This window comes from Helicoverpa zea, chromosome 31 (genome assembly GCF_022581195.2).
Source record: "Helicoverpa zea isolate HzStark_Cry1AcR chromosome 31, ilHelZeax1.1, whole genome shotgun sequence".
In the NCBI taxonomy this organism is placed as follows: domain Eukaryota; kingdom Metazoa; phylum Arthropoda; class Insecta; order Lepidoptera; family Noctuidae; genus Helicoverpa; species Helicoverpa zea.
The window spans coordinates 585,539-852,374 of NC_061482.1; the positions used below are offsets into that span (position 1 = coordinate 585,539).

Sequence of the window (266,836 nt, forward strand, 5' to 3'; positions counted from 1 at the left end):
TCAAAAACAAAAGACAGCCCCCAAAAACGCCCGCCCTTCACCACTTCCTATGTGTTTTTGCTGGGAAGAAGAAGTGGCGCAACAAACTCCCCAGCAACACATGTCTGTCTGTAAGGTTTGAAGAACCAGAATGTATACAAAACAAGTCAAAAAGTCATAAAAATATCATTATCACATGATAACTATTATATAAAATTAAAAAAGGAAAAAAAAAAAAAAAAAACAAACTGAACACAAGTAGGCTAGCACACAGATTTACACCTATAAAGACTAAGTACTCAAGCATTTCTTATAGTCCATTAAGGGCTGATTTTTCAATCATCAGTTTACTTCTATCTGAGGAATAAATATGGCGGTTTGACATATTTTCTATACAAAAGCTGTCAAAACGTCAAACTTATTCCTCAGATAACAGTTATCTGGCGATTGAAAAATCAGCCCTAAGTGTATCTAAAGCCTCCTGTTAATAAAATAAAAATGTATTTTAATATAAGCATAGAATCAGCGTGCCCACCTACATGCGCATAGATGTTTACGTTGTAGCTGTACAACACAAACAAGGTGTACCTGCTAGGACTACAGTATTATTATTTTCTTCAAAAAAAAAAAGCTAATAGAAAATCATACTAAAATTGATAAAGTGTCAATAGCCATCAACACGACCTGGTACCGCCAGCAGCACCCGTTCACGAGTATAACGCGAGGATCAGCCATCGCCCCCTTCGCACATTTTTGAGGGAAGGGGACAACCCGACCCCCAACGCTACCGCTGGCCATACCGTCTAAGGGAGCATGACGTGCTTGCTGCTATTCAACAAAAGTAGAACATGTAAGAAATGCTGCAGTCACTAGCAAGCCATAAAGAAACAATGGTAAGCAAAGTTTAACAAAACTTCCCTAAGTAAATAAAAATAAACTCAATTATAATTCAGAATTAATGTCCGAAGTAATGTCAATTAATGTAAACAATAATAATAAGTTAATAATTTAGTTAAAGTGATAACAAGAATGAGCTGCCTCGCGTTCAACTTAGCGACCAACTATTCTTATCATTTAAATAGTCATTAATGCTATAGTAAGCCTTCTTTGAAAGAATTGACTTTACTTGTAATTTAAATGCGTTAAACGGTAATTGTAGTAAAGTTAGAGGTAGTTTATTATAAAAGCGAATACCGAGCCCCAAAAATGATCCATGAACCTTATGAAGTCTGTGAGTGGGTACACACAGTTTGTGCTTGTTTCTAGTGTTAATACTGTGAACATCGCTTTTTTTGGTGTACAAATGAATATTTTGCCTAATGTAAAGTATATTGGCAAAGATAAATTGTGATGCCACAGTAAGAATGCCTATTTCTTTAAAGAGCTCTCTTAGCGAGTGTCTACTACCTAACCGGTATATCGCACGAACAGCTCGTTTTTGTAATACAAATATGTTTTGAATATCAGCAGCTTTGCCCCACAGAAGAATACCGTAGGACATAACGCTGTGAAAGTAGCTAAAATAGACTACTCGAGCTGTTTCTACGTCAGTGAATTGTCTTACTTTTCTGACGGCGTACGCAGCTGAGCTAAGCCTTCCCGCGAGGCCAGCTATATGCGAGCCCCACTGAAGTCTGCTATCGACTGATATACCAAGAAATACTGTGGATTTGACAGTTTCTAGAACCTCGTTACTTAATATAATATTCGGGCCTAGGTTTTTCACGTTCGGTAGAGTAAATTTAAGGCATTTTGTTTTCTTCGCATTTAAGACCAAGTTATTAGTACTAAACCAGTGTGTAACCAACGAAAGTGCACTGTTTACGTCGTTAAAGTGATCCCTATTTCTGTCGACTTTAAAAATAAGTGAAGTGTCATCTGCAAACAGTACAACGTCACAGATATTCTTCAGATGGTATGGTAGATCATTAATATATACCAGGAATAAGAACGGACCTAATATTGAGCCCTGTGGCACACCTAATTGGACTGATAAACCTGATGATTTGACGCCATTGACATCTACGCATTGCACTCTGTTATTTAAATAGGATTCTATTACGCTAAGAGCTTCATTTTGGACTCCGTAGTAACGTAATTTACGTAGAAGCGTATCGTGGTGCACACAATCGAATGCTTTGGAGAGATCACAGAATACTCCAATGGCATTCTGAGAGTTTTCCCACGCATTAAAAATGTGTTTTAAAAGAGCTACACCAGCATCTGTTGTCGAACGACCTTTTGTAAAGCCATATTGTTCACTATGAAGGAGGCTATTAACATTGAAATATCTTTGTAACTGCTTGAGTACTAATTTTTCGAATATTTTACTAAAAGCGGGTAAGATGGATATGGGTCTAAAATTATTTACATCCTTCTTATCGCCTGATTTAAATAAAGGAATGACTTTACTTAGTTTCATTAGGTCGGGAAAAACTCCGGTTTCAATACATTTATTAAATGTGATAGCAAGATAGGGGGCAACAATGTCGATAATATTCTTTAATAGTTTAATGGAAATACCCCAATAGTCACCACTGTTTTTTAAGCTCAGCGAATTAAAAACATTAATAACATCAATTGGCGTTATTTGCTCAAAACTAAAAATAGCGTCACACTTAGGGACACTATTATGCAGGAGATTCTCAGCGTCCGTAGCAGAAGAACTCAAGGAGCGAGTCGTAGTTAAAGGTATGCTAGCAAAGAACTCATTAAATGCCATGGCTACGTCAGCCGCATTACTAATACGTTTATTATCAGCCGTATGTCACAGTTGGGCAATTTGATAAAAAAGCTATATTTTACGCGGTGATATTTTCATTTGACTTTTATTAAGAGAAGATGTTAATTATGCCAAATAATAAGTCTAACCTCCCCACTCAGAGACATTTAATGATTACTTTACAAATCCTTCACTAAAGAATGGCTTAAGTAACCATTAAATGTCTCTGAGTGGGGAGGTAATTGCTTAAACTTTAGTTTATTTTGTTTTGTAATAATAAGTAATTTATATATATTTTATTTCTATAACAAATAAAATGTCTTGACTTAGCGCACGAGGTTGTCGCCATGTGGGATGTCGACACGGCTGTTATTGTGCCGATTGTCATTACGACCAATGGTCTAAAAGCCAAGAGCCTCGACCAACACCTCAGGAGGCTTTCGTTGGGCGGCTGGATCAAGGGATTGATTCAGAAGGCAGTACTCCTTGATACGGCGCGTATTGTGAGGAGGTTTCTGTCTCTGGGACCCTAACCACCGGTACCTTGGACCCTGTGCCCGATATCGGTGGGCATCATATAAGATTTGTTGTAAAATTTTAGTTTTTTAATAATATTTTTTGTTATATTTTTAATGACTTTCCTTAACTTTAAAATGCAAAAACTAGTAAATTAAGGCCGAAGTCCTTTATAATTAATCCAAATCATGAGGCTGATTATTTAAGTGGTTTGATATTTCATCATCTCGGGCATAGGACGTCCACTGTTGAACATAGGCCTCCCCCTTAGATCTCCACAGATACCTGTTGGGGGTGACCTGCATCCAGCGTCTTCCGGCGACCTTTATAAGGTCGTCTGTCCACCTTGTTAGTGGACGTCCTATGCTGCGCTTGCTAGTCCGTGGTCTCCACTCCAGCACTTTACGACCCCAACGGCAATCCGCTCTGCGAGCAATATGGCCAGCCCATTGCCACTTCAACTTGCTAATCCGGTGGGCTATATCGGTGACTTTAGTTCGTCTACGGATCTCCTCATTTCGGATTCGATCACGTAGAGAAACACCGAGCATAGCCCTCTCCATAGCTCGTTGAGCGACTTTGAGCTTTGAGATGAGACCGATAGTGAGAGACCACGTTTCGGTGCCGTAAGTCATCACTAGCACACATTGGTTGAAGACTTTCGTCTTGAGGCACATACCTCATGTCGGACGAAAAGACATTGCGTAGTTTCCCGAACTCTGTCCATCCGAGTTGGATTCGGCGGTTGACCTCTTTCTCGAAGTTGGACCTGCCTAATTGGGCTCTTGTCCTAGCATAGCGTTTGATACTTAGTTTATTTTAAATTAAATGGCAATAACCATAAAAAAAATTGAAATTAGATATGTTTGTATTACTTTGCCCAAAAGGTCACGGGCAATATGTATAGTGCCCGGTCAATTTGATTATTTAAATAATTATTATCAAATAGCACTCTCATATTGGGCATTTTTCATAATGACTGGGCATTATGTATACTGCCCAATTTATCACTTGGTCCATAACAAATACACTGGAACAATTAGTCATGTTCCTCCATTAAAAAACGTGACATCTTCAGCAGCCCTTAGAGAACGTTTTATTGCAAACAAGAGCCGGCATTGTTATTCGTGCCATGTCACCTATATATCATCCACGGGGATACATAGTAAATAATATGGTATGCTTATAAATATTTAACATTTTAGCTGTAAAAACGTATCGGTACCAGCACCTGTGTTACAGGCTGTTACAGCTTATTGAAATACGATGCGGGCCGAAGAGTGCTGGGCCCGGCGGGGGGCGGGGGGCGGCAAGGTGGAGCTGGCTGGATGTTCTCCCTTCGCGAGCTTCCTTCTCATTCTGTCGGCGACCACGGCCCGAGCCAGTCGCTTGCTCCCTCGCCTACCCGCCGCGGAAAACTTCTTGTTGGATGGTTACTTTCCCAACCGCCGCCGGGTCATTCAAAATGAATGGCCCAGGGAAGTAATTTTGTGGCAGGGTCCGTATGAGTCGTGCAGTGATTTATTAAATACGCAACCATGGCGCTCGTCGTTAAGCTTAACCGGTTTAAAGTGCTAAAGTGTAAGAACGAGAAGTTCGCACGCCTCGACTTTCGAGGTAAGTTATGTCTTCACGATGAGTTCTGTTATTTTTTTTTACTTTGACTGTTTTTTATTTTGTGATGTTTTAATTGTTTCTTGTATTTTGTCTTTGTACTTTTTTTAGTCAATAAATATTATTTTGTAATCTTGGTTTATTATTTTTGCCTTCGCTCTATTTCATTAACCTATTTTTGATATAAGCATCGTTTATAATTCATCGTTTTTAATTATGGTAATGCAATCAGTAACAAAAGCTAAATACTTTAGAAGTAGGTACAGCAACATGAAACGGCTGAAGGTCGCCGCTGTTTTGTTGAAAGGCCACAGGAATTGCGCCAATTCTTTGTTTTCATAATCGGGTCGCGTTTCAATAGACGTAATTAGTGAAGCCGCTGATTCCGCTACCATTTAGTTACTAAGATAATATTAATTTTGGTATTTAGCAGATAAGAAAAAAAAATATGAGAAAATATCTAAAAACTCTAGTCTTTTTTCTCAGATCTGAGAAGTACGTAGTCATTATATGAATATACGGACTGGTTATGTACTAGAACTTTAACACAAAAGTATTCAGATCTACCTTCGACTACCCCTTTTATATTTACGGAGATCTCTCGGCAGTTCTTTGCGTAGGCTCAAGGATTGTAAAGGTATAGTCAAACAAATAACGATTACCTACAGGAGTTTACAACAATAATTAAATAATCAACACGTAAATGTGTTTAATGCAAATGAATTTACCTCTGGGGATTTCTGAGTAATTACTCATTGTCTAGAATGGTGATTTGAACCTGTACAACGGCCATATATTGATGTAGTATTTGCAGACAGATAAATAATTAAATAAAGGTATATTATGTACCATATTAAATGATAAAAGATATAAAACAAAAGAGTAACGGCCGTTCGTCTATTATTTCTCTTTATTTGCTTACTTATATTATAGAACTTTGTCTTTAGCTCCAAAAAAGTTATAACAAACTATCTCTAGTAGTCAAAACAATAGATAGATTATAGGGAACGGTCCTAAGCTGCGACCATATAAGACATTCCCGTCACGCCGCTTTGTTTTCGGCAAAAACTAATGATCGAACTTACGCTACTGAATAAATATACACCTGGATAAGCCTCGCCCTTATGAAAATGTTTCGGGTGCCAACATATGACAAAACTAAATACATAGGTCTGTACTTTTTATGTCAAAACATTCGTCATATTTCTGTCTACTTTTTGCTGACTTTCCCCGCGTTTTTGTAAGAATATATTAGGCGGGTGAAGGAAATAACGACGTGGTCTAACTGTCTCTCAAATTGGGGCGCTAATAAAGCTCTAAAATACACACTGAAAATACGCAATTTTCGAAAATATTGAGCAAAAGTAACAAAAGCAGTTCTCTTGAAGTCCCATGGGCTTAAATAGTTGAAAAATAGATAGAAAGAGATGATGGTGTAACTATTTAATATAGATGCTGTCATTAGCCAGCAATTATATTTATCCAATTTGTATAGACAGGGAGCTGAAGGAAGAAATCAGGGTTCGAAACCAGTTTTTGCTAGTTAGTAATAGTTTATACGATGAAGAATACTAAGTAGTATTCTCAGCCTACCCCTGAGGGAAAAATAAGCATCATATTACTGATCTTAATAATAGATATAAGTATAACGCCCAAATATAGGTACAGGCGAATGTAAATTACTCACAATTTCTTTTCTTCTTCCATCTCGCACAACGCGTAAAGGACTTGTATCTTTTTCGAAACATATTTCATAGAAAAATAGACAACAAAAGATGAAGGATATTCTAATAAGAAGGTTCTACTATTAACTATTCAGGCATTAAATATGCAAATTGAAGAAAATAAATATTTTAAAATAATATTGAAATGTAAATGAGATCCTACAGTTACAATGTTTATATTCGACTGTACGGTAACAAAGACTCAGTGTTTTAACTTGTTGACTGAAAAACGTTTTCTTCACCTTTGTTTTACAACAAAATAGTCACCTGTAGATATCTTGTCACTAACGCAAAGCTGAATCAATCGATCATAAGGTTAAGCAACGCTTGGAGCGGTCGGTCCGTGGATGGGTGACCATCTTGTCATAACGAGTTCTTCCATGATTCTGAAGGCACGATAAACTAGTAGGTCCCGGCTGTCATTTGAACACCTTTAGCAGTCGTAACGGGTTGTCAGAAGTCAGAAAGTTTGACAATTAGTCTTACGAAGAGGTTGCCCGAGTAACTGGGTTGAGGAAGTCAGATAGGCATTCGCTACATGTACAGTCAGCTGTATGTGGTCAGAATGGAATCCGACCCCAACATTTTTGAGAACATTTTTTAATCTACCCTACCACTATGAAATCTCTCTATGGCTTTAAGATTGGCTGTAAGAGAACCCAATTCTGGGTTAAGCTCGCCATTGTACATAAACTGTCTTTATTCTTTTTATATTTATTGTTAAGTGTGCAATAAAGAATAAATAGAATAGAAATAGAAAAGGCTAGGCAGTAACACGAAGGAGAAACCAGATTAATATGTCCTATTTTGCAACATCACGATTCAAAGCATATAGCTGTATTCCACCTTATTTTACATTGTACTTAATACTTAAAAACTAATTAACATTATACTTAACTACTAATTACAGACACAAAAAGCTTTTAAAAGTTTTTTCACGACGAGTTCAAATTGAAAACTTTTGAACGACGAGTAGTTTTAGTAAAAATAGAGCAAGAAATATTGAAATTGCATTCGTGATTTGGAAATCCGTAATGTACGGAATCCTTCTCCGTGTGAGAGGAGGCCTGTGCCCAGCAGTGGGACGAAAAAAAGGCTGTAACAGTAACAGATAAACAGTAACAGAGAAATATCAACAGACTATATTTTATTCGCTAATAGGACGCAGTTTTCCCGCGGCTGAAACCACTGAGTTGTTATTTTGATCAAATTATTTCTTTTAAAAATACTTGTTCGTATAAATAATTTACTATTGTTCCTAATATTACAAAAAAGTATGGTAATAAGCAGAAGAGTTTTTGTTTATTCGCTTGAACGCGCTAATCCAGGAAAATACTAAACCCAGTTGCAAATATATAGAAGGGATAGAAAGGTTGGGTAATGTTTGTTGGGAAATATAAAAAATGTTACAGAGCATTTCAGTCAATTCTACACTGTTTCAATTTAGTTTCTTTAAAATTTAAAGTTATAATCTCTATTTCAGGACATAATCTTTTTAATAAATGAAAAATTAAAATTGCTGATAAAAACAAAAGTTCTAATTTATCTTTTTAAATTATAATAAGTTCAACAGTAGCGTCAAGGCTACTCACGCCCATTCCCAATACCCGAACTATGTATTGCTTTGGTTACTAGAGATACATGTAATTTCAAAATACCTAGTAAGCAAACAAAACATAGAATATTGAGAACATCTGTTAATAGAAAGCTAGATTATCCCTGAGCAATATACCACTAAGCCAGGCAACGCCCGCCGTAGGCTAAAAGCTGTCTTACAAGATATTGTATACAATTTTGTAAACACAAATGCAAGTTACACTTGGTCTGCAGGTTATCTATGCAAAATACATAGCAGGTTGCCCGTTGCTGCTAGAACGAGTTTCTATCGAAAAACTAATTCTATTTTCCATTCTTATAACATTTTCTGAAAGTTCAACAATTTCTCTGTAATGTACCTGTCTGTTACAGCCTTTTTATCGTCCCACTGCTGGGCACAGGCCTCCTCTCACACGGAGAAGGATTGAGCATTAATCACCACGCTTGCTCAATGCGGGTTGGTGATTTTAGACTATATAGTCCAGGTTTCCTCAAGATGTTTTCCTTCACTTTTTTTATCAGCCATTGGTGTCTAAGATATACTTAGAAAGTACATACAAACTTAGAAAAGTTTCATTGGTACTTGCCTGACCTGGAATCGAACCCACACCCTCATACTCGAGAGGCTGGTTCTGTACCTAATATCCTATATTACATCTAAGTATTTTCTACATTGGGTAAATACAAGGTGTTGATTTGCATTTGTGCCATAGTTCAGGAGGAGGACATACAATACGTAAATAATCGATTGGAATTACAGTAGATGGGAAATAACTAATATGCACTGCTTTTTTTGTCATTGTAATGTTGTGGTATTTCCGAAGTAATCCAATTTTATGAATGAAATTTATGAGTGATCGTTGCGTATGCTTTGTGTTTGCGTTTCTGTGAGGGTGCAGCACGGTTTTAACGCCAGTAACATACGCGCAGAGTTTAAATAAGGCTAGATGACATTTACGGAAATCCGAAAAAAAATTAAAGAAAAAAAATTACGTACCAATTTTTTTATTGATTTGGGTCGAGAATCATTAGCATAATTACCTCCTTGAATATGGCACGGATGCAAATCAACAGCTTGTATTTTAATTTATGAAGAAAATAGTACAATGAAGCATATTTATTCATTAAGTGTAGCAGCCACAGCTAGCGACTTTGTCAGAACAAAGAAATCTTCATCACAATAAAATAACAGTAACACACTGCCAACTTTTAGTCGGCCGATAGTTCGTTTAGACTTAATCTGTGTAATAGTGTTCCTAGGTATTGACGTTTCTTAAGAACCTGTAGTAGGTCTATATAAAATAAAAATTATAATAGGTACCTATGTTTTCCCCATTTCTGCATCAATAAATTCATCATTATCTATTTCTGTACATAAATAATATCCATTGTTATCCTCGATAATTTAAATTACTACAACTGGAATGAGGCTCCGGATCCGAGCTTAGTTTTGAAACTATACGTACGAACACTATTTAAATATCAAAAACCCTCAGCTAATAAAAATACTTGTGGGATGGTCGCTCATGTGCAATTAAATTCTTCTTGTGCTGAGCAAGACCGACCACATACAAAAATGCTTATTATTTAGATGTGAAGCATTCTGACGGTGAGGTTTTAAAAAACGATGGCTTTTTATTCTAATATAAATAAAGAGGAAACAGTTCTTTGATTGTTTTGCTTGTCATTAAAGGCTAAAGGCTGAAACTAAGGTACCGATTTGAAAAATTCTTTCACTATTGAAGAGCTTTCCCAGTAACATAGGCTATATTTTATTCCGTAACGGGCAGTAGTTCCCACGGGATACGGATGAAACCATGGAAAAACAACTTGTATTAGATAAATGTACAGTTGGAGTTAATCAATGTGATTATATTATAAGGATTACTAGCTTCCGCCCGCGGCTTCGCCCGCGTCGATTTCGGTTACATCGCGTTTCCAAGAGATCTCTTCAGAAGTCCGGGACAAAAACTATCCTATGTTCTTTCTCAAGGTCAACTCTATCTCTGTACCAAATTTTATTAAAATAAGTTCAGTGGTTTAGACGCGAAATGGTAACAGACAGACAGAGTTACTTTCGCATTTATAATAATAGTAGAGGTAGTAGGGATAAGGTAGCTAGCTCGTTAAAAAGCAAGTAAGAATTATTAACGAACCCATTAAACCAACCGCATGCATTTTTTGCTTTCCTATCCCCCACAAATAGCTTAATCCTTTAAAACCATCCATCGTCTGTATCTACTATTGGGCAGAAATTCTGTATGCTTTCACGAAATCCCTGCATTTACGTATTACGGTACCATTTAGTACTCTGGCTTTGCATTAGTGCATTTCGAGTAATCCCATCAATATGGTCCAAAGATTATTGAGCCTTTTACAAAAATAAGTACTGGGAAATGGCATTTCTATTGGGATTCTGAATATTTATTTGTTTTTCTTACCTTTCTGAACATGTAAAAGTTAAGCTTACTTTTAGGTAAAGTAAAATATTGAAATTGAAATAGGTAGTAAGACACTTTCAGTTTCAGACTAACCATTTTCTTAGTTTTTCTTCGTGAAAAATATTTCTCAGTTTTTTTTTGATTAGTTGGTAGCCACATTGGATCACAATCGACTTCAATTTATTGGTAGGACATAAAGGATTGTTTGACATTGAGGATGAAAATATTACCACATTTTTACCGATTTCGAAAATAGGCGGTTTTCAGTTTAACCCGTACCTATGTGTATGTTTTTGCGTGATTATCAAGTTTGGTTGAACCTGATTTTTAAACTTAGCAAAGGTTTTATTTATTTATTTATTTATTTAGGCACACCAACAACTTATTTACAAATACTTTCACATATATAAGTTTATAATTGTAATAAGTCCTGCGTAAATATGTTAATTACAGGTGCGCACAACATTCAAATTAAAAATAACTTAAATTAAACTAAACCAAACTATGCATAACAAAAATAATAATAAAAAAAAAGAAGAAGAATCGATAGAGGCAAATGACAAGGTACTATTCAAATTGGTCAATTTTGTGCAAAATTTAATTTATAAGAGGCATTTACATTGCGCTTAAATTTATTATAGGGATCATGGAAAATGTCAATATTGTCCGAGCTCCCGCACAAAGAGTTATATTCACTGCAAATTCGTGCCATAGGCGAGCGTTTACCAACATTGGTTCTGTAAAATGGAATGTGGAATGGTTTGGTGATTGGGTATCGCGGTATTCTGGTGGGAACAGCAAGTTTAATGTGATGAACTAATTCGCTACAATCTGTCTTTCCATTAATGAGTTTGTGTAAGAATTGAATGTCATGAATTTTGCGACGATTATGGAGAGTATTCATTTTAAAGAAATTTAGTCTTTGATAGTATGGGACCCTATGTGAAATTCCGGACGAGATATACGCCAGATGTCTGGTAAACGCTCGTTGGATACTCTCAATCCTCTGAGATTGCACAGCATATATGGGACTCCACACTTCAGAAGCAAATTCCAGATGACTTTGTACAAGACTATAATATAATATTTTTTTTGTCCGTATAAGACGAAACTCTTTGGTATTTCTTTTTATGAATCCTAACATCCGAGCTCCTTTTTTTGCTGCCGCGTTAATATGTGAGGAAAAGGTTAATTTACTGTCTATAATAACACCCAGATCTCTAATTTCATTGACTTCTTGCAATATTGTTCCGTCAATATTGTAATTCGAGTGTATAGGAGCTCTTCTTTTTGTGTACTTGATGTGGTAACATTTAGATGCGTTGAGAGTCATTGAATTTTTTTGACACCAGTCTCGAATTCGGTCAAGGTCTTTTTGAATAAGATCAACATCGGATGTAGAATTTACTTCTCGATATATCTTTAGATCATCTGCGTATAGGGACAATTTTGAGTGTTTAATTTGATTTGTGATATCATTGATAAAAACAGTGAATAAAGTGGGTCCGAGATGAGAGCCCTGCGGCACGCCAGACCTGGCAAAGTATATTTCTGAGTCATACCCCTTTACTGATACTGTTTGTGGTCTTTGGAATAGGTAGGATTGAAACCAATTTAAAAGACTTCCGTGTATGCCAAGGGATTCAAGTTTGCTCAGCAAAAGGGGATGACTGACTTTGTCAAAAGCACTAGAAAAGTCTGTGTATATAGCATCAATTTGTTTCCCGTTGTCAACAGCCACAGACAGATCCGACACAAAAGACACAAGGTTGGTTTGAACGGAGCGGCCGGTTATAAAGCCATGTTGTGCAGTTGTGATGATACTATTCATGTATTTTGTAATGATAGGACATAGTAGGGACTCACACAATTTTGAAAAACAAGACAGAATGGAAATAGGACGGTAATTCTTTACATTATTCTGATCTCCTTTTTTAAAGACAGGTACGATTCGAGCTTTTTTCCATTCATCCGGAAAGACGCCATCCTCAAAAGAACGATTGAGGATTAGGCAGAGCGGTAAAGCAAGATATTGTCCACAACGTTTGACAAATAAAGGAGGTATCATATCCGGACCCGCGCCCTTCAGAGTATCCAATCTTTTGATTTTATTTAGAACTTCTCTTTCTGTGAATCTAATACGGCCAAAAGAACTACTTGATGATGAATTTATGACACAATGTAATGTTGGATTAGAACAGGAACAGCTGTAAACGGATGAGAAATGACTTGCAAAGAGATTTGCTATACCAAGACCATTATCCTCAGTTAGCTCGTCAGAATGCATAATTCCAGGTAGTGATAGATCTCCCTTGCGCTTACTGTTTACATAATTCCATAAAAGTTTGGGGTTTTTAACAATGTTATCTTCTACTCGGGTGATATACTTATTATAACATGCCTTCAATTGTTTCTGGCAACGGTTTCGCAGAATTTCGTACTCAAGCTTATCACGAGGGTTTTTGGATTTCATGTACTTAAGTCTCTTAGAATTCTTTTCTGAGAGAAGCTTTCTAAGTGCAGTGTCAAACCAGGGTGGAAACTCAGACAACCTTGCCCTTCGTTTAGGTACATACTGTGCAATAATATCTCTTAACAGTTGGTAAAAGGTAGATAGCATATCATTCACAGTTACAGATTCTAAGAACGCAATGTTCCAGTTAATACTTTTTAGTTTTGTTATTATTTTTTTATAGTCGGCTTTAAAAAAGTTAAAGTCGCATCTAGGATTTGATTCCAAGTAACTTTGCGAAACATGTGAAGTGAGATTAAGAAGAAGGGGAGGATGTTTTAGATCCACTTTAGTGACTAGACTAGAAGGCATCACTACAGTACTGTCCGGTATATTTGTCAGAATTATATCTAAAAAATTACCGTCTACATTACTTATGGCATTTACTTGTTTTAAATCGTTTTCTGTGATGAAATCTATAAAAGAATAACCTATTGTAGAATTATAATTTGACGGGATTAGATAATTAAAGGACTCTTTGGTCCACTTGATAAAACTTAAGTTTAAATCGCCCATGATAATTATGTCACTAACATGGTTCATAACATTAGACGTATTATCGAGGAATTTGCTAAGTGATTCCAATCGGACAGGTGGAGGTAAGTAGACGACGCATAAAGCAATTCGTTTGACTAGATTACCACATTTAATTTGTAGTGTGACCCATATGTCTTCACAATCGCTTTCCCAAGATTCGACTCGAGCAGATGGAATATTACGCGATACTGCCACCAACACTCCTCCACCGTCCTTTTTTGATCCCCTCGACAAACAGCGATCCCTTCTATAGACTATGTATCTAGAATCAAAAATTTCTCGATTACATATATTATCGTTTAGCCAAGTTTCGGTAAAGGCAATGATAGGGTAGTTAAACAGAGATATATTGTTGTAAATATCATTAGTCTTAGTCCGAATACCACGGATATTCTGATAGTATATGTCAAGCATTATTAACAGTTGTTATTTCCACCGCACTCATTAATACAATCTTATTTAATTAAACAATTAAATTCAAGCTGTCTGTACTACGAATTAAAATCGCCTGACTTACTTCATCCTTACGTACAAATATTCTACCATTGCGTACCCAGATAAACTTGTAACCTTGTTCTTTGGTTTTTTTACGAGTAGCTGCATGTAACGATTTGTTAGCCGGTGTCAGGTGTTCTGCGACAAAAACTGGGACTTTAGGGCCACCAAGTCCCAAGTGCTGCGAGCTTAGTTTTTCATTGGCATTTTTCCGGTTAAAGTTGGAGACAGCAGCGAGTAAGACGTCACGCTTTCGGGGACTGCGAAGTTTTACAACAATTGAGCGTGGTTTATCACTCTGCTTGTTTATTTTTGCAACTCTAGTCACATGCAGGACATCTTCGTCGTTAATGGGACTGTCCACGGTTTTGGCTAATTGCACGACTGTATTGATTAAGTTTTCATTTCTGAATTCAGGAACGCCAACAATTTCGACGTTACTTTCACGCATATTTTGTTCTACTGAACACAACCTGTTATTGAGATCCCTCACAAATGACTTCAATTCAGCGTTCTCCTTCTGTAGCTCAACAACAGTGGTTGTTTTTTCTTCTATTTTTGTTTTCAGGTCCTCATATAAATGGTTGAAGAAAGACATTGCCTCCTGGAAGCCCACCATTTGTTCATTGATAGCCCTTAAATGTTCAGACATAACACTTTCCACAGTAGACTTAATGGTCATCGTAATTTCTTGTTTCAAAATATACCGCAGTTTATTTTCAGTAATGTAGTCACCCGCAGTCTCTGCGCTTTCAGGGGTTGTGTAACTTGGTTTCCCGCGGAATGTAACATTGCAATTTTCAGATGAACTGCCTACAGTATTAAGAGTAGGTCGAATTGGTGTATTAGTATTGTTAGTTTTAGGTTTTAGCTCGGTTCGGCTCGAAATCGGTTATTTTTTTTAAGTTTTTACAAACTTAATATAAATGCAGTAAATAGCCGCCATTTTGTTTATTCAAAAGTACATTGTACTGTACACATGTACACCCTTTGTCGTCATTTGCGTGTTCAGTTTAAATATGTCATACTTAGTAAATGCAAGCCTTGAATGCATTAGTTAACTAGCTAATTATGACGGTTATATTATACTTGTTTTTATAGCAGACTAGTGGCATTCTCTGGTTTTAGTCGTAAGGGAACAATAATAGGTAGGTGACCAACGACTGCCAAGGATGTTCAATGACAGCCGGGACCTTTCAGCTTAAGGTGCCTTACGAAACGCCGTGTCCAAATACATACAAACTTATAAAAATTGCATTGGTACTTGGACCTGGAATCGAACCCACTCATAGGTTCTTGAGATGGTTCTTGACCCACTATGTGAATAGGACTTTAGGAATATATGTATATAATATTTATTGTAGGTATACTACATATGTTCTCTCGCTGTGGCGGCATATTGGGCTGACATAGTGTAGTCTCAATATATGACATGTTATCGACACGAAAGAAGAAAAAGAATATATTTTAAGGGTTTGAAAATCGTACAATTACATCTTCAGGTACCTAGAGGTCTCTTTCTTTCCTAGCTTTTATAGAATAGAATAGAACAAATTTATTATATCCCTACTAATATTATAAATGCGAAAGTAAGTAAGTAACTCTGTCTGCCTGTCTGTCTGTTACGCTTTCACGTATAAACCACTGAACTGATTTTAATAAAATTTGTTACAGAGATAGAGTTGACCTTGAGAAAGAACATAGGTTAGTTTTTCTCCTGGACTTTTGATGAATTCTCTTGGAAACGCGATATAACCGAACTCTACGCGGGCGAAGCCGCGGGCGGAAGCTAGTTATAAAATAAAAGCAAAATATCTTAGGTTTTTCACTTAAAACTTAAAACGAAGATAGAACGAGCTAGTTAGCCCGCAGATAGATGCGACGATAGATTTCACTTTGACAGTCCGGTTCTTAACTTTCCATTTGAATTATAAACTGCGTCTCCGAAGTTGGATAGTTGCTGAATAATAGGATAGACTTAGGTATTTTTAGCAAGTGATAGGTAACACTGGTAGGTATTTTAAATTGAAAATAAAATAAAATGTACTGTAGTGTAACACAAACGGCCTAATACCTATTAGAGAAGAAATATTTTTTTGTTTGTTTGTGCGCCGAAATTATTGAATCGATTTGAAAAAATATTTCTCTCTTGGAAAGCTACATTCTTCCCTAGAACACAGGCTATAAGTATTTTATCCCGCTACGGGCGGCAGTTCCCAGGGGAGTCAGTACGCGAGTGAAACCTCGGAAAAATGTCTAGTAATTTTTAAATAGGCTTGACTTATAAATTATTTTAACTGCCCATTTAAGAGAAAAACTCAAAATAATTTTTAAAATAATTAATAGAAAAACTGTCAGATTGACATTCAAACACTCAACCACATGCTACTAGGTATATAATCTACCTTCTCAATTTCTTCTCCAACGCCGCCGTAAATATATGCTCGGTTTAATATAATATATAATGTAATGTTCGTGTGTCTATACATAATACCCCAGGCCGTAATACTCTCGCCGTCTCGTTACGGTAATATAATTTATTCATAACAAATTACCTCTGACCTCCTCTGCAAAAATGGCTTAAATAAAATAAAAGCCTGCAAGTTAACGTGTTATTTAACTTTCATTTTTGACCAACACTAGGGGTGTTGCACTATCCATACTAATACAGACAGACAGTTACTTTCGAACTCGAGTTCACTAGTAAAATAATCGTCCATTGACTACTTTAATTGTAATACTTTATCACAAGTTAGTGTTTCACGCGATAAATACGTTTCGTAGTGTTTGCTACATAAAATCATGTTTAACCCCTCTTCGCCGCGCGTGCTAAATGGGTATTACGAGTACCGACGTAGTTACCAAGCACCGTTAAGCTTCGGACATATTTGATATAACCTGCCTCACTTTCATAAATAACAGTAATTTATATCGTGTTTTATGTGCACCATCTTTTCAAGTATATAATAATGTAGCTGAGTTTTATTTTTGTGTAAAATATCATTCTTGGAAGCGCGAGCAGACAGTCATCGCTGTGTTGTTTTTTGAATGAGATTTCACAAATAAAATACTGAAATTCATATAAGAAGCTTATTTAAAATCTTCTGTAGGTGCTTAGTTACTAAAAATATCGTTTATAACGTGTCTATTGTAGGTGGCTGAATGGCTGGACAGACTCTATTGTCGAAAATTGTTCAGGTACGTAGGTGCCCAACATTCAAGATTTTTGGTTACGCATTATGTGACCTTTCACCGGACTTTGATATATTATTTGAATAATATACTGACAAGCTTCCACCTGGATCCTGAGGGAACTACTTCACGGACCCGGGTAAAAGTGGCATAAAGCGTTACTTGATAAATGGATCATCTAACACTCAAAGACTTATTCAGAACGGGGAAGTTTCTAAGATTAGTGCGTTCAAGCAAACATACTAATAAAATCTTCAGTTTTAAAAATGAGTATATACCTACATAGTTTTCGGTAACACTGAAAGTACGTTTTGAATTTTTGCTGGCGTCTGCAACTGCCAACCGCACATGCCCCAGCATGCATCGATATCAGATGTCATATACCTGACAGCGACTGAACATGCTACTGCTGCTTCGATCCAAATCGGTTTTTCAGAGTACTCAACAGATAAGATATTCGTAAAAATTATGTCCTGTCAGGTAGATCAAGCTCATTGACACTCAAAAAACTTCTCATGTGACGTAAGTCGGTAGGTTATTTACTATTTACTAGTAGTGTTTCATAATCGCCGTGAAGCACGTGGCGGTATCATGTTCCCAACGGGCTACACTCCTCTGAACGAACAATTAATTTTATTGCAAAGCACTCATTTCCCCTCTAAGTGCACACAATTGGTCTCGTAGCTGCAATCGACAAAGTTAAACATTTCTAGAACAGATAATGTAATCAAAGTTCGAAGACTGGAAAAATAGCCTTATTAAACAAAAAATATATGTGTACCTACTTATAGCAACAGTAGATATTGTTCGGCATCCATACATATAGAACTCACTAAAGTCTATCTATAAGTAGGTACACTGGAACGGAACTACTTCTTAAACATTTATTTAAAAAATACTTTTCGTACTAAATCTGTTATACCTCTAAATCTTTGTACGATCAAAGTGCCCTGAAGTACATGAAACGTTTGAATTGCACTTGAAACAATACAATATCTTGGACCAAAGACCGTCTGTCACGCGAGGGTTTGCCAGTTCTCACGTGAGGGGTTAACCAGTTCTCATGCCTCCTTCAACGAGTACTCAGGCTTATCCTTTTGAAACAAAGGTGGTTTGTATGTGAAGCTTAAGCTGTGACAGTGTAAAATGGCCCATAAAGGTATGGCTGATGAACTACCAAGAACTTTAAGCTGAGGCTTATGGTGCTCTTAGACGAAACGTACATACAACTAGAGCTAGACGCGTGCTTTCACAATATTGTTTTCTTGTCAAATTATTTAAATGTAAACAGACGCCAGTTTTGTTGTGATCTTAAAATAATTTATGTAGGTGAGGACAGAATGAGCATTTACTGGTATAGCTTAAACGCCCCAAGAATGTACCTACTCACTAAAATCTTACAGTTCTGACAAAGCACTATTCTTTCATGAAAGATTTGATAGTGATGCTGTTTTGTTTCTTTATTTGGCTTTATTCGTGTAAGTAAGTACCAACACTATATGAGCGTGTTTATTACTATATATTACAAGCTGTTTTATTTGTTATATTTTATATCAGTCACTTACCTATATACCTATACCTTCGTTTGAAGTCTTAGAAGATGGTGTTATACCTAAGTTAGTGTAGTATAGCTTTAAGCAATCTACGACTTAATAATGTGTGCGCAGCCTTAACCACAATATTGATTAAGCGGCGTGTTGATTTGATGGTTACTTTAACTTGAACTATTCACGCGACACTTACTTGTTTGATAGTTTCATACCGCTTCAATATTGCACGTTACTTACACAAAGATTAAACTTATCGAAGTAGTTTTACGTTTTGTAACTTTAGAATCAAATTATGTGATGTTATATCGAGGTGTATCTTTGGTAGATTTAGTAGTATTTTTTTCTATTATTTATTCTTATCCGTATTTATGTGTACATAAACTGTTAAATAAATAAATAAATAGATTAGGATGGAACTTAGTTATTTAAGATAATCTATATTCTTGTTGGGAGAATCAGATGCAGAGCTGTGTAGAACTGACTGATTAAATATAGGTAATGTGTAAACCTGTAGCTCAGAAATTGGTTATACTCTCAAAAGAGTCTACATATAACATGTAGCCAAAAGTCAGTATTAGGTAATTTTTCATTGATTGAGAATTTTACTACAAAACAACAGCAAAAACAGACTAAAAATTACACAAGAAACATAAAATCTCAGGCACTATCGTACAACAAAACGTTGTTACGTTTATAATGCAAAACATTGTCGTGAAGAAGCCGTAACGTCTCGAGCACGGCAGCCTTGAAGCAACAGGCGTAAGAACCTCAACGAAATATTACGAAAATACCACCATTTAATAAAATAATATTCAGCAGTAACTTACTAATACAGTCGACTCTTGTTAATTCAAACCTGCGATATTTCGAACCTCTCGTTAATTCAAAGTTATCACGAGTTCCCTACAAAATCTCTTTATATTTCGAACTAAATCAATACATTTTTATGCACTTGGTAATTCGAACGAAAAAAGCATTGCTATATAACAAAACGACGCGTTAATTCGAATTCTTAGTCGTCCAACACTCGAGAATTCAAAGTTGCAGAGAGAAAGAGGCGGAAAGATTGTAAGTCAGAATCAGAGAGCAGTCTGAGTAGCAGCAATCTGTTTTGAAGCAGTATGACGGAGCTGTTTCGAAAGATTAATTAATTCACATTATGAATACATGTATGCACACAAATGTGTCTTTAAACTTTTGACATTGTTATAAAATAGCAGTTAACAAATAATAATTGATCAACACTTAACAATTCGAAGTTTTATTTATTTTCTCTCACAAATTTCGAACCATTTAATATTTCAAAAACTCGATAATTCGTAATATTTTAAGAGTCCCTCGAGTTTCGAATTAACGAGAGTCGACTGTATTAACTTTCTTTTGTAATAGTAAAAAGCTTCAGTTAAATATTTGTATTAGAGCTCTGCCTCACTAGGACGCCATGGCGACGTCGCCAGCGGCACAGGTCTGGCTACTTCTGGCATCCAAATGTCGCCAAGTCGAGTGGCCATGGCGTCTCGACAGTCAATTGTTTACATCGTCGCTGAAGAAATTGCACGCTGACTGGCGATCACATTGGCGACTGTGTGAGGGAGGTGCGCTTTACCGTGTACATTATACTGGCAACTGTGGCCACGTCGCCAAGCTGCCACGGTAGCCAGAAGCCACGTAGGGCACTGTAGCTCGTGGCCACGCCTCCAATTTGACGACGTTGCCAAACCGTCACCAAATGAGTTAGGTTCCATACATTTCAATACTAACTGCTTGGATACGTAGCCGGCGACGACGCCATTGGCGTCCTAATGAGGCAGGGCTCTTAAAGCTGCACCGAATTAGATTTTAAGCCCACTGTTTGGTCAGTCAACAGTTTTGCATAAATACTGTTTGTATGTATTTACTCGTAGGAAAGCGCAGAAATCACTTTAGCAAAACAAAATCTGTTGCGGCTTTCGCTTCACTTTTGTTTTTTTATTATTTTACTAGCTTCTGCCCGCGACTTCGTACGCGGATCCTGTCCCTTATGCCAGCGACTACGGGGTCAGCAAAATCAAAGATCTGAATAGTCGCAATAGACGTGAACATAGGGATAAAAGTAGTGATTCTAATTAGTCCGCATTTAAGTTGTGTGTGGCAAAAATATTAAAAATATTACGTAAATAAACATTAAATAGATGACAAAGTCGTGGTGACTTAGTGGAATTCGTGGTGGTTTAGTGGGTAGAGAACCAATCTCTTAAGTATGAGCGTGCGTCTTTGATTCCAGGTCTGGTAAGTGCCTGCCAATGCAACTTTTCTAAGTTCGTATGTACTTTCTACGTATATTTTGGATACCAATGACCGTTATTTGGAGGGGATGTTAAACTGTAGGTTCCGGCTGTCATTGAACATTCTTGGCAGTCGTTATGGGTAGTCAGAAGCCAGTAAGTCTTACCAAGGGGTGTTGGTTTGAGCGGGTAACCGGGTTGTGGAGGTCAGATAGGCAGTCGCTCCTTGTAAAATACTGGTACTCAGTTGCATCGTGACTGGAAGTCGACCCTAACATAATTGGGACAAAGGCTCTTGAGATAATAACGACAATAATAATGAGATATAGGCACCGCAGGACATCTGAGGCTGATGACGGGGAGTAGCGACCCCGCGGGGCTATATATACTGAGTTCTCCAGGGAGTGTATACTGTCCCCCATCTCCGGCCGGTCTGAGTGAACCATGACGGGGGTAGATCTCACGCCTCTGGCTTGGCTTGGCCGTCCAGAGTGGAGCCGTCGCTAGAGCAGGATTAGTAGCCTTGCTCGGAGGGTAGGTGCCTCATGGTAAGCACAGGGAGCGCGTAATCTACGTTTAAAGTCCGCCGAGGTATCCTCACCCTTCAGCCGCTCATATCCCTGTTGCCCTCTTGTTGCTATTCAGTGACTGGTTCCCGGGGGCCCAGTAAGTGAGGTGGCGAGTCTCCACCTGCCGTTTTTACATGTACCTAATACATTGTCATCCACTAACATCCCATCACAATAGCCCAAGTAGTTTTCCTCCATAGTTAGCACAGAACCGGGGATTGTCTTTTTTTTTAACGACGTCCACCGAGGATTGTCCTTGGATTCATTTCTATAGTGTATAAAGGGATAATCGTCGGTTTTGTGTCACCATTTCATTAAAGTTGTCTCAAAAGGACAATTATGTAAAATTGTAAAAATGTACTAAGCAGTGACTTAACACGAAATTCAAGCGTTGTTGTATCTTCGTTATTATTTGTTTGTGTGAGAGAGAAAAGAAAAATGCGTCAATAGAGAGTGCTTATCAGATTGAACAACTTTTGCTAAAACGTCATACCTCTATATGCTATAGTCTAGCTGGGCCCCTGGAGTTCCACATCAGATGTTTTAGATCTTCAATTTGTATAAGTCAATAGAAAGTACTTATCAAATTGAACAACTTTTGCTAAAACGTCATACCTGTATATGATACAGAGAAGCTGGGCTCTTGGGGTTCCACATCAGGTGTTCCAGATCTTAAAATTTATTATCTCAGCTGAAAATGCTCATCAAATGAAACAATTTTTGCCACGGCACCATATTTGTATCTCTTATAGTTTTATTGGTCTGTTGGAGTTCTGCATCAGGTCTTCAAGTTTCGAAGATAAATTATAGCCTATATGTTGACCAGGCTTAATACTGATACAACAAAGAAAAAATCATTGAAATCCGTTCAGTAGTTCGGAAGATTAGCGTGTACAAACAAACAGACATACAGACATACAGACATACAGACATACAGACAATTTTTTTTTTTGGATTTGTGCTCCATTACTGTTTCTAAACCCCACCCAATTATTATTTTTTTAATATATTCAATGTACAGACACAGTTTTTTTACAGATTTATTATATGTATAGATACTTAGCGACTAGTTTCTTGAAATTCTTATATGAACGTTGATAGATATAATATTCGCTGGCCAGGTAATGCGATACCTCGGCAAGACAAGTGGTCTAGCTTGCAGCTTGAAATGAGTGACACAAAATATAGAAAAATCGGCCAAGTGCGAGTCGGACTCGCGCGACACGCTCGACGAAGGGTTCCGTACCAGTACAAAAATGAGAAAAAAAATCACGTTTGTTGTATGGGAGCCCCCCAAAATATTTATTTTATTCTAGTGTTCATTGTATTTTAGTATATGTTGTTATAGCGGCAAAAGAAATACATCATCTGTGAAAATTTCAACTCTCTACTTATCACGGTTCATGAGATACAGCCTGGTGACAGACGGACGGACGGACGGACAGAGGAGCGAAAACAATAAGGTTCCGTTTTACCCTTTGGGTACGGAACCCTAACTCAAACTCAAACTCAAACTCAAAATCGTTTATTCAAATTAGGCTGATAAATCAGCACTTTTCGAACGTCAAAAACAAAAGACAGCCCCCAAAACGCCCGCCCTTCACCACTTCCTATGTGTTTTTGCTGGGAAGAAGAAGTGGCGCAACAAACTCCCCAGCAACACATGTCTGTCTGTAAGGTTTGAAGAACCAGAATGTATACAAAACAAGTCAAATAAAAATATCATTATCACATGATAACCATTATATAAAATTAGGAAAGAAAAAACAATACAAACTTAACACAAGTAGGCTAGCACACAGATTTATACCCATAAATACTAAGCACTCAAGCATTACTTATAGTCTATTAACTGTATCTAAAGCCTCCTGTTACTGAAATAAAAATGTATTTTTAACATAAGCATAAAATCGGCGTGCCCACCCACATGCGCAGATGGTTATGTTGTAGCTGTACAACACAAACAAGGTGTACCTGCTAGGACTACAGTATTATTATTTTCTCCAAAAAAAGGTAATAGAAAATCATACTATTATTAATAGTGTCAACAGCTACCAACACGACCTGGTACCGCCAGCAGCACCCGTTCACGAGTATAACGCGAGGATCAGCCATCGCCCCCTTCGCACATTTTTGAGGGAAGGGGACAACCCGACCCCCAACGCTACCGCTGGCCATACCGTCTAAGGGAGCATGACGTGCTTGCAGCTATTCAACAAAAGTAGAACATGTAAGAAGTACTGCAGTACTAGCAAGCCATAAAGCAACAACGCTAAGTAAAATTTAACAGAAGTTCCCAAAGTAATTAAAAAAAGAAAAAATCAGAATTAATGTCTGAAGTAATGTCAATCAATGTAAAAAATAATCATAATAAGTTTAAGATTTAGTTATAGCGATAACAAGAATGAGCTGCCTTGCGTTCAACTTAGCGACCAACTATTCCTATCATTTAAATAATCATTAATGCTATAATAAGCCTTCTTTGAAAGAATTGACTTTACTTGTAATTTAAATGCATGAAACGGTAATTGTAGTAAAGTTAGAGGTAGTTTATTGTAAAAGCGGATACCGAGCCCCAAAAATGATCCATGAACCTTATGAAGTCTGTGAGTGGGTACACACAGTTTGTGCTTGTTTCTAGTGTTAATACTGTGAACATCGCTTTTTTTGGTGTACAAATGAATATTTTGCCTAATGTAAAGTATATTGGCATAGATAAATTGTGATGCCACAGTAAGAATGCCTATTTCTTTAAAGAGCTCTCTTAGCGAATGTCTACTACCTAACCGGTATATCGCACGAACAGCTCGTTTTTGTAAAACAAATATGTTTTGAATATCAGCAGCTTTGCCCCACAGAAGAATACCGTAGGACATAACGCTGTGAAAGTAGCTAAAATAGACTACTCGAGCTGTTTCTACGTCAGTGAATTGTCTTACTTTTCTGACGGCGTACGCAGCTGAGCTAAGCCTTCCCGCGAGGCTAGCTATGTGCGAGCCCCACTGAAGTCTGCTATCGACTGATATACCAAGAAATACTGTGGATTCGACAGTTTCTAGAACCTCGTTACTTAAAATAATATTCGGGCCTAGGTTTTTCACGTTCGGTAGAGTAAATTTAAGGCATTTTGTTTTCTTCGCATTTAAGACCAAGTTATTAGTACTAAACCAGTGTGTAACCAACGAAAGTGCACTGTTTACGTCGTTAAATTGATCCCTATTTCTGTCGACTTTAAAAATAAGTGAAGTGTCATCTGCAAACAGTACAACGTCACAGATATTCTTCAGATGGAATGGTAGATCATTAATATATACCAGGAATAAGAACGGACCTAATATTGAGCCCTGTGGCACACCTAATTGGACAGATAAACCTGATGATTTGACGCCATTGACATCTACGCATTGCACTCTGTTATTTAAATATGATTCTATTACGCTAAGAGCTTCATTTTGGACTCCGTAATAACGTAATTTACGTAGAAGCGTATCGTGGTGCACGCAATCGAATGCTTTGGAGAGATCACAGAATACTCCAATGGCATTCTGAGAGTTTTCCCACGCATTAAAAATGTGTTTTAAAAGAGCTACACCAGCATCTGTTGTTGAACGACCTTTTGTAAAGCCATATTGTTCACTATGAAGGAGGCTATTAACATTGAAATATCTTTGTAACTGCTTGAGTACTAATTTTTCGAATATTTTACTAAAAGCGGGTAAGATGGATATGGGTCTAAAATTATTTACATCCTTCTTATCGCCTGATTTAAATAAGGGAATGACTTTACTTAGTTTCATGAGGTCAGGAAAAACTCCGGTTTCAATACATTTATTAAATGTGATAGCAAGATAGGGGGCAACAATGTCGATTATATTCTTTAATAGTTTAATGGAAATGCCCCAATAGTCACCACTGTTTTTTAAGTTCAGTGAATTAAAAACGTTAATAACATCAGTTGGCGTTATTTGCTCAAAACTAAAAATAGCGTCACACTTAGGGACACTATTATGCAGGAGACTCTCAGCGTCCGTAGCAGAAGAACTCAAGGAGCGAGTCGTAGTTAAAGGTATGCTGGCAAAGAACTCATTAAATGCCATGGCTACGTCAGCCGCATTACTAATACGTTTATTATCAGCGAATATTTCTAATTTATTCTCAATATTTGTCGATTTTCCAGTTTCCTGATTAATAATTTTCCAAGTAGTCTTTACTTTATTAGAAGAATTTTTTATTGTATTACTTAAATATTTTGATTTAGCAACATTACAAATTTGTTTAAATAATTTTGAATATTTTCTAACATAATCTAAGAACGGAGTATCAAACCTGTACATTTTCATACCGTATAACTCGTAAAGCCTCGCTCGACTTTTGTAAATACCTTCAGTAGCCCATTTATTAAAGTTGGCAGAGGTAGCATTGACAGTCATGGTTTTAGTCTTAAACGTGGAATTGAATTCCTTTTCTACAACATCAAAGAGTGATCCATACATGACATTAGGATCTTCATTTGCAAGAATGGAAGGTTTAAGATTTTTATTTATATTACTTTTAAATCTACTGCATCGACTAGTTGTAACAGGCCTGCATTCAATTTTAAATGGCTTCTTGCGGATTACCATGGGAAAACAAGCACTTTGTCCGCAATGGTCAGATGTCAGGTTATTAAGAACCATACAACTTGAGGCTTTACAATCACAAAAAATATTATCAAGGCAAGTTGAAGAAGTGGCCGTGATTCTTGTAGGTTCAAAAAACAAATTGACTAAGTTATAAGATTTAAATAGGTTTACGAGTCTAATACTTAATGGAGAAACCTCTAATATATTTATGTTAAAATCTCCGCATATTATTTTACTTTTATTATTAGATTTCAATTTATTAAACAAGTCTTCTATAACTGACTCGAATATGTTGAAATCACCTGTGGGGGGGCGGTATACGCAAATTATAACATATCGCTCAAGTTCTACACAAGACAACTCGATAGTGCGCTCGACAGAAAGTTTAACCAGATCCTGTCGTTGTTTACATTTTAACTCGTTAGAAACTAATATTAAAGATCCACCTCGTATGGCATTCTTTCTTACAAACGCACTTTGTACAGTATATTTGCTATCGTTTAAAAACAATATTTCGGGTTCTTTTAACCAATGTTCAGTCAAACATAAGACATGAACATTAAAACCTTCCAAAAACAAACTTAACTCTAACTCCTTGCCAGATAAGCCCTGCATGTTTTGATGTACAAGATTCAAAACATTTGACTCACCTGTTGTCGTGCCTAATAGTTTAAACTACTAGGCATATCAATAAGAATGTTAGTAGTATTACTAACAATATCCGGAGGTACATGACAAGTACCTGTGTCTATGTGTATATTATATGCTAAAAGATTAGCAATGTGTCGTCTACAGCTAGGTGGCAAATACATAGAATGTTCAGTTAGTTTAAATCTATTATCAAATTGATTAACATCAAAAACTGAAATAGATTCAAGACGGTTAATCCTATTGTACATTAACATATTTTGGTCAAAAATGTGCCTATTTTGTTCCTCAGTCAAACTGTAAGAGTAAGGTAAGGCACCTATTATGAATTTACATTTATTTATTTTACTTAAATGTATAACAAGACTAATGCATTCTATAATATCTTTTTTTGTAACGTTAAAGCTATCTCCATAAAGTAATATTATAGTAGAATAGGGGATTAGCTTTGTCAATTTAATAGTATTTATTAAGTGGCTAAAACTGGCACCAGGTAAACAATTGTTAATTACATATTGTTGCGAACACTGATTAAATATACTACCTAAACCTTGACCAAATTTGTCTGAAAAGATGTATGTAATACTTTTATTTAAAACTGTAACAGAATCAGAATTATGGGTAACAGCCACTTGAGTCACCTGTGGTGCCGGGGTAACAGACTGGGGCTCAGGTGTCGGGGAGCAAGTACAACTGCAGGAAAGGTTATTTGTCAATGACTCATACCTCTCTGCATTGCACCTCACTATGTCTGCCAACTCACAGGCCTCCTGCATGCGCACACTCAAGTCCTGTTGTGAAGCTTCATATTTCTGGAAAATATCCCTAAGACACAATTCTTTAACATGAAGCTCCTCCTCTAAGCGCTGTATTTCAGTGTCATGAAATGACCTACATACGTCCAATTCTGATTGACATAGTCCTAAATCACTAATTAAAGTAATGTTCTTTTTCCTAAGGAAATTATTTGATTTGTACACTTTTTGTTTCTTTAAAGATTTTCTAATTTTACCTATTATTCTATTTAATTTTAAATATTTTTTTATTTTATTATGAGATGTAAATGTTCTACTTTTAATTAAAGTGTCATTGGTCAAGTCAATTGTTACAACTGGCTCATTACAAGAGGGTCCGGACAAACTACCAACTAACTCATTGAAAAGACTGCAGGTGTTCGCAGACTGTTCACTGGATTTAACAGCTTCCAACTGTGTGATGGTGTTGTGGGCCTTGCTTAGCTCAATTTCCAGTTCTGAGATCCGCCTTAATGCCAGTTCATGTGTGTCATTACATTCTTGAAAATTTGACACTTAAGAATTTGACAATTAAGAAATACGTACCTACATACGACAGTTAGGACCCACAATAGGGGAACTTGGTATTAGGTTTATGGTCCCCCATTGACATAAGCATCCAAGGTAAAATAAATACCCATTCACTATAGTTTTCCAGTAAACAATGATTTTGCTCCAAACACTGGGTAGTTGTTGATATTTGTTTTGACACGTTCAATGGACCCGGTTCGAATTGCAGTATAATTACCCGGGTCAGGCCGGGACAAACCGCAGGAAATGCTTGTATCCTCTCTGTTTACTGTCGTGTTCCGGGACATTGTTAACAACTAGGGCCTTTGGTCTCTGGGCACGTAGATATTTGAGTAGGGGTAGTGGTATGATAAAGTAAACTTTTTTTGTAAATTAGATGATATTTATTTTTTGAAATTATATGTTGTTAATATATTTAATTGGATTTTATTTCCGAGGGAAACTTAGCAGGTAACTAGACTTGCCGGCAATTAAGTATGTGAATTAATATCGGTTATCAACCAGAAGTTCTATTTTTAAAGATAGTCGTTTTTATAGTATAGTTTTATGATATACAAATGATTCAGTAAATAAGTTTTACTAGATACACACATACTGCTGAACAGCTTACTAGATATCTACAGTAAATATTCGTTAGGCCTTAGCAGACCAATAATGAAAATAATGGATGCAATGCAAACATTTAAATTATTAATATTGAAATGAAATGTGAAGAAAAAATAGAAATGTCCTTTTTATAAAACTAGAGAAAATCCACCCCGGATGTACCTACCTCAAAGAACAAGTAAAGTCGTAATAAGAAAAAGGATTAAAAAAACATTTGAAAGCCCTCGACGAGGTAACTATCCAAGGAAATCCATTGGGGTCTGACCTTCATTGTTTCTATGGAAAGTAAATAAATTCTCTTTTCAGATCTTTTGAGTCCGTTTTATTATTTCTCTTAAAAGTTTCCCTAAAACATGAACAGAGTTGGAGTAATGAGGATTTTCAATTTAATATTTTACAATCCCATAAGATATTTACCTGTTTAAAATTAGATCATTTCAATATATTAACTACTAGCCGTTTTCCCATCGTTTCACCCTTGTCCCTTGGGAACTACGGTTCTTAATGGGATAAAATATAGCCTAGGTTACTCGCAGATAATATAGCTTTGTAATGGTGAAAGAATTTTTGAAATCGGTCCAGTTGTTTTTGAGTTTATCCATTACAAGCAAAGGAAAAATCTTTTTTTTTCTCTTATAATATTGGTATGATTTGTTTCGTCCTTATTTATTGATTCACAAGTGATAATTCGGTTATAGAGAAGGCAATTTAGTATTCAGAAACTTTCAGACTGTAATTACACCACTGAAGACTGATTAGATTTCAGGCTGTGTCAAATAAGTTTGCTTTTATTACCCTTTGGTCATTAGCTTTGTTACACGATGTGATTTTAAATTACATCCGTATTGTAAGGGGTATCCGAAAGGGGAATATTTAAGCTGGTGTTAGGCCCTAAAGGGATGAATCTAAAACCAATTTATTAATTTCAATCGATTCAGATGCTGTTCAATCACTTATGCCAAGCGCAACAGTTAAATAGACACTCATATGACGTATATTAGCCGCTTTCCCGCGGTTTCACCCGCGTCCCATGGGAACTACTGCTCTTATCGGGATAGAATATAGCCTATATTACTTGGGAATAGTGCAGCTTTACAATAGTGAAAGAATTTTTTAAATCGATTCTGTAGTTTCGGAGCTTTTAGGGTACAAACGAACAAACATGAAAGTTTGTGTAGGTTAGTAAACATACATAATATTTGACCTTCTATACATGTGTTTACATAAGTAATTGTGTTACACATTCAGTGCTTTATAAATAAATAGGCTTACCTGTAGCCACATCGACCCGCGCCCGAGATACTCGAGCGGGGATTTAAACTTTTAATTAAGTATCAAGTCGTAATTCTACCAAGTTCAAGTTATCAGGCCTATTGCTTTGTTTATCATGTCTTGTATTATTTCAAGCTTTACATGTACCGAAACGGTGTACCTATAATTTTTATTTCCCGGTTTAGATGAGAGTTTAAGAATTGTACATTAGACATTAAATAAAGCAATAACAACTGTGCTCAGTTCATCTATCTACGGTAGTATAATAAGAAGGATACATCTTTTGTTTGTTTGCACCCTTAAAACTATCAAACTACTGCACAGATCCGCAAAATTCTGACACTGTTGGAAAGCTACGCTATTTCCAAGTAAATAGGGTTTATTTTATATCAGTACAGATTAAGGTGGGTCGCAGATGAGACCGCGGGTAGACCGTCTGGTTCATCCCTACTAATGTTATAAATGCGAAAGTAACTCTGTCTATCTGTTACGCTTTCACGTCTAAACAACTGAACTGATTTTAATAAAATTTGGTACAGAGATAGAGTTGACCTTGAGAAAGAACATAGGATAGTTTTTATCCCGGACTTTTGAAGAATTCTCTTGGAAACGCGATATAACCGAACTATACGCGGGCAAAGCCGCGGGCGGAAGCTGGCAATACAATAAAAAAGGTAATTAAAAATACCTACTAGAATCATAAGATATCCAATAAAACAACTTCATCGCAGCGCCGATCGAATTTCCATTAAATTAAAATTTCGCCGCAGTTTCCGCAAAATAAGCTTAAAAACACTGAGCGTGATAAATGTAATTTATTAAAAACTGATGGAAAATATAGATTGGGGAGCAAGTAACATCAGTGTGAACATCAAGCCACGTTATAAACTATATTTTATTAATCTATATGTATAAAAGAAAGTCGTGTTAGTTAGACTGCTTATAACTGAAGAATGTCTGAACTTTGTAAGCTGAAAATTGTAGAGGAGGTAGCTTAGAACCGGGAGAAGGCCATAGGATAGATTTTGTCACCTTCCGGCTGCGGAAATCAGTTATCTCGGGAGGCTGGTGACATCGCGGGCGGAACCTTGTTGTATACAGAATCATGCGAGCTAAATCTCTTTATAAAATCTTTCATTTTAATTCCAACTCCTGAGCACAATTAATATTATTATAGCTCTGATAAACGCTTCCACATTTTATCTTTAGTAGGGTAACTAAATTATTTATTGCGCCACCATTCGCCGTTTAGGGAACACCTAATACGAATTTCGTTTTTACCATAGTTTAAGTGTCCCTTATAACCTTTATTATTGGGGGAGCCCTTATTCTAAGTGACACTTAGTTAGGGAAACGTTAAAAGATTGTTGGTGAAAATGGGCATTAGATTGTATGATTTTTGAAGGACAACAAAACGCTTATTCTCGAAATTACTAATGCTGGTCAAATTGTGCCAACCGATTTAGATTTTTCTTGGTAGGTAACTGTTCGTAATCTAATATACTTTTAAAGGTTTTTAGGTAAAAGGTAATAGGAAAACTTCGTTCAAAATTAAAACCTGAAAACTCTTTTTATGTGGGTTAATCGTCAAAAAGGGTTTTCGCTCATTTTGTCTTGTTTACATACCTATCTATTTTGTAAATGTAGGTACGAGTAGGAACATATAATATAAAAGAACTCACTAAGGGTAGGCTCGGTAGATCAATAACATAAAAAAAATTGGGCTGCCGAAACCCACACAATTTTCAATTCCATTCATTGAAAAACAACGTGTTTCTATCCTAAAATGTGCGACTAGATTCTTTTTTATCCGGTGGTGTCGGATTGCCCCCCCATCGGGCTATGAGAGTGGAGGAATAGTGCACCTGTGTCTGCGCAAATGCTTGTGCACTATAATATGCTATGCTCTCTTTATGTGAGAACAGCTGCCGTGACCGATAATAATCGGCTAGGAGAACATCAAGTAATAATATTTTGTTAAGCAAACGTCTTCATAACATTGTAACGCGGTGTCCTGCGTGAGCGACGAACGCGACGCGACGCGACGCAACACGACGCGACGTAATGCGACGCGATGCTATACGCGACAGATGTCCTACGTGATTTTGGTCATTACTTCTCAAATCATGGAGAAGTTGTGTTACAATTTTGCTTGAAAGTTCATATTTAAAGTACAGACAGCAACAATCTTCCAACTTGTTTGTACTAATAAACGATTTCTTTAATATTTATGTTTTTTTTGTCCCACAACAATCAACGCTTCTGAATAGTTCGCGGTGTCGCGTCTGGTCGCCCTCAAAACAAGTACGCGTTACGTCGCGTCTCGCCGCAGACTGTCACATAGGCCGCATGTAGGGAATTCCTTTGAGTTGATCGCGTTCGTCGCGTTCGCAGCGTCGCGTCGCGTCGCGTTCGTCGCTCACGCAGGACACCGCGTAAGTTCTATTTATTTGTGTCGGTCATATTACACACGGACAATTTTTCAATAAAAATACATTGAATAGAAATACCAATTCGAAAGAGGAAACTAGTAATATACGATTGGAAGTAGCATTCGATTCGAGCAATATTTTCTCGAGGAGAATACAAGAGTGTTTCTCAAGGCTGATATCAATAAATCTAGTTTTTGTAACATATGCACTTGCTTATTTGTTCTGCTGTTTATATATTTTAAAAGAGTTTCTTAGATGAGATCATCTGTTGCTATATCTAAGATATATTAGGTATGGAATTCTGGCGCGACGTGTTCTTATACAAGGTGTTGATTTGCATTTGTGCAATATTTCAGGAGGAGGACATAAAATACGTAAATAATCGATTGGAATTACAGTAGACGGGAAATAGCTAATATGCACTGCTTTTTTTGTCATTGTAATGTCGTAGTATTTCAGAAGTAATCCAATTTTATGAATGAAATTTATGAGTGATCGTTGTGTATGCTTTGTGTTTGCGTTTGTGTGAGAGCGCAGCACGGTTTTAAGGCCGCACACGCGCCATGTTTAAATAAGGGTAGGAGACATTGAATTTGTTTGAAAAAAAAAATATCGAATCAATTTTTTTGTTGATTTGGGTTGAGAATCATTAGCATAATTACGTCCTTGAATATTGCACAGATGCAGAAATATAAGTTACCTATACATTACCATTTTCTTTGGTAGAATAATATTCTAATAAGCCTTTAAAAACCAATGTAAAAATAAGCATGGTATCTTACCAAGACACAAGATATAAAGTAGGTACAATATAGAATTTGAAGTTACGCTCACTTATACCTATAAAATATTTTATGAAAATACGTAAAACTAAGTTAATAAGTACTTCAGTGATTGTTTTTGTTACAATGTTATCGTATTAATTCTCTAAACAACAAGTTTACGAAGTTTCAAGTACGTAATTAGGTAAACGACTTCGGTAATACAATGTAACGACAAACTAAATTGTATTGTACCTATATTAAAGCGGGTATAATTTATATGCCGGAAACCTCCTAACGACTGAATTTGTGTAAACTGCATGAAACATGTTCAGTCGTTTTTGAGTTAGGTAATCACGACCATGGAATTTTGTTTTTATAACTATACTAGCTTCCGCTCGCGGCTTTGATCGCATAGAGTTCGGTTATATCGCGTTTCCAAGAGAATTCTTCAAAAGTCCGGGATAAAAACTATCATATGTTCTTTCTCAAGGTCAACTCTATCTCTGAACCAAATTTTATTAAAATCAGTCCAGTGGTTTAGACGTGAAAGCGTAACAGACAGACAGACAGACAGACAGAGTTACTTTCGCATATATAATATTAGTAGGGATAGATACCTAATTATTGTGCTTCGAGTAACTCATAAACATAATTTATCCTCGTGCACCTGGGAATAATGAATCCGGGTCAGTTACAGAACTTAATTATGAATAACTCGGTGAAATGGAAAAACTGTTTAACGTCACTTTTTATAACAAGAATAACTAATTACCATCTCTGCGGTAGTTTCTATTTAATGGAGGGGAAAATATTTTCGCTGGCCACCTAGTAAAACTTTTATGTAACAGTATTTTTAAAACTGAGGCCTTTATGAATTGAAGTACTTAATATTTTTATTTTCGCTTTCTTAAAATTACTTCTGCAAGTGTTTCTTTTATTATACGTTGTCTATAAATCCAGAGTAATACAGAGGAAACATTATTTTGTTTGTTTGCACCCTAAAGGCCCCGAAACTGCTAAACTGATACGAAAAATTCTTTCTCCGTTGGACAGCTACACTCTTCCCGAGTAACAAAGGCTATACCTACCTATCTTATCCAGGTACGGTCAGTAGCTCTGTTGGTGCCTTTCTAATGTCTAAAGGATACCTGTCTCCTATCAGTTCGAGATCATCATCCTCTGAGCCTTTTTCCCAACTATGTTGCGGTCGGCTTCCAGTCTAACCGCATGTAGCTGAGTATCAGTGTACAAGGAGCGATTGCCCTATCTGACCCCCTCAACCCAGTTACCCGGGCAACCCAATCAGTTCGAGATAACTCTAAGAAATGTCACATAAGTAGTAATTTCCATAACATTATGTCATGATATATCGAAAATATATTATTTATTATTCGAATAAAACGCGTTGAGCAGACTTATCTCGTTGTATGGCTTGTTCTTGTGATTAGCGGAAAGGTCAAAGATGTTATCTGTAGGTACTAATATTAGATACGTGAAAGTACCTTTATGTCGCGCTTTCACGCCAAAACTTCTTAATTGACTTAAATAAACAGATAGAATAGCAAGAGAAGTTCCCCAGCTTCCCGTTATAGCAATTTTTTGACTAGGTATATTTGAATAACAAAAGGTAACCTTAACATATTTAACACATGATCTCATGAAATCCCGGGGAGATTAAATAAAAATAGTAAAATAAATGTTTTATTTCAATAACATATTACAGGAAACGGTGCTATCAATTTTATACCAATTTAAAAAGAGCTTTAAATATCGACTTTGAGAGAAATAAATATTTACCCTGCTCTTTTGAACGAAATTAATAGTATTTACGCTTCTCTTTTGACGAAATACTCATATTTATTTTCAGCATATTTAACCTGTAAAGAGAATAAACAAGTGAGCCTATAGCCAGCGTTTCATTTCTCTGAAAAGAATGAAGCGTAATTCGGTACGAAGAAATAAATATCTGCAGAAATCCTTCGAGCTAGTATGACCTATTTATAAGAAAGTATTACATGATTCATGAAGTTATATATGCAGAACCACAATAATGAATCGCAGCCGAGGAGTTTGATGTCATTAGCTCCCAGCGGCCGCAAGCAATTAATTTATTAACGCTTAATTTAAATTCAATCTGCGCCGCTGCCTATTATCCTACTAATGAAGGATGTGTGTAAATTACAGGAATATTATATTTTACGAGTATTTACTTTTTAAAGCCTTGTCTCTATGCAGCTACCTATGCATTTATCGACCATTGGGGGAAGCGGGATTGTTCGAAAGAGATATCGCGGCCTTGGTACATAAAGGGCTTAGGAAGGAACATGATAAGTTTTAGTCAGTAAAAGCCTGACACTCCCTCATGCTGCACCCACGGTCATTTGAACGTCTTTTGTAGTCGGTACAGGTGGTCGGAAGCCAAGAAGTTTGACTGATACCAAGTGGTATGTGCTTGCCCGTGAAACTGGGTTGAAGAGGTTAGATGAGCAGTAATACTCACCTGCAACCAGTAAGACTGGAAGCCGACCATCTATAACCTATGGATGATGCTGACGATTTCCAAAACAGAATGATACTTACACCTACTACCAAGTAGCCAGTCGGTTTTAGCCTAAATTAACACAATTACTAGGCTTCAGAATATTGTATTCGTGTGGTTAATAACATAATTAGCAGTAATTGTCTACAATAATGAGGGTGCATCACGTACGTAAGTCACGTGGCCGTATTGAATGGACGGAGTGCCACCGAGTCTAATGTCTGATACGCGTGAAATACCTACTTACAGCTGATCAATAAATTATCCTGTTTTTTGGACTTTACTATCGGGAAATAGAACACTGATGTTTCTAATTGAAGATACAACCACTGATTGAATTTCCCCATTTTCAAATGATGACAATGATAATGTGTGACAAAGGAATCGTTATTTAATAATTAAATATTTATTTTACTTCTGCATACTATCATAACATTGTGTCCGAAAGATTACACTTCGAGTACAAAAATGAAGAACCAATCTTATACTTACATTACCTATGTAAGTCAGTCAATTTATCCCCAAGAGGGGGGTGCTATTAACTTATTATAATCTTATGCAAAGAAACCTGTCTTTTGCAGTAGCGAGGAACGGTGAACAAAAGTTTATAGAACATAAATTAAATTGGCCAAATTAATTAGGTCCGGTGAAATTGTTGCGACGAGTGTTTGTGGCGTTGCTCAGCAGTAGCGACGAGCGAGTTAAATATTATGTTATAATCACTTCAATCATTTGAGTGAGTCGTGGTGGCCTAGTGGGTAAATAACCAACCTCTCAAGTATGAGGGCGCGGGTTCGATTCCAGGTCAGGCAAGTACCAATGCAACTTTTATAAGTTTGTATGTACTTTCTAAGTATATCTTAGACACCAATGACTGTGTTTCGGATGGTATGTTAAACTATAGGTCCCGGCTGTCATTGAACATCTTTGACAGTCGTTACGGGTAGTCAGAAGCCAGTAAGTCTGACACCAGTCTAACCAAGGGGTATTGGGTTGCCCGGGTAACTGGGTTGAGGAGGTCAAATAGGCAGCCGCTTCTTGTAAAGCACTGGTACTCAGCTGAACTAGACTGGAAGCCGACCCCAACATAGTTGGAAAAAGGCTCGGAGGATGACGAATCGCGTCAATCATTTATCCAATATTTTTTTATTTTATGGAAGAGGTACTAATGTAGGGCAATTAAAATAAAAAGGGGTGCGATTCAAAATATTTTTATTCATCTGAAGCCCATTATCACCGACAACATAAACGAATTTTTTTCTTAAAACAACTGTTTACTTTGATTGTGAAAATTCAAAGTAAACACTCGTTTTAAGAAAACTGATGTTTTTTGCCGTTGTTCTAAGACGCTTGGGAAACTTACTTTACGTCATTTTACTTTAGACTGCGTTCGCTTTGTAGACATTGCATTATTTCAAAACTGTATTTAAGCTCTCTCTGAAAATGACATTTGCAAAACAAAGATGGACTTTTCCCGCTAAAAAGAACAATCACGAAGTAATTTAACCTACTTCTATACTACACAATTTAATATCTATGATGTTCGTCTTAGAAAATGTTGTGAAAAACCGGCCAATTGCGAGTCGAACTCGCGCACGTAGGGTTCCGTACCATCTAAACTAATATTCTATATATATTTATGGATATCGAGCAAAAATTTGCAAAAAATCACGTTTGTTGTATGGGAGCCCGAAATATTTATTTTATTCTAGTTTTCAGTATTTGTTGTAATAGCGGCAACAGAAATACATCATCTGTGAAAATTTCAACTCTTTAACTATCACGGTTCGTGAGATACAGCCTGGTGACAGACGGACGGATGGACGGACGGACGGACGGAGGAGCGAAAACAATAAGGTCCCGTTTTACCCTTTGGGTACGGAACCCTAAAAATGACATTACTCATTTGCGCAAGTTTTTGAATTTTAATTTTGTGTTCCCTTAACGTTGGCCTGAAGTTTAGCTAGGGTCTTATGAGTGACCTCAATATTTAATGGAGATGAATAGTTGTTTGCTGGGCCCGTACCTTTTGACATTACTAAGGCAGCCATTATAAATCCTGGCTGGACTGTTTCGCCAACCATTAAGTTAATTTGTAGGAAAACCTTTAAAATATCTTTTAAGGTTTATCGTACCTGTTCACAAGTTATTTAGGGTCAAAACAATATGTTTTCTGCTTCCATTCGTCTCAAACAGATGTCATAAAAAACCATGTAAAATCTACAGAATATTAATCAAAACTTATACGGCAGAATATAAGTATTTACCTACCTTTTTCAAAATTCAAGTAGACGATACAGATCAAGCATAAACTCTGCCAACTATGCTACTAAATTACGGTTAATTTCTTTGAATAACTATCTCTTACTACCAATAAAATATAATAAAATAGTAGTACGCTGTACAATAACAAAGCCGCTATGTCCCTAGTTAAGGACATGTATTTTCATTAGGGCAAACACCACGGTGGAATCCATTTTAATTCGTAAATTATTCAATAGAAATCTGGCACTCGGGCTGCTACACAAATTAAAGCAATTTAAGACAATATTTAATGTTTGAACCACGAAAGCATTTACCAAGTATATAAGTCAGATCTAATGTATTGTCACATGTACATATACTATGCACCTATGTATTATTTTATAATATCTACTAGTCATAGAAAAAAATCTATTTAAAAAAAGGTCCCGACGAATTCAGAACCTGCTCCTTTTTTGAAGTCGGTTTAAAATGTCCGATGATCTATACTATGCTATTCGATATTGCGTTTTTTTTTTTAATATTCGTGTCGACAAAAAATTTGATGCGATTTTCACGTCTCGTCGTAACCCACACAAATCTGACCGCCCAGTCTACGTGCGGTGAATTTACAAAAAAAAAAAATACTGCTGTAATACGTTTGTGGACAAGAAAACAAGCAAGCAAATGAAACAAAATATTTGTTACTTGTCCTATCTATCTATATGTATCTATAGCTCAACTATTAGATTACTGTTAAAAGTTCACTAACTCTTGTTTTCGCGACTTTTGAAATTGCATTAAAGGATTTTCAACAAAACATTCTAAGAAATGAATAAATGTAGTTGTAACCTTTATTGAACGGAACAAAGAAAAATTCATTAAAAAAAAATCTAATAGGTCTATGAGAACTTCAAACTAGTTGCACGGTTCCAAAGAATGGGTCGCAGGGAAGAGAACCGGCCAGAAATTCCACTGATATTCTTTTCAAAAATGACAGTTATTTACAGAAGTTTTCAAACGGAATGTAGTTATAATAACACGTTAACCAGATTAACAAAGATTACTTCTCGTTTAGTTTACTCTATTCCCTTTAATTACGTACATATGTGCATTCAATTTCATTTAATGACCCTTGTGACCCGAGTTTACACTTTTATCCTGAAGCATAAGTGATTATTCTGCTTCCTTCAGAAACAAGCGATTAAGAAAATCCCCTATATTATTGTGAGTAGATTTCAAAGCACTGCGGAAACATAAGGCTCAGTGTTAGCTAAGATTGACTAATTTGTTAACTCTTTTCAATGAAGAGGTTGTAAAACTTTCGGTTTTTACACATGTTTATAAACAATCGGGAGTTAAAGACGTTGCTACATAAAAATGTACGATATTTTTTTGTTTAGCAAAAATAAACACGCAAAATATTTTAGTAAGCGTATTTCCTCTCGCCGCGCATTGAGCTTGATCTCAAGACCGTATTGTCTTACAGATTATTCACTAATGACAGTCTTTGTTCCAGGATCTAACAAGTACTCATCCGTGCTGCTACACGCGGATGAGATCATCTTCGTCAACCAGGTACGTCAATTTCATAATTATAGTATAAGTTCGTACAAAAATATTGTTCCAGGTTTGAGTTTATATAAAAGTTGAAGATCCTTGTCTAAGGGTTAGTCAGCAGCCACCAGTCTTGCCCACGGATTGCCCAGGTACTTGGTTGGAGGTGGTCAGATTGGCAGTCGCTCCATGTAAAACACGTAGGTACTCAGCTGCATCCAGGACCACAACATAAATTGGCAAAGGCTAAGCAGATGGTTACAATAATTGAAAACGTAATTTATATTAACTAAATCTAATGATAACCTGTCTAAAGTCTTATTTTTCACAGGAAAAAGGACAAAATAAAGTAAGTATAGACACCAATGACTGTGTTTCGGATGGCACGTTAAACTGTAGGTCCCGGCTGTCATTGAACATCCTTGGCAGTCGTTACGGGTAGTCAGAAGCCAGTAAATCTGACACCAGTCTAACCAAGGGGTATCGGGTTGCCCGGGTAACTGGGTTGAGGAGGTCAGATAGGCAGTCGCTTCTTGTAAAGCACTGGTACTCAGCTGAATCCGGTTAGACTGGAAGCCGACCCCAACATAGTTTGGGAAAAAGGCTCGGAGGATGAAACTCAATAGGATTAAAATTATTTGTACTCCAATTCCATTTGGTAGAACATAGAGCTCTGACATGTTTCTTTAATTCTAAGACCGTTCTGTACACCTATGCTCACAAATAAATACATCGAATTGAATTGAAAATACTTTTACTTTGTTTATGAAGCCAAACATCTTCAAGTACATAAATATTGTTTCCCCAGATACGTACCTAGTTTTGAAACTGTTTTTACAAGGGATTTAAGAGAGCACCTGTAGAGCTAGACTCAACAGCTTTCAACATTTCCGCAAAAGCTTGTAAGCCTGTAAAGTTTAAGAGAAAAGCTACAAAGTGCTTTCATTGGGGCTTTTCTGAATTTTAAATAAGACACTCAGTTGCTTTTCTAATAAAACTATTAATACATATAACTGTTGGACTTGCATTTTAAAATTAAATATTCAATGTAATAATTATTAAATAATATTTATATTAACATGGAAATAAATTATTTTTATTCAAAACTAGTTTTCGCTAACCGTTTCATATCATTTCACTACCATTTAGAAATTAGTTTAACTTAATTTGCTACAGGAAATAAGATAGGAAAATAGTGTAAATCCATACTATCTGTAGGTGATACAAGAAGTAATTTCCTGGAATTGCATTGTGCTCTCGAATGCCCTCGGTCCTCAGTACACAGTGGTGCACTTTAGTACCGAGTTGCATTCTGCAGTACGTGACTTGATCATGGTTGCTATTGCTTGGATACTGCGTAAACTAAAAGTAGCTACACTACAAACTTTAAGTCAGCCGATAGTCGGTTCTATGCCTGTTTTCACCATCAATCTCTTAACGTTTCCCTAATAAGTATCACTTAGAACAGGGGCTACCCCAATAATATTCTTCCGCACTCCCGACGTGTGCTGGCCCGCCAGATGTTCGAAGGTGGGCCCCTTCACTCTCTGTGGCCGTCATCCAGCGGCCACAGTGAACTCAACTAAGAGAGGCGCCACCGTCTCGAGGTTTGATTCTGTTCGGACGACAGACACCCCTAGTCTATCGCCCGCAGGCCGCGCCTTATGGTGGCCGGCGATCAGCCAACCTGCGACGCCCACCACGTCTGCTACGGGCAATGAGAGAGGTAACAGCTTCTCTGTCCGTTTCCGCTATTTCCTTTGCGACCATCATATCCTCGCAAAAGGAGGCGACACCATTCCACCCTTCTTCGCTGTCGACCATGCAGGACACGACAGCCGGCAGCGAAAGATTTTCAAACATCTACTACCTGGGCACTCCACCAACGTATGTAGCGCCGAGTCTTCGCTGACAAGTGAACCCAGGAAATGCTGATTCCTCTGCTGTGTAGCTATATAAATCTTCATTAGGTAGAGTGCCACTTGCTTGAGACCAATTACATAAAGTTCCACAATGAAATAACGCAAAGTTTTTGGCTTAAAATCTGGAACTAATCTTAATGGTTCAGCTGCACACTGATGAAATGATTCAATGTGAGATTCGATTGCAAGGCTCTTTTTCCATGTTTTCCAGGTCACTTTTAGTTCGTCTGACCATCTTCACGAATGGCTATCAAGGTCTACATTTAGTCCCATGGCCCGAAAAGAATCTTCAATTGTCGGGTCTATTTTATTTTCACTGACTATTTTATTAATATCCATTGTGTTGATTTTATAGAAATCTCTTTATTACGAATGCGGAGGTGCACTCATTATATTCCTTTTCTCTCATTCAGTTCACTATTGCTGTTTTCTGAAACTAAATTTTCGATGACGCAAAACCTTTGACAATGACTATGTAACTGCCTGCACTTAAATGGGCTGGAAATGAAGTTAAAATATAACTTTCCCACTCAAAGATATGAGATCTGTCGTTGCAATAAAATTTGATATCACATCAAACGTTTGGGATGGCACGCAAATCGGAGTTACCCCGGTTTGATGCATTTTCAAAAACTTTCGGTGTGCAATACAGATACCTAACATTGTTGAAAAGGTAAATAAGTTAGATACACGTTTTGATATGCTGTTGCCGATAAGAGCATCACTTACGTAAAAACTAAGTTATTTTTAAGATAAATTGTGTAAACTAACGTTTCTCTTTTCCTTTCATTTAGAGTAGTCGCGCATTACAGACCAAACAGTTGGCCCAATGTTTATCTAAAATTGTTTTTGTAAGAAAATCTTGATTCCAATCAAAGTTATTATAATAAACGGTCTTATACCGGCTAAATATCTTACCTTCGTAAAGTGCGGCGTGCGCACTACCATTTAGCTTCATGCTGATTTATGAGCCCAAACAAAAATCGGCCACTAAAAGTTTGCAGTGCGAAATTGTGTGAACTTACGTTTATATTTACCGTAGATCCACAGGCATTGTCGACAGATGTATGTCTGAACTTACTATGTGGTTTAATAGTTAGGCGTACTTAATAAACTATGTAAAACATTTAAAAGTTGTAGTTTTATTACCGGGCTCTTAATTTAGGTTGTGAAGAGAATGTTAATTAAGTTTTTCCATTTCAAATGGAGAATTAGGATCTAATTAAAGAATGAGATCAAGTACTTAACTAAATAGGTAGGTAGTGGGGCTAGATAAATTAATTATGCCTACGTACACCACCCACTACTAAAATTGTACCTGTAGGTATATTTTTGTCGTGTAGCTATTCGAATTTTGATATCTTTATGTAGGAACATAGCCGTCCCACGGTTTCACCTGCGTCCCGTTTGAACTATTGCCCGTACCGGGATAAAATATAACCTATGTTACTGGGAAATAGTGAAACCTAGGGTTTCCAACCGTGAAATATTTTTTCAAATAGGTTCATTAGTTTCGGCGTCTTTAGGGCACAAGCAAATAAAGAAGGAATAAAATGTGTTCTCTTCATTACTTATATTAGAATAGAATATTGAGATGACATCTGTACCATATTTCTTGGTACGATAATCTTATGTCATACTAGTAAGTCCTCCCTTACTTGACCCTTTTATGTTTCCTACTTAGCCATGCCTTCTGCAATCAATAATAATTAGTGATAGCTTTCTTTCACTGGTTGTTTCTTTCAAGACATCATTAGTAGAACTCGGAACAGAATTGTACCGTAATTATCATTCCGCATGTCATGTATACCAATATCTAGGCGCAGCAAAAACTGTTAGAAAAGGTATAGTTTTTGAGCTCATTTGTTACTAATAGTATGTTAGGCCAGTTCAAGAGGTACGAGATGACAAACGATATGTAGCAAAACGGGAGTCTTTTGATTTTTTTATTTATTTATATCCAAGTCTTTTGATAAAGCTATCTATGTGATTCAAGATTCTGAGAACACTGTTACGCTTCGGTCCCTTGATAAAATATGTTCTTCATATTTGAGTAAGTACGTAAGTTTGATTTGCGAGACAATATTTTGAATGTCAGAACCTTTTTTATCGATGGCAAAAATCATCAAATGAGCGGTGAGGGAGTGTCAGACTTTTACTGACTAAAATTCGAGTAATCGCGAAATAGGCTTCGCTAAAGTTTCAACGTCAACTTGCAAAGAGTCACCACGGGTTGTCACGGGCTCCTCACGCCAGATGTTTTCGTGGCTTTCGTGAGATCACTATAGCTATTGTAATTAACTGTACCTACTAGCGAATGCCCATTCATGTTGTTTGGTAAAAAATTGGTAACCGCATAAAAAAAATGGCGTTTAAAATAAGCGCGACAGATGTTGCCGCTGGGAATGTGTCTCACTTATAAGCTCGGTTTTCACCGCCAGTGTGAAAGCGACGTAACGTGTCAGTGAGACCCGCCCCCTAATAATTAACGGTAGCCACGGTTAAGACGAGGGTGGGTAAACTTCAACCTCTCAGTTACTTGGGATTTGGTTATGACTTGTAATTTTACTGTTGCAGTAGTTTGTTCTCCCTCTGGGAGTGAAGCTTGCAACACAAGCTACTTCTAACTTGTCTTCGCTTTTCATGAGTAGCTTTTGTTCACAACTAAACATGAAAAGGGTACGTTAAATCTTTAAAATGAGTAGCTTTCACGCAGTTAGGTTTTGACACATGATTTGAGTTTGTAAAATATCAGTTAGAAATGAAGTGTTGTAATAAATAAGTTCTACCAATATTCAAGTAAAATACAGTACCTAATAGTAACGGCACATCATCATCATCACCATCATGATCATCAGCCTTTCGAAGTCCACTGCTGGACATAGGCCTCTCCAAGTGCACGCCACTGAGTAACGGCACACGAGTACATTATTACTGCATATAGCGGAGACATATAACGGAGTTAATAGATCACTTGTGAGCTATATATCTACTTCGTTATCTGTCAGGCTAATTGCGTTTCAGCTCCGAATATTATTTGCATCTGCACTGAATATCTGAATAAATGAACATCTAATAGGTAATGGTAAAGTAAACCAAGTGTTTGACGTTCTCAACACGTCGATTCAATTAAAGAAATCAAAGCTCTTTTAGACCACTGGGTAAATTGCCCTGAAGGTTTTTGATTGCTTCTCAAAACACCGAGGTTGGTTTCACAGGTCCCGGATAGAAATATCTGGCAGAAATTATAAGAAGCCTCTATCTGGCAGATAACATTAACTATCAGATACTAACTGACACTACCGGTTTCCAGTGAAACCGTCCGTAAATGATGATTAATTTATTTAATGTAACCCATAATTGTTGAGTGTACTCAATTGTTGGTGAGCCAAATAAATAAAATAAATAAATTAATTAACAGAAATCATTGAATAGAAAATTTTAAATGAAATGAAACAGAAATCTTTCAGAATGTTTTCTTACATTCAAGAACATAATAATGCAAGCATTTTATGGGGGCTAAAATAACGCCATATATCGCGCAAAGATTCAACGGACAGGTTTTATAGCTAACAAATAGGATTCGAGGCTTGCAGTCAAAGCCGGTACAAGCCCCGCCTTATGAATATTTATGACCGATACCGAAATAGTTAATTATTATTGCGGATTTTACTGAATTGGTAATTTCATAGATATTTTATAAACTACTAGCGATCCGCCCCGGTTTCGCACGGGTGCAATGCTCCACTATTTAATTAATGTTAAGATGCATATAAACCTTCCTCTTGAAACACTTTATGTGATCAAAAAACAGTATGAAAATCGGTTGCGTAGTTTTGAAGGTTTAAGCGTACAATGGGATTTAGAAAAGGCGACTTTGTTTTATACTACCAATGAAGCGATGTACGTTCAGAAAAAAACTGATTAAACTTCAATCTAGACTCACATAATAAAGAGGTATAATTTTTTTGTACCCTAACTGGTCCGAAACTATTGAATCGATTTGAAAAAATCTTTATTTGATATAAAATACATAAATTATAATCTCGATGCTATATGGACAGATAACAGATCTATAAATTCAAACTTTCTGCAATAACCTGAATTTATTAGACCAATATCGTACCACTTATCCTTTTCATCAGCAATATTTGCAACCATTAACTTTTCGTTCATAAGTATAGTAATTTACAAGACTTCCTTTTAACTTCGTTCTCGAAGGGCTCAGAAGCCGTTTGAACAGACAATGCTAAGAGACAGCTAATAAACAAAGTAATTATTCTTGGGGTCCATCACGAAAGCACGTGATTTGTATACAAAAATTGGCGAAATATTAACTAACGTAAACAACGGGAACGGTTTGTGGGAAACAAAATAAAATATAAAACAAGAAAATTGGGTAGCTAAGGGTAAGTAAGCTTTTTGACATATGTTTTTTCGTGATCGATAGAATAGAAAAGAATTCGTATTACCCAAGCCCCTTGGGGGAAAACGCTGGTTAAAGCTAGTTTTCTGCAAAAGATTTAAAAAACTATGGCTGCTTTACACAAAAATGTATTCTATTTCCATGCCTATCTTACTGTTTACAGCACAAAAGTCTCCACCGGTCTTCACACAGATTTTCAAGTGACGAGTATTGATCAATGACACTCTTCCTTTTGAACTCGAGCCACACGACACAAGTTTCTGGCTCAACGTCAACAGCCACAATGTAAAGTTACTTTTTAGGGTTCCGTACCCAAAAGGTAAAACGGGACCCTATTACTTTCGCTGTCCGTCCGTCTGTCACCAGGCTGTATCTCATGAACCATGATAGTTAGAGAGCTGAAATTTTCACAGATGATGTATTTCTGTTGACGCTATAACAACAAATACTGAAAACTAGAATTAAATGTATATTTTGGGGGCTCCCATACAACAAACGTGATTATTTTGTCCGTTTTATAAATAATAGTATGGAACGCTACGTGCTCGAGTCCGTTTCGCACTTGGCCGGTTTTTGTCAATAAATATTATAAAAAAAATATTTTGTGGTCTGTAGGCCTCTTGTCTGACGCTTCAGATCCTCGCTTGAAAAGCCAGGAGTCCTGCAGTAACCGCACAGATCTGTTGTTGTAAGCCGATGGCTCTTTATTATTGAAGGCCCGGATCGATCCGGATAAACCGGACTTGCGGCCGGAATACAGGATTTATACAAACAGAACCAAATATCCCGTGTTTCATAGGCTCGTAGAGTATTCTGAATATTAAAATTTTAGTAGCCCGGCTGTGAAGTACAGGAGTGCAAATATCAGAAGATACGTTAATTAAATTAATTGGATCTGGAAGACGTAATCATGTGTTTTTAACTATATTGAAGTTAACAGGTTTTGCGCTCAATTATAAAACTCCTGACCAAAGAAGGCATTCAAAACTAGTTTTGTAGTTAAGCTGTCTGAGGGATGTATGGTCCAAAACAATTAAAAAGCTTAGAAAGGATGACAAATAAAAATACGATTGTTCAATTTCTTTGGCATTCATTTTATAATAAATAAAAACCAGTAACAATCACTAAAAAGCACTATGCTTGGGCTTATCTTTTGTCACCCTCGGCTAAAAATTGTATAACCATATTGAAAAAGGTAGTTGGATCCTGAACATGCAGATTGTGGCCGACGTCTTCTATGTACCGCAGAACAGCTTTGGGAAAAAACTGTCTGATCCCGGTTATGTCTTCAGGTCTGAAATAAATAGTTATTGCTTTAACTTTCTCGTATACAGTCAACGAATAGGTGGCCAATTTAATATAAGCCTTACGGAATAAAGCTTGATTCAGAACCGCCGATGAATAACACAGGACCCTCGAAAGTTCTTCCTCTCAAAGCCTCTGTAGGAAAATCAGCGACGTGATGAAAATCCTTCAATAAGGTCTGAACATTGCACTCCCATCCGAAAGTATTATTAGGCAACTTTCCAATATTCCTTAACACGAAATACATGCTTTCTTCGCGTTTGAATAAATGGTGTTTTAGTATTATAGATTTAGCTTGCATTCGTGCACTAGCCAAATCTTTCCCTTTAAAGTCCATGGCCGACATTACTTCTAAGACATGCGGAAAGAATTTTTTTAGGCTTTCGCAGGTCGAGACCGGTGATATATCTATTATGATCTGCCTTGCTATTTTGGATGGCTGCAAACAAAAATATGTATGAGACTGAAAGAAGCTTCAAATGGAATGTTATATTTCGTCCTCCTGTCGATATCGATGGAGCTATCCTTGCATCGGCATGAGGAACCCGCCGAGGCAGTGTCTCATGAAAATAGAATCCTTAATTGAACAAGCCCGTGGATACTGTGGATTCCAAATCACAATCATACCTCTGTCAAGGCCAAGACCATTGCAGTTCTGCCTCCCATGCTGTGGCCCATAATGACACTTTTTTTAATATGTAACTTTTTTATTAGCTTGCAGACATCAGCTGCCAGGTCGAGGTAGGTATGGGAATCAGTGTGGGGGCTCCCGCCATGGTTACGAGCGTCCACTGCTATCACAGTTCTATATGTGTGACATGCTATTCTATTACTGACGGTGTGCCAATTTCTCTTGCCGCCCAGGAAGCCATGGAGCACTATTATAGGCACAGTATCAGGTGTTAGACTGGGACCATACACCTTATACACCAGATCCACCGCTTTCGCTCTACTTAGATCTGTACAAGTCCTAAGTCTTCTTTTGAAACCTACACAATGATTTAGTCTTAAAGCATTTATTGCTAATTGAGTATTCATTTCGTATCCATCTTTATTAACAAAAAAGTGAAATTTACTTGATTTTATAACACGAAATTATTAACTTGCAAATTTTCTTAAGCCAAAGTAAATGTCAAATTGCAATTTTATGCCATATGTGGCCATATGTCATGTGCTCTGACCAGCGATCATCAATTTGTAATTCTATATCTATGGCTAAGTAATGTGTAGGTTATTTGACGGTATTAAAGCATTCGATAAGCTGGACGCGAAGGTTTTCCATTCACATGACCTTAAACTGGCTACAAAAATGTAGGTCTTCATGGCGATCGTACTGCTCAACATCTTATACTCCGCTGAAACGTGGACCGTTTACCGTCGGTATATTAGCACACTTGATCACTTCCCCCTCAAATGCTTACGCAAAATAAGGAAGATCCTACTGTTCGACTGTGTACGGGACACCGAAGTTCGGCGGCTAGCCAAAGTTGGTGGCATTGAAACTTACCGATAGCGTGGGTCACATGTCACGCATGGCGGACGAGCGATTGGCTAAGCGCATCTTTTACTCTGAATTGAAGGAGGGCAAAAGAAAACCAGGTGGGTAATTCCTCCGCTATAAAGATGTACTTAAACGTCACATGAAAAATGTAACATTGACCCTCACAAAGGGAAAGGCTAGCTGCAAAAAGGCCTGAGAAGAGATCTCCGGTCAAAAACAAAGTCTATAAAGTACGACTTTGAGGAACATCGTCGATTAGACCTCAGCTCTAGACATGACGAACTAAAGCCCGACCATCTCCGGCGATCAGTTATAATTATAATGACGGTGTGCTCTAATGCCCACAATGTGCGTTGACTTCAAATAAAAGAGGGTACTGCAGTCATATGAGAGCAGATCAGCGCAGGTGTCACTGCAGTCACAATGGCCGAAAACAGTCTGGAGTAATCATAACGTAACATAAAACACGGTACGGCTTAATTTTGCAAGTTTGCCTCAAGTACTTACTCAAATAGATGATGATAGATAAAAAACATACACGGCCTTCGTTCTTCCTCAAATTATAAATTTTGGTTAAGGAATTCTAGATTATAATTACTCCTTGACTATCTTTCCAGAGTAGAGTTGACTGCTCGTTGGTCTAGTGGTCGCAAGCGCGGCTGCTGGGCTCGAGGTCTCGGGTTCGATTTCCGGGTCGGGCCGAAATCGCTTTGTGGGTTTTCTTAAGCTTTCACAAGGCAGCCCGTAGTCTGGAAGTTGGTGATTGATTCACCCGTGCATCGGAGAGCACGTAAATGTCGGTCCTGCGCCTGATCTATTTCCGGTCGTGTCGAATTGCCGTCCCATCGGGTTATGAGAGTGAAGAAATAGGGAGTGCACCTGTGTCTGCGCAAATGCTCGTGCACTATAATATGTCCTGCGCAGCTGGCTGATCTCCTTAAATGAGAACAGCCGCCGTGGCCGAAATCGGCCGTGGACGCCATATAAATGATAACACAAGTTGAATAAATGTTGACAACGTTAAAACTTTAATCGATGTTCAAGACAGAAAATATCCAGCAGGCTCAGATATATTGGTCGCACTCATACGTATTTATTTAGGAGGGGTTAGTGGTTTAATAACGTTTAGGACTCGATGAACAGGTTACAAGACATTATTAAGGCGAGCTGAAATACGTTTACACTAAATGTCCGCCAAATATAGTTTGAAATTGTGAACCGGAGGTAGTCAATAGGGGACTATTACAACAAAATACTGGCTCACCTCATTCAAAGCATTCAACATGACTATCCTACCTCCAATGCTGTGGCCAACAAGAATACCTTTGTTGACAGCGAACTTCTTTATTAGATCGATATCTTAAAAGCACTAAGCTTGAGCTTATCTCTTTTCAACGTCCGCTAAAAATTGTACAACCATATTAAAAAAGGCATTTGGGTCTTCAGCATGCACGTTGTGACCGACATTTGGAATGTAGCGCAGAACGGCTTTGGGAAACAACTGTTTGATCCCGGTTATGTCTCCAGGTCTGAAATAAATCGTACAATTATTGCTTTGACTTTCTCATTTACAGTCAACGAATAGAAAGATGACAGTTATAAAGCTCACGGAATAAAGCTCGATTCAGAACCGCCGATGAATAGCACAGGACCCTCGAAAGTTTTTCCACTCAAAACGTCTTTAGGAAAATCGGCGATGTGATGAAAATCCCTCTTTAATGTTGGAACATTGCACTTCCATCCGTAAGTATTATTAGGTAACCTCCCAATATTCATTAAGATGAAGTAGACGCTTTCTGGATGTTCGAATAAATCGTTTTTCAGTATTACATTTTTGGCTTCCTTTTGTGCATTAACCAAATCTTTCCCTTTAAAGTCGACAGAAGCCATTACTTCTAAGACCTTCGGAAAGAAATCTTTTAAACCAGTTGTGGTCGTGACCGGTGATATATCAGCTATGACCTGACTTGTTATTTTGGATGGCTGCAAACAAAAATATGTATGAAACTGAAGAATGTTTTATTACTTCTTAAATGCTCGTGGAACACCGCACAATCATACCTCTGACAAGGATAAAACCATTGCAGTTCTTCCTCCCATGCTGTGGCCGATAATGATGCTTTTCTTAATAGCTAACTTTGTTATAAGTTTAGAGACATCAGCTGCTAAGTCGAGGTAGTTATGGGAATCAGCGTGTGGGCTGTCGCCATGGTTACGAGCGTCCACTGCTATCACAGATCTGTTTGTGTGCGAGGTTATTCTATTACACATGCTCTGCCAATTTCTCATGCTGCCCAGAAAACCATGGAGGACTATTATAGGCACAGTATCAGGTGTTAGACTGGGACCATAGACTTTATACACTAGATCCACCGCTTTCGATTTGTTTAGAATCGTCCTTATTATTCCTTTGAAACCTACATATTGATTTAGTTTTAAGGCATTTGTTCCTATTTGAGTATTCATTTCATGTTCATGGTTATTCACAAAAAAGCGAAATTTATTTAATTTGATTATTACATAAATAATTAATAAATAATTTTCTTAGGCCAAAACCAATATCAAAATGTAAATAACTATCAAAATATCAAATTAAAATGTTATGTCATATGTCATGTGCTCTGACCAGCGATCATTAATTTATAATTCTATATCTATGGTTAAGTACTGTGTAGGTTATTTGAGAAGGTTTTTTTATCTTACCAGTTTATATTCAACCCTTTAAAAATTACCTACTCCCAGTCGCCAGTCAGATTAGTTCTGCATTAGGGAACTATGGGAGATGGGTAGGACAAGTTTGCAGTTTGCCTCAAGTACCCTACTCGGATAGTCTTCCAGCCCGCCTGCTGCTTCAAGAGCTGCTCTGCTTCGCTGTGTCCCGTTCTGCTCACTGCTATGCTCCGCTATGTCCCCCCGTTTTGCTCTGGACAGTGTCAGTTAACACCCATGCTGAAATATTGTTCTTCTCATCTCCACTTTGGTAGAGCTAAGCGTTGTATACTTTTTCCTGAGGCACCCATTCTCTGCCGGCGTTGTGGGATTGTTTGAAAGAGTTAGCGCATTTATGGTACATAAAGGTCCAGAAAGGACGTGGTGGGTCTTAGTAATAGTCTGACACTCCCTCACACTGTGCTCACAGCGGGTCTCTTTGTCAGTCATTCGTTTGATGATCTTCCAAATGATAAATTTTGATTATTTTGGATTAAGATTATTCCTTGTCTTCTTAGGGTTGATAAAAAAATAATAGCAATAATAAAACAAGTTGACAACGTTAGAACTTTAATAGAAATCCAAATTCCAGCATACAAAATATCCAGCAAGCATATTTTGGACGCACTCGTATTTATTTATTTACATTTCAACTATCTGCTTTGTCTATGCTAAAATGACAAACTATTTTTTTGAATGCGTTACTTATTTTGCCTGTTAGATTCATTGTACTTACAACGTCGTTAAATTATATTTTTCTTAAATATGTAAATACTTGGACAATTCTTTACGGGAACAGTGAAACTTTTCAGACGTGGCACATGCTAGGCAGTTTGCATCAATGCGTTGTAGTACAAGAATTGCATGACTGTGTCATAGAATGCGTTGGGGTTATGCGCGTGCACATTATGTCCAGCGCCCTGGATGTAGAACAGATGAGCATTCGGAAATAACTGGTGGATCCCAGCCATGTCGTCCGGTCTGAAATCAAAAAGTGGTGCAGAAGATTAAATTCTATGTAGGTTTATAATAAAATAAATGTTCCCCCCTTTCATAGCCTCTATACTCCCTGTAGGTACCAAATTTTTATTGGTTGAGTAATTTCAGCGTGAAAACCGAACAGACCGCTAGACAAAGCTACTTTCTCATAAAAAAATACAATATTATGTACATTGTAGTGAAGTTAATTATAATGTAAATGGGATCTTACGGGAGTGCGTATGACAGCTGGCCGCCCAGGAATAGCGTAGGTCCAAAATATTGTTTGTCAGGCACCGTTGGGAATGACACGATTTTAGATATATTATTCTTCAAAGCTTCAAGATTGTATTTAAATCCTAATTTTGCATCTTTCAATTGACTTATATTCATAAGAATAAGTTGCAGATCCAACTCATTTTGGAACAATCCAGATTCAAGGATTTTGTTTCTAGCAGCTAGTTTAGCTTTGTTTAAATCGATGTCTTTAAATTCGATTTTGGACAAAACATCGATGGTCTTTGGGTAGAAGTCTGCTAAGCCGTTTGGCATGGATACCGGCGAGGCATCTACTACGATCAAACTTGCTACCTTAGATGGCTGTAACAACATAAAAAGATAAGGGATTATTTTATTTTGAGTTCCAGAGTTGAGGAAACAGAGGATTAAGTTGTTCAGTAACTTTTAGGACTTGCAAGTGCTGGTGACAAGACAAGACATTGTGAAGAAGAGCTGAATAACGTTTATACTAAGTGTCCGCAAAATATTACTAGAAGTCGGTATCCAAACTGAGTAACGCAGGCAGCAAATAAAGGACTACTACAACAAAAATCTGGCAAACCTCATTCAAAGCATACAGCATGGCCGTCCTGCCTCCCATGCTGTGGCCAACAAAAATACATTTGTCGACAGCGAACTTCTTTATTAGGATGGACATATCTTCAGCTAGGTCATAGTAGCCATGTGAGAGGTCATAGGGACTGTCGCCATGGTTACGAGCATCCACAGCGACGACCGTCATGTTCGTGTTACCGGCCATCTTCTGACATATGCTCTCCCAATTCTTTTTGGACCCGAGACAGTCATGAAGCACGAAGATCGGTACACTGCTGGACGTCGGACTGGGACCGTGAATTTTATATGCTGAATTCACTGGCCTTGTTTTGTTTCGGATTTGGGTAACACCCAAAACCAGGCTTTTTAAGCCAGTGTGTGGTATAACTCTCACTTTACTGATTTTGTTTAGGACATCCATTCCATGTTTATTTTTGTACCCGGTATAAAAAAAAAAACTGTAAATTTTCTATTCTATTCTTCTTTATAGAACTGTAAATTTTGATAATGAAGTGCTCGATGTGACAAGTTCTTGTCAGTTTGCTAGTTTTTTATTTGATGGTTAGAGAATAATAGGAACTCATTCCTTAACAAAAAGTTTTGACGGTGAAACCAGCTTGTAACATGGATTTCATGAAAGGCTCGTAGGCTTCGTATTCTAGTTCAGGTGCTGAAGGGAGTGTAGGACACACAATTTGAGGACCTCATTCTGTGAATGTGACCCCTGAAAAGAATGCAGATTATAATAATTCTGAATATTGCTGTGAGTCGTATTGGTCCATGTTTTTACTCCCGGGTAGTGTGTTGTTTTTTGTACAGTAAGTAATAAAATTCGACATCTTGCGCACAGTAGTCGCGCTTGGAGACCTTTCGACCAACGATTACTACATAGATAGTAATAGTAAACTGTCTGCCTTACTGCTGATTTTTCCTAAAATCAGACGCTCAAGCACTAATTGATTTGTTCTATGTGACTTTTGGCTCTCGAATTTTAAGTCAAGTCCTATGGAATTTATCGAGAGGATCCAGCTGCTGGGACTGGAGGTGGCCTTGCACAAATCCGAGGCAATGTGCTTTCATGGGCTTCGGAACGCGCCACCTTCAGGCTCCCAAGTCACGGTGGGGGGGGCTACCATCGGCGTCGAGAGGGCGATGAAGTACCTGGGACTCGTCCTCGACGGCCGGTGGAGCTTCGTCGAGCACTTCCGACGTTTGGGCCCCAAACTGGAGAAGGCAGGTGCTGCATTCAAGCGGCTCCTGCCCAACCTGGGAGGCCCAAACGCCCCCTGCCGTAAACTCTACGCGGGGGTCATGCGGTCCATGGCCCTTTACGGGGCCCCGGTATGGGCACGTTCGGCACGGCCGCGGGCTGTGCACTACCTGAACGTGCCCCAAAGGGTGATAGCCATTAGGCTAATCCGGGGGTACCGCACGATCTCCCGCGAAGCAGCTGGCCTACTCGCTGGACTGCCACCGTGGGATCTGGAGGCGAGGGTCTTCTTGCGCCTGTACGACTGGCGCGAGGAGGCTCAGCGCCGGGGAGAAACCCCGTTGCCGCGGCAAGTTGTCGCGCAGCGGGCGGAGCTCCGGCGCGATCTCATGGTGGCCTGGAGGGAGCGACTATCGCAACCCAGTGCAGGGCACGCCACCATCGTGGCGGTAAGTCCCCTCTTTGAGGAGTGGCTCGGGAGGAGTCACGGCGCCCTCACGTACCGCATGACGCAGGTCCTCACCGGACACGGTTGTTTCGGGAGGTACCTGCACCGCATCGGTCGTGAGGAGGCGCCCGGGTGTCACCATTGTGCGGACAGCCCCGAGGACACGGTGGACCACACAGTCCAGGTGTGCCCCGCATGGGAAGGGCACCGCCGGGTCCTCGTCGAGGCTTTGGGCGGCGGCGACCTCTCGCGTCCGGCCCTGGTTCAGGCCATGGTCCGGGGCGAGAGGGAATGGGATGCCGTCGCCTCCTTCTGCGAAGCGGTCATGCTCGAGAAGGAGGAGGCGGAACGCCAGAGAGTTCGCACCTCTCATCCCGGCCGCCGCGCTGGACCAGGTAGACACCATGGGCGCCAGGTGTCGCGAGATGACTCCCGGCCACCGTAGGCGTGGGTCTGTGGGCGGTGAGTTCGGGTGGCTCATCGTCCCTCTGTCTTCCTAGACGACAGACCCGTGTCGACGGCGCGCGTTGTTCCACGCGCTCCTCAAAGAGACGTCAGCAACCCCAGCGGGGCCCAGCAGGGCCAAGGCCTGCCGGGGCTGCGGGTTGTTCGAAAGAGATACCGCGGCCCTGGTACATAAAAGGCCTATGACGGAACACGACGATTTTAGTCAGTAAGAGTCTGACACTCCCTCACCGCTGCTAACCCACAGCGGGAGGGGTCATTTGATGATTTTACGTCGATAAAAAAAAAAAAAAAAAGTCCTATGGAATTTATAGCAGTAGGTAAAATCCCATAAAAATAGGATAACGTGTGAAACTGTCCATATAATAAGTCTCGCCACTCAAGGCTTTTTAATGCACTGCAAATGGTTATCTTAACGAGCTTTGTGTGCACTTATCGTGTGGTCCACTTATCTACCCCATTACTTGGAAATTGCTATGGCAATATTGAAATTGTAAAAGGGTTTTAGACCATTTGGCATAGGTACTGTAGTACCGGGAAATAATTATCTTGCTCAAAATGAAAAACTGATTCGATATCACGACGTTTATTGTTTGGGCTCGAGGGGTGAAGTGACACACTTCAATATAAAAACTTACTCTATGGAACAAATCGAATATATCGGGTGTGTCGTTCATAATCACATTAAATGAAATGCTTTAATATACTGGTTAATATATGTCGATTAATACAAAGAAAAAAGAAATATACGTAAAAATAAAAAAAATGAATTTTTCAAACAAAGTAAATAGAATAAAAATGTGCGAATATTAGAACACCATGTAACAGTCAGTCATTACAAACAAATGAAATTCTCCCTTGAAAACTGACGGCTGTCAACTGATCAAAACGTTCGATACTCCTAACTTTATCTCTGCTTTACACATGATGTTGTAAATTATAAAAACGAAAAATGACTCCTGTGGTCAAACCAGTGAATGGATTAGGTTATTTTTTTTACAATTCGCCATAGAATACCATAAAGTATATGCGATAGGATTTAATGTGATTGTGAACGACACACCCTGTATTTAAAATGATTGCCCGGTCAGTATCAATTTGTGATGAATAAAACCTTACAAATGAAAAAGTTTCTAACTACGTTACAGTACTTAGTTATATTTCTTTATACGTCATGTTAAAATGGCGTCCACGACCGATTTCGGCTACGGCATCATGTAAGGCTCTTTCAATAACATGTTTGTTCCTTCAAGCCAGACGAGTACCAAAATGATCTTTGCAGTCTTTATCAGTAAGCAGTATTAAAGTGATTGCAACCCCTCATTTGCTTTCAGCATCATCATTGTTCAATCAGCTAATGTCTACGTTTAAGAGAAAGCCTAAAGATTTAACATTTGTTTGTTTTTTTCTACTCCAAAAGGCTTCGAAACAACTGCTGCGACATGGAAAATTCTTGCACCGTTAAAGAGCTATTTTATCCGAATACGGGCAGAAGATGCCCCAGCACGCGGGTGAAACCGTGGGAAACCTCCAGTATAATATAATAGAAACATGTAATTTATTGCCAGAGGGTATTATGCTTAGTCAGTGTGCCATTTATCCGAACTGCTACAATAGGCAATGACATATTCATGCAAGCTTTCGACCGAAACGTTTGTAATTAGTCAATGTTTAGGAAACACATGATTTTGATGAATTCATGTGGACATCGAGCTGAATTATGCAGTTCATGCTATAATTACTATTCCTGTTGACAAAACTGAATAATGACTTTCTGTTTATAGGTTCATGAATAAACTGATATGTATGAATGTCATTATTTTATTCGCTTTGCTTTTAATCGTCTGTGCAATCGAAATAGTATGAGTGGTGTCTTTGACGCCAATACTGTAGTAGATAGTCTGATTCTCCCTGTAGACTAATTCCTACAAAACTAAGCCTTCCACTGTTAAGTTTTAATTTCCCCATCTTATCACCAATATAACCAACAAATATAGTATAACAATACCTACTCATTCACTTACAATTCACTAGTTTCTGAAAGCAGCAGTCGTTGTAGCCGCAGCGCTATTTAATTCGACAACCACGTTCCAGCCACTGCATTGTGAATGAAGGAGTTGGTAATAATACCCGATGTCCAGCTCTGACCTTCTCTCATTATTAATAGGTGGTAACTCAGAGATCGTAGCCTACTGAATTCTCTATAGCATTGCATTATTAATGGGCTTTCTTACGAATGTGGGTGATTTCGGTGCGTACTAACTATTTGCGGTTTTATTTGGGCAAATAGGTAGCTATTTACCTTCACGTACTTGGTTAGTAATCTGATTTTCTCTTTTTAAGGATCATTACATAATCATCTCTGTAAGGTCTTCAAGTCTCATCACAGTTGGCTGAGTACCAGTGTTTTACATAGAGTGACAATCTGAGCTACTCCAGCAACCCAGTAATACGGGAAAGTTAATAATCCTTGGTACTGAGGATGTCAGACTTTCTTCCTTTTGACTACCCATAACGACTACCGTTATCTCCAGAGTTTTTTCCCAACTATGTTGGGGACGGCTTCCAGTCTAAGCGGATACCGCTGAGCACCAGTGTTTAACAAGGAGCGACTGCCTATCTGACCTCCTCAATCATATTACCCGGGCAACACAATACCCCTTAACCCATAGCGGCTACCAAAAGTACCAAAGAGGAACATATTCTACTTACTATGTATGTTAGGCTACCAAAATTATTAGGTAGTTCACTAACTTAACCCTATCTTGTCCGCAGCGCTTCGAATGGGCAGTGGTTCGTCCGATAGACCCCGGCGAGGTGGTGACCCTGCACCTGCTGTCGCGTGTCCGCTGGGGGACCCCTCGCGTGCTGGGAGTCTATCGCCTGGGGTTGCAGATCGTAGTCTCTGACGGACAGCTCTCCATCACCGACACGCTCGTCGATGACAGGAATAAACCGGTGCCGGTAAGTCAATAAATCTATGAAAATTAAAACTCACCTTTCCAAACGATGATTTATGTGTTCACAAAATCGATACGTGATAGGTAGGTAGGTATAACGTTTTTGTATACAATAAAATAAGTCTTTTAACTAGAAGCAAAAACATATTATTTTATTACTTCAATTCATCTGACCATTGTTAGTAGCTTAAGATGTATAACAAATTATCTCAGTAAAAAATGCAACAGATGTACGTGTTTCTAACTGTTCTTTCTAAAACCCAAGTCTTGAAGAGTGCAACCTGTTTTACCGGTTGGCACGTATACAGGCCTATAAAATTTCATTTTCCATCAAAAATATTTGAGTTTACGCTGACCGTAAAAGGCTGAAATAAACCCAGATTAAAAAAGAAAATTACGATACATTTTTATTTAGTAGTACTCGCTAAATAATTACATATATTCAAGCCGACAGATCCTACTAAACATAAATATGTACAGGTACATACCTGGTCACAGAAACAGGAATTCTACATGACAACCGAAACCACATACAAAGTGATATGACGTCAACATCCGTCCATTAGAATAAGTAAACAAATTAATCAACTTCACAGCACTTTCATTATAGGCTCGGTAGCTGTTTAAAAGTTAGCTGTCATTGTTCACCACATTGCACGTTGTTACACGTCAGTTTGAAACTGTCCACTATACTGAACCATTTATAAATCTGTTTATAATCATCGGCAAGAATATTGAGCCCTGACCTTCACCTGCGCAGAAGTGATTTATTGGTTTATTGCCATAAGTGTACGGTGCGCAAAGCGATCCCCACTCTTCCGCCGAGAGCTCATTATCCGTGCCGATAACTATAAAATATGTTTTGTTCATAAGGATGCCCAAATGACCGCGATTGCGTTCTCATCTTATGTTGAATTAAACTATGTACTAAGGTAAGTTTGCGCAATTAATGCGGTGCTGAAATCCTCTGAAAAGCCGAGCGAATATTATGAAAAACTTTGTCCGTTGTAAGCTGTAAAACCAGACTGACGTTGAATGATGTTTTAGGACCCTTCAGGATTATTCCTGAGATAAATTTTGGTAGAATAAAAGCTGGCTTATATTCCCATTTCCCCAGAGAATTAACGGTAGTCTGTTCTTTAACACTGCAGTGTCCAGTGAATTTCATATCATTTAGAATGTCTTCTCAATGATATGAAATCCATACTGATAAGTCAGTGTCCAGTTTATTTTTGTGATATCAATATTTTAAAAAGTGAACATTTATTGCATGACAAATAATAACGACACATTTTGATGAAAACTTATGGAAAATAAAATAAAACCTCGAGTACTTAGGATCAGAAGAGTATGAAATAATTTAAAATAATGGGAAAAGGGCAGGAGGATGATGATGATGAAGTACTTAGGAAATCTAAACTACATCTTGAATTGGTTGTTATCGCATACCCAACAGAAAATATTCAAAACATCAAGGGAAAAATATTCCTCTGTGCGATGTGAAGACATTTAAAACGATTGCATGTTCAAGCAATCCCTGGACGATATTTGAACGTATTCAACTTTCCTTTCAAATTCCTCACACGCTTACATGTTAGGTTCTATAGAAATATTGAACTTATATCATTCATAATATAGTTTATGTAGCCATGTGTGAATGGATTACGCAGTTAGTGAATTTCAATGGATTTCGCTTCTAAGAATGAGCATTGTTGACTCGAAGCGATGCGTAGTATTTTCCAACTTATTTTTTTGCGTTTCAGTAGATTATCGTACTTATTTATGAATACTTTTATTATCCAGTGGGTTTTCTAGATCGTGGTAGGTCGTTGAAGGTCTCTCGACTTCATTTCAAAATCTTAACTTAGAAAATAAGCTTAATTACGATGATCGGGTTAAAAAATAGTGATTCTAATTAGTCCGTCTTTTAGATTACAAAAAATTTTGGGCACGTACCTATTTTTTATTTTAACAGAACATTGAATATACTTAGAGTTAATACTTAGATATATACGCGATTATAACACTGATATATATACGCAGCTGAAAATCGATCTCAGTGGCGTGCACTTGGAGAGGCCTATGTCCAGCAGTGGACTGCGATAGGCTGATGATGATGATGATGATGATATACGCAGCGAAGGTTGAGAGTGGGGTCACGTGGGTAACGTCACACCTATGTAAAATTTGTACTCAAGCGACGTAGGTAACACAAAATCGTGTTGTATCTTCGTTGTTATTTGCTTGTGAGAGAAAATACTACATGCCTATTATTTTAGGGTTATCTAAAAGACGGACTTGTTACTTTTTTTTCATTCACCATGCCTATTTTAGATAGCATGAAGATCCTACAAACCCCGTATATATTGTGTGCTCGATTACAAATATGTCTATAACATATAAAGACATACGTATAAGAAGGACATTTGGCTGCAGAAACATGTTCTGATATGCGAGTGTCGGGTAAGACGAACGTACGATACATTTTTAGGGTTCCGTACCCAATGAGTAAAACGGGACCCTATTGTTTTTGGTCCTCTGTCCGTCCGTCTGTTACCAGGCTGTATCTTATGAACCGTGATAGTTAAAAAGCTGTTCACAGATGATGTATTTTTGTTGCCGCTATACAACAAACACCGAAAATTAGAATTAAATAAATATTTTGGGTTATTCCATACAACAAACGTGATTTTTTTGCTCATTTTCTAAATAACGGTACGCAACCCTTCGTGCGCGATCCCGACTCGCACTTGTCCTGTTTCTCGTTTCTTTTGCGTTCGTTCTTACATTGTGATTGCCTTAATACTGTTTCGGTTCAAAGGTATATAATATTTGTAAAGATATTATGCTATGTAAGTATTTATGGGATTTCTTTACACGCCTTTTCTTTTTGTACAAACACGACTTCTGCAAAGTAAAGAAAATAAGGGAAAGGCAGGTAATATAATGTATGTTACATTGTGAAAACATGGCAATGAAAATTAATAAGACGAAAATGAACCGATAATAACAATTCAATACACAAGCTTTTGGGTTCAACTTTAATAATAAAATCTGCCAAGTGAGAGTCGGAATCGAGCACAAAAGGTTCCATCCCACTATCGAAAAAAAAATTGCATGGGAGCCCACAAAATATTTTTTCGATTCTTTCAGTATTTGTTTGCTAAAGCAGCAACAATAAATTCATCATCTGTGAAAATTTCAACCATTTACTTATCACTGTTCTGATAGACGGATAGGTACAGCGTGATGATCTCCCAAGCTAATAAAATTATAAACTATCAACTGAAATGTTACCTTCCCCCACCTAGAAGCTTTACCGAGCTTTCTTTCTATTCAACACTCAATTGTTTATTAGCATTCCATATGTTATAACAGGTGGTACAATTAGATTAGTGACAATATGGACCCTATAGGGCACAGCTTAAAGAAGGCGGAGAGTTTTAATACTAGCTTATTATAAAATTATAATTATATTTAAAAACATATTAATTTAAGTGTACATGTGAGTGTCGGTGTGAATGGGTGTGTGCGCTTGTGTATGTGTGTTTGTGTTATGATTTGTATGTGTGTACTTTTATATAGTTTTTATTTATTAAAGGATTTGTCTTCCATGTATTCTTTTACTGTGTAATAACATTTGTCGTTGAGGAATTGCTTTAATTTCTTTATAAATATTGGAGTTTTAGGTTCATCTTTTATGTTCTTTGGTAGATTATTATATACTTTGATGGAGCTTACTAAAGGACCTTAAGAGTGAATTTTAAGGTTGGATGTAGGTAAATTTAATCTATTTTTATGCCTCAAGTTATGTTTACTATGAATTTCTTTGCGGGTTTTATAAAATTCTGGATATTTTCGGACGAATTTGCAGATTTCTAGAATATATAGACAAGGAAATGTTAATACATTGTGTTTTTGAAAATGAGGATTACAGGTGTCTAATTGATCTATATTTGTTAATATCCGGATGAGTTTCTTTTGTAGTGTGAATATGGTATGTGAATCAGTGCTGTTCCCCCAGAGTATGACCCCACAGCTGAGCCACGCTTGGGCGTATGCATAATAAGTGGCGAGTGCCCTTTGGAAGTTGGTGGTTTCGAAATTTCGAAAGTTTAGCTTAGTTTAGTTTTATTCTTTTCTTTTCTTCTTAACTTTCTCGTAAGTCCCAGCTCAGTAGCATTGCAACGGTTTAAAAAGTATTTTCTCACTCACGTCACTATTCAGTATAATATGTACAACAATATACATTTTAAAAATCCTTTTGTCGTCCGAAACGGCTTAACAATCTCACAATGTGTTCTGCAATACACGTGTCGGTCATTCTTTCATGGGACCTTTGAAAACAACATCTGAAAAAAAAAAGAAACTTTCTGTAAAATAAAAAAAATAGAAACCGAACCACGCGAACGTTTGCGTAAGAAATAGTAATGATGTAGTATTATTATACCGTAGCGATTACCCACGAAAATATTTGAATAATGATCAAGAACAATACATTGAACGTATAATTATTTACTTCGTGTTTTTTGTTTAACACGTTATTATTTTTCATAATTGGTCAATTAAGAAGGCTGAAAACGTCATAACGTTACCTCGTCATAGGGTACGTGAACCCTATAATTTGGTTTAAATAATAACGGACTCTGACACATGCACATACAATGTTAAAAAAAAAATGTTACAGTCACGGAAGAAGGAAAGATACAGAGATCCCAAAGAAGGTAGGTCATTAGCCTTCATCTAGGTCAAGTAACTTGAGTACGTACGGTAGACGTGATGAGTTACTAACGAGTCGTTCAAGTTCCTTGTCAAATCAAAACCAATCTGTCGAAATGACTAGATAGAAGGCGTGTAAGGACCGAGCTAGTAACGACCCTCGTCCCCCGAACACCCGCATTTTAGGGTGCTAGTTTCTTAGAAGATTTTGTGGTATGATATCTCGGCTAGTGATTTTGTTCTCCATGGTTCCAGTGAATAAGGGCAGGTTATGTTAATAATATGTTATTGTCATTAAAATGCCGAAGCGCGAGGGTTGAAACCGTAAACGGGTTTCATAGCATTGTCCCTTCTCAGCTTCAATAATGGTTTGTGTCTTTCTTCGGGCTGTTTGAACATCTACATGATATAATGTATGAAGTAGAAGTCGTCATGTTGTCATGGATGTCATTGTTAATAGATAAATACAATAGAAAATACTCTGAAGACCAAACAGATTTTTAGTAAGTGAACATAAGTTGGTGTCTAATGATAAATTGGTGAATATCTATACTAATATTATAAAGAGGAAAACTTTGTTTGTTTGTTTGGTTGTAATGAATAGGCTCAAAAACTACTGGACAGTTTTTAAAAATTCTTTCACCATTCGAAAGCTACATTATCCATGAGTAACATAGGCTATATATTATCCCGGTGTGGGCAGTAGTTACCACGGGACGCGGGTGAAACCGCGGGAAAACGGCTAGTCATTGATAAATTAACTGACCACAAAAATGAGTTCCCCTAGTCTTAGGAATTTGAAAATAAAAGCTCCGAAGCTACTGAACCGATTTTTTTTTTCTTTTCAATGTTGGGAAGCTGCACTATTCCACAAGTAGGTACATAGTCCGTATTATCCGTATACAGGAATACTGAAAGTTCCTTCGGGATGCGGGTGAAACCAGGAAAGCAGCCAGTAATTTAATACGTTTTTATCTACGGCCATTGTAAACTGAAGTAAGTTTACTAACTAAATAATATGTTTACAGATCTCGATATTATTAGTGTTTGGAAAAATCAATAAACTATAGCTATAACTACTTTTATTTACCAAAGTTAAACTTTATTTAGTATTAGCGAAATATTTTCCAAACTTTATTAACTCGTTTTAGTATCAATAATTTCATAATGCACCACAATTTTAATTTCAAAAGTTACTTGCCGTTGCCAATAATCTCGAGATGTTCTCCTTCACATTTTTATCAACTATTGGTGTCCAAGATATACTTAGAAAGTACATACAAACTTAGAAAAGTTGCATTGGTACTTGCCTGACCTGGTATCGACCCTCACCCTCACCCTCATACTCGAGAGGTTGGTTCTTTACCCACTAGGCCACCACGACTTTTCACGAAATTACTTGTATGGGGCTAATATCAAAATTCTATCTCTATTAATCAAAACCATAGTTAGATTGAATATTGGGAACGGCCATTGATCTACATTACCACGGAATAGTGAACATTATTAATTAACAATCACTAAAATGAGTACCAATACACCATAAACCCTTTAGGAGGCTGTAATCCCCTACCATAGAGTAGGCGCTTTATTATCTAGACTAGAGTGTAACAATGGCTTAGCTCTGCAAATTTTTGGCTACATTCGCATTGTACTTAAAAGAGTTTAGAACGAGCATTCGACTCAAAAACGTTTATTCAAATTAGGCTGATAAATCAGCACTTTTCGAACAATCGAACGTCAAAAACAAAAGACAGCCCCCAAAACGCCCACCCTTCACCACTTCCTATGTGTTTTGCCTGGGAAGAAGAAGTGGCGCAACAAACTCTCCAGCACTGTATGAAACCACGTAGTTTTCTATTACTCATTACTAAAATCAAAAGTCATTTATTCCTTTGAATATGGCAGAAAATACAAACTTTTTGAAGGTCAACTTAACAAAAGACAGGCCCTAAAACGCCTTCATTTCATCACTGAGAAAAAGAAATGGTGGAACGAACTCCCCTACAACACAATTCTACTCCCGTGCGTCCTTACAAACCGATGTGTATGGGTTTTACTAGACCTAGTGCATTGTATCGCATAAGGTTGTTAATCTAAATTAGACAAAGCTGAATGAAAAATTGAAGGAAATGGAGTGGAAATTCTAATGTGACAGTTCTCTACAGTCAAGAGGCAGACTAAATAAACTATCGGTTAGCAGACAGTTTTTTAAGGTAATCTATATGTGGTGGCCTTATCGTAGACTTGACCACTTCATGAAATGACTCGACCATTTCATGAAATGGTCCCGTTTCATGAAATGTTTCACTGTTTATTGGCCACATCATGATGTGACTTGGGCAAATCAATGATGAGAAATCGTTTCTCGATATGTGCAACTAAAAGCTCGGCTTCTTCATGAAATTATCAAAATTAATTGATCACATCGTAAAATAGTTATGTAAATTGCCCCCCATAATTCTACGTTGGTGAATTATAACAACGTTTTTAATTATAAGGTTATAAAACAAATCAAGAACAGTAGGGTGACCACGCCAAAGACGTCCATGGACTATTACTGGCTGTCAAAATATGACGTTATGGAAACTGCAGATGAGGAATATCTTATATTTAATAAAAAATGCGTCGACGATCCTACCATGCGTATAATTCCGATGGAGAAGTATTTTGAAATATTAAAGGAAGTTCATAAAACTGTTGGATAAGGTGGACGACTAAAAATGATTCAATACATTAAAAATAGGTTTATATCCCAAAGAAACCCATTGAGCTATTTATTGACTATTATTGTGTTATTAATAATAATATATATGACAGGAACATACTTTTCTGTTTAATTTGCTTACTCCAAACCCCATGGAATTATTTACCAGCGATGTAACCCTTATAACTTCTTGCGAGTAGTAGCGAATGTAACATCCACCAGATACAAGAACCCACCGCTCTCAGAACGCATCCCAAACGAGCCAGCTGAGCGCAGACCTAGGTAAGGTGGGGAAACTCGTCTACCCCTATAGTCTGCAACATAGTATGCAACAATAATGTCCTCTTAGCCAATTATCGGCTACGGCGGCTGTTCTCATGTAAGGAGATTAGCCAACTGCGCGAGACATATTATAGTGCACAAGAATTTGCGAGGTGACACACAGACACAGCTGCACTCACTATTCCTTCACTTCCATAGCCCGATGGGACGGCAATCCAACACGATCGGAGAGAGATCAGGCGCAGGACCGACATTTACGTGCTCTCCGATGCACAAATACCAACTTCCAAGCTGCGGGCTGTTTCGTGAAAGTCTCTAAAACCCACAAAGCGATTTCGGCTCGACCCGGGAATCAAGACCTCGTGCTCGACAGCTGCGCTTGCGACAGCTAGACCAACGAGGCAGTGAACCTACAGGTTACGTCATTTAAGATTAAGTGTGTTCTATTTTAAGATTCCTAAAATGTTACTAAAGTTCCTATTTTATTTAAATTATTATGTATGTCGGACTTAAAGGACAGGAACAAGTTCTTACTCTTTATATTTGCAATCGAAGTTATGAAAAAAACCTAAGTGTTTTTGCCTCCTGACAATTTTGAGCTGTGAAAAATTTCACAACTACCAGATTTTATGAAATTAAACTCCAATGGGTCGAATTACCTATGCTACGCGAGTTTCCCCCTTACCCAAAATATTGTGGATTTATATTAAATATTTTATGGATACCCTATTATACCATACGGCCAGACGTGGATGACAAAATCGAGAAATGTTGACGATTTAACGATCTGGTCAAATTAACATGAACATTTCATGAAACGCAACCATTTCATGAAATGCTCAAGCTTTTCATGAAGTGGTCAATTCTACGATATGGCTACGACATATACATATAATAAATCTGTAAAAAAACTGTGTCTGTACATTGAATATATTAAAAAAATATTAATTGGGTGGGGTTTAGAAACAGTAATGGAGCACAAATCCAAAAAAAAAATTATGTCTGTATGTCTGTATGTCTGTATGTCTGTTTGTTTGTACACGCTAATCTTCCGAACTACTGAACGGATTCCAATGATTTTTTCTTTGTTGTGTCAGTATTAAGCCTGGTCAACATATAGGCTATAATTTATCTTCGAAACTTGAAGACCTGATGCAGAACACCAACAGACCAACAAAACTATAAGAGATACAAAAATGGTGCCTTGGCAAAATTTGCTTCATGTGATGAGCATTTTCAGCTGAGATAATAAATTTGAAGATCCGGAACACCTGATGTGGAACCCCAAGAGCCCAGCTTCTCTGTACCATATACAGGTATGACGTTTTAGCAAAAGTTGTTCAATTTGATAAGCACTTTCTATTGACTTATACAAATTGAAGATCTAAAACACCTGATGTGGAACCCCAGGAGCCCAGCCAGACTATAGCCTATAAAGATATGATGTTTTAGCAAAAGTGGTTCAATCTGATAAGCACTCTCTATTGACGTATAAACATCGAAAATCTGGAACACCTGATGTGGAACTTCAAGAGCAATACTACACTTGAAATGTATAGAAATGAATGTTATGAAATAGGTATGGTGAATCAAAAAAAGTAATTAGTCCGTCTTTTAGATAACCCTAAAGTAATGGACACGTATTTTTTCTTTTCTCCTTCTCACAAACAAATAATAAAGAAGATTGAACGCTTGAATTTTGAGTTAAGTCACTGCTTAGTACAAATTTTACATACCTAGACGTGGCGTCACGAGCCCCCACTCTCCGAATTTGTTGCGTTATGTATATCTCATTATTATTTTGTATGTCTCTTCCAGACCTCGGGACTGCAGAGTTCCAAATTTTCTTGAGGCAAACGTGAGGCCGAAGCCAATACGCTGAAGCCCTTTTGAGACAACTTTAATGAAATGGTGACACAAAACCGACGATTATCCCTTTATACACTATAGAAATGAACCCAAGGACAATCCCCGGTGGACGTCGTTAAAAAGAAAAGACAATCCCCGGTTCTGTGCTATACCATTGCCAACTGTGGATGAATACTACTTGGGCTATTGTGATGGGATGCTAATGGACTAGGAATGGGGAAACTACGGGAACACACCTTTTTTTTTTTTTTTTTTGTTGTCGCTGGGCTAAAAATGCTATTACGCATCCCCTTCCCGTCGGGGGACGGGAGAGGGGTATGTGGGACTCCCCGGTAAAGACGTTCCCGGTATACCCACTAAAAAGGCCCAGCGGCACTCCGACCTCGCCTGAGTGGAGGGGGTCTGGGAATCTATGGCATCCAGTCCCCCACCGGCGATTGCCCGCCTTACGGCAGGCCCCTCATGCCTCCCCCCAGTGGGGAGGGGGACGGGAACACACCTGCCGATGACAATGTATTAGATACATGTAAAAATGGCAGGTGGAGACTCGCCAGCTCACTTACTGGGCCCCCGGGAATCAGTCACTGAATAGCAACAAGAGGGCAACAGGGACATGAGCGGCTGAAGTGTGAGGATACCTCGGCGGATTTTAAACGCAGATTACGCGCTTCCTATGGGTCACTTACCACGAGGCACCTATCCTCCGAGCAGGGCTACTAATCCTGCTCTAGCGACTCCACTCTGGACGGTCAAGCCAAGCCAGAGGCGTGAGACCTTCCCCCGTCATGGTTCACTCCGACCGGCCGGAGATGGGGGACAGTATACTCTCCCTGGAGAACTCAGTATATATGCCCCGCGGGGTCGCTACTCCCCGTCATCAGCCTCAGATGTCCTGCGGTGCTTATATCTCATTATTATTGTCGTTATTATTTCAAGAGCCTTTGTCCCAATTATGTTAGGGTCGACTTAAAGTCACGATGCAACTGGGTGTTTTACAAGGATTGACTGCCTATCTGACCTCCACAACCCGGTTAACCGCTCAACCCAACACCCCTTGGTAAAACTGGTCAGACTTACTGGCTTCTGACATCCCATAACGACTGCCAAGAATGTTGAATGATATCCGGAACCTACAGTTTAACATCCCCTCCAAATAACGGTCATTGGTATCCAAAATATACGTAGAAAGTACATACGAACTTAGAAAAGTTGCATTGGCAGGTACTTGCCAGACCTGAAATCAAAGACGCACGCTCATACTTGAGAGATTGGTTCTCTACCCACTTAACCACCACGACTTCCACTAAGTCATCACGACTTTGTCATCTCAGTAACATTTAATGTTTTTTTACGTAATAATACGTGTAATATTTTTGACACACACAACTTAAATGCGGACTAATTAGAATCACTACTTTTATCCCTATGGTCACGTCTATGCGGTTCAGTTCTCAGCGCTTTTAGTCTGCTGTGCTTTTGCCGTTGAAGTACAAAAATTAAATATATGGAACGTTTCTAATGGCTATGCGTATTCCGTTGTTTTCAAGTCAACGGGCCCTTAAATTAAATATCAGACGATTCAGATATTTGATTTTGCTGACCCCGTAATCGCTGGCATAAGGGACAGGATCCGCGTACGAAGTCGCGGGCAGAAGCTAGTCGTGAATAAAAGCAAACATTTTTAGTCAGTTTGATATCATACAGGCCTGATTGTTGTATTATTCACACCAATTAATGAGCCGTTTTACTAAAAGTTTGCAATGTGCAACTAAGCGAACACAATGCAATTCCGCAGTACAGGAATTTGTGGCAATAATCCATTTCCAATGATCACGTTATTACAGAGGTATTATTAGAGAGCATCCTATATATGTCACCTCGATTGCTGAACATGACAAAGCCTGGTTATCAGCTAACGTGCGAAGCTTAGTTAGGCTTAGTGCAGAATCTCGGAGTAAGGAAGGGTGAGCGGAGATGTCATAATGCAGGTAGGTCAGGCGCCTTCTTCTAGTTCAAATACCTACGGGTTGCATAACTAAAATAATCAGTTACGAATGAACTAACGAGGCGTTCGTGTTCTTTGATACATCTGTGAAGAATTTTTGGTATTGCAAAAAGTCATCAGGTTCAAAGGTGAAGGCAGTAGATAAAACATTCCTTGTCTACCGCTCACCCGCATTTTGGCGCGCTACTTTCTTAGATTTTCCGTTATGGCATCTCCGCGAGTCATTTTATTCTCCATGTTCAAAATAGTGCACACCTCAGAAACTGTCAGTGCCATGCGATGCCAGATTATGTCTATGATCACGGCAAATTGATTCACACTCCATATACGATGCCTAGGTAATGTTATTAGTTAGGATATTGATTCATGTTAATAGTGTGTAGCTGGTAATCAGTTTGCGCAATACTTGGTGCGATCAGTCAGTGTATGGGTGACCATCTCATCATATAGAATTCCTCTAAGTTTCGGAAGGCACGTTAAGTAATGAGCGAGGCCATATACACAATAAACGCTTTGTAAATATAATTAGAAGCAAAGAAAAGTCTTTCCGCAATTTGAAAGTTAGACAAAAGTTAAGTACGATCCTATTCCCTGCGGCTTTTCTGCTTATTTTTTCAAAATTCAAGAAATACTGAGAAACCATTGTCGAGAAGATGAGTCACACACAATTTGAAATTTCATCGTCGTAACCCCCAGCCTAAAATAAGGTCTAGCTTTCGCCCGCGGTTTTTAGAACTACTTCCCATATCCAAATAAAAAGCGTCTATTCTTCCTCGATGAACGGGCTATCAGTTTAACTGATACAATTCGTCATATCCAGTCATATCACACCAATCGTATTTGAGATAAGCATGTTCAACCAAAATAAACAAAAGACTCTTCATCTCTGGTCTCAAGGATACCACGAAATCACTCAACTCGGATCTAGTTTATATGTCAACTACAAATCTCCATATAAATTCATTGACAAATTGCATCTTAGCCTCTATATGTATTGGCAATATTCAAGGCATAATTGCTTTCCCTAACTAAGTTCCATGTTGACATATGTAGATATAACACCAAAACTAATTCCGTTTAATCTGAGCTTGATTGCATATGATCATCTTAAGGCTTAAATAGGCGACGACTCCTTCATCTTCATCGTCGCTGTTAACGCCAGTACCGAAGAAAGGAAAACGCGTCGTCGCAAAAAAGAAGTGATTTATCTTCTAGGTAACGGCATCCAAGTAGCTCTAGATTAACTAAATTGTTTGTACCCTCAAATTACTGTCCTAAATTAATTTTCTAAACTCAATGTATATTTTTGTCAAACTGCTGTCCTGTCATTTTATGTTATGTCATTATGTCCTGTCATTATTCGTTCGTTCGGAAACAGTCTTTTACATTTGCTTACTTTTAATTTTATAATGAATTATTTTTTCTTTTTTTTTTATCTCTGGCTACTTGGATATTATTTAAATATTATTTTAGTGCTCTTTTATTTTGTTTTTTTTTTTTTTGTGTGTGTTTTTGAATTGCTTTTAATAACAAGTTGCAATGATGTAAGCACACAACCGGCGGGTGGACTAGTGTTACATTTTATTTTTATTTTTTTTGGTTGTATTTATTTATTGCATTATATTGTAGTTTTATATTTATATATATATTTAGTATCGTCAATGCTAGACTCTAACGATGACAGCGACGCCGAAACTTTTTTGTCTGCTTGTAGCAATGATAGTTTCAACAGTATTCCCACACTTGCTGATACTCTTGAAGCTCAGTTTTCTGATGTTCCGAAGAATTTTAATGTAGTCCATATAAATGCCCAAAGTATTCCGGCACATTACTCTGACATGCTAGCTAACTTAGACTGTAAGAATGTTCATGCTATCCTTGTTTCAGAATCCTGGTTAAAACCGTGTCTTCCTTCTACTTCCTATTCTTTACCAGGTTTTCAGCTAATAAGAAATGATCGCACGGTTGGCGGTGGGGGTGGTGTTGCCATTTACCTTCGTCCACATATTCCTTTTTCTATTATTAGCATGTCAGCACAACCACCACCGCTGGGTGCCGGTGAGCATCTCTTTTTAGAAGTCAACCTGAATCATGCCAAAATTCTGCTTGGTGTCTTCTATTCTCCTTCCTTACGTGTAAATTACTTCTCCAGCCTTGAACATCTCCTCGAAAACCTAACACCTTCTTACAGTCATACCATTATTATGGGAGATTTTAATACGTGTTTGTTGAAAAACGACTCCCGTTCCTCTTCCTTATGTTCAACGATTGAATCATCCAATCTGTCAATCCTGCCATTAAGTGCCACTCACCACTTCCCCAACTGTAACCCTTCATTACTGGACCTTGCTATTGTGTCGTCTAAGGAACATGTCAGCAAGCATGGTCAATGTGCAGCTGATATGTTTTCCTACCACGACTTAATATTCCTTTCTTACAAAATTCGCCCTCCTAAACCTAAACCCAGAATCCTTCTGCAGCGTAATTTTGGTGGCATGAATACGGATGACCTTTGCAGAGATGCTGGCAGTATTGATTGGGCACCGCTGGCTGCTGCCGAGTCGGTCGATGACAAAGTTTCATTGCTTACTGACACACTGATACGGCTTTACGACGTCCACGCTCCGATTCGTGCAATTAAACTGAAGCATCTTCCGGCTCCATGGCTATCGGATACCATCAAGACTGTCATGCATAAGAAGGCTGTGGCAAAAACCAAGTTTAAATGTCGTCCTAGTGCGTCTACTCGTGAGAATTATGTAGAGGTTCGCAATCGATGCAACAAGGTGTGTAGAGATGCACAACGCCAACATTTCCACCATTCAGTTGAGAATGGAGACCCAGCAAAAGTCTGGAAATTTCTAAAATCCATGGGAGTTGGGAAGTCACGCCAAGATCCAGTTTCGACACAGTTAAATGTTGATCTTCTAAATCAACACTTTTCATCGTCGTCTTCGTACAGTGGGACAGCTAAGGCTCGCACCTTAGATTATCTTTCAAAACAACCAACTCCGGATCATCCTGCATTTGTCTTTAGTCAATTCTCTGATTGTGATGTTAAGAAGAGTATAGTATCCATTACCTCTAATGCTGTAGGTGATGATTGTGTCAGTCGGAAAATGATACTTCCAATCCTTGATGACATTTTACCTGTCCTGTGCCATATCCTTAACTATTCCGTATCCTGTGGTATCTTTCCATCCATTTGGAAAGAAGCCAAAATCATCCCCTTACCCAAAACATCGAATCCTGCTTCGTTTTCAGAATATCGTCCCATCTCCATCCTGCCTTTCCTTTCCAAAGTCCTAGAACGTCTGGTCCATGATCAGCTGAATGCCTTTCTATGTAGGAATAACCTGCTGAATCCTTTCCAGTCCGGTTTCCGACCTGGTCACAGCACCACTACAGCGTTGCTGAATATTACTGAGGATATACGCCGTGGCATGGACACCGGGAATCTGACGGTCCTTTGCTTGCTAGATTTTAGTAATGCATTTAATACCGTCGACTTCGACGTCCTGCTTGGCATACTTAGCTCTCTGAACGTATCTCCAACGGCGATTGACTGGTTTCGTAGTTACCTGTTTGGCCGCCGTCAACGTATATGCATAGAAGACGCATACTCTTCATGGTGCTATACTTCTGTTGGCGTGCCACAGGGTGGCGTTTTATCTCCTTTACTCTTCGCGATATTTATCAATTCTATTTCCAAAAATCTCATTTCTTCCTACCACCTTTATGCTGATGATTTGCAAATTTATAGCCAAGCTGCATTTTCGGACTTGGCAGATGCAATCGCTAATATTAACACCGACTTGGCTACAATTTGCGAGTGGAGTGAAACTTACGGTCTCAAGGTCAATCCAGCAAAAACTCAGGCCATTGTAGTTGGTAGCTCTAGATTGGTTCAAAGGATTGACTGGCCGCAACTTCCTCATATTTCTTTTGGTGGCACTGCCATTTCAATAAGGGACAAGGTTAAAAATCTAGGGATTCTCATTGACAAAAATTTATCATGGGGTCCCCAACTACAAGAGATTAGCCGGAAAGTGTTTGCATCTGTCAGGTCCTTGAGGAGATTGCGAAACTTTCTCCCGACTGCCACCAAAACTGCGCTTGCACAATCCCTCTTGCTTCCAATCCTTGATTATGCTGATGTCAGTTATCTTGATCTCACTGAGGCACAGCTTGATAAACTTGAGCGACTTCAAAATGTTTGTATTAGATTTATATTTGGCTTGCGCAAATATGATCATATTTCTGAATTCCGTTCAAAACTCAAGTGGCTTCCTATACGTCTTCGCCGGAATACTCATATCCTGTCTTTGCTGTACAACATTTTGTTCAATCCAAAAAACCCGTCCTATCTCAAAGAACGTTTTAAGTTCCTTAATGACACACATGCAAAATATCTAAGGTCATCAGAGAACTTGCGGCTAGAGATGGCAATGCATTCCACTAACTTCTTTGATAAATCTTTTACCGTTCAAGCTGTGCGGTTGTGGAATGCATTGCCCGTTACAATAAGGCAGGCTCAATCTTTAGCAGTCTTCAAGAACCTGATAAGGAATCACTACCTTTCCAATTTGTAACTGGGTATAATACCCTACTGTTGCAGACTATTGTCAAGTCTAATTGGCAACTTTAAATATATATCATATATATACATATTTCTGTTATATCTATCTATTATATATACATATATATATATATATATTATATTTTATTTGTTATTGTTTTAGGTATTATTATTTTATATACATAGTGCACCAAAACTACCTGCGATATGGTTATTTCCTTTTTGTCACAATCCATCCAAAGGTTGTCTGTAAGAGATCGCTTTTAGCGATAAGACCGCCCATTGTGTCACCAACTTCAAAATTTTTGTTTATTCTTGTTGTTTTTTTTTTTTTTTTTTAAATTGGTGTGCATAATAAAGAATATATCTATCTATCTATCTATCTAAATAGGTTCAATGGCTTCTGAAATCATCATCTGCCTAGCCTTTTTTTAACTATGTTGGGGTCGGCTTCAACTCTTATAGATGCAGCTAAAGTACCAGTGTTTTACAAGTAGCGACTGCTTATCTGACCTACTCAACCCAGTTACTCGGGCAACCCAATATCCTTGGTAAGATTGGTTGTCAGACTTTCTGGTTTCTGACTACGCATAACCAAAGCTGTTCCAATGACAGCTGGAACCTACAGCTTATCGTGCTTACTGAAACACAGAAGAACTCGATTCATGAGCAGATGATCTGCACCCATCTACAGACCGACCTCTCATTTCTTAGCCTTATCTTAATTCAGATTCTGGAGAAAGCCATTCGTGTTGTTTGTGGCCGCCCTTAGTCTATTCTGACCACATCGTAATGGTTGGGAAATGGGTAAAGGGCATATTTAGTCTATTATTAGTAACCGACAGACTAGTGTGTGTCGATCAGTATCCTGTTCGTAACGATTTCCTGAGTCTGCCAAGAATAGTAACATCTTCTATGTATCTAGTTAATACATAGGTAAAGGTGAAGGTTGGTTATTATGGGCTCATATTCAGCATGACATGACTATTAAAATATCTGCTTGAGTTATTCATACATTTTCTCATCTCTCTCGCGGTTCCAGCCGCATCCCAAGGAAACTTTTTCCTGTACCCGGATAAAAATAAAAGAATTGTATCAAACATTTCGCCGGTTCAGTAGTTTTGGCGTGACAGATAACTTTTGGCATATAATATTAGCAACGATGACTTATTCTGCATATAGCACGCTATTATAGACGGGGCAGCTGACGACATGAGAAACACTGGTATTAGTTTTAGGTTTTTAATATTTTTCTCTGTAATGAAAATAAAATTGACCTGTTCAGTCAGCTCGCCGGGGAGTTATTTGTTCACAGCATCGCCTGCAGCGTTGCAGAACGTGGCAAGTAACTAAATGACCGCGTTGGGAACAAACCGTACTGTGCCCATTCCCATACATTCATTAAAATATATGCCTGCTATAGTTTGTGGAGCCACGTAAAGCTGGTTTGTTTCGGCCCATTTAGTTCTAACAATATACCTGTAACTATCAGATAATATGTTCCCTTAAAGCTCGTGAGTCAAAATTGAGTATTATTCTATCAAAAAGTTAAACAACGTTTGACGCGGTTGGTTCATGGATGGGTAACCGACTTGTCATAACGAGTCCTTCCGTTAGAATTACTGTCGCGTTCATAATATTATAATAGTAGGGATTTATTATGTCACATTTGCTACAAAAAAATATTTATTCTTCATCATTAACCTTTCAAATGTAAATAACTTAACTTTGCAAGGATTCTGAGAAATATGCATAGATAGCAGCTGGAGTAAATTATAAAATTAATTCAGAATCTGCAGATGTCCCGTTGGTGAATAAACTCGGACTCGGAGCTTTTTGAAGTAAATAACTATGTTTACTAACTGAATGGAACCTGACCTTTCTCGTCTGTTCTAGACACGAAGAGGTTCTATTTAAATAGTGCGAGTGGGATGGTTTTAATCACGTTGAATTGTTTTGTTATGTGACCTACTGAGCAATATAAACAAAACACTACAAGTATGTATCAAAATAACGTACTTATCGTTTTTCAAGTCAATATGGAATCTTAGATTATTTTACACTAGCCGTCTTCCCGAGGTTTAGCGCTTGTCCTGCGGGAATACATATTGACCGTATCGGGATAAAATACTTATAGCCTATGTTACTGGGTAAGAGTGTAGCTTTCCAACAGTGAATGTTTTTCTTATTTCGGTACAGTAGATTTTGAGTATATCCATTACAAACAAACAAAAATACTCATACTCTTTATAATATTAGTAAGTATAGAAATAGCATTATTGGCGTATTTATTCCATTTTCCCTTGGCACTTGTTTCTCCAAGTGTTTGATAAGTCGAATCGAAACTTGTTCAAGCAAATGTGAGTGCATTCAAAGTTGAAATCGCTAACATAAATGTGTTCACTTCAAAAGTTTCACCACTCTGCAGAACGACCATCATAGATGTGTCTATACATATGTGTGTGCATGTATTATAATATCTTTATGGTATTTTCTATCTTATGACTCAATACAAGGAGGAATACAAGGCACAATTTTATCATTGGAGCATTAAATATAGGCTACTTGCCATTAAAAAATGGTGTGCAATAAAGAAATTAAAACGATATGTACCTAAGTATAAAAAATTTTTGCCAGTCACAAAATATCTATGCAAAATACTCTCTTCATGTAAGTTTTAGCCTTAACAGACGGCAAAGTTTAGTGCACAAAGCTTGAAACAATTCAGCCTGTATATCTCCCGTGACGTCACCATCCCAGTTGACAACACCGACATATTACCCCTTTAGAAACAGCCCGAAAATTCTGGAACAATATTGTGCGACTATGTTCAGCAACAGCAAACCTAATGACTTTGGATCCCGTAGGATCCAGTCATTTCATGCTTAATTAATTCCTTTTGCAGCATTCAAAAGTCGCGCTCACTGAAACAAATTGTTTCGTGTAATTTCTAATTCAGGTGTTATTCTTGTGTCGAATGAATGAGAATTTTAATTGATTATAAGAAAATTGTCAGTGTCATGATATTTTTTCGTCAGGATATAAGCGCCGCCAACATCAGGAATAGGAAGATGAATTTCATCGCCCACAGACCTACGCGTAAAGTGGCCGGGAATCATCTCTCGACACCAGGCGCCCGTGGTGTCTTTCATGTCCACCGCGACGGCTTCGTTGAGCGGTACAAGCGGTTCTTAATTGCTCCACCGCCTCCTCCTCTAGCATGACTGCTCCGCAAAAGAAGGCGACGGCATCCCATTCCCTCTCGCCCCGGACTATGGCTTGAATCAGGGCCGGCTCCCGCCTGATCTGATGCAGGCACCTTCCGAAACAACCGTGGCCGATGAGGACCTGTGTCACGTGGAAGAATGCCATGACTCCTCCCTAGATACTCTTCGAAAAAGCTACCTTCTTTCTATCCGATGTCCTATTGCTGAATCGTGCCCAACACTAACCTCAATGGAAATAAAAATACTTTGAAGAACAAATAACATATATTACGTTTCAAAAATCCAACTAAAACTCAAATTACGCATAAACATTTTACTACATAAACAACATCTAAACAGTTCAAACCACAAACACGAAATAGGTTATAATTCCAAAAATGTTGCGCCACTAAATAACATTGTTCTGTATAATGAACACCCCAGAATTTAACTACCGTGCTTAATTATAATGTCTGGCATTTGCTAATGGAATTTCAATTAAACATATCACGGCTTTCAGCGTTGTTTTAACTTCGATGGCTGACCAACGCAGCCATATTGGATGTAAATACGGATCAATTAATTGATTTGTCACCTACATGATGGTTTTATGATTTAAAGTGGATAAAACCTTGACATTTTGAATTTGCGGTGTTTGATAATGTCAGTGGTTTTAAATTAATTGTTGGTGCTAAAGTGCCCTGTCGGGGCTGCGGGATTGTTCGAAAGAGTAACCGCGGTCCTGGTACATAAAAGGCATCAGAAGAATGAAAGCCTTACACCCATTGCGATAGAGATCATTTGATAATTTCCTATCTACAATAAAGGCCTTAAAACCTCAGATAGTACCTAGTATTCAATTAATTTTAAAGCCTGAACATATTTTTGAAAGTGTAAGTTTCCACGAACAGTTTCAGGCGCTGTATTTCAATGGGTTACTTGTTGCGCGCCTGAAGTGTATGGCCTGGCAGTTGGCTGGGGGCCAAGTGTTAGTTTATTGTTTCACCAATAACGCCTGAAGCGGCTGTTTTCATGACATTACAGTGTAAGCTTCGAAAAACTTTGTGTAAACTTTGATATAGGTATTACCACGTTCTCGTTATTTATATAATTAAAACGATTTTAATTAATGAATTTGTTTATATGCTACTTAGCGTTTATACCTACTATGACAAATGGAACCTTTCAAGTCATGATTAAAAGTGAAGACTTAAGTTTTATAGATCAAAAAACCACGAAATAACAAACTGACAAAAAATAATAAACAAACATAGGTACCATTAGCTAAGTATATGTAACTACACAAAAGTTAAAAATAACTTAACATATCGTCTCCATCGATTCTGTCACCATCGCGTTTCGAAGCAAATTGAAGTACTTTCCCCGCCATTTTAACTTCACAACTTTGCACATTTGCTTCCATGCATACTTGCATATGTAGGTACTCGTACACCTGCATAGTTTTTAGCATGTCGAATGAACAGCACGCCTTTTAACAGTAAGAGCATTTCCGTGCACCCGGTCTTATAAATGGAAACAAGTGGGGGCCTAATTATAATAAACTTTAAGTTTTAGTAGTTCAAGTTAGCGCACTCGCAGACTACGGACTAAATAGTCGGGCAACGGTTGGCACGATGGTAGGCAATTTATTTCAAAAGGGCTTATTACACTTTATTAAAGGACATTGTTCCGGCTCCATACATGTTCTGCCTAAGAACCGTTCGAATGGAAAGTGACTTCTATAAACTCTTAAAATTATATGGAATCCTATGAAATAAGTTTTCACGAACGGACACTTCAGGAAACTAAAATAATTACGAAAAAAGTTAATATTTTGAGGTTATAAATAAAAAATAACCAAGCTTGCGTGAAATATCAGAGTAGTATTATCAAACTACACTATACAAAAAATCAACAATACTATGTACAGCTCTATATGTTCTCTTCTAGATCTAGGAAAAGACTACTCTACTAGATACTAGGAAAAGAGATAGTAAATAGTCAAGTTTAAGATAATTCTTTGACAATGATCATTTTATAAAGTTGCATTTTCTGTCTGTCCCTTTGAATGCTTTAGATCTTTAAAACTACGCAATGGATTTGGGTGCGATTTTTTTTAATAGATAGAGTAGGTCAAGAGGAAGGTTTACACCAAGGTTTTACATTGCCACCGTGCGAAGACGGGGCGTGTGACTAGTTTTCATAAATGCTTAGAATTTTTATGAAAAACAACTACCTAAACGCTTTTGCTTTCAACGTTACGTTTCTTAATATATAGTGAATCCACTTTGGATTTGTGATAAAACGCATAAGTTTCCAAAATGGAAGAGTTCCATTCACCACAATTCATAAAATATCGATATTATTACGATGGAGAATTATTTATTTAAATGATTGTTACTACTTTTATATTAGACAGTTACCTAGCTATCTACATGCCATAAGGCGGGAATCGAACCCGCGGTCTATTACCAAGAAGGCACAGACCATACTAAAAATGTCATTACCACACAAAATAATTTAACAGTTAAAGTAAGGTTTACCAATAACAATGAAAGAGGTTTTCGAGGATGTGCAATAAAAACAATATTTATATTCAATTAAAGGTTTTTAATCATCAATATTTCTCAATAATATATCTAAGAACTGAGCTTTGGTATCTCGCCCAGCTTAAATACCAGATAATAGTCATTATGTGGGCACAACAGCCCACTGTTCTACGCCCAACGATACAATTGCAACAGTATGCCTGATGGTAGGAGCTTCTTACAAAGTACACAATTGCGTCCAACAGTGCATTGCATCTTATTATGCTCGACTGCTTCAGACCAACACGTCGTACATATAAGGTCATGAGCTTCAACCTGTAATAATAAATACAAAAAATCATTAGTAAATATCAAGTAACTTGCAATTGTGGCAATTGATTTGAAAACCGAGAAATTGTGTGCTTATGAAAACATAAGTAGGTAGTAACATTCTTATCAAAATTAGAAAAACACTTTCGTAGACCACTTACCATACGGGGAACAGTCCATTGTTGTATGCAACGAAGTATATCTTCGTTTTCTAATACCAAAGAACCTCCAGCAGATCCACAATTTATACAATATACTATATTCTGCATCCATTGTTGTAATTATAATATAACTAAATTCGATCACAGACGGAGCAATATCCGAAAATGCTAGTAAAATCCAGTTCTTTACACAAAGCCGAGTCTACCAAGTACGCAATCTAATCGGAGTCCGTAATCAAGCCAAAGTTGTTAGAATAAAACCATGAAACGCATAGAAAATCACAAAAGAAACGATAGTCGCAAAGCAATCAAACCAATCAAACTGACTTCTAGCAAACTGACTGAAGTACACCAGTGTTGCCAATTACGAAAACTATAATCCTACTCGAATGCCAAGCTAGAAATTCGCGATTCGCTCAAAACCATCTTAAAACATTATACAGAATACTAGCTTTTTTCTAGCTAGTCAGTTTAGGTATTTAAATGAATAAAGTGTTACCAACTAATTTTAATAACCGACTTCGGAAAGTAGGGTCTCAATTCGATCCGTATTTACCGAAATCCCGAAAACTTCCGAAACTGGCAGCACTGGCTGACGGAAACATTTTATAAGGCATCAATAATTGTGACCCTACTTTTTATTTGGAATTTATTTATTTGAAGTGTCCGTGGAATACTAAAATATGTTTCAAACAATATAAAAATAAATAAAAATTATAGTATAATTTATATTCACATCGGTTCTTAGGCCAAAATTGAACAATGTCCTTTAGTAGCCTAATTAGGATTCAGAAAAAGAACGAAATTAGAAGCTTCTAATCACACTGCTCTAAATATAGTTACTAAATCAGTTGCCTGCTGAAATGCAACAAAGGCGGACGTTTATAAATAAAATGATCCAGCGCTGTCCAAAAATCAAAAAATTGGCCTCGCCGTGGCTGTGGCCGTTGGGTCCATCAAAATAAAGGAAAAGAAAAGAAAGACGTGGGTCAAGGAATATTTATTACTGCGAGACAAGTTATCAAACATGAATATAATGGGTGTTTTAGAACCGGCAGACTTCAGAAATTATCTTCGAATGGATTCAAGATCGTTCGATATTTTACTAAGTCTTGTGACACCATATATACAAAAACAAAATACTTTTTTAAGAGACAGTGTTAGTGCAAAACAAAGATTAGTATATAGTAACATTACGATTTCTTGCAACAGGGAATTCATACCAAGATTTGAAATACAGTTCTCTAATATCTCAATCCTTGCTGTCAATAATTATCCCTGAAACCAGTTCGGCTATTTATACATGTTAAAGTTCGATTATATGACCTAAAACGTCTTTTTCTTTCGTCGCCATTCTCAATTTTTCAAATAACAAACGGCATGCGACATATTGATACATCCACTCGCCGAAAGTGCTGCACACCGACTAAATTGACCAAATGCGATCATACTTTCCTAAATTCGACTCTAATTAGATTTCTAAATGATTTAGTGAGTCAGTAGCCGTACTTTTTCCTAAATTTAGAAACCTACCTTCCTGAATGCGATTACATTTGTCTGAATTTAGTGACTAAATCATTTAGACGACTGAATTAGTAAAGTGTAATAAGCCCTAAAGAAAATCGTGAATTAAAACAACATCGTCAGTCGGAAATTACCGGCCAAATACCTGGTCTTTATAATCATCTGCATACTGATTTATGAGCCCAACCAGACAGTCGGCCGACTAAAAGTTTGTAGTATGCACGTCCGTATGCGACTTCATTGTTATTACTTCAGTGTTTCAGCTGTGAATACATGAGTATACCTGTATTGCAATGTGGTGTGTTTTGTTCGAAGCCTCACATCTATAGAAAGTGAAGTCTAAAGAATGTTTTATCTTGTTAAGTTATGTAATTGTTCTTGCTTTACATAATTGACGACTTTAAGTATAAAACCTAAATAAGGAGAGAAACCTAATAAAAGTTACATCTACGAATATAAACCCTGAAAATATTGTATAATCAGTTTCAAAATAAGATCGCTATTTCAGTCGAACAAGAAAACGTAAAAAACAAAAGTATTACAGCCAGAATTCTAAAATTAAGTCAGACTGCAAACACCTTAACATTACAAAAAGGTACGCTTAATTGAAATAATTAGCCGCGTCCCCTCGCTAATCTTGCGAGAACAAATATTAATATAAAGTAATGGACCAAGACTACCGACTGCGCGGAGAGCTATTCACATAGCTGAAGCTTAATCAGTCTCTTTGTTATTTGTGATTATTGTTCCGACTGAATAATGGTGTCATCTCTTCTCAATGCCTCTTTTTTGTACCTACCCGGTTGTACCGCGACTCAAAACCGGACAAATGTAAGACGGACAACTAACGTTTCCGTACCATTTTTTATAAAACGGTCAAAAAATCACTTTGACGAACGGGAGCTCCCATATTTATGGTGTTCTATAGTTTTCAGGGTTTGTTGGTATAGAGGTAATATTATTAGTTATGTCATCATCATCAGTGAAAAATTTTACCTGTTTAGCACAGACGGACGGACAGATAGACACCTAATCTGAGTAAATAATAGGGTCCCGTTTTTTCCTTGGGCACCTATCACAACATCTAATTTAACAAACTTTTCAAAATAAATAAAACCTACAAAGAAAACTTACCATAGGTAAATCAATAAAATAAGTTTTGTTGATTTATGTCGTCCGTGATGTTAAATAATATCAAACAGTTTATCATTTGCTTTTGCCAGTATCAAAATGATTTAAAGGAAATACACTGAAAGTATTCTGCATTCTTTAATCGACGCTCAAAAAGCAAATAAAAACATTCGCTTCAAGTGTTAAGAAGTTTTTTTGATCACTTTTTAATGTCGACACGGAATTCATTTCGAGCGAGTACTGTTCGACATTCCGACATTTTCAGTTTTTCAGCTTCTACCTGTAAGTACTTTTTACTCGTAACTCTTCAACTAAATATTTTCATAAAAGCCCAACTATTTCAGTTCATGGTAATTTTATTTTCAGTTTTACTAAAAGCTTGTATCAGCTTTAAATATAATGCGAAATGTATTTGGGAAACTGCTAAAATGGTAGGATTAATGTTATGGATGTAAAATGTAAAAACTGATGCAAAAAATGTTTTGCACGGAAAACAAAGTGTAGTGTTTATTGGGCTGCAGCAGAGTAAATAAAGGTTGAATATTCAGGGGATCAGGCACGCCTCGCAGGACATTGTTGACCAATTTGCCTATAGCACCGATATCAGGACTAGGAACCTGGCATTGTTTGTCATTTGTCAACCAATGAGTTTGTCATTTTGATCGCGCCAATCTCGAATCTCTGGCCGGTTTGACTAATTCTTTCAATGTAAGACAGTTCATCTATCGACGAAAGTAAGACTAGACTTAAGGGATGCGCGTAGTAAACTAGGGTAAACTAGGGAAACTTTTAAATATTTTATCTATAAAAAGAATCATATGAAAAGCTCCGATGCTTGACACAAAGACCCAGGAACACATAACAGTCGAAATTATGTTATCTATTCAAACAATTAAAACTGTGAAATTAGTTAATCAAATAATACTAACTATTTAATTTTCATTACAAAACAAGCAATGTGGTGGATCAATAGGCATATTATTATATATTTGTTTTTGCTAAATCAACAACCGTCCATATACACATACCTATGCGGAAATTTTGAACAAACATTGCCTGTAAACCATATAAGTACGTTGTACGTAGACATAATGTATTACAAATGCCTACACCTTGAAAGCAAGCCATTTATCTTACAACTCAGCCCTTTTTGTAACTCCCACCCTTCACAAATAAGCTAAATTAATTTCGGAAAGATTGTACAAATCCGAACACTTTTAACTCGAGCACAGTCTGACACGATGCGTCACCGTGTCGTAATTACATAGTAATTTCGCAACACAGTGTCGTAGTTGAAATACAATGATGTGCGTGATTCCGTATAGTGAATTAAAAGTGGTCATTACTCGTGAACACGAAACAAAGTGAGGTTGTACTTATATCGTGTTTAAAATTTACTTAATTACAGTGGTAGGTACCGTTAAGTTATTTAATAGTAATAAATGTAAAAGGATATACCTGCTTACGTGTGTTTTCTTTTGTAAATAAAAGTAAGATTGCATTGTACATACAACAATAGGAATAGCCATACATTATGAAAAGATACATTCTTCTGAACCTGAAGTCTGAAAGGTATGACTTGCCGTGCAAGCAGACGCTTTCTTATGTGCTCAAATGCTTTTGGCAAAAGGAAGCACGCATCAAGAACACATTTTTTTGTGGTGGTATATTCCGATACAAAAAATGTCTAAGAATTTTGAACCACCACTTTTCCGTACATAATATTGTATGGTTGCAGGAAAATTCTTCTACAGCGTAACTAAGAGTAACTTCTTAAAACCAATTTATAATTTTGTATATAATATACTACTAATGAACAGTAGGTAAACTTTAAGTGTTTCCAATAATAACATTCAATACCTATAGATCGCAATGATTAGCTCAGGACACGTGTGGGTTGCACCGAGACGTGCCGGCTCACACCTCGTGCGTATATTGCTAGTTTGCTTGTTACCTACAGGGCCTACACGAGTGCGACAATTTAATTGACATCTATATATAGTCGTTGCAATGTTACCTGTTAGAATATATGTCATTTATCGTCCCTATCTCTCAAAGCGATTTAGTACCTACATCTGGTTGAAAGAGTTGGCACTGAAAGTCGTGGGTAAAGAGAAAACCTCTCAAGTATGAGTGTGGGGTCAATTCCAAGTCAGGCAAATACCAATGCAACTTTTCTAAGTTTGTAGGTATGTACTTAAGTCTTGGACACCAAAGACTGTGTTTCGGATGGCACATTAAACTGTAGGTCCCGGATGTCATTCAACATCCTTGACAGTAGTTACGGGTATTCAGAAGCCAGTGAGTCCGACACCAGTCTAACCAAGGGGTATTGGGTTGCCCGGGTAAGAAGGTTGAGGAGGTCAGATAGGCAGTCGCTTCTTATAAAGCACTGGTACTCAGCTGAATCCGGTCAGACTGGAAGCCGACCCCAACATAGTTGGGAAAAGGCTAGGCAGAGGATGAGGACACCCTGATGATGGGTACTGGGTTTTAGGAAATGTGGTGAACTTACAGTACCTACGGTGAAATCACAAAAAAAATATTTTCGCTTCCATACCTGCAAGTTATCGATTCAGATATTTTGATTCACAATTCGAACTCCATTCGAATTTTCAACTTACGATTTACGATTAGGATTCCAGTTCCACGTATTATCGTACGGTCGAAATAAAAATAATGTTTATGTGTACGATTTTTTGCCGTTTGTTGTTCGTCTCGATCCCCGAGGAAAATAACGTAACGTGCCCACGGCTTACATCTATACACGTAAATATTTACCCAAGTCAATGAAGTACGTATTTTTAAATATTACCTAATGAGTAAACGTAGTTTATTTTTGTACTGTTTACATATTTTGTACAAAACTTTGACATTGTTTTGATGACGTAGAGTTTGAACAGGACGAGCTGTGTCCTAAGTTTTGCTCGCTTTTGTCTGCTTTCAACTAACTTTACTAGGTAAATACTATCTCAACTGGTAGCTCAAAGCGGTAAGTAACATTTTCGTGATTGTGATACATCATATAATACTTACGTAGCATCAATGTCATGATATCATTAGATAGGTATATCTATCACAGACATATCTTTTCAGTCACTTGTCTATTAGTAAAAGTCATAAAAATGTTCATGCTTACCTTATGACTGTCCACTAATTTATACCTATGTAAACTTATACCTACTTATTACTTACAAATCACACAGTCCGGATATCAAACCTATGTGCCTAGTCTAATACAAACTAACCAAAATTACAACTGCTACGCCATCGCATCAATGTATTAGGTTTACAATATTGTAAATAACTACTCGTATGCTATAATCACAATGGAAAATATTGTCCACAATATAATTTCTATTCGTTCCGTGTTTGTACACAAAACCCTACGGCCATAGTTGACATGAACGTTGAAATATCACTTCAATTTTTAGTTTTATTTACGTTGCCGATGAAAAACTACAGCTGAATTTTAATATCATTTTGAATTTTAATAGCTTTTTTGATAAAACTATTAGTATGCTAACTTAATTTTGTAAACTATGAGTTACAGTTTTCAATCAACATCTACAACCCGGGATTTTCACAGACAAAATATTAGCTCATTTGTATTTCACTTGTATGTTTAATAATTTTACATAATGTAGGTAGGTAGCTAAGGTTGTCTCTGATAGACATGTAAATACTGGTAGCTACTCAACTGCAGCCAGAGTAATACCTGATTATAGATCTGGCTATCAACACTTAATATTTTAGGCAGTGAAAACCTTCACACATCGAAAAGGTTGCATCACAATCTCTCACCAAATCGATTGCTTCATTCTACGGAACAAATCCAACTGAACAGACACTAAAAAGCGAAGTACAAAGAATACTGAGCACCAATCAGAGCTTCCACAATGCCGACAAAGAGTACAATCCAGTAAGCCTTAGGGATTGTTCACACCAAACGTATTGTCCGCCGCTTACTGTGAGTATACTCACTGTCTGCCCCAGTGTGAACGTCGACTCAATCTGCAGTAAGCGTACTCACCAAACCGACAATAAGCTATAGCGTACGATGCGCTACATGTGTGAACAAAAGAATAGGCTCGTGTAGGTTCACACTAGATGCGTACGCTGAGCGGCTGACTATTCTACACATAAAAGAGCTCAGTATTTGAACCCCCCAATCTTCATACATAACAGATGCTATGTCTTCCCAAGCGCATCTTCGTAAGTTTCTATCACTAGATTCTTCTGAATTCGCATTCCAAATACATTCTCTAGAATGTACTTCTTCAATAAACTTTTCGGTGTCGAACATCGCGAGGTGTCACGTGTCACGTCTGTCCTCATTGAAGTTTGTTTCTCGAGCGGCGGAGCGGCGCTATTCGGCAACTGCGTCCGCGTAGCCAATCCGCGTCCACCGTGCATAGTCGCGTAGTAAAATAATCGGCCACTGAGAGTCAGCGACAACAGACGACGTAATAGCGTATAGTCGGTACGGTGTGAACAACAATTTCAATATATATGGAAAAGCAATAAACTGCGTAACGCGCGCTCACAGTCAGCGGCTGACAATACGTTTGGTCTGAACGATGCCTTAAAGTACCCGCAGATCGGAGACTAAACAGTTGGCCGACAGTTGATCATTTTTTTTTAAAGAAAATTAAAGTTTTTAGGCTGTCTGAAAATTAGCTGATCGTTCGAAAATTGTAGTCAGAAGCCAGTAACCAACCAGTCTTACCAAGGGGCATTGGGTTGTCCGGGTAACTGGATTGAGGTCAGATAGGTAGTCGCTCCTTGTGGCACACTGGTAATCAGCTGCATACAGTTAGGAAGCCGACCCCAACGTAGTTGGGAGCAAGCTCGGGAGATGATGATGATGAGGTGATGTGCATATCACCATTCGTCTTGATACTGACTTAAAAGCCCAAATAAACTGTCGGCCGACTAAAAGTTTGCAGTCTGCGGATATAAGCCTTAAAGTTATTGAGTAGTTGCACAAAAGAGAACTTAATGAATTGTCTTGTAGTCGACAATGGCTTGTTAAAGCCGGCCCCGGGCGAAGCCGGAGGCTGCTATTGGTGCGAACACTGTTTGATTCTTATTTCGAGGCACCTAAATGTTCTCCTTTTATCGTAGACTAGAAAGACTAAGAATTTAGGTGTAACTAGCTAGACGTTTCGAAAAAGCTTTGCTAGGCCTGTTTGAAATTAAAAAATGACGTTGACTTTGAACCATGCATTGCAAAGATAAAGAAAGACGAAGCTGCCAAAAGATGAAAATATTACTACATGCTTAGACGAAAATATATACTTATCACTTTTGTTAGGATATTATGTATCAATCAGTTTTTCACGTAAATCTGAGACAAATGTTCTGCCGAATAGCATAACAAAATTCATAGTTTTCATTAAAGTTTCAAGCAAATATTTATTTGCCGGGTGAGTTAGATTTTACAGGGTTCACCAACTAATTTCTAAAGCAGTTTGTGAGTTGAAGTGGATGAGAAAATTAAACATTTACCTTAGTTATTCGTTTTAACGTAGTTTTTACTGCAGGGGAACATCGTCCTTTGGAACGAATGTTAATAACTGACGCTGTGGCTATTTTTGATTGCATTAAAATCGTGTGTAATGCCTTTAGCAAAACTAGACGAGTTTCGCTACGTCCACAAGAAAAAAACGTGTTTATGATTTACTAGCAACCTGCCCCGGCTTCGCACGGGTAACAGTATTTCTTCACGACTTTGTGGATATTATTATACATATGAACCTTCCTCTTCAATTACTATATCTATTAGTTCTAGTAGTTTTAAAGATTTAAGCTTACATAGAGATATAGGGACAGAAGCCGCTTTTTTATATATACTATGCAGTGATACTTGAATTAATATTGAAAAGATTGTGATTTCCTCACATTAAAGCTCATACTTATCAGTCCAAAATAAAATTTCTTCTATAACACACATAGACATACAGACCCACACGATTCCCACTGATATACCTCTAATATAGCAAGCTTAGCATAAACACGAAAGCTACACAATCTAAATGAGAACGCCTGCAGATATTTCCCCTAAGAAAACCATTGTTACAGGTTATATATTTTAGACAGCTTCCCGCCCCATTACAACGTCGTTACCATATACCCAGCAAGGTATTACCCATTACGCCGACATCTCAAGAAACTCGATTTTAACTCAAGAAATCCCTTTACATAGTTATTTTTAGCGAACTAATGAGAATACGCCTTTGCAAGGTTTTAGAAGCTGTTTTTTGATGAACAGGCTAGACATGTAGGATGTTTTTTCGAAGGAGTATTTTGATGCACCCACTTCAAAATTGTTTTCGTAACGCAATTTTCTATTTTTAAATAGCCTTGAGTTTTAATACTTTATTTATTTGTGTAATGTAAACTTAGGCATATAGTGAAGTAATAAATAGATACGGAGCTAACAGACTTAGTTTTTTCAGATTTTAATTAATTTCAAATGTATAGTGTGTCGTCGTCATCCTTCTGACCTTACTCTAATTTTATTTGTGGTCGGTGCATTACGTTTTGTCCTCCCATGCTCTTTTATTTTCTGTCATCTCACAAGTACCATTCTTTCTAACCATATCGACTTTCACACAATATGCATTTTTCACGACGTGACTTTCATTCGTCCTCGTGTGGGTATCGAAAGCTGCATATTACAGAATTCTTTTGTTTTCTTTATTCTTCGACGCAGTTGAAAAGGCGGTGCCTGAAAACGTGTCTACTGATTGTTAGTGTCAACTAGCAAATTATAGCCACACGTCACAGAAGTCATTCTAAACAGTGTCTAGTGTTTATCGACTATCTAATGACGTATTAGTGTGAAAGAAATTATGAGGTAACAATAAACAGCTGGCATTTTCTCAGATTCTGACGTGCTATGATGGGACTTTGCCTACAATTAAACTAATGAAGGGATTGTCGCCCCAGCATTTATGCAACGCCATAATACGTAGGTGCAGCTCTGAAACCTCCACTGAAGGTAGCACTTTCTTTCTAAAATTATACGCCGTGTAAATAAATTATTTTATGTGGAAAAGGCAACTGAATTCGTCAGTTGCGGCAAGAAAAGTAAAATAAAACTCTCCATCATTAAACAAACTGCAACGAGAGCTAATGAATTGCACACAACCATGTGAATGAACAAACAAACAAACCAACAAACAGACAGAACTTCTAGTAGCGCAGTTTCCACAGTGGAATCGTCCGTGTATCACGTAACTCGAGATGGAAAATTGTACATTAAACAGAAACAGACTCGCTGACGTACGTTCCAATTTACGCAGACTAAGCTATCCGTAAGCGGTGCGGAGTACTATCTTCAAACAGAGATATGTGCTGATTTGTATATTTTAAATTTTAAGGTATTATTCTAGGCTGCCTTTGTTAAAGAGCAAGCAAGACTGTGACGTGAAAAAATATAATAAATGAATTTTAATATGCGAAAATAAAATATTTTTATGCATAATTATTATTATCCCTGAAGTCAGACACGTAAAAAAAATGTTTTATTTTCATTTCATCTCAAAACAATTTACCCTACAACATAACATGAATTTTTAAAGCGCTTTATTTTGTCGTTATGTCACCTCTCTTTACATAAGTATGTTACATTCAACAGTACACAGTAAATACCGGGAACAAAGAACATTGTTTCACCAGAAACCAGTACATTTTATTCCTTTGATCCCTCTGTTCGTCACAGTTGTGTTGTGTCAATCAAAACTCAGTATCGGTCAAACAGTCGAGCCAATAGCTACAAAAAATACTTCTGTTTTGCTTTCACAAAGCCTGCCATATGTCAATGTGCCTTTTAAAAGGACAAATACAATAAGGCTTTTGGCCTTTTGAATAAAGAACATACCTCTCAAGTGTGAGAGTGTGGGTTCGTAGGCAAGTACCAACGCAACTTTTCTAAGTTTGTATGTATTTTCTTAGTATATCTTAAACCACCAATGACTGTGTTTCGGAGGGCACGTTAAACTGTAGGTCCCAGCATTGAACTTCTTTGGCATTGCGGGTAGTAAGAAGCCAGTAAGTCTGACAACCAGTCTTACCAAAGGGTACCAATTTATTGGGTTGCTCATGTAACTGGGTTGAGGAGGCAGTCGCTCTTTGTGTCATTGGGAAAACGACAAGGCGGCTTTTATTCTTTCTGTAGATTTCAAAAAATCTTTTTCCCATTTCAAATTGTGGATTACTTACTGTGTCCATTCTGCTGTGAGACAATTACGGGACATTTTACACTAAATTGAACCCCGACTTTTCGCGGAATATGTACTTTTATACAAATCGAGATTTTGGAGTAATGGCTGCAAATTGAATAAACAGTAGAAATTAAGACTTCAGAAACTAGCTGTTCGTAATATCATATTTTTTATTGCAATTTATAATTACTTTCAACTAAGGTCGCAAAAAAGAGGTCTTAATTTTAATTTACAAAGTGCGAGTTAAGTATATATTGAAACGGACAGTATAATAATTACTGATAGGAAGTTAATTATCGCGTTTAATATCTTCTCTTTACAGGTATATTTCTGTGAATTTTAATTACCATTTACTGCATCTCTAATTGTAATATCCTCTTGTAAACAGTTAATTAAGTTTTTTGTGCTTTTTCTATTAGCTTCATACTAGGAAAAATTATCAGTTGTTTTAGATTTTTTCCTATAGGTAAATGATTAATTAAGTTTTTCATGCAGTTTTTATTCAGCCGCTTGAATATTGTGTATATTTTATTGACTGCTTTGTTCAGTTTTCGAAGCATATTTTTGTAAGGTTTCCTTTGTTAGTTCGTTGTTTATTCGGAATCATACTCGTATCAATGTTTGTTGCTTTATTCTCGGAATAGTAAAATGAAACACAGAAAAATACGGATTTGTTTTTCCAGGTAACAATTGCATACGTACAGCGATATTTTGAAATAGATGAGCTATCAATTAAAACTATTTGAAATACTCAGAAGTGGTAACTGTGTTTTAGTTTGAAATATTCTAGTCAAACACGAAGTTAGTTTTTGCAAATTGGGGTTAGTCGAAAACAAAGGACAGGTAAACGACAAACCCCTTTCCGAAACAATAAAGAAAAATAATTTTCACATTTCTTTTCTAAACACTTGTCGGTCATCGAAGTTAGAAAAACAAGAAATTGAAAGCAAACCGACTTTATTGTTCTTTAGAAAACTTACTCATTTAAGAGCCGACAAAAGACTTTTATAAACATTCACGAATTATACTAATGAAGGAAAAAACCTTAATATTGAATTGTGTATTTATTTATTTAAGATTATAGGTAGGTGAGTATGCAATCTGGGTTATGGGTGCTTAATTATTACGACGTCTGGAAGGCCTCGTGACGTGAGGCTCGTAAAGTCTGTGTGCGCACAATGGCGAGGCGTGGATAATTCGGTAGACCTCGTAGCCTCGGCGGGTATCAAATGGGCCAACTGTTGCTTCTACAGGCTAATATGAATTGATTAGGTGCTCGGCCGAATAACAAGAGAGCTAGTTTGTTGCTCGCTTCGTCTTTGTCTATGCCTGTAATATTTTGCACAGGTTCTCTTGTGCTTTGTAAAGTACAATGGCCTTTGTTCAGATAATTTGTCATAATAACGTAATTATTGTAACAGATTTTCTTAGCAAGGACACTTTTTTAAGCTGCAAATATGGCTTCGCCCCCATGTCAGACTTTTTGTAGGACAGATGGTCGGGACAGATACTAGGTTTCTCTGACTGTTTTTTGTAGGACGTCTGCGTTGCACTATTGTTATCAATGTATTCTATTTTTCTCCTACAAAAAGCTCCCGTTTTCAGATGTATGTGGGCAGCCTATTACATATACAATTTGTGTAAAGAATAGATAAAAATAAAACTACTTACATCCTATTTTAATAATTGAGCTCTTGAATATTTTTTCATGATGTCTCAAGTGCTACTTATTTCAAAATCAATTTCACTCTGTTATTATACAACGTTGTTTGTTCGAAGATAGTTTGGGTGCTCAGTATCAACCCACTAGGTCGGCATTCAATTATCTAGTGTTTGTGTTGGAAACACGCCATCTGTTGCATTTCCTGAGGTGTTTACTAAACTAGCATAATAACAGCTCGTTTGCATTCTAGAAAATATTCTAAGACTTTAATAACCAAGGCAATATTGAAAGTACTACCGCATTTTCAATTAAAATCCAACCTTGCATCTTTAACAATAAGTCTCTTTTTCCCAGGTCTTTGTGGACATGGAAGTGTACTACACGCCACCTACCGGAATTTTAAAAGAAGAACTCTTTCGAGGTGAGACCAGCTCCTTGAAGGGGTCCTCTCACAACATACCAGTTCAAGGATCAGCACCAGTTCCGATCCACGGAGCTGCTGGCTACCACTCAACCCCTGGGTCTTCTAGAGGGTCTTTAACTAGATTATCTCCTAAAGATTCAGAGGACAATGTCTTGGAGGATGTTCAGAGGAATATAGAGACTCTTGAGCAGTCCCTTCGTAATAAGGAACAGGCACTTGATATGGATTTCTTGGAGGAAACACGAGCTCATAAGCTGAAGACCGCTGGGAAACGATTCCTCAGGTAAGATACTTTCTTTTTACGCACATATTATGTAGGTGTAATTTTACATCTGTCGTCGTTGCGGGTAGTCTGAAGCCAGTAAATCTGACACCAGGCTTACCAAAGGGTATCGGGTTGCCCGGGTAACTGGGTTGAGGTGATCAGATATGCAATCGCTCCTTGTAAAACACTGGTACTCTGCTTCATCCGGTTAGACTGGAAGCCGACCTCAACATAATTGGGAATAAAGGCTTGGGAGCTTTCTAACTTTTTAGAGTTCAAATTATATATCGTAACTATTTCACAATGTTACTACTGTGAGAATAAGTATACACTGTTTATGGACTACTTTAGTCTGATGTTCTTCGGCTGCAAAGGTACAATAAATCCGAGGTTTATGTTAGGACTGGTGACGTCATAGAGCATTCGTAATTTACGTTCGTAGTGCCGTTGTGCCCCAATCCTTGTTTGGTTACAGACTCTCCCAGGGATTAGAATAAACGGCTTGTAGGATTCAGAAGTCAGTTCTTTGGTTCAATCTCATGGCAAAATGTTTTAAATCTTTATTATACCTAAAAACAATGAATCCTTATAGCCCTCGGTCAGTGTGTATAGTGAATGGTGGAATCGTTTAAGCTGGAATTGTACATGTTTCAAAGCAAAATTAACACAAATAAAATTAGGATAAGTGCACTAGGATGATGATGAGAAAGAATAACAATTATGAACTATATTGTTGTGTATTTTCGTTCACATTAAAATGATATAACTGCTTCCTGTAACGTTGTAGTTAAAAATAAATTGTTACCTGAATTTTGTAACAACACGGTGCACGCCATGAATAATGATGAGCCTCTGTTTTCGTACGACTTTTGAATATTAATACAAAATATGTGTTGCCTATTAATTTGCTACTATTTGGTTGTAAACCCACACTCAATTAGTAATGAATACCACAATCTGCGTGTCCGTGGGTTCGTTTGTATCAATGTGCCTATTCGTGTATTAATTCATGGGGGTTCAAACGCCATCGGAATATTAATAAGGCCCAGTATCATTTAAGAATGGTGTTGTTCCCGGACACCTACACAATCCTATTGCCAAATGTCATATGTAGATTCGAAAATTCGGAAATCCAGTGAGTACTGACGTAGACTGAAATCGATTTGCTCTTTTTTGACGGTTTGAGAACACTTGAGAGCTGAACTGAAATGTGTGGATGGAATCCGTACTCCCAAGTGTATGAGCGCTTAATTGGGACCTCCAATCTGCAGGACAGGACCACCTGACCTAAAAATTAGACTAAAATCTTGCTGTCGTACCTCAAAAACTTTAAACGTCTGTTGAACACTTGTTTAAAAAAATGACAAACTATGACGTTGAAATAAGCTCCGTTTTGCAGCCACAATTATTTTAGACGAGTGTTCAACAGATGTTTACGGTCTGTAGGAAGGCAGTGAATGCCTAACTGCCAAGCCTGAGGTCCCGGGTTCGATTCCCGGTTCGGTCGACATTTGTGTGATGAGCATGCTTGTTCGTCGTGGTCGGGTGTTATAATATGTAATGACATATTATGTAGCTGTACCTATGTGCTAGCACCCATAACACAAGTTAATTAATAACTTACCATGGGGCTAACCGACCGTGTGTGAAAAGGTGTCCCGACATTATTACTATAATCTGTAGATATTTTATACTATTCTTTGTTCCTAGACGTGGCTTCACCCTCGGCAGTGAGAAGGCTCTGGTTGAGTTGCCAGAGCGCAAAAGACCTTCAACTCTGAAGACAGTCAAGACTTTTATGCGCATCGGCAAGGTTCGGCCTAGCCGCGGCAGCAGTGATGAGGAGCAGGGTCTACTGGACACTCCTGGACCTTCCTCGGAGCCAGATCGCCCAACAAGCCAGATTTCTGTGTCGTCAGATGAGGTGCTGGTGGATGTTCATTCGCCTACTGACACGCCTAAGTTTAAGAAGCTGTAAGTATTAACCATGGCATTAATAAAATTTAGTTCTAATTGTTCTAAAATTCACACACAATAGTGCAGAAAGAACTTTATATATGTTTTTTTTTTTTTAATTTCTGGGTCACTCGCGGTAACGCCGCGTCCCGATGGAACTATTTTCTACTTGAACAATATAACCTATGTCCTTGCTCAGGCTGTACACTATATTTGTACAGAATTTAATTAAACTCAGTTCAGTAGTTTTGACGTGAGACCCGGGCAGACTATCAAGTAGTGACCATGCACACATGTTAAATTAGTTATAAATATAATTGGTCAAGTGTCGGTAGTTCTATTTCTGAGTTCGCTAAAGTTTTATTGGGGCGTGTCTTATGGGATTTCTGTTTAACCACCGAAGTCTGGAAACTTGATTACAAAATGTGGTCTTGTACTCATATTGTAGGATCAGTTTACAGTTCGTTATTTTGAGAAATACATGCGTGATATTATGACTGTTCACCTTACGTTTTCAAGTCTTACCTTAGATTTTCTCAACCTTTTTGGACATCAAAGTTTCAATTATGTCTCATTCGTCCTCTAGGCGTGCAGTCATCGACACCGGCTGCCCCTCGGCACTGAAAGCCGCTGACTTCCAAGTCTGCGTCACGGTCATCGAAGCCCGCCAGCTGGCCGGCCTCAACATGGACCCTGTGGTCTGCGTGCAAGTCGGCGACGTGCGCAAATACACCAGCGTCAAGGAGAGCACCAATTGCCCTTATTACAATGAGGTAAGGTTCATTTTGGTGTAACATTTGTTGAAGAGTAGTGGATTCATCTGTTGCTCTTAAGTCAGTCGTGTGTAGTACTTGTACTAAATATTTTGAGGTTCCAGGCCCTTGTACATTCTCTAAGTATCTCAACTTCGATGTAGATGAGGGTTTATTCACACCAAACTTAATGTCGACTTGCAGCTATCTTCTGAGTGCATTCGTACTCTCGGTGCTCATAACCGCACCTCCACTTAGAAATAGTAAAACTTACGTCAAACAGTACCACAGACCAAATTATCGACTGTTCTATATACGGGAGGTTTGTAAAGAGAATATAACATTAATACATATAAAAGCCACAGGTATCGAGAAAGGAAACCGGTATTGGGTTAACAAGTGAGCAGGCAGCGAGCAATATCAAGTAGCTCTATAGAGCCTTTGTTAAGGCGTTACTTTCACAACATTATACCTGTTTCTTACCTTAGATACTATCTATTGTAGAAGATACTTGCTAGGTTTTATATATTTTACTAGCTTCTGCCAGCGACTTCGTCCGCGTTAGAGTCGGACTTTGTGCAAAGAGAGGAAGAAATAATAAACACCAGCCCATCCAATTATCTAAATCTATGCGTACTTACTGCTACTTTAAGTAATAAAATGTAAACTATTAATAATTTGTAATTTGAACGAATATTTAAACACAAAAATAACTAATAGATACCAACCTATTTTATAAAATAACAACAAAAGAAAGTTAAAAATAAATTATTTAAAACCTAAAAGTCGCGCAATAAGGTTGAACGCTCTGAACGTCTGTTCGCATCAATCACACCAACAGCCAAATATTGTATGAAGCTCGAGCAGCCACCGCGCCGCGAGTCGCGTCGAGCGCGGCGACCGTTGCACAAAAATGATCCTTATAGCGTGCGTGATTCAGTATTCACGCGCGGTGGCTTATTACCGTTTTTCATGTATAACTTTGGTGTTTCTTTACCGATTTAAGTCATTCTTTTTTTAATTAATAGATAATACTGTTAACTATGTTTAATTAGTGTGAGTGAGTGTTATAAACGAAATAGTAGACAAATATAATCAGAAAGCTCCGAACTGCTAAGCTACCGAGAGTTTTACGTGTTATTGTGAGTCAACCATAAAAGATATATATGCTGCCATGGGATATTTTTTACATAATTTTATGAAGAATATTTCCGTCGTACATGGTTTCTGTGTAGCTGTAACCATTAAGGCTGCACACGCGACGGAAGCTTAAAAAATGGAGTAACTTCTCCCGTTTTCCCAACATTTACCTTCACTGCTCTGCTCCTATTGATCGTAGCGTGATGGAAAGTATCCTATAACCTGCCCAGGAGTATGAAGAATATTTGTGCCAAGTTTCATTAAAATCCGTCCAGTAGTTTTTGTTTCCATAACGAACATACAGACAGACAGACAGACAGACAGACAGACAAAAATTTTACTGATTGCATTTTTGGCATCAGTATCGATCACTAATCACCCCCTAATAGTTATTTTGGAAATATATTCAATGTACAGAATTGACCTCTCTACAGATTTATTATAAGTATAGATAAGCCATATGACGGAGAAATCTTTAGCGAACTTCATCAATGTTCGGGCAAATTATACATCAGCACTATTTAGAATTAGCAAAATGTTGTAAAATTATGTTCAAAGTGAAGTAATAAACAATTTATTTATTTATTTATTTATTTATTTATTTATCTCGAACTCAGAATATGTCACGGTGAATTGGCTGGCCATTTACAACTAATAAAAAATAATATTATTGAATAGACAGATTAATACTGGAGGTCAGATAGGCAGTCACTTAGTGTAAAACTCAAATCCTCAGCTGCATACTTTCAGTAAGACTGTTGACCCCTACATAGCTGGACACAATATGTCAGAAAGAATTGTGAGTGAGTTATTTTTTAATTACTGAATTAAAATAAAATATTCTTGTCCCCAGTACTTCGTGTTCGACTTCCACATGCCGCCGATAATGCTGTTTGACAAGATCATCACACTGTCGGTAAGTTAATTTTAACTTAAATAAATACTTCTTACAAGCGATGGTTTTAAGCGCACCGCGAATATGTATACTGAGATGACTGCTGAGAACTTAATTATTTAGATTAACGCTTGCGTTTTTTGAACATATGAATATTAATGACAGCGTGGTTAAAAACTAAAATAATGAATTCACTGAATTATTTAAAGCTCGTGCTACGAAGCCTCGTAGTAACTCGCTACGTAGTACGTAGCGTCGTAGCACACGTTAGAAGTGCTACGCCGAATCTTAGAGTCCTATATATATTATCATGTTTGACTTTATAAAATTATGTACCTAAGTAGGTACTTAAAACGTCTTAATATAAATTATGTTCTTGTAACTTATGTCTTGTGCAACGCTTAGCTGAGATCTTACAATTGTATTCTTCATATAGACTTTATCATCATTTCTCTCGTGAAAATTCTTCTCTTAGATAACAAAAGGTGGGCTACTTTCGCACTAAGCTATTGACATAGCAGTATTAAGAATTCATTGACCAATTTGTGTGCCAGCCTAATTTCATCGCGGAACGCATTAATTATTCGGCAAAACGTAGCCATTTTGTATTCCAAAGACCTTGGAGGGTAGTCGAAATATTTTTTCCCCGTTATGTCCGTACATTTGTCATTATTTGATTTATGTGACCTGTGACGGTTTTCCGGTATGAAATGAAATGTTTGTTCAAGGCTGTTTTTATGTCAATTTGGGAAGATAAGTTACAGGTACCTAGTTCCATTTTTTGTTATTTTACTAATAGTTAATGAGTACATATAACATGTTCAGCAGTGGACGTCCTATGGCTGAGATGATGATGATGATGATGACATATAACATAGGCAGGTATGCATAAATTTAGATACGGCATAAATATTAAGTGAAACCCATTGGTATACAAATACTTACGACCTTTCAATCTAAGTACCTAAAACCTCTGAAAAAGACAACCTTTCTATTTATAATCCATACAAATTAAAACAAAAGAAAGTAAACTTCCCTTCATAAAAAGACAGGGCATTTCATGAGTAATAGCTGGATAATAACTATATAGCCGCCCATTAATTAAGACTGTTATTAAAGAGGGCAATTAACAACCATTCTTTATACCACACTAACTACATAACTATTTATATAATACATTCATTATAAAAACTTTCACTCAACTTCTTGACTTTATTAATGGCTTTACCAAATGGCTTCATTAGACGTCATAATCTGCCTAGCCTTTTCCCAACTATGTTGGGGTCGGCTTCCAGTCTAACCGGCAGCAGCTAAATACCAGTGTTATATATGGAGCGACTGCCTATCTGACCTCCTCAACCCAGTTACCCAGGCTACCCAATATCCCTAGGCAAGACTGGTTTTCAGTCTTACTAGCTTATGATTACCCGTAACAACAGCCAAAGATGTGAAAACGACAGCCGGGACCTATTTACAGTGGCTTCTGAAAGAAAGAACCTTATTACAAGATACTTAACTTAATGATCCATCGATCCCTTTGACTTGCCACAAGCTGTTCGAGCCCAAGAATAAGAAATAACATAATAGCTAGATAATAGGCCACAACTGTCGGTTCGATAATTTCCATAATTTCTTGTCAACGATGATAATGGTCCACTTAGTTACTTAAAATGCACTTAACAAGTCTTAAGGACTTATAATTCTCTTGACAAACGGGGAAATTGTCCGTTAGTACAATTAAGTGCAATTTTCTGTCGATATTCTTATGATTTGTACATTGTAAATGATACTCGTGTGTTGACTGTTCACAAGTTGTTGGTTTTGCCGTCATTTTGACCCACTTTGTAACTACACGTAATAGCATCTGCTGCATTTATTATGAAAATCAGAACGATCTACATCGAAGTGACACAGAATGAAAAGAAAATTACAATAATGCTTTGTGATATCGTCAATCTAGAGTGATTGTGACGTAAGGATTTTATTTTCTTGTTATTATTTTACAGATTTATTATATGTGTTAAATACCTAAATAGATTTGTTCCACATATTTTCTCTTTTCCTTAATATTCAATGTTTGACGTCATCTCATAAGGATCATTCTTAGGTACTTACTAGCTAGGTATATCATCTACCTACATAAACAAAAATAATAGACAGGTTATTAATGAGTTTCTCCAAAAATAGGTCTTCATCATTACAATAATCTAGGCTTATTCCGAGGCTTAGTTTATTTTGATTCAATTACCTCTAAATTCAGCCAATACAGGCTACAGGCTGAAGGCAGGCTTATATAAATCTCCTGGATTTTGGACGCCCCAATTTCCCGCAGATAAACCGACGATTAATTTGCCATCACGCCTAAATATTATTAAACACCTGACATTTCGGAATAACTCAATTATTTATAAATTACTCATAAAACATATTAATGTACACAGTATCGTATATTTTATTTACATTTGTTAATGAATAGGTAACTACTTTTTATGTAAAAGGCCACTATTATAGTTAATTATATAATGAACATAACTAGATAATAAATAAAGATACTAGTGTTCTGTTAACATATTATAGTATTTCAAATAATTAATATCAAGTTAATGTAAATGGTCGTAAAAAGATCTTTTTGAATCTTTGAAATAATTAAAAGGCAATCAAATATTTTACTTCGTGTAAACTGGTCCTCAGCTGCATCCAATTAGACTGGAAGCCGACCCCAACACATTTGGGAAAGGCTAGACATATGATGATGCTACCACATAACATGGAAACGTTATAACAACATAAATAATTATATAATAAATAAACCCAAGAAAACATGAGAAACAGGATAATCTCATAAATTATGTGGCTTAATATTCTTCTCCAATGTTTACATATTTACTCGACACCAGAACTCGAGGCTTTTCCTCTTATCATTATATTTATACTTGCTGAAATGTAGGCACGTGTCATTACTAATACTACAAATATATTCAAGTGACCTGAAGACCTGATTTTTTATGAAATCGACTTCTGAATCAAGAAGTTTTCATTGAAATTAAACCTGACTGAATCCTTTCCCCTTTCTGAAACCTTGAAAAACTTGAAGCATAGGAAAATGAAATTTAATACTACAGTAGTAAGGCTTCTTTTAAAGTAAAGGCTGCCAACATTGAAAACAAAACAATGATTGTTGAGACGTATTTTACGAGCACTAAAGACTAGAGAAGCCAAATTATTGCGCGAAGTAAAATTGAGTTTTTACGTTGATTATAACATAATATTTTAATTGGCGTATTTTAGATGAGTGTTTTCTTTTGTGACATATTGTCAAGGCATTTTGAACTTTATGTCTTGAGTCACAGCGTGTATTATAGCAAGGGTAAAATGCTACTAGTTAGGGTGTAATTCTTATAAATGAGATGGGGAATTAGGTAATACTCGAGCGTCTTACTCCAAGCTTGAATGCGTAACTTTACTGAGTGAATCCTTAAAACAATGCAGTGATGATATTGCTGTATTTTGATAATTGCTGGGGACCTATTATCCTTGTTATTGTGAAGCGTAAATAAGCGACTTCGTGTTTCTTAGCAAATATTGAGTAATAACAACACAAGGTAAGGAAGACGAATTTCGAGTAATTAGGGCGAACCGAGCTCCCGGTTACAGTAGGTAATTTAGTCGGTGAACAAATAACTGTAGATTGCAATACTTATAGCTGATTTTAACGCTTATATGGTGATCGTGGACAGAGGTCCTTAATATAAATTTAAGTATATGAGGTCAGTATACCTTTAAATAAGTATATAATCCCAAGATGCAAAGCCAAAAATAACTTATTCCTGAAAATAATAATAAGATATTATCTCCCAGTATGATTCGTGCTCTGCAATGACAGATATCAATCAAATTCTCGATCTAGCATAGCAAGGTTGAGTATTCATAACTTCAAGATCTTATTTCGTTCATAGATCTTACGAGTGGCCCCGATTCAATGGCCGTAAGTGTACAGGTTCAAGTAGATAGAGTATTTCGACCAACAAATCAGATATGGGATATGTTGAACTTAAATTGGACACTTAGATAAGCAAACATCAATGACATTATACGTCGGGCTCTTGTTGCCGTCGGGGTACCAGCTGTATTAGAACCAAACGGCTTGGCACGCGACGACGGTAAGAGACCAGACGGCATGTCGTTATTCCCTTGGAAGATGGGTAGGCCGAAAACCTCAAGCGGCAGAAATATAGTGGCCTTGTCGGAAACTATATTTTCGAATCGTTTGGGGTTGAAACCCTCGGGTCCTGGGGTCCGAATGCCCACATTCTATTTAAAGATCTCTCTAGGCGGCTGGTTGACGCTTCGCATGACAAGAAGGCTGGCTATTACCTCGGACAAAGAATCAGCATGGCGATCCAACGAGGTAATGCTGCCAGCCTCTTGGGCACGCTCCCAGTTGACAGCGATGGGGACGAATTTTTTGACGCTTTTTAGTTGTTTGTTTTACTAGGATAGTTTTTGATATTTATTGTAAACTAGCTTCCGTCAGCGGCTTCGCCCGCGTGGTGTGTTGATAAAAAGTAGCCTATGTGTTAATCCAGGGTATCACCTATCTACATACCAAATTTCAATCAAATCGGTCCAGCCGTTTTTGCGTGATTGAATAACAAACATACATCCATACATTCTCACAAACTTTCACATTTATAATATAAGTAGGATACGTATTGTAAATATCTATGTAAATAAAAAACCCAGATAAGTCTGAATATATTTAAAAAATAAGTAAACCCAAATTGAATAGTAGGGACAGGAAAAAATGGCCCAAAAGTAATTTTAACGATATTGATTGCTGGTTTGCCTAATATTTCTACATCCGCAATTTTCCACACGAACCGCTGTTTTTCAGTGTACTTTCAATAAATGCATATTGATTTGAACTAACTAAACGAACGTGATGGAATATGTTACGCATAAAAATTGCCTGTTAAAGCCAGGTCTTAGGTGCCTCAATAGGTTTCCAGTCAAAATCAATGTTTTTATTACATTTAATACAAAACAACACCACTATTAGACATTAAACTTGCAAGAAAAATACCGCTACTTACCGTTATACGATATTACGCTTCACCGGGTTATATTTCACAGGAAGCTCACGAGATTAAGAAATAACTCTATGTATCATATTCAATTCAATTATATTATCATATCAAATTCAAGTCAATTATATATACAGATGCACTACTTACTGCTTATTACGGCATAGTTGAAAGCCACTTACGTTATGGCATAATATTTTGGGGCAATGCGACCGAGAAGGAAACAGTTTTCAAGGCACAAAAAAGATGTGTAAGGGCAATGTTTAAGCTTCAAACCACCGATAGCTGCGAACCTTATTTTAAGAAATACAAAATCTTAACGTTACCCTGTTTGTATATATTAGAAGTGGCTGTGTTTGTAAAGTCGAACCCGAGCCGTTTTAAACGACTTGCCGATACTGTTCCACGAAACAGACGCGACAATAGCCGACTATGTCTCCAGACCGCTAAGACTACTTTAATGCGCAAAAGTGTCTTCTGCATGGCTCCGATCATTTATAATAATATACCTAAGTCATGGAAAGAATTGCCTATTAAATTATTTAAAAATAAGTTAAAGCAATATTTAGTTACCAAAGCATACTATAATATAAGTGAATTTCTGTCTGACAAAGACATTAAATTAGTCGGTAATAAGTCTACACATTAATTGAATACTGTTAATTTGTTTCATTGTTTTATTTTATTTATATTGTTAAGAATTTTCATCTAGTTTTTACTTAATGCTACTGATTTGTATAATTTAATTGTTTAGTTGTAACGTCAACAATTTGTAAATGTTTGCACGCCGAATGGCAAAATATGGCAGAACTTATTTATTTTTATAACACCATTTACTTTTGTACCCATATTTGCAAAATAAATATATCTTTATCTTTATCTTTATCTCTTTATCTTTATCAGGAACCACAATATGACGCTAAGATATAAGCCTTTTGAAGATGAGGAAGTAACGTAATTTTAGATATCATATTGTTTTCAGTTTTCATGTTTTGAACTTGGTAAATAATGTGCAGAAACTGGTTATATTAGTCACACTGTTCCGTACGTCCCGCTGTTTCTTATATGGGTAACCTCATCATCATCCCCCGAGCCTTTTTCCCAATCATGGTGGGGTCGGCTTCCAGTCTAACCGGATTCAGCTGGGTACCAGTGCTTTACAAGAAGCGACTGCCTATCTGACCTCCTCAACCCAGTTGCTCGGGCAACCCGATACCCCTTAGTTAGACTGGTGTCAGACTTACTGGCTTCTGACTACCCGTAACGACTGCCAAGGATGGTCAATGACAGCCGGGACCTACAGTTTAACGTCCCATCCGAAACACAGCCAATGGTGTCTAAGATATACTACTTACTTATATGGGTAACCTATATGTAGGTAGTTATTTAATTTCGACTCTCAAATACACTATTTAATTTAATTACATAGCTTAATTACATTTATCTTACTGTCTCAAGAATGGGGCTACTGAGTTAAGAAAGAATGAAAATATATTAAGCTTTATTAAACATATTGAACTTAAAACAATCTAATCTAAGTTAATATTTAGAGCGATGGTTAACCGAGTCTAACCTTATGAATAAGATAAGCCGAACGGCGGCATTTCTCACCTTTACACCCAAATAATCAATATTAAATTATCTTCAGTACCATCGCTCTGCGTTTTGCTATTCGCCGTGAAATGATGACTATAGTTCAAGTATACTAGAAACCATATATGAGCTGTTTCATACATGTTCAACAGGCATGTTACGAGAACTACTTCGTTTACCCTACAATAATAAACGTATGTAAGGTTTCAAACTTGTAATATGTAAGGGTGAGACATAAACTATGTTAGAGGCAACTTCTAGCACTTGTTGCGTATCCTTTGTAAAGCTCCTTGTATTTAAACTTTAAAGTGTAACAGTTTCAATAAAGAAAGGCAAAATGTGGGTAAAACTATACATTAATTAATACCGTTTCTTGTAATAGCTAACATAAAAGGCTTCGGTATTGAACACGCGTCATTTGAATCAAACAAAAAGGTTGGATAGGCGTCAAAAATGTTAAACGTCAAACTAGAAATATAAATACAACTACAGCCTTCCGTTACGTGTCGCTTGCAAACTCAATGCTAAAACGAGGAAAACATTTTCACGTAGAGAATTTTAAATAAAACGATTTTACTGTTTTTTGATGAAATATATTTGGAAATTGGCCTAAAACTGCTGACTGGAATTTACCTGTTACTATTAAACCTCATTGTTATATTATTTGCGAAACGAATAATATTTAGTAGCTATGTTTTTGGTATTAACTTAGCAAAGACAACAAACAGTAGGAAAGACACACTATAAAACAAAAAAAAGTATCTCAAATTCATTTAAAAGCTACAAAAAGACAATTATTTCATAATGTAAAGTAATCGCTCGCGAAACAAGTGAAAGGCGGACATAAATCCTTCAACTTTTTACTTTTTTACTTGCCAATAAAGGAAAAAATTGTGTTTTCATAACTTTGTACATCGCCGAGGGGAAATGCGCCCTTTACAGCAAGTTTAGATAGGATGCTCACTGAAATGTTATCATTCAACTTTTTGCATTTTGTTACGAAAAATTTTACACTACGTAGGTTTCCGTGTGTTGTTTTGAGGTCCTTTTTGTTCGCCCGCATTTTTAAAATGGAACCTGCGAAATAGCATGAAAGAAAAACATTTGCAGATTACTGCAACTGAAAAAATTAGTTTTTTTCCTTGGACATAAACGTATAGTTAAAGTATAATAACTTTCGTAGCATTATTTTTTCAAATGTTTCCTTCCTATTCACTAAATAAAGTATCATTTCATTCACTTAAAACAGTTAATCTTGCAAAACTCCCATTACATAAATGAATTTAAAATAAGTTGTCCAATTTACTGCAAATGGGTAGCGTGTCCAAAACTGTGACTGTCCTGTCACGTTGTGCGACAATGCTCATTGTCCAAAATATAGGCCAGCTTCCTCGAAAGCAGGCACATTGAGCAATCGCTTGACAATACTCGGAAATTAAATCGACTACTTGAACATTCACGTTTCAATGAATTTTAAATAAAAAACTGATATTTTATTTTGCTTTTTCTAACTAACGTTTGATTCGAAATAAAAAATGCAGTATTTTTCACTCTGTATTTATGCTTTTTTTTTGTAATCTAGTGTACGTTTAGTAAAATTAAATACATTTCTATTTTAGTATCAAAAGGATTAGTATTTCGTTGTATTGACTAAAAAATTGTAATCTACTCGCTTTTGGTTGTTTCCCAATAATTGAGAAGAGAAAATTATAACATAACTTGTTTGATTAAACTTCATCCAGTTGACCCTTCAAAGTAAATCTGAAAATTATTATTCAAAGAAATACACAAACCACGGCTTTGAAAAGACCTTTCGTACCTTCCGTGAGGGCTGCATTAAATATTCCATTTCTGTTTCACAAATGGGATGTCTTCTTGGCAATAGACATAATCATTTTTCTTACATCTTTCCATTAAACTTATTCAAGTCACACATGGATTTTATTATCCCATAAAAAACGAAAATGATTAGGTAGCCTTAAATTTAGATTTAAATCAGGTTCATAAATATTTGCCACATTATTTTGAACGAGTAAATTACATTTGAATAACCCTCCTGGGTGATAGGGATAAATTAATGCAGACAGACTGATTAACAAACAAATCTGTACAATCTGAATGTTGCTTTGTGAGCTTAAACAACTATATATATAATTTAATAATATTGTTTTCTGCAAAGCATTTGCCAATAGATAAATTCAATAGAGAAGGTGTAATAAAGAAGAATCGAGTAGTGAACTCGATACTAATTGCACGAATAGAAACCGTATTAAAACTGACAATAGAAGAAATAAAATACAGCTCAAAACGAATAAAATATACGTGTGTTTTATCTATACATATAATAAATCTGTAGAAAAGTAATTTTTGTACATTGAAGAAATTGACAAAAAAAATAGCCAGCATGTTAAAGGATAACTAACAGAACCCATTTCCATCATTTTTGTCATTTTTGTCTGTTTGTCTGTTTGTCTGTTTGTCTGTTTGTCTGTTTATCTGTTTGTTTGTTCGGGATTCACGTAAAATCTACGAATTAAATGCAGACAATGCTTATATACAAAAATTCTACGTAACTTGGGGTATTACTTAGTTTTTGTTTCATCGAAATCGATTCACTCTATCAAAAGATATGATTAATTTTGTGAATTCAAGATGTAAAATATTACGACACGCAATCTATTTGTCAAAACTGTACATTTGAATGTTGTACTTATATTAGTTGATCGGCCTATTATTAATCTTTACACAGAAAATCACACCTTTATAAGTAACATCGGAAGAAAAAAAAAATATGAAAATTTTGTTTAGCCAAGGTTAAAGTAGCTCCATCTGTGGTAAATAAAATACATCATCAATTAGTCAAAGGAGCGAGGTGGTAAGGCGATTATCACACTGCCCCGCATGATGCAGCGTAGTGCGTGGATGCGTTTTTTTCCGTTGTATGGAAATATCTCCGTTTGTATGGAAAACACGCATAGTCCAACACACTGAAAATGCATCCACGCGCGTTCATGCGGATCACGCACATACATGCGGAGAAACACGCACCCCCGCGCGTAGGTGCGGGGCGAGACGCAAGGTATGGCACACTGAATCCCGCAATGCCGCGCGTGATTTTGAATGGGCGTGACGTGTATTTTTGAAAATGGAACTCGCTGTGCATGAATTTACAAAACGCACCTACGCGCGTGAGTGCGTGAAAAACCCGCACGATGATGCAGATCTGCACTCCCGCAGGAACGCGCGTAGGTGCGTCGACACGCAAGATGCAGCGTGATGCGGGGCAGTGTGAAGATCACCTACAATATTACCATACATTCTTTATAGAGGATTATTATTTCAACAGATGGAGTTGTGTATTTTCCGTAATTCGCCATATTTTAACACGTAGTGTAATTTTTCGATAGACATTTCAATAGTGTTTGTCAGTTTGCCGTGCCACATCAAAATCCAACTATAATTATTACCTTGATGAAAAGAAAATTAATAGTTCTCAGCCAAATTTAAAACGGTGCCATCTAAATTATTTTTTGAATACTATGTCAAAAATGTTGACTTTAGTGGAACAATTAATTATCATTTAAAGTTACAGATGGAGTTCATATCAGGATTTTTTCATAAACATAGTTAAGCTTATCTTCCACTAAAGTGGTGGCCTTAAAACAAATTACTTTGAGTGAGTAGTATTAAGTAGACCTTAATTATTTTTTCTGATGCAAAATATGTAAACTTAATCCTAGAAGAAATGAGGATCTATCTCTAGCAAGCGCTGCTAAGCGTGAGGAAGGTAATGTAGGATTCTGTAGCTTTAAAAACAAGCCCAGATACAAAGTGCAGATAAGAAATGGGAGCTCTCTCTATTTAATACCATACACACGTAAAATGCTTTATGCGTCTGAAAACGTACAAATTACGCGCCGCATACCAGAGACATGCTTACTTTCAACTTCTGATCGCAAATACACTGTTCACGATTACGAACAGTCTCAGTAAGACCCGAGCCAAGTCTAAAAACCCTAAAAAACACCTTTTATATAAAACTACGTTTGATGTCATTTAATCACAAAGACAGAATTGTTCTCTGTTGCAAATCCTATCCACCTATATCATATCCTAATCCAGAATGCATTGCAGGTGTGCATTGCACAAAAACCAATGGTATCCTATTCGAGAAGTCAAAAGAGTTGACCTGCCAACGTCAGCTTCTGCGCTAAGCAAGTGTTCTTAATAGTACCATCAGAATTACATTCATCGTTGAATGAGGTGAATAAATTTTCAGAAACCACAATAACAGTAGGAGCCAAAGCGTATTATCGCTTCATAGAGCTCTGATTGGCCCCAGGTGACCAAGTCAGGTCTGATTTGTTCCTTCATCAGGTCTTTGAAAGTGTTTCGGTGGATACTTACTGTCGTCCTGTTTACGTGTGACACAAAATATGGTACATAAACGTCCTCCGCAAGAGCGAAATTTTCCCGGTGTGCGGTAGTGACGCACAGTATACAACACTTATGTTTCTTTTGATTTGCTGGCTCCACCAAGAAGTGACAAATTGCGAGCGTACATTCTGAAAATCTTGGCAAAACTACAGGTTTCAAGTACGAACACATGAAGTGGACTCTCACAGATACGTACATTTTGCCTATTCGTGAACTAATGCAAACATTTCGGTAGAGTCCCGGCTTAGGCCTCCCCCACATTAGGCGTGCGCGATCCTCGGGCGTGTGAGTAGCGCGGGCGCCGCGCGTGCGTCGCGAGCGCGTTGCGTGAGCGTCGCGTTTTGCTGCCCTGCGGCATTTGCAGCGCGCTCACGGCGCGCACGCGCCGCTCTCCTTGACGTTTAACTGCTAAGGCGTTTAGCGGGCGGCGGGGTTAGCAGGCGAAGGGGTAAGAACGCAACTCGAGCGCCGCGTGCTCGCCGCGAGCGCGTCGCTTGCACTCTTCACACATGCCGCAGGACAGCAAAACGCGACGTTTACGCAGCGCGCTCGCGACGCCCGCGCTACTCACACGCCCGAGGATCGCGCACGCCTAATGTGGGGTCAGCCTTACCATGAGTAAGTGAAACTATCCTACCCTATGCGCCTGCTGATGATGATGACTCATTTTATCATCCATCCAGCTATTCCCCAACTATGTTGGTGTTGGCTTCCAGTCACCGAATCTGTTTGAGTACCAATATTTTGCTTGGAGCGACTACCTATCTACAATCCAGTCAACTACACAAGACGATATCCATATTATGGTAAGACTGACAGACTTTCTGGCTTCTGATTAGTCGCAGCAGCTGCAGAAAATGTACAAATGACAGCTTTGTCAGACTCAAAGCATGTAGACATAGATTATAGCTGTTTCCTGTGAAAATTACTTACGCACCATACGTAATAATTTTCCAAATTGGCGGAACAACGACACAAACTTTACTTCTTTTGTTTAGATAAATGGTCACATCCACAACACAACCTTGATCAATGAATCTATGCGACTGCTAAGTGCTAATCCTAATTATACTGTCACGTGAAAGAATGCACCTATGGGATAAGTAGTAGTATTTTGACGATTCTATATTGCCCACGCAGACGAAGTTGCGGGCAACAGCTAGTACAACAATAAATGTTTTAAGCTGGCAGCTTACAAGCAAGCAGCTTTTCACGTAATTCCTGTACTTACTTCTAGAAGAAGCTTACATTGTTATATGAGACTTTCACAATGAAACTTAAACGAATATTCTACAAAACTACTTATGTCAAGCGCTCAAAGGGTTTTAACTGAACATGAATAACATAGACATCAAGAATACATGACTCGAAAATTCTCTATGGTTTTATTACGAAAATGAAAAATGCTTAGAGTAGCACACTGCAAACTTTTAGTCGGCCGATAGGTTCTTTAGGCTCATAAATCAGTATGAAGATGAATGGTAGTACGCACATTACAAAGATCACCTAATTGAACCGGTATCAGACCGACTGACAATGACAACATAGACTGTAATTAAGATTTTCTTTTAAAAAAATTGTGCCTACTATCAGGACAACTGTCGGGCGACTGTTTAGTCGACAGTATGCGGGTACGGTAAGGTTGTAATGGAAATTCGGGAGAGCGGAGAACCGCCAGTTCTCCGCTCTCATTTTTTACATTTTAATTTAAACCAACAGACTGTATTATTTTTGGGCTGGTATCTCGGGTGGCTCGTGCTAAATGCTGACTGTATGATTATTCAGAGGCAAGTAAATTTTTGTTGTGACTGCAAACCAGACATTTCTTTGTCTTTGACTTTTGAATGTTAGTAAATTATTGTGGTGGGTTGTACAATGTAACTATTCATTGGCTAAACTATTAATTATATAATTTGATTATTGTTGGAGTTTTATTGAGAAACCGTAGTTGCAAGACTCTCTTATTTTCGTTGTTTTTCTTTGTTTTTAGTGAAGATTCGTATCTGATGGAAGATGCGTCGAGCGTATTGCAAAAATATGATCGGCGCACTAACGCATCATCGGTTAGGTGTGAATGATTGAATGTTTATTTATTTATTTATTTACTAGAAGGAGAATCAACAGCTGTAACAAAGGGATAACAATTCTATATGATACAGTAAGCCAATTATAGATTCTCACGGGTAGAAACTGAAAAAGTAACAGACAACTTAAGATCACTAACAAGCACGATAAAAAAAAAAAAACAAGATTATAACAAAATATCACTTGGCACAATCCGCACTTTTGAAAAAGTCCGCATTTAGCTGAGTGATGTTTTATCGTATATCTGTCTTATTTGGCGTTACGCAACCGATAATACGCGACGCATCTTCTATATGATATGAACCTTCCCTTATTGCAACTTTTTCTTTGTTCTCTAATAATACTGAATTCAAAAACAGAACCGTCGATATTTCATTTCAAAATTGAACATCATTGAGATTAAAAGCTTACACATGTCAAGAGCCAGTCCTCTAATGTACCTTCATTTCATTTTCCACGGAAGCGTAGATTAATCCCCTTTCGAATGCAAGGGTTTTATAATACCCATTCTCTATTGGGGATTACTAGACCTGCCTGAATGCGGTTCCACTGCACTCCTAAATCTGTGGCGAAGTGTGGAACTGCCAATACCGGCGACCCAATTCCTGAGCAAATAGAATGAGAAAACTTCAACAATGGAAACCTTTTGAACATGGGGGTAAACCATAGGGGTTCGTTATTGAGCCCTCGATACGCTTTTTTAATTGATTGGACTCGTATTTGAGCTTGTTTTATTTGCTATCGAGGTCTTTGTGTACTAAGGTGCATGCTGCCCGCCCACGTCAGGATTTTTATCGGACAGATATTAGGACCAATTTTTTTGTGACGTGTGCGGATCACTATTACTATCAGTGTGTTTTATTTTTCACCTACAAAAGTCGATCACCGATTATCGGGAGGGCAACGTAATAATACGGTTTGATAGTATACAAGCTGTTGATTTGCATGCGTGCCATAGTCAAGGACGTGATTATACTAATGATTCTCAACCCAAATCAACAAAAAAATTGGTACGAAAATTTTTGATTTTAATTTTTTTTCGGAAATTCGTCAATGTCACTTACCCGTTTTCAAACTCGGCGCGTATGTTACTGGCCTCAAAACCGTACTGCTCCCTCACACAAACGCGAACACAAAGCATACGCAACGATTATTCATTAATTTCATTCATAAAATTGGATTACTTCTGAAATACTACGACATTACAATGACAAAAAAAACAGTGCATATTAGCTATTTCCCGTCTACTGTGATTCCAATCGATTATTTACGTATTGTATGTCCTCCTCCTGAAGTATGGCACAAATGCAAATCAACACCTTGTATATGAATTCTAGGAACCGGTTGTGTAGTTTATTGATGTGTCTTGGTATTCAAAATATTATATTAGACTTAATTGTTCGTATTTCACATCAAATCGCGATTTGTACAAGGCAAGTTTCTTTCTGATTGCGTAAAATTTTATTGGAACAATAATTTTCTGCCATTGCAATAACAATAGCAGTAAGTTTTGATGAACTTTGTCAAAAATAACTTTGTTACCTAAGATTGAAAGCTCCAAGTGATGCGGGTGAAAGTTAAAATATTACTTAAATAGCGTCATTATGAGTAATATTAAGCCTAGTGCGTGTCACATAAAAAAACGTGCATATTAATTATATTGAACGCATGAGTACAACCTATTCGAGCGACACATTGTCGACAAAATATCCAGTCATTTATTTTTTAAATTATCGTTTCTTTATACTGTCACTCGCAGAAGACATGTGGTAACATTATATAATCAGGATATTGAAATGTAGAAAATCTCTTTGAAAAAATTACATCAAAAGCTTTGGAATAATGTGGTTTTAGTATAATTTGTGTTCTTACAACCTATTGTCATTAGCGAAACTCATTGCGAAGAACGCTGACGCAGTACAAGTTGTTCTTCGCAATTAATCACGCTACGAAAGACAAAACATGTTCTCAACTCGTAATGATGCTACGCGTGCTACGCCGACTTGTGGCTTGCTACAAAGACTACGCGGCCTCGTAGCAAACGCTACGACGGTGCAAATCAAAAAGTCGTTAAGACTTATCATCTAACTTTGATTTATAAAGTTAAATGCGCTTTTAACTTACGTAGAAGTAAGATTAGTTTGTAATTTACATCTTCATACACTGTTGTTGTTACTAGAGTTATTCATTATTCTGATTAAAGTGTAAAGTCATAATGAAGCCAGCTAAGTATTCACTCGCATTATTACAAAGTTCTCCAAGCAATCCTTTTAACAAAAGATAGAAGTTTAATGTTCTTACCATATTTGATAGATGTTGCTCCTTCTAATTAAAGATTTCAATTAGAAGATTAGACTTGTAGACGAGTTTGAGCCTAAATAAATCCTTGGTGAAAACTGAAATGTCTAGTAAGTCAGGTATCAAAACTGTAAGGCTAAGTTGTACTTGGACAAAGTTTGAAGGCTCTCGCGGCGAAAGCTTTGTAACTGGAGCTGTCGGTGCTAACTTGGTTAAGAAGTTAATTTAACACGACCCTCAGAATGGCAGGACTTCTTTGTATACAACTGAACTGAACTTACATTTTTGAATTTTTTGAAAAGGTTTTTTGATGTGACTTTGAATATTTTTTTAACTATGTTTTTATTTATAAGTTAAGTTGAAATATTTACAATCAAAATTAAAAACTATCTAAGCTATATTTACAAACTATGTATATTTTTATACTGTTCTAATAGTGCGCAATAATAAAGAAAATGAGTTAAATAAGACTTGTGAGTTAATGTATAAAGTTAATTCTTGGTACAATATCTCAAAGTGTCAAGTCAAAGTTGCTTAAGTGAAACAAAAGTGACCTTAGAGAATGCAATATTGTTATGAAAGAGCAGAAATGAAGTTATTTAATTAATTTAAAAGAGTACTATAACAAACACATAACTATTGAAATAATTGTCTAATACATATATTATGACAATTATGGACAATACGGGTTTTTTATTCGTAAATATTCATTAAAAAGGAACAAAAATATCTTGTAGGATCTTTTTTAGTTAATATTAATTTTAGTAAACAGTACTAATAAAACTACTAACTTCCACTGAATTCGTTCAAAGTCAGATTTTCTTCAATAAAACTTACCCTAGTTATTTGTGACCCGTCAGTCTCAAAGCTGTACCGTCTTTGATGTGGTTGACGCAGTCCCCGGGCGATTGGCTTTGCAAACGTCTACCTTTGATCTACCCTCTCTGTTTAACTTACTGCAATAATATTGATTTAGACTGGAACAACAATTTTCAACTGAAGAAATTATTTAGTTAACAATTTTGAATTTAGTTTCTGAGTTTTAGTAAGTTGTTTTTTTTTCATTTGTAATTAAAATATTGCTAGTTTACACTGTGTGTGATTGGTATAGATAAACTGTACACAACATGTAACGTGATTAACGCACACCCTCAAACACCCTAATTAGAATATTATGTTATAATCATAATACATACACTGAATTTTTAATTTAACATGTATATGCATTGTTATTTACTAAATTAACTTTACCAATTCTTGGAGAACTTTTTGGTCATACTACTACGCACGCAAATATCGCGCCGCGCGCCGCTCGACTCGACACAACATAACGAAACTACGGAAAAAGCCGACAATACACGAAGTCTTATTACTTTGAGTTACGGTCTATTTGAATTTGTTTTGACTGTACAGGGATAATATGACAATAATTTCCGTAGTTTTAATTATTTTTGGGATAAAAAATTACCTGTATTAAAAATAATATAAATCGATTCAGTAAACGATTCAGAACAAACTAATTTCAGGATGTGCGTTAATTAATTTACATGTATATTCATTGAAGAAGGTCGTGTTAGTTACACTAATTATAATTAGACCCGGGAGGAGATTATAGGATGATTTTTCTTACCATCCGACTACGGAAAGCAGTTATATAGGGACGTGGTTAAGACCTTTATGCTATACTAGCTTCTGCCCGCGACTTCGTACGCGGATCCTGTCCCTTATGCCAGCGACTACGGAGTCAGCAAAATCAAAGATCTGAATAGTCGCAATAGACGTGAACATAGGGATAAAAGTAGTGATTCTAATTAGTCCGCATTTGTGTGTGGCAAAAATATTACGTAAAAAAACATTAAATAGATGACAAAGTCGTGGTGACTTAGTGGAATTCGTGGTGGTTTAGTGGGTAGAGAACCAATCTCTTAAGTATGAGCGTGCGTCTTTGATTCCAGGTCTGGCAAGTGCCTGCCAATGCAACTTTTCTAAGTTCGTATGTACTTTCTACGTATATTTTGGATACCAATGACCGTTATTTGGAGGGGATGTTAAACTGTAGGTTCCGACTGTCATTGAACATTCCATTCTTGGCAGTCTTTATGGGTAGTCAGAAGCCAGTAAGTCTTACCAAGGGGTGTTGGGTTGAGCGGTTAACCGGGTTGTGGGGGTCAGATAGGCAGTCGCTCCTTGTAAAACACTGGTACTCAGTTGCATCGTGACTGGAAGTCGACCCTAACATAATTGGGACAAAGGCTCTTGAGATAATAACGACAATAATAATGAGATATAGGCACCGCAGGACATCTGAGGCTGATGACGGGGAGTAGCGACCCCGCGGGGCTATATATACTGAGTTCTCCAGGGAGTGTATACTGTCCCCCATCTCCGGCCGGTCGGAGTGAACCATGACGGGGGTAGGTCTCACGCCTTTGGCTTGGCTTGGCCGTCCAGAGTGGAGCCGTCGCTAGAGCAGGATTAGTAGCCTTGCTCGGAGGGTAGGTGCCTCATGGTAAGCACAGGGAGCGCGTAATCTGCGTTTAAAGTCCGCCGAGGTATCCTCACCCTTCAGCCGCTCATGTCCCTGTTGCCCTCTTGTTGCTGTTCAGTGACTGGTTCCCGGGGGCCCAGTAAGTGAGGTGGCGAGTCTCCACCTGCCGTTTTTACATGTACCTAATACATTGTCATCCACTAACATCCCATCACAATAGCCCAAGTAGTTTTCCTCCATAGTTAGGTGATCTTCACACTGCCCCGCATCACGCTGCATCTTGCGTGTCGACGCACCTACGCGCGTTCCTGCGGGAGTGCAGATCTGCATCATCGTGCGGGTTTTTCACGCACTCACGCGCGTAGGTGCGTTTTGTAAATTCACGCACGGCGAGTTCCATTTTCAAATATACACGTCATGCCCATTCAAAATCACGCGCGGCATTGCGGGATTCAGTGTGCCATACCTTGCGTCTCGCCCCGCACCTACGCGCGGGGGTGCGTGTTTCTCCGCATGTATGTGCGTGATCCGCATGAACGCGCGTGGATGCATTTTCAGTGTGTTGGACTATGCGTGTTTTCCATACAAACGGAAATATTTCCATACAACGGAAAAAAACGCATCCACGCACCACGCTGCATCATGCGGGGCAGTGTGATAATCGCCTTAGCAATAGTTTAGCACAGAACCGGGGATTGTCTTTTTTTTAACGACGTCCACCGGGGATTGTCCTTGGATTCATTTCTATAGTGTATAAAGGGATAATCGTCGGTTTTGTGTCACCATTTCATTAAAGTTGTCTCAAAAGGACTTCAGCGTGTTGGCTTCGGCCCCACGTTTGCCTCCCAAAAATTCGGAACTCTGTAGTCCCGAGGTCTGGAAGAGACATACAAAATAATAATGAGATATAACGCAACAAAGTTAGACAGCGGGGGCTCGTGACGCCACGTCTAGGTATGTAAAATTTGTACTAAGCAGTGACTTAATACGAAATTCAAGTGTTGTTGTATCTTCGTTATTATTTGTATGTGTGAGAGAGAAAAGAAAAATGCGTCAATAGAGAGTGCTTATCAGATTGAACCACTTTTGCTAAAATGTCATATCTTCATATGCTTCATATAGTCTAGCAGGGCTCCTGGAGTTCCACATCAGGTGTTTTACATCTTCAATTTTTATAAGTCAACAGAGAGTGCTTATCAGATTGAACAACTTTTGCTAAAACGTCATACCTCTATCTGCTATAGTCTAGCTGGGCCCCTGGAGTTCCACATCAGATGTTTTAGATCTTCAATTTGTATAAGTCAATAGAAAGTGCTTATCAAATTGAACAACTTTTGCTAAAACGTCGTACCTGTATATGGTACAGAAAAGCTGGGCTCTTGGGGTTCCACATCAGGTGTTCCAGATCTTAAAATTTATTATCTCATCTGAAAATGCTCATCAAATGAAACAATTTTTGCCACCGCACCACATTTGTATCTCTTATAGTTTTATTGGTCTGTTGGAGTTCTGCATCAGGTCTTCAAGTTTCGAAGATAAATTATAGCCTATATGTTGACCAGGCTTAATACTGATACAACAAAGAAAAAATCATTGAAATCCGTTCAGTAGTTCGGAAGATTAGCGTGTACAAACAAACAGACATACAGACATACAGACAGAATTTTTTTTTTTGATTTGTGCTCCATTACTGTTTCTAAACCCCACCCAATTATTATTTTTTTAATATATTCAATGTACAGACACAGTTTTTTTACAGATTTATTATATGTAGATATGATATGCTCAAAAAATATTGGTTTTCAACAATCGAATGAAAACGAAAACCTGAGACTAAAAAAACCTAAAATAAACAAGACTGAAAACGAGAACGTTTTCCCTGAAAACTAAAATCACACACAACAAAAACAAGGTGAGTAGTGAGTGCAAACTAAAACTAAACCATTGCACAGCTCTGCCATAGAACCTTTTAAAACCTACAGAATTGCATAAATGAAACTACATACTCTCGGTGAATCTAACTAAACTTGCCAATAACCGAAGCATTTTCAGTTGACAAATCTTACCGATGGGTGCCAATTTAACGGCTCCTTGCAGAGGCTAGGTAGAAGATAATAGTGAAGCTCACCTTTAAAATACGCGCACAGCAATCTTTTACTTGGCCGATAGTTTGTTCGGTTTATATCATTAATCAGTATGAAGATGAATTTATAGTACACATAATTGACCGGTAAAAGACCGACTAAAACATTAATTACCTAGATCCCCGATTTTCTTAAAAACATATTTTAACAACTGTCTGCTGAATTTTTAGTCTGCATTCTACGGATACTATTAATATTATAAACAAAAGCAACAGGCGCTGAAACATTTAACATTAACTTACAAGAAATGTTGTTAGTATACAATTTCTTCCGTTAGCTGACGGTGCACTCATGTAGCTTGTTTAAATTCACTAAACCATGGATGAATAACCTGTGGGTTTCGCGAAAAATTCAGTTTAAAAATACGATGATAGCGAAATAATACTGCATGGTAAAAAGTTTATAGGTTTTATACGCCTCCAATATTAAATTGATTTTTATTATGATAAGTTTAATTCATTTGTATCTATTATTTGTAATTTATATGGGTGTAAAGGCCTGAAATAAATGATTTATTATTATTATATTATAATGAGTCGAAAATAAAAGCCTTTTTTCAGCTGTGCCCTTCTTAAGGCTTAAAAGTTTGTGATAATGATGATTTTAATAGGTAACGTATAGGTACCTACGTGAATTAAGCTTCTTAACTTAAAGCTTTGTACCGAATTTTAACTACAATATCATGTCCAAAATGTACACGCCATGTACCACAAGGAACGTCCGTATGTTCGCTATCCCTGGCTAAGACATAATGCAGGCAAAATGTTCAAAATGTTGTACAAACTAGACTTGAACACATTCACCTGAGCTGTACACGAACAGGCTAACTTGCATACTTCAGTGTACCAGTCACAAAATGTCAGTATTCTGTACAAGTGCGCTAACTGTGCTCTGTATGTTGTGAAACTTGGCTGTAGTTACTTACTTCACTTGTGTCAGCTACGGGTATTTGTTAAAGAATGTAGATGGGTAAAAGTTTGTTTATAATGCGTGTAGGACACACTAAGATCCAGTTGCTCATTTAACTATGACGATAAATAAAACCATAACCAGCCGTATACTTGCCCCCCACTGGTCAGAGCGGCGGTTTCACAAATTAAAATGGTTCGGATATCGTGAAAGTTAATAGCGCAACTCACCGTAAAATAACGGTAGTACAACGCCAATAAGCGAAACAAATCTTACTCGTTCACTAACTTTAACTATAAAAACAATAAAGCGCTTCTAAACCAAGCAAACGTTAAAATCAGTTACAATAACATCAAATCAGCAACATAACCGAAACCTTTTGATCTCAACTCCCTCAAAAACACAAGAAACCCGTCGTACACTTCCTGCAGAAAACTAAACCACACCGATATGTATAAAAACCGTGATAACAAACGCAAACTGGGTCTGTTTCCTGGCCACGAAGTGTACAGGAACATTGTACGTGGCAAAAGTGGGTCAGCCTCAGTCGGCCTGTCATCATTAAAATTACATGACCCGTGACGTCAACGCTTCATTTTACACATTTCCTACAGATTTTAGAATCATATTTTTATGATGTTTAGTCTTTTTGCGGCGAAACTTGGCGAATCTTGATGCGTCACAGAAATTGTCGCTGCAGATTTTGAATAATCTAGACACACGGCAGTGTGTCCGCCAAGTTCGAGCAAAAAAAGCGACACACCGGCCGTGGGTTATATTACACGAACCATTTCGGGCCAAATTCGACCCCCCTGTAACTCAAAATCTATTTTATTTACGCATATCAAATTTCTAGTATCTACTGAGACCCCCTCACTTATCTAAAATACAAAATTTCATTAATATACCTATTGTAGGTCTTGAGATATTGACGTCAGAAAATCGCTATTTTTACTATACACTCACTGACTGACTGACTGACTCACTCATCAAAAACCTAGACCACTTCCAATGGTCGTATTGACTTGAAATTTGGCATGGAGGTAGGTCTTTATGTCAAGGTAAAGGGAAAAATCTGAAAATGGCCAAGTGTGAGTCGGTTTCAAAATAATGAAGGTGTTTTATACCTGGTGTAAATTTATACCCCAAAGGAACTAAAACGAACTAAATTTATCTATATTTATATAATATATCTTCGAATGGTCGTACCGATCTGAAATTCGTTACAAAGGTTTTTATTTAGTCAAAGTAAAGTAAAAATCTGAAAACGGCCAAGTGTGAATCACTTTCGAAAATAACGAATGTGTAACTTTGATCCACGAACATAATATGATAACATGTCATGTCAGTCAGTTGGTAAATCTAGTCCATTTAGTTAATCTAGTTTATTTCTTTGTAAGAAACATAGTGCATATTAAAAAATCTGAAAGATAGTATAAATGAGACATTTCTTTAACTAACTTCATCATAAGAAAAAAATAAAATCTTACAAAACTAAATGAAATCCCACCCAAAACAAAAATGTGAAAGACTGCCAAGTTCGATAATATGGGAATGCTTCGCCTATAAAAGAAGTGAGATCTGAATAAGTACCAAGTTCCATACACATACCTCAGTTAAAAATAGTTACTTTTTAATGATGTTACTTGGCAAGTTTTAATAGAAAATTAAATACTTGATTCATTTTAGTTTGTTGTTTAGTTTGTTTGTTGCGTTTAGTAGGTTTATAACAAGGTGTGTGAAAACTTGCCAAGTAACATCATTAAAAAGTAACTATTTTTAACTGAGGTATGTGTATGGAACTTGGTACTTATTCAGATCTCACTTCTTTTATAGGCGAAGCATTCCCATATTATCGAACTTGGCAGTCTTTCACATTTTTGTTTTGGGTGGGATATCATTAACTGCGTATGTATATAGTGTCGGACCGGCTACATTATTCTAAACCAAAGTTAAACACATATCCAGCATTTTAATCGATTCAGGTCCATAGTAAACTATGCTTCCTACAAAAGCGAAATACAAAAAGTAGCCTAGCCTTTCAGTAAAGTCTAATTACTCTATAAAAACCAGACTTTATGTCATCAGTAAACCGGATTTACGCAAACAAGGGTTAAGTACCCGTTAAGACAATAACGTTCGAATATTTACGACTACGCTAAAAGTTTGATTATATCCATAATATTAGCATTTCATATCATAAGTATGGAATAACAAGGAATTACATGTCTCCGTGGAGGCGTCAATGATACGGTTTATTGTCCAACCGGGAGATATAAAGCACTATTACAGGAATACTTCACCTAACATTACTTATTTTATGTCTGAAGTAACTTTTACCTAGGCATACACTATTTTCATCATCATCTGCCTTTTTACTATCTCACTACAAGACATAGGCCTTTTCTTGTACAGAGAAGGAATGAGCGTTAATCACCACGCTTGCTCAAGTTTTCTCAAGATATTTGTATATATTAGTCCAAGATAAACTTAAACAGTAAGAACATATAACTTAAAAAAGTTACCTTGGTACTTACCTAAAATCAAACCCGCAAACTCATATTTGAAAGACAGAAGCTTTAACCACCACTTTAAATTAAATTAACCACCTTTAAACCTAGTCTAAATCTGCACTTAATTAACTACATATTTCCACGAAGTCCATCAATATTAGGCTAATATTGTGAAGCTAATTAAACTCTGATTACCCTCGGTACGTCACAACTGGATGTTTTGCCCGGGGCAGTGTATACCCGGGATTCCTTCAAAGGGACCCTGGTAACACGGGTATGATTCGGAACAATGCTTATATTGCGGTAAAATAATATAACCTGATCATGTTATAATAATTATGTTTGTAGATATATGTACCTTTGAGTTTTAGGAGCAAAAGTATATTACTATTTGTATTATCCAGATGTCAACCTGTTATTAAGACAATGTTATATTATACCTAAATATCATCATTTTTCTGAATGTTCATTTACTGTTATTACTACTATAGTTACGAAAAATGTTCCATATTTTTTCATATGTATAAAAACTACCATTCTTTATGCAAAAAAACAGTTCTGTGTTAACCACACGTGATATACAAACAATATTGGACCCATTTGATGATATTCCAACAAAACTTTTTGATAACTTTACACAACCCTCAAAAGTCCTTGAAGCGTATTCATTGTTTATGCACCGCTTTACTCCCCAGTGTCCATCTGACGTCCAAACCGACTCCTTTCAATTCCCAACGCCTCGTGAAATAATTTACTGGATTTATACGCGTCCCAAAACAGCTTACAAACTTGGTATATTGACCTATTTTTCTGTAGTTTCTTTGGGAACATTCTTCGTCTCCTGAGCCTGTCGTGACCGTGGTTAATCTTCAAGTATTTGTTGACTAGTATCAGTCTCGTCAAGATGAAACTTACTAACTTTGGTACAAAAAGAGTGGACAGTCTCGAGGGTGATTTGTGATTGATACTTGTTGAGCATTTCTTACTAAATATTGGTAAATAGATCATAAAGTGATCTTGGTACTACTGAAGCAATTCAGAGAATATGGAGTTTGATAAGACCATAGGCACGATTTTTATTGACTATTTTCTATCCAATTCCATGACTATCTATCACTATCAGACATCTATCTATATATTTTCCTAAATATTATAGGTTTGGACAACAAACCTTCACGATAATTTGTTAATTTTCTTATGTATTATTCCATACATAGAATCTATTCACCATACATTCTTCCCATGGGTCACGGTTAAGATACATGCTTCGTTCGATTTCTCAAGGAAGCAATTGTGCTCGAACCGCCATACCGTCCACAGTTTATCGCGCGTCGCATCTGAGCGAGCTAGCAGAGTACTCGTATCTGTTTATCATGAACTAGGAGAAAAATGCTAGCTGTATGATAGAAAAATGTTGCTCATAAAAAAGCAATATCGTTTGTAATTTTTTTGTTGATCACTAGCCTCGCGCGTATTCACTCGCGGTCCGTTTGAACTACTGCCCCCACACCGGGATAAAATATAGTACATGTTACTCGGGATAGAAGCTTTAAAATCAAATCAAGGAATTTTGTAAAATCTGTTCATTAGTTTCGGAATTTTTATGGCATAAACAAACAAACAAAACAAATTGTATAGAAGTATAGATCACGTTTGACATTGATCTTCACTGAGCACGCTTGCTTAGAAGTAAGTTTTAGGCACTCTTGATTTCTCCTAGGAAGAGTAAAAAAATTGAATACCTAAGATGTCAAAAAATTATTTAGACAGTAAATCAGTATCACTATTTCTAGACGGCTACATTAAATATTTTAACATTGCTAAAATATTTTAAGTGTGATGGGGGTTTTTAAGATGGTCCTAATTACGAATAATATCAAAAAGGACAACTTGAAATCTTTATATATCTAAATAGAAGTAAAATTATTATAAGAGGCATGAATATTTTAAATGATCATAAGTTTTTTTTTTTGCCACTATTTGATATTGAAACCGTAAGAACCCCTCAGACTGAATAAAACAAAGAAATAAAATAGTGCCTTCGTATTTTGAACGTGAGTACCCGCACTTTCGGTTTCTACTCTCCCCACATTTTCTTGTTAACATTTACATAAGTTGTGAAAACAAAACGATGTCGTGAAACAAATTGACGTTCTTCTGAGTAATGTTGCTTAAGCCACTTAATTAACCAGCTAGGACGAACGTACTTTATATGAGTTATTTCACTTCGCAAATTAATTTTGCGGTTTAGTAGAACTGCTGTAAATTCTATAGTTTAGGTAAGTGGTTTGACTTTGATAAGCTAAGCTTTGCAAATAGTTTTTGTTCATCAGCGCTTAAGACTGCAAACCTTTATTCAAACGATAGTTTTTATGAGCTCATAAATCACTACGAAGATAAATGGAAGTGTGATTTTAAACGACCTGGTATTTGGCCAGTACGAGAGGGACTAAAAACTTTGATTGGCTTTACATTGTTTTTTAATTATTTGCTGTCAACCGACTGTTGAGTCTAAAGTGTGCGGCTACTATAACTCTGACAAAAATTGTTATTTTAATTAATTTATAATTTTGATAGGTAAATTATTAATTTACCTATCTATAACCAATCTTGCAAAATCCTTTGTACGGTTTTGGCCACCTTTTATACGGTTGCCCAAGTTATACGTTTGTAAATCACAAGGGCTTGGTGGTGATACGTCTCTTGAAAGTTGTGACACACACGCGTTGCTTAGCAACCATTGTTTAATTTATTACCACTCTCCAGATTGGGACTCAATGTCCTGTGAAATATCACACCTGTAGATTGTGAAGAACTTTCCTTACTTGGTTAAATTGTAGCTTTGTGCTCGGTACATAGAATGTGACTAGAATACTGAGAATACAAAGCACCAAGGTTCAATTGGTGTAGTTACCTTGCCAGTGTTGCTGTATGAATGTTATTGAAGTACTCATAAAGGATAGATTCCGCCGATATACGCCTCTACAGATTTATGAAGAGCACTAATATTTCTTCTGTCCACCAATCAACGCCACTACAGCATTATGACGCACACAAATGTATCTTCTGGTCTACTCTCTATAGCAAACAATCACAAATCGCAAATTGACCGCGAAATTACAACGGAGACGACTCGCGTTGACACGTAATCATTTTTTTTGTTCGAGATCAAAGTTTTGTGTGCGGACAATTTTGGTGTAATCTCGCCATTACAAAAGTAGCCAACATCCACAACTTGATGATAATACATGCAACATAGTATGAAACCATATGCAGTCTCTCAGACTCCACAAAAGAGCATCAAACCCCATACATATCCAAGCCACAATAACCATTGTCGCAGTTACCTGTAGATCAAACTGAATCTTCTCTGCCATACACTCGACGTTCATACCTTCCCCTTTGATTGTTTTCCAATAAGTTGGTCGCCATTGTCTTTGAGATCCGACCTCGCATACCGCAGCTCGTTATGGTACACCGATATTCGATACCTAGTTGCGGTAGTAACGTGAAATATATGCTAGGAATAAGTATGAGTTTACGATAAACTGTAGGTCCCGGCTGTCTTTAACGTCTTTGGCATTCGTTACGGGTAGTTAGAAGATAGTAAGTCTGACAACTGGGCTTTCCTGGGGTATCGGGTAGCCTGGGAAACTGGGTTGGGGAAGTCAGATAGGAAGTCACTCTTTATAAAACACTGGTACTCAGCAGTTAGACTGGAAGCCGAAACCCATAGGTACTTTTTTTGAAAAATAAGAGTGTTGTCACTAAGCGCTAAAAAGTAGAAAGAAAGCTATCTTTAACGATTTGATTACAAACGCACTCTAGTCACCGATTATCCAGTACGGGGCAGTAGATTCCAGTTACCTAATGATTTAATTGAAGCCCCGTTTACACAGTGCAAGCTACTAGCTTCAGGTAAAGACGGCGATTGGCATTGTCAATTTGCTTAAGCTAGTAACTCGACTGGCTTTCGTTGGACGCGATGAGAACGGCTGAGAGTCGGTAAAGTGTTCCTTTAACCAATATCTTAGTTTACTCTGATAAAACAACGTTTATTCCTTGTGTAAACACTTCTTACCCGATTTGACGACTCAAAGGAGGATATTATTGTCCAAGACGTCACGTGTTCTTGAAAATTAATTGTCCTGGAGTTTTCTAATCAAAAGTCCAATTACTTCGAAGTTATTCTTTTTCTATGTCATTATTTTACTTTTCTAAGTTCCGTAACGTGTTGTTAAGAGAAAATTCCAGAAATAGAACCAAGTCTTCATAATTAAAGTTTAGAGTTTGATGAGTACGGTTACGGAGTACATGTTACAAGTTTCCACAAGCCATCAGCCATGGTTTCCTTGGGGCAGTTATGGTATCTGACTACGTTAGAAACCTCATCATTTCATCGCCCAAAGTGATCTTCGAAACACGATTCAGTTGTTTAAGGAAACATTCTTTTATTTTTGTTGAAAAGAAATTTAAAAAGACGGAAGAGTGTGTATATTTTCGAGAACCGGAGCGGTACATTTACAAAAGACCTGGCAATTTTTATACCATGCATCATTTGGCAACCACATGCTGGCACATTGCTAAATCATGATCGATGCAACATCAAACGTCACTACACTCACACTACAAAATAACCATAAAGTCTAACTAAAAACTGAAAAATATATTCAGCTTAGAAATGCATAGAGAGCGATATATCATGATTGTCAAGACAACTGTCAATGAAAGCCGATGATGGATCGGTTGGGTCGTGTACATCGCCTAATATCCCCCGTGAGAGAAACAACTGTACCTGTAGTAGAATATGTAATTTATCTCAGCAGTTTTATGCATCGGAGTTTTTAATATAACCTTCCTTTCAATATTACGAGGATTGTAAAAGATGGAGGAGACTGCATTTAAGTTAATGCAAGCTACCTCTGATTTAGCGGAATAAAAAGGATTATTTGATTTCGTGGGTAGGACAAAATAACAAAGAGGTACTCTGAAGCATATATATTTACCCTGCGTTCCAACCTATAGAAAATTCAAGATTTTATAATCTGTAATTTATCTCACGAGTCTTATCTATCGGGTTTGTAAATGTAACCTTCCTTTCAATATTACGAGCATTGCAGAAAATGGGGGAGACTGTATTAAGGTATGATGCAAAATAGCTTTGATTTAGCGGAATAGAAAGGATATTTGATTTCGTCGATATGATGAGATAACGATTCCAACCTAAGAGTATGACATTAAACTAATATGTGCGGACGTAGGTATACAAACATACATCAAGAGTACCTATTATAACTATAACCTTACGAGGTTCTCACAAGGTTCAAGGTCAAAGGACACAAATAAACATATCATTATAACATCCAAACTTTTTCTTGTTAGTATTCATATGGCAGATACTTAATGTCATTGACCTATGAGAAAAGTTTGAAGCACTCAACAAATATTTTATGAGGCTCTCGTTAGGCGGTTCAAAGGACTGATAAAAGGCGGTTTTCCCTGATAGGGCACGCATTGTAAAAATACCCTCTTGCTGCCTCTTGTTAAAACAAACACAATAATAAATAGGGATGATGATAAAGAAAAATGTTCGTACAACACAACCTTTTTGATAGAAGTAAGGAAAACAATGGGAAATACGGAAAATCTTTTAATTTTTAAGGGTTTTTTTCTGTTCTGCGGGCTTTAATCATACCAATTATTTCGACTTCGTCAGTATGTACGTACCCTAGCAGATGTAAAGCTTGCTTTTACGTCCGATTTTTATCGAAATAAAAAAAATATCGCCGATCGGAATAAAATTTAACATATAACTCTGCCTCCCACAGTTAAAAAACCCATATTATTATGCCATTAAAACATTTACCATGCTGTCATTTTTATTCATTTGTTTATTTACCTGTTAACTCCAAGCGACTGTAAACTGCCAAGCATTCAAAATTTCAGTAGTACCAACATAAAAATGAATCAATATATATATCCTTATCCTAAAGTATATTGCGCTATAAATGGTTTCATGATGTTGGCACATGTTTGTACTTGTTGGTACATGTTGGTACATGTTGGTACACGTTAAGGCTTATGTTGCGAACGCCATGCATCGTAAGGATTGTTTCAGGTGCTGCAGTCTCGCAACATACTGCGAGCCAACAAACTCCTGGGCAACTTCAAGCTGGATGTAGCCACCGTGTGGAGCCAACCTGGTACGTAGCTCCTTGAATTTAGAGTTCAAATTCGCTTGCATACTTTTATATCCTGCATTGTTATAAAGTATTCGATTACGACCAATAGGATTGCTCAATTTTCACAGCGTAATGATTTTGAACAGTTCTATTGGTGGAAACAAGGATCTGGCTTCATAGTTAGGTTTTCAATATAATGCGATATTAACCTTAGCATTTCAGGGTTGTTTAATAATTGAGGATTTCCTAAAATCCTTTTGACCTTTGACCTTGTAATTTTCAAGGCCTCAGGTTTTTCCCTGTATATGGAAGATACAATATTTCTCGATTATTGTTGTTATACGTAGTTCCGTCAGTTTTATATAAATATTTAATATTTTGACGGTTTTTGCGTAACATTTTACGACCGTCATTCTGAGTTTACAGCCGCTCGTATTGAGGTTAAAATTATATTCTAACCTTATAAATCTACATGTAAGGTTATTGCGTTTCTTTTTGAATATAATACTATATTATATTGTTTTAAGTGTTGCTAGATATGTACTTATTTCTAACTGGCTTCTATTACAAATGAGAATCTATTTTGAAAAGATTCTCCTTTCATTCGTAAATATAAATAAAATAATATAGAAACAGAAATGAACTTGATTATTCTACCAATGTAATTTTCAGTATTAAAAAAAATTTTAGTCGGCCGTAACTGACCTCAACTCAACGAACCCTTGAAATTACTCAAAATATCAGTAATTCATCCCTGTTTACATTACCATTTATTACAAAACCTTGCAAGTGTGATCCGAGAAAAATATATCCAACAAATTCTACTGTTTTTCGAAGCGGTTTGCAAATGTGTTTTTGGCTATTCATCGATCATTTATCGCGCGTCAAATTGTCATCGCTCACTCATACAACTCTTAGCCAATATACTGTATTAAGTAAGGCACATACATACATACCATATGGTATTTTATTTTATTGTGTGGGCAACCAAGTAATAACTTTAATGCGAGCATTATTCAATATTAAATATGTGGCACTGCACTTAAAGAAGAGTAGTCAGAAGCCAGTAAGACTAACGACCAGTCTTACCTATAAGGGATATTGGGTTGCCCGGGTAATTGGGTTGAGGAGGTCAGATAGGCAGTCGCTTCTTGTAAAGCACTGGTACTCAGCTGAATCCGGTTAGACTGGAAGCCGACCCCAATATAGGAAAAGGCTAGGCAGATCATGATTGTGGGCAACCAAGCGATCAAACAAGTAGTTTAATGTGAACATTATTCAATATTAAGTAGAATTGCAATATTTTCAAGCAAAATATTTTTTTATATTTCCAATGAAAATATTTCTGCAATGAATCTCAAAAGCACAAACAGCTGTCCACACAAAACTTTTGTAAATATTCAATCTCGTACGTTCCCACTCATTTGGAAACAATGAAAATAAACCGTAACTATTTATTAACGGTATAAATGTTCCAATATTTATTTTATTAACCACCTTCAAATATTTTACTTCAATGAAACAATCAAAAGAGGAAACAGGGAAACGAATTAAAAATATATCCCCGTTTCGACGGAAAAACAGACTGTAGCATATTATTATTGTTGTATTGAAGCTTCAAGCATTCCCAGAGGGTTTAAACATTTGTATGATTTGAGCGTACATCGTAATGGACTTTGGAGCTCCCGCGTTATATATTACATAGAAGTTATATGCCACATCGCCCCTGGAGTACAACGGGCATTTTGTCTTGTAACAAAAAATGCGTAATAAGTAATAACTCGATGCGATAGGACAGTAAAATCATAAAATATGACATTATATATAGGCGTTATGATAGGCTCAAAAATAGTGATTCTAATTAGTCATAGTATTTACCAAGATATAACGCAACAAAGATTGAGAGTGGGGGCTCGTGACGTCACGTCTATGTAGCGCTGAAAATTTACACAAAATTCAATTGTGTTTTGTCTTCGTTGTTATCTTTTTGTGAGAAAAAAGAAAAAATACGTGTCCATTGTTTTGGGATTATCTAAAAGACGGACTAATTGCTTTTGTTCATACGCCATGCCTAAAGAAAACTTATAAAAGTATATGCTACGTATGTGAGGTAAACAGATTGGACTGGGGGTCTGGGAACGAACACCTGTGCTAGACTGTGCACATATCAGTTCCGAGAACGATCTTGCTGGGAAAACGCAACGGTTTGCTTGAAAAAATAACATATCTGGTTGTTTTCACGGTGTATTGCTCCGGACGCTCGGAACGCTCCGAACTGTTTTTCAACTGTTACCTATACTAACATTGAGAGCTATTGCTTTATGTACCTAGTGGCACTCCAAAAATATTTCCAGACAAACAATGAAAATAATAACATACAATAGATACACGGGTCCTTCAATATGGTCGACTAAATAAAAGCACAAGATTCTCATTAAAAAAGACCTCTATTTTTTATTATGCTCAAATATTTTCAAGAGGCCCTTGAAAACGAACAAGAGTAACCAAAATTTTGACAATGGAAATCTGAGTTTTTCCACAATATATTCATAGAAGCATATTATTTCGAAATTCATGAAAGTCTAGAAGGTCATTTTAATAGTGCTTCATAAAATGGAACACTCGATCAAAGTCAGCACAAAATAAATTGAGTTTACACAAAAAAGGATATACCTGTAGTTCCCGAACAAGTACATTAAATAACCTCATCTATTACAAAGACCTGGAACACACAAGTTAACAAATAACACACAGAAATAAGTACACAATCAGGAGTTACTTAACAAAGCGTTTGGCCGCAAACAGTCGGGTTTATTTAACTGCCAGGTCACATTACACGAGTTGTTAATAACCCAACGGTTGAAACTAAGTCTTACTCGACACACAATTTAAATATTTATGACGAACTTCACCTTCATTATTCATAATCGTGACGAACTTAGACATTCTTTGTGTGCGCATAATTTTTAGCTGCCTTCACTTATTTTACTTGATGTATGAAGGGCTGTTAGTTACGTACTTGAAAGCGTACTTTATAACTTTTGTTCCTAAGTAACTAGGTTAAAAATAAGTGCCTTGAAATCTCTAAGATTCCTAACAAAAAGTCGTGGTAATCTAGATTTTTGGGAGGTCATAAACCTCTGAATTTAGGTTACGCTATTTCTAACTGCATACTAATGAGAGCCGTCGGGCCGAAATCGCTTTGTGGGTTTTCTTGAACTTTCACAAAGCAGCCCGTAGTCTGGAAGTTGGTGATTGATTCACCCGTGCATCGGAGAGCACGTAAATGTCGATCCTGCGCCTGATCTCTCTCCGGTCGTGTCGGATTGGCGTCCCATCGGGTTATGAGAGTGAAGGAATAGGGAGTGCACCTGTGTCTGCGCAAATGCTCGTGCACTATAATATGTCCTGCGCAGCTGGCTGATCTCTTTAAATGAGAACAGCCGCCGTGGCCGAAATCGGCCGTGAACTAATGAGAGAGTGTTTCGATATAAAATATAAATTGGTCACTGAAATAGAATTAGAAAACGTTTATTTGCAAAAAAATTTGGTATATAAATAAGGTGTCACATTAATAAAAAAAAACAAAACTGAAAACATTCCATTATGTCGCTGAAGTTATATACAGAATTTTATATTTTCTTTTATCAATTTAAATAGGTAGTACTCGTTGTCCCTTCTTGACTCTAACAATCCTCTGCTACTGAAAAACACTTTGTGAAAGAAAACTAAGTGTTGAAGATCGATACTTAGTTCTTTACATAGCGAGAAGGTCCACTGGTAAGATATTTGCTCTGCTCTACATATTGAAATATTTTCCGTTCGCTTTAACTACTGGTGAATATTTTAAATGCCGCAAGTAAATTGCTTGCACTTTCAGCCAGTCTGTAACATCAGTTAAGTAGTTTGATGTAACTTTTCTAAGTTAAGTGTGCCTTCTAAGTATGTCTTGGACATCGATGGCTGTAAAAGTGAAAGAATTTTGTGGAAAACTGGACACTGCAGACTAAAGTAAACAGTCGGCCTACAATTGACCCGATGGTCGTCAATTTATTTTTAAAGGAAATCTTGTGTCCAATCAAAGTTTTCAGCCGGTCTGATACCGGCTAGGTATATATCTCATCTTTGTAATGTACATGTTACCATTCATCATACTGATTTATCAGCCCAAAAAAACTATCGGCTTACTAAAAGTTTGCAGTGTACGTCGGGTACTCTAAAAGCTGCAATCGTGAATCTGCCATGATTACTCTCTATGTAGGTAAGTATGAGAAGAAGGCTGTACCCTGCAGTAAGAGAAATAAAACTAGGGTCATATATGAATTGCCTAATAATTAACAACACAGTCATTGGAACTAATTCAGTCTGTCCGGCCGATCGCAGTAATTAGGCGAGTATTGGTACACGTTTGAAATCACCGGCTCGACATCTGATACATATTGCCGGCCGCTGGCAATAGGCAATTTGGTCACCGTTTGTTGTTCGCAAAGTTGTGACATGGCAATTTAACTGGTCATTGGTTAGGCTATCGAGAAATGTTTTGTATTGCGGTCATACTTGGGAATCGGGTATTGTAAAAAAATTGTACATAAACGATTTCTTTGTCATTGAACATCTTTGGCAGTCCGACAAAAGGGTATTAGGTTGCCCAGGTTACTGTATTGAGGTGGTCACTCGCTCCTTGTAAAGCGTTGGTACTTAGCTGTATCCGGTTAGCTAAGAAATAGGCTCGTGAGATGATAAACGATTTCTCCAATTTCTTTTTCCTGTTATTCAGTGGACCACCTTGTAATCGTGGCTCCATGGACCTCGATTTCTTTGCAATTTTATCAAAAATATCCATATTACCAAGAATTAATTAATTACCGTTATATTATAATGAGAACTAAGTACCTTTACAGAATATTCATTATCAGTTCTGGGAACTGTTAATTGATCGTACTTTTAACGTGAACTTTAAATATAGAGCTTTTAATGGACAGTGGCTTGAACATGCGTACTTTCAGGCAAGCCCATTAATCTACAGGCGTGACGCAATATCATAATTTTACGAGAATATGTGGGAATAAATTTTAATATTACGTCATTTTTGTCCCATATGGCTTTTTGGTTTTTTAATGTAACTTTAGTTCATGTTTTAATCGAGATTTACAGATACACGACCTTCTAAAGAAAAATATAGGATAAGTTATGGCCTGTCACGTGATGGCTTTCGTTGGTTGTTGTTTGAAAATAATTATCAACGGAATGAATTTCGGAAAATCGTAGGTCCCGGCTGTCATTTAAACATCTTTGGCAGTCGTTACCAGTAGTCAGAAGCTGTCTTACCTACCGGGTTGACCGGGTAACTGGGTTGAGGAGGTCAGAAAGGCAGTCACTTCTTGTAAAACACTGGTACGCAGCCGCATCCGATTAGACTGGAAGCCAACTCCAACATAGTTCGGAAAAGACTAGACAGATGACAAAACCAATCCTCAAATGAATACAAATCGTTAGTTAAGCCACAATAAAATTGAAACTAGTATTTTTGAAAGTGTACGTTTTATTTTAAAAGGCTGTAAAAGCATAGAATTGCTCGTCATTCGTACATAGTGCACTTATTAGCCGCGAGTAACGTTGCGTGCAAAAATAACAGCGATCTATTTACATTTTACATGCAACTGTGGTAAACGCCATATTTTAAACTAGCTGTTGCCCGCAACTTCGTTTGCGTGGGCAATATAGAATCGTCAAAATACTACTTATCCCGAAGGTGCATTCTTTCACGTGACAGTATAATTAGGATTAGCACTTAGCAGTCGCATAGATTCAATGATCAAGGTTGTGTTGTGGATGTGACCATTTATCTAAACAAAAGAAGTAAAGTTTGTGACGTTGTGAATATCTCTGGATCTAGTCAGCCAATTTGGAAAATTATTACGTATGGTGCGTAAGTAATTTTCACAGGAAACAGCTATAATCTATGTCTATATGCTTTGAGTCTGACAAAGCTGTCATTTGTACATTTTCTGCAGCTGCTGTGACTAATCAGAAGCCAGAAAGTCTGTCAGTCTTACCATGGATAATGTCTTGTAATGTGACTGGATTGAAGAGATCAGATAGGTAGTCGCTCCAAGCAAAATATTGGTACTCGAACAGATTCGGCGACTGGAAGCCAACACCAACATAGTTGGGGAATAGCTGGATGGATGATGAAATGAGTCATCATCATCAGCAGGCGCATAGGGTAGGATAGTTTCACTTACTCACTATGGTAAGGCTGACCCCACATTAGGCGTGCGCGATCCTCGGGCGTGTGAGTAGCGCGGGCGTCGCGAGCGCGCTGCGTGAACATCGCGTTTTGCTGCCCTGCGGCATGTGTGAAGAGTGCAAGCGACGCGCTCGAGGCGAGCACGCGGCGCTCGAGTTGCGTTCTTACCCCTTCGCCCGCTATCCCCGCCGCCCGCTAAACGCCTTAGCAGTTAAACGTCAAGGAGAGCGGCGCGTGCGCGCCGCGAGCGCGCTGCAAGTGCCGCAGGGCAGCAAAACGCGACGCTCACGCGGCGCGCTCGCGACGCACGCGCGGCGCCCGCGCTACTCACACGCCCGAGGATCGCGCACGCCTAATGTGGTGGCCTAAGCTGGGACTCCACCGAAATGTTTGCATTAGTTCACGAATAGGCAAAATGTACGTATCTGAGAGAGTCCACTTCATGTGTTCGTACTTGAAACCTGCAGTTTTGCCAAGATTTTCAAAATGTACGCTCGCAATTTGTCTTTTCTCGGTGGAGCCAGCAAATCAAAAGAACATAAGTGTTGTATACTGTGCGTCACTATCGCACACTGGGAAAATTTCGCTCTTGCGGAGGACGTTTATATACCATATTTTGTGTCACACGTAAACAGGACGTAAGTATCCACCGAAACACTTTCAAAGATCTGATGAACGAACAAATCAGACCTGACTTGGTCACCTGGGGCCAATCAGAGCTCTATGAAGCGATAATACGCTTTGGCTCCTACTGTTATTGTGGTTTCTGAAAATTTATTCACCTCATTCAACGATGAATGTAATTCTGATGGTACTATTAAGAACACTTGCTTAGCGCAGAAGCTGACGTTGGCAGGTCAACTCTTTTGACTTCTCGAATAGGATACCATTGGTTTTTGTGCAATGCACACCTGCAATGCATTCTGGATTAGGATAGGATATAGGTGGATAGGATTTGCAACAGAGAACAATTCTGTCTTTGTAATTGAATGATATCAAACGTAGTTTTATATAAAAGGTTTTTTTTTAGACTTGGCTCGGGTCTAACTGAGACTGTTCGTAATCGTGAACAGTGTATTAATTGCGATCGGAAGTTGAAAGTAAGCATGTCTCTGGTATGCGACGCGTATTTTGTACGTTTTCAGACGCGATAAGGCAGCTCCCATTTCTTATCTGCACTTTGTATCTGGGCTGGTTTTTAAAGCTACAGAAGCCTACATTATCTCACGCTTAGCAGCGCTTGCGAGAGATAGATCCTGATTTCTTCTAGGATTAAGTTTTCATATTTTGCATCAGAAAAAATAATACTACTCACTCAAAGTAATTTGTTTAAGGCCACCACATTAGTGGAAGATAAGCTAAACTATGTTTATGAAAAAATCCTGATATGAACTCCATCTGTAACTTTAAATTATAATTAATTGTTCCACTAAAGTCATCATTTTTGACATAATGTTCAAAAAATAATTTAGATGGCACCGTTTTAAATTTGGCTGAGATCTATTAATTTTCCTTTCATCAAGGTAATAATTATAGTTGGATTTTGATGTGGCACGGCAAACTGACAAACACTATTGAAATGTCTATCGAAAAATTACACTACGTGTTAAAATATGGTGAATTACGGAAAATACACAACTCCATCTATTGAAATAATAGTATATAAAGAATGTAAATGGTAATTCATTGTTATTTACCACCTCGCTTCTTGATGTATTTTATTTACCACAGATGGAGCTACTTTAACCTGTACTGTTTTGTCAAACAGATTGCGTGTCGTAATATTTTACATCTTGAATTCACTAAATTAATCATATCTTTTGATAGAGTGAACCGATTTCGATGAAACAAAGCCTAAGTAATACCCCAAGTTACGTAGAACTTTTGTATATAAGCATTGTCTGCATTAAATTCGTAGATTTTACGTGAATCCCGAACAAACAATCACTTTCTACAGATTTATTATATGTATAGATTATTATATGTATAGATGTTCAACCTTCACTTTGTTTTTGTACCAGTTTCAACAAATAATTTTGTTGGTCAATATTTTTACAATTACCTCGCTCAATTTATCCCAAAAAGCTATGTGTGATTGATTGTTTTCATTATAGATTTTATATTGCATATTTTTCGAAAAGAGGGGTTTTACTGGGTATTTGAATTTACAGAAATGTTGACGTACTTACCTACTTACATACACGAAATAATATAGCCACTACATCTTCCACACATTCAAGTTCATAATATACAATGTAGGTAGGTACATAACTGATTATTTTAATGATTATATCTTCTTGTTAACCAAGTCATCCTAGACTTATATAAAATACAAATTAAAAGAAAATGTTTCTTTTGACAAATTGTGAAGATTCTTAGAACAAGTCTTTGACACTTTTTAATGGAAACTTTAAGTTACAAAAAAACACAATCACAAATATTAAAAATAATTAAGTAAAATGTGTTGTTTTGCTTTACTGTATTGTCTTTTCTTCTCAATATTTTAAATTCTGTGTCTACTTCTTAAACTTATTGTATGACATATCTATGCATGTATTTGTTTTCTATGTTCCGTGCACCTCTTTTGAACTCCTTCACGCTATTTCAGAATGCAGTGGGTGGACAGGGACGGTCGTCGGGTTGACGGTTGATGAGTATGAAACTTCAAAGCTTCTTGTCTTGTGACTTTTGCTTCATCTTTTATGTACCTATAGCTGTAGATTTTGTAGTTGTTAGAAATCCTGTTCGATCAAAAATATTTGTCACAGCACATAATGTATCTACGATATGCTTTTATGGCTACTCAAGGGTGGTGTAAATATATCTTACATAAGTATTTAATGAAAACATTACAGTGGAAAGACAGACTTATTTTTTATCGAAAAGGGTTCTTAACTTAACGATACCTTTAGAAGGATGTTGAGCTTTTAAATAGTAAGACGTAGGTCTATAAGGATATAGACATTATTAAAGATTAGTATTCTACTATATAATGCAAATAACTTTGTCAATGTAGTTGATATTTTGATTCGTGAACCAAAATTACTGTCGAGCATAGTTTAGTAATTTCACAAAACGTAAGTAGACCTTATTAAGTAGGCCGTTTCGAAAGCTTTAGTTAGTAAAACAAATAGCAGGTTGGTAACCAGTGGGTACGTTACACAGTAATCTTTTTTTTTTCCGACGTCAAAAATCATCAAATGACCCGTTCCGCTGTGGGTTAGCAGCAGTGAGGGAGTGTCAGACTCTTACTGACTAAAAACCGTCGTGTTCCGTCATAGGCCGTTTATGTACCAGGGCCGCGGTATCTACACGGTAATCTTAAGCCCATTGTGTTTTCATAATAGAGACGCATATATATATGTTATGGACCAAGTGATAAATTGGGCAGTATACATAATGCCCGGTCATTATAAAAAATGCCCATTATGAGAGTGCAATTTCATAATAATGATTCAAATAATCAAATTGACCGGGCAGTACACATATTGCCCGTGACCTTTTGGGCAAAGTAATACAAACATGTTTAATTTCAATTTTTTTAGTTATTGCCATTTAACTTAAAATAGACTAAATATTAAACCACTTAAATAATCAGCCTCATGATTTAGATTAATTATGAAGGACTTCTGCCTTTTTTCATCAAATGACCCCCCGCTGTGGGTTAGCAGCGGTGAGGGTGTCAGACTCTTACTGACTGACCGTCGTGTCCTGTCGTAGGCCTTTTATGTACCAGGGCCGCGGTTTTTCGAACAATCCCTCAGCCCCGGCAGACCTTGGCTCTGATGGGCCCCGCTGGGGTTGCTGACATCTCTTTGAGGAGCGCGTGGAACAACGCGCGCCGCCGACACGGGTCTGTTGCCTAAAAATAGACATGAGCGAGCCACGGGAGTCATCTCGCGACACCCTGCGCCCGTGGTGTCTACCTGGTCCAGCGCGGCGGCCGGGATAAGAGGTGCGAACTCTCTGACGTTCCGCCGCCACCTTCTCGAACATATTTGCTTCGCAGAAGGAGGCGACGGCCATTCTCTCTCGCCCCGGACCATGGCCTGAACCAGACCTGGACGCGAGAGGTCGCCGCCGCCTAAAGCCTCGACTAGGACCCGGCGGTGCTCTTCCCACGCAGGGCACTCCTGGACTGTGTGGTCCACCGTGTCCTCGGGGCTGTCCGCACAGTGTTGACACCCGGGCGCTTCCTCACAAGGACTTCTGCCTTAAAAATCCACTAGTTTTTGCATATAAATGTTAAGGAAAGTCATATTAAAAATATAACATAAAATAAAATTAAGAATGGCTGTCTCTGATTGGTCAAAGCGTGTCACGCCATGCGTACTTCCCTCCCCGCCCTCGCACCGCGTAAAATATAGCTTTATTAATTAAATTGCCCAACTGTCATGTTGCAATATAATAATGCCCGTGCAATGTGATAAATAATGAAGTTAAGATAGTTATTAATCACTTGGCCCGATAAAGCTAGACATTATTCATAATGCTCGGGCATTATTTATAATGCCCGAATTAATCACATGGTCCATAACATATATATATAGGTACAAGTACATGACGTAGAGATAATAGTTTCGTAAATAGAGCACTTGCGCATAATTGGCTTAATAAAGCTTCTCACTTAATATTTAATGAGATTAAACCAACTTTGCCGTCTGAAGAATGTTTTAGTTAATCCAACGTCTAGCTTGTAGTTAAATTTACCTCTATAATCTCGACTGTAGATTGCGATGTACTTTGTAGATTAATATATATAAAAAAGCCAGTGTATGTGATAGAAAACAACTTTATTTTCTTATTTTCCGAACTATATATAGGTACTATTGTTATGATCATGAGTCAAGATTCTGCATACAGTTAGCAATCTCATTAAAAGTCTGAAACTCGTGATAGGCAATGTAAGAATAAACTATGAACTTGTCAAATCAATTCACCTTTAAATAGAAACATTTGGTAGAGTATAGTACACACTGGTACTCAGTTGAATCCGGTTACACTGGAAGCCGACCCCAACATAGTTGGGAAAAGGCTCGGGAGATGATGACTTGGTTAAGTATAGGCTCAGGAAATGGACTCGATTTTTAATTACATCGTACACCTAAGCCTACGTGAAATAACTTAGTACGTAAGCAGGTAAGTTTGAACCAATATCTTCGCTATTCATAAATAGGTACCTCCATCTACATCAGGCATTCAGAACTTCCAAAGCTGGATGTTTACCAGTAGATAATACATGAAGAACAAAATGACTAGAGGAGATGTCATAACGAAAAATCTTCTAAGAAAGTAGCGCCGCCAAAATGCGGGTGTGCAGGAGACGAGGAACATTACTGCCTTCTCTCTTTAACGCCTCTTTGAAACCCACCCATTTTTGTAATACCAATCGTTGACAGTGTCTCAAAGAACCCGAGCGCCTTGTTAGTTCACTCGTAAGTATATTTGACCTAGCAGAAGGCGCCTGAACTACCTGCGTTATGGCATCTCCGCTCATCTTTCCTTACTACGTGATATAATACTATTATTGTCGATGTCCTATAACTACTGAGCTTCAGGAGTTCATTCTTCATTCGTAAGTATTCAATGTGCATCCTAAATCCCTGTCGTCATTTCAGGGAATATTTCCAACCTTTCTACACAGCTTATAAAGTTCAATTTAGCTTAACATTGTTCCCAATATTGCGCTGAGCGAAATATTTAAATTAATGGTTAATATTAGTTGCAAACATGACAGTAATATTATTGAAACATTGTAATCGCTGGCGGATATTGTTTGCAATGCGATGTTTTGTTCTCTCATTCAAAATAATTAATGTTGTTTACACTTGTATTAATATTGCGATAACTGCAAATTGGATTATAATGACAAGTTCTGGTAATTAGTGAACACACAGAGCAACTCATCACAACACATTTCTATTGTGTGGCTTGTTGTAAAATTGATTATTAATTACGCATAATGAAATAATGATACATGTAAACACATTACAAACGTTTGTCCATATTATTTACCTAAGCCTACCTCCACCTACAATAATTTGGAGTTCATTATATCAAAAAACAGTATCATGGTCTGTACCCATGTTTATTTTAGAAAGCCAACAAGAGATCAAATGAAAATCTTCAGTACCCTACAAGACAAAATTCATCTTTAAAACAATTTGGAGCCAAACTCAGGAACGAAAGTTCTCGTGGTATTGTTTTCTGAGGAGTAATTCACCAGTTGCTTTTGTTACAAAATTTCCTAAATTGTAAGAGTAGTGTATCTTCCATGCTAGCTGGTTCCTGTAGCTTCACTCGCCTGATGGATCTCTCTGTCTTGTATCGTGTTGTCATGTACAAATAACTAACAAAGGCATATGTCGGAATACCGGGGAATTAGTATTTTGGAAAAAAAACCTAACCTCATGTACACATAGTAAAACTGAAGAATTTAAAACTTGAATTAAATGAGACTTCTTTTGTCTAATTTTTGCTATTAAAATAAATAGATTAAATCTGAACAGAGTCCTGTCGGTTAAGTACAAGAGACGGCAGTAAACAACTTACTGGGTTTTCAACTATACTATACTTCTGACATTGTGGTTAGATGGACCGCAATCTGAACTGCACTGCGGTACTTTGATTATAACTAGATGCACTTTTTACTGGTTAACTTTGCATAGTTGATTCATCTGTTTGGAAACTATCGTACAAACCTGGAAGAAAGAAATAAATAAATATGGTTTTTTTTTTTACTTGCATATATTATAATTAATACTAGTTAAAAAATAAAATAAACTTATGTATATATACAACAATACGGAAATAGATGCTTTTCATATACATACAAACATACATATTTTGGGAATGAAGACATAAAATACACCTAAATAGCAACAGTTAAAGTATAATTTTCTTAGAATTTGAAAACTGGATTGGCATGTTAAATCGCTAAACGTTAAAGCGCCACAATATTTTAGAATACGAAAAATGTCGGAGTAAAATTCTAAAATCTCAGCTATGACACAAATGAATTTCTCGAGCAGGTATTTTGAAAATAAGGTACAGCGCACGGCCACGGTGAATGTTCAAAGTTATTGCTTGAAAATATTTGGAAAATATTCTATCTATCTTTATCTTGAGAACAGTACCTTCATCTGAAATACATTCATATCTGTAAATATAGAAAACATGACTAATTACTACATAGATCATTACTGCCAAGAGAAAAAGACAAACAATGTGGAATACATAACATTATCCTAATTAGTATTATTCCTAATTAATTAATTACGTAATTACAGTAATGAGAGCAACAATATGAGAAGAAAAATACTTCATATTATATCCAGTAACATCAAGAACATTTCTTAGAACCGAAGTAATCATACGTTGTTACGAAAATGTTAAAACAAGCTCGGGCTTTCACAAATAATTAGATTTGATCACAAACTTTCACTTCCTTGTTCAGGTGCTGTTTTTATGACGAAAAACTTCTTATAAATTGATGGTGTGTATAAAAAGTTTGTTGTTTGCTCACTTCGTGGCTGTTAAATATTTAGAAGGAACAGACTATACCTATATTTTCATTGTGTTTTATGTGCGAAAATGTGTTGGTATAGTCGCGTTAATACGACCCATCTCGCTGGTCACCATTTTTTATTACATTTTATATTTTATCTCCGTACCTAATGTTTTGATAATTGTTTTGTGGAATGGTCGCAAATGCAGCAAATATGAGCATGTTGTTGTATTTTATACCCACTCATAACGTATGTACCTACATTGCGCCCGGTCAGCGCAGGGTTGTGTACCTAAACTACTATATTATTTGACACCCAGCCCATGATTAAATCATCACAAACTGAGTTATAGTAGTTATACCAACATACTGAATCCTACCTATTTATCGTTTACCTTAAAGAATATTTACTTGCTAATATTATATTAACCACAAACACTAATTGGTCAGACCTTCTAGTCCCTAACTCACAGTAGTGTAAAAAATATAACACTATTATTAACTTAGAACAAATGCCATTTTCCGAATTGTTTAGTTTACATTAGCAGTTGCCTTTCACATATAACTTTCAAACTATAAAAGATACTGATAGGATACCTATCTTGTTGACTTTGTATGTCCAACAAATGAATCATTTCCTCAATTCTGACATCAAACGCAAAACTTTACCGTACCGAGAACCCTATTAGAGGAGGTCAGGTATTGGTTATGAAGGCACACTGCAGCAAACCCTAACTCAATCCTTAGGGAAACCAAAGTGAACCCTTTTCCTATTATTGGTAATCGTTTATTTTTTGTGTTTTCAAAATGTAACTCGTCAAAAGGATATCGGTAGGACTCAATCGTTTCTTATTATTTAGGAAGAAGATCTTTTACAAAGGACAAGACGTATTCATTCAGTAAATGGCACACATTAGCGTGCCTTTTTACATTACTTACAGTTTTTACTTCGATTCAGTCGTCTTTTATCAGGGATCATAGATATATATTTTCATTACCAAAGGCGTGTATTAGAATAGGTTAAACTCCTACTTACCTATTAAAGTAATTCTGCGGTGTGAATATCGAAACTAGGTTTAAACGTAATTGCGCAGTAAGTAGTTACGAGTATATCCTCGTAAACAAGGCTCCCGCTACATTATTTATGTAATGTAAGTACCCACTGAAATTGCGAACAAATTCATGAATTAAATATAGATACAGTAGAAACTCCCCATAAATATTAACGAAATACCTTAGCATAGGGCAAGTCATGGAATTTTGCTTTTCTGAATAATTCCTTTGAAATATTGTAAAATGTGATACGAACGAATAAGGCTTAGAGTTCACAGTCGATTGGTCCTTGTCGGAGGTAGGATTCGATAATACGAGAAATTCTATTGAATGGCTAAAATGCTCCGAGTAATCGCCCAAAATATGGTGTCGACAATACATTCAATAGATTATCTGAAAATAGAGTTAAGTGGAAACCTGCCTAAATCGAGCTAACTGAATGGAAAACTCTTACAAATAAAATCTTATCTCAAAAAGTATAAAATCGTTCACAAAAGCGGTTACTTCCTTCATAAGAAAGGCGGTTGTTATTAAATATGTATTACAAGGCCAATTTCCAAGACTTGGTGAATTGCTTTGCTATGCCATCATGCGTCAACATGCCAAGCGTGAGCTGTTTAAACTGCACTGGTAAAGTGATCAATAATGTCTGACATCAAACAGTTCTGTATGTCGCGTAAACAGGAATGCCTGATGCAGCTTTGAACATTTGTACCTGTGTATGTAGGTAAACTGTTGTATGTTAGTATAATATATAGGTAAACGTAGATTATAAATTGGTAATGTATTGAGAAAATAGTTCGTCCTGTGATAGATTTTGACAGCTCGAATGTATTAATGTGTAAACTGTTTAGTACAAATAATAATAAATTGTTGATGAAAGCAATTATTGCAAGCAGAAAACTGAGTATGTACACCATTGCTGTTATTATACTTAATCATTAGTTTTTTATTCGTTCTTGATATAAAGGTGACTCACTGACATCAAAGTTACTTTAATACATTCGAGCCATTGCCCATATTTAGTCCAGTTAAGTATAACATTGGTTAAACCAGTACTTTTTGTCAACAGATCGCCAGTTTTTCCACAAATGGGCTTTGCTGACGGACCCTGACGACGTGGCTGCTGGAGCCAAGGGCTACCTGAAGTGTGACATCAGCGTCATCGGCAAGGGAGACACCATCAAAGTTCCACCCAAGAGTGAGAAGGATGAAGACGATATTGAAGCGTAAGTGTTTTCATATCAATAGGATACTGTTTAACTTAGGATTTGGGATAGTTTTTAGGGTTCCGTACCCAAAGGGTAAAACGGGATCCTATTTTTTTCGCTCCTCTGTCCGTCCGTCCGTCCGTCACCAGGCTGTATCTCATGGACCGTGATAGTTAGAGTGAAATTTTCACAGATGATGTATTTTTGTTGCCGCTATAACAACAAATACTGAAAACTAAAATAAAATACATAAAATATAAAATGAATATTTTGGGGGGCTTCCAAACAACAAACGTGATTTTTTTGCTCATTTCTAATAATGGTATGGAACACTTCGTGCGCGAGTCCGACTCGCACTTGGTCGGTTGTAAAGTCTAAAATTATATTTTTTGTTTGTTTGTAACGTAATAGCTCCGAAACTACCGAAAAATTATTTCAATGTTGGAAGCTACACTCTTCTCGAGTAACATAGGCTATATTTTATCCCGGTACGGGCAGTAGTTCCCACGGGACGCGGGTGAAACTGCAGGAAAACGGCTAGTCTCATAATATAGATACTCTAATTTATAGTTCAGGATATAGAAATGAACATCTAAGTAAGTAGCTATTACCTTCTTTCCGTCACTGCTTTAGCTAGACAATCATAATATACAAAGAAAAGTATCTAAATTCATACTAAATTACACCTTTTTGCTTTCGTAAAATCTAAAACAGAATAGGCATGTAGGTACATATTGTATTTCCCTTTTGAACATCAATAAGTATGTCGAATAACGAGAGGCCGTCAAAATTTCACAAAAGGTACACGTTTTCCGGCGCGGCGTCTTTGTGTGAAAAGTTTAAAACCTTCGCTGAAACTGAAGCGTTTCATGTCGAGGGGTTGATGGATTGTTTCACCTGATACCTGACGTTATGTTATAGACTAGCTCTCCCGGCTGTTTCACCCGTGTCCCGTGGGAACTACACCGCGCTCTTAGATAAAAAGGAGCTACTTATAATAGGTAGCCTTTTTAAAACTGAAATATTTTTTTAAATCGAACTAGTCTTCAAAATTCATTCAATTATTGTAAAAACCATTTAAACCCAACTCGCAGAAAAATACTTACAGCAAATAATAGAACGGGAGGTTGCAAGTTCATAAAATTTAGGAACTTAAACTTACCAAGGTATTTTATTCGTCAGAATATTAAGACATTGAACATAGTCTAACTTTAGCATATTTACATACTGACCTAGACTTACATCTCTCGTTTATAAACAAACAAACTGAACGGATAATAACAAAACTTTAAGATGTATGTACCAACACACACACACTCTTATAATAAAATTCTCAGTAATGTTGTACCCGTGTGTTCGAGGCCCGATCCCGGGAGGGTCTACGAAAACAATTCTTATTTCACCGCACATTTTCGTATAACGGAATGTAGCTGTGTTGTACTTCATCTTTTATCTTTACTAATAATATTGTAAATTGGATAGGAAGTGTGTTTTTTGTAGCTTACTTATTTTGGCTTATTTTTGACGATTAGATATTGAATTCGATAAATTCAAGGTCCTATCAGAAAGGCGAAAGTTTATCAGGGTGTATGTTTTTTGTATGTAAGTTTGTGACTTCTTGTCGTCTGAACGGATTTTGATGAAACTTGGTAGCAATACAGATATTTATCAGAAGACCATACCTATAGTCCACCTTTGATCTGATTGCGGAATAACAAATAAAAAAATATGGGTAATTCCTTCAGGATGCGGGTGAAACCGCTGTCGGAAGCTAGTTACGCATATCTTGGTACTGCTGACAGCTGCCGATGACTGAGATCTGAAGATGAAACGTGTTATCGTCAACGGCTGATGGTTGTGTCATCTGATTGGCATGTGTCTATCGTTTTGTCGGTCAGTGCCGGACAGATCTCAGCCACTGTCGGATGTCGGTGTCATTGGCTATATCCTAGTATTACTCAGTTTAACATGTACTCTTGTGTCATGTGTGTCTTTGAAGGTTTTAACAAATAAAGGTCGAAGATTTAACGCCCTAGATATTTCTGACTACTTCAAAAAGATAATTCTGATTGTAGCTAGAAATCTTTCATAGGTTTCAATCTATTTCTAAATCTTTTATCTAACAACAAACATGCCGATTGTCATGTCAGGATGAAGACACGTAAAGAAAGGATTATCCCAACAATATTTCAAAAGTACACTAACCAAAAAACAGTATGGGTATAACACATATTTATACATACGTAGCCATAGCTTGGGCCTCTTCGGTAACTTAATATTTCACGTTAAAAGCCATCACGCGTAACTTTCACGTTGAGGCCTCGGAAAGCAAAACACCTTGCAAAAGTGAAATGTATAAATAATATCACGTATATACCAGTACATTATAAGATTTTGGAGACCTATTTCTTTTCTCTTTGAATGGACCTTTAGAAATGGCTAGTCCACTTATTAACGTACCTACTCGTGACAGGTATTTAAACGGTAATATAATTCATTTTAATATGGTCATTCTACGTGAATAAATGCCAATGGTTAGTCAGGTTATCTTAGCGACGTATTACGCTTAACACTAAATAACATAAAATAAGCTCTACTGACCTTATTTTGGTTAACGTTGTTTTATGTCAGAAAATTGCAAAAACATTTCTATAAAGTTTCTTTCATCCTCGCGAAATTCCCTGGCCTTTGGACACGAGCAGTGAACCGTATTTTTTTTAGATTTTCCTTGATTAAAAATTTACGAGGAAATGAATAAGACAGAACTTTTATTATAATGTCATGAGTACTTTATTAAAAGAGTCTATCTAAGTGCTATCCTTACAAATGAAAACTTGAGCCGTCCGACTGTCTTTTACACATTTTCTAATCAATTCTTAAATGACAGGAACCTACTTCTACCCGACGGGGTACCAATTGAGCGTCAACGAGCCAGATTCATCGTCAAGATCCACAAAGCTGATGGTCTACCGAAGATGAACTACTCCATCTTAGCCAACGTGAAGAGAGCGTTTACTGGAGAGAGCCAGGACTTGGTGGATCCTTATGTCCAAGTGTGCTTCGCTGGGATGACTGTAAGTTGGATCCATGCTTTTAAAAAGACTTAACACATCATTATATCAGCCACTTACCGTCTAGTGAGGAACGTAGGTCTTTTCCAAAAATGCTAACTATCCCAATCTTGGGCAACCCACACGTTGTTCATGAATATTCTCCTTTTTATCATGTCGGCCATTAAAATATACGCTTACTATGAGAAAATGTTACGGGAAAAAATGCCTTGTTTCAGTTCCTTATAATAAACGAGTATATTATACACTCGCTGTTGCCTTCGGGTAAACTGTCGGGGCTCAAGTAAAAAGCCTTTAATCTAGATTCAATTCTATTCACTCAAATACCAGTCTGGTAGTATTTTAGGACTTTCTTATGTTTTTGTTTTATAAAATACAGTCATATGAACTGATGTGAGTCTATGATAATGATGTCGTCGACATTTCTATTACATACAATCCCAACTTATTTTAGTAGGTAGGTTGTAAGTAGACTATATTCTAATTTGTTATCGTCTATAATAATCGAATACATCCAAATATTATGTACTCGAGTGCCTTCACCAATCTCGACACGTGTACCTGTGCCGTGTAGCAAACAGAAACATCAATAAGTATGCATATATAATAAGCACCTATCTCAATGTCCTCTCGACCTCTTGTTTTATGAGCCGACTTTTTGTTTATTTACTTTGTGGTGTGTACAAATTTTCACCATTATTGGACTAGTAGTCGTCAAGCACAGCTGCTGTGCACGTGGTCTCAGATTCAGTTCCTAGGTCAAGCCGAAATCACTTGGTGGTTTTAAGAAGCTATCACAAAGCAGCTTGGAGTATAGAAGCTAGTGTACTACCGACACTCTGCCTGGATGCCATAATTAGGCTGTCCGCCCACGTCAGAATTTTTGTAAGACATATAATTGGACCGATTCTTGTAGGTGTCACTGTGACTAGGATTTTTGACCGACTTTTTGCAGAACGTGTGCGTTACACTACTGATATCTCTGTGTCCTATTTTTCTCCTACAAAAAATTGGTCATCGTATAATAAAATTTTCTATTTCAGGGCTCAACATCAGTCCGCAAGAACTCGTACACCCCCACCTGGAACGAGCAGATAGTCTTCACGGAGATGTTCCCGCCGCTGTGCCAACGCATCAAGATTCAGCTGCGAGACAACGATCCCGTGCACCCCAACGTCATTGGGACCCACTTCATCGATCTCAAGTCCATCTCCAATGATGGGGAGAGAGGTAGGTTGGGGTCTGATGTACGTCTGTGTCAACGCATCTAGATCCAGCTGCGAGAAGACGACCCCGTTCACCCCAACGTTATTGGGACCCACTTCATCGATCTCAAGTCCATAACCAATGATGGAGAGAGAGGTAGGTTGGGGTCTGATGTGCCTCGGTGTCTGCGCATCAAGGTCCAGCTGCGAGACACCGACCCCGGGCACCCTAACGTCATTGGGACTTTGGGACCCACTTCATCGATCTCAAGTCCATCTCCAATGATGAAGAGAGAGGTAGGTTTGGTCTTTCGAAAAAGAAAGAAAAGAAAAGAAAAGAAAAACCATTTATTTGACACACAAATGACGCAAGAAACAAACACACACAGATACAAACAAATAAATCAAGGGACAATACAAAAAGAAGAACAAAAAGAAAAGCGCTGCAGCTGCGTCATTCATGTGTGAAAAGGGGCAGCGCTCAGCATAAATGCTGTGACTCGCACACGCAGGCACGAGACAACAGCGCTGGTTTTCAGCGCTGACCCAACACATGACTTTGCCTCTCGGTACTATACAATCCTGACGCCGTTTCGGCACGAATAAAGTAAATAAATATCGCTGTATCGCTGCTAAAGGAATGACTTGTTTAACATAAGGTTCTTGGATAACATAAAATTCTTGGATAACATAAGGTCTAGCAACAGTTTCAAAGACTTTACTTACCACCTCCATATTCTCTGTTTTATAAAGTTTTTACAGCAATACTGCAAGTATCGTAAACACATTAAATTTTTAACATTACGAGTTGACATACTTAAAGATTTTGTGTGACCTGCCTCATTGTCTGACTATAATGAAATACTGAAAGTTTGCCAAACCGCTTTTCATTTCCTTGTTTAATTTGTGTCATGTAAGTTCATTGTTGCCGGTTTTGTTTCCTTTAGAGTTTGTTCGGTCTCATATGAATAGTTAGGTGAACATTACAACGATCAGGTATTTTGCCGGAATCAGGTAAAAACTTTAATTGAATTCACGATTTTCTGTCGGCCGACTGTTTAGTCGAGTGTGAGAAAAAGTATTCATGGTACATCTTTAATTCAATATCTGTCATATCGATCAGTTTCTTTATAATTATTGATGTGTCTTTATGTTGATCTTAAACAATGGCTCACCTATATAGAAGCAATTTTAAAGTGGACTGATGGAAAATATCTTATGGCAGCCCACGCTGGATTATCTTTGATTACTTTCCTCCTTCAAGGAGGCTTAAAACTTTACTTAATCCTTTTCTAATCGACATTTAGGCTTGAAGTAACAAGTATTTTGTTATTTGTGAATGAAACTCTTAAAAAAATACCCATCAAAATAATATTATTTTCATAGTAGAAATACATATTTCACACATTGGGAATTCATTGAGACTAAAATAGACCTGTTCTATCATTGCAGTAAATATAGGAAGTTCATAAAGCAATGATCCATTAAATTGTTTGAGAAGTAATAAGTTCGCGTGCTCACTGAGATGCAAACTGCTGCAAATATAGTTCTTCTCCATATTCATCACAGCTGAACGAAAGGTCATGCGGGTCTTTTACTATTCGTACTCTGACCTTCGCATGAATATCTTTATGTATGTGTGTGGTTGTATACCGATAGATATTATTCACGTAGGTATCAGATATCCAAAGTATGTCAACAAGACTATATACTTCCCCGGTTACTACCTCACTGTAGGTCCTTATGTATTCCCTTTTATGTATACTCCCTTGCGTACTAACCTACATATGTATTTCTTCTATATACTCCCGCATGTACAATACCTTATTTATTTACCTTATCTACTTCTTATTAACACCTCTTTATGTAAAACCTGATGATTCCCCTATATAGTCTCTTATATACTCCCCCTACAAGCTCTCTTATGTACCTACCGATCCTGCCATAGTATGTACATAAGTTGTGTATTTCGTCTCAAGAAGATAATTGGTAGAAAGCTTCAGTCACATATCGTTGTTATATTTCTAAAATGGTCACGAAACAGTTATGTTCCTAAATTAAACTGTCATGTAGAAAGATAGATGATGCCTTGTACCCTGGATAGAACAATTATACAAGCTGGATATCTGACGGTGGACAATATAAAACCTAGTAATTCCACACAAGAGAGGTTTGTATTCTATAGCATTAATAAAAATAAATAAGGATGCATCTACACGGTGCAAGGAGCTTGCGCGCGTTGACGCAACGCGCAGGTTACATGCATTTTAAAAACGTGCGGATCTAGCGACTCCAGCATGTACCAAAAGAAAATACCCACCCGCGTGCTCTTGTCCTGTCACTTGCGCAGTTACATGCACCTTGTAGATGGACCCTAAGATTATAACCATCAGAAGTGGCTGTCGAAACTCTAGATACTTATGTTTTTTCAGAAAAATATTACTCTGCAATTCATTACCTATGATATCTGTCCAGGGTTCCTGCCGACTTTCGGTCCAGCTTACATCTACATGTACGGGTCTACACGCGACTACAGCTTGCTGGATCAGCACGCAGGATTGAATATGGGGATGGGTGAAGGAGTATCCTACAGGGGAAGGTATGAACTTGTTGCCAAGTTGACCTGATGAAAACACTGGTATATTAGAGGAAATATCTACGTTCACTAAACTAAACGTATCGTTACAGGATCCTGATATCCATTCGCACCGAAATAATCGACAGTCTGGAGTGCCCAGCCTCAGACATAGAGGTGGAACCAATTCCACCAATAAACGAACAGAGCTTTGAGAAAAACGAGGAGTTTTTTCTGTTCGCCAGCATCTTCGAAGCCAACATGATAGACAAACGTCTAACTGACAAACCGCTGCAGTTTGAACTCAGCATTGGCAATTCTGGTAACTCGCTGGACGGTCACCACGAGTCAGTCAAACGACCCCAGGACTTGGATGCTGAATTAGGTAAGTTCTTAAAAGATTTAAGGATGTTGATGGCAAAAGAGGCACGTCTTGAACAATTACTAGCTATTACAAACTGCTGCATAAAGTTAAGAGTGAGGTATATTTCTTTTAAATCGAATTTGCGCACTTTGAACCTGAAAAACGAGCTTTGTCTTACTACCTTAGCTGCTCCCTACAATACAGCACAACAATAACCATAACCAAAATAAAAGCCAAATACTACCACGACATTTACACATATTTCTTCATCTCCAGACGAAATAAGTGCCGACACCGGCTACTGGCAGAGCACGACGCACCCGACAAAAGCGTCATCGACCGACAAGACTTACTATTATCTGCCATATTGGGATCACAAGCAGTGCATGCATGTTCGCAGCATCTGGCCAGACCATCGCCGACGCATGTACAACTCCAACCTTATTGCGAAGATCATTGAGAAATATGTAAGTTTCGCTTGAACTAATGTTTTAGTAACAGCATTGTAAGAGGATTCTACTAAATCCTTCTTGTTTAAAACGGACTGAGAATATACAACATAAGACGCATTGCATACCCACCATAATTTAAACAATATGATAAGGCATCTTAGCCATCGACGGTGCTCAATTAAAAATTGTATATTATGAACGGTGACTAAGCTAACTAAGAGCTGAGACGTTATATGAAAACATTTATAGAAATTAATACTCTTCCGTTACTTTGCAGGAGGAAGGATTAAGCGATGCTCAAGCAGCAATAGAGGCGGACTCAAGCCCCGATATCTCCTGCGTGCTGATGCTGAAGACGACCCTGGAAGCTGTCAGCGTCGCGTGCACCGCGTACGTGCGCCACATGGCCAGCGCTCAGCCCTTCGGCAACACCAAGCTCGATAAGGAGAGGCAGAAACAATGCGTCTATGAAATCGTAAGTAATATTGAAAGTATTCCATGTATAATTTGGAAATTTCAAAAAATGAATTCATCAAGACTTTTTGAGGAATGACGAGTAATGGAGACTGGAAGCCAACCCCAACATGGGAAAGGAGCAGGAGATGATGATGATGATGAATGAAAGACTTCATAGATTTTATTTTTCAAATTACAGGAACACATTGCAGCAATGACCAAAAGCCTTAGGGCTTTGATTACAAAGCACTCGATCAAGGAGCGTCTGCGCACCGCTTTCACATATCTGAACAAATTGAAGCATCTTTGTGAAGATGTAAGTACACGACAACATCTTTAACATTATAATCTACTAGCAACCCAGTATTTTGCCACTATTCAACGGCTGTAATTATACATATAAACCTTTCTCTTTTTATACTACCTATGTAGTGATGAATGAAAACTTTCAATAACCAATGTATCTTCTTATTTTTAGTCGCAGCACGCATTGCCAGATGTATTCATCTGGTTGATAAGCAACGGCAAACGCCTGGCATACCATCGAGTTCAAGCCAGAGATATCATTTATTCTGATTACACAAATGAATGCGGTAAACTTTGCGGCAAGATGCAGACTATTTTCCTTAAGGTATATAAATGACGTATATTTATCTCTTTATCTTGAACTTTGTTATAATCTACACTTGTTTCATTATTTATTTGGTCACATTTACAGTGGCCTGGTAAGAAGTCGGCTTCACCAAGCGGTTGGTCCATTCCTGCTAAGATCAGTGTGTACCTGTGGCTCGGTATACTGCAGGATAAGAAGCATTACATCGATGGTCTGCCCCAGGGCTATGAGCTCAGCTCCGAGTTAAGGAATGCTGACAAACTGCGTTCCAACGCCCCGTCTACGATCTTTTACGCCGAAAAACATGTAAGGAATATAATTTATCTTCTACAAACAACTTTTTTAAGGTTGACAGAATATGTTAACATTCTCATTTTAATTTCAGAATTTCCAAATGCGTGCTTACGTATATCAAGCTCGATCTTTGATTGGATCTGACTCCTCTGGGCTGTCTGATCCATTTGCACGCATCATTATCGGCGAGAGCACAGCTACCACACAAGTCATTGATGAAACATTGAGTCCCACCTGGGACGAACTGCTCGTGTTCGACGACGTGCTGCTGTACAGCACTATTGAACGAATTAGGGCCGACCCGCCCACAGTCGTCATTGAGATCTTTGATCAAGACAAAGTTGGTAAATCCGAGTTCATTGGCAGAACACTGGCAAAACCACGCATTAAAACTTACGAAGATGTCCAGGGAGGCTCTCAAACTCTACCATCATTGGAGTGGTATGAAATCACGCGTGGTGATGATCGAGCTGGAGAACTGCTCGCCACGTTTGAACTGCTGGAAATACCTCCCAAACAAGATGCGTCAATTCTGCCCGATTTACCCTCACCACGAGAGGCTAACGGGAAGCCACCAATTGATATCAACAAGGGCCCAATACTTCCCGTACCCAGGGGCATTCGTCCAACACTATCCAAGTACCGCATTGAAGTACTTTTCTGGGGGTTGCGTGACTTGAAACGGGTTCACCTCCTGACAGTAGACAAACCTCGAGTTGATATTGAATGTGCCGGCAATATCCTGTACTCGTCTGTAATTCAGAATGCCAAGCGCAATCCCAACTTTACAAATCCCATTAAATTCGTTGATGTGGAACTGCCAGATCAGGATTTGTACAGACCACCTCTGACCATACGCGTGGTCGACTGTCGAAGTTTCGGAAGAATCACTCTGGTAGGGACTCATACGATAAACTCTATTCACAAGTACATCTTTACCCCGATGAGCAAGCGCGAGCGAGACATCGAGGAAAGGAAGAAATCTCTGATTCCCTTGCAAAACATTGATTTACGAGCTAACTGCATCGTTCAGGATGACGCATTCGCTATCGAAAATGAAAAAGAGAGCTGCCCATTGCTGCTAAGAGATGGCAAGGGTAATATTTCATATGGTTCCAGCATTAGGTCACATATCTATACTCGTAAGAAGTATGACAAACGTGACTCAATGAAGAAGCGTAAGGCCAGCACTGACTCAGTGTTAGATGATGACGAGGGCAGCAAAGATTGGTGGACTAAGTACTTTGCTTCAGTTGAAGCTATGATTGAGGACGAAAAAGAAGCCAAAAGGGAGCGCCAAGGTTTTCTGCAGCCAGCACAAGTGTCATATGTCAGTGAAATTCGCTCACCGAGAGACGACATACATGCAGTGAGACCGGATCGTGATAGAGATCGTGACAAAGACAAAGATCGGATTAAAAAGAGACAACCAGCATCACCAAAACCTAAAGCCAGTCCAACACTGGCTAAGAAAAATCAGATACCGCGCGCAGCATTGGCTAAAGTTAGTTATAAACCTTCGAAACTTATTTCTACCATTAAACCACTTTAGATAATATTACAATTTATTTACTTTCAGATATATCCACATGAGCTGGAGGCTGTGCCTGAATATGATGAATTCAAAGAATGGCTCCACTCCTTTGAGCTGTACAGGGGCAAGAAGACTGGTGACGACTCGGAAGATGAAAACAGAGTCGTAGGCGTCTTCAAGGTAATGTAGAATATTTTGCAATGAACTTACTTCTTCTACGAGCTTATTTAATTTATTTTTAATTACTTGTTATTTTAGGGAGCCGTCAAAGTTTACAAGTGGCCGCTGCCACGAGGAATTGATGACCACACCGTTATGGGATTTGATCCAAATTTTGGGTTTTTCCAAGGTGTTCCGAATAACGAACCCATCCACGTGCTTGTACGCGTATATATTGTAAAGGCTACCGATTTACATCCGATGGACCTTAATGGAAAAGCTGACCCTTATATTGTGCTGCATTTGGGATCAAAGAGAATCAGCGACAAAGAAAACTATGTGTCCAAGCAACTAAACCCTGTATTTGGAAAGTGTTTTGAAATCGAAGCAACATTCCCCCAAGACTCGATGCTGACTATACAAGTCCTGGACTGGGACTTGCTCGGAGCTGATGATCTGATCGGAGAAACTAAGATTGATCTTGAGAATCGTTTCTACAGTCGACATAGGGCTACCTGCGGACTGCCCATGAAATATGAAGAGTAGGTATAATTTTTATATCATGTTTTACTAACATAGCATTAAATACTAACACACTAACATGTTTAGACAAGGCTACAACCGCTGGCGCGATGCTATGAAGCCGACTCAAATCTTGGCCAAACTCTGCAAAGATGGGAAATTGGATCCTCCTGTCTATGAACACGGTCGTGTGAAGGTCGGTCGTACTGTGTTCAATATGCCGATGGACGATACTGAGCTGTTCTCCAACCCCGACACTGTGGAAGAACAGATGGCGCTGGTAGTGCTCCGCCGGTGGCAGGAAGTACCGCGGGTTGGGACCCGCCTCGTCACCGAACACGTTGAGACTAGACCGTTATACAACCCCAGCAAACCTGGTAAGAGGAAAATCGTAGTGACATATTGTGACAATTTAATACTAACCAAAATCATCAAAGTGTACCATTCAGCAAAAATCTAATCCACTTTTACTTGCAGGTATTGAGCAAGGCCGCCTAGAGATGTGGGTGGACATGTTCCCCATGGACATGCCACTCCCAGGCCCGCCGATGGACATATCAGCTCGCAAGCCCAAGTCCTATGAGATGAGGGTCATCATCTGGAACACTGATGACGTAGTGCTGGAAGACGACGCATTCTTCACGGGAGAAAAGATGTCTGACATTTATGTTAAGGGGTAAAAACTTTTTCTTCTTGAAAATATTAATGAGTCCGCCATCTAATAAATTTGATCATAATAATATTGTGTGAGCACTAAACATTCTTCATCTCTTTGCAGGTGGGTGAAGGGTCCCGACGACTGTCAATGCACAGACATACATTACCGTTCTTTGACCGGAGAAGGAAACTTCAACTGGCGTTTCATATATCCTTTCGACTACCTGGAAGCCGAGGAACGCATAGTGATCTCCCGCAAAGAGTCTCTGTTTTCTTGGGATGAGACCGAGTGCAAGATACCAGCCCGCCTTGAACTGCAAGTGTGGGATGCTGATCATTTCTCTGCAGATGACTTTTTGGGTAATGATCAAACTTGACCGTATTATTGGTTATGGTTAAAATACCATATAAGAAGAAATAAAACAAATTCCCAATCCCGTTTCAGGCGCCATTACCCTGGACTTGAGCAGATTCCCGCGCGGAGCCAAGTCCTCAAAGCTGTGCACTCTGGACATGCTGCAATATGACGGCTCCGTGCCCATGGTCAACATCTTCAAACAGAAGCGCGTCAAAGGCTGGTGGCCATTCTACATAAAGCGCGACACGGAAGAAATGGAGCTCACGGGGAAAGTGGAAGCCGAGATACATCTGCTGACCCGCGAGGAAGCTGACAAGGTGCCGGCTGGCCTCGGCCGGAGCGAGCCCGACCCCCTGGATAAACCTAAGTGAGAATTTGGAAAATATGTATTTCCTCTTTCGCGTTCGATAGCAGGTATCTTTCAACACCCAACGTTTTTAAAGGGGTGGCTTGTTCGGCTTTCTTCAATATTGATACCATCAGGTGCCTTAGTTGTAGATATGTCATTATAAGTTGTTTTGTTCGCAGTCGACCCGATGCCTCGTTCATGTGGTTCCTGAACCCGCTGAAGTCGATCCGGTACATCGTGTGGCACAACTACAAGTGGACTATCCTGAAGCTCTCCATCGTCATATTGCTGGCTTTGATGTTCCTGCTGCTGGTTTACGCAGTACCCGGGTACACGGTCAAGAAACTTCTGGGAGCTTAAAATGGACCTTACGCTAACGATTCAGTCACATATACTACAGCCGATTAACAACAATATTCTTTTAAATTAGATTAGGTTTTGATGTCTATTTATCACAAAAAATGCAAAAAAAAAACACAAAAATATTTTAATTCATTGTATCCACATATTTAATCAATAGATCATTATCCACAGTTGTATCTATGTAGAAAGTATTATCAAATAGAGAAATCTACTTTAAAATAAATATAAAAATGTATATTTAGAGATAAGTAATAATATATATAAAGATATTATATATTTCAACGTATCTATATATTTTATCATATTATTATACTTACCCGTAAGTCAAGCTTACTTTAAACTTAACATTTGTGTCTATAACTTCGCATTTTACGAATGTTCAAAAGTAATAGAAAGATACATACAAAAGACATAAAATATTAGAATCAAATTTTCTTTGCCAATTGATAAAATTCCAAATTTCCCAATATCTGATGAAATAAATGCAATTTTTAACGTTCTTGAAAATATGAATACCAAACAAGTTGAGCCTATCTATAGCCAAAAATGTTCTTTACAAACAATTCACGCTATAAAGTATAAGTTGAAGCACTCATTAATTTTAACAATTAACTCATAAAACTTAATGATTAATCGTATTAAATAAGCTCTTTCTTTCTTGTTACTAGAATGTTTCTGTCCTGATAGCCACACTATTATTTCACCTTCCCTTCTTACTCAAACGATTGCTACATGATTCAGTCTATGTATCCCTTGGTCGCTTCTCCGTCTATAACTATAATTTCCGACTTATATATAATCTGTCACCACATCACTTCATAACCGTACTTGTATGTACGCTGGCATCCCAACTTCTCTGTCACTGAATACCTACCTACATTTTCACTTTCCGAGTGATCATGAACATCTTGAATGCTTTGCATCGAATAAGGTCTCCAACATGTATTAATCTATGATATTTTTCAAACCTGCAATCGTAGCTTCAGTAATCTCGAAGCTGTTCTCCGACTATCCTGAAAAAAATAGAAGTTAATCATAGACATATTATTATCAACATTTTAACCAATCATAAATAAACTTAATGAATGTTTAACCATAGCTGTAACACCATATTTAACCATAGACATAAGATTTCAATTAACCGAACGTATTCGCATTTAACAGTAGGAAATCATATTTATCGAACATGAATATAATAATCAAATAGTAGAACATATTTAACCGAATTAATAAATATTAATCTTCGATGTTGTACCATATCACCCCACTGTTTAGTTTAATCAAAAATTGTATCAATTAGAAGAAAAAGAACACCTAGAAAAAATAGATCCAACCAATCTTATTAGAACCAATATTTCACCCATTATTAGTGTTTACCACTTTAGTTTTAGCAGTCTATATACTCACAGTTACGTCTATCTGTTCTGATGAATTTTACCGTGTTTTTCAATTCAATAGTTCATGTACCGTAGTGAATGCAACGCAAAAATCTTTACCAGTCAAATGTAAATTTGCATCATCAAAAATAACTTTCAGATATATTTAAAAACAAGGCGTTAATTACAATTTGACCAAATAAATTATTTCAAATCAATTATTATCAATTATTAACATTTGACAGATAAAGTATTTTTAGTAGTTATAGAAATTAAGCATATTCTATGTGTGATATATTCTATATAATCTATTAATAAATAAGCTCCCTAGCCAACAAATTTGCGTTTTATTTCTAGTTTATAATAGATCATTATACCTACAAAGTACTCCCAAAGCAACTATCGAGTCAACTCTCGCAGTTCTCTTTCGTCCATACCCATGGACAGTGGATGCACACACTTAGTTTCAATCTTCATATAATAACGAAGGTCCGACAGTCGTGAAGTCTTACTCTGAGTACATAATTATATATAATTTATATGGAAATGCTTAACAATTATAATCACTCCTGTGACAATAAAGTGTTAAAACTGTATCAGATCATCCTGCAAAATTTGGGCACTCATCTCTTCATCCCAAAAAAAAACACATTTTAGATTTTAAACTTGAATTACTTCACAATGCGTTTATACATTTGAAAAAAGATCATAAATGAGACTTACACAAACTATAAATAAACATTTATAAACCAACAGTTAGTAAACCACACTCATTGCTGACCTGCCCGACGGCCACCAGGCCTCCGCCTTCGTTTCTTGACTTGCCTCGGCACAGGATCAGCAAACTCCGGCAGTCAGCAGCGACGCCGCCGTTTTTTTTTACAACTGCGGCGTCGGATCTTGCGCTTGCGACGGCGGCAGCAGCAGCTGCGGCGCCGGCGACGGCGACGACGCCGCTTGCAGCAGGCCGCGTCGCGAGCCGACCAGTTCAGGTAGTGAGAGCCTTTCCTCTCCAAAAAACCAAGCGCAGTTCCATTCTCCAGCAGGGACAACACCGAAGAGGTCAACTCCCTCACATCCTTCCCGGATCTGTTACTCAGAAACTGCACTATCTCGCTCATCGTCGCTCCTGTCTTCATGTCCTGAAGGAATTGGATGATTAACTTTCCTGAGGGGTGTTGCGCTGGTTTGAACTCCTCCTCCTGTGTTGTGGTTACCACAGTCTCCATTGGGCAAACTTGTTCCATTTTGTATCAAAATAGCTAAAGCCTTATAATTTTTTCGTACATTATTTTCGAAATGCATGTGTTGTTAAAACACAGATATAGTTAATTTTAATAATATCTCAAAATTATACTGTTGATTCCATGTTGCATTAACTGTCATCCTCGTTGTCGTTGGCTCAGGCATAGTTCAGAATTTAAAAAAGAGAAAAGATTATAGCTAGAACCTGTTTCACTGCAATCCGACCGCAAACCATCTTCTTTTGATGATGGCATCTTCAACTTCACTATGTTAACCGTAAAAGTTTTAAAAGAATGTTCATAGGAAAACATCCTTGGGAATCCTGTCCTAACAGGTCATGATAAATTATGTGGCGATAATCAATACTATCGCAATCGAATAATCCAGTATCCAATGATGCTGGAACTACGGTGAGCGTGATCTGCGTTTAAGGAACGCCAAAGTATCTTCAAGTAACTTTAAACCTAAATTTAATTCCTTGATCCTTCTGATAAAAAGTAAAAAAATGTACCTAGTTAAAACCATTTTTATTGAAACGGCGTATTATAAAATTGAGGATTTTATTGACGGCAGGGATGCCCGGCGTTAAAATAATATTTGGACTTGAATCAGCCTTGAGCAAGCGTGGTGCTCGCTGATTCCTTCTCTCTATGAGTAAAGGCCTTTGCCCTGCAGGGGGCCGTAATACCCATTTTATATCCTACCTGTAGAACGTTAAGAGACCAATCTGGTCTATAATCAGAATGCAGCCTTTTTTATGAGTTCTAATTACTTCAATTCTTCTTTCCGCAGCCTATTCTTTGTCTCTGGCTGTAGTAGACAAAATACTGGTCTTTCACAACCGTTAAAATACATTAAGAAAAAAAATGACAGAAGAAGGTGATTTTCATCCTTTTTTGGTATTGACACTTTTGCTTTACTGTTGAATTTTTGAACATTTTTTTTCCAAAACTCAGAAACAATGTTAAATTCCTATGAATCTGCAAAATAACAAATGTATAGAATGTCGCGCGATGACATCCGGCAGGAGCAGGAACAGAACACAGCCAAGCTGGTTATGAATGCCTTTTATAAAGTGGCAGACAAAGATGGCGCGACTGCAGCAGAAATCACAAATTACTTACAAGACAAGTTTGGCGATGTGTGGAGAACGAATACGCTAACTTGGAAGGCTGAGGAGACACTGAAGCGCAGCTCGGTGCTGGGCTTCCTGGACAAGCAGGGGGACCGCTACGTGGCGAACCTGGCGCGCGAGCTAGGCTGCCGGCGCCGCCGCAAGCGCCGCAGGAGTTGCCGACGCAAGAAAAAAAAAAAGAAGTGCTGTTGTAAAAAAAAAAAGCGTCCCCCGTGTTGTTGTCACTGATCGTGTAAATGTCGTTTGTGCGTATTAAAGAGAGATATTAAACGATCCCTTTTTCTTTCCGTGTCGGCATTTTGGTATCTGGTGCTTATTTTGGATATTGTGAATCTTATCTTGAAATCTTAATTTCAGTGCAATCTGCGAAAATACGCACGCGTTCCACAGAAAGGGTTCTTGTTAACTGTAACTACATTTTTCGATTAGGTACGGCACATTTGCCGGTACGGCAAAAAAACGTGATGCCTTGTTCACGGTTCGTGTGAAGGGGGTTCGAGGGACCCTCGCACCGGGTCCTGCCTCCGTGCGAAGGAACCCATCTCAGGGACGCGGGTAAAACGTGGGCGCAACCTAATATGAAACCTTCATTGTATAGACTTTGCTGCACTAATGTGTCAACAAACGAAGAATATTAATAAGTTTTTTCCATTTCAAATGGAAAATTAGGATCTAATTAAAGAATGAGGTCAAATACTTATAACTAGAACTAGAATTAATTATGCTCCACCTCTCCACCCACTACAAAAATTGTACCTGTAAGTATATTTTTGTCGTGTATTCTAATTTTGATACCTTTATGTAGGAACATAGCCGTCCCACGGTTTCACCTGCGTCCCGCTTGAACTATTGCCCGTACCGGGATAAAATATAATCTATGTTACTGGGGAAGAGTGTAGATTTCTAACAGTGAAATATTTTTCAAATCGGTTCATTAGTTTCGGCGTCTTCAGGGTACAAACAAACAAAGAAGCAATCAAATGTTTTCTCTTCATTATATTAGTATAGCATAGTGTCTTTTGTGGCCTAGTGGGTAAAGAAACCAACCTCTCGAGTATGTGGGCAAGTACCAATGCAACTTATCTAAGTATGTATGTACCTACCTACATGTACTTTCTAAGTATATCTTGGACACCAATGGCTAATAAAAAGGTGAAGGAAAACATCTTGAGGAAACCTGGACTATAGTCTGAAGTCACCAACCCGCATTGAGCAAGCGTGGTGATTAATACAGTAGTCCCACAGGCAGCTATAAACGAGAAACGAGTAGAACTAGAAACTAAGGCTAGGCGCTGATTGCAACTTTTCGTCACCGCAGTGGCGTAGCTTGCCTTGTCGGGGCCCCGTATAGAAAATTGTTTGGAGGCCCTTATATGGCACTTTTTTTATAACCTCTTCCCTTTTCTGTTAACTTTTTCTTTTCTCAGCGCCGCTGGGATAATCTATTTTCCTTTCACTCATTTAATGCACATTTATATAAAGCGCGTAAATAAACAGTGCACTGCACTCCGTGCGGTGGCGGCGTAGCATCGGGTGGCACCCGCGGCGGACTAACTATTGAGCACCCAATAATCATGGATTAAAATTGTAAATAAAAGTACTTAAAAATCGTGTAGAAATCATTCGTGGTGGTTTTTGCTAGGTTTAATTTAACGTAAAGAAACCGGAAACGGGTCATTGCAAACTTATAGAGCTATTTTTGAAATTTGGGATATAAAAAACCCAAACATGTTTTATAAAAACCGGCCAAGTGCGAGTCGGACTCGCGCATGAAGGGTTCCGTAGGTACCATTATTTATAAAACGGACAAAAAAATCATGCTTGTTGTATGGGAGCCCCCCAAAATATTTATTTAATTCTAGTTTTCAGTATTTGTTGTTATAGCGGCAACAGAAATACATCATCTGTGAAAATATCAGCTCTCTAACTATACCCTAAAAATCAGTGTGAAATTTTTAAGTTTTGAGAAAAAAATAATTTAATAAAATATTCCATAAATAGTCCCATGAACGATGTTTTCGTAACAGCGCCTAAACAATCTTTAAAGCATTTTTTTCATATTAGAATGGCACCCTCAGTGACTTGTCCCTTCTGCCCGTGCCATCCTGGTCGTGCAGATATGTGTCGACCGAGATGGCACCCCCCGAGACGTGGTACCAGTGGCGGACCGCCCTCTCCCCCCCCTTATGCTGCTACTAACTCCGTGGTTTAATATCCAGTGTAAAGTACAACAACGTACACGTAAATCGCGACATCGATGAAGGATTCCCCGCTGAGTTGAAGATGAAGTAGGTAAGTAAAACGGGGAAGTCCCGCAGCCCACCATAACGATGTAGAGTGTTGTTAACTTTTGAACGCACGCTTAAGGCGGGAAAAAAAAAGAATTGCTATTCAGAATTTTGATATTTGTAAAATAAAATAAATTAGGAAGTTTTTATTTTTTGTCTTTACACACTTTTGGGGCCCCCGTGGCCCGGGGGCCCCGTATAATTGATACGGCAGATACGGCGGTAGCTACGCCCCTGCGTCACCGTGACTTTTTGTCACTTAGTCAAGTGCAATGAAAACTATACTGAGTGCGCTCATTATGGTGACGTGATAAGACGGTGACAAATAGTTGCAGCAGCAGGCAATGCCGGAGTGACGTGACTGTCACTCGATACACGTACGTACATTACAATGGGAGTCCGCTCACTGGTGACTTTTTGTCACTCAGCCGCACTGACCTCTATATTTACCACTGGACCGGCTGCTGTCAACATGCTTTTGTGCCCGTTTGATAATCGCCATTTTGGCGCTGTTAGACGTAGCGAGTGTCCGTGGTTCTAAAATTATTTTACAGTGAACCAATGAACAAACACTTCTCTCACAGCCATTTGAAATTATACGTCAAAATTAGTTCTGTGGACACTCGGACGTTAGACGATATTGGCGCTTCAAATGGGCACAAAAAAATTGCTGTCAAACGTACGGAACAGCCGGTCCAGTGGTAAATATAGAGGTCAGTGCTCAGCCGGCATACAAAAATGAACGCGATTTGTCACCCAAGAACAGATTCAGTGAGCGCACCGTGGGTGACAGCAGGTGACAGTGAAAAAAAGTCACGGTGACGAAAAATTGCAATCAGCGCCTAGCCTAAAAGAGTAGGCGATCAGCGGGAAGCGCGAGTGTTTAGTTTCGATAGTATTGTCGCCGGGCTATGCTTTCAATAGTTTCAATGCCGCACTGTAAATAAATGATCAAGCGAGCGAGCATCGCTGATCGAGTTTATTTTTGAAACCTCGTCGCTCGGCTACAAAACTAGTAAAGCGAGTCATCGCCGTCAGTGTGAACATCCAGCGAGCAACTATTTAATATATGCATCTCTTTCGTTTATACGGAATTTACATTTATTGTGCGCTTCTTGAGAGAGAAAATCGCCGATAGTTAGTAGTTTTCTTGCCGGCAGTGGGACCACTGCCTAATGCTCAATCCTCAATCCGTGTGAGAGGCCTGTGCCCAGCAGTGGGACGATATAAAAAAGGCTGTAACAGTAATGTTTTCATACCTAATAAAATATAATCAACTCAGCAATTCTAACGCATTTGTCAAGTGTTAATTTTCATGAATGTCGTTGTATTTGTGGATTATTCCCGCTCGGTAACACCCTTTCGTAAACACTGTTGACCATCGGGAAAAAAAACTTTCGTTCGTTCTGTGTTGACGAACGCTACTTATTATTTCGGGTAATTCCCGTTCGGTAACACCTTTCGTTCCTGTCGTCAACACTTGTCGATCGGGAAAAAAAAGTTTCGTTCGTTCATTGTCCATGAATGCTGGTTTTTATTTGTTTGGATTTTTTAAATGTTTTAATGGATTATGTTAAATCTTTTAAAACAAAATTAACTAGAAAATAAAATAATGGCCGTATCATGTTCATAATAACCATTTTACACTTTAAAAATCCAAGACATGTTTTATGTTTATTTCTATATTTTAAAAATAAAAACTAGCATTCATGGACACTGTGAACGAACGAAACTTTTTTTTCCCAATCGTCAACAGTGTTGACGACAGGAACCAAAGGTGTTACCGAATGGGAATTACCCGAAATAATAAGTAGCGTTCGTCAACACTATGAACGAACGAAACTTTTTTTTCCTGATCGTCCACAGTGTCGACGAAAGGGTGTTACCGAGCGGGAATAACCCGTATTTGTAATCATCATGTATCTATTAGGTTTTTTCTTCTGAAATGCAACGCATGCGTAGTTCTATGGAAATAAAACACCAACATTCAGTGATCATTATTTTATTTTATAATTCTATTTTAATATTTACAATCTTCCATAGTAAAAGATACTTTTCCATATAATAATCGAAACCTTTAACATTTAAGATTATAAACATCAGTACACTTATTGCTTCATTCATCATCCCCACAAGAGATGCTAGGCAAAGGCTGTATGGGACAATTTCACAATAACAGAGACGGCCTGCGCAACCTGAGACACCTACAGCTTGTACCAGGTGACTGATCGAGTTGCGGTCACCAACACTTTAGTTTGTATGAGCACACAGTTGATTCACATTATAACAGGATCATATTCCTCCAAATTCCAATATTTTATCAGTGTGAACATTATTGAGATTACAATAAAACAATTGCACCATCTACCACATCAGCTCCTATCCGTTATAGTATGCTGTTCTTAGCCAGTGTTAACTAATGTAGTCAGTCACGTATTGCAGTTATCTCAGTGTACCGGCCGCCTAAACTAAATAAATAAAATGTTATAAACATACAGCCTAAAAGTTTGAGGTATCTCCGCAAAGATGCAAGACGACATCAACACGCTTCAATGCGATCACTAATACACCTTCACATTCATCATCAATGTTCATAGAAATTTTTAACACTAATTTACTCATGAATTTAATTCAGTTCCGAAGTGTCAACTTATGAAGAGTAGAAGACAAGGTGTTTTTAATAAACTAGTAACGATTCTAAAACAAATCATTTTATTAGCATTAATTGTATCCACTGGACATGGAACTACACAGCGAGGCGCCGGGAGGGCCGGGCTCGCGTACAGGGGGCGCGGGGTGGTGCTCTGGTGCTCCGACCAGTTGCTGAGGCGCTTTGCTTTTGTCTAGGACGTGCCTTCACAACCGTAGCCACTAGGTGGCGCCGACGGTCTCCGGGAGACACTGTGTAACGTGCTAACGAATGTGTAATTGCGACCCTCCGAAAGCCCCCTTTGTATTATAAATATTTGTCTACATGAAACGGTTAAAATGAAGCTCTACAAGAGCTTGAACACGGTTGGCAATCACATAACATATATATATATTCCTAAAATGTTAAAAGAAAAGGCCTAAGTCATGTTCGAAAGGGTATTATTCATTGAAGGATATTGATTCAATTCATTGACATATTTAGGTATAATAATTCAACATTATTGCTCTATGGCGGCGAAATAAAAGCCTCGCCCTATATATCCCGAAGTGATTTAAATTATTACATTATATTCAGAACAATTCAGCCAACGCACTGCATTTAATACGGAAATTGATTTAATTATTGATTTTTACACCTATGAGTAGACCAATGCCTGTTATTTACAAATATCAAGTAGCTACAAATATGTAAAATCTGAACACATAGAATCTGCATATACAGGGAAACGACGACTACACTACTATAAATTGGCGGAAATACACAAGACGGAAACTGAAGTTTATCTACGTTCGCTACGTGTCACAATATGTGACTAATATTGAACAACGTATAGATTTATTGATTAGGTACACAAAACAGACAATTATCGTCAAACTACACTTAGGGAGCAAAAATCGTGACCATTATTGTATTATTAGTTCAATCAGACACAAAATATTTAAAACCTACTAATCCACAAAAGACATCGATGAGTATAATGTTTAATAATTTAATTAATTAATTATACTAGGTGAGATTTCCAGGTGGCGCATGAAATACTAGACAAACAAATTCCTTTTGAAATGCCATCTGAAAATCTCACGAGTACATCCTGATTTAAACCGACGCATATATTATGTATTATTCGTCTTAGTTTAAGTCAATGGCAACAATAAGCTAAACAGTCGACTGGCATTAATATAAACGGATAACAAGCCCCGCCGTCACAATAATGAACTGTCTACGTTGATATATAACACTTATTTGATGATGCACAACACAGTATTACAATTATGCCTAACTACATAAAAACACGTCGTCATCATACTCTGTGGAGGACAACACGCGTGCTGCCTTGTTACACAAATACGACGCGCCTGTGTGCGTGTACCTGAGCGCGTGTGTGTGTGGGTGACGGAGGTCGGGTCGTAGCTCTCCCTCACGACTGGCTAATATCGACTTCATAGAAAATTAAAAAAGAATCAGCAACTTCATACATTGACTAAAAAATATGCTCATTAACAAACAAAGTATATACAAAACGACTATATAATATTTTAAAATGTTATATATACATAAAATACTATTAAAATCCTTATGATGTAGTTCGAACATTAAACTAAATAAAAAATCGGACATACACAATTTTTGCCAAACAAACTATAGACAAATTAGATATTTAAGCCGTTAATATTAGTAGGTGCGAATCTTGACACATTAAACTACCTCATCGTTGTAGTACCTAATGTACAGTATAATGTAAGAAAATGCTACACAAATTATAATAAATCGTTAAAAAATATTACAATAATAACCTTCGACGATATATGGGTTTAAAATGCTAATTCTACGCACGGGAATTATGACAAGTGAAAGTTTTATTAAAACTACGGATAAACCGATTTTGTGGTTTTTGAAGGTCAAAAATTTATTATACAACAAATTGTGTGCTAAGTATGAATGCAGACGACGACATGACGAGTGACAGGGGAAGATAGAAGAGGATGACATATTGCGCCGACCCCAAATAAAATTGGGAACAAGGCAGGAGGAAGAAGGTCAAAAATTTTATGTTACGCGCTATACTAAAAGTTTCGACAAGGCAGACGTATTGGTAATATTAATTTATCGATTCGAAAATTGTATGGTAAAAGTGAATGAAGCTGTTCTTATTTCTTTCGAATACTGAAGTTTTGTGGAAACCGATTCATTATTCTTCATGCAAAACTTTTTAGTTGGAATGATCTCAAATTTTGGGGAATGCTACAAAATGCAAATTGAACAAAAACTTTAAAATGACAAGATATTAACGTAACTTTGGAAATTATCAAGGGCAGTAGATATTTTTAAAGCCGGAATTATGAATGTATTTACAAATAATTTCCAAATGACGCGAAACCGGAAATCCTGAACATTACCACAAAAGTAGCAAAAATTGAGTGAAGTATATAATTTATTTTAGGCAAATCTCGTCGAAGGCTAAAGAAAATCAATGAGAATGATTAGTGCGCATCAATTTCTCAAAACAAAAGCCGACATCAAAAACCAATATACCCGTCAAAAGTCTACATTTTGTAAATATTTTACAAAACAGATAAAAAATCCTCGACACAGTTGGCTAAAAATGTTAGTTGGTGCTAATTTGCTTCGCGAAGCCACAAGTAGATGTTCAGTTCATAAACAGCGGCGAAGGACGTTCCTACAATATATTATTGCACAAAGGGATAGAACTATGGAGACAAACATGGCGTCTATGATAACCGTGGCTGACACAAGTTCGCTGCTACGGTTACCACAGACGATGTTTAAAATAAAATAATATAACGAAGTCTGCACGTAAAAGAAATGCACAGCATTTAAAATTACATATATATCATGCAATATGATGTTGTGTTAATAAAAATGAGCAAATAAAATAACCCTTCTTGCACTACATTTTAGAACAATGTACAAAAAATGTGATTTAAAATTATGCTGTGGTTACGATCACTTCATCTATTTGAAATGAGACGTTGTTTAAATTAAATAACGAAACATGCACGTAAAAGAAATGCATAGCATTTAAAATTACATATTTATAATGCAAAATGATGTTTTAATAAAATGAGCAAATAAAATAACCCTTCTTGCACTACTACAAATTATGCTGTGGTCAAGATCACTTCATCTATTTGAGATGTAATTTTATTGTAATTGTACATGAAAATCTCATGGGTTATCACGTATATTATTATTGTAGAAATTGACTAGAAATGTGCGGGGACTCTCGTAAGTGATAGCGGATCCGTTGTCTGTCCCATCATCCGTGCCGTCAATATAATATCACAATACAAGAACCAATAACGTGACGACCAATAACGTCTTTGTATAACAGATAACACGTGCGTTACCTGCGAGTCAGATGACAGTGATACAATACTAATACATAGGAAATGAACGTTTGCAAGTAGACACTCCTCCAATCATCATGGCCATAACACACTGAAGGCACAATATTAGGGTGGTTTATTATGCACTGGCTACGCTCATATGCTCACAGTACAAGCCGCTTCACGTTACTCCGGCAAATACACTATATTACTATCAGTTAAACAATTCGGTAACATTGTTCAGTTTCTTACACAGCGTAGAAAAGTATTGAAGGTGAAATTGACAACCAGTAGTGCGCCTCGACCCAATAAGACGTACAATTTTCTTATAAACTACGAAAGGTATACTAGCAAGCGTCGGTTACGCCGTCAAATGGTACCACGTATTATTTTGTTTCTACGACCGGACACAGAAAAGTTCATGCAAAATTAATAAATAATTCAAAATTCATTGTTATATATAAGATACATCGTCGAACAAGTAAAATAAGTTATACATGGGTGCAACATGCATTTAATTCAATATATAAATATAGGTGGTATCATTTAAGGGTGTAAAGTGAACGCTCGGTATAGTATTGATTGCTTTAGACAATAAGTGCAAGTGTTATTGATTCGAGGCGTCGGTCCGCGGCCGATGGATACCACCGAGCGGGACTGACGTCACTAGTATTTATATCTCCGATGGGTTATCACAAGTTAGAGCGAACACGAGAGGGTGGATGTTCAAACGGTATCAATATCGCCTACATTGATGCGGTCTTCGGCGGCTGTTACTGAGAATCCCAGAATACGCACGTCGACTTTAAGCATTTTGTTTTTCTTGGTTTTCTTGCCTTTGCCCTTGACCTCTTGGTAGTCGGAGCTGGAGGGGGTTCGCGGGTTCACAGCCATAGCAGGGGAGCACAGGTCGTCCGATGGCGTCACCATGCCGACGCGGAGGAGCTTAGACCTGGGAAACGGACAGCCGAATAGAAACATGGCCCTCAGTACTAAGCTGTACAAAATATTTCATAAAGTACAAGGGATAGTGATCCTATAGAATAGCGCTTTTTTGCCTACCCTAAAAATGATTGTATTCAAATTGATTTCATTGTATCCATGCTTATCTTAACAAACTAATCTTGAAGTGATCGTCCTAAATAAGTAAAGACTATACCTTCTCTCGAGGAACTGGCGAGCGAAGTCGTTAGATTCCTTGGAGTCGCCCAGGTAGCATTTGACGTAATCTTTCACCTCGTACGGTGATTCAATGTCTTTTAGGAAGCCTACGAAAGTCGGCACTGGAACGTAAACGAAAGAAAACATTCAAGCGTTTGCAATAATGTGGCATACTGTTGCAAAAAAATACCCTAAAGTTCATAGTTAGTAGTCAATTGTTTACTATATATGTTACAGCCATAGTGATTAAATAAATATTATACATAATCACTGGTCATTATGTATAATACCCAAATTGACTCGACAATGTGATAAATTAATTGCTTTATCTGAATATTATTCATAACAGCTGGTCGAAGTTAGCCAAAGTAATAAATATGGTATATAACTTGGTACTGACTAATTCTCAAAAACGGTTTAAATTATTGTCGACTTTTTTTATGATAAATCATCAAATGATTCTGAAGGAGTGTCAGACTGATAGTGACTTAAATCCTAAAGTTACTGATAAGGTTTCTCATAGCTTATCAGGAACACACAGGTCAGAATTATAAACTAGCTTTTATTTGGGCACTTTATCGGTGGGCAGTAAAACCGTGTGTTAGAGCTTCTTACCATCGATCTTGGAGCTCCAGGAAGTGAGTACGCCGGCACACCAGGCGTCGAACTCGCCAGCGGGCGAGGGTTCCTTCTTAACGGGCGTGGAGACGTTCACCTTCTTCTTGTTCTTCACTGGTTCGGCCTTCTGAGGCTCAGAAGATTTCTCGCCTTTAGCCGAGTTTGGCTGGGTGTCCCAGAAGCCTCCTATAGGAGATCATATTTTCGTTAAAGTGAAGTCATCTTTATTGTGTTGAATGAGTAGGTTACAGGTGCTAGATATTATGATATACAAAATGACAATATATTGTAATGAATGGGTGAATATCTGACAATAGTTTTTTTTTGTTGAAGGATATGCCTTCAAAAAAAAAACTGTTTTGAAGTTTGTATGAGAAGATTAGTGAGAAGGAACAGGGTTGAATTTTAGTTTGTAAGAATGGCACACAGCAGATTTTATTTCGACTGAAAAAGGCCAAATACATTAAGTTTTAAAATATGTCGTAAATTGGGAGTTTTATTAGACATTTTTTACATAATGTGGCGACATTTTTACATAAATATATTTTTTTAGAAGATAAGTAGTTTAAGGTTGTGAATATAGTGTACATATTTGTTGGAAAATATAAAATGTGGGGCAAGATTAATGTTTGGTATTATTACCGTTGTGTGTGTTAGCCCAGGGCGCGTGGTTGGCGGGCGGGGCGGGCGCAGTCTCCGTCTCTTCCATAGCTTTAGCTGCCGCAGCTACCGCCGCCGCCATCGCTTGCTTACGCGCTTCAGCCTGTAGTAAATATACTAGATTTACTCACGTAGCATTGAAATACTTTTATACCGGACCGTTACCATTGCATAAAAACTATATGTAGGTACAAAAAAATATAGCTGGGGAGTTTGTTCCACCACTTTTCTTGCCAGCAAAAACATAGGAAGTGGTGAAGGGCGGGCGTTTTGGGGGCTGTCTTTTGTAAATTGCACCTTCAAAAAGGGCTGATTTTCAGCCTACTTTGAATAAACTTTTATGGGCTTTATTTTTTATAAAGGTTAAATACTGTTTAATATGATAAGCAGTATATTACAAACATTATAGCTTACCTGAATCTCAGCCAAACTCTGTCCTGGTGTTTGGTTGGCTCCCTTCTTCTTCGCCCATCCCAAGCCAGCCTGCATTTCCTATTGAAAAAAAAATACAATTTTATTAAAACAATACAAATGCAAGATAAAAAAGAAACATAAGTTACTGCCAAAAACTTAACTGTTTTGCGCTTACGAAGTTTTGACTCTAACCCCCGCAATTCAGAGACATTTACAGCCTTACTAAAAACTTAAACATCTGTTGAACACTTGCCTAAAAAAAGTGTGGCTGCAAAACGGATCTTATTTCAACCTCATAATCTGTACTTTTTTAGACAAGTGTTCAACAGTCGTTTAAAAGTTTTTGTGGTATGAAGGTTGATGGTTATTTAAGTCATTCGTTAGTGAAAGATTTCTTTGACAACCCGTCACATCGAAACCTGTAAGGTTGCCTGTCCACCGGAGCGGAGCTAGGCTGCGGAGTGGAGAAACTGAGAAATATTAACCAATAGGATTGAGGAGCGGAGATTTTCTGCAATCCTATTGGTTAATATTTCTCAGTTTCTCCACTCCGCAGCCTAGCTCCGCTCCGGTGGACAGGCAGCCTAAGAGATAGTTAGTCTTACCTGTTCCCTAGCCAGCGCTGCGGCTTGCTGCTGAGCAATGATCTGCATCATCTGCTGCTGTTCTTTCATCTGTTCGAGTTTCTTCTCTCTCTCGAGACGCTGGATCTCGGCGAGCGTGAGGCCGTCCTTGCTGGTGGCCTGCATGTTCTGCGTGGCGACTGATGACCACGGCGCCTTCTTCGCGACGGACTCTGATGCTTGACGCTGCTGGACTTGCTGTTGTTGTTCCTGTGGATAGTTGTACATTATAATAATAATAACGTACGCGTTCCAAAAATCCGGGACTTTATATACAGTTCCATAGTGGAGACAAACAGTAATAAATGACATTTTCATATGAAGAGATCAGCCAGCTGCGCAGAATATATTTTCCATTTTATGGCTTTATTTCTATAATTGACAATTGATTCAGTAAATTGCATCCAAATAGACTGGAAACTGAACCCGAAATAGTTGGGAAAATGCTAGGCTAGGTGGAAAGTGTTGATTGCGGTTTGATAGTGACACTGAAAAGAGATAGTTTCAATTACCTGTTGTTTTTTGGCTGTCTCCGCTTGCTTTTTCTTCTTTTCCTCATCAGTGGCTAATTTTTCTTCCTCCTTCCTGTCAAGCAGAACAATACACTACATCAAACAGAATCATCATACCATAATAATTAAAAGATGTAATAAACCACACATCAAGATAATTTTATGAACAGACAGTTGTTTGAAAAAAAAAGTACCAGGTACCAGTACCAGTAAGTACCAGGGCAAAAATTCGCAAAAAATCACGTTTGTTGTATGGGAGCCCCCCAAAATATTTTTGTTATTGTAGTTTTCAGTATTTTTTGTTATAGCGGCAACAGAAATACATCATCTGAGAAATATCAACTCTCTAACTATCATGGTTCATGAGATACAGCCTGGTGACAGACGGACGGATGGTCTGACAGAGGAGCGAAAACAATAGGATCCCGTTTTACCCTTTGTACCGAACCCTAAAAACAGACGTTTATGTGTCAGTGAAAATGGGCGTTAATAGACAAAGTTTCGCATTTTTTATTTCTTTATGGGGGATAATACGAACCTCTTTCGTTCAGCCTCGTCGGCCACTCGCGCCTCTTCGGCTTTCTTCTTGTTATCTTTGTTAGCACTCTTCTCCGGGCCCTTGACGATTGTGAACCCTTCCTTGATCCACTCCTGTACAAGTAAAAAGTATTCATTACTAAAATGATGCATGACTGTAAAATCAGAGAGGGTATTAAAAAGCGGTTTGTGAAAACAAAAAGATTTAATTACTAATCAACTGTTACATATAAATGGACATAAAAGTTATTAAAGCTCCTGAGAGAAAGGACAAGATCAGTTTTAGGATACTAATTTAGGAATGGCATGAAATGAAATAATCTAAAAAGCTTCCAAAAATATTACGTACCTTTTTCTCCTTTTCAATGTCCTTCTTACTAGATTTGTCTTCTTTCTTGTTTTTCGACGGGGATTCCTCCTGCGATCGCTTCTGTTAAAATATTTTTTTACTATTAATCTCCATCATCCGTCATATGTGTCATCGGAAGTTCAAACCAGCAGTTTTAGTCAAAATAATCAAAGAATTATTTGATAACAGGGCTTTTCAACATAAAATGTGAGAGCCTATATTTTATTTTGTTATCGTAAAATCAAAATAAACACTACCTCTCTATGCAAGCAAAACTTACAATAAAATATAAATCAGTCATGGCAATTAGAACTGTAAGTGACTCCTGTATCGAAAGGTATAAGTTTAAAATGCTACAATTTACCGACGTGCATTGTTTGTGCGAATCGGTTGCGAACTAAATTGACTACAAAGCCTCGCTGGAAACGTTAACTGATCGGGTTCAATTTGATTGATGACAACCAGCCTTGCAAATCAATGATCAACTAAACAAATAGTACATAATTGATATGTAAATAACACTCCCTGTTATATAAGGCTGGTGAGACTTGTCTACTTATAAAATGATACCGTTATAGGAAGCTACTACATAACATAATTCTTCGTTCAAAATATTTAGGTGGTAGTCTTACCTCAGGCTTGACTTCCTCCTCCTTAACCTTCACTTCAGCGACTTCCTCCTTCTTCTCGTCTTTCGCCTTCTTATTCTTGTTCTTAGTGTTATTATTCTCCTTGTTCTTAGTAGACTTGTCCGCCTCCTTGGTTTGTTTCACTGGTTTCGGTTCAGCAGCGGCCTTAGCCACGGGGGAGGACTTCGCGAGACTCGCTTCGCTAGGGCTTTGCTCTAGCTTCGTCGGTTTCTCCGCCACTGGCTGGAAAATGGATTCAAATGTATTTTATGCTAATATCGAAATATTTTACATGTTGCTGATCAGAAGCTGGCTGGAAACAAAAAGAAGCTAGGAAAGCATTATCACCTGTGCGTCAGTGTTGTCAGGCTCGGTCGCGACAGCCGCGCTGGCCGGGCCCGTCAGGGTCTCCGTCTGGATGAGTTTGTGCAGCTCCTCCATGTCGGGCGTCGCGCTCACGTTGGGCGAGTAGCACTCCTCGGGCACCGGCGCGGGCGGCGGCGGCAGCTCGCTCAGGAACGTCTGCCCAGGCTGCCCAATGTTCTGCGTCGCTCGGAGCTGCGCCAGAATCTGATCCTCCGTTTTCATCTCCTTCGCAATTTCGTCCGGCAGCAGAGAATTCGAATTGATGGCCGAAGGCTGAAAATTATTGGCATTCCTTTATACATAAATGTTTAAATAAAGTTACCAATTTTTTGTAACGACGTCAAAAATCATGAAATGACCCCTCCCGAAGTTACCCCTTTGCACAATGTAATATTTACGTACGAAACATATACACCCATAACCCAACTAATCCTTAAGAGTTTAAAAAATGGGACACAAAACATTGAAAATGATGAAAGCAATATCATAATCTACTACGTTGTCCATAAAATGACACAAACACAGGTTGCCTTTAGAGGAATTTCATAAATTATCAAAGAGTAATGAGAATAAAATTACATGATGAAAACATGAAAACAAAACAACAATTTAATCATGTAGGTTTTGAGCATGCAAATATCAACATCGATATGTATAGTATGATTCTGGCTTTGAGGCATGAGACGAAGACAAAACACAACAAGGAACTTTGACGAAAGACAAAACACAAATACTACTAAAAATAATAAATATCTCAATACGCGATGCCACTAGGCCTGTGACTTATCTGTAGTCACTGGACTTCTCGCCAAAGAAATCAATATCGAAATGTACTGAAATAGACATATTCTATTCCCTTCTCTGTCGGAAGACATATTCATTTTAAGAGAAGTTCTATTCAATGAAATGTTATTTCCTGCAAAACTAATACAAATAAAGCAACGTGAAGCGTTTCCTTACTCAGTTCGTTGCAAGTTACATCAGTACCGTGATCATAGAGAAGTCAATAGGCAGAGTGGCAGAATAGGTGACTATTTATAACCCAAGTTAAAGTAATATTCCAGAGAGCGTGTAAGCGTCGGGCATTGCATGACCAACGTATTGGGCGCAACAGCTGCACTAAATTATGAACGTCGCCTTGGCAATTGACGTCGGCTGACCTTTATCGATCGCTGATCACCAACTCCAGCTTTTTGCTACTTTGTTGCACATTATGTATCTACATATACACATTGAAAAACAATTAACAGTGAAGTACTACAAGTAAACAATCGTTAATAAAGCAAGAGTGAAGCAGAAATATGAATGGTGACCGTGTAAGATGATGTGAACATGTGGTGGTGTACGTGAGTACTACAACACATAGATGATGCAAATGATACAAACTGTCAAAAGAAAGCGTGCTTTCTTGTTCATTTTTGAGCTTCTTGTTAAATCCATAACTGTTTGATGTGTTGTGGCGTGACGCGTCAGAATCACAATACACATTTCTGGTATGAACGTTACTATACTAAATGTATGAAACCGATACTGTCCTGACGCGTCATGTCACAATACATCAGACAAATATAAATTCGCTTTTACCCTCATATAGAAAATAATACCCAAAAAATTATAGAAAGCCTTCGTGTCTTTCTTTGGACAGCATAATTCTTAATGAAAATAAACTAGATACAAACGTAACAAACAACCGCAACTAACTACTACAGTCACAAAATAAACTTTATCTTTCGCCGGTTTTATAATTTTAAAATAATATTGTTCGACTAGAAATGGGTAAGTACTTACTTAATACATGTATGGTCCAATATACTTAGTTTTTTTTCTTATCATACGAGTATCATTACCCTTACTGCCTAAAACCCACCCGAGATCGTGCGTTCCAGAATGAACGTGGAATGGGTTTTAGGCACAGCAGGATTGATGATATGGATGACCTTGAGGTTCAAAATTCAAATTAATGTTAGATATGAAATAATATGAGTTTTATAGTACTTTGATTGACTGGAATGTGGAATATGTCATTAGCATCTGAAAGGCTGTTGTACAATACACAATCCTAAAATTAAAATTTGTTTAAATAGCAGTAACCTACATGGACAGAATGTGCATTGTGAAGGCGCACAGATAGTTGCTGTTGCATAATAGTGACATCCTAACGACGTAAGTATTGTGCAGTGCTAACGTAGATATTATTCAATCAGCTCCTGACACTGACAAATCCTCGAGTAGTGCCCATTATCCTATTACAGCCATCAAATCCTCTCAGGGACTTTTTCTCTTTTCTATTTCCAAATTAGCTTTATTGTTTTTATGGAACAGAGTAACTCAAGAAACCCTTCAGTATTATAAGCTCCATCTTTCATGATACAATGTTTGTAGAGTATATAAAGTTCATTAAATATTTATCAAGAGTTTTTCAAGTATAATTGTGAGGTACTAAAATCCTTATGTATGTGAAAGTTGTCGATATTCGGAAACCAAAAGGCAGTTAATACTCAAAGCTTTTTCGACAAAAAGGAACAGGAGTTTAAATGCAATCCAAAATGGCGTCTAATGAATAAGGGAGTAGTTATTGGCGTGTTGTACCAGCATTACTTATAAATGTTTAAGCTGTAGCCAAACTGGAAGCATGAAGGCACCGCAGACAGACGGATTGGCACGTTAAGTGTCCGTCCCGGCAATTGAATGCAGCTAGCAGTCATGCAACCTCCTTTCTGAACTGATAAGGTCACTTTACAATCGAAATAGGGAAAACATATTACCGTTACGGAAAGTTTTGTAGAGGATCACACAACTTTTGCTAGTGTTACAGCCATAGTGATTAAATAGATATTATAAATAATGACTGGTCATTATATATAATACCCAAATTGACTAGACAACGTGATAAATTAATCACTTTATCTGGATATTATTCATGATAGCTGGTCAAAGTTAGCCAAAGTAATAAATATGGTATAACCAACTTACTAATTAATTCTTAAAACGGCTTAAGTTATTATCGACTTTTTTGTGATAAATCATCAAATAACTCGCTATGGGTTAGCAGCGTAAGGGAGTGTCAGACTGTTAGTGACTTAAACCAACTGGGGTTTGCTGAATCTCTCTGAGGAGCGCGTGGAACAACGCGCGCCGCCGAGACGGGTCCATGTTTCCTCGGAGACGGAAGGACGATCGACACCCTAACTATAACTAGCCTTTTTCGAATTATAGTAAGGACGGCCACCAGACACTTTAGTTAGTTAACATGAAAAATATAATCTTTACCTACATGTTTTATTACATTATCCAAGTCTTTGGAGATATTATATAAAATTGCTAGTTAATGTGATTAGTTGTGTGTCAATGATCACATTATCTAAATTGAGTAGACATTATAAATAATAGCTAGATAATATATAGGTAATATCCAGATTTGTTACGTTGGCTGTAACATATATTTTTTTATAACACACTCAAGTTCTGTAAATAGGCTAACGTCAATTAACAAAAAATATAATTCCCATCGATACAGGATGCGCCCAAAAATACTCAAAAAATTCCATCAATCTTCTTTCCAGCTATACTCTGAAAAATTGTTCGAGATTTTCCTCTCATAGAAAATTCATGCAAAGGTCTATTTAATGTAACCACCTCCCATAAATGCAAAAGCCAGATGATCAAAAAAATGATTTTAATGCATAGTAAAGAGTAACAATCAACTTTAATCTTTAGAGAAAAACATTTTTTGTGCGGATAGTTACAATGTGTTTTACATGGAAATGAATTCAAACTATCCACACTGCAAAAACTAGGATAAACTTAACTAACAAATAATCAAAAACAAATATATCAATCAAAGAATCAAAAACAAATATATCAATTTAACTTTTCTCAATTTGGTAACAATGTTTTACCAAGGAATTAATCATAATTAGCAACGTTCTACGTTAACATTACATAAATCACTTATCAGTCTTGATATTAAACAGCCACAGATATAAATTCGAACGACGCGAACTATATACGTAAATACACAAGTGTACAAACTTGTGCTCAAACTAATATTAATTCTGCCGCCTTAAGAAAAATTAAAATTTAGTAGCTTCCTATTATCTCGGTATAAGAATTTTATATGCAAAAGCGGATGCTGATTATTACTTTTTTAATCAGGAACGTGGTTCAAATACGAGTTTAATTAGATTGATAAAAAAAATTTCTGGCGGAATCAAATGTCAAAAAAACGAAAACAATTGAAAATGCTTGTTTCACTAAGGCTGCAGGATTATTACTTAGCCACATTCTCTCAGTTTCTATAAATAATCAGTTCCTACACAATCAGATCAGTATACACATTATTATCGTTATTAACCGTACAAGAATTTCCTTCGTCAAGTTCATTATCTTTGCTAAACAAAGAGAAACAACCTAAAACTATACAAATTAAAACAAAACTAAATCTAAAACTCGATTAGAGTTTCAGATATAGTTTTGTTGTGTAAATATAATGTTACAACGTGTCTTTAAGGTGGCAAATAGTTGCTACATCAAAATTTACCTAACCTATTTTTTTCGTTATAAACGAAACGAGAATTCCCTTCTTTGAACAAATTGAACCTAAAACTATAAAAAATGACAAAACTAAATCTAAAAATATAATGTAACCTAATCTTACAATGTGTCTTTGAAATGACAAGTAGTAGCTATAACAGCTAAAAGTACATATCCTAACAAATCAAAAACATATACAGTATGTACAGACGCCAGCAGGTCAACCTACCAAAACCCTATCTGTCAAAGAACAATGTCAGGTTTCGGCCCACCCAATCAACTTTTAAAACTAAATTCTCACGGACACAAAGTTCTTTACTACAACAATTTAAATATAAAATACTAACTTCTTATAAAATATTTAATTGTTATCTAGAACTTTTCCAAAAAAAAAATCATTTTAATAAGTAATTATTTGGTTTATCGAGTTCAGGTTTTTCGTTTTAATAATTTGGAATAATTTGGTTTTGAGAAGTTCAATGCAAAAGTGGAAAACATAGAAAAGCTTCTGACATTAAACTACACAAAAAACTGTAAGAATTTTCACTGTACATGAAATATTTTTATTGAGCCTAAGTTACTATGGACGTCTGACATTGTTCTTTTACCAATCGAACATTAACCTTCCACTATTGTGTAGAGGTTGAAAATCATTTGACGAAATTTGACAGATTGAGGTATTAGTGTGCATTCGGCTATACGTACATTATATATAATATGTTTTAATTAGAACTAGTTTAAATCAGATCTCTAAAAGAGTCAAAAACATACGCCACAGTCTACTGTGATTCATGATTTTTGGAAAGTCAATAAATGCAGCTCGGAAACCTCTAGTCACTAGTATCAATATGGAAACTATTAAGTTTAGCATATTATTATTCTGCTATATGTATAATGGGCGAGATTCGTCAAGGGTGAAAAATATTTCTCATTTCCAGCATAAATAATTGATACTAATTGATGATTTATTATTGTGCAAGCAAATCATTGTTATTTAGTTCATAGCCAGTCATCTCAGATAATTCTAGCCCAAATAGGAATATGTATTAATAATACTTTTAGAAGATTATCTAAAGCCAGCCCTTGACCATTTTACTAATTAATTTGTGTATTTTACTGACCTAAATATTATTGAGCCACGATTTCACTTCATCTAAAATAGTGACGAGTCTCGCGTCAATACAATAGTCACACTACGATCCCTACGAAGCTGTACATGTATTATTATTTCAATACATCTTACATTTAAATACAGCTAAGAGAAAAACGCATAAATATACTGCGTTTAGGTCAATAACAATATCGCATAGTTTTGTTGACACCTATTAACGAGAAGATAAGCTACATTCGTTCCGTATATATGTATGTATTTGTTTATATAAACAACGAAAATTTTAAACTTTTAATATAGATAATAACTTCATATGTACAGCATTGTAACATTAAAGTTTAAAGACTGAATAAACGGTATTATTATTCAACGAACTATGCACTTTACCTTTGCATGTTACCATTTTAACAATATGCTTATTTTAATAAAGAACACAGATCTTCCGTCTTCCCTGGTCTTCATAAAAAGATAACACTTCGACGTCCGAGACATGAATGACATTCCAAATAATTATGTCCCCAAGGATTGCGACTTGTCTGAAAACATTTTTCCTTTCTTAACAACTGCCTTAATGACAGGAAAGGGAATCATGAAGGACGATTAACTAAGCAACTGTTTCCTTTTTAACTAGATATCTAATTGTAGCGAATATCTTTGGCTCATATTTTTATCGTACTTATGTTTAATATAAATTTTGAAGTTATAACTTCATAACAATATTCGCACAACTACTTATAACTTGTTTTCAGTATTACCTGAGTAAATGTAATATTATTTACTGCCGAAATCAATAGTCGATCGCGCCGTGTTAACATTGTTTCCAAATTAATTGTTTAGTCTTTGCAGAAACCTCCGAGATACCTTAAACAAAGAAACTTTACTGTCTTGATCAAATAATATATAAAAATTAATGACACAGGACGCCTGCAGCTTTATAAAGACGCATGCATATATTTCATATTTCCATATTTTTCTACATCCTGGCAAAGAAGGATACTTTTTAAAGTTACTTGCGAAGCATACACATAAATACTGTGTCTGTATTTTTCGGAAATCACCCAGAATAATCATGCCCACAATTCTGTCACCGTTTAAATATATTGTATTTTGTAAAGAGTTGGGAAGCTACCTACTAACGTTCATTATGTTAAGTAGCTCACGCACGCATGAGCACTGTGTAAGACTGGTTGTCACACTTACTGGCTCCTGACTACCCGAAACTACTTCCAAATGACAGCCGGGACCTACAGTTTATCATGCCTTCCGAAACGCCGAAGAACTCGTTTTGAAAAGATAGTCATCACATCCACGGACCGACCGTGATAAACGTTGCTTAATTAAACCTTATGATTCTGTAAAAATTAAGATTAACAAAGTCATTACAATTTTTATTTTACTTATTTGATATAAACTTGCAATAATCATATAGTGCAATAACAATATTTTAGTTAAAAAGATGTAAACAAATTTTATTGTTTTAGGTATCTCGAGAAACGTCGCTGTACCTAGTAATGTTGTAACCGTCGATTGCTGTGGACGCCAATTGCATCGGCAACGAAAAACTGTAGGCAAAAAGACAGACACAATATGATTGACTGTCTGGCATAAGAAGAGTACAATCCCGGGAGGGTAAGACGAATCACAAACTAATAATGTAAAGCGAGGATTGCCACACGGGGGAAGGAAAGACGTGCGGAGATGCCATGAGGCAGGTAGGTCAGTCGCCTTCTTATAGGTCAAGTAACGTACAGTCGCAATTAAGGTATAGGCGTGATCAGTTACTAGAACTGACGAGGCGTTCGGGTTTTTTGTCAAATCAAGACAAATCTGTCAAAAATTTGTCTTTATTGATAGGGGTTTCATTAAAAAAACAAACCGAGCGCTTTCTAAAGAAGGCATGTGAGGGAGCTAGTAACGTTCCTCGTCCACCGTACTGCTACTTTCTTAGGAGATTTTGCGTGATGACATCTCCGCAAGTTTGTTCTCCGTGGGTTGCCACCTTTTTTGAACGATTGCAGTACATTATCAAAAATGCTGATAAATAGTAGACGCCAGCAGGTCAACCTACGCGAATCTATAAAATTTTACCAATGGAGCGTTAGCCTTCTACCATTGTAGAAGGCTAACGTTGGCTAACGTGCTGTATTGATAAGGTTGAAGATCTATTGAAGAAATTTGACAAATCGAGATATATGAGTTGATGTGCTGTCGTCTGTACATTAGAGGAAATCGAGAGAAAAGAAGAACAAATCAACTTTTTATGATTATTTGTGTTGTCACAAAAGTTGCGTTGCGTGGCGCTGTTGACATAGTATTTTTCGTACTATATTGTTTTTCTATTATAAGTATACAATATGTGAAGATTATCCCGTCGGATCCGCAAGGGTAATATTCATGTAGGTTAGGCAATCAAGAACTTTATGCCATACAATTTTCTTTTTTTATTATTTTATTTTTAGCTGGGCGTCACCTACACAAATGGAACCTTATCTAGAAACACTAAAAAAATCCATGGCTTTGAAGAAACTATAAACTATATCCCAATCACGGAAAATATCACCGATCTTAAAGAAAATGAAGTATTCGAACCAAATAAATTATTAGAAAATGCAAAAGGCCTAGGACCTGATGAAATAAGTAACTAAATGCTGAAATACTCTACACCGATATTGCTAAAGCACTCACATAGCTATTCAACCTTGTACCCTACTCAGGAGCTGTATCAAAACAATGGTGTTTATCTGACATCATTCTGTTCTATAAAAAGGCCAACCCCGTGAAGTAGGCAACTATAGGCCCATTAGCTTCCTGCCAAGTTTAATAGTGTTTTCAACAATAATACAAATGGACCCACGGATAGTCCCCGGTTCTGTGTTAAGCCATTTAAGAAAACTATTTGGGATGTGATGTTAGTCGATTAGAATATCGGAAATTATGGGGACTGTGTCACCTGCCAATGTATTGAATGTATGCAAAAATGACAGATAGAGACACTTGCCGGACCCTCGGGAATCATTCAATAAATAGCGACAGGGGGCAACGGGGTTGTTATTATTATTATCTAGAGGTAGATAATAATGAGGTAAGGTCGCCGGAAGACGCTGGATGCAGGTCGCTTCCAACAGGTATCTGTGGAGATCAAAGGGGGAGGCCTATGTTCAGCAGTGGACGTCCTATGGCTGAGATGATGATGATGATGATGATAGGTAGGTAGATACCTAATAATACCTTCACGGATAAGACGGTATTTTTCTTTACATATTTTATAGTGCAATTAATTGAATTATATAGTACGATACTATATTTTGTAGTACGGGTGGCAACCCTGTATACAGGACGTATTTTACTGGAAATTTGGTTTGAGTTCTATAACAGAGTACCTTAGGAAAAAGTGCCTCCCTTAAAAGACGATGTTATCGGCAAACGTTTGGATTTATGGCCTTCAAAATACGTCCTGTATATTTTAGTTAGATTTACATATTGTAATTGAGACTCCGAAACCCACACAATGGCCATGTTATCCATAAAATATTTTGTGGTTTTGGATGCCAACAAGCACAATTCTTTGCGCTCAGTGTTATTTCTGTAAGGACAATGAACGTATGGATTCATAGACTACAGCAGTTCAAAAGAGCTTTATGAAATTATCAGAACTTCAAGTCCACCAGACTGTCAAAGAAAACAAATGATGCAAAGATGTTTAGGAAGAAGATAGATTTCAGAAAATGGATACATACAGCGAAGATAGCAAGAACAAAAAAAAATCACGATAACTGGGCTAACCCCAACTTATCTGGATGCTTACTATACACAGATATGTTTAAGGGGAAAAAGCAGAGCAAATACTAAAGACGCTCACAGTCAACACATATGCAAGAGCTCATGAATTTACTTTCAAATCATCAATCCGAAATGTTTGTATCCAAATCGATTAAAATCTTTGAAGTTTCTTGATCCATATATATGGACATAAACCATTACACAAACAGTAACTAGAGTAACATATCATACATGAATTCTACAAAAATGGTGTGAAAAATCATATGAAACAACGGTAAATAAATATCCTGCTGAACATAACAAGTTGGACTATTGATATCCAATGGCTTGCGTTGGATTGAAGCTTGGTTCCACATCTATTTTAGCAACATTTACGGTGTTTGCATACACAACAGGTGCCAAAAGGGACACTACATACATATAGGTATTATACTGTGTACGCAGACTGATGAAATCATAAATCAGAACTTTCCTATTAGCCAGGATAGACTACATTTTAACGAATCTTCATAACTATTATAATTGGTCTTTCAATTTGGTGCTTAATCACCGTAACGACCATTAATTAAACAAAATAAATTTGGTTTCATGAACTAGATAGTTGTGTTTAGGTAGTACAATAACTCAGTTCTAGTCAGTGCATATCTAGTGTTGATTCGATAAGTCATAGTCATGTTAGTTTTTTTCCATTTAATATACGATAACAGAAAAAAAACAGTTTATTGTGTATAAACAATGAGGTCCGTATCTGTATCAAATTGAATAAATATATGAAAGAAACAATTACGCGACAACAAAAGAACTCGTACAGTTAACATTACCTATTAAGTAACATCGAGGGTAAGTACTCCTAATGTGGAAATTCATAAAAATGGAGTCTTAAAAATACTTATCAGATTGCTATCCTATTTTTCAATTCATGACTTTAGCATAGTTTTGTCTTAAAAATGAATGTAAATTCCCTTCAAAGCTATCCGTAAATTTTCGCTTTACATAAAGGAGCGAAAATGTTAAAATGAAATTCTCAATTCTGTGGCTCCTCGGAGATTCTTATGCGGTAAAGCAGTATTACGGAATACCGCATGTCTGCACGGACAAAGGCTCTATGTTGTTTGATCGGTCGTATCCCTCGGTTTGAACAACATTCTGTCTTACACAGTCTATGATCATCGTAAATATAACATAAAACGGTTTTGCTGTACGTCAGAATATAGAGTAAATAGAGTGTTTTGCATATACATATGGAAAGTATCTGTTGTTTTAGATTCAGTAATTATTGTATAAACTATAAATGGTAAGAGTTAATGTAACAAACTTCCATTATAAACTTGTGTGAAAGATGGAGCTTTTGTGGATATAACTGGAAAATTTAGCCTCAGTTTGCATTGCAAACTACCCTCACTACTTGTCACAAGGTTAAAAGTTCCTAAGCTGCTATGAAATTATTAGCTGACCGGTAAACGTGAACAAATTGCTGAGCCGCGACGTCAGTGACGAATTGTTTCGTATTATGTTTTAATATTGTATTAGTTTGGAGCAGGCGGCATCCACGCGACTGTGACCTGGATCAATGAGTAATGGGTCAACAGCCACATTTATGCTTCTAATAATTTACGTACCTGTTGTGTCGCTGGATACTCAAAACGCGCGATGATAATAACTTATAAAACAACATTTATAAGTACGGTGGAGAATAAAGTCGACCCTGTTCTTATTATTTGACATAATCTATGAGTGAATGTACCAAATGGAGAATAGATTCTATCTATTATCTCCTAACTAGTTACTTCAAAACCACTTTAAAAGTAAAAAAAAAAATACATTAACACAAAGTGGTGCATATCTAAAACAAAAATATATTTAAGGCACAATAAAAGTCATTCCCATTTACAAGCATTATATTATTTTTTATATATCGGGTGTGTCGTACCTAATCACATTAAATAAAATACGTTGATATACTGGTAAATATATGTCGACTAGCACAAAGAAAAAATAAATTTAAAAATGATATTTTCAAACAAAGTAAATAGAAAAATATGCGAGAATTAGAACACCATGTAAGAATCTTGAAAACTGACGGCTGTCAACTGATCAAAACATTCGATACTCCTAACTTTATCTCTGCTTTACACATGATGTTGTAAATGATTAAAACGAAAAATGACTCCTGTGGCTAAACCACTGAATGGATTGGGTTATTTTTTTTACAATTCCCCATAGAATATCATAAAGTATATGTGATAGGATTTAATGTGATTAGGTGCGACATACCCGATATAAAAGCAAGTTATTATTCGAAAGTTAATGAAAGGACTGCTGAAATGGCAATATAAACTATTTGAGCCACACATCATACAGATGAGGCTAAGCAGGCCTGTTATATGCACAATTGCACTAGAAAGAGCTACAGTCACATAAAATTATTAATTGAAACATGTAATTGGCGTGGTAAACAAGAAATGTTTGCAGTATCGCGAACGTTTTTCACAATATTCTTTACAAAAAATACAAACTTAAACGTATTTTGGAAAAATCAAAAAATTTATAACACTAAAAATGAGAATGATCTACGTATTGAACTCGATATATTATCATACGATGAAATACTTATTAAAGCGAATATTGAAAAATGACAAATGATAATAAAATGGCAAATGTACTTTTTAATAAAAAGGCTGCATTTTCATTGGGAACGTGCAAAGCTGCGTGGCGAATCGACTGTGTGACAAAATTCATTAGATGCTAGAATGAGATATTTTTCAAGCGTCCCGCAACGCAGCTCTTTTGGAAAGGGGACAAACCAGCACCAGACTGTGCGGGACACGCAAGCGGCAAGCAATTTTAATGAAAACGCAGCCTAATAAGTTAATCGCTTAAAAAATGCCATTGCTGTTTCCGGGACTGCAGCTAAACAAACCACTTTGTATTAATATTGTTTAAATTACACAAAGGCTTATTATAAATGTATGTGACTGTGGTCTAATTACAATGTGATATTATTAGAAGCGCCCATAACATTAAGGAATCATGAAAGCAGTGTCTTCTATGCACTTGAAACCCTTAACTGAAATCCTACTAATATACTAAACGCCAATAATTGTGATAATGGATGGATGTTTGTTACTCTTTAACGCAATAACTACTGAACAATTTTTCTGAATTAACAGGATTTTTTATCCCGAAAGTATGTTTGATCTGTATAGTGGGTGTAAAGCTAACTTCGAACCCTCTTATTAGTAAAAAATAAACAAAGATTGAAGATAATTCAAGTTAAAACCGATGAAAAAGTAATGGTTATTGCCTTAATCCTAAGGATTAAGAGGGCAATATGCAATATCCCAAGGATTAAGATGTTAATCCCTGTTTACTAATAAGAGGGTAAGGTCCAAGTACACCGACAATGATGAGAATGGGCCTAAGTGTTAATAATTGCGAATTACTTGTGAATTGATTTACTATATTCGTATAATCACCACGAATAAAACAGCAACGCATAATAACATTGGATCGAACACATTTATCGTCAATAGTGAATAATATCTCGGACAGGTTGTATGAGGAAACCAATTGTCGTTATAAATTAGATGAAACAGTAATTGGCTTTTACTCGTTTGTTAGAATACTTGAATGATTTTATGCCACTTCTTTAGTGACAGTGAAATAACAAAGGCTGATCGACTATTGTATATGGCGGATATTGCATAATAATAATAATTTATTTCGTATTTCTCTTGTTGCGTTTCATGAGATTGCGTCTATAAAATTATAAATTTAGTACTTTAAGTCATTCATGATTCCTTGACTAGCTAGATACATATTGCATGAACAAATAGAAACACGACATAACACAAGTTTGTACACATTTTTGAGAATAAAATTACAAGCAAATGACGATTACTCTGGCAACTTTGGCCACGCCCAAGTGGTATTTAAGTCGTGTTTCTATCAAAGGTGCATTCAATACAGTAGAGTTAAGAAAAGCTCAAGATATATGCATGAAAAAATAAAAAAAATGCACTTCACTCTAATGAAAAACATTGAAACAAGTATCAGAAGCATAATGAGTACACAAATTATGCATGTTTTTTTATTAGAGCTGCGGTGAATAATGGACACAAGTTTTTAAAAGGTATGCTATAAAAAGTTGTATTAATAATCAGAAACTGAAATAATTCTGAACGAATCAGTAAACTCGTACACCTTTTCAAAACTTATGCAATATAAAAAAAAATTGTAATCTGGGGACTGTTTCGCATTAATTGTAAATATGGTGGATATTGTGCAGTTAGTAGAATTATTAGATACCATCCACGCAGTGACAAAATGAATGAAGTATGTTTGTTTGCGCAATGGCACGTAACACTGACTTGACAATGTATCAATCCACTTAACAAAGGACCCACCTAGTAAGGCGGAACTAAATTATTGTGAAAATATTTTATGTACAAATCTTTGAACTTTCAACAAAATCATGATACTTTAAATAGAGTTGTGTAGTGGAATGTCAGACTAGTGTCTAAAAAGTTAGTCACAAAATTCAAATACTCAAATATGTTGATGTAAGTATGTTTGGTACATACCCGTGTGTCTTTCCAGTAGAATACGTGACCAGGGGTGACTCGCGATTCGGGCGGGTTGACAGGCTGCTGCATCCACATCTGGTCAGCCGATGACGAGTGACCCTGGCCCCACAAAGAATCCACCTGAAATAACCCATACTTTACAGGTTTTGCTCTAAAATAAAACTTAATTATTCCAGACCTACGATAAAACATCTTAATTGAAAAATATCCTATCCAATCAATCCTTTTTTGAACTAAATACCTAATTCCTACGGAAATCTGGGGACATTATAAGCAAAGAAAAAAGCAACCGCAATTGTTTATAAATTTCGTAATTAATTAAAATTAATAAACATAAATAATTGAAATAAAATTGATTTTTTTTTTTTTTTTTATTTCAATTATTAATTATATTGGGAAAAAGGCTCGGACGATATAATAATTGAAATAAAATTGATTATTTTAGGAATTTACACTATTATTACCATAGGTTGCGGCTGGCCATAAGTTTGATTTGCCATAATTCCCACAGATCCAGATTGTAATTCCATAGGTGCATTATCGGGTACATTCATAGAACCCATATTCATGACCTAGAAATTAAGAAAACCTCATTAAAATAAGGCATTCAAAGCTAGCACTAACTACCTGGAGGTTCTACCTACGACTACATCTACATGACTACGCACACCTATACGATAATTATAAGATTACGTTACTTACCTCTAGAGCAAGCGAAGCCTGTGAGTTCAGCATGTTGTCGTGCGATGCTTGTCGCTCATATCCGCCGGACATCGGGAATGATTTCATCGCGTCCTGTCCAAGCATATATTTATGTCTTAGATCATGCCATTTTTTTTTTAAATGATCCCATTTCACAGGGATAACATATTGCACATTTACGTCAGATTATAAATTATGATTCTACATAAGTTCCATGCAGAACATTGATCGCCTGAATGCACACTGAGTATAGAACGGTACTTAATAGCAAGGCCAACCTTCAAGTATTTATTACTTGACTAAAATGTTAGTTTATGAGACACGAAAACAACACAATTTTCGATGGTCGCACGGTTATGCAAAGGTTGTTCTAAACGTAGCGCAGAGCTTATAATTTATGATGAAATATAAAATAACTTACCATTTGTGCAAACGGCACCAAGGGTCCATAAGTCCCGAGAGGTCTCATCATAGTTTCGCAAGCCCGACGCACCATCAAGCTTGGGCTGAAGAAGCCTGCTCTATACCAGTTGTACATATCCTTTGATGTGAACGGGCCTTGGATGTTCCTCTGTGAAATACATTATTGTCAAATAACTGAACAAATTCTGTCTTTTCTATATGAATATAAAGAAGGCTTTTATTCAGGTATCCTAATATCACGAGTAAGGTGCCTTAAAACACAACATCAGTTAAACTTACCTCAGGATCTTCATAATACCACTGGTCCATTAAGTTGGCATTAGGCATGGCATTGTTTCCATACATGGAGTTGCCGAAAGGACCCTGAGAGCCCTGAAGTCCATGTAGCTGCATCATCATGTTATTCTGCCCAGAGTGATTTGACATAGGCATATCATTAGCCGATGACATCTGTTGGTAAAATAACATAACATTATCATCAGTTTTATGTTACTGAGAGCCAAAATCAGTAAGTAGCAAAAAGGGAACTTACAGAAGTATTGGCATGTGGTGCAAGGAATAATGAGGCATTCCCAACATTATTAGACATGCCTCCTGGCATAGCATTGGCGGATTGATACCCAGACATATTGCCCTGCATGTTTCCACTGGCCTGCATGGAGCCTGAGCCCATGACGCCCATACCAGACGAGCCCATAGGCGAACTGTTCCCCACATTAGGCATCACCTGTTGAGGCATGTGTTGGAAAGGTTGTCCAATGTTAGGGCCGATCGGGAGGCCTAGTGAGGCATTCAGTGCAGAATTAGTAATGCCAACATTCTGCAGCACTGGCTGCATGCCTGGTGTCTGTACTCGAGGGCCCTGCATGCCCTGCATAGTCTGTAGGCCACCGGATGCCATTCCAGGCATGTTTTGCATCCCGGCAGATGGCATGCCAGGTATGTTTTGCATAGGTACAGACTGGAATCCTGGTTGCATCGCTACTGGTACGCCAGGCATGTGTAGGCCTGCCTGCATACCCGATGGCATCCCGCCGGCATTTATTACACCTTGCTGCATCCCAGGTGAATGGTGCACTGGTGGTAGAACTCCTGACTGCATAGTCTGGTTGCTCAAATGCATCTCTATGTTCATGGCCTGGCTAGGTGGTGTGGCACTTGGCATGTTCATTTGCGGGGTTTTAGACATACCAGAATTCATCATTTGGCTTGTGGGAGGTGTGGAGAGTAATTCCTTTTCCTCAAGTGACATGCCAAATATATTGTCAAGTAATTCTTCCGGTGTTTTAACATGATTCCTAAAAAAAATAACACAATCAGGATAAAGTTGAAAACAAAGAAGCCAAGGAATCTGCACTGTATACACTTACACGTCAGTCTGACTGCCGGTCGTAGATCCTGCGACAGTATGCATGGGTTTGCCAGCAGCAACCTCTGGCATGGCTGGGACGAGATGCTGGTGTTTTTGTCGTAGACTGTTGTTTGAACTTATGATGACAGATCGGAAATTCCCGCTGTCATCCTCTAAATTAAGATCCGGTCTCATGAGTTGTGCGAATGCAAGAGCTCTGCTCTTTTTCAACTCACCAACTGTTATTGCACTCTTGCCTTTGTTTTCGTCTTTGGAGTTGGCAACTGCCTCAGGTGGATCCGGGCCGGCCGTGGATTGCGCCTCCAACTTTTCCGGTATCTCTTGTAAGTTGTCATAGTTTGAGTTGGACTTGGTTCCACTTGATGTTGATGGACCATCTCCTACGCCAATACCAGGTTGCTGCAATGACATCCATTATAAGTCGTTAATCGACTATCCACATACTAAACAAAACATTGCAAGAAAATAGCTCGTTCATATACCTTTTTAAATTTGAGATCACTAGCATCAAAACGTTTTGGTGATAGTTTTTTGGCTTTCTCTGAGGCCCACCATTCATCAGAGCCTTCTTCCACCACTTTCGGCCTGGGGAAGCTTCCATGCGTATGAGACCGCGTGAGAGCTGTAATACAGAGACGAAAATTATTTTTACTTCCCATGCTGTCAATCCAGCATCCAGTGTTCAATATAGCTTCAAGCAAATCTCTCATTTATCAACAAATAAGACAACTAAGTATTTTCAAAATAATGAAACAACGACTTCATCACTTACAATAGGCACCGTCTTGTTTTGGCAGATTGCTATCGTCATTACTGTACCCATGGAACGCTCCCGAAGAATCGAATGTGCCTCCACATTCTGCATTTTCAACAGCCCTAGTAACCAAGAAACCACGTCAAAGCTCTGCGTATTCAATAAAGGATTCCAAATAGATAGGTAAGAATCGTTGTTACCACTCTGGCAAGTTCTCTTCGTTATTTTCTCCTCCAGACCAATTGCGTCTGTTGTTCCATGGCTGGGGTCTGTCGCTGGTTGTTCTCTCGCCCCAGTCACGTTCTGTAACATCGATATTAAAGGTTACTTGTTGCACATTCCGCAAATAACGATATAGAACAGTGTCAAACCAGCCCATTCCTCACCTTGACGAGATCTGCCTGGCTCTGGGGAGCGCCACTCTTCGCCTTCATCTCTGGTCTGCGGCTGTCGCCAGTTCGTATTAGTACCCTGCCGCTTGCTACAACAATTAGAATTACTTATTATTATAATGTCCACGTTTGAAATTAAATTATAGAAGGTATCATATTTAACAAATGTCTTAGTCAAAAAAAGTCAAAAAACAAAATATCATTTAAATGTATTTTTTTTAATGTAAATGCTTTTCCAAAATTGGAAAAAAATGGGCCAAGATACTTGATAAGAGTAACACCAACGTAAAACAAACACTGAAAGTTAAATACCTTCTGAACATTTTTGAGGCCCAGTCTGTCTGCTGGTCACCACTGTTTCTGTTATTGTTGTTGTTGCTATTATTAGTCCAGGGACGCGACGGAGCATTTTCATCATCTGCTCCTCCGCTATATGGCATTCTTACGCCACTAGCATACCACATGGCTAACTGGCCCCTAAAATTATTAATTTTACATAATTATTTGGGAACTCTGGTTCTTTATGGTACATAATTGCATCGTGCTGTAGTGTAAAAATTAGTTTGCAATCCAGCTTGAGCCAACATGAACATTAGTTTGTGTTAGATGAAGCTTCGCCAGGCACTTTCCGAGTAGTAGTGCTGTAAGTCGTGGTACGTACCTTCCCATGCCGGACGGCTGTCGTATATAAGAACCGCGGAGCCTGCCGCGTCCGTCACTGGCGGTGCCACGCCCTGACCCCCGGCCAACAACAAATCTGTCGCCTGATGCCATCCCTCCTATAGGAGGCGCGCTTCGTAAGTTATCCCTCTGTAACACCAATAAAATCATATAGTACCTACATCATGTAATAAATAAAACTACATTGAATAGAGGAAAGTGTTTTCTTACTACATCATCATCGAAAGTGTTATTTAACGCCACTGGTTGTTTTCCTCGTGGCTGATACAAGGTATCAATAAATTTTAATTCTGCTGGTGCTTCGGTATCCCTATCGTACAAGGCGAGCATCTCTTCCCGGCCATACCTGTTAATTGTACATAGAACAAATTACTATAAGTACTCAGAGTGAAATCAGATAAGACTGAATATTGTATAAGGAAACATACCTAAGTTTAGCTAACAGTATCTTTGATGGCGTATTGTTTGTCGGCGCTGCTGAACTGTTTGTTGCGGCCCCCCCGGCAGCCCCGGAGGAGCCGGGTAAGGCGGCCGGGGTTCCCGGGCACGAGCTTGGTTGTCGCCCCGGGTTCTGACCCGGGCTCGCGCTGGCGTTCTGACTCGGGCTCGAGTTAGCGCTCTGACTGTTTGACCTCGCCGCGCTACGCTCTCGTGACATGTTGCGCAGCCACTCGGGGCCGAACTTTATAGGATCGTTACGATCACCCATTACACTAGTTGTTCAAGATTATATATTTAGACAATTTAAGTAACCTGCAGGCAGGAACAGCTGTAACAAATAATTGTTTATTTTAGTTTAAAATCTATTAGGACTTAAAAATGTATAGGGTAGATATTAAACAATGTCAAAATAGAAAAAGTATTCAATTCTCTAGTAAAACAAAATAAAGAGTATATGGACCTGTGAACTGCATTGAAACTAAGAATGTTTACCAGGAGTTATGTGTAAGCAGACTATTTTATAAACATTGGTTTGACAAACAACGCATAAAGTTCAAGGATACTCGCACAATGACAATACTTGCAAATGCGTTTAAAGATAATACTTGTACAGAATTCGCAGGGAACAAAACGATATGCTATAAAAAAAGAAAATATGGATAATTGAAATACCAAATTCTCAGTCAGACGTCCATAGAAATAAATAATTTGAATAATGCGATTGATTTCGCCTCGTCACTCGCGTCCCGTGGGAGGAAATTATCTGGGGAGTAGTTCCCCTTAACATTGTTTATCATCCGGAATTTCGCGTTCATAACATTTAAAAATAATTAAGATTTTAAAATAATTTTGTTCTTAAATCAAAGATTTTATTAATCTACCTCCACAAAACCAGTAAATCAAACAATACATAAATGTATCAAACAGAAAGACCAGCCCGCAATAAATAGAAAAAACTCACAATTCAGCCATTGTCAGTGTTTCCGGAAATAATTTAATTCATTTTTATTGTGAAGGATTAAGGTTTAAAACTATGAAATTCATTTTGGTCACTGAACTAAACTGCAGATATTCTAATGTTTTTCTATTTGCATTAATGTCACAACTGCTAATACTGTTTGTTTGCTATTTAACTTGCATCTAAGGGGCTTGCTTCCATAAGTAAATGTGATACAATTTTGTTGTGTGTCATTCTATACTTGTGGGTATCTTCATAAAATCTTGTCTGAATTAATATTGCTATTTTACAATTACAACAGTATTTATTACACAGAAACATCGTTTTTTATTAACTAAACACATTCTGGATTAATATCGGGATTTTAAAGAGTTAATAAATCATAATACTTGCAGTACATTCAGATCACTGAGGCACAAAAACATGCTAATGCTACCTACCCCCCATAAGACACTACACTCTAACAGCCCCTATGTGATATGCATCAAAATATATCATAAATTACCCAACAAAATAAAGGACGAAAATAGTGACACAAAGTTTATGAACATCCTAAAACAAATATTAATAAAATAAGCATACTATTCAATTAATGAGTATATTGTCGATTAAGAAATAACCTAAGTTTAATAAAAAAGTTACATGTAAATAAAAATAACTATGAAACGAATTTTAAATACTAAACTAAAATATACGTAATATTGCACTAAAAATAAATACTTTCATAATATACTACTTCTATCTTACATTAAACGCCTCCCTCTCTTCTAACTATTTTGCTGTGCCCATCAGGGTCCATAATTGTGACTATTATTTTAATTTTCCACTTTATGTACATTATGGAATGCAATAAATGATATGATATGATACTATGAGTACTTGTGGCCTGTGACAACAGAGGTTACAGTATAAAAATACTGCGGATAACTCAAACTACAAAACAATACATGAAACCATTCAATGTTATAATTAATGAAGATAATAGATGAAGCATATGTTCAAACCTTTAAATACTAAATTAACAACTAAGAAATAAAGTTTTAGGATGCACAGCATTATTTACTATATTCAAAACAAGCCTTTGCCAGTAAGTCCCATAGGAACTATTACTTTGCATCCGGATAAAAGTAGTATATAGCCTTTCTCAATAAATGGAATACCTAACACTAACATCTGTCAAGGTAGACCAGCAGTGTCTTAAAGAAATTCTTTAGGATATCAGTTAAAAGTTCTATCTTTGTCCATATAAAGTTCAATGTAGAAAATAACTTTTCAGACACAACCATTCCTATTTGTGGACCAACAGTAATTGTGATCTTAAATATTTTTAACACATGTCTATTATAAATTATAGTTCGGCCATTCAGAGAATGCGTTCCTGACACGTCGCGATTGAACTGACGACGTAACTTTGCAATGGCGTTGCAGTTACGATAAAAATATTTTTGCTGGTTGTTTACCGTTTTAACAATTGAGGAGCATTAAAACAACATTATTATATCAATAATCAATGAATGTAGTTACGTCGTCAGTTCAATCGCGACGTGTCAGGAACGCATTCTCTGAATGGCCGAACTATAATATGAAACATTAAAATTGAAATAATTTTATACAAATTTCAATACTAATATAATATAGAAGTAAAGTTTCACTGTTGGAGACTATCCCCAAGTGATAAAGCTATATTTTTCCCAGGTATGGGAAGTATTTCCCCAGGGACATGAGAGAAACCATGATAAAATGATAGTCCTAGAAAAAAAAACCAAATATGTGCCAAAATAAAGTCACAATAAAGGTAATCCTTCTTTGTATATTCTACTTTTGAATCCTTATAATTACATTTGGTTAACATCTAAGCTTTGTCAAAGTACCTACCACTACTTTATTGTTATATTATATGTAAATATTCGCTTTTTTACAATTACATTGCAATTTGCAGAGCTAAATAGGAAGTCGCACTTTGCTCTTATTTTATGCAGATAAATAAAAACCGCCAGCTTTAAATTCTTGTTAGTATATTTATAAATACTGATACTAGATAACAAACAAGTTCGGTTAACTTCTAGTTGTGTATAGTATCGTCACAAATGTAAGTTATTTTTGTAAGTTTATATATTGGGATGACCTGCACTAGTAAAAATTATGAATTAGATAAAAAAAACGGAAATGTTCATGTGGTATTCAAATAGTTATGACCTTACTTGAGCACTGTTTTTGAAGACTGTGGTTTTGAGTCAAGCGGGACAAAGGAACGAACAGGTTTGTTTAACAATAAATGATGGTAATCTCTGTTTGCAGTGTCACACATGGAAGGCTTCCATAGTATTCCTTAAAGGATATCCTTCACCCCATTGACTTTTACATATTTATGTTCACCGAGTATGTACATGCACTCAATTCTACAGGAAAAAGTCTTTGTTTTGAAAATGTGCACTATTTACACTAATTTCAAATCCACATATTAAACACTGATAATATTATTTTGAAAATTGATAAGTTCTAACACAATACACTATATTTTTTTTAGCTTTTGTGTACTAGTGGGTAGGGTAATTTTTCCAACTTATTCATACTAGTTGGTAGGAATAGCATGCATTATCAAAGTGGGTTAAACTAATTATAAGTTGAAATACCTATTCTGGAAACATAAATAACTCACATTTACAGGTCACATTCTAAGAATATCAGCCTTGGATAATTAAAGAAATCTGTATTCCTCACTTCAAAACCACATTACATTATCAATAATGTAGAATAGTATTTACTAAGTATTCCGATAACTTTTAGGATTATTATTCACATTTACCATATATTTGATAGCACAAATCAATTCAAATCACTCAACTTTCATATTTACTTAACTGAAAACAGTGCATGAACAATAATAATGGTTTCGTACAGGTAGTTGTAGGTACCTACGTAGATTAGCCCAGCACCAATTGAAACCGCAAAAGAAACTTATTGCCGCCGCAACTTAATCCGAATCACACTATTAATACAAGAATCCATTTGTTACAAAAACACACGGAAATCCACGCGTATGAGACTGCAACGGATTGAAACGAAACACACAATCCAAGAGTCAAGGTGGCAGTAGGTAGACACAGAATTAACATACGTTTTCAATAAAAAGGATTTGTTGCGCGATTTATAACTTGTTTATTTTCAAAAGAAATGTCTGATCGAATCGGAATTGCATTAAGTACGGAATAAGAATATAATTACCTAAGTGCTGGAGTGATTCAATATCAGCAGACGCACGCACGACGCACGGGGACAGCAATATGGCGGCGGTGGTAAAGTAAAGTGAAGAAGTTTTTTACTTTTGTATGATGGTCAAAGAATGTTGCCAACTCAGAAAATGTCCTTACCTGTTTTGGCTGTGGGCTGTGCTCAGAAATCAAGAGGGTTCCATTTCAGTATATTGCATAAACATATAGCGTAAAATAAAAATAATATGATGAAATTAAATAGAAAATAAATTCTATTATGCAAATAAATCTCGGAGCACAAAAGTCCAGCGGACACAACTCACTCTATTTGCAACTTACTAATGAACTATTATAAGAATAATAGTCTTATTTTTTTCAATGCAGAATACAGTTTAGTAACAAAAGTAGCTTGTCTGTACGCCACGGAAAATGAGAGTTTTCGGTACTTTTTCTGTCACCGCCTAGCGCTTCGTAGGCGTTAGGTCCAAACAGCTGTCGTACACGTACTGAAGAATAATTATCGAAATTCTATTGTAATGAGGGTTTTTCTTTTAGTCTTTTTCCTTTTCCTAACTGATGCCTATATCATATTCGCCGAGCCGTGAGCCAAAATGTACACAAAGAACAACACTATTTCAAGATGGCGGGTATAACCCGACCGATGACAAAATTACACATTTTGATGTAAAAAGTTCGTAGTATCTGTGGTCTACAATCTAGTAGCGTTCCATGTTTGACAATCAAGTGTTTTAGGGTCTTTTACATGTAAACGAATTAATACTCATTTAATAAACATAGGTGTGGAGACGAAGTGGGGAGGCCTTTGCTCAGCAGTGGGACAGTTCAGGCTAAAATAATAATAATAAACATGAAGAAAATAAATAAGGGCATTTATTATATTTGATTTCAAATAATTCTGAAAGAGGATCGAAAAAAGAAATAGAAAGAAGAATAACTAACACGTGGAAACGATATTGGTTCCTTATAACATAATAATAATATAATTGTTTACGACGCTAGAGAAGTTAACACCTCTCATCCCAGCTGTTGCCATGGACGTGGAAGGCACCAGGGCGCCCCGGGTGTTGAGTGACCTCTCCCGGCCATCGTAGGCGTGGGTCTGTGGGCGGCGAGTTTCGGGTGCCTCATCGTCCTTCCGTCTCATAGAAGTCACGGACCCGTCTCGGCAGCGCGCGTTGTTCCACGCGCTCCACGAAGAGATTCAGCAAACTCCATTGGGTTTAAGTCACTAACAGTCTGATTAGGGCATGCAATACCGGTTAACCGGTTTCGTTTTTACCGGTAAATCGCCCATTTTTGCGAGTTTTAAATTACCGGTAAAAATAATATGAAACCGGTAATTTACCGGTTTTTACGTTTTTCTGATAAAATATAGCAATTGTTCATTTAACGTCAAATCTTTGTTATGTAGCTGAATATAATGTAATGTTGCATACATTACGTCTTACATTACGTATTGTAAGAGTGTTAAAGTTGCTGTTTTTTAGAAAAGTAAACTTGTGTGTCCTTAACTATCTCTAGGTTAGATACAAATCTTCTTCCTCATCTTAATTTATAAAATCTAAACAAATTGTATTCATTCGGTTATTCTGTTTTTTTTCCTCATAGCTGTCAGCTCATACTAGGTACAAAATTGTAGCTAATGCTTATTTTACCTACTCTATGACCTTACTGAGCAAGGGCTTTTACTTCACCACCATGCGGACAGCTCTGAGGACACGGTGGAGCACACAGTCCAGGTGTGCACAGCCTGGGAAGGGTACCGCCGTATTGTCGTCGAGGCAATAGGCAGCGGCGACCTTTCGCGTCCTTCCCTGGTTCAAGCCATGGTCCGGAGCTAGAGGGAATGGGAAGCCGTCGCCCCTTCTGCGAAGCAGTCATGCTCGAGAAGGAGATGGCGGAGCGACTGCGAGTAGCACCTCTCATCCCAGCCGCTGTAGTGGACCAGGAAGACACCACGGGCGCCAAGGGTCGAGAGACGACTCCCGGCCACCTAGGCGTCGGTCTGTGGGCGGTGAGTTCGGGTGGCTCATCGTTCCACCGTCTGCATAGACAACAGACCCGTGTCAGTGGCGCGCGTTGTTCCACGGGATCCTCAGGGAGATGTCAGCAAACCCAGTGGGGCCCAGCAGGGCCAAGGCCTGCCGGGGCCGCGGGATTGTTCGAAAGAATTACCTCTACCCTGTCCATAAAACACTTACTAAAAACATGGGTTTTAGACAGAAAGAGTCTTTCATTTGATGATTTACCATAAAAAAGGGCTTTCCCTTCAATGAAAAATATATTTTTTACGGTAATTCTTAGCGTTTATCCCGTCTTGTGACGGGGTCGGCTTTCCGTATCTTCCTTCTACCACTTCGCTCTATCCTCCTGAATAGACATCTTCCTCTTCGAGTTCGCAGATTTTCATGTCATTCATTACGACACACAACCACCACGGTTTCGGCCTGCCTTTGCGCCTTTGACCATATTTAATCACTATGGCTGTAACATATACAGGGATAATCGTCGGTTTTGTGTCACCATTTCATTAAAGTTGTCTCAAGAGGCTTCAGCGTGTTGGCTTCGGCCCCACGGCCCCACGTTAGCCTACCAAAAATCCGGGACTCTGTAGTTCCGAGGTCTGGGAGAGAATACAAAATATAATAATAATAAATCTTTATTTCAGACCAAGTTCGTCCATAGAATTCTTAACATAAGAAGAACACAATTACAAATCTTGTTAGTAAAACTGGTAGTAGACACAAAAATATATATAAAAAGCATATTCTTAGCGAAATAGGTAATGAAGAACAATAAATAAATAAATGTTCATCAAAACACTTGCTGTAATCCGTGTATACCACGTCTGCTTGGCATCGCTCTTCCATTCCACCAGTCCTCCGTACAAGAAAAAATAATAGCAAAAAAATCTCGTTTGTTGTATGGGAGCCCCCCAAAATATTGATTTTATTCTAGTTTTCAGAAAATTTCAACTCTCTAACTATCACGGTTCATGAGATACACCCTGGGGCCCGATTCTCCTAAGTTAATAATGTCAAAATCGAATAGAAATCGAATCGCAATATGATCGCAATAGCAGTTTTAACCATATCGGGCATTCTGCTACTAATAAAAGACCAATCGCATTCGATTGACATTTGATTGGTGTGCGATTGGTCTGCTATTTTGGTGATTTTGGTCCATACGGTAGTTTGCTGTACAATCATTTTGCAATCGTAAATCATTTGCAGACAAAATGATTCATTATTGAATGACAGAAAAGGATAAAAACGTTTATTTCAAAGAAAAAATAGCGGAATGCCACATACCCTTCAATCGTAATCGAGTCGGGATCGGATCTCAGTCGAATCGAGTCGAACGTGAATCGTATGACGCTTAAGTAAAATTAGGAGAATCGCGGCCCTGGTGACCTACGGTTGACGAACAGAGGAGCGAAAACAATAGGGGTCCCGTTTTACCCTTTGGGTCCCTACAGAGCCCAAAAAAGCACGCTGTTCGTTACCGAATTGGCGTTGCATAGCTGAATATACTTGCATGTTGTAGTGTACTGTATTATCACCGATACCTGTCGTCTCGTTGTCGCATAGACGCGGAGGGTGCGCACTATACTCCATGGTCAGTTGGCGGGAAACAGCGAGAGTGCGTGGCACGAGAGTAAGACGTTATGCAGGCAAGCAAACCTATATCCTAATTATCGGATGGTAATTACAGAGTTACAGATAGGGCGAACACTAGTTCGCTCATTAAAACTCATTAAAATTTAACGACGAGTGAAAATATTATATTGGCGGCGTGTCTGTAAGTAGCGAACATTATTCCTTTTGACTCAAATCAAAGAAATTTTGAATTGAAAAGTAAGTGCCGAAATCTACTGAACAAATTGACCGTCTGTCTAAAAAATGTGCAAGTTAAAGTAGGTATCTAGTAAGGATGCTGGTATAGTATCCAGTCACCGAGTCGGCTATAAAATTGTACGAGGCTTTAAAGAGTTGTCACACCGGTGCCTTTGTCTGACTTTACTTGAAAAGTTTAATTGAGTGTTTTTTGAAGGATATAAGTAAGTTGCGTACATGGTGACACTCACACATAATATTATTTGATTTATAACATGTTTGGACTTTTAAAGAGACTACGAGCCTTGAGTTTGTTTCGGCGTATCTTCTCAGGGATCAGTCAGTGAGGAAATGCCGACCTCAGTGTAAAAGTGATGTAATGTCAAACTTGCAAAATAAACGATTTCATTTCATTTCATTTCATTTGTACCTATAAGTAGGTAATTGTACATTTGTACTGTATATTCATCATGTAAGGGTTTTCAGAGAGCCTGTATCACGTTGTGTATGAAGTTCGTGTATTTTTCACCAATTGAAAATAGAACATTCATTTGTTTTAAGATTGATGCGAATCAGTAAACTCTTCAAAAGTCCGGGATAAAAACTATCGTATGATCTTTCTCAAGATCAACTCTATCGCTGTATAATCATCGGCAAGGATATTGAGTCCTGACCTTCACCAGCGCAGAAGTGATTTATTGGTTTATTGCCTTAGGTGTACAGTGCGCAAAGCGATCCCCACTCTCCCGCCGAGAGCTCATTATCCGTGCCAATAACTATAATACCAAATTTTATTAAAATTAGTTCAGCTGTTTAGACAGACGGTTACTTTCGCGTGTACTTATAATATTAGTAGGGATAATATTTCTAAACCACTCATGATGTAAAACAACATGTTACTTTAATCGTACAAAACATCGGACATCCAAACGATTTTAAACCGACCTCCCAAAAAGGCGGTTATCAATTAGAATCCTGAGCGATAGCCAGGGAATCAAAAGAGCGTGAGGTGAAAAAATCTTTGCACTCGAGTGCAACACGTACCTACTTACCTTTTAATATATGAGCTTATAGGGAATGGCGAACAACTTAAAGGAAGTAAACTTGAATTTATTTTAAACATAATACATAATATTATACAGCGTGTAACGTTAAATCATAGACGTAACGTAAATGTTTGGTTATTACGTCCATGCACTAAAAGCTTAAAACCTGAAACTGGTTTAAACCGAACATCTGAACAACTTTTTAAAATAGGTTCCATTTTTTCAAAAAATTCTCGTTACTGACCCTTTCTATTTATTATTAGGTCCATCTATTCCGTGCCGTAACTAACTCGCAGAACTTAAACCACTCAAAACCTTTAAAAAATATGTAGTTTTCGTCCCACCATCTCGGAAAGAGTACTTTGCTCTTCAATATCTGAGTGCAAAAGCTGTTTTTATCCTCTAGTCTAGTGCGAAAGTTATTTGAATTTAGAACATCGTGAAAAATACTCCATTAATTGTAACAATCTTGACAAGACTTTTTAAACAAATACATATCTATTTAACAAATAAACTACTGCTTAATTAAAATTAATTTCTTGATTTAAGTAATTAAGTAATTTTTATTATTGTTTTTAGATCGATTTTTAACCTCACATCATTTTTTAAACAGAGTTTTGTAAATAAACAAATTCAATTTTCATTTTTTTTATACGTTCAGTAGTTTCCTCGATGAGGCGTACAGGGGCTTTTAATATAAAATGGGTGTTTTGTGACGATGTTTAGTTACCTTAGCAAAAATCGCATAGGTAATATGTAACATATCAGTTATAAAAAAACTCCAAATAAGTTAGAATCGAAGCCTTGTTTTAACAAAGCAATGAAATGGGGTTGAACGTACCTACTGTTTGTTTACGTATGTATCTCGACTAGTCTCGTTCAGTACTCTGCAGCGTCCGCGCGTATTTCGCAAACCGTTGAAACACGCGGGCTTTCCAACCGATATTAAAAAAAATGTAAGGTATCAATAGTAGGTGAAGAAGAGTACGTGCAATATGTGAAAACTGCAGCTAAGCAGACAATGTGTTCTTCATAAAAATGCAGTGGCTATTACCAATGATGGATCGCACCTATAATATTTGTGACAAAGACACGCGTTGAATGAATGCAGAACAAAAGTTTAGAAGTCTCAATCTCTGAAGGAAGGCAACGCAGGAAAATAAAGACCAAGTTTTGGTTACAGCACCAAAATTAAGTTATTTGATTTTCAAGTGATTAACGTGAAGGAAGAATTTGCAACTCAGAGTATTGTGCAGAATCTGTTTTTTGGATTTTTGAAATAATGACAATGAAAAAAGACCATTGTTGGTAGTGACTGATCACTTATGTGTTCCATGTAGTGTAGCACCACAATTAATAAAGATGGATCAAAACCCCAGCTATAGCCAACCGGTCCAACCAATCCAACAAATGAATGAAAATCGGAATACCAACGTCGGAAACACGACGATGGAAACAGAAGATTCCGAATACAATACTGAAGCGCTGAAAGAAAAATTTCAGCATATTTCTTTGGCGGACTCGGTACCCGCAACTGCAAGTAACAATGATCAAGTTCTCTCAACTGCCAGCTGTCAACAGCAGAACTCGAACCCAACACCGATCATGGAAGACGTTGAAACTGACCCACCGGAACCTTTTGAAAATCCTTACAATATGACTTAGTCTTTGTGAATAATCTAAATGTAGAAAATAGATGAGTAGACTTCTTTAGATCTGTAACTTATATAGGTAAACTTGTTAAAAGTGTAGGTACGTATGTTTACTTAGTACTTATATCATTATTCTTTAAACTTCGTAGATAGGTACTGACTTATGGCTTTTTGTAAAAATATGTAGGTATTTAAACAATTTAACTTTCTTTAAGTAAGTAAAAAGCGTAGTTGAAGTTTAAACTAAGACTTACTTGTGACTGGTAAAATTAAACAATGTTTTGAAAGAAGAAAAACGGACATCTATTTTTTTGTTACGTAGGTAGTCTTATAAATAAAACACTTAACAAACAAAGGAGACTAACTTTGAAGAAAACTTTAGAAGTCGTTTAAAGTCTGCAGTACCTACATTATTTAAAATATTATTATGTATTAAAAATACTCGTGTTACATTGTATCTTAAAATATAATAGCCACTGTCCATAACAAAGATAATGTGCCACCTACGCAAATGCATCACTGCATATAGGAAGGTAGGTCCCTTTCCGTTGCTAGGATACCTAGCGGCTATTAATAGATCTGGACTTCCCCTCCACCCCCCACCCCAGACTCCTACATATTAATCAATAACTCATGACCTGCGCGTTTCAATCCAAAACCTAGACAAAGGATGCAAATAAATTAAATTCTAGATTTTTTGCCTCAACCTTTTTCTTCTTTTATGATAAACCGACTCTTTAGTATGAATATTTAGGTCATTGAAATATATCAAACAATAGATTTTCATTATACTACCTACTTATAGCTAACATTAGAAACGGACTGGCCACAGACAATGAAGAAATAATGAAATGCCAGATTAGAAGATTATGCGACACCAGCGACACTGTCACGTTGACGGCTAAGTTTTGTTGCCAGCCTAACAGAAATATTTTCCACTGATCTTCAAAAATATTTGTTATTTTTTTTTAAATTTCGGAAAATTATTATTTTAATATTATTTAATACTAATAGTAGTACTTACATGATCATCCCTGGGTTGTTAAGAGTGCACACACTTTCACACAAGTCGAGTTGTGTACTGAGAGAGTGACAAGTGACCTACGTCTGCTCCGATGCAGGACCAGATTGACACAGAACGACGGTACGCGAATCGACAGCGAGGGGAGGCTGCGGGGCGGGGAGCTATCTATTATTACGTTGCATGTATACCCTGTGCAATACAACTACAATATATATATATCATTTCGTAGAAACCGGTTAATAACTTTTATGCACGAGTAATTTTATAAAGCTTTGAATCTGAAAATTAAAAGTAAATAAAAAAAGGAACTGAGGATTATGTTAAAGGGATTTAATTAATAGTTTGTGTTATTAATACAAACTTAGTCGTCGAATATTTTTTTGCAAACTGGGAACCCAAGGGATGTTATATGTAATAGAAGTCTTCATTGTAGTTCGGTACTCTATTTGAATAGGCGCTTAAATCTTGATTGGACTTTTTAGCTAAAACTCAGTTTAAAAATAATTTTTACTTAAAATCTATGCGATTATTAAAAAAAACAATTACCTAAACAATTAAACCATTTTTTAAGCTGTAGTCTATTTGTTTAATTCTATTTGCATAAAAACAATAATAAAGACACTTGTGTCAATGTGTTATTCTTAAGTTAACTGCCTACTCCCATGAAGTATGTAGGTAGGTAATGTTGCTTAAAACTATAAAATTATGTTGCATGTTTCTGGGAATTAAATGTTTTCTGGACTTAAATATATTGTTGTCTATTTAAGTCATTACAAACATGCGCGATTTAGCGATTGCTTCATAAATGTATCAGTATGGTTTACATATTTCAGTAGGTAGTTTTATGATTGATTATCATAATTATTCAATCAGCACTGATTCCCGCCTGATGAGAATGTTACTAAGCTGCCAGTAAAACTCCTAAAATTCTCGTAGAATTTTTTAGGAAGGCAACCTTAACACGCGGTAATCTTGCGGTCAGAAATATTGACGCCCTGAAGTCGAGTTATTTAAAACAACAAATGCAGTTCTTATCACGCATAAGAATGTTTTTTATTGTTTTCATGGATTAATAATATGATACAAGTTTTATAAAATTGGGCTAAAATGTCTACAGATGAAAAATAACGCGAGTGTTGCCAGAAGGCTGCGGTTTTATGTTTAGCACATTATTGTATTTATTTGACGAGTAGAAAATATATGAAACAAACAGCTGACTTATCTACCCACAAGTACTTGGCTTAACGATTATAGTTATTTGCATCGGTTCGCAATGACATGATTTGACGTCAAATTGTATTGTATTTCGTTCCAAACGCAATGACTTTACTGAGAATTTATGTACATTCACTAAGTATAATGAATGAATATCTATTGCTTTATGTTAGAACCGGGACTCTGTATCAAATTGTAATTATATTTATAATGTATTAGCCTTGTGTTAGGGTACCTATCGCAATACGCAGGGGAATCTCATATTCTTATATTAGAAACGAAAAAGTTTGTAAGCATGTAGGATGGAATGGATACAATCAGAATAACATAATAACAAAGGATATTTTATTTTTTATCTTGACTTAGCGCACGAGGTTGTCGCCATGTGGGAGGTCGACACGGCTGTTATTGTGCCGATTGTCATTACGGCCAATGGTCTAATAGCCAAGAGCCTCGACCAACACCTCAGGAGGCTCTCGTTGGGCGGCTGGATCAAGGGATTGATTCAGAAGGCAGTACTCCTTGATACGGCGCGTATTGTGAGGAGGTTTCTGTCTCTGGGACCCTAACCACCGGTACCTTGGACCCTGTGCCCGATATCGGTGGCCATCTATTTTTTATATTTTTAAATGTTTTTTTATTTTTTTTATAATCTAATATTTAAAAATATAAATGATATGTTGAAAGATAAATAAATGCATTACGTAAGGATATTTTTATTCCAATAAAACATTTTTTTAAAATACTTTTATCCATGTGCGGGAAGCAGTTCCCTCGGGTCAATGATTACGCGGATGTAAGCTCTGTTTGTTTAATAAATAGTATCTAGTTGCATCCTTACCAATATAATAATAGTAGACAACTGATTGACTGTCTATTAAGTACGCTTGCACCGGACAAGGGCTGGAAAAAATGGTCTATTTTTCTTATAAGGAAAACTTATAGAATTTTCCTAACTCTTTTTACTCACACCACTAAGTTAGTTGTGAGTAAACTTCGGTTTTACAGAAACAATTGAGGTGTAACCATTTGCCTAGGCTTTTCCCAACTATGATGGTATCAGCTTCCAGTCTAATCGAATGCAGCTGGTCAGCAGTGTTTTCCATGGAGCCACAGCCTATCTGACCTCCTCAATCCAGTTGTCAGACTTTCTGGCTTCTGAATACTGGAAACGACTGCCAAAGGTGTTCAGATGACAGCCGTGACGCACTAACTTTACTTGCCTTCCGAAACACGGAAGAAAAATTAGATTGTTTGACGTCCTTAAATCAGAAAGGTACCTTATTTTATATAATCATTTTTTAAGTAGGTATGACATTGTATTTTTCTCCTTGTTCCACTCTCAGTCCAGTCTCCAAAAATATAAAACAAATGACATCTAGCGACATCAAAACAAGTTTGGGAGAAACACTCCGGTTTTCGGTTCACGTTAACTACATTTTATGTGCTTAAACATTAAGTATTCCCTTATATATTGAATAATAGTATTATACAATACATTTTCTAATTCAGGTTACATTATTATTACCAACGAAACCGTATAGATGGCGCCAAACGTTGTCCGTACAAAGCTTCAAAGTACTTATGTAGCATAGGTAAGCTTATTGCCGTGGCATATAATCTAAATTGAAAGAGTTTCTTGGAAGCGGGACGACAGTTAGTTTCCTAGAATTTATATTTTAGCAGAAAGTTCATGGAACAAAATACCCTATTGGGTATTAGATGCTATCTATTATTACTGGTACCTAAGCTGATTGATATTTCAACAAAAGGCAAAAAAGCTGTTACATGTGCTTATACTTTTATACGAATCTTTAGTATCGCCTTGAATTAATTAAATAGGTATGTAAATAATTTCTAGGAGATGTCTCATCAATGATAGATCTATTTACCTACATACAACTTATATCTAAACGTGAAAATTGTGTGTGGTACATTTGTACTTACCTACTTACAGGTTATTAATTGTGACTCTTTTTACACAAAAATGATTGTTTGAACTGTTTTTTGTGAAACATGTTACCGCCTAGGTACCTACATCAAAATAGTATGGAACCTTTTTTTACCAGCAAGAAAAAGTTGTCTCCGAAACCGCGGGAAAACTCATTTCTTTTTTTTTTCAATTTATTGTAATTATTTTTTGATGAATAAATATCGTGAATGTGATGTACTTACCAATAAATAACAAAAGTATGCAAAACAATTTTAATGCAACAATGTTAAAAGAGAAATTAATTTATACATTTCAAGTAACGTTATTTAAATCATAATAAGACTAGAAGGCAAATGAATTTCATTTCCAGGACCTCTTTCATGATATTAAATATTTCCTTTGCATTTCTATTCAATACAACCAGTGCACGGAGGTATTTGTTATTATCTTTGAATAGTCTGTGGTACAAGCTTTTAAGAGGATTGCAATTAGGAACCAGCGCTATGCATTTGACATGCATGGTTACGTCAAGAGTACCCTAGTATACCGCAAGCTTTTCGTCGGCAGATAGCTTTTTTGGGCTCTCAGGATGAAAATGAATGGTAGTAAGCACATTACAAAGATCAGGGGCCCGATTCTCCTAAGTTAATAATGTCAAAATCAAATCGCAATATGATCGCAATAGCAGTTTTAACCATATCGGGCATTCTGCTACTAATATAAGACCAATCGTATTCCAACGACATTCGATTGGTTTGCGATTGGTCTGCTATTTTGGTGATTTTAGTTTAAACGATAGTTTGCTCTACAATCATGTTGCAATCGTAAATCATTTGCAGACAGAATGATTCATCATTGAATGACAGAAAAGGATAAAAACGTTTATTTCAAAGACAAAATAGCGGAATGCGCTTCAATCGTAATTGAGTCGTGATTGGATCGCAGTCGAATGTGAATCGTATGTCGCTTAAGTAAAATTAAGAGAATCGGGCCCCAGGTATTTAGCCGGAATCAGACCGACTGAAAACTACCATCAAGATTTTCTTTAATAAGAATTGCCATTCTTCGGGTCAACTGTTGACCGACTATTTAGTCGCCAGTGTAAGGGTACTAGAAACAGCTTCAATTTCTATGGTCAGCTTCAATTTGTATGAGCTATTAGGCAGCTTCAGAAAATGCTCGACAATTTCATGGAAATTCATGATAACATTTAAAAAACGCAACCATACAAAGCTGCTATTGCCAGTATCAGACCAACTGAAAACTTTGATTGGAATCACAATTTTCTTTAAACATTTTTCATTTGTGTTAATTCTGCAGTGTGCAGGAACTCTTATACAACATATTTTTCATCTCATTTATATTTTTGGCTTTGAAAATAACTGCAAAGTGAATATTAATTAAAACGGCCTTTGTGCGCAATATTCTCTCAAAAGGCTTTACCGCAATTTGGTAAAACTTCGTTTATTTTAAGGTAGTTAAGTGTTTTAAAAGCTTTTAATCCATTTAAAATGTTGGCAGCAGCTATGCAGACATAGTTGAGTACCATCCACGATGTTCAGTGGTCTACGATTGAGTGGTATCGGTATAACATGAGGGTACTCAACAAACAAACGTGGCGAACGTGTGCTGGATATTATTTAATAAAACTTGCACCAATATTTATCATTCACTGAACTAAAAACATTCTCAAATAATTAAATGAAAATAAAGAGTGGACTCAATCGGAACAGACCGAATGGGTTTCTAGCTAGTGAGTTGAGAAATTTTAATTAGTTTAAGTAGGTATATCACTGTAAAATGTTGCTGACTGAGAAGGTGATTTAGGATGGAAATATTGGCTAGGTACTTAATCAATAAATAAGAAATAGGTTCTCTATTCATGTCCTTTAAATCCTAACTCATACTTAAAGGCAAAGAGTTGTATGGTTAAACTTGCTCATAATTTTCAATTTCAGGAAAATCTTGTGTACCTACTATGTATCGTCAGGTAGGTATTTAAGTTCTAGGTATTATTCGGAGTTGTTCGTGACAACCCAATCACAGCGGGGTTTATCGAAACGCCATACTGTGGGATGTGGCATCTATGTAGGTACCTATTATAATTAATAATTATATTAATTGAATACTAGCTGTTCCTACTTGAAAAAACTATGTCCTTCTCGTACACGAATAAAAGTGGCCCATATGACCTTTTTCGTTCGATAGACTATCTGTGTGTGTACTTATCATTTAAGGGCGAAAACGCGACAGACGGGCATTCGGACCGAGGGGTAGGTATCAAGACATTTTTATATCAGCGTGAAATTAAATTGATATAGACCCCTACGAACAATACTTATGTATTCTATAGTGTAGGTGAATTATTCGTAGTTTATTGTGTTTATTTCAGCAGGGTTTTACAGGGAGGTAAGAGTGGATAATTTTAATATTCGACCGAAAATTTTATAATCGGATTTCTCTCGACAACGGAATAATTAATAAAGCTTGCAAGCTCTTTGGAGTGCACTTCGATCCAGCTTTATATTAACGGGCTCAAAAATAAAAAACAAATATTCCTTAAATCGTATTTATTTAATACTGTAACAAAACAATCACTTCTAACTATCTAAAATAGGTAGGCTGGTACTTCATACCAAATATGTAGGAATGATATCCCATGAATTAATTTTATATAACCGTGTAGCAGATCATTTTCGTCTTCACTACATATCAAATATATTCTCACAAAAAATATAGCAAGTTTAAAATATATTTTATGAATGTATCCGAATTGACATTATTGTAATTTTACAGTAAGTTATTTATCATAAATAAAGAATGTCGTTCATTCTATTCGTTTTAGTTAGTTTTAGGAAATGTACTAGTCTCTAAATATTCACGGTTATTTGACGTTGCGTCATAGTTAAGAAAAAGTTAAGGTTTTCCCAGCATAGCCATCTAGAACAGATTCAGAACAGAGGGGTCGATACATCACTATACGGTCAAATTCTAATAAATTAGCTTCCAGAAAAAAATAAGGGCTATCCTCGAAACTACATTGAAATCTTTACTTTTGAAATCTACTTTAGGACTATTGTACTCAGTCAAGTTTATACTATACTCTGATTAATAAGGTGCAAGTTTCGTAATCACATCTCGAAAGGCGAAAAAGTTTCTCGTTGTAACTCTTTAGCTATCTGCATTTCCTCGACGCCCTTATTTTTTCCTCATCTTAATAAAACGGTTTTGTAAACAATAATGATATTAATATTAAATCAGATACCAACTTTAAAAGTAAAACACTTACGAGCTATTATCTAATACAGAATGACTATCACACGATCATTTATAATAGATTTCTTCATCTCAATTTAGCCATTCGTATGTAAACCACACATTAACTATCACTTGGTTGGTATATCAATAAATATTCAGAAACAAACTTGTACGAGGAACAATAGGATTACTTGCTTATCACGTATGAAGATTCCGACATTTACGTAATTAACTTGGAGTAAACCGTTCAGTATCTTATCTTCTAGAAGTATCGACTTCAATTTTGAGACAGCGAAGGACGATTGAGAATAATATTTTTGTGACATAAAAATACAATATTTAACCAGTCTTTAGGTACATAATTATGTATCTAATATTGAGATTTTTCATCTTTATCGCCTGAGTTCATGTATTTTTCTCTTATTTATTACATTAATTATCTCAAGGGGGGATCCTAATACCGTACCTACAGGTACATATAGATAAATGCGTCAGTTCATAATTTTCCAAAAAAGCTCGATATGAATATTTATACTACATAAGCAGTTATACACTTACCTACATGTATTTTTTTGGTAATGGAAATGCCATAATTATTATCACGAACAATTTTTCTATGTTTAGACCCCAAAATAGTACCTGGGTACTTAATCACGTTCAGGACGCCTTGGCAAGCCGCGTCCAAAATGTTTGCTAACAACTACATTAATATTGTCTATTTTCGAAACCATGTTTAATTAATTTAAAGTCATATATTTTCCAATACCATAATGCCTTTTAGTTAACCTAAACTTGTATCACATTTCGATAATGCACTAGACAAATTCTCACACATTTAAAAGTAGATTTATCTACACGTCACTTACAACTAAAATGGCTACAGATTTTTGGGGCTAAATAAATGTAAGTAATAGGAATACACAACCTGCTACGCATCAACTAATTTTCAACTCAAAACGTAAAATAGGTCGATAACTCTAATCTCAAATAATACAAATTGAGCATTTAACACGAAAACTCAATTTTATTAAGAGAATACAACTTTGTTATACAAAATTAAAGTGGCGCTAACCACAAATAAGTAGTATAAAAGTACTAAAAGCGAAATTAATATTACGTTAGTTTTATAAAGTTCGACGGTTTCAATAAGAAGCTCTTCTGATGAGTTTGTGCACATTATTTCCTGATGAATTTAATTTGTGGTTACATGTAAAATAAAATATGTTCTAAAAAGTTTTACTAAAATGGAAGCCATTGTCAATCATATTAACCCATCGAAACCATTTTACTTATAAAAATAGGCCTTAGCTTAAATCATATCTATTGAGCCTTATTCTATGAAATGGTCATGCGTGTCTGTCTTTATTCCTCGCCGTGGATTATATCCAAAACGCTGACGTAAGCTCCCGTTAGGAAACCGAGGATGCCGAAGGAAACCAAGAAAAGGTTCTTCCAGAGCACCCAGTTGAAGCGGCCTAGGCCGTTGGGCCTGTCCCAGTATGTGACGGTCTCGATGACGGCAGGGAAGATTAGGCCGAGGAACGAAAGACAGACAGCGCCGACCAGCGAGATGAATGGCCCAAGATTCGGGATAGCGATAGCCGTGCCTAATGTCAGTATGATGATTCCGATACGGATGCTGTATTCGGCAAGATTTTTCTTGGCACCAAACCAGTGGCGGACGTTCTTCCAAATAATTTCCATTGGCACGTAGAATTGAAGACTGTAGGTGAAGAATATGGCGACGGCAATCATCAGTTTCACACATTGTCCCAATCTGCAAATAGCAAAAGAAATATAAGTTATCTTCCATCAAAAACGAATGTACCTATATCAAGAGAGGAGGTGACGAGCTTGTAGCTAGGTCAAACCGACGAGGTCTGTTGTGTTTCGATAGCACGGTAAATAAGCTGGTCCAGGCTGGCATTAAACATCTTTGGTAGTCGTTCAGTCCAGAAAGTCTGACAAACAGCCTTACTAAGTAGTATTTATACCGTTGCCCGGGTTACTGGTTTGAGAAGGTCTGATTATAGGCAGTCGTTCCATGTAAAACTCAGTATTCAGTCGACCCCAACATAATTAGGAAAAGGCTAGGCAGATAATATAATGTTTCTAACAGAATGATACTTACACTTCGTCTTGGGGGAGATTCAAAGTAATACTGCTCTTGGTATCTGGACCATATTTCAAGTAGCCGAAGAATCCAGTAAACGCATACAGTGAAACCACGAAGAACATTCCAGTGTTAAGCACGCCAGGGCATCCGATGAAGTGGGTGGGAGTCTTCATGTTGTTCTCCAGGGGCATCACAACACCAATTCCTTCGAGAGCGAAGATGGCGGTTCCGAAGAAAGTTGGCAGGCGGTCAACAGATGTGAAGGGTAAACGTTCGCTCAAACTTGGCACTTCTTGAAACAGGTAGTAGAAAGTAATGCCCATTCCAGTGCCTACTAGTAAGTTAGCGATCATGGAGAACGGCGCCAAGTACTTCAGGTTCCTTATCAAATTCATGAGAATCAGCAGAGGGAGAAGCACAGCCATGTAGATACGGACGTCGACGTCGTACCAGTCAGATCCAGTCGCGTAGAAGTCTACTACTTGCTTAACGTTTTTGGCGACGAACACAATGTAGACGCAGCAGCAGCCGAGTAAGTCTATCACAAGGAACCAGTTGATCATAGCTCTGAAACGAGAAATACATAGAATTAAGTATTTAATCTAAAAAGTAGGAGTAGGTACTTGATAGTAAAGCAATCAATTATAATACTTACTTGGCTAGACGAGAGAACTTATGCACAGCGGGTGGCCCAGACAAGAAAGCGGCTTCAGCGGTTTCGGCAAAACCTAACGATGGTTTTTGTAGTCTTCTGCAGAGTTCGTGAGCTGTTTTCACCAGGACGTGCACGCAGTACGTGCAGATACCGCCGATGGCAAAGGTCGCTATCAGGCCGAAATAGAGCCCAGCGTTACGGAACGCCATAGGCATAGCCAGGATCCCACTTCCCAGGGAACCTTTCAGCAAGTGAATTAGGGTGTCCATGTCCCTAAAATAAGAAAATATTGTAAATTAATCGTGGTGTCAACAGGTCGTTTCCGTTTTGTTCCGCATTAAGATGTTCATTTAACAAACTAGAAAACGCGGTTTTTTAACCTAACTTATTATCTATCTTCAGAAGCAGCTCTAAGTTTTCTTAAAATTGTATGTATGACTTACGATGTAGGATGCGCCAGCTTCCTGTGCTCGAATGGATTGTAATCCTCATCGGCCTCAATGTCCCTGCCCGGGATCTCCATGAGGGGCAGGGTGGAGCCCGCCTCTTGTTCCACTGGGATCTCATTTGGGTTAACTTTGTACCTGGAAAACATTCCCCACACACTGTTATAACAAGTGCCACGGCTAACATCATACTACGAACTAAGAAAAGTGGTGTTGATAGGTTAGAAGTGAGGTGGGTAACCAAGTGTAGTTTCAAATAATTCTCTGAATTTAAAGCAGATCTATGTAATGGTAGTGAGAACATATAAAGCGCCACATTTCAAGCATTTATGTATATGTGATACGGACGAGGTGTGGATGTCGCGGCCGCGGTACAAATTTCATGACTCTACTCGCGACACTCACTGTGGCTGCTGGCTACTATCACTACTGACTACTATGGAGTGTTCGCGAAACAACAAAATTATTCTCTAATTTGTAAGCTGCGTTAATCTGTGTGAGTGTTGTGGTGTGAAGTGTGATACATTCATTATGGTCTCCAAAATAAAGTATAATATATTTTGTTTGTGTGCGCTTCACTCTGTTAAGACTCGGCATTTACAAATATGTGGCCCTCAACCGTTAAATTCAATACAGCTTTACGTTGTTACCAGAAATATGAACTATTAATGTAAGCTTACTCGATGGACAAACAAAGGTGGATACTGGACAATAAGGTTTCGTGATTAACAGAGTTTACATGACTAACAAGTTATATTTTACAAGAATTATAAAGTCTTGAAATCTCACAATCTCTAGAACTGTAGAGGCAAGCAAGACACAAAATAGAGACATGTTAAAAAACATAAAGCTAAATCAAATTTGTACAAAATTGCCAGTTGCGGAGCCAATCCCGAGCCTGAACAGAGATGGCGCATGCGTGCCCGCCGCGCGTGCGCCTGCTCGCTGGCAGCGGACGCAGGCACTATTCGTACACAATTGTCTTATTTTTTTACCATTACCAAACAAAACAAATTAAATAAACAAAATTGAAACCATAAAATGGAATGATGTACCGGTGTATGAGTCCATTGCAAGATGATCAAGGTCGACGAACGACATTTATCTCGTGGAAGCAGCACTCGTCTTCCCGGATCGTCTCCGTACAGCTTCGAGCTTTTAGCTCATTTTAAGGAGCGAGTACTTAACAGTCAACATACAATATAAAATACCACGACAAAACATGAATTTGTCAATAAATAAGAGAGGATCGAGCTAGGGCGACCGGCGCCCGACAGACGGAGTTGCTCGCACTCCTGCGCCCAGGAGCGCACTCCTTTCGACTTCTAATTGCTACGCTTTTAGGTTATAACCTTGATAATAAAATCTAATAGGTATACATTTTCTTTTCAATGTCCTGTTGAAACAAAAACGTCAATATTATTAGGTTTAAGGCAAATCTGACAAGAAAAGATATTCCACAATTAAAATATCAATTGCTGAACAGAAAAAAATGAGGAAAGCTGTGAAGCATGCTTTAATGTTGATTTTAATTTCTAATTATTTACTAAGCAGTACAACATAGTATTTGACTGGATGTGGCACCAGGTCAAACTCAAGTTAATTAAGTATTGACAACACAAAATGGGCAATCAAAGCTGATTCAATGATTGTCGCTCAAGTGGCTTCCTCGCCTGCTGTGTACGGAACATAGTCACTTACTTGACCATGACGACATCTGATAAGTCATTTTTGACTCCTTTTTTCTTGGGGTCATATTCAACTATCATCGGCCGCATTTGGGGTTTCTGAAAGAAAGGAAAAACTTCATTATAGACAAATTATGTGAAGCATCATAATAATCAATTATTAGAGGATACTGTTCCGAGGAGTTATGTCGCTTTATTTGTATGTGATGTGCCAAGAGGAATGTACACAGGTTGGTTAGAGTGACGCTGTAGTGACGACACGCACTCTGCAGGGGCTCGGTTCGGCAGCATGTGACCACGGCGTCTATTTCGGGAAGACATAAATAGCCATCGCGGCCGCGTAAGTACGAAACATCTCCCACAGGTTTACTAACGTTGGCGGATTTTACATGTTACCTACTGCAAAGATTTGCTGTGACAATGATTTTATTCATGTCCATATAGAGCTGGGCAAAATTCGCACATTGAAAGGGTCAGGAAAGCGTATGTTTTTTTTATCACCTTTCAAATCTAGGATATAAATAGAGGGCTACCTCGTCAGCTGCTACAAAATGACTCACAAAAGTGTAAATGCTTTAGACGCATGCAATTCAGAACCCTAATTTAATTCTTTTAACCAATTTCAAACCCTATTGGGTTGTATTAAGCCTGAATTTTGTGATTTACTCAGAAGCATACATATCTACACAACATATACATATGTAGATATATTGTATAATAAAGTATGCGCTCTGTCTCTGTTTGCCGAGACAGATTGCGCGCGGAACTGGATTGAACTGGTTTCAAAAATAAATTTGGAACTTTTGAGAACCGGTCGTCAGGTTGGCTTAAAGACAAGCTTGATGGTACTATAGCTTGCATGGGTTCCAGACAACTAAAAGAAACTTTGACCACGAAGGCCGTGGTAGTAAAAATGAATTATTTACTTTAAAAACAGTCCTATTGTGAACAGTACCTACTATAGCAATTTTATAACCGATGACTGTCGCGTGCAGAATATTAAATCAAAGTTCAAAACCCAAACCGTGATTTGATTATTTATTGTAATCAAAATGGCAAGCTTACGACCGATACCATTGAGATATCGTTTTTATATTCGCCAGGCGTAACCCTAAAACATTACATTGTCTTATAATTTATGCGTTCGCATGCTCTACGTAGCCGACGCACTGTATTGTTTGACAACTTCTTGAATTTTATATTGCACTGATGTCCTCATTTTATATAGCAAAACTTTATCTTCTATAGTTTGATCCATAGTTATATTTTAGGAGATGTCTTAGCCAAAAAGTGGCCTGTTTTTACTAATATTATAAATAGGAAACCCAACTATCAATTGTGTCACCTACTGTAGCTAACCAGTTCTAGGGCCAAAAAATTAAAATTGGTGTACTCAATAGAACATTGTACCTTTCTATCTACTCTAGAGCCTGAGACAGGACATACCACCATTCATACGGTTACGAGAAGTAGTTCCGTCTTTATTCGATAGGAACCACGGGAAACACCTAGTATATCTTCTATGAAGGCTAATCATGAAAATTGTAGTCACCTATAGATAGGTTTAGTGGCTGACCCGAATTGATTACACTCAAGTGGAGAGAATTCGCAGAGTTATTGGACATTCATGAATCGTGTCATCAGGCCACCAAATGTCAAGCACAATAATATTTGGGTTAAGATATCCGTTTCATCATCAAGACATAATATACTTGGTTATCGTTGAACCGAGGAAGAAAGTAGATTCGTTTACTTATTTATTTTTAAGAGAGAAATGAACAATAATCAAGCAGTGTGCATACGCTCCTATGATCAACCATACGCTGGTTTGCCTTCTACCTCTTCTCATATAGAGAAGGAATAAGCATGCATCACTCTATTGAATCGCTTTGAATGTTAGCCTGGCAGACATAAATTTTTCTTATTTAAGATTTTTGGACTGGCTTTAGAAATTATATTTTTTTGAGATTTTCCGGAATTTCTACCTCGTTCACAGTGGTTGTTTATGGGATGTTACATCATTAACCTAGAAAATTGTTACTATATGACAGAGAATCTATTTAGTTTATTTCATCTACAGTGATTGTTGACGGGTCTATTAATTCGGTTTGCCATGATCAAGTGATGTTCACGGTCATCGAGCTGAATCAAACTCAACGATATTCTTCGTAAAATCAATTCAATGTGACAATTATAAAATTGTTAGTAGAGTGAAGTCATCATCATGACGAGCTAGCATGAATTATATAGAACTACTCGTGAACTAAATAAGAAGTATTGAAACAATGCAGTTTAATCAACAAATCAGGGAACTACTCGATAAAATATGTACTGCGATAAACCTGCAGTAGTGTACACTGTAAGATATTGAGCAAACAATTAACAGCAGAATACGGTTCAATCCGTGATGTTCTTTATTGTGATCGCGTGACAGTCAATATTTGTGGCAAATAATAGTCAATGTCAATAGCGTGGCACGAAGCGCTTTGTGACCGACGTTGCCCCCCGTGGCACACAGAGAAGCCACTGTGAAGCTGTCACGACGCTAGAACAGACCTGTGACGTGGTATTATTGTCAGCTGAAAGATAATAATATGCGCACTTCCACCTAAATCACGCCCCAAGGTTGGATACATCCAATGTATTTACGAAGCGACACGCCCCCTTCAGCTGAAACGTCAGCGCTCAACTGTTTGTTTGTCTTGTTACATTTCTTGTAATAACACAGTCTAGTGTGACTGTCCAATTAGCAGTTTATGGGATATTTAAAGATATGTACTTAGTGCAGTACAAAGTTATCGTCGTTATAGTCATGTGATAAAGACTACATAAACGTCAGGTGATTTATTTATCTGGCGCTTAACAGGAAGCTTCAGCTATTCTGCTTTGAAAATTGAATAATATTTACTGATATAAATGGAACAAGACTTATGAAACCTCATAATTTAATAGAATTAATTAGTGACTCTGTGACTGGGCTCAATTGTGTATTTATCAAAATTGTCTAGAGCTGGGCAGACTTAGGAAATCATCGAGACTATGAACTAATTAATCAGTCTTAAATGAAGATAAAGCACAGTCAAATAATAAACAAAACACTCTAATACGCCAAACGTAACACGACATTATCGTATATGAAGGATGGTTTGTGTTCATTACAACATTTTGGCAACACACCAAGAAAAGACGACGGAGTTTTTAAAATTAGTAAAGCACTATTTTTACACTCTAAACAATCATAATCGCCAGTTTCTTGGTTTCTCATTTATCAATATACCTAAGTTAAATGAACTCAACGTCATTAGAAGTCACCTTGAGAAGTATGAAACGTAAATAGCTATAATATTCAGAAGAACCTATTAATACCTGCATATAACATTATAAACGGAAAAATCGTGACATTTCAGTTTGCGGACATTTCAGGCAGGACAGTACATTAGAAATCATCTCATAGCGGGTTTTACAGTCAACTACTTTGAAAATAACATAGTTTTAAAGGCAATTTAAGATATCACAAATCTGTCCGCAGGCGAAAAATGGAAAGCAACAATTGAGAATACTGATAGAGACAAGATATACCAAAAGCACAGCTAGCTATTGTATCTTTTTCAGCGTTTAAAGTCCTATTACTTAACCACTGTTACTCTGTAACGCGATAGCACGTTACAAAGTGAGACACGGTTTAAAATAACCCGTTTGTCGGTCGTCCTTATTTGCACATAATGTCTCGACCCGAGCCTCAATTGAATTGAATCGCAAAATTGATTAGACTTGTGCTAAGCCGGATCTGAACGATTTAGCACTTGAAATAGTCTGTGAACTGAATGGGGAGAGGTGTGACTGTAAAAAGAGGGAACCTTGACAAGTCAGCCGAGACTGACTTCCACTAGTTGACATCTAATTGGCGACTGTACCCAAACACTGGCCATTTCGGTCGGGGAGGTAAACACTTTGGATAGATGTGCGTATTACAGCTAAATTGGCTATTCGCAGTTCGCCTGGCATTTGGAAAATTAAGCTAAATTCACAAGCCTCGTCAGTTGCAGTTACCAGTCAAACGTCAGTTCTGTGAATTCACGTTTGTGCAACTGTATTTCGGGTCTGAATTCCACAAACCGAATTGGATTTAGTTTCGATTTGAAATGGTTTCTGGTCTGTTCATACGAAGATAGAAGATGAGCTAATTACACTTTATCAGATTCAAATGTTTCATTAGCAAGTTACCGGAGTACGGACTAATAAAAATCATCATATTTCACACAAATACTGCTTCAAAGTGTTCAATATGTCCGCTTTCTTGTACGTTAGAGCGTCACAATTATTTACGATTTAAGAAGAGATTAGCATGAAGTTTATTACAAAGTTAATAGACTGGATTATCTCCATCAAATATTTGTATAAATTAATAAAACAATAGCGCAGTCATGAATCACTTGGTCGTTAAATTCTAAAACGTGATGCCTGCTTATGTACATACTATAGCTACACATACATTATATACTTTATGTCATCATAGCATATGCTGTAAGCTGGTATATAATGTATATTCAAGGGAGTTTACATGAAATTTTCAGTAAGTATACCTAACCAATATACAGGTTCTTCTAGTAAATGCATAGCGTGCCATGCAAAAGGCTTTCTTTTGTGAATCATTGGAAACTTAACAATTTGAATATTCAGCCAACTAAGTCCCTATCTCACGTGACAAACTCCTGCTCATCGAATTTACATTTGTATGCACAACCACTAGTAACAATGATTTCATGAACAAACCACTTCAGTATATTGAAACATGGAATCTAATTAGCGCGACCCATTCATAAACAAATGCATTATTGTTTCCCAGTTTCCTATCCGCTATGAAATAGAAATGAATCTATGTTTAACTAGCTTTTGAACGCGGTTTCACGTGTGACAAAAACTATCTTAAAACCTGCTCCCCCACTAATTATCAGTTTAATCGGTCCATATTATATAAGTATATAAGTATATAAGTATATAAGTATATAAGTATATAAGTATATAAGTATATAAGTATACAAGTATATAAGTATATAAGTATATAGATTACTTGTTAGGTATTCGCTAAATGTTGAGCTCAAAGGCCGTAGTGGAACTAAGTCTTTGGACTGGATTCAAGATTCCTTAGAAAACATATTGTATATTAATATATGTTGCACCTATAGCATTGTGTTGTACCTAGTTCATTGAGTGAGGTGCCAAGAGCACGTGCCCGCAAAGATCTCACGTGCACTTTTAGCAAAACAATCGCTAGTAAACATTGACTAACGGGTATGTTCTACACCAACTTTGTCAAAAATCCCTAAGCTAGCTTTACTTTGCGTGAGTCAGCATTACTCAGATGATATTATTTTTAAAGCTGACCTAACTGACGCTAAAGAATTCAGTATCAACGGCTAATCAGTTAGTCATTTTTACTTTGTTAAAAACTAGATTTTATTATGTCATATCATAGCCAAGGTAAACTTTGCTTCTCAAGATGACGCAATAAAGTTACAAGTATACTCAAGCCATACTTATTTACTAAAAAAAAATAGTTTGGGTTAATAAAAACCGCAGCATTTTTTCAGGAAATAAAAACACGTTCATTAGCTTGCTAAATGGAACGAACGGGTAGAAAAAAATCGGAGTAACATTTAATTCCCGATTTAAAATTCTACATTTAAAAATATGCTAAGATTTTAAGTAAGTTTCACGCCCGTTTTCAATATTATATCAAGTAGTGTTTTTCTAACTAGAGATAGAAGTATATAATTACTTATATGGACCCAATGACAAAATTCTATCCCTACTAACCAAATCCTCAGATACAATATATATAGGGACCGCCGTTAGTGGTTTATCAATAGGTACCAAAAAGGGGGTCGTCGAGTGGTCTGAACAGATTATCGTATGACGCTCAAGCCAGACCCTCGAGGAACAATAGGTCGTCATGCTCCGAGCGATCCGACCTTGTATCATCACCGGAAGATTACACTTACGACTCAGATTTTTTTCAAATTATAACCGCAAAAGACCGTTGAAGTCGACATCTTGATTGTGAGATGTAATTTATGTGATTTACCATGATAGTTTGTGTACACCATGACTAAGCTTAGGGCCATATTATATAATACATAGCAGTGTAGATAAAGTACCTACTTTGTATAAAACCTATATGATAATGTTGTTGAGATTGGTTGATTGACTATTATCTACGAATTCAGGAGAAAGTCTTTTAAAAATTTCAAAAAAAAATCGTAATTGGTTCTGACATATGCAATTGAAAAAGTAATAAACACGCAAATTCGCCTTCACTAGATATTAGTGTGTTAACGATATCCGTAAAACAATTAATGTAGGTAGGTACCTCTAGACAGTAAATGCTTACTTGTATTCAAACGTATATAACACGTACCTACTTGGGCGAGCAAAACTGCTTATTAGCGTTTCATTTATTACGCATGTGACAAAAGCGCTTGATAGAGCTAAAATAGCAAGCGTGCCTATACTTAGTCATGATTAAAAAATAAACTGTTGTTACATTTTGCGTCGTTTTCTAAACTAAAGAACATGTCACGAGGAAGATTAATTTGTATGACGCGTATACGTAAGATGACAATCAACGTTAAACTTTTTTTTTTAATAATACCTAAGATTTTCAATGTTTTTCTTATAATAATAACTAAGAAAAAGTCACGTTTATGAAAGAATGTTATTGTTTACTTTCCTCGTTTATTTTTGTTATTCACAACATGGAGTTTCATAGTGCAATACCTATCTCTTTCAGATTTTTTGCCGGCGCCATCTTGTTTTTTTGCACAGAATTTTGCTGATGAGTTTTTGCCGTTAATTATAGACTTATTTTCAGTCTGGTATCTAACAATCTTCGTGATTGATAGTGTGAGAATATTTTCACTGTTTGCACAAACTTTGCTGGTGTCACGAAAATAAACATCCGCAAAAACTTCGCCTACGTGTTACGTAAAATATCCATGTTTTGTTCGCAAATTGGCAAAAGCAGTGACAGTAAACTGAAAATATTAAAGAAATAGAAAGGCGTACAAGATGAGTGACATCTGAAAATTTTGGCACTCACTGCTGCTTATTTTTTGTGTAAAACATTTTTCAGAAAAGTCAAAAGCATTAATTTACTTTTTCTTTTCATACAAATTGCATGCGCCGGCGTTTATCTATCATTGAGCTAAAAAGATGTGAAGAAAATGCATTTTGTTCCCTCAATTTTGTCCGCTTTTTGTACCGAGTATATAATACGTGCATGCGTGTATTTCGTAAGTAAATTTTCATCACTTCATGATCGATTGCGTAACCATTGTGTACATAGCTCCTACGCCGCATTTAAAACTGAAATCAACTGAATAAAGCCACTTGCCAAAACGTGATCGAATTGAAATTCAAATAGCTGCGAGATGGCTTTAAATTGATGAGGAGGCTGGAATTTTTTGTCTGTCATTGTGTGTAATATATAATAGATGGACACCTTTGGTAGTGTTCTGTGGGCCGCGACAAGACCAAGGCCGTTCTAATGATTGCACTGAGCTGCCACCATAGAGACACCGTGAGACTGCGACACTAAATGCTCTGCTACGTAACATTACGAGATGATTGCGCCCGCGCCGCCCGCGTGGAAGGGAATTGGAGTGACACTTTAATAGACGTAGGGACTGCGGTGTGTGACCACTAAAATAGAATGGAGGTTTTGTGTTCAGATATTAAAAGGGTTTTTTTAGTTGTTTTATTCAAAATTCAAGCAAAATTGTTTACATTTATTACGAAAATAAAGTTTTTCTAAGTAAATTTTTTAGACTTAATTATTACCACTAATAAGCATTTAGATAGGTACTCAATCTGCTGTTATTAGTAAAAGGGTCACTCATCATAGCTGTATCTAAATATAGATTCTACCATTCATTAAGTTTCTTAGAATTAAAATGAATGAACACAAAGCCCTTTCTTAAACAATGTAAACTGATACATACAGACTTAGATATCTACATAGAGTTGTTCAGAGTTGTTAGACGGCCGAAAGTTGGCCCATGGAAGGTTCTTTTTTAAAGAAAATCGTGAATTGTATCACTGTTTTTAGTAGGTCTCATACTGGCCAAAAACCTGATCGTTGCAATATGTGAACATTCATTTTCGTACTTATCAGGAGCACGATCAAACAGTCGGCCGACTAAAAAGTCTGCAGTCTGCTACTCTAACAGTGATCATCAAAAGTCCATTTTGGAATGGAAAATTTTGGCTTTAAGCATTGTCAGTGCGCTTCGTTGATTTTAATCGTCCGTCAATAAACGTGGAGTAGTTACTGTTGTAATTCGGTGGCATTTTAATTAATGGGTGCTTGTTATATCTCGTGGAAGGAAACCAAACTCTTCATGTCTCATCTTGTTGATAAATCGTTGATTGTTTGATGGTATTTGAATGATGACAAAGCGCGGTAAGACAATGGAATGCGGTTGAATTTTTTCAGCAATTTAGTCAGGTACACCAGCCATTGAAGAGTGGGAAATTTAAGAATTAGACGATTATTAAATACGCATTAAGCCCAGATCTAGTTACGAAATAACTAAGTATGCAAAATTAATATGAGGTAAGTAGTAGGTAGGTCTAATTTGCAGCATAAGAAAGTTATGCAAGAAACTTCAATTACAAGCGTAACCTGAATAGTACCTATGAGTGCTAACGCTGTATATATTTCCATTAGATTTTTTTAAATGAATTAAACATAATTTTAAAAAATATTGGATTTCTACAAAAAGCAAAACAAATTGAAATGAAATATCAGGTTCTAGTTATTAATTAAAATATATTTTATAAAACATTATTTTTGCTGCATTTCTGAATTAGCAAAATGTAGCGAGTGCAAATGATTGAAATATCAGAATGAAATGTTAAATATTAACTAACATTCAATAGTTCAATTTCAAATTGCTGATTCCAGGATTTGTTACAAACTAAACTACAATTTGGAGAGTTTAATTAAACAAAAATAATAAATATTTTCAACATTTTGTTTGTAAAATGCTACAGTAAACCTGTCACAACCAGTGATATGGAAAAACAGCGTAGTAATTTTTATTTACACGAACTGTTCATTATTTTAAGGTACCTAAACTAAATCTATTTTTAGTTAAAAAAAGAAATTTAAAACTATTAAAGCATAGTATAGACTTTGCTAAATTATCTCATAATTATTTGACCGTTTACTTAACTGTGAAAGCGTCGCAGATAGACAAATTTACTTTCGCACTTAAATCGTAAACTTATGGAAATCTTGACCAATGTGACTTCGAAGTCTGCCTGCATTTTAGATTTTAGGAAAAAAAATATCAAGTAGCCAATCCTTCTAAAGCTCGTTAAGTTACACCTTTCTGTTTGTTTGTACCGAAGGTTCCGAAACTGCTGAACCGTTTTGATAAATTCTTTCACTATTAGGAAGCTACAATATCTGCGCTAACGTGGGCTAAGTATATTTTATCCTGGTACCGGTAATTGTTCCCACGGATCGCGGGTGAGACTGAAAGAAAACGTCTAGTATGGTCATAAATAAATATCAGCCTGAATAATCTTAGGATTGCAAAATACTTAGGACTAAGATTATTATAATGAACTAGCTGTTTTCCCGCGGTTTCACCCGCGACGAGTGGGAACTGCTACCTGTACCAGTATAAAATATAGCCTATGTTTCTCTCGAAGAGAGTAGCTTTCCATCAGAGACAAAATTTTTCAAATTTGTTCAGTAGTTTCGGAGCCTTTAGGGTACAAACAAACAAAAAGGTTTTTATTTTTAATATATTAGTATCTATAGACAGATTAACGTAGTGTCACATGACAATAATTATGCACAGGTGCCGTTATGTTGTGGAATGTCAATTATTATTAGTAAACAGATATTATCAAAGCAAGAGGTGCGAAATATTAATTATGTATGCATTCGGTCTCGTGTTTACTAACTAGCGGAATGTTTGGTGATTCACCGTTAATTACTGATAGCTTAGCATAGTTTTAGTTTTAATCATTAACGATCTTTAATGAAATTGGTTAAATTACGAAATACCCAGATTATTTTTTAATCATACAGGGTATTTATTTACAATTTCAACATTTACATTATCTTTAAAAAATACTAAATCTATATTTGCATTTAAAAAAAATATCTCAAAAAAGTTTAAAAGTTAAAGTAAAGTTTCTCAAAAGTATATATCTGCACGAATGATTATGCTGTTAAATCTTCGATCTTGTATGAATTAAAATATTATCCAAAAGATTGCTTTTCGTCTAATTAAATAAAATCCAGTATTATTATTGTAACGTAGTCAATTACACGCTCACATGCCGCCATTTTTAGGTCAAGGAATTGTTTTATTCGCACAAACTGTTGATTTAGCCTTTCGCTTGAAAACTACGTTTGTCTTGAAAGTGCTCAAAAAAATATTAAGTAACTATTGAGGCCGGTATAGAGACGGCGCCAGATTTTTTGCGCATATGAACACGAATGAAAGAAGCTTTGTGTCTGATTATTTTTTAATCACTAGAGATATCATTTATCATTTTTAAATGGGGCCTATTTCTCATCGGTCATCGTACATCATGAAATTATCTTAAGTACTTACACGTTAGAAAATGTGATTCGATCGACAGTATTTTTCCGATTTAAGCGAAACTGTGGGATGATGCAACTAGTGCTGCCTATTGAAGTACACAGCAAATGTGCAAGGCCAAGCTACCATCGCTGCATTAATGCGAGCACATCTTACAATTTCTATCTCTATAGAAACAACAGAAATATGTAGACGTAAACACAACTGGCCCAAACAAACCGAAATCAGCAGCCATTGGTACAAAGTGACATCAAAAAAGTAAAATTAGGTAATAATCGTTTTTCTGATGTGACTTATTCAATGCGGCTCATAATATGGTCGAGGGGGGGGGGGGTCTTGGATGCCAGGCTTGGCGCCAGAGGGGTTCGGCGCCCAGACTATGACGTCACGAGAAAAACACGCTTTCCCTCGAAGCTAGACCAGAGGCCGACGCTAGGAATGTGAAAATACGAGTTACCTCCGAGTCTCGCAAGGTCGCCTTTAATAAATAGTTGAAGGATAACTTTTCAGGCTTTGATTGATTTTGGCTAATACCTCTACTATCTCAGACCTTGATTGTTTAAGGTTGTCCTGTGGAAAATTATTGTCTATACTATCACCAAATTAAATAAGTAGGTAAATACTGAACATAAATTTTCTGAATGGTCGTGAGTCTTATAATTTTGTTTACAAATTGTTTAGATTTTTATGGAATTAAGACCTAAATCCCTATTGTTTTAGGTTCATTTTAAGTAAATAGGTTGCTGAAAAAAAAGCGAAAGGATTGACCGTAAATACGGAAGTAAGTTCTACAAACAATAACGTAATTAATCGACTGTAACTGTAGCGTCTGAAAAAATGTCCTTCAGCAGTCTAGTAGATACCTACGCTTATGCATGTAACACGTAAAAATTAGGTAAGTGTATACAATTCATGGAACGTTTCAGTTTTTCCTATAAAATCTCATTACCTATTCAGTAGCTACTCTGTAAAAATGTGTATCTCTATTGACGTTAATTTCTGTATATGATTTCTGAATATTATAGGTACTCTTGTTACAGTTTTCGTAGATAAAGCAACAGTTTGCATTTTCATTTTGGATATTATAAAATCTTCTCTTAATCTTCTGTATCAGAAATTAGATAACATTGCGTTGTTATAAAATATAGGCTGAAATCTGCCCACATACCGCGGATATGTCCACTGTGGTCATTTTAAATAGCTAGTTCTAGCATAAAATTACAAAATAATCACTCAAGTCAACCGACTGTACTATGGCGCACGTGATGTTGACAATTTCCGTCATACCAAGAAAAAAATTCGTCATACATGGGTATATAATAATTTTTCTACATATATATAAATATGTGTGTCTATGCAGTATTTTAAGAGTAAGAGGAAAGTATGTGAATATGTTTGTAAGCGAGATTTGGATCAATTTGTAATGTAGTTTTGATTGAAAACAGGATCAATGTGACCAATTTTAGGGTTTCTATTAATATCTCTGGAATATAATGTAATTTAAGTAAAAAACAAATTTTTAACCAAACTTCCTTCCAATGCTTTGTCACATAGTATGGTTATTTTAGGCCCATGTTGAATATGATATAGCTATCACTTGATTAAGATATGACAAAAAAATGTATATCAAATGCTCTTATAAGCGTTTAAAAATATTGTTAACTAAATATGCATCACATTCAAATTGCGAATACTCTCTTTTCTGGGTGCTTAAAAAATTTGTTCCTATTTTTGATACACGTTTACACGCGCGCGACCGACTCAATAAGTAGTATTCTTAGTTATATCGTTAAATATTATATCAGACAGTAAAAACTTATATACGTTGCATAGTACATTGGTCACGGGTTAACATAATCTGTTGTGTGCAACACAAAGGGAGGCGGTGACCACACTACGTAACCATTAACCGCATAACACTGATATGTGCGGTTATTGTCAAAAGGAGTATTTTTCAACGCAGTAACTTTTTTTAGAGACGTATTGATTGGTTTGTTTAGGAATGTAAGTAGTTCCCCTGAGAGGTTATTATGGGGTTTAGGTTTAATTATGAATTACATACTGTTTAGGGGGTAATTTTTTGATGCTTTTTATTAGTTTTAAGATGTAAGAATATTTTTAGGTATTTACTTATGTATGTGAGTGAATATTTGTGACATTTTCAATTAAATAAAGTGTATTAAAATTTGGGAGAATCAAAATTATGACCAGGATGAGCGATGAAATAAAGTTAAAATCGTCCTATTGAGGCAATATTTTTAATCTGTGGTGAACGTTGTTGATATTACATTTGTAAATTTACATCTGTTATGTTTTTTTTATTTTGTAATGTGTTATTGTCTAATACTTTCACTTTGCAGTGCTCTTTCAGGAGAAAAAAAATGAAAATGTCAAAGAGTCATAAACCTCAAAATTAAACCTTTTTAAACACAATTAATAGCTTCAATAGAATGTTACGTCATGTATTTGTTTTATTTTATTTATTTTTGTGTTTTTTATTTATTGTTTGTTTTTTCAATATCACAACCTCTAACCACAATACTTATTCACTTGTTTTTATTGAATGGATGTCTCACCAATGTCCAGTTTTATAGTCACTGCATTAATAACGGCCGTTTTCATTAAGTTAAATATAACTTTACAACGACCATATATTATTTTGTAATAAATAACGATAATAAAAAGACGAGGTAAGACTGACTGGCTGTTTATTAAGTTTTAGCTAGAAATGCTTCATCAGATACGATAATATTTGATGTAGATATAGTTTGAAAAATTAATGGAGGCATCTTCGTTCCTGAATTTATTTCCACAGGATACGGGTAGAACGGAAAGAACCGTCTCAAGAGCCTTAAAATAAACATAGAGTCGTTTAAAAAATGTAGTTACCGGACAGAAAATAGAGTTGAATAAATCATTTAGTTTATTTATAGCTAGTTATGCAAATTACTATTCAAAGTATTGTTAGCATGTGGACATTCAAACGTAAATGATTACTATAAAGTAAGTACATAAATTAAAATACGTATAAACTTTTACGTAACATACTGTCTAAAGTCTAAAGTCTAAAAAGGACCACGATAAACTGTAGATCCCGGCTGTCATTGAACATCTTTGGCAGTCGTTACGGTTAGTCAGGAGCCAGTAAGTCTGACAACCAGTCTTACCTAGGAGTATCGGGTTGCCCGGGCAACCGGGTTGAGGAGGTCAGATAGTGCAGTCGCTTCTTGTAAAGCACTGGTACTCAGCTGTATCCGGTAAGACTGGAAGCCGACCCCAAAGCAGTTGGGTAAAGGCTAGGCAGATGATTGTCTAAAGACTTTTATATTGTTAATAGCTATTATAGTAAATATAATATGAGTTAAAGTAGGTAGCCCTTGCTGTGTGCAATATCCTATGTATCTTCAAGTACAGGAAATGTCTAATCAGCGTTTATCTTTACAAACGTAATTAAACAAAATATTACATTGTATTGTATTTGATTACAATATCTCTATAGTAAAACTTGTAGCTTGTAAGTTTGTATAACTGCGCTAATTTTTATAACTATTATCAAATACTTTCGCTCAAAACTCAAGAAGGTTTATAAGCTATTTACTATCTTTAAAAAAAAATTGAGGCTGAAAATACCTAATATAATTTGTACAAGTGAAACTAAAAAAAAAACTATGATAGCAAATTATTTTCAGCTGTAAAAAATACTAGAGTTAACCTAGCCCACAAAGTAACTTGAAACCTGAAATACTTTACTTCTACGAAATAATCATTAAGTTAAATACTTCCATATGTATTTCACCTATACTGTTAAATTGTTTTACAGCTAAAATAAACTCTTATCACTCACTAAAAAGTATATAACTCGTCGATAAAACGTTGCTACTACCAACTACATAACATGTACCTAAGTATATATTGCTAAATAAAATCGCCTTCAACTGTTTATTTGAGTCCAATTGTAAAAATAGTAGCGTAGGTTTTATCAATCAGTAACATATTATTGCAAGAGAAATGAGAGCTAGACCAGACTCGATTTCTCTGCGTAAAGAAATTATAGCGAACGTTGACCTGAATTCTCAAAATATTTTTGCAGAATAGTTGTTACACATTACCGGCACCTATAAGAAAATCGCTGATTCAATAAACAATCGCTTATTTATTGTATGACGTAATAAACTAAAAAGGTAACAAAATAAACTCGACTATTGAAATGATATAGCACGTCGCCACGTGCATATTTTCCTAGCGTGCAGTTTTTAAATAGCGAACCGTGCGCCCGCGCCGTGCACTGGCACAAGCTATGGACGGCATACATGGCGCTTGTGCATTTGATACGATGTATGTGTGTGTGCATTCATTTCCGTTCATTTCGTAACTTATATTATGAAATTTATTTGCAACTAGCGGTCGTTAACAAATAATTGCGCACATCGATACTTGACTATTTATGGATAGGTTTTATTTTATATCTTTAAAATGATGTTCGATTAAACGAATAATCCCGATTAAAGTCTTAAGGAATTATCTCATGTGGATGACAATCAAGATAAATTGTTAATAGATGTTGAATTGTTTCGTGAGTAACGTGTCCATCTGTGTCGGGCGAGCCGGCGCTTGCGCAGAGCACGCGGGGACCACGTGCGTCCTCAGGGCTGTCTACTTTTTTTGTTAAACTCGTGTCTATAAATTAGGCAAGGTACCATGACGGCTCATCTGAATGTGGTCCATTTTTTATAGCCTTGTTACATTACTCGGTGGTTTGTGATTGATGATAATTTGAAACAGGGCAACGCCTTTGGGAAATTTCCGAGTCGATGACTGATAAAGGATTTTATGTTAAACTAGTCATTTAGTCATTCAATTTACATTGTACACGAAAATGTGCATGAGAGTTGTACATCAGTTTTGTAGAGCTACCTGTAGTAAACAACCCTAAAGCGCTTATGAAATTAACAGATGCTCAAACAACTTTGGACTTTATATTCTAGAAGTTGAAATACAAAATTGGACTTCATCAGAAATTCCTGCCGTGTGCTGCACCCAGGTTTTGCAGACTTAAGTCTATAAGCTTCGCCGAACTGATTGCGTTTTACTCGTCATTTAAACGAGTTTTCGTGGAAAATACTGTAGAAAGCTTACCATACATATTTCGTAAAGTTTCTACGTACATACGTGAATATGTGGCTATTTTATACTTTACAAATTTTCCATTACCGTTTATCAGACTAACGCATTACGCATACTTTAAGTTACACATTTAAATAGAATATATTTTGTACAAAAGAGGTAACGGATAATATATGTATATGTTTTATTTCAATATGTGACGTAACTATGTGAATACAGAGCCGTTTTAATTGTTATATTTTATCCTTATTGTGGGCAGCACGTGTTTAGTTCGTATGCGACAACCTAGCTCATTAACGCCCTTAGTCAATAATGTAATGAAAATATCAATGTGAGCAAAGGATTTAAGATCATTTGCTTGAATTTCAGGCGTTTTCAAAGTATAAGAAAATTGCTCGTATTGTGTGCAAAGTCCTAGTAGAAAACATAAGAGCGATGATTGAAAAAAATAATAATTTTATGAACATAATTGAATTTAGGCTAATTATTAAGTTTTTAATCGGTCTAATACCGGCCAAATATCTGATCGTTCATTTATACGACTAAAAGTTTGCAGTACATGCGAGTATCTACGCTTAGGAAGATGGTTAGGTAATAAAATATGTATACTTATTTTGAATCGTCACAATATTGTTTACAATATTTAGCATTGCATTTAATTGTTAAACAACAATTCCTTTTATAAGCCATAGACGCACGCACACAACTAATTGGATTTCCCTACGCCTGAGTATTTTTCATCTAGTAACTATATACGTCACTACTATGAGAAAGTACCCATGACTATACAACTATAGGAAAACGATTACAAACTATTGCGAAAAAAAACAGGCCAAGTGCGAGTCGGACCCGCGCATGAAGGATACCGTAGTGGTAGTTGCCATTATTATTACACGGTTGTTGTATGAGAGCACCCTGAAATATTTATTTAATTCTAGTTTTTAGTATTTGTTGTTATAGCGGCAACAAAAATACACCATCTGTGAAAATTTCAGCTCTCTAACTATCACGGTTCATGAGATTGAGACAGTCTGGTGACGGACGGACAGAGGAGTGAAAACAATAGTGTCCCGTTTTACCCTTTGGGTACGGAACCTTAAACATACTTCTAATGGTCAAGTAGGTGCTATTCTTCAATATATTTCCATCTCTCTATACCATTCTTAGATATTTTTTCATCAAAGACTCTTTGAGATGCTTCTCTGCAACGACTACTAGGAAAAAGTTATTCTATTTTATGGAAAATGAAGGAAATGTTCAGCTATTTTTGCATAGATACTCGATACTGCAAGGAGCAATCATTGCCACAGGTTACAGTTTTTTAAAGCAGGTAAGGAAAAATGTGGGCACCTCTATTTGTTCTATTCTGTAACGGTAGTTCCCCACAAGTTATTTTACTGCTGTTGTAACAATATTGTGGGCGGGTTCGGGTTTTCAAGAAAAGGAAATAATTGCTATCAATTGAACAATAGGTAGACTATATTTATTGACACAGCAGTGGGTTTGAAACATTCACCAGAAATACTGAACAGAATTAATCCTAACTTCATCTTTATTCCTACGAAATAAATCCTTAAATCTCTACAATTCTCACAAACTCCTGAATTATATGTAAATTAATCCGAGTACGTACAAAACAGTACTCGTACATTTTCACTGCTATCGCTAGTGTATCGATTATTTTGATTAAGTAATCTTTCGTTCAGCGGAAAACGTGAGCATACGTCAGTTGCGGCCGCTGGCTAGATTGCACATTGCACTATGAAACGTGTTGCAATTGTGCAAGCTCCAGCTAATGTTATCAAACTGATAAACTGGCGCCTTCAGCAGAAACCTGTCACTTACGTGCAAAAATAACTTCATTTGAAATGACACATCGTACTACCTTTGACTAAGACCGCTAGATATTTTTTCTCATGTTTCCGATAACATCCGCTGGGATCTACTTAAAGAACCAAATAAATATCCTACATGCCTAAGCTTCCCTAGGCTCTATCTAAATTGTTGGGGGGACTTATAGGCTGAATTAAGAATATCGGAAATTGAAAAACGTAGAACGTGTAAACTAATTCGCGGAACAGCCAAAAGATTAAATTCTAAAAAGCAAACAAACGTGGAAACAAACAAAACTAAGCCTCTTAACCATTCCAAGAATGAATACTGTTTGTTCAGCAAACTCAAAGCTATTCATTTATTCAATCTTAAAAGTTATCGTTTCTTAGTAAAATATAAGTCCATTGAATGTAGTAATTTGTTAACACAATGCTGAATGCGCGGCGGTGAGGGCTGGCTTTCTCACAATATGGTCGGTATTTATAAACTATGGCTGGAAGACTTAACACACGCGGTATTCCGCCGGTAACCGGTTCGCGGCGTATTATCTCATTACAGCATGTGCTTCACGTACACCGGTGCATTTGGATTTAGACATTTTGTATCGAACCACTAACTCACCTACTTGAATAATTCAATATCCCACTGAAAAGTATCGAACGTTGTGGTTCTAACACAATTTTAAGCAATGTTTTTGTTGAATTCTAGGCAGCCGCCACATTAAGAAATCTGTAATTCTAGCCTCACAGTATTATATTTGATCAACCGAAGTATTAGGATTTTTTGCTGTAACACAATAGTTTCAATACAAATGCAAACAAGTGCGTAATTTAATTAAACAGGAATCGTATTGTATCCTATTACGGCTTGAGGTTCCGAGTCACTGGTATTTTATACTTAATTATTCATAGACAAAATAAACAGTGTCAAAAAAAGTAAAATGGCTACTAAGTATTCAGATCAAACTATTGCTCTTCTCCGCATGAAAAGGAGGCTTTTGTTTCACTTTTTGGAACACTCACGTAGGTATCTAAATGGGCCAATGTTTTTGTTGTTAACCATCCTATTACGTCTATCTAATACATTGTTTACCTAAAATAAAAGTATTTTAGTCTCTGGTTTTATCCTCTTAAATACTAATGAGAAAGAAACTAAATATCTTAGTAAACAAGTCAAAAGCTTTTATCTAGATAATAACAGACTACGTCTTGTTTTCTAAGTCTAGGTTTCAAAGAATACTCTACTTCCTAATTATCTCGGTTGACGTAATTTTTTTCTAAGAAACACTTAAGGTTTGTTACACCACCTTGGGACATATACACGTACTAGGTATATTTACTCTACTGTACAGTTTCATATTTGAAATATGTGTTATGAAATAAATAAATGACTTCTTTTCACATCATCAACTGACCAGACTTTTCCCAACTATGTTGGGGTCGGCTACCAGTGTAAACAGATGCAGCTGAGTACCAGTGTTTTACAAGGAGCGACTGCCTAATCTATAATCGGCTAATCTAAGTTTCGCAAGCTATCTACTACTATCTACATCCGATTGTTATCAAAATGTCACGTTTCTAAAAATAAAATTTCCCAGTAAACGGATGTAATTGACGGAATTTTTCTGATGTGTGCTGTCTATTCCGTAATCGGAACATGACTAATAATATCTCCTAAACTGGTTATAACTATCTCTTATCGATATCCGAAACAATCTTGAAAGTGATTTCCGCGTTTTAACGATAACTTATCAGTGTTCACGCTTCGATATGAAAGAATGTATCTATCGGTAACGTCTGTATTTTGCGTCACCACGTATTAGTGACGTTGACTTATAAACAACAATACAATTGAACATTGATAAGTATTGTTAAATTATTTTATTGCATACTAAGCGATTACTCGCGGTTTCACCTGCATCCCTTGGGATCTGCTACTGCCTGTACCGCGATAAAATATAGCCTATGTTACGTGGAAAGAGTGTAGCTTGCCAGTGAAAGATTTTTTCAAATCAGTTCAGTAGTTTTTGAGTTTAACCACTACAAACAAAAAAACAAAAGAAAATATTTTTTTTTTTTTTTATTACATTGGTATAAAGCATAGATTATCTGATTATCTTTGGAAGGTACAGTATGACTAACTACCAAAGGTTTTCGGTAAGTATAAAGTATAAAGCATGGTTCGTATCAGGAAAAACCTCATCATAACAATGTTTGATAAGATATTTTTCAGACTATTCCAAGACATTGATCATGACTTGAAGTAGTGTTTATTTATTTATTTTTTTTTTATTATTTTTTTATTAGGTTCACCAACGAATGTTTACACTAATGCATGAGTACTTATAACTATTAATAAACAGAATAGAGTGCAACACTCACTTATAGGTAAACACCACAAACACAATATTAATATCTCTAGTCATTTATTATAGTATTTATTATTATTATAGTATTTAGTATTTATTATAGTATTGTTTATTCATGTCACAATTTCAATATATCGACTTGTGGCAACACCCGAGATCAAAGGACGCACATGCATTGGTCGCATAAAGGTGTGCACTCTAATCAAGCGCATCGGTTGTTTGCCTCGCCGCCTGCTCCCGCGCACACCCCGGACGTCGCATGCGCCGCGAACCCGCTATCGCTCGGTCGCAGTCGCCAGTGCCTAGCTAACTCCGACGGCGAATGCACGCTCAATTTTACTTGCGCAAATCCGCTACCATTTCTCATATTTCCTTAGTTTCGCGTTTCTTCTTCTATTTGTATCTGCTTCTACTATCATCTTTCGAATACTTACTGTCTTCGCTATCCGCCTGTGCTATTTGTGACTGTAAAGCTTGTGACTGTGGGATATAATAAACGTTTGAAAAATCAACGGTTTCTTCATCATTTAAATCGCCCACAAGTGGTGACCCCGACGTGACGGATACTGCATCGCCATTGTCTGGGTCACATCCCAGAGAATCTGATTCTGAGGCCAACCTGGAGACAGAAAAGAGGACTCGAAGTGGACGACGTGTCCATTTTCCAGATTTTTATCGCCCGCAGTAGCGGTCTCAGCGGGGGAGTACTGTGGCAACACCCGAGATCAAAGGACGCACATGCATTGGTCGCATAAAGGTGTGCACTCTAATCAAGCGCATCGGTTGTTTGCCTCGCCGCCTGCTCCCGCGCACACCCCGGACGTCGCATGCGCCGCGAACCCGCTATCGCTCGGTCGCAGTCGCCAGTGCCTAGCTAACTCCGACGGCGAATGCACGCTCAATTTTACTTGCGCAAATCCGCTACCATTTCTCATATTTCCTTAGTTTCGCGTTTCTTCTTCTATTTGTATCTGCTTCTACTATCATCTTTCGAATACTTACTGTCTTCGCTATCCGCCTGTGCTATTTGTGACTGTAAAGCTTGTGACTGTGGGATATAATAAACGTTTGAAAAATCAACGGTTTCTTCATCATTTAAATCGCCCACAGACTTCTATAGAAACACAGATTTGATAGAACTTTGCTTGCTTTGATAGAAAATGCCTTCGAAACATGAAGTGATTTCGGAATTGGTATTTCCTGAATGCCATTGAAATATAAGACAAGAGCTATTGGTCAAAGCCTTAGTTCCTGTCAGTTGTGAATTGAACTTCAGTCAACAATGGCTTGCTTGAGAATTGTCGACAAACGGCTAGGATCAGCTTTCGCAATGCAATCACAGAACCTATAGGATATATATACCTACCTCTCTATGTTAGAATGACGTTAGGTAAGTTTCACTAGAACATGAGTATGATAAAGCTAATTATCTTCTAAGAATTAGAATAAAATACGTATTCACTACTGTTTTTTTTTTCTGTCGAGGCCACAAAAGTCGCGATTTTCATGTCTATTCCCCATCAGGCAGGACGTAATTTCATCAAACCACGCCCAACCATGACACACGCCGTAGGAGTGGTTATTTATACATTGCTATCGAAATAATTAATATAAGCCACGGAAAATACCTAGTCAATAACTTTCGCGCTAGCCCAAACTTGTTTTTGTAGACAATGTTTTTATTTTCGCTGCTTTTCCGGCGTCACGTGATTTATTTTCCTATTCGTAAAGTTACCCAAGATTATCTAGAGGTAATAATATGTTATTTTAAGCAGTATACTTTACGGACTTTGATACATTCTAACTTGATTAAAGTCCAGGTTTTTGCCGGAGTCGCGGGCAATACAAAAGAGTGACGTAGCAACAAAATCTATTTAAATAAATTACCTGCATTTGTGCTATAAAAAATGTTTGATTACACAGCTCGAAGAAAAGACGCAATTTATTTGAGTCACGTCATGTTAACTATAAGTTATTCACTTGCAGATTTAGAGTTCATTGACCTGCGATTTTCCCTGGAAATAGCCACGGCGAGCGTAACTATCGATGTTATGGCAAAGTAGACGCATTTCGCGGTCTCACTCGCATCTTGAGAAAACTATGATTCCACTTATACAGGTATATTGGATTCAAATTATTTTAAACATCCTCTATATTTAATTGAAATTGGCGGTTTTACTGGAAAAGCTCTACAAAAAGAGAGACATTCGGTTTAAGATCATTTAAATAAGTATTACTTAGCTCAAAATCATGACAACATTACATCTTGGCCATATGGAAGAGAAGTTCAAAAGTTTTTTTATCGATAGAAAATACCAATATCTTTCCAAATAAGTACCTAAGTAAGTGTGCAATATATTGAATGTTAGGTAACATTGAGAGGAAGTACAACTCATACCGATGGATGTCGATAGAGTATCAAGTACCGCCGTACGTTCTAGGATTTATAATAGCACTGCATATCTGCGCAGCTTCCGTACTACACTTTCTCTGTCAATGTAGAAATAAACTGGACTCATATATATTGTATGTTTGTTTGTTTATTTATAACTGCGATTTTTTTTAACAGGCTAGTTGCAATAACAGCAGATATTCTTGTAAATGCATCATCATCTGCCCAGCCTTTTCTTTGTGGTTTGTTTACAAGGAGCGACTGCCTGTTTGTCCTCCTCAACCCATTTACCCGGGCAACCTAATAACCCTAGGTAAGACTGGTTATCAGACTTACTGGCTTCTGACTACCCGTAACGACTTCATAAGATGTTCAAATGACAGCCGGGACATACAGTTTATCGTGCCCTCCTAAACACGGGTCAAAGGTTGGATTAAAATTAGTCAAGAAACGGGCTTTATTTCAAAAAGTAAGGTTCAAAAGTGCATATTATATTGTCTGCACTAAACTATGGTAAGAGACATTTTTCTAGCCAAAGGAGGCGAGTGCAACGGCTAATAACAAACCGTAGTTTCAAGGACAATTTGCCTTATCTTATCAAGGCATGGTGCGAGCTCATGGTAATCGATGGCTTGTAAACGCTAACGCTCGGATTTTTACATGAATTACAATACCATGTGAATTAAGTGAACTAGGAAATTTTTCATCCTTTAGACAGCTAAAGCATGTGACCATTATTTTCAGAAGCAATCAAAGTATTCGCTTATATTCTCTTAGTCATTTTGTTTAATTTTTCAGTAACATAGAATAATTTAGTTCATATATAGCAAATTCAAATTCGTTCAGTAGTTTCATTTACAAACAAACAAAGGGTGTTTCTTCTTTATTAAATTAATATAGAAGTAATATTTCAGGTTGAGTTAACCACATAAAATGGCAAGTCTATAAACATGCAAAGGTCCGTGACAGTCGCGTACGCATTTTAATGTTAGCAATATACTGATATTAAATTCCCGATCAGACATGTGAAAATGCCACCTTCATATGGTGTTATTACATATTCTAAAGGTGCGCTGTATAATTGAGTATTTTATAAACATAAAGAGAAGTTATTGGGAATTTAGAATCATTTAGTATATTTGGTTTGGGCTCATAAATCAGTATGAAGATGAATGGTAGTGCGCACATTACAAAGATCAGGTCAGCCGTGATCAAAGCGACTAAATACTTTGAATGGAATCAGGATTTTCTATAAAAATAATGTTTGGCCACTATCGAGTCAATTGTCAGGCTAGCCTACTGTTAAGTCTGCAGTATGCAGATATCTTACCTACTCTTTAATTTTTAGGAGCAGACAAAATGGCAATCAATATGTTTGTGTGGTTTGCTTGCCAATAATATTCTTTCTACCAAAATAGGGCAGATGAAACGGAACGCATTCGTTATGACTGTCGGGTAAGTAAGGCCGAAAGTTTTGGGTCAAGGATAATTTCGAGAGTGGCAATCGAAAGCATGCGAAAGCAGATATTAATGATACACTAGTGATGAGTAACTTTGATGTTATAACAATAGATATAAGTAGGAAGGACGAATATTGTTCTACGTGAAATAGAAGACTTCTTAAGGGAGTTATTTCAAGCATTTTTTCCTAAGGTTTCCGTAACCAAGTTTATCGTGTTTAAAACAATATCGAAAGCAAAAGAATTGCCTAAAATTTTGAAAGGTAAAAAAAATCTTACAAAAATACTAAAGGACTACGTAAGTTGTTCCAGATTTTTCTACTTATTTCTAACTTTGTTTACTGCCTAACTATGGTAAATTTTCCTTTTGTCCAACTGTTTATCGTTGTGTAACGAGAGCGTGCGGGGACGCGTGTTTCTGAGATTACAATTTCACGGCAAGCAAACACTAGCACTGGAGAAGTACGCCGGTTATTGCAATTCACAGTAAAATAGGTATTTACTGATAGACCTAGTAAACATTTAATTGGTGAATATTTCAGTAATAAACAATTTCACGGAAAATATTTTAATCAGAAAGTATTTTTAAGATATTTAGGGATTGTTCACACCAAACGTATTGTCCGCCGCTGACTGTGAGTATACTCACAGTCGGCCTCAGTGTGAACGTCGACTCAATCTGCAGTACGCGTACTCACCAAGCCGACAATAGGCTATAGCGTACGATGCGCTACATGTGTGAACAAAAGAATACGCTCGTGTAGGTTCACACTAGATGCGTACGCTGAGCGGCCGACTATTCTACACATAAAAGAGCTCAGTATTTGAAGTTGCTCGTAGTATTTTATAAACGATCTCTGAGATCACTCGTGGTTCCCATACGATAAAACTAGTGTATTTTTTAAAAAAATCGGACGTTTACTGATATTTCAATTAAATGATGCGCATTCAGATAGTTGCCATTTGCGAAGCTCTAGAGGAAGACGAAAATAATAAAAAGAAGAGATTGTGGGTACATCCCTTAAATTTGAAGAGATGTTTTCTTGGTCAATTTCATACTTTATATTTCGAATATAGACTTTATCCAAATAAGTTCAAGAAATATTTTCGTATGACAGTAAAAACATTCGATGAATTACTATCTTTAATACGTATAAGTTTATATAAAAGGGACACTAATTATCGACGTGCTATTCAGCCAGAAGAAAGATTGACAATTACTTTAAGGTAAGAGGAAAACAACTTGTACTGTAATCAACACTTATTTATTATAATCAAATCAAACACGTTTAAACAATTGCGAAAAGAACAATGTCAGACGTCCATAGTAACTTAGGCTCAATAAAAATATTTCATGTACAGTGAAAATTCTTACAGTTTCTTGTGTAGTTTCCCGCTGATCCCCCCAAAGGATTGTTCCCCCCAAAAAATCCCCCGTGGGCAGAAAATACCCCCAAATTTGGGGGGAATCCCCCCAATCTGGCATCACTGCGCGGCGGTGCGGACGCGGCGGAGCGGCGGTGCGTACGCGGCGGAGCGGCGCTATTCGGCAACTGCGTCCGCGTAGCCAATCCGCGTCCGCCGTGCATAGTCGCGTAGTAAAATAATCGGCTACTGAGAGTCAGCTACAACAGACGACGTAACAGCGTATAGTCGGTTCGGTGTGAACGACAATTTCAATATATATGGAAAAGCAATAAACTGCGTAACGCGCGCTCACAGTCAGCGGCGGACAATACGTTTGGTGTGAACGATGCCTTATTGAGAAACGTAATACATTTTTAATTGGTGAATTTTTCAGTATTAAAACCATTTCACTGAAAATATTGTTTCACAGAACGTAGGTGTGTTACGTGTAGCGCTGTACAAGATTGAAATGTAAAATAGAAAGCAAAAAACTCGGGTCACTCGTATTTTTCTTCAATTTGCAATTGATGTAAACAAAAACATTTCAGTTTTTTTATTGTTTACGTCTTAGCGGTGGGCGGGTGATGCATTTCAGACTAGAACTTGAGATATGCTAAAACATAACTATGAATTTTGCACTCTAATTATAATCGCATAGAGTCGCAATTCGTTTCGCCAGCTCTCAGTTTGGATGTGTATTAGTAATGGATATTAGCGGTTAGCGTGTATTTGTCTAACTGCAGGCACTCGCCTACGTCGAGCGCTATGCGTCTGCGCCGCTGTGTCGCGGTCTCGCCGTGCAAGCCGGTTTTAGTTTCAACCTTTGTGTAAACCGTTTAGAACTAAAACTATACTGTATCTTTTTATAGCTTGAGTATTTGGAAGGTAAAAACCGAAAAATAGCGAAGAAATGGACATAGACTTTATAACATTAGATATGGCATCATAAGCCTACTTAGACCAATTTTTGGCAAGATTGCACTCGCTACAAATAAAATTAGAAAGTCATAATGATGAATAGATGGTCAGTTTTCTAAACAAACTTAAGCTATCCTTAGCTTGTTATATTACTGGCAAAGTAACCTCGAGCAGTTGTGTGCGACCTCATTAGTATTTCAAGTGCAGTTAAAACAATGGTATGTGAAAGCCGCGTAGGTAATCCGCACCTCCAGCCACCCACCAAGTCAGACCCACGGATAGAATTCATGATGCGAAACTATAAATCATTCCGTTTATTTATTTGGCACTTCTACAAGACTCTTAAGACTTCGGTAACGGTATTGCAACTGTCCATAATGTCTGTCACTTGAAGCCAAGCACGGGTCACGTGTGTAAGCCCTAACTTGTCACCACAATCCGATGCCAGATTACTAAAATTGTCACCGAAAATAGAAATCTAAAATGTTATTCCATTACGCTGAAAGCGAGCGGCTAATCTGCTTTCATCGAGCAGTCAAATATTTTAGCTAATTGGATTTGGAGTTCAAACATGAACTAGTAAAATGATTTGCAGAATTTCAAAGAGATTAAGGTCAGTGCAACGTGAAGCGCGGGCACATCACCTCTGTGCCCCTGTGGCACTCGGCAGAACATCGAAATATAAACCTGAATTGACCTTCACTGCAAATCGCGAATTTACACTCTATTCCTTTCAAAATAAAGTCCACTTTTCCCGGCGCGTGCGATCTAACCATTTACAATTGTATTGGTATCTTTCTCTGAATCAAAAGTTTGCAGTGCGCTTAGTATTTATTTTTGTACAAGTCAAAATTGTTGTTTATTTTTTGCTCAGGGAGATTGTTTGAATATTTTTGGTTGACTGCCTTTTGTATATTTTTTAACACGCACGAAAGTCTGTTATCATCACTGTTAAACCAAAAAGGCAGCGTATTGACAAAAAATGTAGCGACTACCATGCTGTAGTTGAAAGAGAAAAAAAAAACAAACAGTTGGAACAAAAGCGGCGTTATTGCCACCTACTAAGAATCTATAACAGGTAGATACCTGACATGGAATACAAAAGCATCGGATTCGGCGAGCGGCTGCAGCACAAACTGCGGGCGCCGAGCGACACGTACCGAGCTACACGCTTCTATCTTTCCGTTTAGACTTCACCGCCGAACCTCGCCGGTTCGCATCAATGACCTTGATTATTTGTTTATAAACCATTCATAACACTCTTCAGACGCTCTACCCATTGAGATTTTTTATTACCAACATAGGGTGAGCGCACAAAAAATCAGGTTTTGAATATTAGTCAATGATGTATTATGTAGTTCTGAATGGCGCGGACAACAAGCTGGAGCGGTTTGTAAAGAAGTATAGAACCCTTTGAGTGTGTAGAAGGGGAGAGCGACTCGCGAACGGTATTCGGCTTGCGAGCGGCGCGGGGCAGGGCAGGTGTCGGCGACGGGGGGGCGAGGAGACTCTAGAAATTTCCATTGCCCAAGCGCCGTTGTTATAACGTCTACATACACGAACCGAGCGAAAACGCTAGAGAGAGACGCACAATCCCCGCTCTGCTCACCGTCTACACGCGTTTAATGTCCAGATAATCGAAGCTGACTTATGGGTTTCTCTGAGTGCGTTAACGATAAACTTTACGAGCGTTACTTGTGGAATTATCGCCTCTTTATTTAGAATGTTACTTAAACGGAATATAAAGCTGACTTGTGAGGATGCGCAGGTGTGTGCACACAGACTTAGCAAATACTTGAGGAAAAGTGAAAATTAATCACTTAATATATTTTTTTAGGATCAATAAAAATACTGTGGGTTGATTAAGTGATAAAAGTGAAGAGATGAAGCATTCCGCGGACGCGACCGCCTTCTCTACACTCGTGCCACCAATTTGGAGGCCACACCGCCGCCGCCGATGCGTGCGCGCAACTTTCGGCTCCACGCTTCAGTAATACTGGGGCCAGGCTTGTCGGGGTTATTCGCTATAGACTTAGGGTATAGGCCTACCGCTGAAATCAATCTCAACTCTAACATAACGCGCTAAGATCGGTTTCACCTTGAACGTGGCACGTTAGACAAACTAAGACAAACTTATTTTCTGTCCTTGTCTAAAAGGCATCCCGTTTTTGGTTATTTTCCATTGGACGGAAAAGGAGACGGTAACGCTGCCGTTTCTATTTCTAGATTAATCTGATCGCGTTAGGAGTTAGTTACATGTTAGTAGGCACAACTAGTAAATTGCGGATTTAATTTCATCATTTTATGGAACCATAACTGTCGGTATGTATGTGCTTTAATAGTTTATATTAATAGTACCGAACAAGGAAATAGAGTGAGGAAAAATTGGTTATTAGTGTACATGATGGTCGTGTCGATTGTACATAGTTTTTCCTCTGAAGCGTTCAGTATAACTCACGCGCAGAACGAGTGTCCACTTGCGGATCGAGTAGACAATGCGCAATGATCACCCGATACTGTTGATGAATAAAGACTCAACAATTGCTATAACATTACTGTTTGTCAAATGATCAAGTATGCGCGTTTCACCGATATCTGTTCGGTAGAATTCCAAAGATGACGGTCATTGCAAATCTATAGTAGGTAACTACTATGTTATTAGTTATTACAGTGTCCCGTTAGGAACCGCAGCTAGAACCAATTATATCAGACTCATTATTCAAGAAGATTGTTTTTGCTGGCAAGTTCAGAAAACAATGGGAAGTATTGATTGCAGACTCTCGAGATCTTGCTTACTAAGAAGTTAATTAACTAAGTTGTCCAGACATTATTTATTTATTTATTTAATAGACCCGGTAATAAAACCTATAAACCAAGTTATATCAAACGCAATGGTCTGAAAACCCCCTGAAAGCCTTGAACATTTAAAGAAGAAACTATGAGAAGTATTGTTTTGAAAGCGAAGTAAAGCACAATACATACAGAGATACATAGTCTAGATTTAACTAAAGTCTTAGAACAAATTGATTCAACCATGAACCCTTTGAAAACCACTGAAAAATCGTGACTCCGAATTTAAAATTCACTCCAATGAAATTGCGCGCGATCAGAACCAATCCGTACAAATATTTGAATTTCGAAAACATTCGAATGTTTTTTAAATGCAGTCAGTATTTTTTTATTTTGTTAAAGAGTATCTGTAAAAAGAGTATGTACCTATAATAAAGTTAAAAGACTGTTTATTGTTTCTTAAGTGGCAGTGTAAAAGTATCTTAAGTATCTAAAACCTTCTCCGCCTCATTTTGCGTGTAAGCAAAGATAACACGTGGCGCCGGCGATCAATCAAATTCTCTACGCATAGACGCGGGTTTTTCAACATAAGTTTACCCAATATTTTCCATCATCACCTGACAATGACTAACACGACCAAGAAACTAATATTCCTGTTTGTCAATTCTTTACTTAGGTACTTATTTGTGCAAACGGCCCTGTTCATATGCAACCCCTTTTTTAAATAATTAATTCAATCAGTTAGGGTTTCGACAATTACTAACTTTAGGGTTCAACTTCCTACCATGCCTTATTTGAACATAAAATCACAGTTTTGCTAGCTCAAAATGGCACGTCATAGTTTTATTTAAAACCAGGAAATAATGATAGTTTTGGCTGCAGTGTGAAGCGGCTGAAATAATTTAGTAACCGGTAGTTAGAAGTACTGGCAAACATGCGATCTATCATCTCAAGAACATTGTGTGATAGTCACACGTAATCTAAGATATTTAACAAAGAAATTAGGCACTGCTTTAATGTTATAAGCATTGTTTCAGTTTATAAAACTTCAATGATCAAAAATCTTAGTATCTTTTTTCAGGCAAATTCGATCTAGAAATGTCATTTTGACTGTATTACGTATTCATTTTCAACAAGAAAAACCGCTACACATAAATGTGCCTAAACTATTGTTAATAATAATGTTTCTGTATCACTTAGCACATTTAACTCCAAAACCGACGGACATGACGTGGTAAAATCACCTCAGAGGTAACAAATAGCTCAAATGAATTCAGTCTACAGTCTTCAGTAATGTATTCGTCTATTTTGCATACAAAAAATTAACACGATGCGACGTCTTATGGCTCGTGACGTATTATCGCACGTTATAAAAACTTTTAAAACGACTCAAACCACTTTTAACACTAACAAGACCAAACCGAGAAGGCTTATAATTTAATTAGACCAAAGTTTTATCACAAAAACTCAGCTTCTGGGCTTCTGAATTACACGTGACTTGGAATAACAAAAAATCACAGTTCAATCTCATTTTAATATTTATTTATGAACTGTTTTTTCGTGACTCGGATCATTTTCAAAAATTTATGCAGACTGATGTGGTCACTTGTCAAGAGCCTAATGCATTTTGCAAGAATGAATCTGAGAAACTTTATAATGAACGCCATTATGAAAATTGCCTTCAGCGGAACATGTTATGACAGTAGCCTCCATTTAGTTTCTCACCGCTGAAGTCTGTTGTGGTTTACATAAACTAGATAATTCCATTGTCTTTGTTCTCGTTAAGTTTAAGACTGATATCATTTGTGATGTTTAAATAGGCACTTAATGTGTAACTGTTTAGCATCTTGACGCGGCTATTTTCGTCGATCGATGCAAAAGTAAGTATACTTATAGTTTGTTTACTATCTTCTATTTATGTGAAAGTTAGAAAGAAAGAAAACATTTCAAGGCCTCCGGCGATTTAGTTTTAATGCCAAATCGTTTTTTGGCTCCTCCGTTTAGTTGCCTTTCACGCAATATCATTGCCAGCTAGCTGTAAGCAGTGGCTTTACTGAGATTTTCATATAGACTGGTAAATTATGAGGTTATTGTATCCATCTTGGACATTTATCAATTTAATTTCAGAATTATCTACTATTCTTATACTACTATTATTAAGTTAACAATAAAATTTGAGATAGCCAGTAAATAAGTATATATGTAGTAAGTATTCAAGATACAACTTTTATCCTATTTTTGAGCACACCGAGTACCAAATGCCGTTTTCAAAAGAACCGTCAAATTCTTAAGGCTCCAACCAAAACGTTTGGAACCTTAAATATGAATCTATGATGAATGAAACTCTTATGAATGGCGTTGCATGTTGCATGACCTATAAACTTCAGAGCCCAGCATGTATGGTAGACAAATACATGCAAATCCTCCAAAACCTTATGATATTACTATTTTAAGTTTTAACCAACGGAAGATAAGGAAAGTGCCCTTTGCATGTATCTATCATCTTTTCATTCAAGTACTGATTTCACCAATTACTTGTTATGTAAACACTAATTTTAATTAGGTACAATAAATATAATTATGATTATATAATAAATGTTGCAAGTGTCACGGCTGCGTCTGAAATCGGTACTGGAATGAACGCACAGCTTCGAACACAATTCTGAGAACGGCTCATAGGATTCGGTCAGAAAGCAATTATTCCGCTGCATTCCGGCCGTTTCACAACGTCCACGAAATTTCGCCTCACTTCAGTGACCGTACGGTTCCGTAGCTCAACATGTAAATATGACAAACAGATTTTATGGAGTTGTTTTATGAGTTTCCAAGTTTAACGAGCTAAATAGAAATTGGACAGCGATTTTCTCCAATGGTTTCTAAACAAGCCCGTGTTAATCGTTCGGCCTGAGAGTGGAGGAATGGTCGCAAAGCAAGTATCAAATACAAATCCAGGGGAATATCGGAACAGTATCCTAGAATAGAAAACAACAAAGAAAAATTCGCATTTATAGTAAATAAAATAAAATAAAACAATGAAAAACTTACCTTAAACACCGCCGGAGCTAACGGTATAGCCGCTTGGTTGTGAAGATGTTTTTTCGACATTTTCGGTTATTTTCCTTCCACGCCTCTATTTGGTATCCTCACAAATACTTAATAAACTATACTTGTTACTTTAAAAACAATTCTAAAGAAATCGTATACTGAAACGACTAGCGTTCGAGTCGTCGGCGATGATTGAAATCGCGATATAAGTTTTCGCTGAGCGAAAATTACTTTGGGTCGCCGTTTTGGTAAATAAATTGGTGTTTGTTGTTAGAAAAAAAAATTAACGCGTTCACTATTTGGACGCTTGGAAAATCGGATTAAAAAAGTTAAGTTTAATTTGAGGGCGACGCGTCGGCAAGTGTACCATACGTCGTGCTGGTGTTGCGAGCAAGTCAGCAATGAACGGTGAGACGCGAACGAGCGCGCCAAAAGGAGTGTCGCTCCGACCGCTGAGCCAGTGGGGCCGGCTGACGCGAGCCGAGGCGCCTCGTGACGTCACCCAGTCTGCTCGCTACAGCGCGCTGAAACCGCTTCAAGCGCTACATAACCTGCACCCAACGGCTTCCAACTTCCCTCCCAACGGTGCCTAACTCCCTCCAGACTCTGGTTTCAGCCTGAAAGCTGGTGCAGACGAAACTTGAACGTCAACTACCGACTGAAAACTCAGTACATATTTGCAATTCTTTCTTCGATTCTCTCTGTGACGTCAGCGAAACTGATGTCGTAACGGGACGGGCTGCTTATGACAAAAAAACCTTGTCCATGTGAGGATGAATGGTTGATCAAGTCAGTTTACTACGTACTTACTAGTTAATTGATGGATATGGATTACAAACACGCGTAACAGGCAATGAAATTATTTCTACCTTATCAAGTGAAGTATTTACTTACTCGGTCTTAGCGAATGCTTCACCGAAGATTATGCTAAGTAAATAGATAAGTTTTCTCAACACAAACAATTCAACTGAAACGCAAATACACTCTTTTGCAAAAAAAGCGGGCACCTATGCGAAATCTTGGTTTTAGCGACTTTATGTATGCTTCAAAAGATTTTAATGACTGGAGTATGTTACTAGCATCAAAAGGGTTAGCCAAGCATGCGTAGGAGTGTATTCTAAATTTGAATTTTGGAGAGTTGTTCAGAAAGTGGTTAAACCTTGTTCTGGACTAACTCCTGGTAGTACCTAAGTTCGTCGACGTTTTAAAAAGTTTTAGATGTGATTTTTGTAAAACAAATAATGCAATTTTTTAAGGAACTGAGGTACTTATCTGTTGCATCAAAACGTTTTTCAAAAACTATGCGCATTTGGTAAAATGTTCGCCTGTTCTAAATGGTCTACACTGATGATTAAGGGCAATCTTGAGACTCTCGGTATTTTTGTGTGAACCGTACTACTGTATAGATATCGATTCGATCGTTTAAAATATCCCTTCCCATAAATAAACAGGACTTAGAGGAGGATCAGTACTTTGGGCTGCGACAAAACTAGCATAGGTAGTCCAGTCATTAAAATTCTTTGAAACATACATAAAGTCGCTAAAACCAAGATTTCGCATTTGTGCCCCGCTTTTTTGCAAAAGTGTTTAGTTAGAAACAAATGTAAGTCAACGTCAAAATCGTGTCTTAAAGTAGGTTAGCATTTTTTTACGTCAAAATTGCCCCCCTCGCACTTCCTAGTGTTATGGCTGGAAAGAAGAAGTGGTAAAGAACAAACTTCCCAGCAAAACAGCTGTTAAGTAAACGAAATTGTACAAAATTTAGTCGCAATAACGAACGACCCTCTCCCGAGTAATCCGTAAGGTAGGTCAAGATCAGATGGGGATTCATGCCGCAAAATACATATAAAATACGAGAACCACAATTCTTGTAAGTACATACAGACAGTCAAATTCTGTTATAACGACATCGAGGGGACTTTCCTCTATATTTATCCGTAAAAGCCGATAGTTGTTATAACTGGTGACAGGTTATAGCATATAGCTTCAGCCGGGACCTTTGATTACGGTCAATTTAACCGGTAAGTTGTTCTAAACGATGTCGCCAGAAATGGTTTTGACTATACTAAGTTTGACAATTAAAATAGTCAGATTTCTTTTATTTCTTTCACGGCCGCAAAATAATTATTTTACTGGCCTTATAAGCGCAATTCAATAACGTAAACGAAAATCAAAAACGACACAGGGATCACAAACATAATTATCTAGAATCTAGATTTTGCAACCTTTTGGACCAGCGAAAAAAGTCCTATCTAAGGAGTCAGCAGCTCAATGATATCAATGTAACTAAGAACCGGAGCAAACACCAGCTTACAAGAGACACTAAAATGCTCAGAATAACTTGTTATAGACAATTTGTTCAAGTTCCTAAGCTACTCATCTTCAAAGGGTCACAATACTTACTCGTTGGGCACAGGCTGGTCCAGCTTTCTGCTGCTGATCGTGAACACCGTCTCCATGGTCTGCTCACTCATCCTGAATTTCTCCTAGGTCCTTCAGCCAAAGACTCCAGTAGTAGACTAAAGTTAAACCCTCCTTGCACTGATTCCGTTGCACTGCCTTGCAATCAAGTACACCTATCTGATTACAACAAGAGGTTTATAGATCTCATAATCCTTTTCCTCTAAGTATACTACGTTGTTTAATATAATACATATATTTATAGTGTATAGGTAATTATTTCGAATTTATGCCATAGGACTTCCCGCAGTGCAATCTTAGAGCAAATAAGAATCGAGTATTTTTTGCATTTATGGAAACTATGGGACAGTTACGTTTTGTATTTTACTAGGTAGCTGCTTTCCTGCGGTTTTGCGCGCGTCAAGTGAGAATTGCTGCCTATACCGGCATAAAACATACCTTATGTTACTCTGGAAGAGTGTAGCTTGCAAACTGAAAAATATTTTATTAATCGGTCCAGGTGGTCTCGGAGCCTTTAGCCTACGTGCACACTGCAGATTATTTACTCGGCCTTTGGTAGGATGTTTTTAGATACCGTACAAATACCTTCATACTGATTTATGAGCAAAAACCAACCATCCGCCGACTAAATCTTAAGCTACAAACAAACAAACAAAATGTTTCTTCTTCTTATTATAATTATAGTATTTTATAACCCATTGTTTCCCCACTTTAAATAAACCATATTTTATTGGAATTCACGGTTGCATGTCATCCGGTGCATCATGGGATCATATCCACTAAGGTAAACAGTAAACAATTTTAGAACTAAGCTACGTTTTCCAATCTGCCGCAATATTATTAGTTATCTTAAGGACATTATTCTGCTACAGATGTCAAATATAGCCTTAATTAAAGCCGTTTTGGGAAAACATATTTTTGTAACAAATTGTCATCCTCATCCTCCGAGCCTTTTTTCCCAACTATGTTGGGGTCGGCTTCCAGTCTAGTCGGATGTAGCTGAGTATCAGTGCTTTACAAGGAGCGACTGCCCTATCTGATCCCCTCAACCCAGTTACCCGGGCAACCCAATACCCCTTGGTTAGACTGGTGTCAGACTTACTGGTTCCTGACTACCCGTAACGACTGCCAAGGATGTTCAATGACAGCCGGGACCTACAGTTTATCGTGCCATCCGAAACACAGCCATTGTACCAGTACCAGTATTCGACGTCATTGATGAAGGGATGTTTTTACCTTAATTAGGTGACCGAGCGATACCTTCATCGTTGTAACAATATCCTCCACAAGTGGATACTCGAGGTAAGGTTACCTATTCATGTTTGTTGATAAGCAAAACTACTAGTAATTATTGTAGCGAACGTTGATACATTCCTACTGAAATATCTTTGTGCCCCTAATGAAAATAAGAACGCACTACAAAGATTTAGTCGGCCGATAGTTGTTTTGGGCTCATAAAACAGTATGAAGATGAACGGAAGTACACACGTAACAACGATTAGGTATTTGTTCGGTATCAGTCCGACTCAAAATTTAGGTTAAATACACAACCTTAAAAAATATGTTTTTCCTAAAACCAAAACTCTGCAGTGTGCGCGAAGGCTTAATTAGAGCGTAAGTCGGTACGTATAACTTCAGATAAACGCACTATCAGTACCATTACATTGCATATGACATTCAATCTATCTCAGCAAAAGTTCTAGGAAGCAAGTACATGTAAGCAAATAAAAACAGATAACTGCCTTGTTTAGAGGTGTCAAATATACACTTCGATATCCAAGTCCAAATAGGCGTTAATTAGCGCTCACTGTGGACATTGTACCTATAAATTCGGTGGATCTCTTTCAACCTTGTTAATAGACAATAAAGACCCGTAGAGAGTCCACCTGTACTTTACAATAATTACGAATATAAATGTTTTGGTCTCTGCATTACATTGCTTCAAACTTGCATTTCTGAGAAGTGAGAACTTCAATATAAATTTTTCAACTACAACGTAGGGCCACGAAACGAAAAGATGTTCAATAAAAAATATTTTATTTCCACGTTTCTCACGAGGGGTTCAGGGGACTACGAAATAGAAAAAAGTCAATGTCTGCGTCGCGTCGGAGCAACAAATGCATTATATTCAAAAAGAATCCACCTGAATAGGCCCATTTCAATGAGCGGCGCTCATTCTTAGAACGGGTAACAAAAACTGAGGTTTACCGTCTGGCCTAATAACCGACAACAATGAGGCTTATGAAGATTAACAAGTAAACAACCTGCCTATCGCCTCAAGGAAAATAATGTGCAATATCAGAATTCAGCAGTGACGTTACACTATGAACGATAGAATACGAAAACAAGACGTGTACGTAGAAGTAGCAATAAATCATTTACTGTCAATAAAATCCTGAACACTCAAATGGAGCTGCCGATTACGATAACATCGCCAAGTGACCGCATGCATAACTGCCGATTCTATAAGGTTTAACGACGAGACACATTACAATAAAAAAAATTGCTAGTAAGCTATGGAAAACTCCACTCGATGGGCGCCACAGAATCCTTCATGTCAAGCGAATTAAGTCAATAAAAGGGTATTGTCGAAATGCGAACACAGAACCAATCATTAATCATTAACAGTGTTATGGGTGCTTCGCTGTAAAATTAACGAATTGTATTAAACTGCGATTAGTTTGAATACAACCTTAGTTCCTGTCGTAAATTCAGTTTTAGTGTTTTAGAGATTTCACCTCTGTGTTCAATGATTGACGTGAATGGAACAAATAAGGATAAACAAAAAGTGATTGCACATTTTATCCGCGACTCTCTCTTCTTGTATTTAACATAAACACTGGTCTGATTTTAGTAATTATTGTAGTAATGATAAGGTCAAGACATCCATTCAATTGTTGCTGAAGTATTTTTTGCTGCGCAATAGAATCAAGATGATTCTGGTTCGGTTAATGAGTGAATATCAATAGCCGGCACAGAAAAATATACTTGCGAATTGAAACGTCATACAATTTATAAAATCGTGCGAAACAATGAGATGGGCGGCGTTTAGCACGTCCGTTGGTGTTAATGAATCGGTCAATTTGATGTGGACCTGACAGAGGTACCTTATACTGGCTGATTATCAAGTAGATGACGAAACCATTGATCACATCTTTATAAAAGACTAGCCGTTTTCCCGCGGTTTCACCCGCGTCCCGAGGGAGCTGCTGCCCGCACCGGGATAAAATATAGCCTATGTTACTCGCAGATAATATAGCTTTCTAATGGTGAAAGAATATTTAATATCGGTCCAGTAGTTTTTGAGTTTATCCATTACAACCAAACAAACAAATTTTTCCTCTTTATAATATTAGTTTAGTAGACAGTTCGGTTTGGTTGCGCATCTAAGATTTTGTTGTTACAAAAATAGCTTTTATGGCGATGATGGCAGTGTACACAATGATAAGCCTTTGATAAAAAAGTTTCTTACGGTCCAAACAAGGTTATGAACATTTCAATAAATTGGTCCTTTAAGTGAAGAGGCTATAAATAAATCAATATCGCAGTGACAAATATAACGACGGTGCAGCCTGGTTAGGAAGCTTGAATTTGAAACGTGACTCATCTTTGGACCTAGCACCTACACATAGATGTAATTCAAACGATTTTTATCATTTTATCTTTATTGTTTTATTTTAATATTGTATCGTCAATCGTTTGTATAGTCGTGGTGGCCTAGTGGGTAAAGAAGCAACCTCTCGAGTATGTGGGTGTGGGTTCGATTCCAGGTCAGGCAAGTACCAATGCAACTTTTCTAAGTTTGTATGTACTTTCTAAGTATATCTTGGACACCAATGGCTGATAAAAAGGTGAAGGAAAACGTGTTGAGGAAACCTGGACTATAGTCTGAAATCACCAACCCGCATTGAGCAAGCGTGGTGATTAATGCTCAATCCTTCTCCTTGTGAGAGGAGGCCTGTGCCCAGCAGTGGGACGATAAAAAGGCTGTAACACATATTGTATCGTCAAATGCTTGCACATTGCACAACATCAACATTTTAATTTTATGCTGATAACGTTATTTATTTGCAAGTTGGGCTTCTTTTTCCCGTACCACAGAGTTATAAGGAGGCAGGATGTACCTGCAGTGATGGCGCTCAAAACTTATATATCCTGAGTTAAAGTCCAATCATTATTGTCCTTCCAATTTATTTATAAACTCCTTAAATTGAACCGTCATTTTAGGCGGTTATTCTTGCCGAGGTTAGTGGAAGCAACCTACACAAACTTTATAAGTAACAGCGAACTCATCTACTACAGTGGGAACATTCCTACTTGTAACAAATAGCTGTTTTCCTGCGGTTTTACCCGCGTATCCGGATAAAATATAGCCTATGTCGTTTAGGGAAGAGTGTAGCTTTCCGACAGTCGAAGATTTTTCCATATCGGTTCTGTAGTTGTGGAGCCTTTGGGGTACAAACAAACACAAAAATCATCATCATCATCATCATCAGCCTATCGCAGTCCACTGCTGGACATAGGCCTCTCCAAGTGCACGCCACTGAGATCGATTTTCGGCTGCTCGCATCCAGCTCCTGCCAGCCGTCTTGCGCAAGTATCACTCCACCGTGCCTGAGGACACAAAAATGTTTCTTCTTTATTATTACTAGTATAGATTACTATAGATAAATGAACGGTTTACGTCTTCATAATGTCTGAAATTTCAATACCTGGCTTTAAAGGCCTCATTAGAACCTCTGTGTTTTTCCTATACATGTATGTAGCATGCTATCATTATTTCAATAGATGTTATTGCGTCACTTCACAGAATGGGTTGGTTAAAACATAGTGAGTCATATCAGATAAGCTGATAGTCAACTTGAACACTTATCAAGATTTGAATGCATATCAAACAATTCCATGGAGAACAGGAGGCAAATAGCTGTAGTCATCACAGGAGTATCACTAATTAACATAGATGAACACATTCAGAGTAAACTGCAACTTATGACGGACCACTCTATCCATTTATAGGTCTGCGTCATCTGAAAAAAAAAACAAAAGAAGATTGTGTGGTTTTATGAAATCACGGTAGAAGTGAAACTGTTTTTCACATTGTAGACGTTTAATTTTAAAAAATCGTTATAGGTAATAGTACTTCATTATTGATATAAAAAATTAAAAATCCTATCATCATCTCCCGAGCCTTTTTCCCAACTATGTTGGGGTCGGCTTCCAGTCTCACCGGATGTAGCTGAGTACCTACCAGTGTTTTACAAGGAGCGAAATGATATAAGTACAATAACATGAGTACAATAATAAGATATGAACGGTCAGGAGCGATGCGATGTAATAAAAGTTTCCCTTTAAAAGAAAATTGTATACAGCAAATGTCTCGTTGCCTGCCAGTCTGCATTGAAGATTGAACTTCAAATGCAGAAACCTAATTGGAAATAAGAAAACTGCGTCTCATTGTAGCCTTGACCGATTTCTGTAAGTAGGTTGTGTCGGTGGCTTTATGGCGTATTACGGCGTAGTAGAGAGATGACATAAAATGTATGGTGATATTGCAACTGTAAAACCTCTTTCTCTCGGTTTCAGATGGTAATTTAATTATTCTCTTTCAGTAGACACGGTTTTGCTTGAATATTTACATAGAAAGATACAAAGAAATTAAAATACGACAGAAACTAGTGTTTTTATTATGATGGAGTTGAAGTAGTACCTAAGTGACAAATAATGTACACAATAAAATATTAAACAGGACCCTACACTAAACTTAGGCAAGCAGTTCAGGAGTTATGCTATGACAATTAAACCCCATCCAGGTTAAACATTACTTCTTGTCCCATCACGGAAAACAAAAGAAGACCGCAATCCTTTTTTTATAAGGCTGGCAAAAACTTTGCTTATATTCTGGTGCTGTAACAGTCCAAAGTCGGTGATAATCGCTTACACTTTCACTCTCATAGCGCTCCGGCGCAGGACCGACATTTACGTGTTCTCGGTTTCACACGTGTATCAATCACCAACATCCAGGCTCCTACTTTGGGAAACATTATAAAACCCACAAAGCGATTTCTGCCCGGCCCCAGAGACAGTTTGTTACCCAACCCATCACTAAAAAAATAATCAAATAATTTTAAATTGCATAACACAGCTTTAAAACCAAAGTCTACTATTTAGTATCGTGATATTGACCTTTGAAATTCAAGTCGAAGTCCACTGAAACATGATGTAAGGTAGGAAGGGAATGATATTGATGATCATGCAATAAGCGGACCAATCAATGAACCAGTTCGAACAGTATTGATAAAGTACGGTTAAGTAATTTGAACCTTGCAAGGTCTTGATTAGAATTCAAATTGTGTTGATGCTGGAAACCCGGACAAACATTAAAAAAACCCGGACTTTTGGCGTAAATCGCATTTTTTCCCCGAACGAGAACAATTTTTTTTAACAAAATAATACCTAATTTGTAATCCATGTACTATTAACATATACTTAAATTCAATGAGGTACTTCCTCCATGAAAAGTGTCCGGGTTTTCCCCGGACACTTCTTGAAACCCCGCCCGGACGGTCCCCGGACGGCCTCCAAACGAGGACAAATCCGGAGAAACCCGGACGGATGGCAGCCCTATATTCACCTGTTGCTCGTTCATAGCTAAAATGACAAGTTACTTTGGGACGCAAAAACGGGTGCGCAAGCTACTAAGAATCTTTAGTAAGTACCTATCAGTTATATGTAAACGGCGTTTCAGGTAAATAGGCAGGCTAACACAGGCTGGTGAGCGTTTTCTTTAAAGAAAATCTTGACTAAAATTAAAGTTTTCAGTCGGTCTGGAACCGACTAAGTACCTAAGTACCTGATTTTTGTAATGTACGTGCTACCATCCATCTTTATGAGCCCAAACAAATCGATTTAAAGTCTGCAATGTGCAGGGTCTTGTAATCTTAATAAACAATGCTAAAGCTTAATCTGATCAGTAATTTTAATGCAACTTGTATTTACCTACAACCTGATCTTAAATCATTTTCAATGAAACTTGAAACTAATCGAAACTCAAGATAAGGTTACAAAGCTCACCTCTCCCAAAGCTATGAATGAATAGCCAATAGGCTTGATATTTTCATTCGATATATAGAGCTATAAATAGAGTCTACATTATATGAACAACGTGACCATTCTCCGGGTTGCAACATCAATGCACAATAATGCACATTGATCTCTCACTCGGCACTGACCGTGAATAATGCAATCTGTCGAACGCCTCAACAGAAGTGCGACATAGAGAACAAGCAGACTACAGACTAAAAAGTCGGCCGACAGTTGGCCTGCTGAATGGTTTTTTTAAAGAAAATCGTGATGTTAATCACAAGTCTTTCTGATACCGGCCAAAACATCTGATCGTTGCTATGTGCGTACTACGCCCTATGCGTTTCCATACTGATTTGTGTGTCCGAACAAACTGTCGGCCAAATAAAGATTTGCAGAGTTCGGGTACTCTTTGGTCTAATACCTTCATTGTAAGCTTCACGCTAATAATTTTGCACGGCGACCCAGAGACACAGTTTAACCAGAGATATAAAAAAATACAAATGAAAACGATAGACAGTTTGATAAAACCTTAAAAACATAGAAGTGAATTTCGGACCGCGAAAGCTCTTAAAGCTCCGATTACTCAAGTATATGTATATGCAGTTACATTTCTGCTCTATATAAAACAGCTGTAATCACTCAAAACCTAAGGTCGATAGCAATACTAAATTATTAAAAGCCAACAGGCGGTTTGCAAGAACCCTACTTAAATTTAATTCCAGGAAACGAATATAAATTCTAAATAAGTACACTGCAATAAAAGGCGCGCAAAACCGCAGGAATACTCTGGTTGCCATGACAACTGCAACTCAAACAAACTTATGCAAATGTGCATTTTTTTTGAGTCAATAACAACAAAAATACTTTTAGCTGTGTTTACTTTAGAAAAATAATAGAAATTAACCAGTACCTAAGTATCTGCATTTTCAATTGCTTATTGTAAAATAATTTGATATGATAGGTTTCAATTTTTTCACTGAACAAGATAGACCTAAAAGTACTAAGTACCTATAAGTATATTTGGTATGGTACTTGACGAAAATCATCTATAGCGAACAATAACAGTCGCGATTTTTTAAAAATGTGACGTCAAGACGCAACAGTCTTGCAGACTACTGTTAAATACCAAATAAAAAAAATCCTGAAACACAGGAAAAATATTATTAACAATTGGGTTTTGTCACCACAAATATGAATGAATAGCCCAACGTGCGTCAAAAATACGTAATCCGTAACTGTAGTTAGGTTTCTCTAGGTGAGTTAAAATAAATAAAATAAATAATAAAAAAAAAAAAAATTATTAAAAATAATGTTTACAAAAAAGAACACTAATCCAACAGAAACAAGTTTTCCTATTACAAGGATGATACAATTAATGTGCTTACAAATATACTAGAACTAGAATATGAATAACGATAGATTCGGAAAATGCATTATTTGATAGTGGACCGCCCGAACTAGGTTTAATTTAAACCTGTGTTTCAGGTCATCACTTACAATCCAGTTTCATTATTTATTTTTATTTTTATTTATTCCTTTATTTCAGGCAACTAGGGCCCATAAAAATACAAATACACATATATCGTACATTACAATACTTATAAACTAATACATAAAAATTCACCATATCAATATATATGTCGCAGGGATATGATAAAAACGGGGATATGATCAATTCCCTAAGGGATTTGATCAAATCACGGAGGATGTTAAAATAGCAACACGATTTTATCTTTTCTCCAAACAAATCTAGTGAATTGAACAAATCCCTAAATTGGTTCAGTGAAATGACAAAAAAATGTCAGTTCTTGTTTGGGTCGCGCTTGCAAACACTAGGCAAGCCGTAGGTGTCATAGATGTGCCTGTAAGAAAAATAATGTTTTATGTTATTCACGATGCCACAAATCAGCTGCATGTTTTAATAAGTGATTATTACAAATAGGCATATCATACGCAACTAAAATATTATTTAAAGAAATTTTTGTTGATTCTTTCAAAAATTAAAATATTGTTCTGAGTAATCGTGATTTTTATATCAATATTTCCTTGTATTGCATACACCTGATTATCATAATTATGTAGGTATATCTTACCAAATAAACCTTTAAAGTATCAAAGCAAAATTATTTTTGTCATTTCACTGAACCAATCTAGTGATTTGTTCAATTCACTAGATTTGTTTAGGGAAAAGATAAAATCGTGTTGTTATTTTAACATCCTCCGTGACTTGATCAAGTCCCTTAGGGAATTGATCATATCCCCGTTTTTATCATATCCCTGCGACATATATATACAATACTATATCTATAAAAACTTAAACATACTATAAATACATAACAAATATTCTTAAAACTAATGCACACGATGTGTCGGCGTCGTGTTACGCTGACTGGTGTCACGTAGCCGGCCACGAAACCGGCGGTACAGAACACCCTTCGGCCAAAAATCTTCCTTGAGGACCTTCTCGAGACCTTGTGTCGGAACACGCACCACGAACGAGTTAAAATTTGTGTTGTGACGCGGTTCCAACCTCACGACCCTCAAGGTCCAGCTGGTCTTAACATTATGGCAGAAAGTTTTAGTTAAAACGAAAATATATTCTATTACAATAAATATGTAACTACACAACTAAGCTTAGCATACAATAGTACACATAATATAACTATATCTATGGAACAATACAAAAATAAACATTATCAAGTAGAACAGACTAAATATTATGTCAAAATTTCTAGAAGTTGTTCTGTGTCTGTGTAATTCAGTGTCACTAAGTATTTTGACAACATCTTACTACATTTTTTATACCTTAAACTATAGAAACTCAGTACTTTGTTAAGCCTGTTATATAGAAGAGGTCCTAAAAACACGTAAAAACGCTTAGTAAAGGCATGTCTGATTTGAGGCTTTATGCAAACTAAGTCCTTCCTTCTCTTGTCCGAAGGCAGAGGGTCAAAAGGTAGTGCAGTATGCTGGTGTAGCACTATGTTTAAAATAAATAATTGCCGCACTGTAAGCACATCGCATGCTGTGTAGAGTTGGTGCGTAGGAAATCGAAAAGGGCGGAAGGTAGCAACCTTAAGAATTGCTCTTTGAGCACGTTCTAATGGGAGTAAAATTGTTTTAGCTGCACCGCCCCAAGAAGTTATGCAGTATGTAAGAATAGATTGACACAAAGCTAAATAAACCTGTTTTATTACTTTGTAGTTAGTTAAATAAATCAGCATAATATCTTCCTTATATTGCAATTATTTTATAACCTACTAGCTGTTTCCCGTGGTGTCACCCACATTCTGGCGTACCTCGTTCCATATACCTGGACAAAATATAGCTCTTAGTTAGGTACTGGGGAAATACAACACAATGTTACCCATACTTAGTATAATTGTTACATAGTTATGGCTCATCTCTTTATTAATTTCAGCAATATAATTTTGTCCCAACAAAATAACAAATCAAACATATTTAGATCAAGCATGGAACAAACATTCTATGCAAGGTTCTATTTCGAGTGACAATTCCGTACAGTTTTCCTCATCTGCCTATAGAAGGCAGTACAATTATATACGTACTTGTTTACCTACTAGATAATACCTCTTGTATCACGTTCGCACGTGTTTGATCCGCTAATGGTCCGGTTAACCGGCTAGGTGTAATCGCAGCATGATGTTCAATCACAGTATTCAATGCATGGTTGGTTTACTTAAGTAGATTAGTTTACTAGCAATTATATCTAGGGTTCTGTAGACACACCCACTGTAAAATGGGGGGCTTATATCGATGAATACAAAAGATTCTTTCACGATAAACTGTAGGTCCCGGCTGTCATTTGAACATCTTTGACAGTCGTTACGGGCAGCCAGAAGCCAGTAAAACAACCAGTCTTACCTAGGGGTATTGTGTTGCCCGTTGGAACTGGGTTGAGAAGGTCAGATAGGCTGTCGCTCCTTGTAAAACACTGGTACTCAGCTGCATTCGATTAGACTGGAAGACGACCCCAACACAGTTGGGAAAAGGCTAGACAGATGACGAATACAAAAGATTTTACGTATTACGTTTTTTGTATTTACTCTACTTGAATCTCATTATATAGTATACTGCCATTTTCAGTGTTCATCCGTTTCATGTTGGTCACGTTTTTATTTCGATTGCACATATTATTATCTGCCGATGTGAAATGTTCAAATCGTAGATAAATAGATATTGGACTTTGTTTTGCGCTGAGACAGCAAACAAAAGTGTACTATTCATTTATTCAATAACAATAATAAAAATTGTAATTTGTCGTAACCACAATAATAATTATAACGCTTTCGTTCTTTGATGTAAGTACAAAGGTAAATAGATTCTAGTTTGATGGCTGGAGGATTTTAATAGGGCAGAAGATATATTCCCTGCAACAAAATATCACTAATGTACTGGATATCAAGTACTAGCAACAACATTGTTTAATAAAACATATTAATGAATGATGAGCCAATTTGAGCGTCATTTCCTATCCAAGTACAAATTACTTGAAATTACCCATTGATGCCGTATCATTGAGGCTAACTGGTTGTACCCATGTAATTTAAAAATTTGATGGACGACTATTTACACAGTACAATGCAACGAGGATTTTTATTTTTATCATCATCAGCGTTTTTTATTGTCCCTTCCGCTCATACAGAGTTGGAATGAGAACGCTTCACGGCGGATTGGCGATTTCAGACTTAGTCCAGGTTTCCTGAAAATGTGGCAGCATCTCTTCTGTACTTACTAGTAAAGATATAGGTTCCTAATCAATTAATTAATATGCACACTTTTACTTAAAGAAGAAGCTAGTGTTTATTACCACTAGGCCAGATTTCGGGACTTCATTACTACTTCATTTTTACGTGGCGATGAAAGTACCTAGCTCGTGCTTTTTATTCTTATATTGTTAATACATACATGGATATATCACTAATCTGAAAATAGCAATAATTCTAAAAGGTTATTAAACATGAAATCCATATTCCTGTTCTATTTCAACGTAGTTATACCTAGCGAGATCCTGTAGTAGTAAGCCGAACTCCAAGCCAGCCTGACCAACTTCGAGGAACCTGATAATTCGCTAGTTAATACTTGTTTCTCCCATTTTAGGAATTTGACCAGCTATCCAATTAGTAGTTTCCAACACTCTACTTCCTAGTAGTACCCTAGAACATTATGATATGGATGGTTGTTCCTCTTTCTCGCAAAAACTAGGTGGGTACTGAATGGATTCGATGAAACTTGGTTGTCTATACTATAATAAGATGAAAACTTTGTTTGGGTGTAATGAATAGGCTCAAAAACTACTGGACTGTTTTTAAAAATTCTTTCACCATTCGAAAGCTACATTATCCACGAGTATATATATTTTTAGATGTCAATCCTCCTTGCGCCCATCCTGCACCGAGCAGGCTGGCAAGAAGAAGAAGTTAAGACGTCGACTGCGATGACAGACCTTCAGAATTGACATGATTTCCAAATTATCTTGAATACTGTATTTTTAATAACTTCGTTTTGATATCGTTAAATCATTTATAAAAGTAATGTTCGTAAGCAATAAAACTTGCACGGTTGTATGTCTATGAATTATGTGTTTTTAATGTTTGTCTACCCCTTCTGATCTGTCTTTTAAGATCTTCTGAGATCTGTCTTTTGAGATCAGAAGTGGGATAGCCACGCGTTCTTTACCGTTTCGTTTGCCGTCTAAATTCAGTAATTATTTGTTCTGTTATTGAAATTACATCTCAACCGTAAATAAGTTTTATTCTTACGCTCGAGAGTATTCTGAAGAAAAAGTATGAACTAGTTATAGTTCCGATACCGTTGCGATTCTATGAATGATCCCTATGTACTGTGACACAACCAAGATATAACCGACAGCACATTGGAAGCCACAACATCAACATTATGGCAAAGAACTGGTCGAAGTCTTGACTAGAAATTGCAAGAGGAAAAGTGACAGCTGCTGTGTCTTGTTTGTAAAACAAAAAGCGATCGAATACTGGAGATACTGAAGATAGCCCACCAGCTGGAACTGCCTCAGTTCGATCTTACGAAGATTCCTTACAGCAGCAGATTTGTGTTTTAGAGTGAACCTCTTGGATTTCTTTTTCAGGATGAGTAAAGCACTGAAGCTCGAAGACAGTGGCTCTGAAAAGCCGTGTTGAAGTTTTACAAGTTGCAGATAATAAATTTATGACCAATATTTTATGATTTGGACAGTTTTGGATTATGAATTTTGCAGATAGGGCTGAAACTTTTCAACTTATCATAATACGAGGTATAAGTATGTCTGGCGTTGAGAAGGAAAGAAGAAGCGCTGTATCGTGTCGCTACCTTTTACCACGCTTTTAGAAAATGACTTCAACAAAAAGCCCTAAAACTGCCAACTGTTAAAACAAATTGAATATTCTGTGCGATGCATGATTTGCTGTACTAAAAATTTTGTTGAAAGAAGAGTATGGGTGTTGTTTTCATTATTCTTGGATACATTTTAAGAAATAATGGGAAATAATTTCTACTTATATAAAAAGGCCGGTTGTAGCTACAAAAAAAAAACATCACCGGTTTCCATGGTGACATATCAAAGTTGTTATCCAGATATTGTGTTTTATCTTTCATGTGGTTAATTTGTCTTATGGCGAGAATAGTATCTAATACGTGAGCTGGAAACATGTATCCTGTCTGTCGAGTGAAGCAGCTCATCAAGATATCGCGAGGTCGCTCGTGCTTTTCGTGTGGAAGGAACCTCTACTCTTGTCTCGCTGTGGTGTCACATAATGTGACTCCCTGCTGATTATAAAGCGCTAAGGCCTAGCGCTGTTTGCAGAGATATTACAAGAAGCATGGAGTGATAATGCTTGGTGAGATCAATCCAGTTCTTATGTATCTTATCTGTTATAAATAGTTAAGAAATTCAGTCATACGCAACTATAGTAAATCCTCTTATTGGCTTGCAGTGCGCGACGACTCGGGTTCGATTCTCGAAATGCGCCAGAAATATTCGATTAATTTTAGTTCTTAATACAAAACCTATGTTTTGAAGTTTGCGAAAGTGTTTGCATGACAGTGGAAACTGCAATAATGATGGCTAAATAGTAGAAGCAAAGAGATACATCTTCTATCTGCTTTTCAAATGTTTTGGCTTATCACATTTAACTAAATGTCTTTGCATGCAAGCTAGACTAAACAGAGCTCAATGAATTTGCTTCATATACTACCCCATTTATGACACTTTCTACTAAATACAGAAATATCAGTTTGCTGCTACCATGGTATAACTACGTTGTTTTAACCAATTGCTTACCAGTTTTGAGCAATTGCTTACCTATTATTTATAACGTACACTGACTGAGTATACCTCAAATTGTGCGTCAGACTTCAGATTGTGGTGTAGAATTACCTATACCTTCTCAGTACACAGTCACAATCGTACACTCACAGTCACACACTCACACACTCACAATCACTAAACAAGTTTGTTCTTACGACATCGCTTGCTAGGAAGCTCACAATTTAGCCTTACTGGTTCTTCACCGTTTAGCCACAGATTACTTTATAGTTGACAAAGGAAAATGTCAATGGCCCTAGCAGAAGTGTGCACTAAGTTGCGCGAGTTCTGGAATATTGAAATTGGGAGCTTAATTTTCTAGCAAATTTATAGGTCTCACGTCCAGTACATTACCAACTATTAATTGTTACGAGTTTTTACTTTATTAACATTTAACCTTATAAATCTACTTAACATTATGTTTTGCTGTACCTACGTTTAATTAAGGAGTGACTCGGAATATACCCCTGTAAGGCCTTTGCATTGGCATCGCGGCGACCGGGAATAGACCTAGCATTAAACAGTCAGTGCGCTTACTCCTCTCTCCTACCATTGTATGTGCTGTGCCCGACAGGGTCCATAATTGTGACATAAATTACCTATAGAACAACAACTGTAAACTTTATGGTGTGCATTAAAGAATTGAGTATTGAGTATAGAGCTGTTTCATATTTGTAATACTCTTGCTCTGATGCCTCCCGGGAAAGTCCCT

At 37.2% G+C, this 266,836-nt stretch overlaps 6 protein-coding genes and 1 long non-coding RNA gene across 9 annotated transcripts; 2 read left to right on the forward strand and 5 right to left on the reverse strand.

Moving 5' to 3' along the window:
- The first annotated feature begins 4,579 nt into the window (after window positions 1-4,579).
- On the forward strand, window positions 4,580-159,283 carry LOC124644822 (otoferlin-like). Its single transcript, XM_047184420.1, has 26 exons — window positions 4,580-4,834; window positions 39,680-39,738; window positions 58,291-58,479; window positions 93,765-94,117; window positions 95,810-96,073; window positions 96,642-96,828; window positions 98,801-98,863; window positions 128,512-128,596; window positions 144,458-144,614; window positions 147,484-147,670; window positions 148,711-148,897; window positions 151,348-151,471; window positions 151,561-151,832; window positions 152,088-152,278; window positions 152,541-152,738; window positions 152,919-153,035; window positions 153,198-153,350; window positions 153,438-153,638; window positions 153,718-155,130; window positions 155,206-155,340; window positions 155,419-155,861; window positions 155,929-156,218; window positions 156,319-156,517; window positions 156,620-156,858; window positions 156,944-157,223; window positions 157,385-159,283. The coding sequence occupies exons 1-26, from the start codon at window positions 4,756-4,758 to the stop codon at window positions 157,563-157,565; spliced, it is 6,246 nt and encodes a 2,081-aa protein (XP_047040376.1). The 5' UTR covers window positions 4,580-4,755; the 3' UTR covers window positions 157,566-159,283.
- LOC124644825 (protein ABHD11-like) lies at window positions 47,212-48,408 on the reverse strand. The gene is made up of 3 exons (XM_047184422.1): window positions 47,998-48,408; window positions 47,436-47,809; window positions 47,212-47,359 (listed from the first exon to the last, which is right to left on the reverse strand). The coding sequence occupies exons 1-3, from the start codon at window positions 48,406-48,408 to the stop codon at window positions 47,212-47,214; spliced, it is 933 nt and encodes a 310-aa protein (XP_047040378.1).
- Window positions 50,253-51,337, reverse strand: LOC124644826 (protein ABHD11-like). Its single transcript, XM_047184423.1, has 3 exons — window positions 50,933-51,337; window positions 50,481-50,854; window positions 50,253-50,400 (listed from the first exon to the last, which is right to left on the reverse strand). Exons 1-3 carry the CDS (start codon window positions 51,335-51,337, stop codon window positions 50,253-50,255), a joined length of 927 nt encoding a protein of 308 aa, XP_047040379.1.
- LOC124644824 (protein ABHD11-like) lies at window positions 52,301-53,813 on the reverse strand. Its single transcript, XM_047184421.1, has 3 exons — window positions 53,400-53,813; window positions 52,791-53,158; window positions 52,301-52,561 (listed from the first exon to the last, which is right to left on the reverse strand). Exons 1-3 carry the CDS (start codon window positions 53,811-53,813, stop codon window positions 52,405-52,407), a joined length of 939 nt encoding a protein of 312 aa, XP_047040377.1. The 3' UTR covers window positions 52,301-52,404.
- Window positions 159,284-165,598: 6,315 nt separating the features above from the next.
- LOC124644895 (GRB10-interacting GYF protein 2) lies at window positions 165,599-198,522 on the reverse strand. 2 transcript variants are annotated; one of them, XM_047184558.1, is made up of 27 exons: window positions 198,440-198,522; window positions 194,244-194,584; window positions 194,026-194,161; window positions 193,796-193,944; window positions 193,447-193,611; window positions 193,129-193,223; window positions 192,943-193,045; window positions 192,761-192,864; window positions 192,471-192,610; window positions 191,987-192,387; window positions 191,149-191,914; window positions 190,896-191,066; window positions 190,615-190,764; window positions 190,194-190,286; window positions 189,956-190,063; window positions 189,489-189,611; window positions 175,464-175,754; window positions 175,119-175,358; window positions 174,487-174,567; window positions 174,139-174,251; window positions 173,601-173,673; window positions 173,071-173,298; window positions 172,466-172,543; window positions 172,034-172,154; window positions 171,389-171,577; window positions 170,772-170,895; window positions 165,599-170,564 (listed from the first exon to the last, which is right to left on the reverse strand). In XM_047184558.1, exons 2-27 carry the CDS (start codon window positions 194,522-194,524, stop codon window positions 170,339-170,341), a joined length of 4,749 nt encoding a protein of 1,582 aa, XP_047040514.1. In that variant the 5' UTR covers window positions 194,525-194,584; window positions 198,440-198,522; the 3' UTR covers window positions 165,599-170,338. The 2 variants fall into 2 exon arrangements, with proteins under 2 accessions (XP_047040514.1, XP_047040515.1); XM_047184559.1 differs by lacking the exon at window positions 189,956-190,063.
- A 13,186-nt stretch (window positions 198,523-211,708) lies between these two features.
- LOC124644896 (proton-coupled amino acid transporter-like protein CG1139) lies at window positions 211,709-249,721 on the reverse strand. 2 transcript variants are annotated; one of them, XM_047184560.1, is made up of 6 exons: window positions 249,279-249,721; window positions 217,330-217,415; window positions 215,626-215,766; window positions 215,183-215,455; window positions 214,543-215,094; window positions 211,709-214,188 (listed from the first exon to the last, which is right to left on the reverse strand). In XM_047184560.1, exons 1-6 carry the CDS (start codon window positions 249,336-249,338, stop codon window positions 213,774-213,776), a joined length of 1,527 nt encoding a protein of 508 aa, XP_047040516.1. In that variant the 5' UTR covers window positions 249,339-249,721; the 3' UTR covers window positions 211,709-213,773. The 2 variants fall into 2 exon arrangements, with proteins under 2 accessions (XP_047040516.1, XP_047040517.1); XM_047184561.1 differs by lacking the exons at window positions 217,330-217,415; window positions 249,279-249,721 and adding an exon at window positions 216,684-217,293.
- A 14,958-nt stretch (window positions 249,722-264,679) lies between these two features.
- LOC124645503 lies at window positions 264,680-265,307 on the forward strand. Its single transcript, XR_006986243.1, has 2 exons — window positions 264,680-264,836; window positions 264,910-265,307. It is a non-coding gene; the product is annotated as an uncharacterized LOC124645503 (long non-coding RNA).
- The last annotated feature ends 1,529 nt before the right edge of the window (window positions 265,308-266,836 follow it).

Excerpts from the sequence above, each read along its gene's own strand:
- LOC124644822 (XM_047184420.1), top strand. The coding sequence starts at position 4,756 with ATGGCGCTCGTCGTTAAGCTTAACCGGTTTAAAGTGCTAAAGTGTAAG. Across the intron at positions 147,671-148,710 it reads TGTGCTTCGCTGGGATGACT|GGCTCAACATCAGTCCGCAA; the intron begins GTAAGTTGGATC and ends TTTCTATTTCAG. Across the intron at positions 153,639-153,717 it reads TCTTTTACGCCGAAAAACAT|AATTTCCAAATGCGTGCTTA; the intron begins GTAAGGAATATA and ends TTTTAATTTCAG.
- LOC124644826 (XM_047184423.1), bottom strand. The coding sequence starts at position 51,337 with ATGAATACTCAAATAGGAACAAATGCCTTAAAACTAAATCAATATGTA. Across the intron at positions 50,855-50,932 it reads TGGTTTTATCCTTGTCAGAG|CCATCCAAAATAACAAGTCA; the intron begins GTATGATTGTGC and ends TTTTGTTTGCAG. Across the intron at positions 50,401-50,480 it reads TCTGAATCGAGCTTTATTCC|ACCTGGAGACATAACCGGGA; the intron begins GTGAGCTTTATA and ends GATTTATTTCAG.
- LOC124644895 (XM_047184558.1), bottom strand. The coding sequence starts at position 194,524 with ATGGGTGATCGTAACGATCCTATAAAGTTCGGCCCCGAGTGGCTGCGC. Across the intron at positions 189,612-189,955 it reads ATGGCCAGCCGCAACCTATG|GTGGATTCTTTGTGGGGCCA; the intron begins GTAATAATAGTG and ends GGGTTATTTCAG. Across the intron at positions 170,896-171,388 it reads CTGGAGCTCCAAGATCGATG|TGCCGACTTTCGTAGGCTTC; the intron begins GTAAGAAGCTCT and ends TTTACGTTCCAG.
- LOC124644824 (XM_047184421.1), bottom strand. The coding sequence starts at position 53,813 with ATGGATGTCCTAAACAAAATCAGTAAAGTGAGAGTTATACCACACACT. Across the intron at positions 53,159-53,399 it reads TGCTGTATGCTTTGAATGAG|CCATCTAAGGTAGCAAGTTT; the intron begins GTTTGCCAGATT and ends ATGTTGTTACAG. Across the intron at positions 52,562-52,790 it reads CAGCTGTCATACGCACTCCC|ACCGGACGACATGGCTGGGA; the intron begins GTAAGATCCCAT and ends TTTTGATTTCAG.
- LOC124644825 (XM_047184422.1), bottom strand. The coding sequence starts at position 48,408 with ATGAATACTCAATTAGCAATAAATGCTTTAAGACTAAATCATTGTGTA. Across the intron at positions 47,810-47,997 it reads TGGTCTTGGCCTTGACAGAG|CCATCCAAAATAGCAAGGCA; the intron begins GTATGATTGTGA and ends TTTTGTTTGCAG. Across the intron at positions 47,360-47,435 it reads TCTGAATCAAGCTTTATTCC|ACCTGAAGACATAACCGGGA; the intron begins GTAAGGCTTATA and ends TATTTATTTCAG.
- LOC124644896 (XM_047184560.1), bottom strand. The coding sequence starts at position 249,338 with ATGTCGAAAAAACATCTTCACAACCAAGCGGCTATACCGTTAGCTCCG. Across the intron at positions 215,456-215,625 it reads AAGCTGGCGCATCCTACATC|GGACATGGACACCCTAATTC; the intron begins GTAAGTCATACA and ends TTCTTATTTTAG. Across the intron at positions 215,095-215,182 it reads AAGTTCTCTCGTCTAGCCAA|AGCTATGATCAACTGGTTCC; the intron begins GTAAGTATTATA and ends TTCTCGTTTCAG.